This window comes from Hydractinia symbiolongicarpus, chromosome 12 (assembly GCF_029227915.1).
Source record: "Hydractinia symbiolongicarpus strain clone_291-10 chromosome 12, HSymV2.1, whole genome shotgun sequence".
Taxonomy (NCBI): domain Eukaryota; kingdom Metazoa; phylum Cnidaria; class Hydrozoa; order Anthoathecata; family Hydractiniidae; genus Hydractinia; species Hydractinia symbiolongicarpus.
In genome coordinates this window covers 16263431-16507387 of record NC_079886.1, presented here as the reverse complement: position 1 = coordinate 16507387, position 243957 = coordinate 16263431, and the positions used below count along the sequence as shown (strand labels likewise).

The 243957-nt window shown below is 34.3% G+C and overlaps 19 protein-coding genes and 1 long non-coding RNA gene across 28 annotated transcripts; 11 read left to right on the top strand and 9 right to left on the bottom strand.

Annotated features, from left to right (window-relative positions):
- Positions 1-12179: 12179 nt before the first annotated feature.
- LOC130621301 (adhesion G-protein coupled receptor G2-like) lies at positions 12180-16032 on the bottom strand. The gene is made up of 7 exons (XM_057436602.1): positions 16021-16032; positions 15287-15863; positions 14861-15095; positions 14250-14518; positions 13832-13898; positions 13342-13731; positions 12180-13040 (listed from the first exon to the last, which is right to left on the bottom strand). Exons 1-7 carry the CDS (start codon positions 16030-16032, stop codon positions 13001-13003), a joined length of 1590 nt encoding a protein of 529 aa, XP_057292585.1. The 3' UTR covers positions 12180-13000.
- Positions 16033-35455: 19423 nt separating this feature from the next.
- Positions 35456-42466, bottom strand: LOC130622648 (corticotropin-releasing factor receptor 2-like). The gene is made up of 13 exons (XM_057438135.1): positions 41514-42466; positions 41318-41435; positions 40909-41013; positions 40691-40830; positions 40351-40463; positions 40155-40257; positions 39547-39697; positions 39215-39290; positions 38675-38744; positions 38251-38336; positions 36740-36863; positions 36196-36288; positions 35456-36104 (listed from the first exon to the last, which is right to left on the bottom strand). The coding sequence occupies exons 1-13, from the start codon at positions 41544-41546 to the stop codon at positions 35619-35621; spliced, it is 1698 nt and encodes a 565-aa protein (XP_057294118.1). The 5' UTR covers positions 41547-42466; the 3' UTR covers positions 35456-35618.
- Positions 42467-46396: 3930 nt separating this feature from the next.
- On the top strand, positions 46397-49836 carry LOC130622647 (uncharacterized). Of its 2 annotated transcripts, XM_057438133.1 has the most exons (8): positions 46397-46534; positions 46625-46704; positions 46798-47007; positions 47630-47917; positions 48013-48363; positions 48467-48508; positions 48592-48642; positions 48797-49836. In XM_057438133.1, the coding sequence occupies exons 2-8, from the start codon at positions 46626-46628 to the stop codon at positions 49321-49323; spliced, it is 1548 nt and encodes a 515-aa protein (XP_057294116.1). In that variant the 5' UTR covers positions 46397-46534; position 46625; the 3' UTR covers positions 49324-49836. The 2 variants fall into 2 exon arrangements, with proteins under 2 accessions (XP_057294116.1, XP_057294117.1); XM_057438134.1 differs by having other exon boundaries at positions 46400-46704.
- Positions 49837-53865: 4029 nt separating this feature from the next.
- LOC130622646 (uncharacterized) lies at positions 53866-56999 on the top strand. The gene is made up of 7 exons (XM_057438132.1): positions 53866-53970; positions 54191-54266; positions 54470-54550; positions 54646-54738; positions 55772-55918; positions 56099-56260; positions 56336-56999. Exons 2-7 carry the CDS (start codon positions 54197-54199, stop codon positions 56926-56928), a joined length of 1146 nt encoding a protein of 381 aa, XP_057294115.1. The 5' UTR covers positions 53866-53970; positions 54191-54196; the 3' UTR covers positions 56929-56999.
- A 1228-nt stretch (positions 57000-58227) lies between these two features.
- On the bottom strand, positions 58228-66923 carry LOC130622644 (transmembrane prolyl 4-hydroxylase-like). Its single transcript, XM_057438131.1, has 3 exons — positions 66861-66923; positions 59243-60262; positions 58228-58927 (listed from the first exon to the last, which is right to left on the bottom strand). The coding sequence occupies exons 2-3, from the start codon at positions 59915-59917 to the stop codon at positions 58421-58423; spliced, it is 1182 nt and encodes a 393-aa protein (XP_057294114.1). The 5' UTR covers positions 59918-60262; positions 66861-66923; the 3' UTR covers positions 58228-58420.
- On the bottom strand, positions 65558-69624 carry LOC130622643 (RNA-binding protein 45-like). 2 transcript variants are annotated; one of them, XM_057438130.1, is made up of 3 exons: positions 69080-69624; positions 67595-68716; positions 65558-66924 (listed from the first exon to the last, which is right to left on the bottom strand). In XM_057438130.1, the coding sequence occupies exons 1-2, from the start codon at positions 69581-69583 to the stop codon at positions 67601-67603; spliced, it is 1620 nt and encodes a 539-aa protein (XP_057294113.1). In that variant the 5' UTR covers positions 69584-69624; the 3' UTR covers positions 65558-66924; positions 67595-67600. The 2 variants fall into 2 exon arrangements, with proteins under 2 accessions (XP_057294113.1, XP_057294112.1); XM_057438129.1 differs by having other exon boundaries at positions 65558-66803; positions 69080-69623.
- A 524-nt stretch (positions 69625-70148) lies between these two features.
- Positions 70149-77490, top strand: LOC130622642 (zinc finger protein zfp-1-like). The gene is made up of 10 exons (XM_057438128.1): positions 70149-70398; positions 72809-72888; positions 73471-73525; positions 73602-73711; positions 74364-74467; positions 74546-74636; positions 74719-75473; positions 75941-76032; positions 76159-76664; positions 77283-77490. The coding sequence occupies exons 1-10, from the start codon at positions 70287-70289 to the stop codon at positions 77292-77294; spliced, it is 1917 nt and encodes a 638-aa protein (XP_057294111.1). The 5' UTR covers positions 70149-70286; the 3' UTR covers positions 77295-77490.
- A 3191-nt stretch (positions 77491-80681) lies between these two features.
- Positions 80682-86864, top strand: LOC130622597 (lens fiber membrane intrinsic protein-like). Its single transcript, XM_057438071.1, has 3 exons — positions 80682-81149; positions 85656-85987; positions 86572-86864. The coding sequence occupies exons 2-3, from the start codon at positions 85663-85665 to the stop codon at positions 86721-86723; spliced, it is 477 nt and encodes a 158-aa protein (XP_057294054.1). The 5' UTR covers positions 80682-81149; positions 85656-85662; the 3' UTR covers positions 86724-86864.
- A 1710-nt stretch (positions 86865-88574) lies between these two features.
- Positions 88575-89632, bottom strand: LOC130621425 (late cornified envelope-like proline-rich protein 1). The gene is made up of 2 exons (XM_057436710.1): positions 89279-89632; positions 88575-89007 (listed from the first exon to the last, which is right to left on the bottom strand). Exons 1-2 carry the CDS (start codon positions 89340-89342, stop codon positions 88703-88705), a joined length of 369 nt encoding a protein of 122 aa, XP_057292693.1. The 5' UTR covers positions 89343-89632; the 3' UTR covers positions 88575-88702.
- Positions 89633-113588: 23956 nt separating this feature from the next.
- On the top strand, positions 113589-134794 carry LOC130622492 (syndetin-like). Its single transcript, XM_057437947.1, has 34 exons — positions 113589-113657; positions 114714-114779; positions 118159-118209; positions 118587-118655; positions 120529-120600; positions 121565-121618; positions 122471-122541; positions 122648-122801; positions 123102-123184; positions 123966-124008; positions 124099-124197; positions 124747-124875; positions 125113-125160; positions 125260-125421; positions 126022-126116; positions 126339-126437; positions 126912-127002; positions 127078-127153; positions 128136-128282; positions 128928-128979; positions 129053-129144; positions 129229-129320; positions 129584-129622; positions 129767-129841; positions 130173-130199; positions 130280-130371; positions 130464-130560; positions 131452-131526; positions 131776-131859; positions 132156-132196; positions 132279-132359; positions 133064-133162; positions 133242-133332; positions 133679-134794. The coding sequence occupies exons 1-34, from the start codon at positions 113625-113627 to the stop codon at positions 133805-133807; spliced, it is 2808 nt and encodes a 935-aa protein (XP_057293930.1). The 5' UTR covers positions 113589-113624; the 3' UTR covers positions 133808-134794.
- Positions 134795-134806: 12 nt separating this feature from the next.
- On the top strand, positions 134807-140982 carry LOC130622493 (protein adenylyltransferase SelO, mitochondrial-like). Its single transcript, XM_057437948.1, has 15 exons — positions 134807-135362; positions 135494-135632; positions 136076-136109; positions 136188-136299; positions 136714-136837; positions 136951-137066; positions 137142-137245; positions 137563-137686; positions 138280-138471; positions 138881-138961; positions 139186-139374; positions 139575-139626; positions 139912-139955; positions 140069-140135; positions 140699-140982. Exons 1-15 carry the CDS (start codon positions 134962-134964, stop codon positions 140849-140851), a joined length of 1932 nt encoding a protein of 643 aa, XP_057293931.1. The 5' UTR covers positions 134807-134961; the 3' UTR covers positions 140852-140982.
- A 4161-nt stretch (positions 140983-145143) lies between these two features.
- Positions 145144-152599, top strand: LOC130622494 (synaptotagmin-4-like). 4 transcript variants are annotated; one of them, XM_057437950.1, is made up of 7 exons: positions 145144-145236; positions 146895-146956; positions 148235-148479; positions 149118-149364; positions 150027-150679; positions 150846-150960; positions 152058-152599. In XM_057437950.1, the coding sequence occupies exons 2-7, from the start codon at positions 146941-146943 to the stop codon at positions 152381-152383; spliced, it is 1602 nt and encodes a 533-aa protein (XP_057293933.1). In that variant the 5' UTR covers positions 145144-145236; positions 146895-146940; the 3' UTR covers positions 152384-152599. The 4 variants fall into 4 exon arrangements, with proteins under 4 accessions (XP_057293933.1, XP_057293934.1, XP_057293932.1 ...); XM_057437951.1 differs by lacking the exon at positions 145144-145236 and adding an exon at positions 146706-146724; XM_057437949.1 differs by lacking the exon at positions 145144-145236 and adding an exon at positions 146728-146786.
- Positions 152600-156897: 4298 nt separating this feature from the next.
- On the top strand, positions 156898-165153 carry LOC130622447 (synaptotagmin-1-like). Its single transcript, XM_057437908.1, has 6 exons — positions 156898-157584; positions 158346-158596; positions 161150-161312; positions 161894-162486; positions 163248-163353; positions 164364-165153. The coding sequence occupies exons 1-6, from the start codon at positions 157560-157562 to the stop codon at positions 164687-164689; spliced, it is 1464 nt and encodes a 487-aa protein (XP_057293891.1). The 5' UTR covers positions 156898-157559; the 3' UTR covers positions 164690-165153.
- Positions 165154-166849: 1696 nt separating this feature from the next.
- LOC130622287 (synaptotagmin-4-like) lies at positions 166850-173852 on the top strand. Its single transcript, XM_057437730.1, has 6 exons — positions 166850-167002; positions 168577-168812; positions 169734-169959; positions 171116-171672; positions 172904-173015; positions 173305-173852. Exons 1-6 carry the CDS (start codon positions 166987-166989, stop codon positions 173628-173630), a joined length of 1473 nt encoding a protein of 490 aa, XP_057293713.1. The 5' UTR covers positions 166850-166986; the 3' UTR covers positions 173631-173852.
- A 5177-nt stretch (positions 173853-179029) lies between these two features.
- On the top strand, positions 179030-187081 carry LOC130621597 (synaptotagmin-7-like). Its single transcript, XM_057436907.1, has 6 exons — positions 179030-179253; positions 181218-181453; positions 181918-182200; positions 182871-183478; positions 186311-186419; positions 186512-187081. Exons 1-6 carry the CDS (start codon positions 179238-179240, stop codon positions 186835-186837), a joined length of 1578 nt encoding a protein of 525 aa, XP_057292890.1. The 5' UTR covers positions 179030-179237; the 3' UTR covers positions 186838-187081.
- Positions 186655-209730, bottom strand: LOC130621595 (protocadherin Fat 4-like). Of its 2 annotated transcripts, XM_057436905.1 has the most exons (33): positions 209624-209730; positions 208176-209038; positions 207729-207948; positions 207256-207539; positions 206929-207048; positions 206695-206845; positions 206319-206512; positions 205845-206038; positions 205638-205746; positions 205364-205516; positions 204816-205238; positions 202181-203509; positions 201884-202033; positions 201259-201681; positions 199999-200961; positions 199209-199371; positions 198766-198993; positions 197835-198445; positions 197370-197634; positions 196077-196344; positions 195394-195577; positions 194507-195065; positions 194013-194223; positions 193636-193855; positions 193435-193557; positions 193146-193223; positions 192849-193022; positions 191969-192160; positions 191552-191702; positions 190965-191086; positions 190288-190558; positions 189784-190022; positions 186655-189432 (listed from the first exon to the last, which is right to left on the bottom strand). In XM_057436905.1, the coding sequence occupies exons 3-33, from the start codon at positions 207946-207948 to the stop codon at positions 187390-187392; spliced, it is 10815 nt and encodes a 3604-aa protein (XP_057292888.1). In that variant the 5' UTR covers positions 208176-209038; positions 209624-209730; the 3' UTR covers positions 186655-187389. The 2 variants fall into 2 exon arrangements, with proteins under 2 accessions (XP_057292888.1, XP_057292889.1); XM_057436906.1 differs by lacking the exon at positions 209624-209730 and having other exon boundaries at positions 208176-209102.
- LOC130621300 (spondin-1-like) lies at positions 207965-210033 on the bottom strand. The gene is made up of 5 exons (XM_057436601.1): positions 209624-210033; positions 209433-209507; positions 208806-209038; positions 208176-208303; positions 207965-208060 (listed from the first exon to the last, which is right to left on the bottom strand). The coding sequence occupies exons 1-5, from the start codon at positions 210031-210033 to the stop codon at positions 207965-207967; spliced, it is 942 nt and encodes a 313-aa protein (XP_057292584.1).
- A 2438-nt stretch (positions 210034-212471) lies between these two features.
- Positions 212472-212979, bottom strand: LOC130621299 (spondin-1-like). The gene has a single exon (XM_057436599.1). It carries the CDS (start codon positions 212901-212903, stop codon positions 212472-212474), a length of 432 nt encoding a protein of 143 aa, XP_057292582.1. The 5' UTR covers positions 212904-212979.
- Positions 212980-213321: 342 nt separating this feature from the next.
- LOC130622438 (uncharacterized) lies at positions 213322-220484 on the top strand. 2 transcript variants are annotated; one of them, XR_008981075.1, is made up of 4 exons: positions 213324-213995; positions 214549-214713; positions 215245-218075; positions 218387-220484. It is a non-coding gene; the product is annotated as an uncharacterized LOC130622438 (long non-coding RNA). The 2 variants fall into 2 exon arrangements; XR_008981074.1 differs by having other exon boundaries at positions 213322-213995; positions 214549-218075.
- Positions 220485-229656: 9172 nt separating this feature from the next.
- On the bottom strand, positions 229657-239903 carry LOC130621606 (5'-AMP-activated protein kinase subunit gamma-1-like). 2 transcript variants are annotated; one of them, XM_057436920.1, is made up of 14 exons: positions 239885-239903; positions 236880-237209; positions 236203-236263; positions 235827-235930; positions 235715-235748; positions 234804-234851; positions 234072-234130; positions 233805-233850; positions 233437-233491; positions 232865-232991; positions 232298-232378; positions 231564-231686; positions 230950-231096; positions 229657-230149 (listed from the first exon to the last, which is right to left on the bottom strand). In XM_057436920.1, the coding sequence occupies exons 2-14, from the start codon at positions 237192-237194 to the stop codon at positions 230039-230041; spliced, it is 1311 nt and encodes a 436-aa protein (XP_057292903.1). In that variant the 5' UTR covers positions 237195-237209; positions 239885-239903; the 3' UTR covers positions 229657-230038. The 2 variants fall into 2 exon arrangements, with proteins under 2 accessions (XP_057292903.1, XP_057292902.1); XM_057436919.1 differs by lacking the exon at positions 239885-239903 and adding an exon at positions 237388-237883.
- Positions 239904-243957: the final 4054 nt, after the last annotated feature.

Sequence of the window (243957 nt, the reverse complement as noted above, 5' to 3'; positions counted from 1 at the left end):
CGCTTAGCAAAATTTCGCTAATACTTAAATTACGGAAGTATAGTATTTGAGTGGTGGAGACAAGATGCGAATATACCGAAATAACATATAACCCGAAAATATGAAATATTATAGCTGCAACGAAAAGAAGCAGTTGAAATATTATAAATACCATGGCGACTAATGTCTTTGTTGAGTAAAATTACATCAACTTTGATTTTCTCTTTCGACAACCACTTACTCCTTCGTCTTGCAGGATTTGATAAAAAGATGGTAAAAATGAAAATACTCAGGATTCATAAAAATGCACTTGATAGGAAAACATTGCTTAATGTATTCTTAACAAGGTTTTTTACTTGTGAAATAAACAACACTAGTAAAATTAAAATTTGTTTCACTGTGTTTATATACTCTTTCCTAGCGGATGTTACTTGGATTGCTAATACGTGCAAATAACGAAGGTTTAGTTTTCCCCGGTGTTGAAACACTCATGTAGAGTTCAACTTACTTCTCAACAAAAAAGTTTATATTTCCTAAGAAAGCGAAACTGAACTGTCATATGCCAAATTTAAAAATAACAGAAACTATAAGATAACAGGTTTTACGCAAAGAAAATCAAATAAGAAGGAACATTTTTACGCAGAATTAATATCAGACACTTAACATTGAAAACTCAAACTTTTTCCGAAAAGTGTGCATGTTTTCCTTTCTATAAACTTTTACTAACCTGAGAGTCAATGTCGTCTATCATTTTTGTGACTTAAAATTATGTGCGTCTTGCCATTTGCATACATAATATATCCATGTAAATACGCCTCTGAAGAACCTAGGCTTTGAGGTGCTTGAAAAATTATTATTTTAGAGTAATAAAGAGATCAAATAAAAACATGAATGAAAAAAAAGAAAACAACAACATTGATTGTACATGTTGCACAAAGATTTCCAAATCTGGAGTTAAGGGTGTTTAGAATTTCAAGGATTTAAGCTTCGTGTTTTTATGGAAGTGTTGCTTTATAAAATAACCTTTTTTTAAAACAATCTTATGAGAAGAATGTGTGAGATTTCGCTTTTAATTCCATTTGATTTTCAAATAATAAGTTTTCTACCCAGTTTTCCACTTTACTCATCAACAAGGAAGAATATGCCCCACAAGAAAGTGAAACTGAACAGTCATAGAGGTTTGTTCTTAACGTTAGAATAAATGGATTTATTTTGTTGTTTTCGCGCGCCTTTATCCCGTGTCCTAGTCTTTTTACGAGTGTATCGTTTTAAGACTCATGACAAGTCGATAGTATTGACCCTTCCACCCACCCTTGGATTAGAATGATATTTGTAGAAAATATATTGAGGAAAGAAATATATACTGTATGACACTGCTGTACTCTACTATAAGTGATAAAGAAGAAAATGATAATAATAAATAAAGTTATTTTTGTTTGAGGTACGAATTAAAAAAATAACAGAAAAATATATCTTTAAAAATTTGAAGGTGCTACTTTTTGAAGACAGAGCATTAAGCAACAAAACGTTCCAAAGATTTAAACAAGGAAAAGTGTCACTTTCTTTGGAAGTGACACTTTTCCTATAGATATACCTACATTTTTAATCATTTATACTGGATTCAGTCACATCATTTTACATCTCCTAGGGATTTTCCTTCTTATAAAAGAATTTTTTAATCCTTTAGTGATTAAGATAAATACTAAATGGGCCAGGCTAAAAAATGATTATTATTACATTTGAGCGACTTGAGCGTGATCATAGCCTGGGATGAACATATTTCAACTTTCCTGATCTAAAAAATATTATTCAAATATGGAAATTAAGTAACGTTTTAAACAATCAGATACTATCACAGAAAAGATGAGATGGTAGACTTTCTACACATCATTAAATGTTAAAAAATATTCTGAACCTTTGTTACAACTTTTTGTTTTGTGTTTGTACAAATTGTAATAAATTCAGTAGCTAAATGCATATAGCTTTATATACATTTTTCCTCGAAAGTTGGTACACTATGTGAAACAAAATAAAAGTCAAAAACAAAAGCATCTCATTTTTCTGTTTTAATATTGTTATCTCTAATGCTAAATTTACACTGAAAAAAAGATATGCGGTGCGCGCGTTTTTACTATACATAGTAGATGCTAAATGACGTATACTCCCTTTCGGTTTGCCGTATGACGCTGCGGTAATTTGGATCAATCCAACTTGCCGCAGCGTCTTGCGTTGCCGCATGCTGAATGAGCAGATTTCATTGTTATTCTAATCACCCGTTTCTTGCTATTGTATACAAAAATAAAACGAAGTATTTGAATATTTAAGGTGAACGAAAAAAAGCAAAAGTCATGCAGCGACGTGCTGCGCCGCAAGAAACTGCGTTTCCGGTGTGAATTTAGCTGAAAATTTCACCAAGGGCAAAATCTTAGCCCACATATACCGAGTTAAAATTTCAGCCGCGGCTGAAATTCTCCATTTATTAACTTTCTAAGGAGATCGATCGGTTTAATTGCAACAAGAATCACAAAACATGCAATGTCTATACTCGATGAAACAAATAGGGGCGTGCTCCTTTCTCCCAGTTTTGTTGTAGTACCTTTTAATTAAGTTACTTAACTTTCTTAATTTGTATTGATTTTTCAGAAATTTAGTTACACATTGTCAAAAGGAACAAATTTTTATTCAATATAGGAGCAATTTATGGTTCTGGGACTAAATACTTGATATCTGGTAATAGGACAAAATTGTGTTGTTTTTTTCGTCAGGAAATTTCTAAAAAAAATATAAGTATTTTTTATAATAACTGTTCCATAGAAGTAACAAGAATATTCTTTTATTTATTTCAGCTACTCACATTTTCCGTATTAACACTGGAAGCGCTATTTGATATTCAATTATGATACCCTTTTAAAGGGTTCACAAAGGATGTGAAATTTCTGGCGCTTAAGGGCTTTTATTTGAAGTTTATTTCTAATGGACATGGGATATTAAAAATGTACACCAGTCAGCACAATTTTTATCTTTTTCTGGTAATGGTATTTAAGTTAATAACAAGTTTGACGCTTCCTGTAATTAACGCAAATAGACCATTTTTCAAAAACTGGATTATATTACGAGTTTTACTTCAGGGAAATTTTTCTTTCGTCTAATTTAGCGTAACTAAGGTTGAAGTTCTGTCTAATCTTAGGGAGAACTAATTTAGGTGAGTGAAAATAAATACCATCTAACGTTGGAGTTAATTTTATTAACATTTCCTTTATTCTTTTACGCGATATCATCTTAAGAATGACGCTATCGCCTTTATTATTAGTGGAATCATCTAAAAATAACTACTTTTTAGGTCGCTTTAGGTCGCTATTAATAGTATATGTTAACGATCTTATGGTGTTCCATTTTACCTATGCGTAAATTTACCTCCTAAAAACTCATTATACTGTTGAAAGTCTTTGAATTTAAATTTGGATATGGAGTGCATGAGTCACTTAAAAAGAAATGTGCAACTGCGTCAAAATGGGCCAATCTATTCCCTTGGTCTAGTCAGACAAAAATCCTGGAAAACAACTATTTATTTTATTCTTTTAAACATATATTACATATAAAAAAATGCTAGTTAAAAAATTGTAGATATATTTTAAATAGTAGCATAGATGATTCAAAATATTCTCATACTTATATTTCGTCTGTTCATGCTTTGATTCCTAAAGAGAGAAATATTGAAACGTTTTATGGACACATGAATTTAAGCTTCCGTAAAAATGCTCCCCAAATATTTTCCCCAATTTTTATCACTAAATTTGGACTTGTACTGCAGAGCAGAAATTATTTTAAGGACAACCACTATAGCCAATGAACTCGTGCAAGAAAGACATTTGACTGTATATGGATAGCTGTATATGGTATTAACTTATTAAATAATTTCATATTTCTGACATTTTGGAAATCTTGACCGCACAAGTACATATTGTTTTTAAAAGCAGGTGGAAATTTGAAACTAGGTCGGGATATGGTTATAAGAAAAACACAATCAGTCTATTTGCAAAAGAAAATAGAAACTTTACCGTTGCCTAATGAGATAAGATAAAATGGTCCTTTTTTTACTTTTAAAATTGTAACGACAAAACTAATGGCGTAAATACACAAAGCTATTCTACACAATATAGTGGTGTTAATTAAGTCTTGAGTAAAAATACATAGTTAAAAGCCTTCAGAAGTGTTATTTCTTACCTTCGTTGCGATGGTGCCACGAATTGCCTTAACTCCGGAAGAAACAATTTTCTTATCTCGATGTTAACACTCCTGTTCAAAACAACGTATAATATAAAGATTGAAAATCCTTGCAGCGAATTAAATATGCAAAACAGCCACTGAAAAACATCACGAACGTGACCAATCGATAGTACTCCAAATAACCAAGTGATTCCAAGCAGCGTACTCATTAGTACGGATCTTAGTATTTTCCTTTTGAAGTCTGTCTTATAAGAAGCCCTGGAAAGGAGTTTTGGTGTTCGCATGCCAACAATGCATAGGACAAGGACCACCATGTTGCTGATCAATATAACACAGCATGGCAACAACAACCCAAAGTAAAATGGTTTTCCATGGACTACACATCTAAGATTCCAAAAGAAAACATGATTATGGTTGCTAACTGGAAATGGAAAGAAACGGACAAACCCGTCAACTTACAATTTCTCATCTCCAAATGATTTAGGTCTGATTAATGCTGATGTTACCACAATCGCCAAGGGCGTTCCTAAAATATTAGCAATTTAATGAAGATATAATCATTGTTGAGTTATTTGCATATTTCTTATAAAATACAATTTTGAAACATATACCAAACAGATTATAAGAAGTTATGAAATGTGTCCCCTTCTATTGTCCATTTTTACGCACATGCAGGCGAGAAAAATATATTTTTTACACCTTGGATGGCTTTCACTGGATTTTTCTCCACAGAGTTTGTACCTAAAATCTTGACAAAGATATTGTGACAAAGGCAGTTTTTTCGTAATTTTCAAATATGGACAAAAGCGTCACACGGTCAATAATTAGCAGCCGACTGGTTTGAAGTTCGCTAATTTTGTACACACGAAGACTAGACAGCGTTTAAAATTAGCTCGTATTCTCTAGCACGCCTTCACAACGAAATAACCCACCTCGTACCCAACGAAGGTCCCAAAGTTTGTGGAAAATGGCCATGCTGACGTCAACAACAATTAGCTTATTTTAAGAGTTTGGACTTAACTAAATAACCTAACATCCTAAGTCTACTCTAAACATTGACAAGTCCAAAATGCATAAAGCTGATATAGAAAGAGCCTACACAATTACTCAAGGTGGCCAACTTCTAAATTAGCTTGTCCCAACATATTTTGGCCAAGATTGTAACTTTAATTATCTGAACCTACCCCAAGAAAAAAAGCACGCTTTGATGTAGTCTTTAGTCGTCGATTTAACAATCTTCACATGAACAGCGAATCTTATATATAAATGGTAAGATTCAGCTGCCATCCAAAAGAATGCTGCCAACAGAAAGTATTCCATCAAGCCAGCAACAATTTGGCATGTCAGTCTATTTGAAGTTCTTTCAACACCAAGCAGGAATACCAAAAGGGTTGAAGTTAGAGAAATACATAAACTTATCAGCAGCTTTGTTGCAAACTTTTTTCTGATCGCTCTGGAAGAAACAAGAAATTAATTAGCCATGCCATGTCCAAATTTGTTCAACGTATAAATATGCACAAATAAAAGCTGTTTCCAATTAGATTAACCTGTTACAACTTTTTCTAACAAAAAATATATACGGCCAATAAGTCACAATGAAACGGTTGATGAATTTAAAACAAACAAAAATAAAGAAAAAGCTATGAGATATTTATTTCATGAAAATTTACTACAAAATCCTTTCGCGATTTCTTTGATCAAATGGGTAAGGCTCATTGGTAACCTCTTTCAAACCATCGGTAAGTACGGAAAGATCAGTCCACATTCTAATAAAAAGTCATAAAAGTACCTTAATGTAGCATAGACAGCCATTGTTAACACCAAACCAGCTATTGATATACTGCAACCAATCCAGGTTGTTAATGTAAGTGCAAATGGATTGACAAAATCTTGATTTACATTCATTATGAGAGCAAAGTTTGTTAAATGATTACATTTACACTTTACATAGCCTCTTTTGTTAGAAATTTCTTTCGTGCAGCCCTGTGTTGACCAACTACCAGTGATATTTTGTGTGGAAGACCCTGAAATAAGAGCAACAATTAATGAAACAATTCCCTGAATCGATATAACACACTATTTTAGATCGGAATATATTTAACCTGAAACATTCGAAATTTAGAAAAATATAACACAATGGATGAATTCCCGTATATCTTCCACGGGCTTACGACTAGATTTAAACTTTTCCTTTTCATATATGATTCGATTTCTTAAGGTTTATTGTCGAGCGATTTTCAAATAGGTAACAGAAATAGGAAATTAACCACCCGTAAAATTTTCGTAATATAATTAATGGTGTACCATGTAGCAAATAAGACATAACATTTGCTTGAGCCTTACAAACAGACAGGCTTACCGTATTACACGTTTTCTTATAAGCATGACATTTAAAGCATCCGTAGGCTTAAATTTGGTCATTTTTTAAGTATATGCTAAGAATTATGTGAAGCCTAAGAAAATGCTGTGCAGAGTTTTTATGTTTTTTGTTTCGTGAGCAGTTTTTCTTTTACGTCTCAATTAACTAGTATGTACTTAGATTTAACTTGTTGTCTAAAATTAAATGTAATATTTTTTTTCAAATAAGCATATCTTGAGCCTGATCATGTGTTTTTCATAAGCATATTCCAATAAATCTTTTTGCAATTAATCAACAACCTAAGCGTATATTGAGCCCGAAAAAAATATTTTGAGCTTATAAAAAAATATGAATTATAACATGCTTATACCGTAGTCCCAAAACTTGCACTTTGTTTCTTTCGTAGTCATTTTGTTCTTCTTAAAATATATAAGTACAGGTTGCTTTAAGTGACGAATGCTGACGTTTGGAATACTTGCAGAAAACACGGCACTTTTCCTCAATAACGTTTCCTTCGAAGTTTTTCCTTCCACTAAACGTTTTAATTGGACTCCAGTATAAAAAAATGAATTTTTATCATAAAAGAAAGACGTTATGTGAGATGCATTGTCTTTGTTCATTGCCTCAAAAGGTAATCTAATTGAAGCTAAGACTTGATTCGTTTTCATTTTTTGTCGTTGGATCACCACATTATCGCCAATTCTGGTGGCTGATACCAGAACATCTTTTTTCTCAATTGGCATTGTTAAAAACGCTACATTTTGCGACACGACGTCAAAGTTTTGATTAGAAGAGATATCCTTGGGAATCTTCTCGGGAAATGCTTCTATGTTTTTTAGTATTCGTGTTGATGATTGGGTTTTAATTTCAGACTTGGCAATAATGGTTGTATTGACGTCAAGAACTTTGCTAATCACCTTGACCATATTGAACATTGTCTAAAAATTACACGCAACAATTAAATATTTAAATACACGCAGTTTCCCAAACCGTAGGTACTCATTTGTAGTTTTCGTTGTCTTCTAGACTATGCACCATGCGGCAGAAACATTACAGAAAGTTAGTATTGTACAAATTCAATGAAAATACGGATGTTGGATAACACACCAAAATGCTGGCTTCATTAGAGAGACGAAAGTATCAGAGATGCGAAAATAAGAAAGCAAATACGTTAAGTGCATTTGTAGTATAAAGAGGTTCTCTCAACATAAGGGAACGTTTAATATTATGTGAACTTGACACGGTTTTTCACCCTCACAATATCTTCAAGTTGAAAGAAGGTTTTTCTTAGCTTTTTACAAACAAGCATGGAAGGGTTACCTTTTGCCACTTATCAAAGCTGTAACTGTCCTTCGTAATTTCTTCGATAATATTGCTAATAGCGTTGATACATTCTGGTGTTGAAATACTGTTGTTGCGTACTGTAGTGATATTGTACAAAAGAATAGATAGTTCGACTCCATCAGTGCAGTTAGTTAGTCTCTCTGCTGAACATATGCGGACCTTAAGTGAAGAACAATGTGTAACACTATCAAAAACTTCCCTAAAATGCAACAAAGGGTCTTGTAAAAATACATACCTTACTTAAACTTTCCAAATTTTTTGTCACCGAACCTGTTTTTTGACAGTCTAGAATGAAAAACTTGTATCTTGGATATCTGTAAATCCAACAGAGATTGGCCCGTTGCTGCTTGCAGCTACCAATTTAGGCTCACAGACAGACAGACACACGGCGGACAAAATAATACAAGTATCTTATGTTATTTTATTTAGTCGCTTGTGGAAACCCTATTCTATCCATTTACCTTTAAAATCGTTTCGACAGGGATGATTTTTAGAAGCGCTCCTATCGCTCTTCATAGTTAAAATGCTGGTCAATTTAGTTTGTGGAGTAGTATGCGTTCGGTTTTCAACCATTGCAAAAGTAATAGCTTTTGATGCAGAAGAAATAACATTTGAAGTGGAAGATTTCGATGTCATGGTTGTTCCCAGCATTGTTGGATTCGTTGGTTTAGTTAGAACTGGAAGGAAGGATAGTGAACTTGGGATGCTTTATACAGAATTTTTAAAAAACGCTTGCGCCATGTGACCTTTGATTCACACAATATACAACCTTCCTACCTGTATTTATATCACAGAGATCTCCTTCAAATCCAGCAAAACAAGAACAGTGCGTTTCGTTTCCGTTGTAGCTATAACATACTCCATTATGGCATGGGTTATTACTACAAACCTCACAATTAACGTCTTTTGCTTTGATGGAATTTATGGGACGACCATTTAAACTGATTGGTGTGGCACATGTTCCTTTTACTAATAGTCTTAACTCTGCTGGTATGACTGAAAAACAATCGCAATGGATTGGATTTTCATAAATTCTTATTTCTGTTCTCGATTTTAGCAAGAAAGCTAGAGGAAATGTGGTTATGTTATTGCGGTTCACTGAAACATACTCCATGCTGGATGGTACTGGAACAATCAGGTCACCAGGAACATCTTTTAAATGGTTATAAGAAAAATCCAGTTTTTTCAAAGAGTTTAATCCGTAAAAGGATTTTGAAGTTAGCTCTTTAATTTTATTATTTCCCAGTTCGACGAATTCGGCGTAGTTCAAGTTATTAAAGTCGTGCGAATCAATTCTTTGGATGTGGTTATCATCTAAGTCAATAATAGTGGTTTCATTAGGAAAGGTCTTAGGTATACTTGTCAGTCGTTTGTTTTGACAATTAAATTTAAAATTATTGTATGTGCACAGATTAGAACCATATAAGCCCTCTCCAAGGGCAAAAATAAATACCAAAACCAAAGCGGGTGTCTTCATTTTTGTTCCGTTAAAAACTCTGACACGTGTCTTTTCCCACTCTACGGTTGTACCGAACTTTTTTTTCCGGCCAAGAATTTGCCTTTCTTTTATAGTAATGTCAATAGCGTTGATTTCCAAATGTCTGAGGTTTATTTCAATTCGACTAGCTTATATAATAATGAAGAATAGTGAGTTATAATTAAAATTACGAAGCAATAAAAGTTAATGTGTATATTAACCTTTTTGACGTTGCAGGAAAAAGGTCAAAGCATAAAAAAACGAAAAGCAGTTGAGACTGTGTCTGCATAAAAAAACGCGTATGATAACGTAATTTCCCGCGTCGGTAAGCTCAACAAAGCGTAAAGAATATACTCAGAGTGTCAAATATCTTTAATTTAACAATAAAGGTAGGCCTACTCGCGCCTTATTGAAGGCAATAATGAAAATATTTTGTCAAACTTCTTTTTTAGAAGCTAAGCCTGCACACGATGGTTGTTGGATTTACGCGCTGAACACCTATTCGGGATCTCGGATGCTCTCAAAATTTTTATCCAATAATAGCAAGAACACGAAATTAACGTTTCGTCGTACTGGAAGACGACGCTAGCATGACGCACATTCAAGCTTTAGATGTATTTTTCCGATACTTCTTTCATTAGGAATATTTATATAAATCTTTAGATATTTTTGCAAACGTATAAGTCAGAAATAAATCTATTTTAAATATTCCACAGTCCCCCATCACGGGTTATCAGACAAGCTGGATACTCTTATGTTTATTAAAAAAAGTCTGAGCAACTGATTTAGCTACAAACGGGTAACAACCAGTTATAGCCTGTTTTTTCTGATTCAACCAAGGTTTCAGGAAAGTTAAAAAAGATATTACACCCAAAATTGTGCTCTGCTGTAACCATTTGACAGAACACGTGACACACGGTATATTTGTACTGACCGCTCTACTTAAACTACTCTACTTAAACGTCTTACCTGTGCAAAACGCTCAACTTGGCGTATTACACCGGATCTTTTAGCTGGTTTAGGTCTATTTTGTTTTGGACAAAAAGAATTATTTGCATTCGCATAAATATAATGGCACCAGTCGTTACTAAAGCGTTCCATGGCGTTATTCGTATTTAATGCGCCCTGAAATCTGTAAAATCGATTCTGACTCAGGGCGAAAACCAAGAAAATTATTAACAAAATATTAAACGAATACGCACGTAGAGTTCAACTATGTGCGGCAGCTAATAAAGCTATTTGCAAGCAATTAAAATTTATGATTTCCTCCTTTAATTCTTAGAGGAAAGCTATCTAATTAAATTAGTTTTTCAATTATTACTGCGGAAAATTTCAGTTGCGAAGTAATTGTATTTGCTATGCGGAAAAAAGGCGCAACAACAGAAAAATGATTAAAATAATTAAAATAATTAACAAATCTTAGTTAATTAGAGTTACGTGGGTTAGCTACCTTTCTATCAATTTTTTAACTAAATACGATATCATGATTAAGAACCTTTATTTAGGTTTTTTTAATATTGACAAGAATTTAGGGATGCAAGTAACCTAAAACAACAATTGACTGTGTTCCGAAAATCAGCATTGTGTAACGCTTTTAAGGCCGGCCTTCATGAGGAGCCCCCTATGTATCCTGTAAACGGAAACAGGTATACACATAGCCTTAAGGGAAATAAAATTTCTCTACATATTTTGATGACGTCATTGATTTTATGGTGACTTTATCATTCTTCAAAATTATTCATTCTTAACCGAATATTTTCCTCAACGCTTTGTAGGTCGTTTAAAACATGAGTAAAAACAATGAAAAGTAACATAAAAGTGATTTATATCATTCAATTTAGAATCAATAAAAAAGAGTTTTGTCAGTCAAATATGACCCTAACTTGCGTTGATGTGACATTTTAAATGGTGATCTTTTTGCATTTTTTCTTTTGCAAAATGTTTCCAATAGGCAAGTACGAAAACCTTTATTAGGTCGAAGGGTTTTTTAAAATAATCTGGAGGGGTTAACTGGTGGTATCTGACTTACTTTCTAATATGGATCAATGCGAATTCTAGTAAAGTTTGTTTTGTTTTTTCTACCTCTGATTTCTTAAGCTATTAGAATGTTTAAATGTAAACTGAATTTGTGTGTCATTAAGCAGACATTTCTAAAGCAAATCTTTCGCTGAACAATCTTAAATTGCGAAGGGCGCAAATCCTGTGACATTTAAATATTTTGAAACATGGGTTTTATGGAGAAAATATTTAGAACTGGTACATCGGGACGTCGGGAAAAGGTTTAGGTTGATTGGACAAGAATAAATAAAGTGAATTTGCTTTTCTTTCAAAAGTTTCGAAATTTGGTGTTACAGAAGCGTGCATGTTAGTACTTGTGATTTCGACAATACAAACATACCAAATTTTTTGATTTTGACGTTTAGAGCAGGGAATGGGGTTAGTAAATGTGAATCTTTGATCTAGCGTACGTTTTTCGATTTGCGAGTCATCCCTAACTTAACTACTAAATGTTTTTTATAATTTAATATTTTACAATTTTAAATGAATAGATTGCTTGCAAATTAAAAACAAATATTTTTAATATATAAAAATAGACGGTGGTAGACAAGCGAAAATAAATGGGAAAAATGCCAGAAGGAGGCATTGCTCAGGCTTTTTTCATGCCAATACGACGCAAAAAGACAACATTAAGATGTATTTACGATATGTGTATTTCTGGTTCCTTTTAAAATTCCTTTCAATGTCTAGACAGGACAAGTTAAATTTCTTTTAAAAAGGTATTTAAAAGACCAAAAGATATCTTCATTACCGTACTACAAGTTCACACTACTTTAACGCATTAACTAATAAGCAGATATTCCATGCCCATAACATATGTATACTTATCTAGTCAAAGTGTACCAATAAATCAGGAGGCTAGATAAACAGTACCGTGCATATTTACTTCATATAAACGTTAGTAAAAGAGATGATATCTATTGGTGAACGTGAAGATTTGGACCAAAGACCATTGGATTTGAGCCTCAATGCTTTGTCAACTGACCCACAGTGAAGATAAATTGCAGCAGCCTGTCCTCTCACTACAAAATCTAGTTCAATTCTGTTACCGGTTCGACCCCATCAAGGTAGGTTGTTCTATGCACAAATGTATTTTTGGAAGAAGGTTAAACCTCCTTGGTTTTATAAAACACTTTGTAGTAGCTATCACCAGGTTGAAGATGTCTAAATGTATTTAATCACTGTTTAAAGACTTTACTAAACTAAAGTTTAGAGAAAACTGAAGTTAACTAGCGAAAGTGCATATCTGACAAAAATGTTTCACTTGTGGTAAGTCCTAAATCCACTAATTCTGGTCTGTAACTCGAAAAAAATCAAGGTAGGTGAACAGTAGCCGGAATGGTGGAGGTAAAAATAAAAAGAAAATGTGGTAAATTAATTGTTCGTGTAAATATTTACAATTATTTATCTCAGAAAATTTGCAAAAAAAGTGATACTTATGTACAATAATTAATTTTATATATTAAGCGTTATCGCATCAATTGGTTCTCTAGAAAACATCTACTCTACAAACTTCTTCTAAAGTTTGACTGCAGACATTGCATTGACTATGTAACCTACTTCATTTGACACCTTTTTCTCATTTCCCATGTAGCTCTATAAAACGAAATGACAGGAAAGATAATAAACATCTAAATAAAAGCTCTCTACTGCTGTTTCAAAAGTGTTATAATGGTAAGCAAACATGAAACATGTGAATTGTTATAGCAAAAATAACAGGTAGTTTTGCGGTCTGTAAGTTCTAGTAGAGAGAAATCAAACGAACAAAGAACAATGTGTTGTGTCAGAAGAAGAATAGAAAAAGTAGTAGGTCAGGAGGCAACACAACGATGATTATATTCTTGTCTCCATAAAATTGCCTGCGTTAAAACAGCATTAAATAGAACAACCTACTTACTCTATTACACAAGCAGATGAACAACCCTCTTTCAAATTTGTTGCAAAACACCTTCTTATCTCTACTCTGACATGCTTGTTAAACACCACAAAACAAATAAAGATGGCAAATCCTTGCATGGAATTAAAGATACAAAACAACCAATGGAATACAACGCGAGCATAGCCAATAGCAAGAACGCCTGTGACCCACGTTAAACCAAGAATCGTACTGCATATGATAAATCGAGTAATAACAAGCTGGAATTCTTTTCTTTCTTTTACTTTTAAAATCATTTTAGGTGTTCTCATTCTTACAATAGAAAGTCGAAGTATGAACATATTACTAAGCAATATAATACACGAAGGTAATAAGATACCGAAATAGAATGGTTTGCCATTAACGACGCATCTAAAAAAGAAAAAAGAAATGGCTCGATATAGAACAAAATAATTTATGATGGATAAATGCAAGAGTTTATACTGAAGCAGTATTAGAAGAAATATCTTACATATTTTCATTTCCAAATGATTCTTTAGATAATGCTGCCGATATTGAGACAATGATTAATGGCAAGCCTAAAAGTAATGGTTGATGGGTTTTATTGAATTTGAATTTAATTTGTTTCTTTAAAGTCTAATTGCATTTTGAAATAAATCACCATCCAAATAAGCCAGTATTTGGATATCTAAATTCGTATAAAATCAGTATATAACACTCTAAAATCCTTTTTATTCTTTTCTGAAATTAATTTCGTCTGGTTTGCCAAAATTCTATGGTGTTGTGTAAAAGAAATTGTCTGCATAATATATGTGATTTTATTTAGTTTCTTTATTTTTTCCTTGCATTTTTTTGAATGGATTTACTTCTTGAAGATCTTCATTTTATAGACCATGAAAAGCAGAAATATGGAATAGAAAAACCCTTACCCCAAGCGAAAAATGACGCTTTGCAGAAGTCTTTAGTCGAAGATCTTGCTATCTTAAAAGAATTTGCAAATCGTATATATAAATTATATCCTTCGACAGCCATCCACATGAATGTAGCAAGTAAAAAATACTGAATGAGTCCTGCTATCAATTGGCATCTGAAACGGAGTGATGTTTTCTCAGCGCCAAGCAAAAAGCAGGAAATGGTGAATAATAACGACACGCACAAGCTTATCAAGACTTTACAAGCAAACATCCTTCTTATTCTCCTAAAGGAAAACAGTGTTTAGTTAATTTCCTCTCATTTTCAAATTTTTTCCCCTTTTTTTATACCCATTTGATATATGTAAGGAAAAAAAAAACTTCTAAAATAGTTTCCCTAAGCAAAGAGTTTGGTGTAACCGGGTTGAATTATTTTCTATTACTTTCTTTATTATACTTCTTTATTTAGCCCCCCGTCTAAAAACTCCAGAATTTAATACCCCCGGGGGCTAAATAGAAGAATTGCGGTACCCATGCTTGCTCAGGTTGTATAAATCTTTTAAGTATTATTAAAAATAAATAAATAGATGTCTTAATTAACAAAGTTAGAAAAGAACAGTTCGTGTTACCTTAGTGAGAGATAAGTTAAAATTGTCAACACCAAACCAGCTATTGATATACTGCAACCAATCCAGGTTGTTAATGTTAGTGCAAATGGATTGACAAAATCTTGATTTACATTCATTATGAGAGCAAAGTTTGTTAAATGATTACATCTGCAGTTTATGTAGCCTGTTTCATTTGAACTGTACCTTTCGCATCCTCTTTTCGACCAACCACCAGGTATACTCATGGTGGAAGATTCTAAAAACAATGGGAAAAAATGAATTATGTGTCTGATTCTTAAGGTGGAATATGTAGTATTTATATTAAATTTCATATTTATTATTTATAATAGTATTTTTTGTCCAAATCATTGAGTTGTTTTTTTCATGCAAGCTACATTACCCACATCGTGTTATAGACCTTTACAAGTTTCATATGCAGCTACTTACTTAAGTAAAAGTCCCAAAACATACAATCGGTCTTTTGATGTGTTTTCTGTCTTTCTTTGAACTGTATGAGAACATGATTTGCGAGATTTTCCACTGATGTGTTCAAAATACTTGCTGAAAATACAACATTGTTGTATACCATCTTTGATTGGTGGTCCTTTCCAGTCGCCAACTGCTTCAATTGAACATCATTTAAAAATAAGTTGTCTTTGGCGTAGTAAAATGATGTGACAAACGAATTTTCTTTTTGGACTGCTTCATGAGGTATTTTAATTGAAGCAAGCTCTTCATTACTCAGAATGCTCCTTGGTTCGATTCTAACTCCACTCGTTGTGTTAACGGCTGTCAGATATATATCTTCCTCTTGCACAGGAACAGCAATAAATGCAATGTTCTTGGTTGATATGTTAAAGTTTGATTCATTTCCAGACCATATTTTACTCAAATAGGTAGTGGATAAAATCTCTAAATTTTTGATAAGTTTTGTAGATGATTGAAAGTTTAATTGCGCTTGTGATATGGTGCTTGTATTGGTATCAAGAAGCTTGCTTGCTACGTGTATCAGTTTTGTAAAAATCTAAATTAAACGAAATAGGTGTTAAGGAAACGTTAATTTTTACCGAGGGAATGTCAATATTGTTGAGTAAAACATTAAAAATGAGTGATGCTGAGCCGCAGCAGTATGCAGTTTTTGAGGACAGGTGGATGTGTTAAGATTATGAATCCTAGATTGCGTAATGACACATCCTCTGCACAAGTCTTGCAGACTGCTACGGCCCTGTTTCCACGTTAAGGCAGCTATATCATAAAATACAATAGATTAACTAAGTTGGTCTAAATTGTTTTCACCTCTTGACCATCATCTATCGAATGATCTGAACTTTTTAGAATGGCATCCACCAAATTTGTGACAAGGTGTATGTCATTTGGTGAGGCGGGGCTAATTTCAAACTTTGATACAATATCGTATAACACAATTGACATATTTCTTGCACTCGTGCAATTGCTCATATAAACTTCAGAACATATATCCACCTAAAGTATAAAAAATAAACCATATAAAAATAGGCGAAATCGCATCTTTTAATACGTTGCATGAAAAATAGTTTTATCGTACCTGGGACAAATCTTTTAAAGTTACGTTTACACCTGTTGTTTTGAAGTTGTTGGACTGGTTTTGAGAAACAGTTACTGTACTGATGAATGAAGATTCTCTTGTTGCTCTAGGCGAGGTTTTTTCTTCCATTCTTTTTGTACTTCTAGAGATAGTGAAATCGTCAAAAGATGGTGTGGTCCACGAAAACGTTTTTTCGCTAATGCTTGCAGCAGTTGTTAGAGAAGTTGGAGCAGACGAAGAGAAAATATGGCTTCTGGTTGTTGTTGTCAATTGCAAAGAAGAAGTGGAGGATGTTACATCTCTAGAAAAGGTGGTGTACTCTATAGAATTAGCTGTTGTTAAATCGGTAGCTTCCAATGATGAAAATGAAATAGTTTGTTTATATCTTGTAGTTGCTTCTGTTGCTGGAGTCTCTGCATGAAAAAGAGAGGCAATGACAAACTTATAAAATCATAAATAAGCTGCAGTTGTGTTATTTCTTTAGTTGATAAAACAGCACGAAAGTGTTGCAAAGCAAACGAAATAACTCTGAATAGCGAAGAAAACACCCCACTCTAATCTTAAACACTTTCTTCACAGCATGGCCCCGTGTTCTATTAACTCAACCAGGGTACGGATATGTCAGATAATATCTTCACGATCTTTGTTAAAAGTTAGGCAAATCAGAATATTTCTTGAAATATTAGTCTCATGACAAAAGCTTAATTGTACAAATTTTCGCGGGTACGAAACCGCGGGATTAAAGTCACGGAATTTGGATATTGCTTGTGTTAATTTAATCATATAAAGGAATTCAAGGTTCTCCAGAGTATTTAAGACACACTTTTTTATATACAACAGCAGGGTTAAACCTTTCAACAAACAAAGCAATCGGTGAGGAACATGATTGAATTTTTTACACAAACAGAGAAGAAGGCAGATAGTAAAAACCGTAGTAAAAACAGGAATTATAAAAAAGGATTTTTAACTTTGCGACACTTTACTTGTTGTTTTCTTGTTGTTAAAAATAATTTAAATTTCATGACTACAAAATTAACTACAATGGAAAATTGATTTCGACTGGGCTAGTAAACACATGAATTTTGCTTTCACAGATAGGTAGGCAACAAATAACCTTGTAAAATACAGAAACATCGTGTTGCTAGTAAATAGAAATGCAATTCTCGCAAATTTCGCCTTGATAAAATCAGTGACCATATTTAGAATGGCACAAAATATGCATTTGGTCTTTCTCCCTAGAAATTTTGAAGGAAATGTTGTCAACATTTAGAACAATAGCATTTTTCTGATTAATACCAAAAGTTAACTTACGTATTTTATTACAAAATCGACCACCATACCCATCAAAACATGCGCAACGCCTTGTTACGCCATCTTCTGTATAGCAAATGCCACGCCCACACGGATTAAACCGACAAGTAACACAATTGACGTCTTCTATCGTGATTGATCGGATAGCTCTTCCTTTTAGTTTGCTGGGTGTTTGACATTTGCCAAACACTTTGTCTTTATGTTCCATTGGTATCAAAGAAAAACAGTCACAGTGTAGAGGGTTGTTATCCAGCCTAATAGTTTTCCTTGTGTGTAATAAGAATGCTAAAGGGAACCTTCTGATTTTGTTGTATTCCAGTCTAATTCCACCTTTTAAAGGAGCTGCACCTTCGATTAAAGTTTCAGGAACTTCTGTAATCTCATTACGCGACAGATACAATTCGTTTAAACCATACAAACCGTAAAATGCTTTCGATGCAAGGTGTTTAATTTTGTTGTTATCCAATCGTAAAGTTTTAAGATGCAATAATTCGCCAAAGGCATTTTCACTTATTCTCTCTATTTTGTTGACCTGCATGTTGATGATCGTGGATTTAGGTGGATATGTTTTGGGGACGCGATTTAAATTCTGTGCCGCACAATTTACCCCAGTGCCTTGGCATGAGCTGCATGGACATGTGCTTCCATCACTGTGTGCAAAGAATACAAACATTGACATGGCATGTAGCAATATTACGGTCATCCTGAATAAAAAAATTCAACACTGTTCTTCCTACTTTATATACATGTTGTGATGTTGTTTTTGCAATATGTTTTGTAAAAAGCTTTCCCATTGTTATACCTGGTTGCCACATGAGTTTTACATCAAGATATAAACAAAGCACAAAAAGGAAAAATCAAACCTACAGAAGGCACATATTTTTAAAAATTATGTTACAATTAAGAGTGTTTAGTTTAATGTGATGAAACTTTGTTTTTATTTTTGTTTGGAAACAAACAGAAAACATAAAATATTTGAACGTAATCATCTAACATATAGAAACCAGGTCCAAAAAGAAAACTCATTAGTCATTGTAGGACAAGAGCACGCTTGTTTTAATTAACATTCCAGTATACATCGCTTGTTCTTTGACATCTTGAGGTCAACATGTTTTACACATAATTAGGAAAGTCGATATTTTCTAGTTTAATGTATATGACAACTTTGCATCACTAAACTGGCTTATTTATCATTCATGTTTTTCCGAAACAACTCATGATGAATTATGATGCCCTTTGGCGCATAGCGGACCTGAAATAAACCCAATATTGTTTTTCCATGTTTTAACTATTTAGATTAGAAAATGTATCAAAGCAGTTCCTAAACAGTTCCTACGCCTTCATAGAAACAAGATTACAATGATATGACAAAATATTTGCTACTAAAAATACCAACAATCAACAGGACAGTTTTACAACCAATGCGATCGATTAGTAAACAGAAAAAAACACCCAAATCATAGACAAGAAGTCTGTCCAATGATGCTGTCGACTTTTAGTCCGGGATTTTCCTTTAGAAAGAAGGAACTTAATAGAAGAAAAATAATCAATAAGTATGGTAAGATGACGAGTTGGTCATCTTAAAGTACTGCTCACCATTGTGTCATTAAGTATTGTAATGAGAAGAAGAAAACGATCATACAGTCTTAAATACAAGTACATATCTTAAGTTAAACTTTTTTTCAACATGGTTATGTTACTGAGAGAACTCCACAAAAGTAACGACAAACGAAATATTATAGACTTTTTAAATGAATTTCTTAAAATAATTTGATTACCCTCACATTTGGCTGTTACAATAGGTGTAGCTGTAGTATTAGCCTTATTCATGTCGCGGGGGAATGGTGACGAGTAAGGCACTTGTCGGGAAAAAAATAAACATAATGGTAGTTGTCAAAAGTAAATAAGGCGTTATTCTAGGCAAAAAGGTTTTAATAAAGCAGAAAAAGTATTACACACAATGGTTAAATGGTTTTGTTCCTCAGCGTTGTACTTTAATAATTATAACTCGACAGATTCAAATAACGAGCCTATGAAATACTATCGTTTACCTCGTGATCCAGAAATACAATCAAAGTACAAACAAATTTTTAAAACATGTGGTATAAATTTTACAAAGGGACATATTTGTGCTGTTCATTGGAGTTCTGGAAAACGAATGACATCCCCTGATTTACCAGACGTAGCAGTTCCAGAAGAACAGTATGAGAAGTTACATCAAAAACTTATCACTGCAAAGGACTTGCTATCTTCTTATAAAAATCCGTCTCAACAAATTAAAAATCGATACAAAAATGCTAAACGAAAATATGAAATAGCAACTGCTTTGATCTCCACAACACCTAAATCAAGTAGAACACCACCAACAAAGAAAAATGAAGACAACACAAGAAGACCTAGAACACGAACACTATCTAAAAAACAGTATAATCGTAAATTGGAACTAGCTAACCTAAAAATTTCACAGCTATTAAAAGACCTCAAGGATGCTAATTCTAAAATTTCAAAACTTGAAGATGAAACTATTAAAGCTAAAAAAGAAATACGCAAACTAAAAAAAATGAACTCTATCATAAACAATAAACTAAACAATTCATATCAAGAAATATCTGATATGAAGAAAAGAGAATTTACTTACACCAATTTAATAAAACAGCCAACTACCTTTCAATACCTATGTGGTTTGACATTAGAACAGTTTGATATTATACTACAATGTTCTCTACCCTATATTCACTTAATTCCTTACCCCGACTGTGTTGGTAATAATTCAAGAAGAACAATAGATACTGCCACTGAACTTTTACTCATATTAACGATATGTCGTCATGGCATCCACCATGGAATAATGGGTTTTATGATTGGAAAATCTACAGCGACTGTCCAAAGAATTTTTATTGGATGGGTGATTTTCTTATCGACACTTTTTAGCCAAATTAATTTAAAACCACCCTCTGGATTCCTTCTGCAAAAGATGCCTGATATCTTTGTAAAAACAGGGCATGGTTTAACAGATTTAATTATAGATGCTACAGAATTTAAATTCCAAAGTGCATCAAACTTCGAACTCAATTCACTTATGTTTTCAAACTATAAAATATGAATATGATTTTGGTTTGGCTCGGTTTTTTTTTTTACTAGCAGACTTAGGTTTAATTTCAGCTAAGGGAACCATAGGTATTGACCCTTTTTGTGATCTCCTGTGCCACTTTTGAATTTGTTGAGTACATGTTAGCTCTAACAGTTTTTCTTTGGTATCGTAATAGTGTTTTAGGAACAGCAATAGGGCAAGTACATGGCAACATAGCCCACTTAAACCAACTGGGCAAGAACAATGTGCTTTCTGGGGAACTGAATTTTCAAATAAAATGACTGCTGGTCTTATTTGAGTAACATAGGATTTTTTAATCATTCCTTTAACATAAATTTTATCGTTATCTTTTATTGTTTTAACAGAAACGATTTTCCTGCTTTGCAACATCCCCACTGCTTTTTCTTGCTGGCCTTTACTTCCCTGAGATTTATTTAAACAGTACGTTTTGAACACTTCTTCATTTATCGTTGGATAATTATGCTCATCGCTGTTCCATTTGGCAGTGACAGGGGGTATATGTAGTGGGTCTAAGCTACAGTTAAATTTGTATTGTCTTTTGCACTTCGCTTTCAGCCTTTCATAAAGTTTTGGATATAGGCAGAATTTTCTTAGTTTTATTTTCATGTCATCTGTAGTACCAGAGCAATGTTGGCCTATTTCTTTTAATTTTTCCATGCATTCCTCACGAGTCAACGAAGAAACGGTTTCTTGGTTCATTTTTATAACAAAATTTCAAATTTTAAAGCATAAATAGTTGCATTTTAATTCACAAGTAAGTAAGGTAGTCAACTAGTTACAGTTGTTTACACTTAAAGCTACCATTTTGATTATTTTTTTCCCGACAACGCGGGAAATCACTGCCTGACCGCGTTACATGAATAAGGCTAATGTTTTAAAAAATGAGAACTTTACGGTTTAGAAATGATAATTAATGCTATAGGTGAGAATATACCAATTGGAAAACAGAAGATTGGGAGCAAGCTTATAAAAACTATATATGGAATGTAATAAGAAAGAAATAGAAAAATAAACTAAGGGTTCTCTAACCTTGTCCCCAGGGCTCTTTTTCTCTTTCTGACAATCGCGGACCACAACCATATCGACCTAGCTTGTATAACAAAAAATTTAGGCAGGACTCCGACACATTTCTTAAACTGGATAGTTCAAAATCACCTGATTATGCTATAATGTCTTTCAGGTGGCGACTGGGGCGAAAATGTTTTTTGACGATACTTAATCCTGTTCAAACCGATCAAAGCAAAAGAGTAGTGATGGCTGCCTTGAATAAAGTACGGCCGCTACTACCGGTAATCTTTTTCTTTTGTGGTAGATGAAATAATAAAAATACACTGGAAATAATAAATGAAGCGAAGATGACTCATGATAAAAATAAAACGTTTGTTTCTATCTGTTTGTAGCTGAAACTAATTCTCAGCAGTTGAAACTGGAAAAAAAATTACGTAAATACTTACAGAAAAAGAGCTGACATAAGCAGAAATTCATTGCAGCCATTTTGTTTCTTTTATAACGTGCTAATAAGTGTGCCAAGTTTGATTTCATTTATAAAACTTATCAAAAGTTAGGGAGGGTTTCATATTATGCTCGAAAAAGCCCGGACCAAATAGGGTTATTAATTTTATATGAAAGAGTTCGGAAAGTTATGTAGGAATTTTTATATTGCTTTCAACAATCTTGAATGACTCTTAAGATTTTGGACATCAAAATTCTACCAGCTATGGATACAATCATGAGCTAGCTCTGAAAGAGGTGTTGTATTTGACAATTTTAGCAAGGGGTAAATAATTTTTTACCATTCAATTGGGCGCTTTAAACATCGGTATACACGTTTGATTATACGTCGACTTAAAAGTCGGTATACACGTTTGTTTACATGTCAACTTAAACGTCGATATACACGTTTGATTATCCGTCGATTTAAACATCGGTATACACGTATGTTTACACATCGATTTAAACGTCGGTATACACGTTTGTTTAACGTCGATATGAACATCGGTATACACGTTTATTTACACGTCGACTTAAACGCCGGTATACACGTTTGTTTACACGACGGTTTGCTATGAAAATTGTGGGTTCACTTGTGCAGGACGTATGTGTGTACTTTTAAAATGTCATGACAAACCAACATGTAGGTCGAAATGAAAACGTCTTTATTATAAACACAAATTGAAAATGAAATTATTAAATTATTATAATAATATTATAAATAAATTATTAAAGTCTCATTCTTGTCATAAATGCAATCCAACATAATAGGGTTATATATTGTTCATACAAAGAAACAAGAGTATAGTGGAAAAATTATTAAATACAAAATAAGTTTATAAATATCACATTTCACTGCTCTCGTGGGTTACGTCTTAGGGGTCGGTTACATGCATTGGAAGTGAATTTCACGCCGAGTTTAGATTTTTAACCGAGTTGAAAAGTTTTTTGCGTTACAGATATCAAAGATATGCCAAGTAAATTATTAGCCGAAGTGAATTTTACTGAGTTTTTTTTTCGGGTAAATGTAACCGACCGCCTAGAGATATGAGCAATACTGAGTTTTTTATACAAAAAAAAGTCAAAAGACCAGTACCATATTCTTGAACCTCAGATTATTCTGAGAGGGTTTATAATATTTCCGTTTTAGAAATTGAGGTTAAATTCTACAAAAAATCTTCAAAAGGTAAATAATTCTGATGCTGCTGTCTTCACTCTAAATTTCTGTCGACTCTCATTATGAGTTTTCGTGAAAGGACCAGCTATGCTACAAATTTGAAATCTTTTTTCGGCTCACATTTTTCCTTTTCCTCTTGTACATTCTTCTTGTGTCCTTTCAACAAACCAAAGAAACCAAGGGTTGAAGTATTCGAATCCTTCTCACTTGCGTCGTATTTTTTAGGTGCAATGGAGAAATTTGCGCTCTGTACTTGTGTCATATTATTCATCTGAAACGTACAAAATTTTATGATTTATAGTGACAAAATTATTTCCTGGTTGCCCTAATAAAAACGTTTTGCTATTCATGCTTCATGTAAAACGTTTATATAAGAGAAATAATAGGAACATATAGGATATAGGAATATAGGAACATATAAAGAATTATTTTAGGCCAAGGGTATTTGTCCCCCTCCCCTCTCCCACCAAACAATTTTGATACTTCCCTTTGCTTTTAGGTGACCAAGAGTCCATTTTGTAAAACTTTTCTACAAACTACGGTCTGTTTTGCAATGATCAAAATTAATACATACTTGATTTATTGAATCAATTTTTTTCAGTTTCAACTTCAATGCGTTGGTGAGGTGGTGACTGTTGAACACTTGCGTGATACAAATTAGTATACCCTATAATAAATTGAGAGTTTTCTAAAATTATTTTCTAATCCAACTAAAATCGACATTTAAAAAAGTGACGGCATTAATTTTTTAAAGTGTTGACAAACAAAATTCCTAGATTATCTGTTACCTAATTGCCAAAATTCGAAAACATAGAATTTTCTTCAACAATGCCGCACTGCGGCATACGCCTCCAGCGCTTATATTTTGATAAAATTTTGCAGCTACGCGCAATAAAATCAATTTTTGATAACATTTTTAACCTGGAATGTTTAGTTTATTTACCGTGCAAATATCTGTCGAAAAGGGGATACTATTTATTGTAATTGTTAAATTTAAAATTTTGAGGTTAGCTATATAACTTGTTGTCGGGTGGTACGGCACTACCAGTTGTTAATACATGTTCAGTTTGAATGAAAAAGAAAACATGAGGGGAGAAGTCGATAGTAAGTCATGGCCAAAGACATACTTGAGTTGGTTGGATAATAGCTCTTGTTACTAGCCACCATCGTTGTTCATCAGGTCCAAAAATTGTTACTGCGTATCCAAAACCAAGAAGAATTAGCAACACTAACAAACTACGCGTTGTTTTCCTAAAGTAGTCAAAGCATAACAAATTTACTGAACATCTTAAGATAAGATGTTCTTCAGCAAACATAAGTGGGCAGTACTCTATCCAGTTTAATTGAATTTAAATTGCCAAATTCGAATGTTGAAAGAAATCTTATTTATATCTTATAGGAATAAATCAAGTTATTAGAAATTGTATTTTCCCTTGACCTTTTCGTTGCATCCCCAGCACACAAGAGATAACGAGAAGTTGTATAGTCTACAACAGAGTAATCACTCACTTAACTTTGATCAAATCTGATGATTTTTCCGTCTTTAATTTTGACACTATCAATACCATCAGATAAACTGTAATTGTCATATTTACCTAAAGATAATAAAAGGAAACTCAAAACAAGGAAACCATCTACGATAACGCAAAAATAACAATGAAGAGCATAAAAAAATTAATATTACCAGCAATAGAAACATCACTGGTACAACAATGATATAAATGTACGGATTTCCTTCACTCTGTGAGAAACAACTGGAACAGAAAGTATGATGTGATAAAAACATGCAGACTCAATATGCATCCATATAGACATTAATATAATACTAGTTATTTAAACCCGTGCAAAAATCTACTTACAAATTTTTTAAAGTTTATGTTGCTTCATATCACAAAAGGTTTGTTAATTTCATTTAACAGACTGCAAATAAAACATTTCAAGCAACGTCAACAACAACAACAATAACAATGTTTAATTTCCAGTGACTTTCCCGTGAGCTAATGAAATCACTTTATTTTATCGCGTGATTTGTTAAAGCCAGTTAAAAACGTAAACAAAACTTTTATGACATGCGGAACATTTTTTAAAATATAATCCACTTTGCCCGTCACAGACAGGCGGACACACTCTTCGTATTATTTTATAAACTAGTTGATAAAGCCCGGGAAAAGTCCACTGAGGCAGGTAAAAATGAAAAAGAAGCGTCATTTGAAAAAATAGAAAGTGTCATTTAAAAAATAAAAAATAGAACCTTGTTTTTACGTTGCCTCTATTGTATATAGCTTAAACTGCTGATCAAGAAAATGTATATGGTGATGTGCTTTTGATGAACCGTTAATGAAATATAAGTTTTTAAAAATTTTCCTGACGTCAGCAATGACCCGCCAAAACACAAATTTTTTTTGACTTGTCAGCAAAGTCCCTTATGAGAGTACCAAAAATTTTTCCTTCGAAATTTGTATACCCGTTGCCTTCATTTTGTAGATCTTGAAACGCTGATCAAGAAAATGTATATGATCAAGTGCTTTTGATGAGCGGTTAATGAGATATAAGGGTTTAAAAATTTTGCTGACGTCTTTTTAGCAATTTGTATACCTGTTGCCTTCATCGTATAGATCTTGAAACGTTGATCAAGAAAATGTATAGGACTGTTTACTTTTTACAAACGGTTGCGGAGATATTAAGGTTTGAATTTTTTTTGGTGACGTCGTCAATTCGTCCATTCCGAAACGAATTTGGTGACCCAGGTTTGGGAAACTTACCTAAATTGGTCCTAGGTGGTCCCTAGTTATCCACGCGGTGAAAAATCATTGACCTCGTTTCCAAGTTATTTAGCCTTACAATTTTAGGTGCACTGTAATGGCTTCATTAGTTTAATATAGAAGGATATTCACGTTAAAGTAGTGTTATTGACGTCGCGCCGTAACGTCAGGAAACTTAACATATTAGACATGCATTTTTTGGCAACATGAAAGGAAAATGAACACATCCACTTTGCCTGTCACGGACAAACACACTCTCCGTATTATTGTAAGAGATTAAACCTTGACATAATGAGCACTGGCACTAGATATGTTTAGAAGAATCAGTAATTTGTTCTTTTTTCGCATCCCAGATGTTTTTTATGAAAAAAACGTAGCTTGATAATATATTTTGTAAACATTTTGCCTCCTTCTTAAGTGCTTTTTGAAAAAAATTGACAGTTGACTTACATTTCTTGGATCTTCCCTCGTGGTGATTTATATATCATAACAGGTGTGTAGATACCCCAAGTAATTACAGCCGGAAATACTAAAACACGAAAGAAATATTTCTTCAAATCGAAATATTAAATACTAAATGCTACACTAACCATATTTCTAAACTTACTTAAAGTTAATGCAAAACATCTCTAATTCGCGCACTGTGTTAGGTAATAGTAAAGCTGCACTCGATTTTAAAAAGCAAAATAAATGGTTTTATCGACAACTAATATATACTGTTTCACAACATAGTCAAAGCTGGAAGAAAAAGAAGAATCAAGGGTTGGTCTAACGATTTCTTCTTAAAATAGCAATCTTCAAGTTTTGAGTAACTGAATTAAAACATTCTTAACCTGAGTACAATAAAAGGTTGCTTCAACACTTGGTTGATTGTGAACTGATTGCTTATATTTTTACGCTGTTGTCAGTTTTTTAAGTTGAACACACTTTTGCCCTTCTAATACATTGCAAAATGTAACACCAATATGTAAAGAAATTTTACGGAAACAGAAATCATACCGTAAGCAAATATGACATAGGTCCAGACTCTGTGATTTGTAACGAACACAAAGTAAAATTGGCGAAACTGGTAAAATCCTTCACAAAACATCATGAAAACGGTAACCAAGAAAAAATAATGCGCGAAAAGATCAAGCACTGAACAGGTCGCCTAAAAAACAACAACAATGAAACTGACAAATGTATTCGCGAATCTTTTGCAGAGTAATAAATGACTAGTCGTTAGCCCGCCGAAGAATCCACGGGTTTTCCGATACTTAGATTTTTGTCCGGCGTACGTATTTTCCGCATCGTTATATCGTACTTCTGTAGCGTTAACCCTATTCGGTCCAGGGGTGGAACTTTTTACAGAAAAAAAATCACATTAGTTTGTTTAGCTAAGATTTAGCTTGAGGTGATTGGAGGTTCCAACTTATAAGCCAAACTCTGGTTTGAACATTGTTTTATATTCATAGTTGTCAAAATTGTAATCTGAAGATATGTTAACAAAATCTAATATTTTTTTCTGCAGTATTAAAATTAAAATGATCGAATAAAGATGAAATCTAGTATGTATTATAATCGACACTGCTGTTAACAACTGCTGGTTGAACTTATCAGAGAATGCAATATTTATTACCTTATTAAGATGAGACTACTCGGCGTGGACTTAATTTTGGCGAATGAATGCCTAGAGTGAAGTTTGCCTAAGCTACTCCTAAAGAGTTCTTAAGAACTTAGTCAGCAATGTTCAACCTTTATCTTTTAACAACAGCAATCTGTCGTCTATTCCTACCTTTGTGTAATCCGTTGAATGTATCAGTGCTATGTGAACGGCATCGAGCAGAAAAAAACCCAATACCAGGAATCTATGCAGCAGGAACCTATTGTTATTCAGCGGTCTAAGGAGGATACAAAATTACCTTATCATAGAAATTAGTAATTGATAAATACTTGGTGCTTTCAGATTATAAATGTATAACATCATAAGTTTGGAGAATGTGTTTTGCGGGTGGGTTAGTTGAACCTTAATTTAGTAAAGTAAATTTGAATTTAATCGTAGCATAAAAAACAAATTGTACTGAATGCAGCGCAAATTTTTGTTGGAAGAAGTACTTACATCAGTGCAAATATGAACACTAAGCTTATAAAGCAGACTGATATATCGACATATCGAGCAGATAAAAGTGTCGTTCTAATCAACTTTCGAAATTTGGTGTCGTCTTCTTGTTCTTCAAGGTCCTACAACACCAAAAAATCATATAATTACATTTGTGCGTGAGAGATAAAACTATATTTCAATGTTATGTTAACATGATCTAAATAAGCATTGTTAGGGTCTGTTCGTATGGAAAGTATTTCCTGGGGAACCAGCATAATGTTTCAACATAATTAAAATTCGAGATCTTAGTTTGTTAACAAAAATTTAATAGCGTCCATATAAAAAAACATTTACCCGCCTACCGAATTCTTGAGAGGGCATGATCGAGACGTCGGTAAGCGGGTAAATGTTTTTTTCATATGATTAATTCCTAGGTATGTGACATAAATTTATGTCCACTTGTATGATTTCTAATTATTAAAAAACCGAACAATATACTTTATCGTCAAAAACAATAGACGCTTGTCACACAGTATTTCTCACGTGAGGAAAAGTTTCTCTCCCATGCCATGTGAACAAAATGTATGTATATTCATGCTGAAACATTTTTGCGCTAACCAAGGAAATATTTATGATATGAAAGTCCTTTAAGCCAGAAAGGTTTCTTGTTCCATCAACGAAAAACACTTACTTCACTTGTAATTGTAGTTTCGTTTAAAAGCAAAGCCGCTCTACGTTTTTTCGAATCTGCATAAGATAGGAAAACACAGTCTCTTTGGTTGACATCTTCCCAATGTCCAGTTTCATTACATTTTCTTGTGACGAATGCTGTAAATATATATAACATATATTTACAATGTAAACAGGAAAATGATTACCTTCTTAAATACGAATATTTTATAAAGATACCCAGTCTGTTACATAAATCTCTGTGTTTAAAAATTTGTTTGTACTAGTGGATGGCCCGTGCAAAAATCCAAAGGTACGTCTGTCCTTTTCATACCGCATTGCGTGCTTCCCGCTACTTGCAATACCATCTTGCATGACAGACGTATACGGTATTATAATATAGATTTATTTCACTTCTTACCGTCGGTATAGAAAAAATACGAGCTGCAACGCATCATAGCGGTGGTGTTGCGTGGGGTCGATCTCCAACATCCCCAAAACCGGTCAAAATCTCTTTTACAACTTCCTGAAGTAAAAGGGAATGTTCATTGGTCATTGGTAAGAAAAGAAAATTCTTTTATGTATGTTTATATTAAGAATGTATGAGGATACATTCTGTATTAGCTTGGTATTACCTTCGTCTAGCACATTGTACTGAGATAAACATCTTGCTTTAAATGTATTAATAAGTTTTGAAACTTCTTGAATAATGTTTTGTCTATCCAAACTATGCACAGGAACTGAGATCTAAAAGAAAAAAATATAGAGGGAATTTTCACGAAAGGAATTGTAAATGACGAATTCAGCGGCGAATTAGCTGCGAAATATGATTTTTGATTTCTACGAATTTAAAATACTGAATGTAAACACGCTTTTGGGTATCAATAACAAGGCAGTTATTTTGAATTCTTTCCAGTAACGAGTTGCTCTAAGAATAAACACTGAAGATTGCGTTCTGATTAGTAAAAAGTTTGCAGCGGAATAATTCGACACAAAAAAGTAGAAATTGTGTCTGTCTTCATCGAAGCGAACAAATATATCACATATATTCGCCGGTGAGTTCGCCGTCTAATTCACTTCGTGAAAATCTCCTTAACTGAAGCAAAAAAAGAAATTTGGCTAGTAGAAAAATTAACAAATTGAAGAAAATCCAACTATAACATATTGCCACATTAGAAGAAACCGCTACAACATTAACAGCAACATTGAGATCCTCCCTCAATTTTTGAAACAACTCAGCTCAAATGTGTACCCAGCCATACACAGGTCTGAGGATATTTTGAAGAACGTAATTTATTTTACCATTAAAAAGCTCTAAGCTAAACTTTTAAAAAACGGAGATAGAGGTAAAAAAAGACACATTCTTCATACTGAATGTAGTATCAATGTAGTATACCCAATCTTTTTTGGCGGCCTCTTTGTCATACACTAAATTCTTCGAAATGTATCGGAATGATATCAAATACGGGGGCAGTACTTACACCGTTTCGTCATTTAAGCAATTAGAAGGAAACAATATTTATGTGTAAAGATAACTAATCCCACTTTTTTTCAAAGTGATATAAATGTAATGGTTATGTTGATTTAACCTTTTGTTTGTTAAATCACTTTTGTTGTTTTATTTCAGGTTTTTTATAGATATCCTGAAGAAGTTAATTGTTGCGAATTAATTTAAAAAACAAAGAGGCTAAGCTGAAAAATAGGTTGAAGAATAAAATCACTGATCAGAATGAAATGTTCCCATTTTTTCTCTAACAAGGTTAAGAAAAATCGGTTAAATATACTTCAAGGCAACACAAATTGCATTCCTGGACTGTATACTAAGTTTTAATGGAGATGACTTTTTAAATTTGGTTTAACCTCTTTTGTCGTTCTTCCTAATTTATTTAATTGATCCAATTAATATATGCCATTTGTCCTGAATAAATAAAAAAATAAATAAAATTGCACTTGTTTCTCGGTAGAGTACGAAGGTTTATTACATAACAGGAATTTGAATCATCTGATATGCTAGTGTATAAATAGGCCTAATACCGATCTGTCTTTTTTATTTCTCTTCCCAATGAATTAGCACATTTCTCTTATGGAGCTGATTGCTACAAGAAAAACGTACCTTAAATCTTAAGTGTAGGACATTTATTTCAAAAAATTATAAAGTAATATGCCATTATCAACTGTTTATAATATTTGCCAAGACTTTCGAAAACATGGCAATACGTAAGAAAAGTACGCAATTTCCTGCGGGGAAAGATTAACTAAATCTTCTCTTCGTAATTGTGCCTGTTAACTGTCATTACAAAACAGCGTCAATTGGAAAGGATAAAGCTTTTATCAAGTAAAATAGCCTCATAAATTATCCAATTGGTAGTGCTCCTGACAACCCTGATGAAAATTGGCTACATACTCGTTTAAATTAACACAACTTTTAGACATGGAAGACTGTCTATTTCTCTTCCAGTCCCTGATAGGATAGTTATTAAAGTTGCTTGCACCCGCTGGCTGAGCGTTACTATGTATGTTTGTATCAAGTCGTGTTTTTTTTCATGTTAGCCACTTCGATTTCGAAGCATTGTTATCAATGCAGCTTCTGTGTTCTGAATGTATACTTTAGGTATAAGTTACCAGTACCTACTTAACGTCCTCGGTGTAACATAAATGAACCGTATCTGTGGTAAAGCCACTTGCTAAACATATCTACTTATTGGAATGAACCAACCTTATGATTTCAAAACGCACCCAACTAGCTATAAATTTTTTTTAAATAAATGCATTGTAAAATATGGATAGAATGTAAAGTTTTGAATTAAATTGATAATATCAACTCACAAGCAGGATGAAGCATCCAATGACAAACTTCACCTTTGACATCTTGTTACTTTTTAACAAGTCAATTCAACATGTCGCCTGTACAATGATTTTTTTATTTCATAATAGGATGTTAATTTAAAAAAAAAATAATGATTTCCGCTATGCCATTACTGGAAAATAACAGCATTCCTTTTATCATTGTTATTGTTGCATTTGTTGCAATTTATATTGTTACCATGTTCCTTTTCAATTCCTCACTACGAAATTCCTATTGTTTCTTTACCAACTACCAGCATTTTACTAAATAATTAAACAAAACCTAAAATTTAAATTGAAGATCCCTAATAAATCTGCTATACCATAAAAAGAAGAATAAATTTAAATTTTAAAGTAAAATAAAAACATTAAACATAATATGTTTATCACATCTTTCTAAATAACATGCTGTTATATCAGAGTTAATGACTTCCGGGATAATGTCCAATTAGAAAGAAGTATATTCTCTTGATTAGCATTGTTATTGTAAAATATATTCATCACATTTATCTTAACCTAATCCGATTTAACACAATGTTTACTGTAACCGATCATAAAACTTCAACGTTTGGAATAAACCTTGATAATTTAGAAGATATCTTGATTTTTTTGCTACAGGAACATTTCTGTTATTATTGAGTTTTTGTTAAACTATTATTATATACCCGTAGACAAAGTTACATATTGAATATGCTATGATATTCCACCCGCATTACGGAATGGAAGTAAACAATTTTATGTTTATTTCGATCGTTCAAATCGTCAAAGCGTTATTTCTTTTCTTTTAAACTTTGAGGCGAGAGTTTAGTAAGTCTAAAAACGCATTTTTTTTTTGAAAACAAAAGTTGAATTGCGTTAAAAAAGTTGTGAGAAAGTCCACATAAATTCCTGTTGTCTTCTTCTTTCTTAAGAACCAGTCGATGCACATAATAAAACAGATATAGATGCCCATTTCTGTTGAATATGTTTAAGAACTTCAGATAAAAAAATAGAAAGTTTATGCAATAACCTCGTCTAGTAAAACGCCTCGAAGACAAAGCAAATAAAATGACAGGTTTAATTGTAGCTTAGATCCTACAAGTAGGTGGTTTATAGAAAATGAAAATCGACCTACCACTTATCAATGAAGATATATTTAAGTACTACTGTAAAATGAAAACATATGATTGTTTAGGTCAGTAAGAAAAAGCTGTTACACAGTAGAAATACAGTAAAATCTAGTACACAATAAATGCACATATGCAAAAGCCATGGAATTGAAGTAAAGCCAGCAGAGTTTTTCTTTTCAAAAATATGTAGCTACCCACAATTACTCCAAAAAAGCTGTTTATTTGGTGCAAGTGGGTTGTGTTGTCATTCTAGTTTTGTAATTCTTAAATTGTTAAATTCGATTTTAAATAATGAAAATTTTCAAAAAGATTGTACGTTTAAGAGCCACAGAGCTTTAAAAGAAAATAGTTGTCATATACGTTGACTTCGAGAAACTAAAACCGCTGGCCAACCTGTATTCAAAAGCGACCAATCTCGAAAGCTGCTAATAAAACGTCATATATATTTTCATACATAAACCTTTCTCTAAGAACTGGTCACAATCTTTTTTGTTTTTCGGCCTGTTCAACGTGACGCCTAAGAGCAGAATATGCCTGTATTGAAAACCCACTATCAGTCATGATTTTGTTCTGTCGTGGATGTAAACACCAAATCACAGCGTTTTGGCCGATCTGTTTGCAGAGTAAACTTAAATGTTCAACGTGAACAACTTTCTCTTTTCAATCCTGCTTTTGTATCTTGCCTGCTTCTCAAGTCAGTTTGAAAATAATTCTGTTACTGTCTAGTGACATATGTTTGGTGATGGTGTGTTGCAACAATCAGAATAAGGAATCAAGTCAATGTAGGGCATGAGACAGTTCTACAGCTAAAAACTACTATAGTAAAGCCGTTTTAGTAGTGATCACCATGTTATTTATCCGTAACTAATCAATTTCAAATCTCAAACCGGTCTATTTCAAATTTCAATTAAACAATTAGAACCTTGTGAATGAAAGCAAGTGAAGGGAGATTTTAACTTTTTGATGATGTAACAGTTGCAAACCCAGGATGCTAATAACCGACATACAAGGTCGAGTACGAAAACATGGATTAACACGTATCAGAACTGAGCAAAGTTTAGAGAGATTTCTTATATATAAAAAAGGTTATTTGGGGTTAATAAGCTCTCGTATCATTTGTAATATTGACAAAATTACTCTCACTATGGAAGCATGTTACTCCTACACCACTCCACAAGAAACAAAACATATTTAACAGCGCATATCTTACAGATTCTCCCTGATTAAGATTTATGGATAAAAATCATAAAAAGTGTTCACTGTTACGTAATTAAAAAGTAATTTATTAAGCATTTATACTAAATGAATGTATATATATTGTGAGATAATTTTCTCCATTTAAATTTCATCGTTAGTTAAACACGCTGTCTCCATGCGCGGAATCAACCTCTCTTCGGTAGACAGATCGGCCCAAAAGTAGAGATTTATCATGTTGCGGTTGGTAATATCTGAAATACATAGAGACACAGAAACACTTAGTAGCCTGTTTGCTCAATATTGTGCGAGAAGGTGCTCTCAATGCAGTATACTTCCGAAACTCGAAACTCCAAGAGGCTAAAAAATAATTCGATTTATGGAGTGTTCAAGTTATAGTAACATTTGATTTTTGACAGATTTATGGACAAAATTACCAAATTTCAACTTACCCAAAGTTTTTTATTTAACTGAAACAAAAATATAACATCTTAAAAATCATGTCTTGCGCTTATAAAGAAAATTTGTTTGAAAGGTTTTTTTTTAATGGGAATTAATAGTATTTTCATAGACTTTGGACGTTCACGTTATTGAAGGTTTTTTGGCATGTCCACAGAACCAGAATCGCTGTTTGAATTAAAAATTAACATTGCATCTTATTCAGTTTAAATCAGTTCAGATCGATATACCATTGTTATTCAAAAAAAACACAATATCACATGATAATGACATTACAGTAGACGTTCATTAATTCGAATGCCACTTAATTCGGACTTTCTGTTATTTCGAACAAATTGCCAAGTCCCTTGTGTTTGGTTTAATAAAGTCTTATATTTTGAGCTCCTTAATTCGAACTCCACTAATTCGAACATATCGCTAATTCGAACAATTTTTTAGTCCCAAGGCTGCATTATGCTCGTTAATTCGAAATTTTGTGTCTGGATAAATAAAATCCTATGGGAAAATAAGAAAAAAGGTTTTAATTTTTTTCATTGCATCACTGGTGGCAAAATTTCTTTCAATTTATCAATTAAATTGGCATTTCCAATAAAATGAAGTTTACAAGGAATTTAGAGGTCTTGCCCATCACCAAGCAAACAACGGTAAAAGATTTTTATAAAAGTTGTAGTAAAGTCGTAATAAACTTATATTAGCATAAAACCTTTAAGCGTTTATTAAAATTCTTGTTTTTTCTGAACTTCCGATTATCCGAACATTCGTTAATTCGAACAAATAATTTAGTTCCTTGCGTGTTCGAATTAACGGACGTCTACTGTATAGTTTTTTGACAAAGAATAATACATTTATTCAAAGTTGCATTTCGCAACAAATGTTTTCAATTTGAGTATAAATATTCATTCTTCGCAATAATTTACAGATATATACCAGCTTTTAACGTTCAAATTGTACCATATTATTTTTCTTATGGACCAACTATGTCTGTTTTGTTTCGTATAGATCGTCATTCAAACTCCGTCGGGTGGTCCACCATTTTCACTTTTTGCAACATTTTCTTCATCCGACACTTTAGTGTTTTGATAATCGCCTTCATTGATGTTTTTTTCTTCCAACTCGAACCCTTCGTTAACATGACATTTTTCGGCTTGAACATCTGTATGTTTCCTGTCATCTTCATTTACGCCACTTTCTACCACATGCAAGTACACAGCTTGGTGGCTGCTGATGATTTGCGCCTCGACCTCCACAGCTGATGTTACATCAGCCATTATCTCACTCTTAGCAATGCTTGTAGAGGTCACTGGATTTGGGATGTAATTAAAATCCTCGCTTCTGCGCTTTTTTTCTTCTGTTTTCTTCTTCTTTCTCCAACCACCTTTGCAAAGACTGACCAATGTTAGTGTAGAGGCTGTGGATGTTCGTTTTGCATTGTCGTAGCCATTAAATGAACCGCTTTGTCCTCCTTTATGACAAGGAGCTTTGCTTTTGCAGATCTAAAAACGAGAAATTCAACGTTACTCAATGTAAAAACTACTTGAACGTTTTTATCAAACATAATTTATCAGGTTTATTTTTCCTTAATACCTTCCTATTCACCAGGAATCTATTCACTCTTCGCTTCAAGGCTTTTTGCACCTGTTTGCTGATAAACACCTGACTTCCACAAATCAGGAGACCCTATGAAAATAAAGAAATTCATTAGTTTACAAATATGTGCTCCTCGAATTTTTTTTTGCTTCAAGAAGCAAGTAGAGCTCCTTCTTCTTTTTCTTGTCACATGTTTTATGATAACTAGCATGCTTTGTTCTGAAACAGTTCTTTTCCTCCACAGCAGATTATTACAAGCTTTCAATCGAGGGTTCTTATCTGATTGTGTTATCGGCCCAAGCTTTGTTGACCTTAAGTGACGTAGTTTTGAGAAGGTGACAAAATAAATAAGTAGGGGTGAAAAAAATTGATCGTAAACTTTTGACTCAATAAGCTAGTTCTCCACTACTTGGAAACCTAATTAGCTATCAGAATCCGTGATAACAGCCAAAGGCAAACTATCCTTGGAACAAGGATTTAAATAATTATTAAATAAAGGTTCAGAGTACGCAAATAGCAAAAGAATATTCATATACTTTACCTGAGTAGTCACCAAAACTATGCGTGTCAAGTGCCACCAATCATATAAACCTGTGCCATAAATGCTCAGCCCATAAAATAATCCCAATAACATAAGTAATATGATGAGTCCTCGTGCTGCTTTTCTAAAGTAATTATAAAAATTGTACAAACCCTGGGGAAAGGCATGTTGGGGCAAAAAATTCTGGCAAGCAGACTTCCCTTAATAGCTTTTAAGTGGACAACCGTGGCCCTTAGTTTTTTTTATTTTTTTGAACAGAACTGTAAAAAAAAGATTTGGAAACTAAAAATTGACGTGGCATATTACGTTTTTATTTTTAGAACGTACTTTCCAGTGGAGGATTCAGGATATCATACGTAGAAGTGAGAAGTTGTGTAGGTAAAGGGATGGCGTAGAAACAAAGGGAAAATGCGTTTCTTTATTACTGAGGGAGGCGTAGTCACCTGACTGTATGGATTATTATAACTGGCAGGTTAATTGAACCTGTAATAGTAAAATATTTTTTCTAAAACTATAAATATAAATCTATTTATCTCAGTGTAGCTTGTATGTAGTTTTTGTGGTTATAGACGAAAAAGTGTTTGTTTATAATGCATTTTTTTATATCTTATATTTTTATATTTTTGGCGCCTCAATTGGTGGACTACGTGAAGTAAATAAATGTAGTTTAAAATATAAAAAATATATTGCTTTGAATTTCCTCAAGCACCAGTCACCAAAATCAACTGTCAAATGTTCGAGCACTTCAAAAAGTCAAAAATGCTAACGCCAGGAAAGATAGGAATGATTTTTGTTCGATTAGCGTCAGACATAACACAAGCTAAGTAAGTTATGCGGGTGAGGTACTTTCTTAAATGGTTACAAAATAATTAGTTAACCCTAATTTTCTTAGTTTCAAGTTAAAACAAACATCATTTATGTTTATTTCAACTTTTGTGTACCTTAAATGAAGAAATTTCGCAAAATTTAATTTTCGCGAGTATTAAATTTTGAGATTTCGCGAATCAAAATATTGAAATTTTTCAAAATTAGCAATAATTTATTTTCGCGAAAGACGAATTACTGTTACATATTTTCATGCTCAATGTTTTTATTCTGAGCGCAATTTAAAGACTGTTTATTAAATAGGTCGGGAGCATTTCGTCTTTCTTAATCAGATTCATCGGGAGAATCATCATCTCTGTCATTGACGCAAGGGCTTTCAGGATCTGCGTAGAAGTCACTGACTGATGACTGCACTCTACGCTTCTACAGCTGCACAACAAAAGAAAATTTTTTTTCTGCTAACAAGCAACGTGCAAGCGAGTAAAAGATTGGTAAAAAACCAAAAACAATAGTATCTCCAAATTTTATTAAAAGCCAAAGATTGAAAAAAAAAACGAATTTCGCGAGAATTTAATTTTGCGAATAATGAAATTATCAAAAAACATATTTCCGCAAATGTGGCAATTTAAGCATTTCGCGAAAAGGGTAAATATTCGCAAAAAGGTAGACTTCCGGAGTAAACATACTTCATTTTCAACAGCTCTGACGTTCTGTCTGTTTTAAGTTTTGAAATAATTAGCTTCATGAGAAATGCGAGAATACCAATATTAACCTAAAAATAACCGAAAGAAATGTAACATTATAAACTAAATCATTTTCTGTATTACAAAAGCTGATATGTCTGGCCATATTTTTTAGCTAGATGTTGCTCTATCTAAAATAGCGTACGCATTCAAATGACTCAGAAAGAACAAAATATGATTTAATTTTTATTGCCTTAGGACTTTATAAGCATCCAGCAACATTGCAAAGATGTTGCGATTTTAATGATTAGAATTCAATAATTCAAAAGCCATATCAAATCATAGCCAAGATTAGGCAAACACACACCAAGGGGAAATAAATTAAAGGAGTCATACCAAAAATAACAAAAATAAGACAAATATTTACGATAAGAAGGAATATGATTGGTCCATAAATAACCAAAAAAAACTTTCTGGGATCCATGAATTGATAGCATCTGAAATGGAACAAAAAAGATTCGTAGTATCATCTTGTTATAAACCTCAAATGAAGGTCTGTTATGCCTCTTCTGAACTCCTTAAAACTCCTACAAACTCCTTAAACCATCAAAACTAAACACCTTCTAATTTTCTGATTCTGCATTATTCCTAAAACATATTTAAAATACCATAAAGTTTAACGATTTTTCAGTCGGTTCGAATAATCGATACATGTTCATGGAAAATTGTATAAAATTTAACATGTGTTATTTATTTATTAGTTGTGTTTCTAACTTTTAAAATGAAGGTACTTTTCCTAGAGTTTACAAATCCCCTCATTTTTTACATTATTGACAAGAAAGTTTAAATACTCGTCACTCCTTCTCAGTTTTGTATCAACACCGCATTAAAAATCTCGTTAAAAGTCTTTACGTTTTGTACAAATTTGGAAACATGGAAACACTGTAATAAAGAAAAAATCACTTACATTATATAATCTTTGATTGGTGGATCGTTGAGTATCAATGGTACGTAAATACCAAAAACAATAATCAGTGGAGTTACTGAAAAAGAATAAGTTTATTTAAGAACATAAACACAAATCAACAACAACAACAATAACAACAACAACAACAACAACAACAACAACAACAACAACAACAGCAAGTCCCACTAAGTAAACGTGTACCACTAAGTATTCAAAAATATGCATGAATGTCTCGCTAAGTGCTTATGTGTGAGAACAACAACAACAATAAACATAACAACATGGAGGTAGAAACAACAATAACACCAACAACTGAAGTGTTAAATTCTTACTGTAAGCGAATGCTATATACGCCGGTAATCTTTTTTTTGTGATAAAAACAAAATAGAACTGCCGAAATTGATACAACCCTTGGCAAAACATCATAAACACAGTCACTTGAAGTGTGTAGTCCACGAAGAATCCTATAATCGTACATGCGAACTAAAAAAAAAAGTCAGAGAAAAGAAATTAAAAATCAAAATATACGACACTTTCATGATAACAAATATAGTATAGAACTGAAAACATATTTTATGATATAGTAAATCTATCAAGACAGGTGGTTAGTTTAAAACAAGCTCCTTAATCAATGATTGTTCAAAAGATGCAGAGGATTGATGTCATGATGGAACTGCAAATCTTTTAGATAATTATGTCCTATGGGTTGACTATATCACATAATTTCAGTTCTTTGTTGAAAAACTTTACTAAATCTACTGTGCAAGTACATTGGCTTACATCTTAAAAATGTTCACAAACAAATTCATGGACAAGTGTGGTCAATTCTTTTTATCCCGTTGCAGTAAGTCAAAACTGTCGAAAAAAAATTGGTAATTTAGCACGTGTGGGTTATTTTAAAGTTTTTCTGCTTCTGCTTGTATTGCGTTAAAATTCTTACCGGTGTTACCTCTGGAAACAATAGAACCAACTGGAGAATGTCATGTAACATGATGGCAATGATAAGGAAAAGATGAAGCAGAAACCGACTGTTTTTTAGCGGACTAAAGACGTAGAAAAAAGGTGAAATAGCATCCCATGAAATATTATTGAAACACGCTAATGGTTAAAAATACCAAACTGCAATGCTGACTTACATTAACCAGAGGATAAGTGCGACACTCACGATGCAGACGATGGCATCCAGAGATCGTATTGTCCATAATAACAGTCGGTGTACGTCATAAAATTTTTTGACTCTATCAATCTCCTAAAAAAACGTGTTTAAAAGGTTTAGGCACGCGATGGCTTCTGGTGTTCTGCATCAGTCTTAAAACAAATAAAATAGGAGGCTTCTAAAAAAAATGAAGGCAAATCTAAAAGATTTAGAGAATAGAAAAATTATAAGTAAACATGGAGAAATATATTTTTCCCGCGCAATTCATGTGTTTATCTGGCGCTAAAATTAACTTCTTGGTTAGAAAAAAGTGTGTTCACCTCTGCTGTTGAGACTTTATGTCCTATAAGAAATGCTTTTCTTCGTCTTTCGCTTTCCTCGCGCGATAACGGTTTGCATTTTAGAGCGTAATCTACTGTTTCCCATTTTCCATTAACATCACATTTTCTATCAACCATATCTTAAATATATGTGTTTAATTTTAAATGGTAGAACCATAAAAATAAAAATTATTAAAAATACTTAAATATTCGCCTACCACGTTCATCAAAAAGAAGGTTATTGCACGGTCCCTTCGCGGTGGAATTTTTTGGTGTTGGAGGCCAGCATCCAAAGAAACTATCAAAAGAGGTTGCGCAACCAACTAAACACAGGAAATAAAAAAGTTTTATTCGCATTAAAATAAGAACTTTAAATATCACATTTCCTAAATGATAGATTATACTCGTCACGTAGAATCTAAAGCTATATTTCTTTAATAAACAAAATGAAGAAAGGGGTATTCAAACCGTTAGAATATCTCTTATACATAAAACATGACCTTTTTTTACTATGAAATTCCATTTTTCCTGATTTTTATTTTGCTAACAACAACGACCAGATATGCTTCATTATTAAAATGACAATTCTTATGAAATTTAATAATTACTGATTCGTAACAAACGTACCATTATTCCTTTGTGCTTGTGCATGCTTCTTAAAACATTCTGCTTTCAACCTGTCGCTCAACCTCATCAGCTCTCCTAACGTGAGAGCTGCGTTCGCGTTTGCTATTAGGGTTAAGAACTAAAAATAAAGTGTCAACACTATTTATAGAGATAACACAATACCGTTGTTGTAAACAAGAAAAATGGTTCTACTTACAATCAAACCAATTAAAATTGATTCATTTGCCATATTTTTGTACTCTGAGAAATTATAACCAATTTTAATCCCACGTGATACGATTTTCACTAAACAGATAGCTTCGAAGTAAATTCACTTTCAATTCCTTTATAACCATTCCTTTGATTGCAACATTGAGAAATGGTAAAAGTAAAATCCATGCATCTAATTTCTATGCGTACAAACTTCTTACCAATCAGACGAATTTACTAATACTTCTGTCTTGTTTTTCACTTCTTACTTTATCTGGCAAATTGCAAAGAATACAAAGATAAGATTTTGTGGGAGAATATTAATAGCCAAAATATTTTGACAACGGTTCTTAGGCTTGATAATGATCTTTCATCGTTGAAAAGTGATATATATATATTTTTTTGGATACTTATCACTTTGGAATATATAAGGAATTGTTGTACTACAATGAGAAAAGTAAGAAATCACAGTATCTATTAATTATTTACCAAAAAAAATAAATTTTTATTTGTTTGCAAATTACATTATCAGTGATTTTCCTTGATAAAATGGAAGGACTTCCTGACTGTGAATTTTTTTCTACTTTTAAAACCAAATCTGTTGTTAACTATCTGAAATGGGGCAACACGTTAAAATTCCTAGTTTCCATAACTACGTGTACCACATACCGAAATTTATTCAAATGTGGACATTTTGTTACTGTATGTTTATAACTTAAATTCTGGAAGATATCCGCCATTTAGTAACCAAGGGTTTCCAACAACCTGAAAAGTCTTAAAACTTGAAGCTCAAAAACGAAGGAATACGGTAAAACTGAAATAATTAAATATCCTGATTTAACATTTGAATTCAATTCTTATATATTCTAAATAACCTGCAACAGCTAACTTTTATTTATTACATACAACTTTCAACACAACTGTACAAATAAAATACTTAAACCAGTTCAGTATAAAAAACTCTAAAAATTTTATGATGCTAATTCTATGTTGTAAAATTGGTGATTATATAATAACTTCCGAACAAGTTCAATGAACTCATGGTTCAATATAATGTTAGTTCAGGAATGAATATATTAGCATTTGACTGTTTTAGTATCCAGGCATTTAAAACTAAATCTGTGTCCAATATTTAATGAAAATGCGAATGGCGAATGTTTTGATAAAGGCTAATCCAAAAAAGGGAGAAGAATTAGTAAAAAAGGAGAAAGAATACTTTTCTTGGCACCAACTAAATTGACACTGGGTTGCTATTTAATCATTGTCTCTTTAAGGTAGCTGTTTAATTATTTAAAAAGGAGTTATTAAAAGTCACCATGTGACGCACAAAGGTATTTCTTATAAATTTTAAGGAAACAATTTTCTAATGGTGAAACAAAACAACAAGAAAATGTATAACCAAGAGCAGGTGTAACCCTTTTCGTACTGCGTTGTGGTTAAATGTGCTGGAATTTTGGAGAATTGCTATATATTCGCTTATCGTGGAATTGGCTTTTAAGCCAGCAGAACTAAATAGGAAACTGTTTTCTGTTCCCTGTTTTTACCAGTAAAACTAATAAATAACCGAACGGTAACAGTCTAGTGCATTAGTACGAGAATTTTTAGTTGTTGTTGTGTTGTGAACAAAACTACCTTACTACCTATTATTCTTGCAAATATTCTTTTATTTTTATTTTTTGGTCATTTTATTGCCAATACCAACTACAACAATTTTTTGTCAACTTTTAAGTGTTCTGAAGTATGTATTTATATTTGTTTTCAAGGAGTTTTAAATGGCTCTTATTCGCTTTAAAAAACAATCTAAATATGATACTGTTTTATCATCATAAAAGCAGTGTATACAAACACAGAATTATTTTTCAAAACTTTCATAATTTGTTTATGTTTTTGTCCCTTGGACCAACTCGACAATTCCCACCTAAAGGTTTTTCCCTAAATAATAGGCCCTTGATTAACCTGAATTTAGAATTTTGTCTGAATAATTACCCAAGACAATCCATGCATCCTGAATCTCTAATTCTTTGTGGACAATTTCTTCTCTTTAACCTACGACAGTTCCTTTATGACAAATACTTATCAGATAACATCTGGAAAACTTCGCACCTGGTCATTCGCTTATCTGCGAAATAAATCTCTTCCAAGTTTAATCTTTTTGCTAATAAAATAAATGAAAAAAATCACAAGCTTTTACACGATTAAAATTTTTATTGTTTTAACAATTCTTTTGTTTAATATTTTCGTAAGTATTAGTGAACCTTTGCTGCAAAGATGACGATTCGAATGGAACTTGATCACGCGACCTCTCCAGACTGATACATACCAACATAAAATCATAATGCTTAATGCTCAGCAGGCCAACTACGAACCGATCAATTATTTTTATAGGTCCACTGATGCTTACTTTCGCGCTAAAAAGTAGGCATTCAATGCTTACTTGTTATCAAGACGTACAAATGAATAGTTATCCAGGTCGATATTACCCAAGGGTCGTTTATTATTACGAGTAAAAGATGTTCTAGTTGGGGATTTTCCGAGACCAATTATCCAGGACAGATAAGCGTTGGGCAATTGTTCAGAGGAAGTTGTCCTAGAACCGTTCCGGAATGAATTCACCGCAGAACTGTTTTATGTAGAATTCAATTTGTCAAACTTCAATGTTGCATCACGGAGATATTGTTGCATTCAAAAGTTGTAGACAATACAAGATTCATTTTGTTAAATTTGATCGGACAGTTGTTTGTGTATAGGAAAACATCGGCTAATTATCTTAAGTAATGAATTTTCTAATGACAAAAGAAATGGAGTTAAATTTCATCGCTAGCTAGCCAGCATACATTTGTCAACTTTGTCAACTTTAGCTAATCAAAATTTAATACATATAATTGATTCTTGAAAGGTGCAGACATTAATTTAAATGTGTTTTATAAAGTTGTGTTGTTTATTTTTAATATAACATACAGTTATAATGAGAAAAAATGTTGTATTTATTATAGCGTATTAATAATTGTTTATCTTATGAACTCTATTTCATGTTCCTGTACAAGTTCTTTTTCTTGCATCGACAGATTTTCAAGACCATGTTTTGGTTGATTTATAAGATTGGATTGTGTGCTCAAACCGAGCGCCAAAAATAAGATCTATTTATGTGACGGCCCGTTAAACGCGAAAAAAAAAATTCAGAAATTTATATCTCTGTTACCTTCATCGTATAGACCTTGAAACGATGATCAAGAAAATGTATAGGATCATGTACTTTTGACAAACGGTTGCAGAGATACTGGGGTTTAGAGGTTTTTTTGATGACGTCATCAACCCGCCCATTCCGAAACGGATTAGGTAACCAGGTTTGGAAAATTACCCAAATTGGTCCCAGGTGGTCCCTAGTTACCCACGCGGTGAAAAAACATTGACTTCACCAACTCGTTTCCAAGTTATTTGGCCTCAAAATTTTAGGTGCACTGTAATGGCTTCATTAATTTAATATAGGATATTGACGTTAAAGTAGTGTTATTTTCGTCGCGCTCTAACGTCACAAAATTTAACAAATTAGACATAACTTTTTCGGCAACATCAAAGGAAAATGAAGACATCCACTCTGCCTGTTACAAACAGACAGAGTCTCTGTATTTTTATAAGAGATTAGTAACTTGGGATTTATGGCCTACGGAAACTTTGTCATTTTCTAAAATGTCGCAGAATTTACCTGCCTACAAAATCATTTTTTGAACCGTTAAGTTAAAAGTCCGAAAAATATTTCTACCCTTAAGGTAAGAATTGTTTCACAAAAACGAATCAAAAAAGCAATATCGACAAGGCCAGAGATATCATGGTAGATAATAGAGTGTAACGGCCCGTTTTTTCAATTCAATGGCCATTACTTGAAACTACCATAAAACCAAAAATATAATACACTAATAAATATATAAATATAACATTAATAAACTGGAAGGAAATTAGGAGTTTGTGGGCGCAAAGTTAGAGATCCTCCAAGATTAGACACGTGTAAATACATATTTATAACATACAGTATATGTTTTTGCCATGAAGAAAAAGATTTTATTGCTCGGCTTTGTTAAACTGCTTATATCAAGTTACAGGTTTTAAGCAATCTGATATCTCTTAAAAAATAAAATATAGTTTAATTCGGTAACGATGGCATAATTTTGACTTTCACTCAAGTTTGCAGGCAAAATGTTGGCTGTGTTTTCACCTTTTGCACCGTAAATGTTCTTTATCTAGTAAAGTTTTGAAAATTTTGACAATGTCTATGAAGTAGCTAACGCCTTTCCTCCAAGCTAACCCTTATCTACTTTTCTAAGAGCTTTCCAGTGATGCATTTGGTTTTCAATATTAACAAATATATATAAGCTATGTATTTAACTACGTCTCTCTCCTTACATTGAGAACACGGCCTAAAATAGCACATTTAAGCGTTTTCTTGATGGCAGACCAGTTGAAACTATTTACTTGTATTGTTAGAAAAACTTTCCATAAAAGAATTACTTATGCCCAACGCCAAGGTACTCAATTCTTCTCGGACTATATGTTTTACTTGCACACAATGTTTGCACAAATACATTGTTTTCACAAATGTAAAGAATATTGTTTCGCATTTCACAGTGTGTTTATTTCCTTCTTTCTTTACGTCAAGCAATAAACTTGACACTGCGACGCAAACGCTGATGGAAACATTTCGTAAACGAAGAAGATTGAACAAAATCGTTTATCTTGTACTAAAAAATCTCTTTTGTTCTCTAAAATTGTACGTAAAACAAGTTACAATGGATGCAGAAGAGATCAAAGCTAATTTATAATCATACCGAAAATGAGTAGTTTTCTGCATGAATGTTTAATCGCTTGATCAACTGTGTGCTTCCGTGTAGTTCCATTGTTTTTAATTGCTAACTGTAGCAAACAGTGAAGCGCTGACTCGCCTGCTGAATACTTTTACTACTCCAGAATTTATGAAAATATATTATTAGGACTTTAAATATCCAGCCGTAGAGAAAGTAAATTTTAGAGCGTCAGGTAGCACCGTATTCCCTTTTACTTCAAGACTTTGTAAAGAGACGTTGCATTGGTATATCTTACTTATTTTGGTTCATGGTTTTGTCTTAGAATGAAACTACTTCGTGCTAGTATTGTGATACTCGCGTTTATCGCTCTATTTGAATCATCAGATGGAAAATCTATAAAAGGTACGAATTAGTATTCAATAAAACTGTGTGATTTTCTTCCAAATTGTAGCTAAAATGCATAACTAAAAAAAACGCTTTCAAACGTTTTTTTAGGTAAACACAATCCAAAAAAACACTCCACGAGTAAGAAAACAGAAACGGTAAAAGGAAAAGAAAAGAAACCGAAAGAAGTTTCAAGTCCTTACTTAAACGATCCTGCCGCGGCTGCCCGTGCTTTATATGGACAGGCTGTTGAGGAAACGAAGAAAGATTTAGGCGAAGCCATTGATACTGCAGTCGAAGAAGTGAGTAAGCAAGCTATTGGTAAGTAACCAAAGTTACCATTTGTCAGAACCAAAAGAACTTTTTTAACCTTTTTATTAACTTAACGCTAAGGGGACAATGTTTTATTCAGTTATGATGCCATTCTTTAGTAAACAAGTTAATACTATACAAATTTGGCGCCTCCACTTTCGAAGTAATGATATTAGGAACGATTTAATTATTTACAAAATCTATAAATTGTCTTGGCTTACTTTGATCTTTCCTCCAAGCTTTGATTTTGAATACAGATAGTCCTGAATAGGTAGAGACAAAGGCGTGATTACGTACGTCTGTTCAAAATTGCAAATTTATTGACCCTTCTTTGTGAATAACAGATTTTAATCTCCTAAAAAAGCTAAAACGCACTCCATAAGTTTATAAATTTACAGTATACCATTGCTTTGAAAAAGATGAAGTAGCTGGCTATACCAATAAATAAAGTGGACGTTTTTGTGCTTGATATTGTTTGGGGGGAGGTTACGCCATCTTTCCCCCTTCACTGGAAATTAATACACCACTGATAGAATTACTTTAAATATGCCAGCCACGAATAGTTCATTCAAATTTATTTAAGAAAACACAGCTAGGATCATGCAAAAATAGAAAACATTTTTTTTTTCAGGTGACACTGGAAAGAAAACAAAATATATGAAAGAAGAAGAGGATTCCGAGGATGAAGATTTAAAAGATGACAAAAAATTTGAATTGGACGATGATGACAATGATGACGATGTTGTCGAACCTTCTACCAAAGCGAAAGAAAAGAAAGAGAAGGATATCTTGAAATTTAAACCGAAGAATGTAAAAGATTCCAAATCTAAAGGCAAAGATGATAAGAAAAAGAAATTGGCAGGGGAATCGGATGATTCTGAAGTTGATGCTTCAGAAACCAGCGACGTTGACGGAGAAGGTATTTGCGTTTAAACTCCAGTATAAACAATAAATCTCTTAAATTCATATAGATTCGCACACAAAGGTTACTAATATGTTTATATATGTAAATAGCTCCTGAACCAGAAGATCATGTTAACATGGCACCAACCGATGACAGTACAGCACAGCCTCAAGATAATGACGCTGGAGACAATGCACAGGGTGGTGATGACAATTCTGATTCTACTGATGATCAAGCCCAAGGTAACCAACCCGCCACACCTGCTGCAGGAGGTTCTACATCGCCAGCACCAACACCAAAACCTGGACAAACACCTCCAAAAAGCTCTGTTGCATCCACTGGTGCTTCACCAGCTCCTGGAAAAACACCTGCTACACCTGCTCAAACACCTGCAGTACCTGGCATGCTTCCTGCCCCTGCTGCTGGAGCTGCTCCTCCACCTACTGAAGCTAAAGATGATGGTAGGTGTTTTTATCAGGCAATTTCTTGGTTGCCATCAATTTTATGTGTTCAATGGGAATAATTTCTTGACAATTAACTTTATCTAATGATTTTAAAATTTAGGTGACCAACAAGATTTGAAAAAACTTTTAGACGAGAGTATAAGTGAGTAAAATTCCTTATCTTTTTTTATATATATAGTTATTTTTGTTTGCATACATGTTCATGTGTCTTCACTCTATCTTTAGACAATCTAGTAAAGGCAAATACAGCTGTGGAAACCTTACTTAAAGCGACAGGTATTTTTTCGTCCTTAATTTTCACTTTTTCTTACACACAAACACGCATGACTCTGTTTTTGTATTTTTTATGCCACACTGCATTCATTCCACGTCCATCATGCATGCTCACGCCAGTTACAATACTTAAAAATTACCAATTTTCAACTTTTAGGCGGACAAAAACCAAACCCACCACCTGTTGAAGCCAAAGAACCAGAGAACCAGCCACCGCCATGTGGTACAAATTGTAATGCTTTATGTGCACCCGCCTGCTCTGCAGATTGCTGCTCCGAGCCATTTGGCGCAACCACTACCTTAATTAATCCACAGCCACCATGTTGTCCTCCACCGTGCCCTCCACCATGTCCACCACCTCCACCTGCATGTGTTCCCTGTCCACCACCACCACCACCTCCTCCACCGCCGCCGCCGCCGCCGCCACCACCACCACCACCACCACCACCTCCTCCTCCTCCTCCTCCTCCACCACCACCACCTCCGCCTCCACCGCCTCCACCGCCTCCACCACCACCTCCACCCCCACCATGTCCAGTTCCATGCCCACCTCCTTGTCCACCAGTGTGTGCCCCACCACCACCACCTTGTCCACCAACATGCACTTCTTCAAGTTGTGGCTCTGGCTGTAGGAAAGATTGTTGTGAGTTTGACACTTTGATTCCAAACCCGAATGGAAGATAAGACCAAATTAACTAATATTCATACATATATCAACGTTTTAAAAATAATTTCATTAATGCATGCTAAATGGAGAGTGGATGCAGTGTTTTTACCAACACATTGCAAGGATTTACACTTTCTTTTTCATAGCATACAAAAACCAACAACTTCCTGTCCTACCATATCCATGTGAGACATGCACCATTATTTGTTTGCCTGGCTGTGACACTTCTTGCTGTACAAACCGGCATATACAAATGAACTTCCCACCTGGACCAACCATGCCCAATGTCCCACTACCTAACCCTAAAACATACACCGTGGCGCCACAACCACCAGTTGTTTGCTGTGATACTTCCTGCAGCGGCAAGGAATGTCCTAATCAGGATTGCGTACCGTGCTGAGTTTCAGCAGGAGTACTCTTAATCCCGTGTTAATTCAATTAAAATGTTAGTTTTTATTTGTGTTATTCAATTACACGTTACACACACACAGTGTGTCTTTTTTGACAAAGGAAGCCAAAAGTAAACTTTTCTTTTCCAAAAGTGCATTTCTGAAGAATTTTCTAGCAATTTTTTGCATTCGGTTTAACCTTTGTCATTTAATAAGTGCTTGTGTTTCGTTTAGACATTGTAAATTTTTATATATACATAAAGAAACATTATATTGTGCAATGTACTATTCTCCATGCTTCAATACCGAAACTTAACGACCCTTAAAATTGGCGTGAATCGATTCATTTTGTGTTGATTCTCTACCGTGTAAAATTTGCATCCGCATTAGTTAAGTGATCAACTAAGTTCCCGATCGCTTAAATTTGGAGTAAAACCGGAATTTGACTTGGCAATGATTAAAATGTTCCAACTTAATAGTAGGACATCTGGCTGGCTACTAGTCTGTTAGGGTGTTGTCAAATGATCTCGGTCGAAATCACCGATAGTCCTTCTGATATTTCAAAAGAAAAAAACGTGAAATGCCTAATATTCTGAGCCGATATGGATATGCTGACGTCAGCAACAAGTAATACTTATTGAGACTTTGCATCTATAAAGAAATATTAAACTCCGCCGCAAACACCAATCAATGAGGTATTTTTTCGCGACAAAATATAACAAAAATCTGCGTAGCGTGTTTACAATCGCGTAAATTAGCAACGAAATACCATTTCTATGCCACATTTATAGCGATGCCTAAAATATCGCATCAAAAATTGTAAAGTGAGATTTCTACTGCAAAATTCCCTCCCTACCCAAAGGTTTAGAGATAAGTCGTTAAGAAAAGAAATTAGATTCAAGGATGCTCATGACATACCTAAAATAAATCACATTTTTGAATCTCCGTAATTGTAATTTTATGTTATGTTTTCTCCGACTTAACTCTGATGTTTTATTTTCATAAAAAAATCAACCTGTAATTTAATTCTTTTTTTGATAAGAACAACTAAGTTTGAAATTGCTGAAAAATAAAAACAACATGAGCGATGACAAGGATGGAATTTCACTGACTTTTACAGAACACAACTTTACTTGCCCAAAATTATCATCAAAATAAGTACACTTAAAAGACTTTATCAAATTTTGTTGTACTTTTATTAAAGTGCAAATTATTATTGATTGATTGATTGATTTATTGTAGGCATCACATCTCGCAATGTCTTTTGAAATCATTTAAAACTTCAACAAACGAAACTTCAATGGAACTACCTGGATTTAAAACATCTGAAAAAACTAATAATCCAATACTCGGAAGAGTTCGAAAACCTGCATTTGTAAATATATTGATGAAAGTCAATGTACTTACAAATTAGGAGTCGAATTGTAAACCAGCTATACTGTATAGATGTATAAATACAAATTGTAGCATATTAAACAAGAACACACTATTTCGAGAAACAAACTTTCGCGGAAGGAAAGCTCCGAGAAATTTAGGGCGTCAACATTCGCGAGTAAACACAAAAAACTTTCGTCAGCCTTTTTTATAACATTTTCGGGTGAAAAAACTATAGATTATATGTAGCAAGTTCATTATATCTTAAATTTGTTTACAGTCGCCATGACGTTCGAGTCAAAGGTGTGTGACGTGTGCTTATTTGGCATAAGAAAATAAAATAGTAGAAAAACTTGAGCGACTTGAAAATTATCTGTATTTTTCCGAGAAAAAAATTGCAAAGTCAGAAAACATACACTTTCGCGGGTAGAGTCAAAAATCGCCAAAATACTTTCCGGCCGCGAAAGTTTTAGTGTCCTTAGAGTACTGCATTTCCTAAAATTCCTTTCCTAGAATTTTCTTGTTCTAAAGGTTTGCTAACAATGGTTGTAAAGGTAAAAAAAGTATTTTTAGTTAAGCACTTTTGCTCTCAAAGAAAGTTGTTTTACGCCGCAATCACAAAAATATGTTCAATACCTCTTATTGTAACAATGTAGGAAGAGAAAGGCCTTGTCATATGTTAAGTCATTCGTAGTGCAATTACTTCCTGTCATTATACCCTAATCTGTTGCAAGAACGCAGACAACGTGTTAATGAATAATTTTTTTATGGTCTTCTACTTTTTTAATGCTATTTTTGAAAAATAGAGACATTATCCTTTAGTATTCTTTTTTTGGGCTAAATAACTTTAGAAAGGTAATTGATACCTTTGAAAAGATTTTGAAGGTATTGTTATTGCTTTATATGCTATAATGTGATATGTCTCTGTGGAGAATTTAAAAAGGAATAGCTCTAGCTAGCTAGATCAAAAAGGTTTCGTTTTTTTTGCCAGAAAACTTTCCTTAAAAGCAACGGATATTGAGTATTTGTAAAGTACTTTTCTGTCGTGTTCAGTTTTATTCGGACGTCAATATGACATGTAAGATAATTTAAGATGTTGTTTTTGTTCATAAACGTTTTCTTCACCTTAATCTCGACTTTCATGTAAGTCATTAGAGTCCAACCTCTTTCCCAGCGCCTGTTGTCTCTTTTTTTATCTCGGGAGACGAACATGCTCGTATCACCGTCCGATGTTAGAAAATGTACAAGATGCCCTAAGGACGAGATTGATTAGAGTAAAAAATTTTAAACCGTTTATCAAAGGGAATATTAAGAACCACTTTCATACTAAAAATATCATACTAAGAGAAAAGGACTGAACGACTTATGAAGCAGAATTTTTACTTGAAACTAACAGAAGCAACAAGACAACACCCATGTCAACAACAATAATCAATTCATCATAGCGTAATTTAAAATTAATAATGAAAAATACCACACCTGCAAATAAAAAACTTTTATCAATAACAATTCATCAATTTACAACCCAAAAAACTATGTGACGGCAACGCCTACTTCAACAGCGAATACCAACCCATCAATCTGCAAATTAAAATTACTGAACAAAAACTACTCATCATAAAAAATCCGACAAGGCAACGCCTCTCCAAATGACTACTATGAATTCCACATTGAGCACCCAATAGAAAACAATAAATAACGTGTAGCTCCAAAAACTAAACCACATTTCTCCTCTGAAATTTGATGTAGTAACGTGTGTCTCAGAGAACTAGTAACGCCTAACAGAGAAGAAATATACAGAGAAAAGAACCTTAAACAGAAGTAAAAGGTAACGAAAAGAAAACTATTGTTAATGGTTGATGAATATTCAAGCACCAGGGAATTGTAAGAATTAATTTCCAGTATATTGTTGTTGCTCTGGTTTGATTTAGGTTTCGCTAATTATTATTGTTGCACAAATAATTCACTTGGAATGTTGTCTAGGAATCTCTCTATATTCTCAAAAATCTTGATCGATTCTCTTTAACTTAGTTAGAAGTAGGGGATTCATAACTAAAAATGCTTTACCCTATTACACTATGATTGTTAGACTAGCTACACAATTTTTTTGAGATACCAAACATATTAAGCTAATGAATGACTTAAGATGAAGAGCCTAACGGTTAACTATCCAAGCAAGAAAGTTTATGATAAAACTCAGAAGTCATTTAATAAAGGGTGGTAAAGGGACTTAACAAAGAGGGAGAGAGTTTTATATAATCTCTAGCTTATTGCTACTATCGGTGGAGCGAATTTAGGACAAAGTCTACTAAAGAACGCATTGCCTTTGCAAATTCACAAAGTAGACAGTAGTCAGGTTTAAAAAAACTTTCTTAATGCGCTACTTCTTAGAGAAATCTTATCACCATTACCTTCTCTCATCACCCCGGAAGAGACAACAGAGGCCCGGTAACGAATCAGTGGTTTTCAATGACAATTTTCTTTAAACTGATTTTCCAAATGTAGAAGCCTGGTTTGGCAATGTTTTGAATTTTCGGACGAATACGCTTTCAAGGTTTTTTAAATTTCAGAATTTCTGTGCATTTTTTGTTTGCAAACGCATTCCAAACGAAAAGCATATTGGTAGTTTAAAAAGCCATTCGGTAGTATTCCATTCTAGTATCTCATGACAATTTGAAAGGCTACAATTGTTCGTCGCATTGCAAGCATTTCATAGGGAGAACTTTAATAATATAAACATTTTTTTGATTGATCGAATGTGTCGTCTAACAGCACAAAACTTCATGCATCAGTAAACTAATTTGAAAGCAAGGCGAAATAACATGGTTGAATGAGTTAGGGCGAACTTCCTCAGGAAATACAAATTAAAAACAAGCTAGTGGTTGTGTATAGCAAAGAGAGGTAATTACAAAATTTGTGTTAATTCGCAAGTAAAATAATTATAAAATTATGCGTTTGAAGAAAATTCTTATGCAGATGATAAAATAACGTTTTTGTAACATTTAGAGGTATACAGAAGGGAGACAAAGATGCCGTTTATTTTGATTAATTGGCTTGACTATAAAGAATATGCGAGATATATAGTTAGGTTGTAATTTGTGTTGTTTTTTTGTCCATATAGTACAGAATGCGCTGGTATCTTCTCCTGAGCGTGGTTCTCATCATAGCTATCTATGCAGAATGTAAATCAATTGGAGGTAAATATAGAAATCGTGATTTATTTTGCTGCTATAGGAAAAATTAGACAAACAAAGATAAACAAATGATATATAAAATAGTGTATGCTCGCCAACTTTCGAAAGTAAATAATTATTTTCTGTTATTTTAACAGCGTTTTTCATTTTCTCTTTAGACATTTCAATGTTATAACTTTGTGTTTTTATACTGTTATATTATATAGGACGAAAAAAGAAAGCACATAAAGCACTCAGTCAAGTACAAAAAGAATTCCAATCACTTTCAGATTCAGTGAAAGAAGAAGGTATGGATCGATCTTTTTTTGGCTTATTATGAAGATAAAACTGGCAAACACAGATGTATACATGGTTCTAACTGACATTTATAAATTTATTTTAGCGCATCGTGTAGCTGTAGCTGATAGAAAACGAATTAAAACAGAAAAGGTTAAACCAGTAAGCTCAAAGCACTTCCAACAAGAGCAAGATGAAGGTAAAATTTCAATGGATTTTCTAAATAAATAATATGCATGTTATGGTATAATATAGGACGATATAAAGAGATAGCTAGGTGTATGCTAAATTTGCCCACACTCTACGCCTAGAAGTACAAACATCCCGTGACTTTCCTGATCAGTTTATAATATTTGTCTTCACAAAAACCAAAGTGATTTTAAAAAGTAAATTTGTAGCTTTTAATATTTCTTGAAATAAGAATCAACCAGAATTCTGAAAATTGAAACGACACTTCGCATTCGTTTATAGCTTTTACGCATAATCAATATCCGCCTGGTCTAAAAGAATATAAACACTTAATAAAACACAAAAATTAGTTTTATAGATTGAAAAAAATATGTTGTTAGGCAATATTATACATTACATAGCTACTAGCTACCTTGAATGTAAACATTGCGTGTCCACACGCGACGAACTGGTCAAGTTAGGACAGGGTGAAATAAGCTCGTGGCACATTAAATCCTTCATTTGGCCAGACCAAGCTGTAAGCTTATTTGCGTCAGATAAAGTGCTCTGCTTGAGCTTCATTCAAGTACGCTGTGAAAAACCTGCTCACCCAAGTTGGCCTATTTATGTGGAAAATTTCATCTCAGCTAACCGTTATGTCCAAAAAATCAGGCAAGTTTTCCAGCAACACAGACTGGTTCGCTTTTCATGTGTAGACATTAAAAGATCTCGGTTAAATAAACCTTGATTTTTAAAATGAGAGAGGGAGTTTAAAAATAAAAAATTTACTTGATACTATTACTGAATTAATAGAGCTTCTTTTTCAAATTGTTTGTTTATAGATAAGGCTGTCAGTTTTGAACTATGCAGTTCAGATCAATGTATGTGTCCAAATTTCATGATAGAGGATGACATGGGCTTTGATTTACATTCGCTGAATTGTTCCACAGTGCGGATATGTGTATGCGAACACAACAGAGAAGTCCCCCCAATCCCCCAAAACTAAAAATAATTTTTTAGACAATCGTTCATTTTTTATAAAAACGATGTTTTACATTACGTAGACGAGGAAGGAGATGGCGATGATGACGAAGAAAATCATGATGATGGACCACAGGAAAGTACAGAAGAAAGTCCAGCTGCAAGAAGTGATGATAGTTATGAAGACGGAAGCACTGACGAGCATGAGAACCCCGACTCACGATCAGAAGGTATACTTTCAACTATAAATTAATCATTATAAATGATTTTTAAACCTTAAGCTTTTTAACTGTTTGATGAAAATCAGTAAATGTTTCGAATATACGGACTATATTTTCATAAATTCTTTAACTACTTGAAATCGAAAAATGGACAGACGCTCACTAATATTGAATTGCTTTTTATTGCAGAGGGAAGTGGCGTAGAGCCACCACATCCTCCACCCAAACAACAGGAACCACAAGAGCCAGAGAAACAAGATCCATATGCACCAGTCGAGTTTAAGGATGATGGCGTCCATGGCTACCAACAAGTGATGCCAGACGGAACCGTACAAGGAAGCATGATTATAGGTAAGTACCATGAATATAATTTTTTTAACCTAATTATAACTTACATATTTATTATTTACTGCACTTTTATTACAGATCAAACTCCACCTCCAGATCCATATGCAGCATACGGTAGCATGTGTGCACCTTCCTGTCCAGCCTCATGTGCTCCAAGCTGTGCACAGCAATGTTGTACTCAACAACAAATGGCTCCTCCTCCTCCACCACCGCCACCACAAGAGCCTCCAAAGATTGAATTGTGGAAAGAGCGTGCTAAATACGAGCCTGGACCAAATTACCCACCGCCACCAGCACCTATGGCTAAACCAAGACCGTTAACATGCCCGCCACCATGTTCAGCTGCATGTGCTCCTTCTTGTGATGCTTCTTGTTGTAGTCCTCCACCTCCACCTCCACCATCTTGTCAACCTGTCTGCCCTCCTCCACCACCACCTCCACCACCTCCATGTCCACCGCCATGCCCACCACCAGCTCCTATTCAACCACCATGTATACCGTGCCCACCACCACCACCACCTCCACCGCCGCCACCACCAATTGGATGCACGCCCTCGTGCTCACCTGTTTCATGCTCTTTTGGATGTCCATCTCACTGCTGCGCACGATATGTAATTCCCGCTAAAAAATCAAAATTAGTGAAGCATAAAAAACACCACAAAAAGAATTAGACCTTAAATAATATTTATCCTGACTATATTTTGTACTAACAGAATTTTCTAAATAATAATCACTCTTTTTATGCGAGTAGTTATATTGAATCCATGGTGAAAAAAATTAACCTCATCCTCACGTTAATATCATTGAAGAAATGTTATATATTATAGTCGTTAATCCATCCTTTATATGTCGCATTTTGTGTTTCCGTAACACGACGTTTTTCTTGCGGACAAGCAGACAAAATACGGCTATTATTATAGAGACTAGTCGTTGCCTGTGGAAAAATCCATGGGTTCTCCCATCCATTATATTTACCCGTCGCAACAAAGTGGATAAAATTATATTGCATTTGATATTCGTGTTTCCGTAACATCATTTTCTAACTCAGCGGGGGGTCCGCGGGGTCGCCCGTCCTTTGTTTATCACATTCCGTGTTTCCGTAACACGACATTTTTCTCGTGCGCAAACATACAGACGGAATACGGCTACTATTAAAGAGATTCTTTGCATAAACGCGAGGTTGCATATTTATGCATGTTTAATTCCATGTTATAATTAAAAATACAATACCAAGTTGACCATGTGAATTTTATATTATACAACGCAACAAAATTTCCTTCCTATTACGGATATTTATTTTAGTTGTTTTCTTGTTAATATTTCCTTCATATCTTAAATCAATGTTATAAACATTGTAGATTTCAGGGCTGCCTATTAAAACGGTCCTTTTTAACCTCGTTACCAGGCACTTATGTTTAATTTTGATATCGCACAGCGAAACAACCATGTTCGTCTCGCCGTCAGTTATCGAAAAGAGACTTATTAGAATGGGCCCAGATAGTTGCATGTTGTAAAGCAATACGATACAAGTGTACTTGTACAGGGATGTATTACAAAAAAAATTAGTAAACTCTGTGGACGAGGTTGTCGAGAACTTCCAAAAACATTAACGTAAAGTGATTATGTTCCTTAAAATCTCGTCAATACACTCTCCTGATAGCTACCTCGTTCTCTAAGCATAGAAGTAATAAAATAATGTTACCTCAGATTTAAGAAATTGGGGAATTGCTTATACCAAAATATCAAGAACGGTTTAAAGGCTTGAAGAAAATAATTTGAAGTAATAAAGGTTCGAGTGTTGAAATCAGCGTACGTTGACGCTGTACGTAACAAAACGGGCTTTTTTACATACAAATACACTTTGCTGGTACAATAGCTGCTGGTTGTCTTGATTGAAGTTTCAGAAGAATAAATAGGAGCAAATTAAAATAGAATAATAATAAACAAACAATAAAAACAAAAAGCAGATATATCATATATAAAATATATATCATTATGCATTAATTACAGGTGTTAAAAGGACGACGTAGCTAAATTCGTTTGACTAGCAATTAAAATCAAAAGCCTTAAATGGACATTTTAATGCGTATACTTTTTTTCATTTTGTCAGACGTGTGGACAATAGTAAGTCATAAAAAATCCATAAATTTTTGTCCAAATATCTCAAAGATCTTCTTTCATGTCTACCATTCTCTTTCCTAGCCATCCATTATATGAATCACGTGTTCCTTTTCCTCCAATAATATTTATCCACACATTAGCAATCCATTTGTCGTGATCGGTGACGTCACAGCCTCCATGATACGTCATTGGGTTTAATTCGCCCAGCCATCCGCTTGCTTGATCAATTTCATGATTGTACCACATTATTGCGGTGCCTTTGACAGGTTTAATAACCAAATTGCTTTCTTCACAATTATCAACCAGATTACATTTACGTACTGCCTCGCTTTCCCAAGCTTCAGATGCAAAAGTCTCGTTATCAGCAAGTTGAAAAGCCGTTTCACCGCCGTAGGTTACATTGTTTAAGAAAAACATTACAGTCAAAAATCTACACAGTCGGCAAGCAGAACTGTTTTGATTTTCGTATGTGCAACAAGGAAGAGAGCTATCGACTTCGTTAGAATCATGGTGACAGTGATAGTGTCCTCCATCTCCATAATGTACTACCTGCAGAAAATATTTACATGTACGTGAAAAAATATAACACAGTATCTTCAGTGCTCCTAGGCGTGCATCATCACAATCGACAGAACTTTGACTTTAACCTTAAGTTCTTATTTTTTTCACTTGATAATTATTAAATTATTATTATTTTTATTACTTTATTATTATTTTGCAAATTAGAAATTTACAAACAAATTTTTCCAACTTAAAATTAAGTGTGTACACTTAATTTTTACGAATGCAAAGGATTCTGTGAAAAAAAATTTTTAACGATGTTTTTCCACGTTTCTGTGTGTTTTTAGGGAAAAAAGTTTTTACCTGCATTGGCTCGCTAACTTCTATCAAATCATGCGGAAGAAGAGTGAGAGCAGACAATCTTTCATGAAATCCCTCCAATAGGTCATCGTACACTCCATAATGCCAAAGCCAAGCTTGCTCACTGTATCTGCTTCTCAAATAAGGTCTTGTTTTATACAAATGAACAAAATACTCTTTTATTTTTTCTGCTGTCGTAACAAGAAATTCGGAAAAGTTGATTCTATTGTCGTGATCTTTGTCCATTTTTAAGTGATCCAACATTTTCATTATTTCCAACTCGGTGAGATACAAGTCCCCTTTTCCTTTGATGTAAGTGAATTCGATTGGTTCTATGTACGAGTCATTGTTAGTATCCCATTCCATGAACACTTCGAGAGTTGTGTAAAAATTCAACAATTCTGGATGCGTGGGGCTGTTTTGCAAGCCTTCGTTTTTCGCCAGGTAGATTAAGTACTCACATTCCTCGTAAGAGAGAAAGTTCTTTACTTCAAATATAGGTGGGTTTACACTTAATGTCTTTAATACGTGTGTTCTTCCTATTGCCAAATTAACTTCGCGTGTATATCCAACCTTTACGGGCTCTCTTTGTGGTAAGCGAAATGTTTTATCGTTGTACCAACGCACACCGCATGCGAATTTAGCACTAAGTGTCCATATAAGAATAAGCTGCAACATAGTTAATTTACAGAAGATTTTTTTATCTATACATTAATTTTGCTTCAGTAGCTATAAAAGATCAAACGATTAGATATTTTGTGCGCATGATTTCAAAGCAAACTATTTAACACATTTCCTGGATGGATGTTAAAAAAGATACGCTTTAGCATACTTTACGGGACTGTAGCTGACCAACCTCGTCCCCAGGACCTCCTTTTGCTTTTTTGATATCGGGGACGCGAAGAAGAAGGCCCTGGATCCAGCCGCTTTCAGAAATCTTGGGTGTAGACTGCAGCGTCAGCACTTTTGATAAATGTCGACAGTTCTTTATATCGATATGTGACATCCATATACGGAGTAAAACTAAGAAATTAAAATTAATTCAAAAAGCAAACGGTGAGTTAAACTGGGTTAAAAAGGGTTCCGTTTTTCAAAATGGACAAGACATTGCAATTATTTTGTAGATTGCAACAAACTTTTTTAATTAATAATATAAATAACATTATCTTAAAGCCACAGCAAGTTGAATGTTTCGAGCATCTTTTAAATGGATATGTTATTGACGTTTTACCTACTGGATTTGGGAAATCTCTGTTGTTTCTTTGTTGGCAAACTTTTTGCCCAGAAAAAGTGTTCAAAATATATTATTAGTGGTGTGCCCTCATAATTCTATCATAGAGGACCAGTTGAAAGTTTTACAAGTGAGAGGTGTGCTGGGGTGCTATATTTGGAGCACACAGTTGTGCCTAAAAAAATTATTTCCATGTGATGAGAATGGTGAGCCTGAAATACCAATTTATGGCGAATTAAAACAAGTATTTGCCCACCCAAAATTTCTGCTTAGTGTCAGAGGACAAGAATTGCTAAATAGTTCTGTTTACCAAAAAATGTGGTCAGTTATGTTATAGATGAAGCACAATGTGAAAGCATGTGGTAAGTAAAAACACTTAGTAAATCATTTTTTTTAAAAAAAAAAAAGACTGGCGAACACTTTTTTGCTGAAAACGAATTTTAAAATGTTTCTTATGCGACAATGTAAGACTTTATTGTGGATGTTGTCTCCACTTCACGAATCAATTCGCTGACCCTGACTTTATCTAATAGCCAAGTCAAGCTTCCAGTGTATTGTTTTTTTTCTAGCTAGCTATTATATATATATAAACAAAATATTTTTTCTCTCTCTACTTAAAACTACATATATCAGGGGCGGATTTTTGACTGGTGCAAAATGGTCTCGAAGAGGGGATTTAGAGGGGGTTTTGAGCCAACGAAACAACCGCCCTTTAACGTCTTCTGATGGTCAAAATAGCATAAAAATCAAAACCCCTGATCGAGTCGTTGATAAAACCGCTTAACTTCTCATTCTTTCTTCAAGTCACGTAAATTTTACTTTTTTTGTTTGAACAAGAACTACATACTGAAAGAGAACTACTTTGTTCATCACTAACACACTGCCTGGCAGTGAGCGGGATTCGGGACAAATATGTACCTAAATAGTTTAGTAAAAAACATAATATATATACCATGTTCTGACAAAGTTGGTGATAAATGCAATTTCATCCACAACAATAATTCAATTAGCCAAAATGCTAATTTTTGTCAGCTTGTGGTATATGTATATATTAAAAAAAGGAAATTAGTTGCTTGTGCTTTTCTACTTTTGCGGATTTTGGCTTTTTTCGCAAAATTTTATCTCGCAGAAAAAATGAAATCGTTCATTGGCGACAGTTTATTTCGCCAAATCTTGCTAATCTTTAAATTTGCGAATCCAATTCGCCTTTTTTCAGAAATTTGAGGGAGAAAATAGATGTAAGTTATATTCTGAAGGAAAAAAATTCTGCTTGGCTCTATTCTGTAAAAAAGAGAGGAATCAATAATTATAGTACCTGGTTTCTTCCCTTGTTTCTCTTTAAGAAAAGATAAATAACATATTGGTTACAAATGTATACCTGTATAAGCCGTTTTTATCAGTCATTAATTCGATACCGTCATTCTTCTAATTTAATCCGTCCTCTAATTAGTACGAATTAATTATTTTGGCAAAATGAAATAATTTATTTAACTCTAATTATTAGTACGAGTCCATAATTACTAATTTCAGATTTTCCTCTAATTTAGTACGATAAAGGTCAAATTTTCTTCTAATTATAGTACGAATAGTAAAAAACACGTAATTTTTTTTTTGTTTCAAACTTTCTTTTTTAAAAAAACATGAAAAATTTTAATCTCATTTACAAAGTAAATGAATCGTCTTCAGTTTTAGCTTTTTCCATGCATTTTGAATAAAATTCGCCACTTCGGAGATACCAGCTGATGTTGTCTTCAAAACAGTCGATGCAAAACTTCACAATCAAATGAGAGAGAAAGTTCTCAAGGAACTAAAAAAACTTTGAAGGGAGAAGAAAAGTTGGTATAAATAAGAGTTTAAAAAAAAAATAAAAAAAAAATAAAAAGTACCAAAAAGTGTGTTTTCAATTTTTCAACCCCTAATTTAATACGATTTGATTCCTATTTTACTCTAATTATTAGTACGACAATCAACTTCAATTTCCAAGGTATTTTATTTCCTCTTATTATTAGTACGACTCCTTTAAAATAATTATTTTTACCGGAGGATTAAATTAGAAGAATGACGGTACTGGAACCTTTAATGAAAGTGCGATACGTTTTCTTTCAAAAACATTTAATGACTGGTACTCGCAACAAATTTATGAGCAGTTAGTTCTGAAGTATAATCGAAAGACATGACATATCAAACTATGCCTTTCAACCCTAAAACCTTTCCATCACATCGGCGGAAGGAAAGTCGCTGGCATATACGATGCCCTGAGGCTTGGTAGCAATAAATCGCCAAACATAGATCCTTTCCATGATATCGACCCTTTGGTTATTGAGAGTTATGTTGGCACAAAACAAACTTAGCTGCAGTCTGTTAACTAGAACGGGAAGATTGAAGCACTTTGAATCGGAATGAGGTAATCGCCAAAGAAGACGAAAAAGATTTCGAGCCGGAAAGTGCTAAAAAGGTTTACTTTGACTTTGACGACGAATAATCTTTGTAAGTTTTATCTACTACAATAGTAAAATGGAGACGTTTGAACATGTTTGAAAACAAACTTTTTTTCATTTTTTTCATTAAATCCCTTGTTCCCTATCTAAAAGAATTTCTTTATTTGCAAAAAGTTATATCGCAAAATATTATCAATATCTTTATTCCCAAAAGTTTATCTCGCAAATTTTTTTTGCATTACTCAATTTGAGAATGTTTAACCAAAAAATTCGCGAGTTTTTTAACATAACGAACTTTTCTCCGATTGAGGTAGATCATTTCTTGCAGGTTTTGGCAAAATTTAATGTACTTTCCATTTTGCAATCATAAGCTTTCTTTCTGCTGACAGCTTTTTTTATTTTAAGTAATTTTTTGAAAAACCGCGTTATTTCATTTGTAAATGTATGCATTCATTTTTCACCACTTGGTGCAAAGCTTTTATTTTTCATTTAATTTCATAACTAAAGCCAATTTTTTGAACAATAATTATGTTATGACCCTGAAGCCTGGTGGATTAAGTACCGAGTACTGTTTTAAAATGATTTTGAACGTGGGTAAAAAAGTACTAGTTGAAATAAATGTTGAACCATCAAATTATATGTACAAACTCACTGGTGTTGCTATGGCAGAGAAGAATTTAAGCAGGGCGCTGTTAATAAAGGAAGGTTTTGCAAAAGAAACTTGTGCGATTTAGACTTAAACAGCGAAAGTTTGGCCCTGCAAAAATCTTTGAAAAAGCTTAATCGTAAAAGTTAATTCCCTCAAATTATATTGAAATAGGCTATTCGTGTTAAATAATTCTCGCGAATTTTTATTTGTTAGGGAATTTCAAAAATTATTTATAATATTTTATCCTGATTACAAGCTCGTGAGCTTGTATTAAAACGCAAATGTGTCCTACAAGAATGGAAATTTTTTGCCTCTCTGAGCACCGACACGGGAGTAGTCGTGTGTTCGAATCTCATCTTGGTAACTATTTTTACTTTTTTTTTCTTTTTACTATCTCGCCCGCGAGGACGTGTTTACAGGCTGACCTAATGAAAATTGAAATTTCGAGAAATTTTCTATCAATATTATTGCCTATCCGAATAGCAAAATATGTCGTGTCTAACTTCAGCTTTTTATACACTTTTTTGGCGAGGTTGTTTGCGTATATCATACGTCTTGTTATTGTTTACAAGGGCAACGAAACGGTTCTTGGTTTTGCCTATAGTGACTTACACGAAAGTCAAGCTAATGGTGGTGAAAAGGTTTTTGACCACTAAAGACAAAAACAAATCATCTTAAATATAATATTGGGCATCCAAATATAACTGAAATTGACAAAAAAAATTCCTACATATATTAGTTATCCATATTTTATTCGATAAAAGTACTTATCTTGCTTTTAACTCAAACTTTTTAATAAAATAAACTTCAAATCTTTTGAACTAGCTAGTAAGCTATATCCTTTCAAATTTGGCATAGAAATATACGTTTACTGTATATAAAGCCATTCTAAGTAACAAAAATGACTATAAAATCCTTTTAGAGGTATAATTACCTTTGTAAAGCTAGTAACATAGCATTTTTTTAACAAATACTGATCCTAATGTTGTCTCTGTTCCCTCGACAAAACAAACTTTAAATTTCCTGTATATGTTACAGACAGTAGCATATTTTAGCGCTAAAAAGAATATTGAAGGAAAATATAAAAGTAACAAAGCCATGAAAAAAATTTTTATTAAACAGATTGTCTAGACGTCTATGTGGTTCTAGTGTGTATCATTTTTGTACCTTGACCTTTTGAGTGGTCCGTTTATTACACGCCATTTTTCGGAAATCGAGCTTATTAAATCGTTTCGTAGCCCATGGTTTTTTTTTAATAATTGTTAGCTAACAACTCTTCAGATGAATTCAAAACCACGTGGTTTTTATCGTTGATGATCTCCATGAACATATAATAAGAAACACCTGTGCCTAATATCATTGAACTGATTTATTAGCGAAAGTTATGTCCCTCCATTTTTTACACGCGAAAGTTTCTTCCTGCAAAGTAACGTTCTTTTTTCGGCTAACAATTTCTTCCCTTACGGTAAACTCATCAATGTTTTAATTACGCGTAATTATCAGACACCCCTTCCAATTTTCAAGGTCGAAATGTCTGCATTTTCTCGAAATTTAATTTCCAAGCTCGGAATGCGATGGAAAGTGATAAAACATTGTATATTTTACCTTTTTAATTTCCAGGCAAGCAAGGCGTTACATTTTATAAAAAGTAAGCTAATTCCTAGGGCATTCTGATTCAGGAGAAAGTGTTAAGGAAAAGTAAGTACAATCAATTGCCAGGTTGGACATAGCGGACTTGATAATGATAAACAATAACAAAAAAATATATTTTTAATCACAAGCAAGTATTAACAGCTATTACGAAATCTCTGACAAATCTAAGCTAATTGAAGCGCATTAATTTTGCGATTCTTGGTCGACATTTCTTAACATAAGTGTTTTTGTAAAATGAATTTAGTTAACTTCATTCTTTTGTTTTTTTTCCATGACTTGTTACTCATAAGTGCACTGAAAGTGCAAAGTCAATATGGGGTACAATAAAACAAAAAAATACACACGCGTGTATAGATAAATTCTTTTCTCAACATAATACACTCTCTAATACGACTAAATCTTCTTAGTTTCAGGTTAAATGCGAATAACGCTATCGCATAAATATATTCTCACTCAAAAAATAACAAAGTAAAAACAGCAAGTGTTTACCTTTTGCCACACGAGACTGGACCGGGACACTTGAAGGCTTTAGTTGGTTATTTTTTGCATATAACATATAAACATCGACATGCTTCTGGCAATATGTACACAAAGATATAATTAACATAAGAACTATACATATAAGTGGAATAACGTTTTAGATTCTTTTAAAAATTCGTTTTAACGAACAATCAACCAACACGTTTCGATACAAAAACACAATAAATATATGGTTCAATGGAACGTTTTATAACAACAAAAAACAACCTTGCTTAGCTCTTCAACCAGAAGAGATTCTATTTCTTAGTCAGTTTGTTTATTAAGGTTAATCTGTACATCTTGTTCGTTTTCTAGTCAATTTGAAGACGGTTTCGCATTAATTGAGAATAATTCCCAGTCAGTGAGTTCTGTACATGCGTCATTTTTAGTTTGAAATTTGTTTCGAATTTTAATGGTTCGTAATTTGAGAAATGATGATGGATTTTAAACAGGATTAAATGAACTTAGGTTTGAATCACTAAATAATAGTATATAATTAATTACTTAGATCTTTTATTACCCTAAAATGCTTAATAATGGACTAGGTGTTTTTTATTAAAACGAAGCAAAGCTGAATTTCCCTTCATATTAACTGAAAGCGTTTAACAAAGCTTTTAAATAACCAATACATATCTTTTGAAAACAAATAATAAAACAAAAACAAAGAAACATTTTTTATCGATACTTTATATTAATTATTTATGTAAAAACCAGCTTTTATCGTTTTGCTAGCTACTAAATATCCAATGGAACAAAGTATCATGCGTCATAAGTATGAACAACTTGAAACTGTAGTCTCCCGATCTATCTACATATATATATACATTAGCTTCTCAGTTTTTTTATTTCTTTACTCAACTATATTTATATATATTATAGTTAATTTGTCTTTTAAAGTTAAAGGTAGGAAGTAAACTTGATTGAAAGCTTACGTTTAACTGCATTTGTAAGGGGCAGTGGTAATAGTTATCATCTGTGCGTGTATGAAGCGTCGGGTCAACATGAATAGTCATCTTCTTGTAATCATTAGTAATTTGTTTGTTAAACAATTCCGTGCGAGTTTTCGTCTTTAATCTAATGGGGAGTAAGAAAAAACAAAATAAGCAAAGTTAATTGTTAAAAATATCTTACCAGTGATTTCTTCGGCGTTAACTAGTACACAACAGCCAGTTGAATAAGACTCAACGCAATCCTACTGCAAAAGAAGTTTTTAATAACAGTACAATTCCGTTAATTCGAACAAGGAAGGGATCTGAAAATATGTTTGATGAAACGAATGATCGAGTTAGGCAGTTTTTTTAAAGAAAGGTACAACGAAATTTGTTTGAAATAGCAGGCTTCCAATTAACGACACTTGTATCGTATAGCGGATGTGTACTGCACTGCATAAAACTATTTGAGCAGAAATTCGAAAGCAGGTGTGTAATCACTCTAACATTACATGGAAATTAGAGTAAACTCTCGACGCTTGTGAGGCCGTAACACCTACCCTACACTTCTACTACCTTATAGGCAGCATACTAGCAAGATTTAAATCTTTCGATTTTTCAGTTGTTTGTTTCCTTAGGAATGTAAAATATCATACAGATGTGAAAAAACTACTCGGTGTTCTTATTCTACTTTTTCAATAGGTTTCAAATAAACCAACTATTTTAAAAGAAAACTTTTTAATTTTTTAAATTCCCCTATAAAAGGTACAAATTTTCCCTAATAACTGTGGGTGTTGCTTTTAGCATTTTATCGTAGATAAAATTATACAACAAATGATGTCAACATGCATAAAAGTATTTAAATTAATGCTAGGTTTACTAAAAATGCGACCGAAATTTTTCCCTGTTAAAGTATTTTGTTTACAAAATACTTACCATAATTTAAGTTCTTGGTCGTTTGCGTGCACTTTCAGATGAAGAAGACTTTGGTGGCTCAGCCTGCAAAACTTTTAATTTTTTCCCTAACACTTCTGCACCATGCAATATTCTAATTGCTCTTTCTGCTGATTCCACACTAGAATATTTTGCATAACCAAAATTTTTATTTCTTAACATAAAGACGTCAATTAGGTCCCCAAAACGACAAAAAACATCTTTTAACACATTATCTGGGGGAGGTGATGGGTGACATACAATGAAAAGTCTTTCTGCACATGTTTCTGAGTCAGAAAGTGGCTGAGCAGCAGGTAACTGAACAGTGCAATAGGTTATTCCAGCATTTAATTGCTGTGTAGGATGAGAAAGGTCTAATTGCGATGATCTTACAGCAGTAACATTGCCATCGACTTCATCAGGAGCATACCGTACAATTAATTTGTAGCCTGGTGGATATTCAAATCCATTTAATTTTTCTTTTGCATAAATTGCTGAACCAACAGAGTTATAAACAACAACGGCAACTCCCTTTGATTCTCCAGTAGAATAATTCTTTTTTAAATCGCACAGCTCTAAACCTGGTATCAAATCAAAAAGTCTTGCCAAATGTTCCTGCGTTACCGTTACTGCTACTTGAACTTGTAATCTGTTACCTATTACGGCAGATGTTCGGTTTTCTTGAAAATTAATACCAAATCCGGGAGGGATTGCACTTTGAATGTCGCTACGATTGGCACTAGTATTTAATCCCAGGGACACGTCCAATGAAGTACCCATGCTACCAAAATGACTAGATGATTGCATATCTGTATGTGCTAAGTCTCTTTTGATCTTAACTGACTTAGGTTCCGCCATAACTGCTCGATAAGATTTGTCACAGGTCTCCACTGCCACCGCTGCATTATAAGCACGCCTATACTTTACATAACCAAAACCCTTCTTTTCACCAGTTTTCCTATCTTTAACAACTTGAACATAATCAATCTCGCCATACTCTTCAAAAGCCTTTCTTAAATCCTTCTCATCCATCCCTTTTGGTATAACAACAAACAGACGTGTTAAGGCTGATTCATCATTGAAATCTTCTGTTGATTTTGATGATTTTGGCTGTGCAATAATAACCTATATATATATAAATATTTTCATAAATTTACAAATATTTAACTTGCATGAGTAAACAAAAACAATTCATTGGAAATACTGATGATTTAAACAATACGCAAATATTGAATAAATCCGCCTCAAATGTTTGGGGTACATCACCACAAAAACATTTCACGCTTTTTGTGCTCTGTTTTAAAAAAAATACTGACCAAGTGCAGAGCGCCCCTGTTGGACATGCTTCACATTTTGGGGATTTAGACCTTGTTTATATATTTTTTATCTGGCTAAGCAAAACAGAGGGCAGGTTTTTTTAAAATAACCTCCAAACAACGTTCAAACGTACAGTATTGTGGTTTGAACTAGTGGTTTAGCTAGCCCTACCTTCAAAGGTTTAGTGTCATCATCTTCAGTCAACTTTTTTCCATCCATGCTTTCAACCGCAAGGCAAGCTTCTGACATTTTGGAAAATTTCACATATGCTACACCTCTGTTTTCTTTTGTTTGTTTATCTTTTACAACCCAAACGTCTTCAACATTTCCATATTTTAAAAAAGCACTCTTTAGTGTGTCACTGGAATGATATTTACTACACACAACAAAAACCCTAGAAAATGGTGGCTTATCATGATCCACTTGACTTCCAAACATAGATTTATGATCTCTATCTCTTGAAGACTGAGAGTCCCTTCTTTCCCTACCCCTCTCTTTATCTCTGTTTTCTCGGACATCGTTATCATTTTTCATGGAAGAAGAAGAAGACAAACTAACTTGAGAACCATTAAATGCTTGCGACACTACAGTGGCAGCAACTGGCATCTGATAACCATAAGGATAGTAATCATACCCTGAAAATCCACCATTTGCAACCGGTGGAGCAGACATCATCGTTTTTGATTCTTCATTGAAATGCACCACGAAGAACTTTTTCCCCAACAAAGAAACTGGTGTCCAAATGGATATTTTGCAGACTGGTATTGTTGATAAAAAAAGAATATAATATGAACTAGATACATAAAATTTTTTTAAAGATAATCAAATCAAAAAAAAATTGCCACTTCTTACTTGTTCTTTTATATATTTTTTGTAAATGGGATTTCTTTCTTTCTATATGTTATATTATATTTGGTATGTGGTTTATCACGTTGGTGGCAGCTTGAAATGCTATAATCAATTTTGTTTAAGGGAGCGTCAGAGAAACATTAAAAGGCTCTAAAATATATTTATTTAATAACTACATTACATTAACCTCATAAAATTACGCGAATAAATTTAAAGCTAGAAATTAATGAGTTAATATGAAATATACATCAGAAGTGAAAAAAAATTATGAAAAACAGATTTATGAACATATCCCCCGTTTCATAATCTAGCATGGAAGCTTCAGGGCTGGCCATGTGTTCTAACAAAAAATTATGTTCATAAACGTATGAATGACAAACTTGGTAGATATTTCAAAAAGTTTACAAGCAATGCGCAAGCGGCAAGTAGAGAAATGAGGGGCAAACAAGATTATTATAGCACATGGAAGTGGGTTCTGTTATTAAATTAATATTGGAAATATAAGAAACTTGCCAAAGTAATGTAAGATATGGTGCGTGAAATGGTAGGGGGCTGCTGTGTATGCCTCGACGAAAGAGGTTGGAACGAAAATCCCTTGGTCTACTGTGATGGAAGTGGCTGCAATGTAGCAGTGCATCAAGGTCTAGCTGGCATTTGCATTTCTTTTTCTCTAATATGTATCTTTTATGTCACGTAGCATATAGTTGACATAAAATATTTAAAATAGTATGCATTGAGATTATCCAATGCAAAATAAAATCACCATGGTACAGCTCTGGGCAGTTTCTTTTACGAGGGTTCTGACTCTCGCCAGAAACGTGGCAAGATCCACGGGGCTGTCGGCGACTTTCAGCGACTTTCAGCGTTTTAAAAAAAAATCAACCCGAATCAACCTGAATCAACCCAAAACAACATTTTTTAAACATTTATTACCATGATGTATGATTTATTCTTTCAATGTCGAGCAGTGGTGTAGTGGATGCTAGACTTAAATCTCTGGTTATGACGGAGGGTTAGTAAATGAAATAAGAATGCATATATTTATATTAACAAAAATGTTTGTCTTCTGTGTATTAACGAAACCCGTAGATTCTTTACAGTACAGCTACGGTTAAGGTACCCAATACCAAACATAAACATAACGGTAGACTAATAGTCATATACTCAACAGTGGAGGTTCTGAAAAAACTTGTTTTTATATCATTTATTCAATAGATATAGCTGTAATAAAAATCAACAAATAATTAACGGAGAGTAAAACGACAAAATAGCACCTTCCTTCTTCACAACAAAATTTAAATGAGAACAATGATCTATGCGTACATAGCATTTCGGGCGCAATTCAGGCAGGCCCAGGCTTTTCCGGGTGGTTACAGACAAAAAACTCCGAAAAATGCCTGCGGCCGCCCTAACATATATGGCGTTTTCGGCAAGTCGACACTCTTGTTTTTAAGTGTGGAAAGACTCTGGAAAAATATCAGGCTTTAACTGTTCTCATCTGACAAAAATTTCAAATTAAAAAGACATCTTACCCAAGACATAGATTTTTTGAGGCGCTGTCTAGAATACTTATTGAAACACAAAATGTTTAAATGGTACTTGTTCTTAGATCAGAGTACGAGGGTGCCAATAAGTTTGATAAATATTACAAGGAATTGCATTTCAAGAATGTCATGGACAAGTTCGGGAAAGTGCAGGCGGTTTCGGAGGACAACCAACAATTTAATTTAAAAAGTCGTCTGAACTCACCCTTATATATGGAGGCATTTGCAGCTTATCGGAACCCTCCTATTCGGGTTAACAACATTAAATTTTAAAAGAGAAAAAAAAACTTGGGGAAAATGAATGGCATATTTGGATTTACCAGCAAAAATTATATAACATAGAAAGTGTTGAATATTTACCATGTGACTATCAGAACAAGATTTATAAAACAAAGTTTTTAAATTTTATAAGAATTTAACCATAATATTCAATTGCAGTAAAACATTTTCAGCCAAATAAACCCCAAAACAATGAATAAAACAGGGAGCATAGCATTAAAAGCTCCAGCCCTATAAATTCATGTTGGCATTTAGCATTGACATACTATGTTTGGTCGTAACACTAAAAGAGCAACTTAAGGGAATTTTGGTACTTTTTTATTATTTTTTAATTTTTAATTCGCTCATGCTTTTAAAAATATAAAAGCTCGGAGCGCACAATTTATTGCAAAGTTGCTTTTTTCTTGTTCAAAGACCTTGTGCGTTATGTTTTTATTGAAGTCTTGTTTTGTGCACTGTAAAAACAACTATAGAAAAATTTTATTGTCATCAGGGTCTGTCTCGATAGCCTCTGCGACAACCTGTACCTTACTTAATCTGCTAGAAAATATTCTACTAAATATTAAAATATGACTGGATTAAAAAAGACACTTGACAGATGTTTTATTGTGTTGTACTGGTGGACAATGTTGTTGGAAGGGCCAATGTAAGCTGATGTAGTGTATGGAAATTGATGGTTTGGCATGGATTGTAGCTTTTTTTGTAGATTAATGCGTTTTCATAGATTGAAATCCTTAAACAGGGTTCGAATTACTATGTTGCAATTTGCAAGTTGCCAATAGTGTCTTTGCGAATCATTTTACAATAAAAATGTTAAAATTGCATATCCCGTTTTTTATAAACTATAATGGTTGTTGCAACAAAATAACCATTAACAAATCAATGGCAAGTGGCTTACAGTGCTTCCAGTCCAAATGTAAAGAGGTTTTCTCTTCACAGACAGGAATTGTTTGCAAATTGACATTATATTTCTTTCTTGTTTTGTATATAGCTATATGTTGAGCTAAGTGTCACAGTTTGTGCAGATATTTTAACACCAAGGTGTTGTGATGATGCTGTATAGTTGTTTCCAGTGATTTTTAATGCCCTTTTCTATCCCATCATCTATTAAGTATATCACAAAAATTGATTATTGGTGTGCCATGTTTACTTTGCTTCCAGTTGACTACCCTTACATATAACAACCTTTAATTCTCTTTGGTGTTTAATTGTGTTTATTCTATTGTAGCTTGTTATGGCATTGTTAAAGTTCCAAGTGGTCCTTGGTTTTGTTGCAAATGTAGATCTCAAGAAAGAGTTGCCAGGGTGGTAAGTGATTTATTTTTCAGTGTAGTTCAGTTACATGGCTTACTCTATTTGGTTTGGTCTGTTGCAAACATATTATGGAGCGTTCACATATTACGTAATCAAATAGGGAGGGCAAACTACTTTACCCCTTGGTCAAGTAGTTTGATGACATAAGCAATCCAAAAAAAATTAACACCATATTTTATCATGAGTGTGAAAAATACTAAAATATAAAACTTTTAATAATTTTTTACGGATATTTTTGTTTTCTTAGGGGAGGGTAGTTAAGTTGATGATGACGTAATTCTGGGATGGGGTCAACCAAATGAGTGATTTCCATTAGAATTTGTTAAATACATTAGAGATTGAAGTCTCAAACGAAACCAGACTTCCATCACAGGTCACTTGGTCTGGAAGATTATTCCACACTTTTGCAGGTCTAAGAGGGAAGGCTTTTTTGCCAAATTCTGTGTTGACCAAGGGAAGTGTGAACCTGTTGTTTGAAGCTCCTCTTGTTAGATATTTGTTTAAACCCAGGATCATAGCCATGCAGCGTAGCAAAAAGGAGTTGTTAACCCGATCATTTCTTTTACTTGTTTTTAGAAATGTGAACTATGTCCTTCAAAAGAAGGTGCACTAAAAAGAACAGATAATGTTGGTATGTCCCCGAACCTACTGTTAGACTGCAATTTATTAATCAATATTTATTTCACAGCATGCGATTTTTGTTACAGGTTGGGCTCATGTTGTTTGTGCACTGTACATACCTGAAGTGCGTTTTGGTGATGTCAGCACAATGGAGCCCATTATATTTTCATCGGTGCCTCATGAAAGATTTCTGAAGGTAAACAAGCATACAAAGTGAAACTGAGATTTTGATTAAAAGTCATGCACTTAGCAAATCTGACTAGGCTAAAAATTCGGAAAGTAAAACAATAAATATGTACTTAATTTTGAATAATGTAACAAGGCTTAGGGAAGACTTTTAGATTGTGGTTTTTAACACTTCGAACATTTGTGCTTTACGGCAATTATAAAATATCTTAAAACATCAACAATTTTTTCTCTTATAGGCTCCAAAAATCCTGATTTTTTTTTGTTTAGCTTTCGTTACATTTTAACTAGAGAAAAAAAAGTCAAACTGTAAAAAATAATGATGTCGTTTTTACTGTTTTTGATTATTTGGAATTAATGCTGGCAGTGTGCGGTGGCGTTGTCATTGTTAAAATCAAAACAATGAAACTATCGCGAATTTTGTAACATAAGCAAGTGCAATTAAAGGCTACCTTATTTCAATAAATTGGCTTAAAAAGCATTAAAATTGTGAAAAAGTATTTCATTTATGAAAACAATTCTTCGCGGAAATTAATTAATCTAAGGTATTTCCTTAGTCTCCAAAAAATCATTTTTTCTTTCGTTTTTTTCTTTCCTAACTTTTAAAGATCTTTCGATAAACGTAATATAACTTTTGGTGTTAACATTCTTTTATATCATAGACTTGTTACATTTGTGAGGAAAATGGTCGAGAAAGTAAAACCTCCAATGGTGCTTGCATGAATTGCCATAAAGCAGGCTGCAAATTGTCATTTCATGTAACTTGGTGAGATGGTGTTTTTGTTGTTGTCATTTAAAAAAACAACGTAAATACATGTAGTAACAGAATTTCTGTTTATTTTAGTGCCCAGTCCAAACGGTTGCTATGTGAAGAGGCTAGTGTAAATGGGCATGTACAATATGTTGGCTATTGCTCTACTCATTGGTCACGCAGGGTACTTTACGTTAGCGTATTTATCTTATATTTCATTTGAAATAAACACCTTGTATGATTTACTACTTCTTTTTACCTTTTAGTTTAAGCAGCCGTCTGTAACACCTCACATTACTGAAGCTGAAGTTAAAACACACGCGAAAGAGCGCAAGGGGCGATCACGAACTGACAGCACGTCGAGCAACACTTCTGTTGAAATTGTGAAGCGCGGCCGGAAACCGAAACTCGTAGACGTCGTTTCGCTAGATGATAAATCGTCAGACAATAGACTTGAAGCAATTTCACCAGTAACGGCTGACGAAGCTGTATTTGAAAACCACCCAAGTAGCAAAGCTGCTGCCGTTCCCAACGGACAAGCGTCGTGTAAAGAGAGTGCTAGCTCGCATTCTTTCTCCGTAAATGGAATATTAAGTAATGACAAGTCGAAAATGAGCTCTCCTTTAAACACGCCTGTCACGAACCACCTAAAAGACAGTTCGAAGCCTTTTGACGTAAGCGGCCCGACCAACGTGCACGACAAAAAGGAATCACAAAGTAGACACAAGTCTGAACTAAAAATTAGAAAATCTAGCGAAAAAGAGAAGCTAAAAAAGTTGAAAAACAAAATAAATGGCTATAAGGAATTAAATAAAGAAAAGAAGAAGGACAAAGAGATTTTAAGTAAAGATGTAGAAAGAAAGAAAAAAGATAAACATATTGAAAAAAGCATTGAGAAAAAGGCAAAGGGTCACGCTAAAGAGAAGATCAATGAAAAGAAACGTAAATTCCCACAACCGTCACAGCTCGGTTTGTTAGAAAATGGAAAAGTCAGCTCTTGGGACAGCGTCACTCCAAAATAGTAGGTGATTTAATTATCTAGCCCTGCTAGAGCTTACTCCTTGATTTAATGTATAGTTAAATCGTTAAAGTATTTTCAGTGAAGTGCGTAATCTGTGCTCGTGTGGAAAAAAACATTCGTGCATCCAAAAAATAAGATTTGTTAAGAGTCCCCACATGCTAAAATTTTATCAAGTTAGTATCAAGTACTAAATACGGACGAGTTAAACTATTAATGCACATTTTTCTTCTTCACGTCTGTAGATCGTCTAAAAGGAATGAGGGTAGTAACGGGGCTTTAAAGGATACTAACCCTTATGTTTGCCATAAAACTGCCTGTTTTTTGTCTAGGCTTTAGTTCATGCTTAAAAGTACATGGCCACCAGGATTATGTGCAATAAGGATTTATATCAGTCAAAGCCGGGTTTTCCCTGCGAATGTGCAGTTAGTCCGTTTTTCACAACCTGTTTTCATCTCATTTTGCTTTAGTGATGAACCCCCAGATAATTTTCAACAATTTCTTGAACACCAATGGAACCAAAGTGCACAATTTCTTACTGCGAAAGCGGAACACTTCGATGGTATGTGTACATATTTTGTATTCATTTTCAGTTTGTGAACAAGTACCGACTGTCATCATCCCTCTTATTCTCTCAACTGTACATTTAATTTATGTGGTTCCACATATGTTTACTATAACTTTTCAGTTGCTTCTTTGTTGGGTTGTCTGCACCAGTTAAAAGCTGATAATACGAAACTAGAGAAAAAACTACTAAGCTTACAGTCCAGGCGTGATCGCCTACTCGGAGTAAATGCTCGTTTAGCTGCGTCCATAACAGAATCTAACTTGCTTGGAAATGGGAAGATTCAAAGTCCTTTGTCGTCAATGTTGTCTAAACTCAACGATTCACCAACGGCATCGAAGCCAAAGAAAAGTAAGAAGTCTCAAAAAAAATCGCCTGAGCTGGACCACCACAATGCAGCGTCTCCCGATCTCGCTCTGTTGGCGGCAACAAGTGCAAGGCTTGGAGGCTCTTCCAGGGACACTTTCGCAGATTTGTCTGTACCTTCTGACGAGAAGCCACCCACCTTGCAACATACTGAACATAATACGTTGATGCAACCCGATGCCACGTCGCATATACATGGCGAGCTCATACCGAACCGAAGTAATTTTCACGCTCAAATGGATTTCTTAGCAAACTCTTCAACGGTAAGTTAAATTTCAAATTGTTTTATGTAAATATAGCTGCTTTTTTTTAAAAATTAAAACGATCATATGCTTACCTTAATTCATGAAATTTTCGCGCATTTGACTGCGCGAAAATTTGATGTGGGCGGAATATTTTTTTTAAACAGGGCTGCTAAGCCTTCTAAATCTTCTCCATAAGTAGTTTTTTAACAAATTTCTCTTAAAATCTCCTCAATTTTCATTTTACAAAACTGTATGGTTAGTTACATTCTTCAAAACACGTATAAATGCTACAGGGGTACAAAAATAATTTGTTCGTCACTTTAGGCATTCATTACCTTTGAAATTTCTTAAATATTCTCAATTTCTCTGGAAAAGATTCTTCTGGAAAAAGCTTCAAAAGTCATCAAAACTCCTGAAATTTGACTCTATAAAAAGAGTGACCTGAGGAGAAAGTGCACAAAAGTTATATGGCGCAAAACTAAAAAAAAAAAATGAACAATGACATTTAACACAGAATTAATAATAAAATTGAAGATCATTAATAATCACAAGCGTCAAATTTAGCTGCACGAAATTTAAATGCACGAAAGATCTAACGTTTTAACGTAGTTTTAATTTCCCTGCTAATTTTTGTAGAAACAGCGTTGAACGTGGACTTCAACACAGTACCATACAGATAGACAGACGGTGATGCTAAAGTGATAAATACATGGATTCTGAAGGTACAATTGGAATTGCTAGAACCATTTTCAGGGTGGATATCAAAATTAAAATTAAAGTAAAATTTTTATGAAAATATGAAATGTCTGTAACTGGTGTTGTGAAATACTTATTTTATTCGCGACTTGTTTTTATTTTGAATTTTTTGTTGTATTCCTAAAGAGTTTGTTACGACTTACAATTTGTGAATGCTTTACGTTATCGGCTCCCCACATCAGACCTATACTGTTTTCGTTGTCAAATAAAAATCCTACCACTGACTTTCACTCCGTTGCTTTTTCCTAGGGACCATTGAGTTACTGTATTTGTTTATAATGAAGTGAAGGAAATAAGCTAGCGTTTTACGTTTTCTCGTATCGGTATATTGGATATTAAAAGATGCATATTTTATCACCCGGTTTTTTCTTATTTATGAATAGATCATTGTAAAATAAGAAGTTTTTTATTCTTCTATAGCGTACACTGTAAATAAAAAACGCGGATATATATATGTACAAAGATATAGCATTAAGGTGTTCAAAAAATGTTGTTGGTATTTTGTTTTTATTCATCTAGCCCTTTAATGTTTCTTCAAAAAACCAGTCTTGTTTTTATAGTACTATTCGCTTTCCTTATCTTAAATCTGATGTATTAATGAAGTTATCAGTAATTGCATATCAATTAGGAGCCGCAACAAAATAACTGAACAAGGCAATGGCATGATACATTGATTATGTGCAATTCCAAGAAAATTCATGTTTTTCTTTCTTTAAACATGCAGAAAATGTTAGGAATTTGCAAAATATTGCCGGAAATATCGGCAATTTCTTTATTTTGTCAGGGAGATGTCAGGAATTTTAAATTTAAATGGTCAATGGAAAGATTTTCGTATTTCAAAATATCGGTAAGGATTTAATTTCACCCGTTCTTGAAGACATTTGTTTTTTACAGAATGCTAGTGAGGTTACATTTTTAGGGTAATTCAAATTTCGGCCGAAAATACCGCAACAATAAGGGAAATGTCAGCAAAATAGATGCTAACTTTGAGTGGACACCCAGACTTGCCATCTGCGTGCTGTTTTCTATGTGATTAGCAAGTTTTTCTGATTATGCCGTTGTGTTTATTGCAGGGCGGCAAAATTTAAAACACGTAAGTTCGTAAAAAAATGAACGCAAATTTGCCCGTCTGAATAAAGTCAATAAAAATATGGCATTTTATACTTCGTGTATCTGTACCACGTCTATAAAATCGTGCAGAAAAAGTTCATATATGAGAACGTCGATTAAAAAACGTCTCGAAAAATCACTAGAAAAACATTTTTTGAATTTCCGCGCCCGAAGGCATAGGAAATTCTTTAAAACCGTCGTTTTTTTCTTTCGGAGCATTTTTTGAGAAAAAATCGACCCTGGGATTTCACGTTGCTCCGTCACAGATGTAAACTTCGTACCCAAGCTCCTTAACGACGACTGGGAAGTCTCGTATTGACGTTTCAGGCTAAAATTGGTATTTGTTTTCGACAAAATTTGGCACAGTTAACAAAAAAAGTATGCTGAACATAATGGTGACATGATAATTTTGATTTTTGTCACCTAAATGTCATTTTAGGCCAAAATTGGTCCAAAAATTAGAACTACTTTATTTTCAACAAAATTTGGCACAGTTAACAAATAAAGTATGCTGAACTTGATGGTGACATCAAAATTTTGGTTTTTTTCCACCTTAAATGACATTTTAGGCCAAAATTGGTCCAAAAATTAAAACTACTTCATTTTCAACAAAATTGGCAAAGTTAACAAAAAAAGTATGCTGAAAATGATTATGGTACAAAAGTTTGATTTTTTGTTACCTAAATGTCATTTTAGGCCAAAATTGGTTCAAATGGCCACCTTAAATGTCATTTTAGGCCAAAATTGGTCCAAAAATTAAAACTACTTTATTTTCCACAATATTTGGCACAGTTAACAAAAAAAGTATGCTGAACATGATGGTGACATCAAAATTTTGATTTTTTGCCACCTGAAATGTCATTTTAGGCCAAAATTGGTCCAAAAATTTAAACTACTTTATTTTCGACAAAATTTGGCACAGTTAATAAAAAAGTATGCTGAACATGATGGTGGCATCAAAATTTTGATTTTTTGCCACCTGAAATGTCATTTTAGGCCAAAATTGGTCCAAAAATTTAAACTACTTTATTTTCGACAAAATTTGGCACAGTTAATAAAAAAGTATGCTGAACATGATGGTGGCATCAAAATTTTGATTTTTTGCCACCTGAAATGTCATTTTAGGCCAAAATTTATCCAAAAATTAAAACTGCTTTATTTTCGACAACAATTGACACAGTTAATAAAAAAAGTATGCTGAAAATGTTGGTCACATCAAAATTTTGATTTTTGTCCACTAATGCCGTTTAAGACCATAAACGTTTCAATCGCAAGACTTTCAACCATGAATGATGGGCTGTATTTTTTGTTAGCAATTTCTTTTAAAATGTGAGTTTAATGACACGTTTCGTTTTGTTTGCGTTTGTTGTAAGATATGTTACTGGTGTGCTTTATCTTCAGAGGTTCATGCACCAAACCCCTTCGAATGTTTGGCACAACAACACAACGAATTAGCAGGTTTTCATTAAATATTTTGGTAGCGCGCGGAAATTCTTAGAGCCCCCAGGGCTTCTTGTTTTACTTGATTTGTATTATGGACAGGATAATCTGCAACCTCGACCCCAAGGACTCTCTTTCTCCTTTTGACATCGGGACTCGTTGTCCCGGTACTGAAAAGAGACAAGAAGTACTGGGATCGATATTGCTTACAATTTGCTATGTTTTCGTCAAGAGCTGTATAAAGCGCATATTTAAACAATTAAACGATCCCGGAGAAACTTTTTTGGAAACATTTCATTTTCACTTTTATCTTTTTTAATGCTGAATCCGTCTAATTTTGCAAAATCTAGTCTTTACCCAATCCATGTTTATTTGACTCATAAATCCAGATAAATTTACTTAAGGTGTAAAGGCAGTTTAAGTTTGTAAAATTTAGTCAATAAAAATTGCAGGTGACTATAATAATTTTACAATAAAATTTCTTTTGTCGCCATTATTTAACGATATGGTACCATTATCTTTTTAAGAGCACAAAACAAACAAGTCCAGAGAGTAAGTAGAATAAACCTCTTTGTCTCCAAATAATATTTTTAAGCCAACCTCGCACCAAGAGCTTTTTTCTCTCTGTGACAATCCCATCAGGCCAGAAAATATATATTTCTTCTCACCGATAGTATAAGAGGAAAAGAGCCCCGGGGACGAGTTTGCTTTTTTAGAAGTGTGGAGAACCTTCTTTTTTTCTTCCCGACGTGTCGATATCAAAGAAGAAGAAAAAGGCCTGTAGTCGAGGTTAGGAAAACTAATACATTGGGATCAATGTTTTAAGATTAAACCGAGAATGCTGCATTTTTTGCAAATATTACACTTCGACCAAAATATGTCCAAAATGTTCAACTGCATGGGAGTGTTAACCCGGCTTGAAAGTTTTATTTGAGCCTACAAAGACTTCTTGAAATCCGCATCAATTCAACATATGGACACGTATCAGACTTTATAAATCTAATTTTTCTTGAAATGAGGATCAGCCCTGTATTTTGACAAAAAATAAAAGAAATGATGAAGAGAAAAGAAATGGAACGATGTATATTTACACACCCAGTATATACAGCACTCCTCCACACAGTCTTATTTTAAGTTAATAAATAATTGATTTCAAATGAGATATAGTGTTGGGCGAAGAAGGAAGTAAATTTAAGGGTATGAAAAAATACTTTGTTTTTATACAAAACTACTGAGACCTGCTGAAAATGATATGTTAAAAATTGAAATTTAGCAAACCTTTTTAACCTAATATTTAAAAATATTGGAAATAATATTATTTCCATTATATCAGGAATTCCAATTTATCGCGGAGGCTCGTATGAAGTAATTTCAGCGAAGACCCTATGCTCCTTTGTTAAAGTGCTGAGCTTTTCGTTTTCATAGCCATGTTTACTTTTAAAAATAGGGAAATATTAAGATCTCTTCTTTTTAAACGTTATTTCATAAGCTGACATTTGGACGGTATATAACATTGTTTTTCCCATTAAACACGAGACGTCTTAAACATGTCTTTAAAACGTCTTTTAAAGACTAGATGAGACGCCTCTAAGACGTCTCTGACCCGTCTAAAAGCGTAACTACTAAAGGCGTCTTTGAGAAACGTAAAAAGACGTCTTTTTGCGACGTGTTAAAGACGTTTTAAAGACGTTTAAGAGACGTTTCCGTACGTACCAAAACGACTTGAAGACGTCTTTATTTAGTCTCTTTTAAACTTTATACTGCCGAGGCAGGCCTGCTTCAAATTATTTTCGCCTATGCGTATTAGGATTTTAGTAATTTTAATTCTGATGGAGATGTGACAAACCAAAACAAAAAAAGGGTTAAGAAAACGATGATGAAGAATTTAATAGAAAATTTATATTTATATCATTTATATAAATAACCAGTTTAATAACAATAAAATAATATCACATACAAGCTTTTTTATAAGCAACGACAACGAAAACAAAATCATTACTTTCGGAAACTTTTCTTGTTCTAAAAAATGAATGTTCAATGAGCAACAGATAAGCAAAAATCAAGCATTTGAAGCTGTTTTGCTTATAAAAAGCGTGGATGTATAACACAAAATATACAGTGTAATAATGCTACAAAATTAAAATTGTTGACCATGAACAATAACAGTTAGTATCTTTAAAGGTTGTGTTGAACAACAGCGTCATTTTATTTTCGCCAATCAGTAAAACTTCGGTCTGAGCCCTGCTTGGGAAATGTGTCTGTCATATTGTGCACGTTGGATGATGTTTTTATTCTTTGAAGTTATATCCAAACAACCCTTTAATAAAATGCATTTCAGACATTACACCAATATATAAAGTAGCTACAAACTTTAAAACTTTAGAACATGTGTAACGTGCACTTGAAGGAGAAGGGATAGTGAAGGTAAAGCTAAGCATTTAAAGTATTATTTTCCCAAGTATTGATGAACCCTTATTCTAGTAAACAAAATTTATTTTCGTTTTTTTTTTTCACTGTCCTTCTTATTATTCTTTGAAAAAATAACCCAGGAGTTTATTAAAAAAATGTGTATTTTATTTCTAATGCTCCAGTTAAATCTATGTTACAATACCTAATTTTCCGTCTATTAGACAAAGATAGTCTGCGAGGTAACACCCTTGTAACAAGGGTGAGCAATGCCTAATTATTTTTAATATTTCGAGAGAACATTAGAAAAACTATAGATTAGAAAACTAGATTCAATGTTCCAGATTGGTACCTGGAACAGTATGAAGAGGAAATTTAAATGACTGAATAAAGCAATCAAAAATCGCCCTGTAGCCTGACACGCAGAAAAAATTAAGAGTTTGTAAAACACTCCCATAAATCTGCTGATCTTCCATATATCAGCCCATAACCGCACTTTGTTGACAATCTTGATAGGAAACTCTCAATGGTTATGTACTTTATAAATAAAGGCGAACTTATAACTATGTTGCAACAGCGAGTTTCGTTGTTTAGAAAGCTTGCAAAGAAATTTTGATAAAAAACAGAAGCAGCTAACAAAATATTTATTTTTTTATTACTATTTTTGAAAATTCATGTTAACATTTAAGAGTAGTCACGTCATGACAACGGAACACCCAGGGCTATTCTTGCCTCTTTTTCCATGGTGGCAAAAATGGAGCAGTTAAACAAGTGAAGGTCCCTTAGTTCATTTAGGATCACTTTTTTTTCAAGCTTGTGACAATTTTAAATTATAGAAGCATTTGGATTTGTTGGCAACTTAACTGTGAAACATTTTGGACATTATAAATAGTTAGCGTGTTTATGGTCGCAGCGCTGATTGACAGGTTTGAGGTCTCGCTGTCAGATATACAATAAGAGAAAACTGGTCCTGGGTTCGAGGTTGAAGAATAGATTACTTGAGGTAAATGTTCATAACCTATGACCTCAAATATAAATACGGGACTAAAAATGTCCTAGCTTTAAAATAAACATTAGAAGCCTTCATTTAAAAATGACTGTTTTTCCAACCTCGTCCCCAGCACTTGTTTATTTTTCATATTGGGACAGAATCCATCCCAGTGCAAGAAACTTAACATGTTCTGGGGACAAGGTTGTCGCTTTTTTTTATTCAACTAGTCAAATAATTTTGATGTTTTTGATGAAAATTAAACTGACGATTATTAAATTGTGCCACCTGCCAAGAACATTCTTTTTTGTATTTGTAGTGGGCACTTTGCGTTTAAGAAGTGTGGTATATTACCTACCAAAGTGCTGTTGTTCCCACTTCGTCCCCAGGACTTGTTAGTAGTTGGTACATAGGAACAACACGTACCACGTATTTCAGTAGATTTGTGGTCACGTGGTTACGTGACTTTTTGTTGTTCTAAGTTCATTTATGTTTTGTTTGTTGATACAGATTTATCACTTCATAGTATCACATCCGTCCTCAAAGAAAACTCTAAAGGCGGTGATCATGTAAAAATCGTATGCTTGCGGCATGCTCAGACTTGTAGAATTCGATTTTTAAAAACACGGACTGGTTCAACTTTTTCGATTAATCGAAACGTTTTTAGCCAATCAAAATGCTTAAAATTTGTACATCAAATGTTCATTCAGAAAAATGTGAGTTTCTATGTCAAGAATAAACGTTACTAGAAGATGTTTAAAAACAAAAACAAAAAATAAAAAAGAATTTAACGATATTTTTATCAAAAAAGAAAACTAAAATAATCTTCTCGCTCTGACCGAAACTTGTTTCGTAACATATAACACACTCCGTTTCTAATGTTTTCTTAATTTTTTAGTTGTTGTAATAATAGCTGTAACAGCAGCGAGTTCAACTCTGTCGAAAGGAAATTATCAAAAATCTGTTCAATTTATATTAATGCTCAACATAATGTCGATAAATCGAATTCGATTAATTGGATCGTGTATCATCACCTTGTTACCTGTTAAGTTTCGATTTTCATTTTAATGCTCAATATAATTTCGACAAATCGAATTCGATTAACAACTAAAATCTTAAGAAAGCATTAGAAACGAGCGTGTTATTTGTTACTTTTCTGTTAATAAGCTTCATTCACTGATAAAAATCTTGTTAATTTCTGTTTTATCCTTTTTTGACGACATGATGTTTTTAAAGTTCCTCTACTAATGTATAGAATAGAAATCCTCTCCTAGCTTCATTTAATCCGTTAAATTTCCGCTGAAAATCAATAAATCCAGCCCCAAAAGGAGAGTGTTTCATTAAAACTGACTCTTTCACTATCAAGTATAATGGCCTCTTTTGTACGGAACGCTGTCTTTTTGAGCAAATACTATAGCTGCCTTCCGGGATCTGTAACAATGATCTGAATTGCCGACTAGGGCTCGTTTCGGTTTTTGATGAAATTTAGCCTAGTAAACAAAAAAAAGGCATGATAAAAATTTACTGTTTTAGGCCAAATTTGGTCAAAAAATTAAAGAAGAAAGACACCCTGCAGAAAATCAAAAAGAGGGCAATCCGAGATTTTTCTATTTCTAAAACTTAGGTAAGTCCCCCAAAAAGTTAAAAGTTTAAAAAACCTATAAAAGCCTTAAGAAAGTATAAAACTTAAAATAAAAGTATGACCCATCATTGTGATATACGACAACGTGACTAAAACTTAAATTTGATTTTCAATTGACGCGCCAGCTTAAATGACAAACATTTGAATTTGGTCTTTCCAAAAGTAGATAATCAACAAACAAAAACAACATTGAAGCGTAGCTTAAATTTAGCGTCACTTATAAAAAAAGCGTGTATCCGAGTGGCACATAATAAAACAATAACCACGCAGAAAGTGAGTAAAGTGAGTATAAAATTTCACGTAATTGAGAACTCTACCCTGTAAGGCTTAATACATAATCACAGTCCCGATATTTACTTGCGCACGCATCTAAGTGGTTGCGTAATGTCCGATGCGCGTGCAGAAATGGAGGTAAAAATGTAAACAAACTAAGCCAAAAATTTATCTCCATTTTTGCGCACACAGGAAAAACACGGCACTATGATTGAGTGTATCCAATTTTTGCATATCGTTTAATAAAACAAGGCCTTGTCACGCCCACGTTGGTCTCTTACCCTTGTCCCTTAGGAGCTTTAAGCTTTTTGTATTTTGGCGGAACCAGAAAAAAAGCCAACATGCCGTAGGGACGAGTTTGTTCTGTATTTTTCAATTGTGTTTTGTTTACTAGTGTCGTGATGGTGAAAGTTGGGCAAGTTGCACTAATAGCCATAGCTGGATTGTCCCTTGTTTTTATCGCTGCATGTGTTGGAGGAAATGTGTGGACAAAAGTGGAGATAAGTATCAGAGGTTTTACATTCAAAGCTAATGCTGGTTTGTGGAAGACATGCCGAAATGATGAATGTGAAAATCGAAAAATCATACCAAGTTGGTTCAAGTCTGTCAGAGCCTTTGCAGTTTTAAGTTGTATGGCTAGTATTGGTGCAATCGTGATGTCTTTGTTGGGATTATTTACTGAGAAAGTGAAAAGTATTTTCGCTTCCGTATTTTTCGCGGCTGCAGGTAATGCCTTGATTAATTTATTTTAGTTAGTTAAAAATGGATCCTCTTTCTGATAGTAGAGCATTCATTTTCAGTACGGAAGGTCGTGGGTACTAAAGAATATAAAAGTGTGAAACGTTTTTTTCTGCTAAGCGTTTGACTTGATTTAGTTTGATATGTAAGGCGGCTGTCTGGTCAAGAGGTTGTACCCGCACAAAAGCCTATGGGCTTAATTTTTGTCGGAATTAAGACTTTTAATTTGAAAAACCCTCCCGTATAAAGGCCCATGGGCCTATAAATATGTTACTTAAACTTCAGAAAATGCGCCTATTTTTCAACATGTTTCGAGGGAAATTGAGCGTTATTACTTTTGTGTTTTAAATTTAGGGGAAGGGGAGGGGGAGGGGTGGTAAATATGTTAAACCTCCAGAATAAAGGCTCAGTTGGCCTAAACCCATGTATAAGGCATGTGCTTTTTAACAGTGTAGTTGTATATACGGGATAATAGAGTGATAAATAACAATAATAAAAAAAACACTGTAGTTGACCTAAAAGAACTAGCTAGGCCAAGTATTAAAAGTATTTAACTTCTTTTTAACTTCAAGCTGGTTGCATGGTCATAGCTTTGGTGGTGTTTGTCTCGAAAGTGGAGTCCACACAGGGTGGCTCTATCGGTTGGTCGTACATTATCGGTTGGATTGGCGTAGTGACTTCCATATTTGGAGTTATCCTTGGATTTATTGCTGCCAGTTTTTGAAATCATAGGATAGTAGTTTTTTACGAAGAATAATTGTGTAAACGTTTTTATTGTTTTATTCTTCATTAAATTTTTCAACTTGATTTTAGAGACAAAACTATAAAGCTGTAATACTTTTTAAAAACATTTTTTATACACATGCTTTATGATGTATTGTCATCGCGGATTTTGTTCGTAGATAGTGACTCTACACACCGCCAGCCGCTCCACGTCTTAACGTGTGTTCCACATTTAAGCAATTGCTCCATACCTTGCTCCCACTTCATTTTTATATAAGTCAAACAGTCCAAACACTTTACTTAAACTGTTGCTATAACTATGTTGTTTTTATTACAAATAAATAAGCAAAAAAAAATTCTTTATTTCATGCATTCTTGCATTGGACAATGGTTCCAGAATTGCTGACGTTAGAAATGACTATTTTTTTAAACTTTCTTACAAAATCCTAGATGTGACAATTTTAGAAATGCGATGTAAAAATCAAACTTTATCATAGTAAACGCCATGTCATTTCGTCATCACTGTATAAGAAATACCTAAGCAGGAGTATTTTTAAAATTAATCTTTGAATGAATTTTGTAATAAATATTAAGTACCTTGCATACAAGGAAAAAATTAAGCAATATAGATCACCGTAAATGAAGATATCCAAGTAGGAGAAAATACTAATTTGGTGAAGCTTGCTTTCGATCCTATTAGTCAATAATCAAACAATATAAGAGTGGAAAAAAGTGTATAAAAATAAAGTTCAGAACATGCATATTTGATATAGGTGAATATTTATCATGGCACATCCGTATTCAACTACTTTGTTCATCACCAAGCGGCTCCCAGTTCTGGGGACTACGGATCGAATCCCGCTTACTGCTTGACAGTATGTTAGTGATGAACAAAGTTGTTCTTCTTCAATATGACTTACACGCATTATACTCGCCCGTCATGATCAGAGATCTGATCGGGGTGAAGCATTCTCTGTTGAGAATGAAATACAGGTGTGCTATGATAAATATTCACCTATATGTATACACACCATCCGGATAAACTATCTGAGTTCATCGCTAACATATTGCCGCACGTAGTGTAGTGGGTTCGTCTGCGGTTCCCAGTTCTGGGGACCGCGGAGCGAATCCCGCTTACTGCTTGGCAGTATGTTAGTGATGAACAAAGTAGTTCTTCTTCAATATGCATATTTGAGCAAAAAAGTATTTATGCACACCGATAATAACCTAACCCTTGCAAAAATATAAGTCAGCAGCATTCTATGGTGAATGTTACATTACTTAGAATGCCTGGTGACGAGATTGCTAGCAGATAACGGTTTAAATATTTACACTAATGCCATCCGCAAGCAATTTTCAGGGCCGTTTTTTCAAACACCGTTTTTTCAGGCGGTAAGAAAACAATTGAGCACTATCTAAGCACCACCATTTTAGGATTTTGCTACCTAAATTAAGTAAAAGCGCATTTCCTGCACAATTCTCTCTCATATTTACTATGATTGACAAAATATTTACCCCATAATCTACGAAGCTACGACTCTGTTATTGTATTCACACTTTTCTCTTTCAAACGCAAGAGAAAAATGCACGGCTATCGGCTGGTTTATCATAAAAATTTGGTCGTGTAAATTTAGGGGATAATTATATAGAAGCGGAGTAGAAGGAAAATTATAACGAAATTAAAAAGAGTATCTTATATTCCTGTGACGGAAAACTGTTGCATTTGTTTTGAACAGGGAAGCCGCTATTACACGGGTCAATGAATATGCGCGTAGAGAGAGAAACATTACAATATTTTAAATACATCCGTTTCCGGTTAATTTAATTCAGCAATCACACTCTGGATGATTTTGTTAACAAAAATGCAGCAAATTGTACATTCTATTTAATCTACGTTTTAAAGGAGAATATTACAAAATATTCCCACAAGAAGCAAAATATCTTTAACCGCGTAGTACATTTCCCTACTTTCACCAGTATTTACTTCTTTTTGCCATTAAAGGGACCAGTACAACATGTTGTGGGACAAGTTGGGCCACATGTAGTTGCACATTGAGGTGGGCAAGGACATTGTGGGCATGGTGGAAGAGGACATGGACAAGGTGGTGGAGTTATTGGTGGACATGGACAAGGAGGTAGAGGGCATGGTGGACATGGGCGTGGTGGACAGGTTGGGGGACAAATTGGTGGGGAGACACTCTGGGTAGTTTGTGTGCCAGCTTGGATGCAGCAGTTCGGTGGACATCCAGTGGGTGGACAAGGCTGTGGACAAATAGGTGGACAATCTAAATAAATATACAAAATAGATATTAAAAATTCAAATGATAAACAATAAATACATCCTTATAATTCGTATGATGTCACTCAAAGAGACAAGTCACAAAATATCGAAACATAGGAATATTGAAATATTGAAGCATCTTAAAGCCGGGTGCTAACCTCCATACAGGATCAAAAAATTTGCTTTCAAGAATCATCAAGGCTTAGACATAAAAAGTAATTTCGCAAACGTAAGCAGTGATGCAATGAAACTAATCATTGAAAAAAAAAACTTACTTTGCATATACGCCGATGCAATTAAACAGCTAAAAAAGAAAAGTGTTGCGTGCAATTTGGCCATGTTAGCTCTCTTCTTTGCTGAACCTTCGACGTGTTAACTTCGCTTTGATCTAACGTTACTGTTTGGAAAAAGTTTAATTCTTTTTAACAGTGATTTCAAAGTGTGATGTGATTGGTTAGAATTGAAATCTTTCGCTTGCTTCACTAACTACACGTTTCACTTTGAGCATAAAAGGGAAGTTTCATTGCATCATTGCCCTAAAGAGCATGATGTTCTAATGCACCATTTGTCAAATAATTATAGCAGGTGTAAAATCATTGAAGTGGAAAGAACAATTCTCTTGCATATACAAAAAAGAATGTACAAAGGTTACAAAACCTAGTTCAGTTCACCTTGAAACGATCAAATCAAAGTTAATTACATTTACATATTTACGCAAGATTTGATGAGAGTTTAACACACATAACAAACTTTTTACGAATTCTCTCGACGACGTCTTTCGGAAAGTTCGTCAAAATCTTGCCTATAGTGCATCACTTTGATCAAGAAATATTAAACAAAAATGTTCTTGCGGTTTTTGCATACTGTTTTAGAATTTAAAGGCAAATTGCAGTCCGATATTCTATACACGTGCAGCAATAGGTACCAACCCAAATGTTTTGATTAAAAGTCATAGCAAAGCGCACGCGTGTGCCTTCTAACAATTAGAAAATCTAAAACCCTCTGCTTCGATGTTTTTAGGATCTTATGTTCTTGAAAATTCCAAAAGCCAGTGATAGTAAACAGGTGATTTTTTTGTGAGGCGTGTTTAGAGGACTTTGTAAATAATTGCAAATGGTGTATTGCAGCAACCTTTCTTTCAATATAAAGAATGAACGCTTTTTGTTTGGCTTATAAACTGATTTTTCTCGACAAATTTCGATAAGCACTTGTCAATATACTTTACAATTCACTGGTGTGCAATAAAGACATATTCGTTCTGGTATATAATTTATTTAATTGCAGAAAATACAATCATCTCACAACAGTAACAAGATAATAAAGTCTACGAATCGCTTTCCGCGTGTATCCTCCTTGCGTTTCTGCTCATTAGGCTTTCGTGTAAGTCATTAATGTCGAAAAAGGCGACCCATTTCGCAGCCTCTTCATAAATGCTATTCTCGATTTCATTTCTTTCCATTCATACCACAGCATTGTGTTGGACAAAGGGGTCCGCACTGGTTGGCGCAAGAAGGTGGACATTGAGGAATGCAATTTATATTCTGACAAGGTGGAGTGGTACATACTGGACAGGGTGGTAAAATAGGGCATTGGGTTGGACATGGAGGTGGTGTTGGTTGAGATATTTCCATTACGCCACCCATAGTGCAGCAGTCGGTGGGACACCCAGTAGGGGGACAAGGTTGTGGGCATGGTGGTGGGCATTCGTCTAAAAAAAGAAAAATATTTGATAAGTAATCAATCCATGAGAAGTTTAAAATGCAAGAAAAAACAAAACAAATAACCTAACATGATCTTACCATGTTTTATCAATGTTATCGTTGGTCCTTTCACCACATCGCCCTCGGGGTTCTTCATTTCGTTGTCGTCAATGGTGTTCAGTTCGCGAGTTACATAGTCACCATTTTTGACTTGAAAATCACCCGAGTTTGAACAGTGGCCAACATTCAACACCATATCAATACTAACACCTCGTGGAATATCCTTATTTGGAAATGGGATTGAATATTTCAAATTAGCTTTTGAAGGATTGCGATATATCTCGTGCGCCAAACATTTAGCAGCGACATCTTGCTTTGAAGTGTCAGCTATACAGGCAATCAGGCAACTACCTGCAGGTAAGTCGTCTGATAAGTCGGCAGGGTACTTGATGCTACCTTCGACATTTTTGCCATCTAAATTGATTGAGAATACAGACCCAATTAGGCATACTAGCACGATAAGGTGTGTCTTCATCTTGCTTTTTCTTTTCACCAGATTACAATTTCCTCTTCAGGTCACAATAAGAAAAAAAATTACGATGATGGCAGAATGCTGATATTTGTTTGAATATTTTACCTGCGTGCTAAATCACCGTTAAAATCATACGCTCTAATGAACTATAATTTTGCAATAAATTATTCGGCAAATGATCTTGTCATTTGAAGTGATGGAGTCATGATAAACCAGGCCACAACACTTTCGCCCGCCAGGGTTGAATAAGCAAGAAACATTTGAATTTAATGACCACCTTAGCTATTATTTACATAGTCTTGCAACAAATACATGCATAATATTATATGCATAATTTTTTTCGCTGAATATGAACATTATTGCACTGGCTAATAATCAAACAAAATAAGCTATTTAAAATCATTCCGTATAAATAAAAATAATACTCTGTTTTTTTACATAGTTTTTACTAGTACAATATAAAAATACAAATAAATTATAAAGATTCTTAAGCAAAGCAAAACAACAAATCGTCTACAAAATGGTAAACGTTTTCACCCAAATTCTTTAACTGCAAATATTTTTGCTAGCTATAATTCCATAAAATATTATGAAGATTGGCGCACCACGCGGTCCACATCTCCTTGTTACCATATCAACCGGCCATAGGAGTCTGGCAGCATTGCGTCGGGCAGTTTGGTGTGCATTGCACTGAACAGGAGCCGGGGCAAGCAGGTGGTGTAGGACAAGCCGGACAAGGAGGTGTGGTACATACAGGACAAGGAGGTAGCGTTGTGCAAGGTGGGCATGGTGGATTAGTACATACTGGACAAGGTGTTGGTTGCAATGTTGGTGCTACTGTAGGGCATGTGACTGGACATACTTGTTGTGAAGAAAGTTGATAATTCGGTTGATCTATCGGGACGCAACAGTTTTCTGGACATCCAGTATCCGGACAAGGTAGCGGACATTGCGGTGGACAGGTCGTTTCATTTGTTTTAACGATGTCTACGAACATACAAAAAAATAAAAAGAAGGTTTGAACAAAATAGGGAAAAAAACTATTAGCTTTTAAACTTAGTTCGCAGGTACGATATATTAAAACAGTGAGCAGTAGCAACCCATGAAGTTATGGACACGGTGTAAGATAAACGAAGCCTTGCAAAGAAACCTTTACCTTACGTGCAGTTCTTGTTATCGTTTAGAGAGAAAGATTGGTCTTGTCATCACTCAAAATATTTTTAAGGGCAAAAGGCTAAGGTTTCCTTAGAAGGAAAATTTATACTGCGTTTTCTATTCCTCAAAAACACTTTTTTAATGATATAAAAAATATCGCTTAGCTTCATTTAACTTCATTCTTATATTCAGTTTAAAGCGATGGTAAAAGATAAAAGTGTTCACAGTTATAACAAAATTCTGTTGTTAAACGATTTTTCCTTATCTGTAGGTGTGTGAACGAAGCTTAAGTTTTTGTTCACCAATTGCATGTAGATAAAAACGCAGTCACTTACCAACATTTGTGAGGTAAACCTCAGGTCCTTCAATTTTGTTTCCAGTACTTTCGTCAATACTTTCTCGGGAAATAGTATTCTGCGTATCTGATATGTAATCATGTTTGCCTACGGTAGGACCTGACGATGATGAGCAATGACCAATATTCAATACCGCACCAACACTGAATACTGTGGAGTCAGGAAAATCATTTCTGGGGAAATGCAAGGTGTATTTTTTCGTCGAGTGTTTTGTTACTGTGTAATACACTCTGTGTGCAATGGCTGGAGCTGCCACGTCTTGTACTGAGACATCTAATAAGGAAACATGCAAACAGGAGCCACTTGGAACATATTCAGGAAAAGTCTTTGGATATAATATTCTTCCTTCCACTTTTTTTCCATGAAGATTAATCGAAGCATGGATGCCAACAAACAAAGGCAACAAAAAGATAAGCGGATTCATTTTCTTTTTCTTTGTATTTAGGAAAAAAAAAAATTTTTTTTTGCTGGCAATTTTTACACCTTTGAAGTTCTTACACCATTGTTTCTTTTCATGCTTCATTGAGCTAAAGACGTGTAGCTACAAAAGTCTCTTTCTGTATGAAAAGGAAATTCCACAATTGAAAGCTACAGCACCTGCATTTAACATTTCTTCACAAACTTTTTAATTGTATTTTAACCAGGCATAACGTTTCATAGAAGCACACTAAGTTAAAGAATTATGACAAACTTGTAGAATTTCCACCACATATTTATTGAAAATCCTCTCTACAGGAATCACTTGCGCCCAAAAATCAAATTAGTTTTTTAAAATATGTTCTTGGATTACTGTAATAGTCTTGCTAAACCTGTGAGATCTATTAAGATTTCATTACAGTTGGTGCAAAGAAAGATACACTATTCATGGAGCTACCTGCAACAGGGCGTAAAAACTTTTAGGTGAGTTTGCATGAAATACACCGGAAGCAATTTAACAGAGCTAACCATAACAATCGCGGGGCAAATCGACGTCCGCACAATTTTTCCCGCAGGAAATTTTCTTTAAATGATGTCCGCTTGCAGCTAAATACCCTCTCCCACTTTGTCTCCATTTTAGCTAACCACCCTGCCGCCTTCCCCATGGTGTAGACGTCCTTCATGGACCACCCCTAATGCGCAAAAATTGAAAAAAGCGTGTTGTAGGGAATAAAGTTTAGCACGGTCCTGAGGCTCTTTGGTTTGGAACAACGATGGAACAACCTTTACCGTCCAAATATAAAAAAATAACAAGCCTGAGGGACTAGGTCGATCAAACATATTACATGGAACTGAAACTGAATAATTGAGGTGATTGAATTCATTTTCATGCACTGTTTTTTTCTTATCAGATATTTATGTTTTATCAATTCTGATAAACAAGCCACGATAGAGCGCGTTTTATTGGTTGAGAAAAGCGACGGTGTAAAATTTACTTTTGTATTATCTTTCTTGGGGAAGCTAGTGAGCTGGAAGATACAATTAAAATGGCGACGAGATATTAGAACACTGGACAAAACAACAAAAAATATGTGTTGTGCTAAGGATTAGCCGACTATATTGGTGTCGACAGAACATGGGACAAACAATTTACAGAGGTGTATGATGCGCCAACATTAAAAATATAGCTACCCCAAAGTTATATTTACAATATTGGCGCATGTTACACGCATGCGCACATTTGATTGCGCGTTATGACTTTTTTAATTTAAAAAATTCTTTATTCTAACTGTGTGTGAGTGATTATGCGCATGCGTGCATTGAGGTGTATTATAAATTATAAGAAAAGCAGCTGCTGCTTCCAAGATTCCTTACAAAAGATTAATTTATAATTTTCCTTTTGTCAGGATGAGAAGATGATGTTAATAGGAATAACTCCAGATGCCTTTACAACTTTCTTAAAAACACATTTTATTGATTTCTTATCAACATAAACTCATTATAAACCTTAAATGTTCTTAACTCGTTTTGCATTTTTAACTGACTATATTCCTACATTTGGCCTCGGATATAAAAAACACATGCATGAGGAAACTCACGCAACAGAAATCAAACGAATTGTATAATGCAACGAACAAATTTGTATTTATACTAGTGAATGTTGAAATTATTTATGGTGTGGCGTAAACTTTTAAAAAACTCCCCAGTAGATTTAGTAAGGACCATAAAAATCCCTACAAAAAGGTGGGTTACCGAGACTATTAGTTTTCTTAAAAAAGCTTAAAAATATCGTTATTGTATCAAGATTATATTTTCAGAAGTATACCATTTACCATAGAAATACTAAAAGGAGAAAGATAAACAACGTCAACAGATCTATTGTATTATGCGCGTTTACTCTATTCAATTCAATTTCAAAGGAATTCAATAAATTAACTTAGAATTGTTTTTATAACAATAAACCCGATTGTTCATAAATGTGAACATTCTATAAATGCGTTATCCATGCATTTACAGAATGTTCACATTAATGGTCTATTTCTCTATCATTGTTAATATTTTTAAAGTTAGGTATTAAATTTCGTCATTTTTGAATCAACAAGGTTCGAAACTGCGTGAAGCCAACAAAAAGAGATTATGGAGTTTATAAAACATCAAAAACATTTTTAAAGAATTTGCATTCGGAAAATTAGATATTCTGTGACAAAATTCGGCGGACGTTTTACATGCCGAGAAGAAATCGTCCAAGGGACTAAGTAATTTGCTAGGGGTATCTAGTCTTCGAATTAAGTGCACTGTTAACATAATTAGTTTATGGAACATCTGTTTTTAAAATTCCGTGAACTGATGTCGGGTTGATATTTAATCTGGATAGAAAACGTGCAGGAAAAGTTGCAGAAATGCCAGATATCTCTGATTGTATTGATGGTGAAGGAAGCACTTCCAACGGCGGAGTTGGCGGCACACACTCACTTGATAAGCAGTTCTGTGGCGCACATGCTGGGGAAGCACATCCCACCGTTGGAACACTACCATAGTTAGCGTCACAATCTGTTATGAATCCATCGGAATTGCAATTAGATTGAACTGGATCTGGTGCAGGTAAAGACGTTCCTAGAGTGCAAATTTATATAAAAAATTTGATGAAGACTCACTGGTTACAAATTTTTTTTAACATATTTAAGAAAAAGAAACCAGGGTTTAGGCTAGCGTGTAGTCGAGAAAAATTTCAGTAATCCCTTTCTCCCGACTAATGTGTTGGGTATCAGGTAAAAAAAGATAATATGTCTGGTTATTTCGAAAGAAATCATGGCTTTGTATCTTCTACCTTCTCACCTTTCCCTCTCCTTTTATCACTAAATTCATAAGTTATTATGAAACTAGTTAATTTGACTTCAGTGGGAACAAAATTTAAACATTCAAATGAAAAATAAAATGGTAAAAAAGCTTGCGTTAGATTTGTAGTTGGGTTAAGGTTAGTAGGATAAAAATGTTAGTCACAGAATAAGTCAGTAGGAGGAAGACTTTTAGCTGGGAGAAGCGTTAGTCAGCGATCCTTAAAATTAGCCACTTTCCCACAATAAGGTAGATTCCTCTTACCCTCTGCTCTTTGCAAAGTTAGCGATGGTCCTCTAATGACACCATGTACAGCATTCTGCACCATTTCTGTTGTGAGAATTTTTCCTTCCGATTTATAGTCGTCTTGTTTTATAACAACTGCAGATGATTGTGAGCAGCAACCAAGATTAACGACTGCGTCAACTGCATATTGCTTTGAAGAAGACAACAATTGGTCCGATATCTGAATAGAATATTTTTTGGTAGTATGTTTGGATGGTTGACGGTACACTTTAGACGCAATGACAACAGCAGGTACGTCTTTCAAAGATATGTCCAAAAGCCGTACAATTAAACAAGAACTTTCTGGAATGATTTCGATAAACGTGGGTGGATAAAGTATTTCACCGTCAATACTTTCCGGAGTTGGTTTGGGAAATGATTGAGTCGTAATAAATAACATTAAAATTGCAGTAACTTTCATGGTAACTGTTAATTCTGCAGCCATGTCTAAAATAATATTTGCATCAGCATAATAAAAAAATGAGACAAAAACTTAGGGTTAACTTAATTTAAATGTTGAGAACCGACTCTTTAGTCTACTATTGCGTTTAGCACGCATCGAAATCAGCCAAGTTGACGGTGACAATCGAAAAAGCGGCATATAAATGTGACCAACTTCGTTTGACCAACATTGCATATAAAGTTGACATTCTCTAAACTCAATATTATTGGCGTATTTGAGATTCTACTATAAATAACGTCAATTTATAGTGCAAAAAATCAACCACGCAGTACCATATGAATTAACTTCTTTTCTATAACTCGTGATATTAAATTACAGTCAACTGGTACTATAGTTTGAAGAACAAACACAACATGATTTATTGAAATCAGAGTGTTGATAATGAAGAGCACAAAAATAAAAAAAATTGAATTTTTTTCTATTTTTTTATTTCCATTTTCATACATGCTTTATCTAGGGTAATAGTTTACTTACCATTTTACGATGATAACATAACGAACCAAAAAATCTATTATAAAATGTTTTTTAAAAAAACTTCGGCACGAGAAAAGTGTTTGTTAGAAAAAAATTTAAAATTTAAAAACTTTGGAAATAATTGTGATTGTGTCCATCCACCATGCGACAGAATTTTGCTGTAAATGAGTTACGAGCTAATAGTTAGCGCCATATTTCATACCATGCCAGCAGAGGACAATGCACATTTTTGCTAGCACATAGATGGGTTACAATGATGAAATTGAATTAAAGTAACGAACGGTTTACAATTACGAATAAAGAAAATAGCGGCTAAATGATTTCCCTAAAATAATATCTCTAGGTATAATTTAGGCATATTGTGAGAAGAGGGGTTTCTTACTTCACTCTTTTTTCATGTAAGCAACAACTTATAAGCAACGCGAAGCATAAATGCTTTATAAAACAAAGCAATTTGAAAGCAGCAATCAGTCTGGGATGTGTAAATGAAAAAAACAAAGGAAAAGGACATATCATAGGGACAAAAAGCAGCAATAGTTCCTGAGATTTTTCTTCGTTCTAAAAGTCAAATAACGTACTTGATTTACAAGCAAGAGAAGCCGATGCTATAGGTCCTACTGGCAGATATGTAACATAGTTAGTTACAGTTGGCTGGACGAGTTTTAAATTCACTTGGGGTTAAGAAAACAAAAATAAGTGGTGGGAGTCAAATGTAGCGAGCACTTGGGCGAACTTTACCTCTTAAATACTTTCCTTAATAACATTACTAGGGTGTTGAATAAAATCTTTAAAAACACTTTGTTATACACGTGATTGGTAAATAATCAAGTTGATATAAAAAAGTTATATAAAATTTAAATCACATGTTTGTCATTTTCTGCACTTTCGCTGTGTTTCAACGCTGACGATTGAACCAATATTTTCTCCGTATGTAACTTTTCTTCTTTTTCTTATTTGCTGATCTTCTGACGGCCCTGATGCATCCTGTGGAACATCTATCTATTAGATGGCGTCTGTCTAAATCGCTTTTTGATAGTGATACTTTCATTTTCACTCTGCTCGCATCAGCACAGCATTCAATAGGACAAGCGCTTGGACATTCCAGCTCAATGTTAAAAATGAGAGAGGTTTTGGAAGGTGTAGTTCGCCTACTGTGTTGCATGTAATTTGGTGGTTTATTGGTGGGTACAATCACTTTGGAAGTAGTGGGCTTCACTTCCTTAAAATCTGTACCATACGACGGCTCGCTTGTCATTGTTAAGGACCCTCGGTGAGTACTAGACACTTTTCTTACTTTGGACGTTGTTGTGGAAACTTTTTTTTCCAGCATTATCGACTTTGTCGGCGAAATGTTCTTAGTTGGTGCAGATTCCGCTGTTAAAACATCACCAGTGAATGTCGATTCTGTTGTTGAAATATCATCATTGTATGTCGATTTTGTTGTGGAAATGTCGTCATTGCAAGTCGATTCCGTTGTCGAAACGTCGACATTAAGTGTCGATTCTGTTGTGGAAACTTCGTCATTGTATGTCGATTCCGTTGTCGAAACGTCGTTATTGTATGTCGATTCTGTTGTGGAAACGTCGACACTGAATGTCGATTCTGTTGTGAAAACGTCGTCATTAAATGTCGATTTCGTTGTCGAAACGTCGTCATAAAATGTCAATTCTGTTGTAGAAACGTCGTCACTGAATGTTGATTCTGTTGTGGAAACGTCGTCACTGAATGTTGATTCTGTTGTGGAAACGTCGTCACTGAATGTTGATTCTGTTGTGGAAACAACGTCATTGAATGTCGAATCTGTTGTCGAAACGTCGTCACTGAATGTTGATTCTGTTGTGGAAACGTCGTCATTGAATGTCGATTCCGTTGTCGAAACATCGTCATTGAATGTCGACTCTGTTGTGGAAACAACGTCGTTGAATGTCGAATCTGTTGTCGAAACATCGTTATTGTATGTCGATTCTGTTGTGAAAACGTCATCATTAAATGTCGATTTCGTTGTCGAACCGTTGTCATTGAATGTTGATTTTGTTGTGGAAACGTCGTCATTGAATGTCGAATCCGTTGTCGAAACGTCGTCATAGTTTGTCGATTCTGTTGTGGAAACGTCGTCACTGAATGTTGATTCTGTTGTGGAAACGTCGTCATTGAATGTTGATTCTGTTGTGGAAACGTCGTCATTGAATGTCGATTCCGTTGTCGAAACGTCGTCAAAGTATGTCGATTCTGTTGTGGAAACGTCGTCATTATATGTCGATTCTGTTGTGGAAACGTCGTCATTGAATGTCGATTCAGTTGTTGGAACGTTATCATTAAATGTCGATTTTGTTGTGGAAACTTCGTCAAGTGGTATTGATTCTGTTGTCAAAACGTCGTTATTGAATGTCGATTCGGTTGTTGAAGCGTCGTTATTATATGTCGACTCAGTTGTAGAATCTTTCTCCGTAGTTGTCGATCTTGTTGTGAAGAAGTTGTCAGTTAGGTCTTCGCTAGTTGGTATTGAGTCCGTCGTGGAAACTTCAAAACCCATTGTAGAATCCGTCGTGGAAACCTCATCCGTGTATTTTGACTCGTCGACGGTTGTTGTCGACTCCGTAGTAGAAGGTTCGCCTGAGGATGTCGATTCTGTTGAAGGTCTTTTACGGGTCACTGCAATAAAAGAAAAATCATCTTCTTTAAGTAAATTAAGCGCATGCGCATGACAATACTAGTGCCTTGTACATCAATGATAGATACAGAATATGCAATTTAAACAGTTGACCACAATTACCAACGGTGCCTATATATTCTATAAAAGCCGCCCATGCTTAAGCCCTGAGGACGAGGCTAACCGGGTAAATCCTTGTATGCATAGACATTTCAGATTTATTCATCTTAATTTTGTGCAACGGAAAAGTTTGTCCATTGAATTCAAAATCGCTTTATTGTTTTAATTTTGCACTTTTAGTATTAAGTCCACTCTGAGACGAAAAAGAAAGAAATGCTGGTAAGCACTCCTGCTTTTGGAAAAAACTTTAAACACGATAACTTTATCATTCACAGAAAAAATGCAACAATCAAAAAGCAAAATATACATACCTGGAGCTATGTTCACGGTCGGGCCAAATCTTCGTAAATTTTTTGTTGGTTCCATTTTATTTCTGTAAAATGAACCAGATGTGAAGTCGCCTTTGTGAGTAGAACCATCCTTAGAACACCAACCGATATTCAAGTTAATTCTGATCGCCTCATACTCTGCTTCCATATTCGGAACGGTGAAAAAATACTTCCCATCATGTTCTTTTGAAGGATTGTGAATTATCTGCGCTAAAGTGGTGTTTCTTCCGGTGTGTTTTGCAAAGTATTCCAAAAACAAACACGAGTCAGGTGGAATATATTTAGGCACGCTGTCGTCGTATACGATACGCCCTCCGATTCGTTTGTCTTTTGGTTTTTCTTTTCTTTCTTCATCAATAGAATCTTGCACTAAAAATATACATCTTACTCTTAAAGTTATATATTCTGCCTAAAACTTTATATTACAGCGCTACGTCCGAAACATGCGCAGCCAAATTTTTACAAAACATGTTATACTGACATTTAACGCTGCAAAACTAACGCATTAAGAACCAAGGCAAAAATGGTCGATCAAATATTTGCTGATTTAATAAATTGATTTGAAACTCTTTCCCCTTTTCGGTTGATCGATTTGGAACACAGATACATACCACACATACACATCACACAAAACTCTATAAAAGCGAAAACAATATTTTTTCCTTTGGCTAATGGCAAAACGTTAAATATTTTCGACTAATACTTCTTGTTATTGGTTACTAAAGTTTTCTTATGAAGCTTTTCTTGTCAAGAAAACGTTCCAAGCACACATGTTTGAAACTGACAGCAAGTCTTGTTAAAGGATTTTTGCCTTAGTAAGCCTTAAGTCCTCGTAATTTTCAGAATAAGTGCTGCTATGTTGTTACATACGTCCTGTTGTACATGATGTTGCTTATATTCTTAACCAAATCCATTCACACAGACATTTTTAGTCACGTGTCTAGTACGTTGTGACAAATATTTTCTGCTCAAAGTAAAAAAATTTGTTGCTAAGGGCGTTATTATGGACAGGTTATGCCAGGTAAGAATAAAAATTGTAAAATATGTAACCTGGGTGTAGAAGAATAGCTGGTCCATATACATCAGAAGAACCACTTGTTCGGGATGGCGTAAAACTGCCTTTTTCAAGAGGTCCTGAAGTAAAATCAAGAAATCTGGTTCCTCCGTCATCAGAGCACCAACCAACGTTAAGATTTATCTGTATGGCTTGATAATCAACCGGCTCATCACGAAGATTAAACAAGTAACTAGTATGCTTCTCTCTTATAGGATTTGTAATAATTTGTTTTAATGTTATGTTGGATCCATCGTGTTCACTAAAGTAGAGCATATACAAGCACGATTCGGCTGGTAGTCTGGCTGGCACGCTGCGATGGTACAAAATAAGTCCAGTTAGAGCTTTACTGCAATCAATGGATATCGCACGTAGGAGTAAAAAAGTTACAAAAAGCAACATTGTTTTTGAAACAAGAAATGCGCCAATGCAAAACTCTAGTTTTTGAGAAAACTCTAGTTTTTGCGAATATGACTTAGTGACGCCGCACGTTGGGTTGTGAATTTAAAATATTTATTTGACGAAGTCATTGAGCAGCGAATATTTTAACTTCAAAAAACTAAATTCTGAAGTATGGTTTTATTTATAGATCTTACACATTTTTGTTAAACTACTCAATCATGCCGAAAACTGAGAAATTTAAACACAGATAAAGATAACACTTGTGAAAACAGCTATTTATTTTCAACATCGACGGCAATGCTTTATAAATCCTAAGAAGGTCATATCTTTTCAGACGCTTGCAGACAGTCATGAACTGGTCATTTGTATTTAGCCTCATCCGCAAACAGTGTGCTGGGATTGTGTAATACCAACCAAAATTGAAAAAGAGTTCTGAGGACGGGGTTGGAACAATACAGAAGGAACACAATACAACTTCCGTTTTGGACACTTCCCTTTTTGTGTGTGTGTGTGTGCCTCAACTGTTTTTTTTTGTGTATGAGTCTCAGTAAAGATAAATATTAAGAGATTGTACACTACCGTAATGCTTCAAATGAAAGTCCCCCCTCTATTAAACGCCCCCTCAAATATACGCCCCCCTTATCAGTCATTTTAAAAATAAAGCCCCTCTCTAACAACCTCGTTTCCAGGAAAGGCTTAGGGGCCACAAGACCCTGGAGACAAGGTTGTCCTTCTAATAGACGCTCCCCACGAACAGACGCCCCTCCCTCGGGGGCGTTTATTCAAGGCGATAGTAAAAGTATATGAAAAAATCAATAACTGTTACTGTTTTGCTCTTTTTATTAAAGGGTAATTTTAATAAGGCTATTATAATATAGAAATTTTATAAATACAACTAAACACAATCTCCCATATTTGATACATCGGTAAAATAAATGAAAAATCAAATGTTAAATCTCCCTGATAAGATATCTTATCAGAGAAATTCATCTTATCAGGGCAATTCAACATTCGATTTTTCATTTATTTTACCGATGTATCAAATTAGGAGATTGTGGTTAGTTGTATCAGCCACATCTTCTTCTGTTATCGCGAATTCGAGATAACAGAAGAAGATGTGGCTGATGCTTCGTCTGACTTCAATATTATTGACGAAGATGACGACGAACTAGATATATTTAAAGTTTATATTATAGGTATCCTTAAAAACTCCAAAAGAGACGAAGTGGAAAAAATTTAATAAACGCCCCCGTTTATTCGAAGCATTGCGATATTTCATTTTTTTAAGCGCCCCTAAAAGCGAAATTTAGGGTTGATAGGGGCGTTGGTAGGTTGATTGGCGTTGCTCGTGTAAGAAAAGCAACGTATATGCATAGAGGTATAAGTTCTTTTATACCTCCATGGAATATGGATGGGAAAGCATGTTATAAACCAGGATCAGCGATTTAATTCTGGGGGGCGGGGAAGTCAAACAAACAAGTTGGCTGAAGATGGCGGAATGAAGTTGGCTGATGGTGTTGTCGTATAAGTCTTAGCAAATCGTTGTTCTTATAAACAAAATTCTTATAAAAATCTAGTTTTTATATTGACCGGCGGGACGACCCCCCCTTACCCATCCCCAACCGATATCAGAAATAGAAAAAGAAGCCGTGTAAATAAGGTTGCAATGGAACTACGTGAAAACAAGTTCAGGATGATCACATTACCAAAAGCTTTTCAATAAAGCAGATGCAGATACGCACCATTTATGTTGCCTAAAATACACCAATATTTTAAACTGAAGAAGGTATTTTTAAACTGATGCGTTCTTACCTCTCAGTTTTGACCTATCAGCCATTTTAAAAAATGTACGTGTTCATCTTTTTAGTTTAAACGGGTGATATTTTCTATCAAAATTTATATCTATAACTGTTCTAAACTTTTCAAGAGAAACGAGCAGCATTTTAAAACCAAGAAAATAAATAAAACAAAAATGAAATAAAAACAAAACAAAATAAGTAAAAGATCAAATAAAAATTGTTTTTAGCTTTACATCCCGAGCCGCAAAATTTGCAACAAATTTTAACGCATCAATATACAAGGCCCGATAGTCCATAGCTCAAAATGTCGGTCTTATTCGTTAAAGCTTTTGTCATACTATGATTAGTATAAACCCACTAAAAAAGAATCAAATAAATAAATGAAGATTTTGCTTCGTTTTATTCAAACATTTGCCTTTGCTCTATGTTATTTAACTTTACCATGATAAACTTTTTTTCTCCAAGGATAATCACACATCCAGCAATAGTTCTTTTCTTGTTCGGAAACATTAAAATGTGACACGTGTATACTTTTAATCAATCGAGTTTTCCCCACTGGTAACCCTTTAAGTTTAGGCCTTCCGTTTGCCTAACATTTTTTGTTGTTGTTGATATTTTACTTATGAAACGTACATACAACAGTGTTAAGTATGTAAGAACAAATTGTTAAATCACTTGAAACCCGTTTATAGCCATTTAAAGCTTGGGTTCGCACAACCCGAGCTTTAATGACCAAACGATATAAAGTACACAACTATGAAACTATGATCTCCATCATTGGGGATTTTTTCGTGAGTATTGTTACATGGAATTTGTAGTATAGGCCTTAAAATAAATGGCGGACTGACGTCCCGTCTCCCTGTTCATTTTAACATAAAGGGATTAGTCTACAGAAGAAAATGACTTTAAAGTCATTTGCCTCGCCTAAGATAAATAAAACACTGTTTTTACAACTCGAAAGGGCATAGAAGAAGAGGAAGAAGTCTTGGTTTCTGTTGATTTGATTTGTTTTTGGCTTGTCTTGTTTTGCTCAACACTTGTTTTTCTTTCCCTTTTTGTTTTGGATATAATTATCCTTACCCTATGCTAAGAGTATAAAACCTTCCAATCTTCCCTTAAAAATTTTCTTAGACATTTTTCTTGCACGTGTTATATCACAGTTTCTTGTCCTTTTTCAGTACAGTATAGATAGGAGTTTCTTTAGATAGGAGTTTCTTTTCTATCTCTTCACTTGATGCCTGCAATAGAGTTTCTGAAAGCCAGCTCACTCTCCAATTAAAATTAATGGCTTTATCAAAACTTAAGCCAAGCAGGCACAAGTATTTCTATTTTTTAATCCTCTTGTCAGGGGACATCTGCCTCAACCCAGGTCCTGTTAAGTATCCCTGTTCTTCATGCTTAAAACCTGTGGCAAAAACACACAAAGCACTTTCTTGTGACAAGTGTGGATTATGGGCTCATAAAAAATGTGAGCGTATTTCTGATAAAAAATATCAACAATTTATGAAGACTCCTGAAGATAAACTGTTTTTCGTTTGCAGTCCCTGTCTTTCTCGTAATTTGCCCTTTGCTAATGAGGAGTCATTTGGTGACGAAATTCCGGACAACATCAATATTACTATTGATGAAAACTTTGATTTTGAGGCAATCAGAAATGGGAAGGGCTTAAAAATGGCCCCTCTCAACATTAATGGTCTGTCATCCAAACTAGACTATGTTAAACTTCTGCTACATCAAACAAAACTTGATGTATTCTCCATCTGTGAAACCAAAATTGATGACACCATCACTGACAATGATGTTAAAATTGATGGCTATGTTTGTTATAGGAATGATCGGAATAGACGAGGTGGGGGTGTTCTAATTTTTGTTAATGAAAACTTGGATAGCCACCTTTTGAAACACCTTTACTTCGAAAATGTTGAATCACTATGGGTGAAAGTGTGCCTGAAAAAAACTAAACCTATTTATCTGTGTGGGGTTTACAGGCCACCTGGAGGTAGTGATTTGCAGAGTACCGAAAACCTGTGTACTCATTTTAAACAGTGTTTTAACAAGCTCCCAAAAGAAAAAGAAGTTTTTATCTTGGGAGATTTTAACTGTAACATGCTTTCAAAATATGCTCTTTCCTCCAAAATAAAGGAATTATGCTCCACTCTTTTCCTAAAACAACATATTACGGAGCCAACTCGTGTTACTGAAAATAGTAGCACTCTTATAGACTTGATACTTTCTAACAGTTCTTGTATTTCTAAAACTGGTGTCATGGATTTAGGCATCAGTGATCACAATTTAGTTTATGTGATTAGAAAATTCAAAAGGCCAAAATTTGAACCTAAAACATGCAAGGTTCGTAGCTACAAGAACTTCAGTGAAGAGGCTTTTCTGAAGGACCTCAGGAATTTAGACTGGTCATATTTTAATAATTATGATGACCTTGATAAAGCATGTGAGAAACTGAATAAAAATGTTAAAACAGTGGCTGACAAACATGCCCCTTTCAAAACACATAGATTTTCTGGCCGTGTTGAGGCATGGGTCACTGATGAATTAATAATAGCCATCAAAGAAAGAGACTTCTTGAAACGGAAAGCATCAAAAACAAAATCCATCATAGACTGGGAAGCTTTCAAACAAAAAAGGAACCAGGTTATAGGTCTCAAAAATCGACTCAAAAACGAGTACTATAATGACGTTTTGCAGGACTTTCAAAAACGGCCAAAACAACTTTGGAAAACCCTAAAAAAACTGGTTCCTGATAAGTCAGGCAATACTACCTCGATAAAACGAGTAGTCCAAAACGATGGTACAGAAACTTCTCACCCAAAAGAAATTTCCAACACATTCAATTCATTTTTTGTCAGTGTTGGTGCCAAACTAGCCTCTAAATTTTCTTCTGACACTACTAATGTTAATCCACCTGTTAGCGGACACGATTTTCGGTGGGCTCGTATTGAGACCAAAAGTGTCGAAAAAATAATTAGATCACTAAAACTTAATAAAGCTACAGGCTTGGACGGAATTGGTTCACGACTGCTAAAAGCAGGTTCGTCAGTTTTAAGTATTTATTTATCAAGTCTTTTCAACAAATCTTTATTTACTGGTTATGTACCTAAATGTTGGAAGACTAAAAGGGTCTCGCCTATTTTTAAAAGTGGCAATAAAACAGATCCTACTAATTATCGGCCTATCTCCATTTTGCCAATTCCTATGAAAATTTTTGAAAAGTTAGTGCATGAGCAAATGTCTCATTTTATTTCTGAGCACAACTTCCTGAATGACAGACAGTCCGGATTTCGAAAAACTCTTTTCCACAGAAACTGCAGTAGTCGATGTCTCTGATTTTATTCTTACTGAGCTCGACCAACATAAGTTTGTTTGTGCTGTGCTCATTGACCTTAAAAAAGCTTTTGACACTGTTGATCATAAAATTTTGTTAAAAAAACTATGGTGTTTTGGCATCAGAGATGCTGCCTTTGACTGGTTCGAGTCCTACTTAACGGACCGAATGCAGCTGACTCTTGTAAACGACACAGGATCAGATCTGCTTCATGAAGACGCTTTTGGGGTGCCACAGGGATCTGTGTTGGGGCCCCTGCTCTTTCTTTTGTATATTGATGACTTAAAATCTGTCATCAATTCAAACTACCATCATCTATATGCGGATGATACAATAATTATTTCGTCTCATAAAAACTTGGATACCCTTGTCTCCCAGGTCGAGTTAGAACTTTCACAAGTCGACCTCTGGCTGAATAATAACAAAATGACTATTAATACGGACAAAACTGAAACAATCTTTTTCGGCAACCACAGCCAGTTAAAAAAAGTTGAGAACAAAACTATCAACTATATGGGTATTCCTTTGAAGAGGAGCGAAAAAGTTAAATATCTTGGGGTAACATTTGATCAAAAAATGCAATGGGAAAAGCACATTAATGACATAAATAGAAAAATACTAATTAAATATTCTAAAATTAGAACCATTGCATCCTGTTTAACACCTCACACAAAAAACCTTTTAATTAATGCACTTGTCATGCCATATTTCAACTACTGCTCCTCGGCATGGGCTTGTGCCACCCAAGGTAGATTGGGAAAACTAGAAAAACGATTAAAATGTGTCCGTACCTTTCTTGGGAAAGAGAGGGAATATTCAATGAATAATTTACTCATCAAAAACGATGCCATATTAGTTTTCAAAGCCATGAATCACATTGCTCCTGATTACATGCGCTCAAAATTCCTTTTGACAAAAAACTGTCATAATCATCAAACAAGAGGAGCTTCAAAAAACAGGTTCACACTTCCCTTGGTCAACACGGAATTTGGCAAAAAAGCCTTCCCATTTAGAGCTGCAAAAGTGTGGAATAATCTTCCTGACCAAGTGACCTGTGATGGAAGTCTGCTTTCGTTTAAGACTTCCATCTCTAATGTACTTGGCAAATTCTAATGGAGATCACTTTTTAATTTTTTAATTTTTGTTTTTTATTCTTTTTCTTTTCAATTTTCACAGATTATAAATGTTACTATGTTTGATTGAGCTGAGGCAGTCTAAGGTTTATCATTTTTTGTTTCTTTTTTGTTCTAGTGGCCCCCAGTGGAAACAATTCACTAACTATAGGTTTTTGTGATTTTCTGGGCTAGCCACTTTAAATATTTATTATTATTATTATTATTATTATTATTATTAGTATAGTTAGCTAGCTAGCTAGGCTATAGCTAGCTAAGTGTTTTAGTTAGTTTTATCTACGTTTTTTATTTTAACAATCAGCAAGCTAGTTTACGAACAAATGAACAATTTGCCATAATAGAGGACAAAACCTAATGTCCCCTGGAGCTAGCTAGTGCATTTCTACTACAAAGTCAGACAGGCCAGCAGCGGAGAGCTGGTATTAGGGACAAACTCATGGGATTGCTCCCATTAAAGTGAAAATAATATGGAACTGTATATTTGTATGCACTTTAATATGACGTAAAGTGCGTATTAATAGTGTGTAGCGCTATTCATACGTAATATATGACATATTTACGCCGGAAAAAAGAATCCTAACCCCAACCCATAAAGCACTTTACGTAGGAATAGTGGATGAACATATACATACGCAAAAGTGGGCAAAAGTGCGTACAAATATACACTACAAAATACTACCTGTATATAGTACCATCCAAAGAAGAGCTCTAAAATACGACTTTTTATACAGTAAGTTTAAATAAACTAATCATTTTATTAACCATATTTGGTTAGTTTATTTATAACTTGCTGTATATTGTATAAACTTGTGTTTTAATATATGCTGTATTTACTGATGGTGGCTGCAGAAACTTTAATAAAAAATGATTGAAAACAACTTTGTCTCTTTTTATAATAAATAGCTATAGCTATATATATAAATAAGTTAAAAAAGTGTCTTGTTGCCATAAAAACTTCACAAAGGATTTGAGGCAGGAGCGTACAAAAGCTTAGCACTCTAGCCCCTTCAGCAGGCTAGAGTGCAGAGGATGCATCTTATTATATATGCATAATCTCTCCTCCTCCCCCAAAAAAGAAGAAAAGAAGAAGAGGTGACCATGTCTGGGAAAGTGGGAACTATTTCACAATGAACGATTCTTTGGAACTATAATTACCCACAAAGTTATTTACATATAGTCTTATACAATTCACAAGCAAGAGTCTGGAAGTACTTGCCCATGCAAGGTTACCTTATCATCAATAATACAGCTTTTTTTCTTATTACACTATATCACTAGTCTTTGCAGGAAGATTTTGGCTTATGTTTAGCAAAAGCATGTGTCAAGTGTTTTGGTGTACTACATGTAGTATATACATTAGTGGACTTCCCATAACATTTAGCATTTTGCATGTGCTATCAATAATCCTTTAAAACTTGATGCCTGTTTAATGTTTTTTGAACCACAGCAGCTGTATATATATTTTGTTTTTTTAGAAATTTGTTAAAATGAACAAATTAAAAAATTTTCTGGGAAGAGAGGTTGGTATTTACAAAATTTACCTTGCCTAATTTTTAGTGACCAAGAGAGATAGATAGATGAGTGTTAAAATGAAACGTGTCTCACTTTTATATTCTCTGTTTTTTATTAAAAATAATATATGTACTTCAGAAACTATTGTGGGTTATATTGTTTTTGATTTTCTTTCAAGTTGACAAGAAAGTTTTGTAAAATATATTTATGTGATTCTTGTTTGTGAAATACCTCTTTAGGGTTTGTGAAACTATTTAAATAGGTTAGATAGATGTGCATATTTTACATGGCTAGCCTCACAAATATCGAGGGATATACCCTGTCTATTATTTCCAGGAGGGGCCATGGTGTAGATGGAGAGTCCTAGAGTATTTAATGCTCATTTGAGCTACGCAGACCCAATTAGAGCCCGCGCTCTACTAGACAACTCCCGGCAACATCCAACGGCCCACACAGTGTGCCATCTTCCCAATTTCCCTCACATGGCTTGGGTTAACCCGGGGCTATGGTAACATTCACTCGCCCATGCTGAATCGCCGTCAAGAGGAATCGAACCCCGGTCTCCCGCACAGAGTACGAGAGCTATAACCACTAATCTAACCCCTTTCAAAACACATAGATTTTCTGGCCGTGTTGAGGCATGGGTCACTGATGAATTAATAATAGCCATCAAAGAAAGAGACTTCTTGAAACGGAAAGCATCAAAAACAAAATCCATCATAGACTGGGAAGCTTTCAAACAAAAAAGGAACCAGGTTATAGGTCTCAAAAATCGACTCAAAAATGAGTACTATAATGACGTTTTGCAGGACTTTCAAAAACGGCCAAAACAACTTTGGAAAACCCTAAAAAAACTGGTTCCTGATAAGTCAGGCAATACTACCTCGATAAAACGAGTAGTCCAAAACGATGGTACAGAAACTTCTCATCCAAAAGAAATTTCCAACACATTCAATTCATTTTTTGTCAGTGTTGGTGCCAAACTAGCCTCTAAATTTTCTTCTGACACTACTAATGTTAATCCACCTGTTAGCGGACACGATTTTCGGTGGGCTCGTATTGAGACCAAAAGTGTCGAAAAAATAATTAGATCACTAAAACTTAATAAAGCTACAGGCTTGGACGGAATTGGTTCACGACTGCTAAAAGCAGGTTCGTCAGTTTTAAGTATTTATTTATCAAGTCTTTTCAACAAATCTTTATTTACTGGTTATGTACCTAAATGTTGGAAGACTAAAAGGGTCTCGCCTATTTTTAAAAGTGGCAATAAAACAGATCCTACTAATTATCGGCCTATCTCCATTTTGCCAATTCCTATGAAAATTTTTGAAAAGTTAGTGCATGAGCAAATGTCTCATTTTATTTCTGAGCACAACTTCCTGAATGACAGACAGTCCGGATTTCGAAAACTCTTTTCCACAGAAACTGCAGTAGTCGATGTCTCTGATTTTATTCTTACTGAGCTCGACCAACATAAGTTTGTTTGTGCTGTGCTCATTGACCTTAAAAAAGCTTTTGACACTGTTGATCATAAAATTTTGTTAAAAAAACTATGGTGTTTTGGCATCAGAGATGCTGCCTTTGACTGGTTCGAGTCCTACTTAACGGACCGAATGCAGCTGACTCTTGTAAACGACACAGGATCAGATCTGCTTCATGAAGACGCTTTTGGGGTGCCACAGGGATCTGTGTTGGGGCCCCTGCTCTTTCTTTTGTATATTGATGACTTAAAATCTGTCATCAATTCAAACTACCATCATCTATATGCGGATGATACAATAATTATTTCGTCTCATAAAAACTTGGATACCCTTGTCTCCCAGGTCGAGTTAGAACTTTCACAAGTCGACCTCTGGCTGAATAATAACAAAATGACTATTAATACGGACAAAACTGAAACAATCTTTTTCGGCAACCACAGCCAGTTAAAAAAAGTTGAGAACAAAACTATCAACTATATGGGTATTCCTTTGAAGAGGAGCGAAAAAGTTAAATATCTTGGGGTAACATTTGATCAAAAAATGCAATGGGAAAAGCACATTAATGACATAAATAGAAAAATACTAATTAAATATTCTAAAATTAGAACCATTGCATCCTGTTTAACACCTCACACAAAAAACCTTTTAATTAATGCACTTGTCATGCCATATTTCAACTACTGCTCCTCGGCATGGGCTTGTGCCACCCAAGGTAGATTGGGAAAACTAGAAAAACGATTAAAATGTGTCCGTACCTTTCTTGGGAAAGAGAGGGAATATTCAATGAATAATTTACTCATCAAAAACGATGCCATATTAGTTTTCAAAGCCATGAATCACATTGCTCCTGATTACATGCGCTCAAAATTCCTTTTGACAAAAAACTGTCATAATCATCAAACAAGAGGAGCTTCAAAAAACAGGTTCACACTTCCCTTGGTCAACACGGAATTTGGCAAAAAAGCCTTCCCATTTAGAGCTGCAAAAGTGTGGAATAATCTTCCTGACCAAGTGACCTGTGATGGAAGTCTGCTTTCGTTTAAGACTTCCATCTCTAATGTACTTGGCAAATTCTAATGGAGATCACTTTTTAATTTTTTAATTTTTGTTTTTTATTCTTTTTCTTTTCAATTTTCACAGATTATAAATGTTACTATGTTTGATTGAGCTGAGGCAGTCTAAGGTTTATCATTTTTTGTTTCTTTTTTGTTCTAGTGGCCCCCAGTGGAAACAATTCACTAACTATAGGTTTTTGTGATTTTCTGGGCTAGCCACTTTAAATATTTATTATTATTATTATTATTATTATTATTATTAGTATAGTTAGCTAGCTAGCTAGGCTATAGCTAGCTAAGTGTTTTAGTTAGTTTTATCTACGTTTTTTATTTTAACAATCAGCAAGCTAGTTTACGAACAAATGAACAATTTGCCATAATAGAGGACAAAACCTAATGTCCCCTGGAGCTAGCTAGTGCATTTCTACTACAAAGTCAGACAGGCCAGCAGCGGAGAGCTGGTATTAGGGACAAACTCATGGGATTGCTCCCATTAAAGTGAAAATAATATGGAACTGTATATTTGTATGCACTTTAATATGACGTAAAGTGCGTATTAATAGTGTGTAGCGCTATTCATACGTAATATATGACATATTTACGCCGGAAAAAAGAATCCTAACCCCAACCCATAAAGCACTTTACGTAGGAATAGTGGATGAACATATACATACGCAAAAGTGGGCAAAAGTGCGTACAAATATACACTACAAAATACTACCTGTATATAGTACCATCCAAAGAAGAGCTCTAAAATACGACTTTTTATACAGTAAGTTTAAATAAACTAATCATTTTATTAACCATATTTGGTTAGTTTATTTATAACTTGCTGTATATTGTATAAACTTGTGTTTTAATATATGCTGTATTTACTGATGGTGGCTGCAGAAACTTTAATAAAAAATGATTGAAAACAACTTTGTCTCTTTTTATAATAAATAGCTATAGCTATATATATAAATAAGTTAAAAAAGTGTCTTGTTGCCATAAAAACTTCACAAAGGATTTGAGGCAGGAGCGTACAAAAGCTTAGCACTCTAGCCCCTTCAGCAGGCTAGAGTGCAGAGGATGCATCTTATTATATATGCATAATCTCTCCTCCTCCCCCAAAAAAGAAGAAAAGAAGAAGAGGTGACCATGTCTGGGAAAGTGGGAACTATTTCACAATGAACGATTCTTTGGAACTATAATTACCCACAAAGTTATTTACATATAGTCTTATACAATTCACAAGCAAGAGTCTGGAAGTACTTGCCCATGCAAGGTTACCTTATCATCAATAATACAGCTTTTTTTCTTATTACACTATATCACTAGTCTTTGCAGGAAGATTTTGGCTTATGTTTAGCAAAAGCATGTGTCAAGTGTTTTGGTGTACTACATGTAGTATATACATTAGTGGACTTCCCATAACATTTAGCATTTTGCATGTGCTATCAATAATCCTTTAAAACTTGATGCCTGTTTAATGTTTTTTGAACCACAGCAGCTGTATATATATTTTGTTTTTTTAGAAATTTGTTAAAATGAACAAATTAAAAAATTTTCTGGGAAGAGAGGTTGGTATTTACAAAATTTACCTTGCCTAATTTTTAGTGACCAAGAGAGATAGATAGATGAGTGTTAAAATGAAACGTGTCTCACTTTTATATTCTCTGTTTTTTATTAAAAATAATATATGTACTTCAGAAACTATTGTGGGTTATATTGTTTTTGATTTTCTTTCAAGTTGACAAGAAAGTTTTGTAAAATATATTTATGTGATTCTTGTTTGTGAAATACCTCTTTAGGGTTTGTGAAACTATTTAAATAGGTTAGATAGATGTGCATATTTTACATGGCTAGCCTCACAAATATCGAGGGATATACCCTGTCTATTATTTCCAGGAGGGGCCATGGTGTAGATGGAGAGTCCTAGAGTATTTAATGCTCATTTGAGCTACGCAGACCCAATTAGAGCCCGCGCTCTACTAGACAACTCCCGGCAACATCCAACGGCCCACACAGTGTGCCATCTTCCCAATTTCCCTCACATGGCTTGGGTTAACCCGGGGCTATGGTAACATTCACTCGCCCATGCTGAATCGCCGTCAAGAGGAATCGAACCCCGGTCTCCCGCACAGAGTACGAGAGCTATAACCACTAATCTACGGCGCCACAAATGTGTTATGAAGAACCTTTTTTATAACTAGTACAGCCCAAATTTTATACATCATTGGCAACCTTGAGCAGTGTGTTTCTATTCCACTACATCAAATACATCAGTTCCTAGCAAGTAGATTAAGTGATTTCCATATGATGTTTATCAACATTGAAAATCCATCTGTAGTATAGCACAAGAGTGAGAAAAAGCCTATTGTTTTAATGCATTTACTCATTTTTTTGTGTGCTTCAAAAAGTAGCCAGCATTTGTAGTAAAAATGCTTCAGGGAATCAATAGTGGCTATTGGTAGAGAGGTGGCTGCTGCCTTATTGAGATAACCAGGGAAGGCTGATTTTACTGCACACACAATAAAATCCAGTTAAAATATTTATTTCTGAAAAAAATATTTTACTGTTATTTTACTGTCATTTTAATCATACTTTAAGATAAAATGTAAACTTTTATTATTTAGACTGATCCAATTCAAGCTGAACATGTTGATATCAGTGAAGCAACCACTGCTACACCTGGATTTCAAGTAGGTTTGGTACTTTGGGGGCATTTTTGCCTTAGTATAGCTAAACAAAGTTTGGGGTGAGGTGTAAAAAATTATTTTGTAATAACAAAATTAATTTTTTTAGATAAAAAAATATATTTTTATAAAAAGTATGATTTGCAAAAGGGGTATATGTAGTTAAAAGAAGTTTGTCCCAGTCCCAGTCAATAACATGATCATTTTTTCAGCTATGGTCCACAATCTCATTTTTGTCTGTATCTGCGTTGCGTATATACCGCACTTTTGTGCTCTTGCACACATTGTTTAAACATTTGTTTTGTTTCACCAACATAAACAGCATCACAATCCTTACACAGGATTTCGTAGACAATATTACTCTCTAGACTCTCTAGACATATTTTTTCTTTTGGATGCGACAGTATACTACGTAGCATGTTTTTAGATTGAAACACTGGCTTTATTTTATGATCTTTCAATACCTGACGAAGTATGTTACTTGTCACTGGTATATATATGGCATACACACTGTAGCTACTGGTTCATTGGTTTTCCTCTCAACCTTTTTAATGGTCTGTCTCGATTACCCGTTTGCAAGTAAGGTGTTGTTTATATGAAATAACTCTTTCTTTCGGTCATTCTCTCCACTGACTACTGCTCTGTCCAGTAATGAGGACACTACACTTTCTTTGCGGGACATTTGGTGATCAGATGTGTAGTTGAGATATTGATTAGTATATGTTGGCTTGGGCTATACTGATACCGATAAGTTACCACTGTTGCGAGACACTAGGGTGTCTAAGAAAGGAAGTGTACCATTTTTCTTGTGTTTAATTTTAAATTGAATCTTTGGGTGGAAATTATTGATGTGTTCATGAAATGCGTCTAGATGATTAATTGACTAAGACGATAAAAAGATCGTAGACCTAGAGTCTGATTGGACAGGCAGAAAAGTACAAGAAACCATAAATAGTATAGACAGAAATACTCATATCAATAGTATTTCCTATCAATTTGAACAAATATGGTTATCCGCACTTCGGAAAGCAAATATTTAGGAAAAAGTGCAAAAAATGGTTCGTAAAAAAAAGCAAACTTTTAGAAAAAGAAACATAACATAAAGCGAACTTTTAGAAAAAGGAAAGATCCTAATCAATCTATTGCTTCCATCTGCGTCTGTGAAAAAGTTAATAACTTTAATTAGATGTGATCTGATTGGTTAATTTCGATCCTCTTATTATCTCTTCAAATAATAATTAGCCAAAAATGATTACAATCATTGCCTGTCGATAACAGTTGTAGCTGTTGAAACGTAGCCCATAATGAACTCGCTTGTTCATGACATGATAATATTTATGTTATTCAATGATAATGACTAAACAGATAAGTGGTAATATTTTTAAAAGAATATATTGTAGCTTGTTTTTATTTTCCTAAATGGTATAGACTATTTTAGCGAAAGTCTTGCAGTATTACATTTTAGCTGCCTTATTTTTAAACATACATAATAATTATGAAAAAGGTTTTTATGACAACAATAATCTGTCTTGTTTATATAATAATAATTTTATAATCTATATTATAATGCCCATATACGTCTGTCCGTCCGTCCGTCTGTCTGTCACGCAAAATGGTAGCTTAGCTGCGACGGGCGATCCTGTGGATTTTTCCACGGAGTAACGACTAGTATAAATAATAACTATTTTAGCAAAAGTAGCTAATTTTTATTATAATTATTATTTTAGCAAATGTAGCTATAATTTTTATTATTCACATAAAAAATTAAACTTGTGTTTTGTTTAACCACGTAACTATGTTACTACAAAAACGTAATTGTTTCAATTTTTAAAAATCCTATATAATAATACGAAGTGTATGTGTTGGTCATAGTGGATATGTTCATTTTCCTTTAATGTAGCCGAAAAAGGTATGTCTGAAATGTTAAATTTTGTGACGTTACAGCACGATGTCAATATTACTACTTTAATGTCAATATCTTATGTTAAATTAATGAAACCATTACAGTGCACTGAACACCTTGAGGCCAAATAACTTGGAACAAGGTGATGATGTAAGTCATTTTTCGCCGTGTGGGTAACTAGGGACCACCTGGGACTAATTTGGATAACTTTCTTAAACCCAGGTCCCAGAATCCGTTTCGGAATGGGTTGATGACATCATAAAAAATCTTTAAACCTCAATATCTCTGCAACCGTTTGTCAAACGTGTAGGATCATGTATCCTATACATTTTCTTGATCAGTGTTCCAAGATCAATACGATAAAGGCTACGAGGACGAGACTTTAAAGACGTCAGCAAAATTTTTAAACCCTTATATCTTCTTAAGCATTTGCCAAAAGCACATGATTCTTATTACAGGCAACAAATAAACTAATTTTTAAAAAAATTTTTAAACCCTTATATCTCCTTATGTGTTCTTTAAAAACACATGATCCTATACATTATTTTGATCAGCGTTTTAACCTATACACATTACAGGCAACAAATAAACTAAATTTCGCTAATTTTTCTCTGTATATCCGCTGCTGACGGCAGCAAGAAATCTAAAAGAACCTATTTTTCCTTTGTCCTTCTGCCTAAGTGGATTTCTCCACAGGCTTTATTGGCTAGTAATAAACAATGAGCACATGGTACATTTTAGTTTCACCACAACAAATTACCATGAACGAAGAATCAACTGCAATTGATCTAACTGCTCGAAATGCTATTATTTTTTATATAAAGGTGTTTCATGTTGAAAATAATAAATTATATAAACTTTTTATTAGCCTGAATTACCACTGGTGGGTAGTTTATTCCATATTAGAAAAAAATTATTCCCCCAGAAATTTATTTTTTATACAAATTTTTGTAACAGCTATTTAATATTTGTGTCCAAAAAGTTCATTAAGTAAAAATAATCCAAGTTATTAAAATAGGCTTTTAATTCAAGGTCAATAGTTGCAAATTTTTAATACTGAACAAGTTCATGCAGCTTGTGAATCTTGTTCACTATTACTGTTTCAATGTTACAATTTCAGGTAAAGTTATGATGTTTTTTAACTATTTGTCACAGCATTTATGAATAAGGATAATTTTTGAAATGAATTTCAAACTCAATTTTCAGAAACACAGGCATTAAATGAATCAGCAGAAACAAAGCAATCTTAAAAGTGACCTTTTTTAATTAGTAAATTAAAAAATTCTAAATCTAACATTTTCCTATTGATTGGTGGTCTGTTTCAGAGTCTCTGAGCTAAATGTTCCAGTAAAAATGAGCTAGGAATCCTGGACTAGTTTCTGTTGTAAAGGGTACCTTTCTTAGAAAAGCTGTTCAGAATTTCTAAACTAAGCATCCCAGCACACATTTAAGTCTATTATAATACCTAAATTTTTTTTTTAGCAAGAGGAAATGGTGAGGGAATTTGCAGATGATCCAACTCCTGACTCTGAGGTATCGCCTCATGTTATGCATATAAATAGTAAAAGCACTTATAAGCCTGAGCCTCAATTTTTCTTAAATCATCAATGTTTACCACTAGCACTAAAATTGGAATAGATCAGAGAAAGAGAAACCTGATGTTAAAAAGAATAAACTTTTAACTCTTGAGCCATGTGATTTTCTTACCATTTTCTTAACATTTTGACAATTGGAGGCTCATTTTTACATAAAAATGTTCTTTCGCAGATGGGCATCTTATAAAAAAAACTTTTATATTATTGTCACAAGCTATTTCTTATTATAAGTGTAATAGTAGCACAGAATAGGTAATGGAAATAATTACTAAACAACGAAATTGGTCAATATATTAAAACCATAAAATATTTCAGGTTATCGAAAGCATACAGGATGTGTATTTCAGCGATATGAATTTTGATGCTAGTCTTCATGAACTGGAGGTAAAAAACATTTTTTTAAATTGTTTTTTTGTAATTATATGCTACAAACTGTGTGTTTTTGCAATGGCCAATGTCAAAATGCACGTTTTTCCCCATAGAATAAAAAATTGTCTCTATTGTTATTTTTTGGATCAGTGAAGTACATAAGTTTGAGGCCTAATAATTGAAAACGAATAAAAATCCTTTCACAAGAGTAACTAGGGAGCACCTGGGACTATAATTGGGCCACATCTGTATACAGTAAAGGCAACAAGCTAAATTTTGAATTTTTTTCCACATGATTTACATGGAGTCTCTCATATTAATACATTACTTTATGTCAGTTCATGACAGGCAAAGTGATTGACTTGAATTGTGCTAAGTTTAATAAAGTCATTGCATTGTCCTTATATTTGGGACCATCCAATTTAGAAACAGATCTGGTCTGTGTGTGACAGGCAAAGTGATTGTGCCAGCTTAATGAAGCCATTGCATTGTCCTCATTTTTTATAGCCATCTGATTAGAAAGCAGATGTAAGTAACCATATGTCAGTAACGTGGCTAACCAGGTCGCTATCGTGGATAATGATTGTAGAATTTCACACTGCTGTCCACGTGAAATGGAATTATAGTAGTTTGATGATATCATTAAGAAATATGTGACCCTGAATATAATTCAAACTATTCTAATCCTAATTTATTTATTTTGACCCATGCAAAATTAAGCATTATACCACCAAGTTGTCAACATATTGTCTATGTCATCATAAATTTTGATCAGCATTTTTAGCTTTACATCATGGATGTAAGGGTAAATACATTTACTATGAATGGATCAGTTGTTTTTTATGTTATTGAAAATGCTTTTCTGCCTAATGCAATAAATTTTTTCATAGGCTGTAATTTAATGTATAATCAAGTAGGTTTAAATATATCTAAGCGATGTCCATTTGAATTCTATTCAAATTTTTATTGTTTACTTTTTGTTTATTTTCTAAGAAAATAAATTTTATCTTAATTTCACCATAATTTCCCAAAAATACCCATCATATTCGGCTGATTTTAATTATTTTTTCCATATATCACCAGAAATGTGGAATTTCTAAACAATCAAATCACAAAACAAACAAGCTGCTAGAAAAATCTTTATTGATGCAAAAATATAAAAGAGCAACGATTACTTTTATAATTTATGCGTTAGATTTCAACATGTTTGTTTACAAAATTGAATTTGATAATAATATAGCAACCTGGTAGTCAGCAACAGATGGTTTTAATGGAAACTGCGGAGATGTACCTCCTTCTGTTTTTAATAATTTAATTTTCTTATTTGTATTACCTACAACGTAGCAGGTCTTCAGAAATTGGGTACAAACTTGTAAGTCTGAGCCTAAATGTTGTGTTTAGGCTATGCCCTGTTTCTTAAGCAATCAAGTCTACTAAATGATAAAAGTTGCATATAAATAACACTAGAAATATGCAAACTTCATAAGAAAATATTGCATTGCGCTTTTAAGTTTAATGCCAAATAACTTGGAAATAGGTGGAAATAACTGACACCATCTACTGCGTGGGACCACTTGGAATCAAAATTAGGCTAATCCCTAAAAGCTGGGTCGACCCGCTCTCTTTGGAAACAAACGAGATGATGAAATTGTCAAGAAACCCTATCTCTTCAACTGTTTGTTGAAAGCATGTGATGAGCTTTTTAGGCTTAACACAATAGAAGAAACATGGAAAAACTTTCTAAAAAATAATTATATCAACAAGTCATTCCAAATGACATTCAAATGATAGATCCATCGTTCTTCTAGGTGGATTTTTCCACATGCTTTTTACCTAGTATCATGTTATTATTATATTATACTTTTGTTTTCTGTATTTTAAATTTTAGAAATTACCAGAAGTCTTAACTGAGGAATCTTTGGACAAATACAGAAACAATTTAAGAAGGCAACTTCAAGCGGTATGTGTTTATGAGCATTCAGTAGGGTTAAAAGCAAAATTAATTTATGCCTTGATGGATTCTTGCATTTTTTTTCAAGTCATTCTTTTAAAAAATAGCTAATTCAAAACATTCAATTTGTGTGTTCAACTTGGATTGAAACTTGAAATTTTGGAAATGGAAACATCGGATCAGAAATTTAAAATTACGATTCCAGGCACAATAAACATGTGGTCCTTATATATACCCTACATGCTGAAACAATGTCATTCAGGAGTGAAGTTTTCATAAAAATGAAATTTAAGCATCTCTCTAATTTAGGAGGACACTAAAATATCTTCAAATCACAATATATATATATTTTTTAAGATATATGTTCAAAAGTGAACAATTTTTAATTGCTGTGGGAAATTTCTAAAAATATTTGTGTCACAGTCCAAATCTAACTTCATTGGGTGTATTTGAAAGTGTATTTCCACATTACATTATACATTGAAATAATTTACTGAAAGCTGTTGGAAAGTAGATTGTCATATGACAGGTACACATCAACATTAGAAATCTTAAGTGAGATGAATAAATGCAAAAAACAATTGAGAAGAATGAAACATGTTGCTCTATTTTTATGTACTTCAAAATTTCCCTAACCTATTTACGTCACGCTTGTCATTTGTTTCATTTTTCCCTTTACCGTTGAGACAAAACTAGAGAATATGACAAGTGTGAACATAAATTTGACATGTATAAGCACGTTTTAGTAAAAGCTATTTAATGATGACAAATTTTAATATGTTTTCTTCATATCTGATATCCTGTTTTACTAATGAATATTTACTCCAAATATTTAAAAAAAAAAATAAACACACGTGTTATAAAATGTATGTCATAAGATTTTTCAAAAAAAAGTGAACAGATTGAAAGGGTCACTATGGCCTTAATATAGTTTGTCATAACTTGCCATGAGTGTAACTTTGCTTTATTGCAGGTATCACGACAGTTGTCGCAGAAGATTCTAGAAAATCAAAGAGCATATGTCCGGGTAAGCGTATATATTATATTGTTTTTAACAAAGTAGATATACTTTTTGTACGCAAATTGTTTGTACAGGTTTTGTGTTCACAGTTTAGTACAGAGTGATACTTTGTTCTTATCTGTTTAAGTTGCTTTTAAATAGGCATGTGCTGATATAAAGCATCATGATAATTTTTATACAAAGCATTTCCCACGTAATCAGGGTTCCTGTGCTTGCTCAAAACTTCTATAATCTCCCCAAAGTATCAATCTTCCTCAATTTCCCTCATTTCACCAAAAAAATATATATGATAACATTAAATTATATATATGATATGATAACATTAAAAATTCCACAAATTATTGTGTACAAACTTGATTTGCCCCCATGGTTGTCTTTTTTTGTAACAATGTTACTTTTATTGTTTAAAACTCTCTGCCTTTTTAATCTCCTACAAAGCTGTGAAAAACCTCAAATCTTCCACAATTTTAAACCTTCTTGTGATTTTTACGTGTGCAATCATACCTGAAACATATTTATGCGTATTGCCTTCCGATCTAAATTGCGTGTGTAATGTGCAAAAGTTCATTTTCTGTAGTCAAGCTGATTGGGAAATTGAAAATCACACTTCTGGACGATTTTGAGCATGTGATTTCTCAAAGCCTAGCCTTTTCTTTATTGATAAGACTGCTTAATGTGAAAAAGGAATGGGAACCCTAATAACCTTAATACTATTAAATAAATTTAAATAAGGTAGATTATTATAAACGTGATGGTAGATCAGGATGATAAAAAATAACATTGTTACTGTAATAAATAACCACCAATTTACAAATCCTGCGAATGTGTTTTGAAATATTTCAAAACTGTTATTTCTAGGAACTGGATAGAGTGATGGATTTAGAGGCAAATCTGCAAAAAGCTACTAGCGTTTGCACACATGGTCGAATGTACGTGCCCTAATTAAATTTCAACCTGTATTAAAAATGGTTGATTGTGTAATGTTACAGTGCAGCCAAAAAAATTGTGTTTCAACTTTCAATATGTTCTATTTAGACGTCTCACCCATGCTAAAACAGAAATAGCCATTAATGGTTTGGAAGTACTGAGTAAGAATCGCCGAAAAGTGCTTTTGCAGAAGTTATTAAAGTCGCTTCGGTTTATCAAAACATTACAAGAGACAGATGTTAGACTGAAAGAACTGTTACAGGTTAGTCAAAAACAAGAAGTATATGATTCTAAAACTATGCTTGATTTTTGTGGCAGTGGCCATATGGTAACCACAGGGGTTGTAAGGGGTGGAGCCACATGGGAAGACAGTGACATTGTGCTTCTATAATGAAACAGTGTAGGGAAGTGGCTTTAAAAGATTGGTTGCCTGCAAATGAGATTAAAGGTTGAGATATGCAAAAGTATTTTTAATCACTGCCAATGACGATTTAATAGCACTGTTTTAGTTTTTTTTGGTTTTTAATTTTAATTTTTGTTATTTTTTTGATGTTCTATTTAGGAAAGTAATTATGCCAGTGCAATCCAACTTTGTCTGGAATGTCAACAAGCTGCAGTGACTTTTCATCAATACAACTGTATCAGGTTACAGTTGTTACTCTTTCAAAATCTTTTCTTTTCAAAATAAAATAATGTACAATACCAACCATTTGAGTGTGAAATTTTCACCTAATATTGTAAACAGCGCATCTTTTCGTGTATTTATCCATATAAAACATAATAAGCATAATAAAAAGTCTTAACGTTTAGTGTTCTCCATCATTTCTGTACTGATGGAAAGAAAATCAGGAGAGAAATAGGGCACATTTATAAAAAAATCACCCATTTTACCATGCTAAAATGCCTGAAGAATTTTCTTCTGAAGAAGGGTCAATTGTTTGTTTTTACAAAACATTAAACTCAAAGAAAAATTTATGAAAAAACAGAGCATATGAGCTTACTCTTCCTGGGATCTTTGCATGGGTGTGCATTTTACTCAAACTAACTATAATGATAAATGCTTGTGAACTTGTGGAATGGTTCAACTTGTTGTTTTGTTTAAATGAGCTAAGTGTTAACATGAAGTGAAGAAACTGACTGTAATCTTTCTTAATTAAATTCTAAAGTACACACTGTATATGCGATTGATTTTATGTTACTTTAACCCTGTTTTGCAACGAATAGGAGCCATCATCTTTAATACTTGTAAAAAAAAGTTACCAATAGTTTTTATTGACCAGCTAAACACAATTACTTTGGATTAAAGTTAAAAAATGTTTATGAACGAATTGTCTATACAGGTTTTTAACGTAAGGGCTACCTCTTATTATACATGTACTACACCTGTATTCGATTATTCAACCTTGTGATTTTTTTTTTATTTTAGTGAACTGAGTTCAAATTTACAAGAAATCCTAGACCAAATTGAGGTATACTTTTTAAGGAAATAACATTCTGATGTAGATTTTCGCTTCTTATCTTTGCTTCCTGGTATTATTAAATATATTATTGTTTTACAGGAACAGTTAGATGTTGCCCTTTCTAATGTTTGTATCATGTTCAGTGAGAAGGAATATAGTAAAATACATCGAGCTTATAAGCTTCTTGGAAAAACACAGGTAACCCTTTTAAACTTATTATTAATTGTAAAAGATTACCAATAGGCTACTGTTGATTTTTCACAGAACTTGTGGTATTAAGTCATCATGAAAAATGACAATTATCACCATTTGTATAACAAACCCCAATGAAAATTTTGTGAAAGTAATGTATTTTTTTGGATTTATTCAGGATAGAGTTTGAAGTGCTGTTATGTGGATCCTGCGTTCTGAATGTATACATTAGGTATACATCGGCAATGCTAAATTTCCCTAACATGGTATGAGTTCATGACCCATAGCTGTAGTAAAGGCACTTGCTAAACATGTCTGCTCTGTTGACTAAACCATGGACCTTACAAGCCAAGTTTTATAACCACTCACGCATGATTTAATATTGTTTCTTTCTGTAATTCTATTAATATTATTTTTAAATTGCTCATACATCTTATATATGATTCATAAGAAAACAAATTGAATCTTGCAAAAATTTATTTTTGTTAATGACGTTATTCAAGTAATTTTAAAAACTTAAATATTTTGGCTTACCTTATCACTAAACTTTTTTAGATTGCAATGGATCAACTTCAAATGCATTTTGTCAACACAATAAACAAAGTAGCAGTAAAGACACTTTCCCAAATTCTCCAAAAAGATAACAGGTTGCCAGAAGATCTATCTTTTGCATCTCTTTGCAAGGTGTGTACTTATTGATAATTCTATTTTTAGTCTTCAATTGTGCTTAACCAAAATAAATTTGTGTTTTATTGTTATAAAAAAGAATGCCTTAGTGTCTTGGTAAAACTTTGTTTGAGTTCATCCGATGCAGATGTCATTTTTACTGCAGCAAATTGTAGCACCAGTTTCATGTTTGGGATACATCATTCAACTTCTGGGTCGCCGCCCTCTTAATGTTTAATTATCTTCATCGTTTAGAGTATCACCTTAGAAGAATTTACTCCATGTCTTATTTTATTATGCCAGGTGAGCTTGGGTACTGCTTTACACATTTTTTGTTTGTTTTGAATTTTACATAGAAATGATGATTTCATTCTGATCACTTAGAGTTTAATTTGTATTTAGAACTTTTGGAATATTATGTATAGTTATCACCTCACAATGAAATGGCATGAAGCAAAGGCGAGTTTACCAGACGAGAATAAGGAACTAGATGAAATGAGTGCAGTTTTCGATACAAATTACATAAAAAGCAAATTGGATCAGGGCCAAGCAAGGATATGGCAGGTAAGGATGGGTTTTATCGAAAAATTGAAAGAACACTATGCTCACGTTAAGTGGCCTCTCAAGGGGCAAGAGCTGGTGAAATTGGCCTACTTTAGTTAACCATTTAACTGAATTTTCTTGTGTGGTCATAAAAGTGACAGTGTACAAACCCATTGAGAGATAAATTAGGACACAACACTTAGGAAGATTAGTAATGAGCTTCAATGATATTTTAAATGAAAGTAAATAACAAGTAAAATCGGAAAATTCAATTTTTTTCGTCTCCTTTTTCAGAAGTCCTTGCATTAAAGTCCGATCAAATTTTTTGGTTAATTAGACTAAAATAAATAGGTCTCGCCAAACAAATGCCACCCTAATTAGGCAAAGTTTTTTGTTTTAATTTCATACGGAAGTTCGAGGCATATAGAAATGTGGTCCCAGTTTGCAAATTCTCACTATATAGGGCGTTACTTAATGCCAGTATACTGAACTCCAGTACATACGAAAGTTGATGTCGGTTACATTAGTTAACATTAATTAGTAATATTAAAGGGATTATTGTATCATTTTAGTTCTGTGATGATGATCTGTAATAACGCATGCATAAACCTCTCTATTTAGGACATACAACAGAAAATCAAAATTTTCGTATTATCAACAAATTTTGCATATTTTAAATATGATGACTTCATAAAAGTACTGGATATTATCAATAGGTGGGTTTTTTAGCTGTACTATTGAAGGCGCCATATAAGACAAATTCTTCCACGCAGTATTTTGACTTTAAAGAGCTAGAACTTTTCATAAAAAAGGAAGTTATTTAGAAAAGCAGCATTATAATTTTTTTATTGGGAAAAAATATATGTCATTGTTAAAAGTAATTCTATCCCATAAATTTAAAAACTGATCGGATATATTGTCTACTAAATGTTTTTCAGATTGATTACCATTGGTGAAGAATTTAGCCACAGCAAATCGCACGCATTGCAAGAACCCATTCGTGCGCAGACAGTTAATTACTTTAAAGCATACCACAAGTAAGTACAACCTAGTATTCAGAAATAATATCTGATTTGTACTTCTTTCTTATACTTTAAAAGACACGAGTTTATCCGCCCTGCCACTTTAAGTGTAAGTGTTTATTGCTAATTCATTCTGTGAAAGTCTTTTTTTCCTCTTCTTTTTCTTGTGAAATAACGTTAAAGTCATCTTTGATTTTGCTCAGAGATTGGTTGATGTATCGACCATAAATCTTTTGTGATGGATGGTTTTGTTCTTTCTTTTGTTGTCAGCTGCGCAAAGTGCCATTGTGCTTATTTGACCATGTGAGGTTACATGATTTGTCATTTATTTTGGTGTTAAATACAGCTTCAATGGAATCGAATTTTTTTTTATTAATTTCGATATTTTTTTCTGATTTTCATAATAATTGCAATGAAGTAATGAATGTTTGAGAAAAACGTTGATTGTATTGCGATTATTTTTATTTGTTTTTATATTCTGTTTCTTAGATCAACTTTAGACGAACTACAAATGTTTTTGGAAAATGAAGCATGGGAACTGTGCCCAGTAAAGAAAAACTTTACTCTTCCAGATTTACAAGTAATTTTCTTTATTCTATTTTTTACATGGCTGGTAAACATGTTGCATATTTTAAATTTTTTTTTCATCATGTAGGAGTTTTATTTCATGAAGTCCCATCTACTACCAAGAACAGCGAGTAATCCTGATGTTTCAAGTGATACCAAAAAAGGTAATAATGTAATTTTGTGTTTTGTTCTTTTACCATCTCTATCAATGTTACATTACAACATCTTTTATTGGTAAAATTATTAGCTGCGTGCAATTTTATTAAATGTAAAAGTTCCTAGTCATTATCCTTTTTAATAAATGGTCTTAAAGAAGCTCTATCATTACTACATGGATATTGCAGTTAAACCAGGTGGTACATTTTCTCAATCTTGTGTATTTACTTCTCAACTGAAGTATTAAATTTGAAACATTTGTGTTCGATGTGGTAAATTTTCAACACTCTTAATAACCACAACATGATATGGGGAAAAGTCCCTTTACTGCTGCACCCGATATATTATTATTATTTTTAACAATAGACATGCTACTTACAATCAGTTTAATTATGGCGTACGTAATTGTTTACCGTCCTTTGTCGTACCAAGTTTTTTATCCGTTAAATTTTAACTGCGTCACACAGCAAATATTTCTACTGTGCATAAAATGGTAATTACCATTCTATGGCTTGTAGAGTGTAGATAGGATTGGCTAGCTGCTGCAATGTTCTTGACCAATGCTAAATTTCTCCTGCTGCAATTTTCCGGATCAATAATTATAAGCTGCATTGTCAGCTAACGTCTTCCCACTGGAGTAACAGTCGATTAAAGCTCAAACATGAACAATGTTATATCACCTTTTATTTAGTTGTTATTGGAACTTCAAAAAAGGATATTCAATCCCATTTTTATTGTGTGATAGTAAACTCTATAAGAAATGTTTGGAATTGCGAAATAAACAAACCCAATTGATGAGACCAAACCAAACCTAAAATGAGATTTTCAGTTAAGGTCAATTCAGCCAATCTAAATCAAAATTTTTTTAGTCTCTTGCCAGCAGGCATGTCTTGAACATAAGTCGTAAAGATTGAACTCCTGTTTTAAAAAAATTTTTTTGTCTGTTTTTTTGGTTTTTGGTTTGTGTGTGTTTTTGATGTGTTTTTTTAGGTTATTTTGAAAATGGTGACTTTAACCACGCAAAAAGCCCATTTGATGCAACAGACGAAGAAGAAGAGACATTGAATGTCTCCAAAAGAGATAGTGTTTACGATTATGAGGATGAGGATGATGAAGATGACGATGACGACATACCAGGTATGTTTTTGTTTCATGTTTTAATGGCTGCGTTGCAGTTTATTAAAAGTTTATGAAGAATAATTTGAAAAACTAGTCTGTCGCCCGTGCAAAATACACGGTCCTTTTTTATACCGCATTGCGTGCGTCTCGCTACTTGCGGTACCGTTTTGCGTGAAGACATACGTTTTGTAATAAACACGTATAGACTAGTCGTTAACCCGTGGAAAAATCCACGGTCGCCCGTCCTTTATATACTGCATTTTGTGTTTCTGTGACAGGATTTTTTTTCGCGCACAAACAGACAGACGGAATACGGCTATTATTAAGGGTTTGGTTTGTTACTGTGAGTTTTTTAAAACATGAGTTAAACATTCCTTAGTGTTAGTGTTATTTTTATTATGATATTTGTGGCCGCCGTGTAAAAATTCCTGGTGCTTCTTATGCTGCATCCAAAAAATCAACTGCTGCTATTAAATTATAAGAATGTGCTTTCTAAGGCGCACTTATGGTTAGTAAGCTCACGTTAAGATCAAGAGAGGCATATTTCAGGAGTTCAGGATCAATTGTACCCATCAATTGAACAATATAAAACTGATGCTTTTTCAAGTAATAGAATAACCTGTGTAACTCAGATTGGAAACTTTAATAAACCTCTAAATTTAGATGAGCTGAAACAAGATTTTGTTGATGAAAACACTGGTGAGGAGTTACCACGGTACGCCATTGTTTTTTTGACTTGATTATTCAAGAAAAAGACTAAGGAATAAAACATCCATATTTTATTTCAGTATGAATGCAAGAAAACGAAGAAAAAGTGAAAATATTTCTGAAAACACTCCAATTGTGACCAACACGACTTTAAATGTTTTGCGATCTTTTGGTAAGAGATGCAAAGAATGCAATTTACTTTAGCAACCAACGTATGATTATCATTAACTTTCCAACGAAACTATATTTCCTTCAGGTAAATACATGCAAATGATGACCGTGCTTAAGCCAATTGCTTTCGATGTTGTAATTTGCATGTCACAACTATTTGATTACTACTTGTATTCGGTAAGTCCTTCTGTACTGTCCTGTAATTTTTTATAACAATAAATTTTGATCTTGATGATCCCTCCTCTCTTAAAAATGTATGACCCCTTTACTAAATTTGAAACCTACCCTTTCTAAGACAGGATAAAGAATTACAATAACTATAATTAGTGAGCTCCTATTTTACTTGCATCAACCATGCGCTGTATCAAGTACCTGCTAATTATTCCAACACCTTAATATAACACAGTATTGATTGATGTACATGAGTTATTCTCGTTTAGGTGTTTATATTTTTTACTGGGAAATCAGACGGTGTTTTAGTGAGTACTCGAGTTAATTATTTCTTTCTCCCATATTTATTTGTGTGTTATTTCCCTACGTTGCATGATTATTTCAACATCTCGTTGTTAATTTTTTACGGTAAAATCTTTAAGGTATTTTATGCTCTTTTCATTTCTTCATAGGACTTAAATTCTGTATCTGATGAAAAGTTGAAAATATGTCTCGCAAGAATTAACAATAATATTATTCTTAAATCGGTAAATAGTTTTTTAAACTATTGTTGTTCTGTTATTGTTGCCACCGTCGTTTGTGTTAAAATCTCTATCTTTATTATCATTATACTTGCTGTTATGTACAGTTGACATTTTTTTTAGTGTCTTTTGTCAGTTTCGTTGTCATCCCCCCTCGTCACTGTGTTGCAGTTGTTTTAACTTTTTTTTATTGTCCTTATCGTAGCGTTGTTATAGGTATCGAGTTTTTGATGTCGCGAATCATTATAAATACTTTAAAAACCTGCCCAAAAATAGTGGAAAATGTTTTTTTAAGTCTCCTGAATTCAAAGTTAAAACGGCATTGTTATTTTTATAGGACTCTGACGCTGAAGATAGTCTAAAGGTTTGCAACGCAATTGTTTTAAATACACCAGTTGAAATTACTTTAACAAATGTGTCGCACATATTCGTTTTATTATGTAGGTTCCTGCTCCTAGCTTGTCTCCCATGGTGAATTTGACCGATCCTTCTTGCTTGTATGGTTTCACCCACAAACTTATTGGAGTTGAGTCTCTGTAAGTCAAAATATTTTATCAGTAATGAGTAGATAATTATTGTGTAATATATATACCGTGAAGCTTTTGTGATTATTAAACATTTTCTCTAGCATATTTTTAGCAAAACAGTTAAGAGCAGTGTATAAGAATTTGGATGCATTGATACCTGCTAACAAAAGAGCTTTTCTTGGACAATTTTATAGCCAGGTTAGACTTTTTACTTCACTTTAATGTTGACTTACTTATGGTGCGAAATGTTGAAAGTGTTGTTAAGGGATTTAGGGTTTGTCATTGGTTATGGAAATCGCTAATTCCACGATTAATATTTCGATTAAAACATCTCTACTAGAAAACTTTTTGCTAGAAAATAATTCAAAAGGTAAATTCCACAAAAAACGCGCTCTTTTTCATTTACAAGCAAAACAAAAAAAAAGATGAATTTCAGTACACGACAACCTGTGCTCCTTTTTCTAATCTATCATCATCATAAAGAAATCCCACAAAGAGATCTAAAGGACTATAAATGCACGTGTGCAGTTGTCTGTTTTCTTCCCAACAAAATTAACAAATTGTATTATCTATTCACGCCTGAAGTAAACAACACGTTTTTTGATAAAAGCGTCTATAAATTATTCGGTTTAAATATATATTAGAAATTATTAAGGCGCATGCTCAGAACATTTTTCTCATTAAATTTTACGAGAAGAATGTGGCGTAATTTTTTTGCACTTTAAACCTTCTTTGAAAAAGAGTTAAAAAGTACTTTAAAGAACTTCTTCAGTTTTAGTATTTTTTTTTAATTCAAACTTTAGATATGTAACTAACTAGTTAAGCCTCTCTCAGTAGAGTACTTACGATCCTTAAATTAAACGAAATCCTCTCTGTTACGCTCTCAAAAAGTTGTTAGATTATTGTCTTGTATTTCATGCATTTTAACTTTGTTTTAATATTGGTTTTATATTTTTTATCATCTCCATTCTTTTCGATTTCTTTTCCTTCTATCATCTCCATTCTGTTCATCTATAGTCTATTGAGTTCACCTCCATTCTTTCGGCTTTAAACTTGCGCCATGTTTTTACGTTTATGTTATCGTATTAGACTGTTGACATTGCTGTTGATCTGCGAAAGCCTGTATTTAGAACAATTGCAGAGAAAACTATACATTATGATCAAGTGAGCATTGATTTATTTACTATATTACGTGGTTGGATTCTTTAATTTACTCTTTAGATTTTGTTTTTTGTAACACCTTACCATATATCTTAAATTATCTCCGTATTATTTAGTCACCCTGCACTGCACAGAAAGATGTTTACCCGTTTGTGTCTTTTAGTTAAATGTTAAATTTTTTAATCATGCACTGGATTTTCTTTCTCGCAAAGGGTGCAATATAGATGATATCATGTTGTAAACCTTGTTTAGATTCTGCACATGATGTCATCAGTAAAATGGGATTTAAAAGAAATCATGTCACAACATAGTCCGTATGTTGATTCGTTAGTGCAGGTAACTTATTGTTTCTGCAATATGTTTGTGGCCAAACCAGTAAAAGCAAATTTAATAAACCCAATGGGTAGTATATAAATTTTTATCTACATGTCTTCACAACTTAAACAAGGAAGGTAAAAGCACACTATATGTGCATCACTTTGCTGGAAACTTGAGAATTTCCCCGTTTTCATGCCATTTTGTATGTTTAGTTTGTGTATTTTACGAAACAAAATTATCGAATAAAGTTGATTTTTACACCGTTTTTGAACAGAAAAAAAACACAAAAAAATAACAAAAATATTTTTTTTTAGGAATACCAAATATTACAAAGAAAACTGCAGACGATTAGTTCGTGCGTATTATTGTTGATAAATTTTTTTACCCCAACATTATAATGTGAAGAATCTAAAAAACTATTTTTGTGTTCTGTTCAGAAGTGTACCTGTTCCAAATGATTCAATGTTAGCATTATGGGGAAATGTGATCATACTATCCAATCGTTTGTTTGTTGATGGGTATGCGTGCCTGTTTTTTTTGTTACTTATGATTATGGTTCTTATCTATGTCTTTTTATATATATTTGCATATTGTCTTCACAAAATCGTACATAATTGAGTTCTATATCACTCGGAGCAGCAGGTATTTAACATAGCTGCGAAAAAAACTTTTTTGCGGTGAAATCTGTGAGAAATTGATTTTCGTGTTTATGTACCAATAACAATGTATGATCTCATTCAAAATTCGCGAAGTGAGATTTTATGGCTAAGAGGCTGCTCAGGATTTGGAGGGAACACACTCTCCCCCTGAAGGTTATATTAATTAATATTTAACTAGTGAGTTTTGCTTTCAATGCTGGAGTTTGTTGGATCAAGTTCTATTGAAAACTTTCTGCTTTATACTGAGAATAGGGCTGATGTCGCAACCAGTTGGTTGAGCATTTATGAGCGTTGATATGAAAGTATAAATGCAATATTCCTTGACACCACTCTCATGGCTCTTATTAAGTGCAGTATTTATAGAAATTAAAGAGGCTATACGCAGATGATCATAAGTTGTACACCATGATTTGGTTAAATTCGTAGACCGAAAAGCAAATTGGTTAAACTATTTGAATCATGTCTTGCTTGTTCAATGTAGTTTTTTACTCGTAGAAGTAAAACTTAGAGCAATTGTCGTGTCTGTTACAAAATAATCTTCTTTTGGTTGATCTACGTTTCAGATATTCGAATGTGAAAAAATGTAGTAATGAAGGCCGAGCGCTGATGCTGTTAGACTTTCAACAATTTCTGATGAAGATTGATAAAATAACAAAAGTAAAGTAAGTCACATGTTCATCTTGTTGCAATTGTCATCTGAATTCTATAATTGCGTGTAAATTCTTTTTGTGCGTTTTTTAGACCAATACCAGAACGAGAATATGTAGAGAATTACATCAAAGCTTTTTACTTGAGTGAAGCTCATCTTGAGGAATGGTTGAAAGATCACGAGGTAACCGATCTCCTAAATTATTTTTTTCCAAAGAACTAAATTTATCTAAACAGAACTGCCCACAACGACGGTAGGTAGTTTGTTTTTAATAAGTTAAAATTGCTAAAATCAAAAAAAATCGAATGTTGTCTACAAATTTACATATCGTGGATGTATATAATGCGTGTTATATTCGCGAAATCACCAATATGCACCAGTTGACAAACTTCTGGAAAAGAAAAAAATCCTTTGTAAATTCAACGTTTGTTTATTGTGTCCTTGAACTTATATATACCACAAGATAACCTTAAAATATGTCCAAACATGCATGAATTTAAATATATTTAAATAATTGTTCTATTTTCAGGAATACACGTCGAAACAACTAAAGAACTTAGTCACCTGCGGTACGGGTTCACACATCGGTAAAAAAATGAGACAAAAACTAACTGGTTTCCTGGAAGAACTGGAATCCAAATCCAAATCTTCTTCGTAGTTATTTACAAATCAGGCTGATTAATACTTTCACAAAGTGTTCAATATATGTATATAATACTGCTAGTGAAATAAGAAATTTTAAATTAGTTTATTTTTTGCCGATAAATTTTTTTCTATTTGTGAATTAGCGTAGAATGTTTTTTTATATATAAAACTTTCCTTCTTATTCTTATTCTTGTATCGATCATTGAAAGTTGAGAGAATGTACCGCTACACCAACTGTTAAACACTTGAATTTCTTACAAGTATTCTTCTACGGTGTAGGTGTTAATAAATTTGAATCAGGAAATTAAGTACAAGATCTAAAAAACTTAGGAAAATTTTAGTTTTATAAATTCGTTTTAAATTTTGTTCTGTGGCATCCAGCAGAGTTGTCATTTGTGCTTGAATCAATTGTCAGTATGATTTTTCCCGTGTTATCAGTTCTCTTACAGTTTGCATTTCGGTGTGGATCTCGTTTGCACGATTATATCAGCACATATTTTTAGACCAAGGCTTAGAAAAACTGGAGAATTTTTTATTTCAAGATGCTGTCTGAAGCCGAGGAATACGCCTTTTTGACTTACTTTTAAACTAAGCTGACTTGATCCCAGGAACTTCGCCACGTATTCTTATTTAAAAAAAAAAAAATAAAACGTTAGCCCTACATCACACATATTTTCAAACCTGGAAATAATATCATGATGTAATTCTGTCTCCATCATTGATAACAAAATATCTTGTATCGTTGAGTTAGTTTGTTTTTATATTTCTTCGTATCTTTCTTCAATGTCGATAAAACCTTTAACACTTTATTAGACGCATCCAATAAATGCAATTATTTCTGTTCAAAAACATGCAATTTTTAGAATTTCTGAATCATAATTTCGAGTGTACAACTTTGTCAATACGATATTATTTATTTTTAATGGTAGATAGAAATGTAGAAAATTTAAGTTTCACGGGTGCAGATTTTGCCAAGCTGAAATATTTTTGTTACGTATCACATTTTATATCTTTTTCAAGTATTATCCATTATGTGAAATCACACAGTGTCAACAAATTAGTCCTAGTGGAAATATCTTTACTTCCGGCCTACATTCTGTTCTATTATTTTAACGCTTTTTTTTCAGAACATACTAGTTAATTTGAAGGCATAAAACAAACCGCTCCATGACAAGCCTGATATGTGGTATTAGAAAAAGAAGGAGGCTCATCCCATTATTATTTAGTTTACAAAGCTCAAAAATGAGCAGTTTAGAAAACATCAAGTTCGACAACTTAGTACTAAGGACGCTTCCGCTTGATAGGGAGATGGGGAAAGGGACACGAGCAGTGCCAGGAGCTTGCTTCTCATTGGTCGAACCCACTCCAGTGGAAAATCCTGAGGTGGTGGCGCATTCAAAAGGTGCGTTAGCGTTACTAGGTGTAAAAAAGGAAGATATAGAAGAAACAACGTTTGCGGAGTATTTCTCTGGTAACAAATTGTTTCCTGGTTCACAACCGGCCGCTCATTGCTATTGTGGCCATCAGTTTGGATATTTTTCCGGTCAGCTTGGAGATGGGGCCGCCATGTAAGTAGCTTATTCGGTACTGATGTGCGTTCTCTTTTCTTTACCGCCCAAAGAGTTTAACAGTATGAAAAGTAGGTGTTAGGTGTAAATTACAACGGTTAATGGTTCTCCTTTTTGTTCTGGATCTTTAGGTATTTAGGAGAAATTATAAACGACCGCAATGAACGATGGGAGCTGCAACTTAAAGGTGCGGGAATGACGCCGTACTCACGTCATGCCGATGGGCGGAAAGTGTTGCGGTCGAGCATACGGGAATTTCTATGCAGTGAGGTATAATTCTAAACTTGCTTGACAAACTATGTATCAAAGATGGCGCTTTTTCCACGTGGTATATACAACGGTGTGCAACAACCTTAAAAACTTTTAATTCCTTTAGTCTTTTGCGTCAGAGAAAACCCCTTTGAAGATGAGGAGCTTGAGGAGTAAAATGAGGAGTAAAAAATATCGATTTAGAGGTGTTGTAACAACTACCTCTATGTACGAACAACTGAACAACTAACAATTTTTTTTTTACTTAAATAAGATAATAAATTTAATATACCCCTCTTCAACCATTGAGTTATAGCACTTAATAAGTGTCAAAATCTTGTTATGCATGTTTTAACACCGTGATTTATCTAGCCACTGCCTGGTGCGTCCCATCATTACATCATCCTCACATTGTTTTGTAGATCTTTAGAAAACAGTTAACAGTTTTCTCACGTCTATTTCAGGCAATGCATTATCTTGGTGTTCCCACCACACGAGGTAAATATGTCTGGTAGTAAATGTTCGTACACTTTTCAGTTCTAGCTATATTGGTTTCATCTTTTCTGTTTTTTTTAGCTGGTACATGTGTATCATCAGATAGTCGAGTTGTCCGCGACATGTTTTATGATGGCCATCCACAAATGGAGAGGTGCACCATAGTATCTCGTATAGCTCCTACATTTATAAGGTTTGGACAAATTCGATTATTTGGTTTTGGTTTAGATTCAAGCTTTAAAAGACGTGCTTGTTGTTGCTGGCGCGACCCTTTTACAGTATTTTAGGCATTTACAGCCGCTGGCCTGGTATTTTCTGTAATTTCGGCGTGGTAGAACATCTGATTAGCATAAATGTTGCTGAGCTATGCTACGCTTTGCTTCAGCAAAGTTCTCCCGCGACTCATCGGCTTTGGACTGTTTACGGTAAATGCTTGTACTTTTGAGGCCCGTCGAAAATTCACATAATTTTTTCTTCTGAGAATGTACCACACAATCGTTCGTTCTTAAAGTTACCGTCTACTTTAAACAAATTGCGCATTATAGAAACCCACTGTATCCTATTTAATGTTTTTTTTAATAGGCAGTACTATTTTCTGTTCATTTAGATTTGGTTCGTTTGAAATATTCAAAGATACAGACCCAGAAACAGGTCGAAAGGGACCAAGTACTGGTCGAGTTGATATTTTGGAAAAGATGCTTGAATACGTAATTACTATGTTTTTCCCCGAGGTAAGTCAACGAAGTTTGGTGTACCACCGTAAAAAATTTTGACGGCTTTTGATAACAGATACATAAAGACTTCTACGGTTTTTCTCCATAGCGAGTTATTTCTTAAAATTTAGATAGCGTCCAGGTTGGCCGACGATAAAAGATCCTGCTATCTCGACTTTTATAAGGAAGTAGTCAGGAGAACTGCGCGATTGGTTGCGTTGTGGCAGTGTGTTGGTTTCTGTCATGGGTAAGTGTGTTGGCAAATAATTTTCGAATTTTGTTATTTGGTGGTTGTGTTTTACTGACACAAGTTTTATTTTAGTGTGTTGAACACTGACAACATGAGTATCCTTGGCCTAACGATAGATTATGGGCCGTATGGTTTTATGGATTACTTTGACCCTCATTTCATCTGCAACTCTTCTGGTATATTTCTATTCTTGTGTGTTTAGAATTTTATTTTAGGTTAGCCTTAAAAATATAAAACTGATAAAAACTTGTCATTTTTCTTTCTAATACTTCTTTACTTCGATTCATTATTCTGTATTAAACAATGATTAGGGTAGTATTTTTTTTAGTACATTACGACGTAACTACCCTTGGTTGAGTAAATATACACTGCTACATTGCACTATGAATTGCAGGGTGGGGAGGGGCAGTCAGAAGAGACTTTCCAGTTTCCACTGTTAACTCTCACTTTTTTGGCGAAAGTGTTTTAATGTTTTATATCTCTTTTATGATAGACAACCAAGGGCGCTACACATACGTGAAACAACCTGAAATTTGTAAGTGGAATCTCATGAAGTTTGCTGAGGCTTTACAAGACGTGTTACCCATCGATGAATCGAAAACTGCTTTGAATGAAATGTAACGCCCATTATTGTGTGATGTTAAAGCGAAAGTCCACTTCGATCGAAAAACACGACATACTTAGCGCCACGTGGTCGTGTGTCCGACCGGCACAATGTCCAATGGAAACAGCAATGCTCGCACAAACTCAAAATGGCGGTGATTCCCGCAAACTCATTGATCGCAATCATGAAATTTCGTTATCATACACTGCAGCGCTTTCAGCAGTCATAAAAGTTTCAAAATGATTTTGAATTTTTTAAAACGAACAACGCGGGCAAAAGCGCTCTTAAATATTACGCAGTATTAAGCACTTTGACGCGTGCGCCTTAAACCGACGTGCTAAAAGATTAAAGTGAGCTTTCGCCTACATTGTGATTAGAAGTTTGTTCTTTTGGAACTGGTGATTATCTAGAATCCATGCATAACAAAACACGCAAATAAAATATTGTTGGTAGGCCTTCATAGGAGACAATTAAGCTATAGTTACGTTAGGGGATGTATATCCCGTATTTTACATGTGCCATTTACTTGTCGTTTTTTAGTACTTTACCTTGGGTGTGTTCTTTTTGCTGTTTTTTGTTTATTTTTAAAACATTTTTCTATTCCAGTTACGACACTGAATTTTCTTCTCACTACTACGGGAGGATGATAAAGAAGTTGGGAATTTCAAAACACGAAAACAATGAAACAGACGAGCAGCTGGTCCAAAAATTGTTGTGGACCATGCAGCGAACGTCAGCAGATTTTACGAACACATTCCGTTTGTTATCATCCGTCAGTGTTTGTAGAAATAATATCAGGTCAGATATCCGTTAATGTTTTGTTACATTCTCCGAGAACTTCCATTCTCCGAAAACCATTTTGTGAGAACATCTATTCTGTGAAAATAACATTATGTGAGAACTTCCATTCTGCTACAACTTCCATTCTGTTGGAGCTCTATCATTAGATCTCTTTCAATTCTCGATCCATTTTCATGATACTTTATTATCCTGGGACCGTTTTGTGTGTGTGTACCTTTTTCACAGGTAGTTATTTAGCGTTGATTTTACATTATTCAAATAAATACGAGCGCTGGTCAATGGTTCGTAGAGGGGACTTAAAAATAAGTAGTCATTTAAGGTCTATGTTCAGTGGAAGTCTAACAGGTTTGGTAGGAGACAATGTTTTATTTTTTTGTGTGTTAATTTTTTTAATTTTAATATTTAGCGACGCGGTCCAAACCATAGTTGCGCAGTGTCAAAGTGTTGAAGAAATTAAAAAAAAGTTTCGCAGCAACGTAAATATGGAGTTAGTAGTGTTTTTTGTTGTTGTTGTTGTTGTTGTTGTTGCTGCTGCCTGTTTCTTTGTTTATTTGTTTGCTTGTTTGTTTGCTTGTTTGTTTGCTTGTAGTTTTTGTTTGTTTGTGTTTGTTTTTATTTGTATAAGCATTTTCATTCTGTTGTGGGCCCAAAATTATGTTTACACTCTGTCTTTACGGTTCTTTGCTTTTTAAAATACTGAAAAATATTTAGACAAATCAAGACTCTCCTACGTATTGCTGATGATCAACCCAACCTCATTGCCCAACTTGGAATGACTAGGGAACAGATTGAAGGTTTGCTTGAAAAAGCAGAAAAAGAAAAGGAAATATGTCGCATGACACCGGAAGAGAAGACGGAACAGGATAGAAAACTTTGGACGAAATGGCTAACTGCGTACAGGTTCGAACAGATTTAGATAAAATGCTTATGATAAAAAAGTAAAGAAAAGACCACAGAAATTAAAATAAATATGTTCCCATGTCCCAACAAACTAACTTCTAAAAAACAACACACAGTTATATATAGTGTGACTTTGCCTGTTAACGTCCCACCCCCTAAAAGTGCTAAATCTCTTGGCCACATCAATTCCTTGATTTTAGAGAGCGACTGCAAGCAGAAGTTTCTGGTTTGCTGGAGGATGAAATAAACAAGGTAAACCTACTAAAGCCTTGGACACATGAGCAATATTTGTTATCGCGTTAAACGCAATTTGTTACATTGCTGGTGTTAGTCTCTAGTGTAACCACCACATACAAAGTTTGTTGCAACAAATTTTGGATTTGTTTGGCTAACTGTATTTTAATTGATAGTCTTTAGACTTTTGTGCTATGGGATTAAAAAATGTAACAGATAAAAAAATGCTCGTACCCCCAAAAGGTTTAAAATTTGTTTTTTTGTAGTGACCAAAAAAATTATTAATTTTTTTGGTTCTTTTAGTTTGAAGAAAACCGAAAAAAAATAATGAACTCTGTTAACCCAAGGTTCGTATATGTATTTTATATTCTTTGAAGATATCTGCAACTCTCTTTTTTTCCCCGAAAGTTGATGGTTGATATTGCTGGGTTTTTTTACGGTGTTTTTTATTTATTTACAGAGTAATATTGAGAAATTACCTTGCTCAAGAAGCAATAGCCTCTGCGGAGGAAGGAGACTATACTAAGGTAATGCATCCAAAGGACATTTTTAATTCCGCTTTCATTGTTTAGAAAACTTTTTTGTTGTTCCTGTAACCCTAGACTATGCACCATTTTTTCGAAAAACCAAAAATTTCCATTATTTTTTGCCGACAATATTTCGATATTGAACCTTTATTCTGACCACCTCCTACATCAAGGTTGGTGAGCCTGAGCACTGCCGGATAGAAAATTTAATCCTCTTTCGTATGTGTGCATCTTAATATCTCAAAGTTAGTGATCACGAGTTATGGCTAATAGACGGCTAGTCGGTATTTCGGCCTTGCTGAGACGTCAATTGGCTTGCTTTGGAGTGATAGCAACAGTGTTAAAAAACTTGAGACCTTAGGAACACACTGGATGCTCTCCAGATAAGTTGCCCACTGACGGTACATTGGAATCAGGCTTGAGAATGCTTCTGATTTCTTGTCTAACTTTAAAATTTTGTGGGAGATGAATGAGGCATGTTATCCACTGGAATAAACAAGATCAGCTGAGTCTACGCTTTGCCTTCACTTTGAATGCTTTATACTGTGTACCCGTTTATTTAGGTGCGAGAACTACTAAAAACCTTGGAATCTCCATACGATGGATTACAGGATTATACAGAAGGAGAAGAAGAGAAACTTTCTGAGACAACGATGTCTTGTAAAAAGTACTCATGTGCTGCCCCATCTTGGGCTGCCGACCTGCGCGTTTCTTGATCGTCGTAAAAACCTCAGTGTGCAGGCTAGCTTGTTGTTATAGCCCATAAAGAGAGTGCTGTTTTAGCCTGATTCAAAAAGAAAAATACCTTAAGGGAAGAAATTTTCGCGGGAAGAAAATTTCGCGGTTTTCGCGGTTTTTGGAAAAAACCGCGAAATTTTCTTCCCGCGAAAATTTTAAAAATTCACCGACCGCGAAATTAAATTCCCGCGAAATTTTTCGAAATTTGTTGACCGCGAAATTAAATTCTCGCGAAAATTTTTGATTTTATTTGCATTGGAATTATAAATTCAGTGAAAACTGAGAATGGAGAAATGGCATATACATAAAAGTATCTTTTCTAACATAAGAGATGCTCTAAGAATTACAATAATCAATAAAACTTTCATTAATCAATCAGAGTCAATCGTGATAATCTTTTCCGTTTTCTTCTTGCCATCTCGCCTTTTAGTAGTTGTTTTAATGCTAATGGTCTTGCTAAAAAAACTTCGGATATCTTTCTGATTGCTCGCTTCATCTTTGGACTTGCTCTTCTTCGATTGGGATGAAGTGGAAGGTAAATTGATGCTTTCCTCGGTCACATTATTAGGTTGTAAAAAGGATCCCAGATTTTCCTCATTCTTGGGTTCAATGTACAATTCCTCTATAAGTTGTTTATATTTTTCCATCAACAGAAGGTTAATACAAATACCAGCAATTTTCACTGTGATTTTACATGGAATCTCCATACCGCCTTGAACGATGGGAGAGCGTCTATAATGTTCACTTGTAAGCTTGGCATTAACGATTGCTCCTCTATCCATGAAAAATTTTGTAACACGCGAGATCTCTCGTGGAAGATGACCAACTGCATTTGTATCTCCTATTTCGCAAACCTTGATCGCGAAACGATCAAAGGGATTTCCAAACTCGTGATGACATTCTAGAAATTGTTCTCTCTGAGGATTCCAAAAGCTTTTATAATAATGGTATCCTCTTACTGCTGCTGAAAATTCGAAAACTTTACTGTACGCCATCTTACAGTGACAGTAACTTTCTTCTGTACTTTCTTGTTTCCTTCTTGTCTCAATAAGTTTGTCCTCATTGTTTGACTCTCTTTTACTTCAGTCTCCTTTACTTCAGCGAGTAAGGGGTTTCCCCCTCAAACAATAGGATAAACACGCGAGAAAATTGTTGTCTGGAAAATTTTTCTTTTCGAATGTTCATTTATTTGCTCTCATCGAAGGGTTTCCCCCTCAAACAATAGGATAAACACGCGGGAAAATTGTTGTCTGGAAAATTTTTCTTTTCGAATGTTCATTTATTTGCTCTCCCGAAACAAAAAAAAACCATTGAAAGTTTTTAATAGAAATTCGTCTCGTTTTGGATATATAGAAATGGTCTATTAAACCACAAATTTTGTATATTTGTATTGTTCATCGATCAAAATATCTTTCACTCGTGTTCTTGAGTTTGGGTGATAAACTGACACATGTAAACAAACGCGTTCATGTGAAAAAGACAAAACAAGACGAAAGAAAAATGTCAAGTTCAGGTAACACTACTTTTTATTATTAACTTTCATATTGTAATACTTACTTTTTAAGCAAAAATCTTCCGAGTTTAAAGCCTTGTTAGAATTATTAAAATTCTAAAGCAGTTGATATTTATTTGATACAAATGTAATACCCAGATATCCCTTTAATTTTTCAGAATCGTCGCGTAACTTGCAGAGAGAATCAGGTTTAGGACCGTTAGATTTCCAAGCTGCTGCCCAAGCCGCATCTACTCCTCGAAAGACCAACAGAAAGTCCTACCAAAAATGGTCAAACGAAGACAGATTTAATATCGGCAAATATGCTGCAATCCACGGCCCCGCTGCTGCTACGAGGAAATTTTCATCAAGAAGCCAACCATTGAACGAAAGTACTGTTAGAGGGTGGTGTAAACTGTATCAAGACGAGGTAAAAAAGGCGAGTAAGGAGAAGCGTTCTGTCGGACGTGAGTTGGCAGTTCTCAGAAGAGGTCGACCACTTTTACTAGGAACTTTGGACCAAATGGTCCAAAAATTTCTACTGGCGGTGCGAAACAGAGGGGGGATAATTACGTCTGCCATTGCGGTATCAGTTGCCAAAGCTCTAATTGCACGAAACCCACAGTTAAATTTAGCACACATCGATCTCGATTCGTCATCTTGGGCTAAGAGCTTATTTCAAAGAATGGGGTTTGTAAAACGCATGAAAACAACAGGAAAGGTCGAAATACCCGAAGGAGCGAAAAAAGAAGCACAACTACTCTATTTGCATGATATCGTATCCCTTGTCGAAGAACATAACATTCCAGACAGTCTCGTAATGAATTTGGACCAAACTCCACTCAAGTACGTACCAAGCGGCAACCATACATTGGCCAAAAAAGGCACAAAGTCTATCGGAATCGCAGGCTCATCTGATAAACGTTGCATAACAGCTACCTTTGTGGTCACATTGGATGGAAGCTTCCTACCAATCCAACTTATTTACGGCGGAAAGACTACCCAAAGTCTCCCAAGATTCAAATTCCCTGATTCATTTAGCTTGAGTGTTAACCCAAAACACTTCAGTAATACAGCAGAATCAATAAAAGTTATCGATGAGGTTATTCTACCATATGTCAAGGCTCAGCGAGAAGCACTGGGAAAGCCAGACCAAGCAGCTCTCTTGGTATTCGATGTGTTTCGTGGCCAAATCACCGACGAAGTCACGTCTCACTTAACACGAAATAACATATTTTTCATCATGGTACCCAACAATATGACCCATCTATTCCAGCCGCTGGATTTAACAGTAAACGGCCATTGCAAGAAATTCATGAAAAGCAAGTTTTCTGATTGGTACACACAACAGGTTCAGAACGCCCTTGATGCTGGAGTAAAAGTGGAAAACATCAACATTGAGTTCAAACTAACGACTATGAAACCATTACATGCAAGTTGGATTGTGGACTACTACAATCACATCGCCTCAGTAGCTGGTGTTGATGTTATTGTTAAAGGTTGGAAAATTGCTGGAATTTATGATGCGATAAAGAAAGGAAAGTTGAATCTACCAAGCGTCGACCCGTTTAATGAGATAGCGCCGTTGGCTATGTCACCGGATGAGATTGCTAACCAGCCCAGCTTCATCGAAGTATCGGACGAGATACGGGAAGGATACGTAAACGAAATCGTAGAAAATGATGAAGATGACGACGACAATGATGATGATGCAGAATGGGGGTTCGAAGAAGACTTTGATAGAAACGCATTTGACTTCATTATCGATGATGAATGTAACGAGTAATTAACAATTTAGAAAGACTATTTTTTCTCGACCGCGAAAATTATATTTTTTTCTCGACCGCGAAATTAAATTCCGCGAAAAAAATCGTTTTGATCAACCGCGAAATTAAATTCCCGCGAAAATTTCTTCCCTTAAGGTACCAAATGCCAAAGTCGTTTGCCCGTGGAATGTTTTTGTATCCTTGTTTGCCTGTTATAAGAATTACTTTAAAACACTTTAACAGTTGTGTGAATACAAAACTGGATTCAAACCTTCTTTGAAAGCCGTATTTCAAGTAACAAGCCTGTAGCCTGCTGTACTGAGGTTTCTTACATACAATGCTCCCGTGAACGTGATCATGTTATACAAATTCCAATATGGTGAATTTTTTTTTGGTGATCACATATGAAGGTCAATGTTTAACTTATCAAAGTATAAAAATATTGACTTGATGTATCGCGTAAGCGTGTATTTTATCATGTGAATATCATGTAAATTTGATGAAGTAACATAACAATGTTTTTCTATTTTTCTTTTACCTGTACACTTGTACCTGCCTAAATAAGTTGAAGATTTTTGCTTACTTACATTGCTTTCTTAACTTTTCTTTGGTTGGAGAGTGAAAACTAAACTTTGACAAATAGTAAAAAACAAGACAAAAAAAACAAAAAATTAAATGTTGTATGCCAGTTTTGCGGTCTGTGGTTTGCACTAATTGAGATTTGACATTCATCTAAATTTCGAACTCGCTCATTCATGAACATTTTTTTTTGTTTATTCAAGAAAAGACGGCAACATCTACGATCTAACTTCACAGAAGGAGTACCAGAGACGCTCCTTGCCGGTGCTTCAGAACTTTGTGTAACAGTACGGATGATCTAAATTCTCATCAATTCAGTTTAGCAATAAATAAGAAGAGTAATTAGAAGAAATAAAAAGTATAAACTGTTTGTATTATTTTCTGATAAGTTATACAACTCAAGTAATTATTTATATTCGTGCTGATAACTGTTTGTGCACATAAAAAACATTTTGGAGCTTAGATAATCGGAAATCATCCAACAAACAAAATTTGATTTGTATATGCGCGCAGAAAAAATATAACTGTAAGTTTTTTTAAAGTTGTAAAATGTGAGGCTGGCTGTCCTTTTTTTTTAAATTCTTTTTCAACCTGGTTTGTTTTATTTTATTTTCAAAAATAAGAACACGACTTTAGAATTCAGCCGCGTTTGTTTTATTGCATTTTTGTTCTCAAGTTACTCCCAAATTTATATTTATATATTAAAAACGGTAGAACTGTGTTCAATACGCATGTTGTTTTCAGACGATCACAAGTGAAAACAGTAAGCGGGAGGATTGCAAGAAAATTGACATTCTTGTTTGTTTTTGCAGCAAAATTCCGATTTGGGTTGTTCTTAGTTTTGAAAAAAAAAATTTTTAGCCTGAAGGCCGTCTTTTTATAAAACTTCCTATAACAAACAAGCGTGTATAATATAAATTTTATATTAATTAAATTGTCAGATTAAATCCTAAAGTTTAGTTATTAAATGGAGCTCGAAAGTAGAAAGCAAGAGACGTAAAAGGCTTTCAGACGCGGACAGGGTTATTACGAAATTATTTTTTTTGTCCGTTATCATTTAAAAAATCTTTTTTAACCATTGCGTCCGTGAAGTCTTCCTAGAACATTATTAATTAATTTTTTCAGAGCAAGCGGTTTATAATGATGACCTAAAGTTGATGAAAAAGACGTTATCTAATTCAGGGGCTTACGCGTTAAGGACAAGGCGTTAAACGTTAAGCCCTTGTAAGGGTTCGTATATAAGAGACGTGCAGAGTTAGTAAAGAGGGAAGGTCAACTACGTATTTATGGATGAGGGGAGATGAGCATCTGGAATACCTCCCTTGGTTATACACAGTCTCGCAAAATACCAGCTTCACCAACAAATGTTTCTTTTCTTGTGTCATTTTGTTGCGAAAAATGTGAAATGAAATATCTTCGCTTGTATATAAACGTGTACTTAATAATGAAAGAAGATCATTCACAGGTGTGATGAAAATAATTTTATATCCACCAGCTTGCCGACAAGCTAAAATAAGGAAGGAGGGTCAAATCTAAACTTGGGGGGGGGGGGCGAATTTTATGTATGACACCTTCAACGTCAGAAATCCCTGTTTCAAAAACAAGGAGGTTTTGAAAAACACAAGTGCTAAAAGAAATATATTTATATTTAAACCGACACCTTTAACTCTGTGGAATTGTTTAACCCTATTAATACGAACAACTCTTCAGAAATTTCCATGGTTTCTTTAGAATGAACTGATGTGTCGGAAATAAAACGAAAAATCCACGAATATTTTTTGCTAAAAGTAATGTATCAAAACCACTTCCTCGTGAAAGTAGTGTCAGGAGATTAATTCCATAATGATCTTAATTCAAGATTTACTAACGACCCTAATATGAAATTGCAACCGCTCTCCGACGTCTTGTTAATTGTAATGTACCATGTTTAAAGTAGAAAGTGAAAGTTCAGCTGGAGTACATGCGATGGAGCGCTGTAAATTGCCAGCGGTAAAAAAAATTGTTAGCTAACAATGTAGGTGAATATTTTTAATTTTTGAAAGATACGAAACCCAACAATTATGTAATTAGACAATGGTATGTTTTTGAAACGAATGTTTATTAAGTGAGCTGCTATATACACTTGACATAGAAGAAAATATTTATACGTATATATATGAACGATATTTTCTTTTTCTTTTCAAGTCATGGTCGAACTCACTAAAAATGCTAGTAACAAATTTATGCTGTCATGAATACTTTATCTGGTAAGTTTGACCGTATTGTATTATGGTTATTTCAAGATTTTACTGACCCGTGGTGTTGTCTTTGAGTTGAGGCTCTATTCTTAAAACGTTCTCATTGTTTCGGGGCTTAGACGTTTTCTATAAGAAACAAAATGTTAAGAAACATAAAGCTGATATTAGGTAGCTACTTTCGACAGCTAACTCGTGACATATCATAAAGTAAAGAAGTAAATGTATAAATTATCACGACTCTTGCTGGAAAACATGTATAAGTCTGGGTTAGACTCAAAACTAAACATCCAGTGTAAACTAAAAAAGAAACTGTTTGATAAATAAATTGTTGTACAGACTTTTAAATAAAAGCACCAAACTTCAGGTCATTCAAACTTTCATTTTAATACATATTTTAATGACTTTTAGATTTTGATTCAATTTTAGCATGACTTTTTTTTATAGGAATACGAATTGTTACCATAACAAAAGGCTTGAATTAAAGTTCAAAAAAAACAACTCTGTCCCTCAGTATTGTTCTTAGCCAGAAAATGTTTAGCCTTGATGCTTTCTTGAAATTAATACTAAGTGTAGCTCGTTGATTGGAAATAACGCTCAGTCACCCAATTCATAAAAAACTCCCGATCGTAATTATAATCTTCCTTTAAAATTTTATTAAAAAGAGTTATTGCCACATAAAATGTTTGATATGGTTGCTTAGACGCAAGAAAACCTGGCGCCATTAGTCATTGTAGCACGAAATAATTTTAACTAAATGGTAGCAATAACGATTTGCAGATGTCAGCACATTTATGTCATCATTCAGAAATAAAAAATTTGCCTAAAACACACATGTCATGATTTTATGACGACGTTTGATGTAAATAACACCGGCCACCTATTGAAGCATTTCAACTCAATATCTTCTAGTACTATTTTAAATTTCCTGATTGAAAATAAATGACACGATTAGTGAAACGGAACCTATTTAGCGAAAACTGGCACTAAATTGATTTTCAAATTCTTACCGAGTAAATTACAACAAGGCCGTCGTTGCAAAAACCCTCTATTCAACAGACAACTTTACATACCCTATTCTCCTGATTCTCTTCTTCCCACTATCAGGCATCCCTGTCGAATTTTCTTATTGTTTTTTGTGCGGGGAAAAATATATATAGTTTAAAAAACTTTTACCCAGTACCCCTTTTCGTTTTTATATATATTGGGGATGTCCCTAATATGAAAAAAGCGAAAATTGATCCTAGAGACAAAGTTGATTTTTTTAATTTTATCAAAAAATAATTTTAGTTGTTTTGATCGTGGTTGGATTGATTCTCGCACTTCTGCTAACGGGCGTGGTATACACATTGTGGAAATATATAAAAGCAAGACAGGAAAAAGGAGCTTTTCCAGATGACAAGAAAGTTACTAAAAGAAGGCGAAAGCAAGCATTGTTTGATGATGTGGATACGTTTCAAGTACCTGTATCATATCGTACCGTAAAGGCGCAAATACCGTTTATGTATGAGCCGGACGGCTGCTCAGGAGGAGGGGTAGGGAGTTGGAAACTAACTTTTTATAACTTAGAGATTGTGCACTTTTGGTTCACATGATCTATAGTGCATGCGCAACAGTTGTTAGAACTAGTATGAAGATTATACAAAAAGCACGATTCTCGAGCCTACCTCGTCCTTCGGTACTGCTAAATATTTCAGCAAGTGTTAGTGTGTGGTTATAGCGAGTTAAAAATTTAAACTCGGCGACGCTATTTTGTACTCGCCTTGATCTACCATTATCAACCATTCTCCGAATTTTACTTTTACCATTAATGTGCATTATCAATTTGCGTTTGGTGCTCCTTAGTTCAATTGTTGTTACATTTAAGTCTACATTTACATTTAACCTTTGGTGAAATCACTTTGTGTCCGCTCTAATTAGAGGTTTGTGAAGAATCTCATTTGCCAGCTTATATTCTACAGGCAATGGGTTTGCAAAAGCATTAGCCCATCAACTAGATAACCCATGGTCGATTTAGTTTAGTTGCTCAATTCAAAAAACATTTTTATTTTAAACTGTAAGATTTTCGAACGTTTTAAATGTCGCAAAGTTCGTTATTTAGAGAATCTTTTAGAAGGATTTGACAGTGTCACTTCTAGTCCGTTAAAGACAGAGATGATTGTATGTTATTTAGAGTATGGGTGTTTACGCCAGACGAAGCTCAGATCAAGACAAGAAAAGATTAAGCGTAGATGACGTATACGAAAAAAGACCGAAAGCATATTCACTTCCCATAGGAGGGGATTCGGAATCGGACAGATTACTTGCCAGTCTACCGGAACACATTTACCATGAAGCGGGTCATGTGACAGCCTTTGATGAAAGCCAAAGGAAGATAAGCATGGGAATGATGGCACACCTTGCTAATCAAGGTCGAAAAGGTACGCATATTACTATTGTTTGTATGCAAATAAAATTAGATATGCTTAATAAACTTTTGACCATCATGGCTTTTGCAGGAGCTTCTATTTTCCTAGTTTACATGATAAAAAAGTTTCCATGTTTAAGAAACAGGAATAATTAGGCTACTCAACGGTACTGAATATGAACCGTCTTCGTCTTGTCCTCGGCCACCAATCGCGGCTCAAGTTTCCAAGACTAGTTAATTATTGATTAAAAAAAGAAGGATCATTTTAAAAATGGTTCGTCCTTAATGGGCTAAAACATGTCAGTAAATTTTGGAGAAAACCTTACGTTCTTAAAATAATACTTTTTAGTGTTTAAATTAGTCTTGTTTACAACTAACGTCCAGGCTTGGGTCATGGGAACACGGGTCATGGGGACATACTTGGGGACGGAAAAATGAATATTGCTGGAACCTTCGTAGTAATGTGATTATAGTTCAGCTGCGTTCAAGATTTTAGTCGACAGACAAAGCATGGTTATTATTACAGACTTGTCGTTATCACGTGGAAGAATCCACGGGTTAGCTGGTTCTTAAGTTTCTGGCCGTCATACTTATTCCCCGCATCGCTATTTCGCTACCATTTTAACTAACAAGTTTTAAACGGAAAGTTTTCAATGCGTATCTCGATATCTTTAGTGTCAACAGTCGATATGAGAGGACTCTCCATCACAGAAGAAATGTTTCTGAAGTCAGTGGAAGGCGCTCCTTCGTTCCAAGGATCATCGCACTCCCTCAATGACGACGCGTTAAGTGATTCCAGCCATCTGAGTGCAAAAGACGAGATATTCGACTCAACTATAATTGGCATGGAAAGAAGAAGGATTGGTGAACGAAGAGGACGTCAAAAGATTTTAGGATCAGGTTCGGCATCTGGCCCCGGAACGTTGAAAAGGACATACAAAAAAGCGGGGAAAATAACCTTTACCACAGAATATAACGAAAGCACAAGGGAATTTGAAGTTTTAGTTTTACGAGCTTTTGATCTGGCACCTAGAAGAGATAAATCCGAAATTAATCCGTTTGTTCGCTTGTACCTTCTTCCAGGGAAAAAGCAGAAACAAAACACAAAATACCAGACCCATACAAAAGAACCATTCATAAATGAAAAAATAGTATTCACAGATTTGGAAAAAACAGATTTAAGTAAATATAGACTGAAAATAAAAGTTTATAACCACGGAAAGCTGAAAAAGAATGAAATGCTGGGCGAGGTGGACATACCAATGGGTTCCATCGATATATCTTCGAAACAAACTTTCAATACTGACTTGTTTTTGCAACGCTCCGAAGTAAGCTATTTATTTTACCTCGATTAATAATTGAAATAATGGCAGAACTTGTGAATAAAATAGAGCTGCCGGTTCACTCGATACAGCTCGTTGGAAGCTTATGTGGAGGTTTATTCATCCTGAAAAGTCCTTTATATGCACTGCTATAATATTCTACATTTTTTAGAGTTCATTGGCATCCCTAAATATATCATTGTGTCACAAAGCAACGAGTTCTGAACTAGAAGTCATTATTCAAGAAGCACGTAATTTACCCAAAGTCAGCATTGCAGGCCTTCCAAGTAAGTTGTTGAAATTAGTTATAAAAAAGTCATTTAATAGTGGAATCCACACGTTAAATATTATCAGGCCTATAGAAGTTCTTATAAATTTTTTGGTTATTTAAAATTTCCGTTGCTTAATATCTGTAATTGAAGTCTCCTTTAAGTTTAATTCATTGTTTTTCCCGCCCTAAACGCCTTAGCCCAACCTCGTCCGCAGGACTTTCCTGTTTTTATATTTGGACGGAACAACTGCAACCGCAGCAATGTGGTGATCAAGCGCGCAGTGACATTAAATGTCTGCAGATTTTAAACAGATTAACAGATGTGTTATGATAGGACTGTCAGTATTATTATTACAAGGCGGTGCACATAACCATATATTCTAAAATAATGCCAAATTGTCTCTTGGCTATTTTTCAATGGCGGCGGTGTAAAAGACCGTACTATTTGTTAAAATTAAAAGTCCGATAATTTGAAACTGTCTTGAAACTTTCTTTGATAGGTTTTTATACTGTTGTGATGAAATGAAGCCAAAAAACTTCTCGCTTCAAACATAATTTCTTAGTCCGTGATTTGAGCCATTGCTGAGACGTCGAGAAATTGTTTTGTCAGCACAATAATTTTGACAAGGTACCTGTGCAGAAAACACTAAAAGCAATGATTGGTGAAAATGATTAAGATATGTCAGATAAGGTCTAAATAAGGCTTGGAATAAAATACTTTATTAGATCAGAGAAATTATAAGTGCGCTTAAGCGCGTTTCTATAAATATTCAACCTAAATTTACGTAGATGAAAATATAGTTAAGCCCAGTGATGGTTAATACAAAAGAGGGGGTCAGCAAACATTGATATTTAGGATAGAGCATAGTTGTTTGAAACATAGGTATTAATAGGAGCTAATTTAAGTTGAGTTAAGTTATCGATTATCATTTTATGCGATTGTGTAGCTGTGTACTTGCACGACCTGCAAATTCATATAGGATCTTACGTGCACCAGAACCCCTCTCATTTATAACAGTATCAACAGGAACTTAGGAGGCTGAGTAAAAAAAACTGTAGCGATAGAAGTAAAAGTACTTTTTATTTAACATCACGTTGATATAATTTATTTAGGTCCATACACGACTGTTACGTTATACAAAGAACAAAACTTTGTTAAAAAAGAAACTGGCACTAAGAGGAGCACCAGAGATCCTGTCTTCAAAGAATCCTTAGTTTTTGAAGTATTCACAGACATTGCAACTCCACTTAGTACGTTTTCTCTTGTTGCAACTTTAAATCACCATAGCATGATTGGAAGAGACGAGGTGCTTGGTCATGTGATATTTTGTTTAACTTCACCACAAAAGAGTGCAGCTGAACACTGGAAGAGGGTTGAAGAAACTCCACACAAACATCACAGCTCGTGGCATGCGTTGATAGATCCAGATGAATTATAGGACTATGTGCCATTGACATGTGGAAAGTTTATAGGACTATGTGCCATTGACATGTGGAACGTCACGCAAGTTTTACTGTTATTCTAACAGAAGAAATTAGAACTATTGAAGCCCATTTTTTGTCACCAATTATTGTCTCCGGGCTGTGTTTAAAATAGATCAGTTTCATTTTTATTTTATGAGGTTCATACTGGCAAGAAATGTACCATATTATACTATCTGCATTTTTCTCTGTCTTCCTGTGACTCAAGATGGCAGCCACAATTTCAGTTGTGCAAAACAACAATGCACGGAATGTAGTTTAGCAGAAAAACCTTAAGTGGAATTTATACTTTTTTACTTAAGTAATAATTTTTTCTCACACTTTCCTTGGAAATTATCTTTATAATTACACATTTGTTTCTTTTGTTTTTAAGCGATACTTCTTAGTAAAGGAGATGGAAATGAAATACTTTTGCGAATGTGATATAACGGATTCTTCCAGCCTCTAATTCTGATGATAACTTCAAACAGCGTGGCATGACGGCGCCTTAGAGGCTTAGCAACAAAAAATACGGACACGTCGTCTATTAGCCATAATTTGTGACCACTCAACTTTGAGGTATTATTGCAGGTCCATACGAAAGGAAATAATGTTTCAAGCATCAGTGCCCAATTTTGTCATCGGCACGACAGCAGGTGCTCATCAATCGTGCTCAGTGACAAAAAGTTGTTGTCAAAAAATTATGGATATATTCATATTTTTAAAAAAGTACTTGTGTCTGAGAGTTAATAGCCAGACAATTCCTTATTTTTCGAAAGAACATAAAATATGAACATCCCAGGCTGAAAAACTGTTAACAAATAAGTACATCCAGCCTGAACCAAAATTTAACGTTTCTGTATAAAAAAAAAATATTATTAAAAAAAAACAAATTTTCGAAACATTAAAGTTTAAATGGAAATAATGAGGACCCATGCTCCTGTTTTCACATCAAGTAATGAGGTGAATGCGTTGGTTTTAACAATATATAAAGGTTTGGAGACAAGGAATGAATTAAAAAAACCTTTAAAGAAGGAAAACGAGAACTTAATTTGGTGAGCAAAAACAGTCAGTCGTTAAATACCGAAATAACAAGCGAGTACTGAGATAAAATAGCGAGTGCTGAGATAAAATAGCGAGTACTGAGATAAAATAGCGAGTACTGAGATGAAATAGAAAGTACTGAGACAAAATAGCGAGTACTGAGATAAAATAGCGAGTACTGAGATAAAATAGCGAGTGCTGAGACAAAATAGCGAGTACTGAGATAAAATAGCGAGTACTGAGATGAAATAGAAAGTACTGAGACAAAATAGCGAGTACTGAGATAAAATAGCGAGTACTGAGATAAAATAGCGAGTACTGAAATAAAATAGCGAGTACTGAAATAAAATAGCGAGTACTGAGACGAAATAGCGAGTACTGAGATGAAATAGCGAGTACTGAGATGAAATAGCGAGTACTGAGATAAAATAGCGAGTACTGAGATAAAATAGCGAGTACTGAGATAAAATAACGAATCAGACCAGTTGATATTTGGTGGTGATATTTTGGACAAATGTTAAGCTTTTCATGACGTTACAGAAAATGTGCTGACGCAAGCAAATATTTATTGTTTCTATTTTGTTCCTTTAATGACGTACTATAAGTGTGCCCAGTTTGATTTAACTGAAAGCTATTTTGTCTTTTATTTTGTGTATAAAACACACTACCACATGTTTGTTTGATAACAACTAAACTTCCGTGTGGGCTGTTCATATTATTTATTTAAAATGCGAGGGACACACTTACTAAACCAAATATTTCGTTACTTAGGGAGCAAGTCTATACTCGTTCTATAGGCACACGAAATAAGAAATGTATTTTTGTCGACTTTGTTGTGACGAATTACAAGAAGTTGATTTATCGAGCAAGAACAGTCAGTCACTGAGTACCGACATAAGTTCGCAAATCTGCCATTTTGACTGTTAAACTACAGCTACCATGTTTTTTCATTGATATTTTTTTATTTTTTTTATTTGTGCTCTCTGTAATATCGATGATGAAGTACACTATCAACCTACACGCTTTTGGATAAACAAATTGAGATACTTTAAAACTTAGCCACTGATAACAACAACCTGCCTGAAGTTAGTAGATAAGAAAAAGGACAAGCAGGAATTATAAGAAGAGACACACCAGCCTAACTAACTAAGCAAGCAAACACGTAAATTTGTTACCCTGAAGTAGATAGCCAACAAATAACAAGTAAGCAACATTTGAACCTGCAAAAATATAAAGCAACATTGAGCCTTAGCTAGTTAAAATTTGCGTCTTGGATTTTACGTTTCATATTTTTTACGTCTTGTTTGTCTTGTTTATCCTGTTGTGTTGAGATTAGTGAAAATACTTTTTGTCTGGCTATGTATATACGAAGACAAATAATGTTGTGAAAAATATCAAAAGATTTTACTTTTTTTGTTCACTGGTTTATTGACACAGGGATCGTAATAGAGATAAGGGGGCCATGGAAGCAAGATTTTTATTAAACGAAAATTTCTGCATGTAAAAGCGCGCATTGAAAGAAGCAAATTTTTAACTAATCGCAACCAAAAATTATTTAAATGGTGTCAATAAAATCGCAAAGTATAAGGAAAAGAGTTTTTCGGAGCAATATTACAAAAGTCATCAATTCGAATTGCTTTGAGACGAGGAAGTCGCAAGCGATAAACACTTCACATGACAACGGCCAATACAGAAAACTTCAATGGAAATATAATTAACGTATAGATAAAAAGTACAATAAAGAAAAAAGAAGTACGAAAAACTATTTTGCACATTTTGATTTTTGTTGTCACTACCAGTGTTTCGTGGTGACGAAGTTGGGTTTTAATTACTGCAAAAGTCTCAATTTACAAAATTATTCTTCTGGTTCTCGTCATGAGATCGAGTTTGATTTATTGCGATTATTGTTAACGTGAAGAGTTAAGGTATGGAGATTTTTCTCAACCTCGTTCCCAGGTTCTTTGGATTTTTTAATGTGTTATTTAATGAGAAGTAAACTTTTGGAAGTCTTTGGAAAGAGCAGAATATTCTTCTAGGTTATTGGTTTACAAAAGCTTTGTTTTTAGCTGAAGAGTTAGGCAACGTGTAATTAATCGAGTTAAATTTTTGCCTTGTTTATTTAAACAGACCAAGATAGCGTTGATTTAACTGAAAGAGAACTGATAAGATCTTTGTTTCAGCTTTTTGAAAAAGTTTTTGTTTTCGTTCATGTAAGGTATTAATTAATACCCATTTATAGTTCTGTTCTTACATTTCCTAGTTGCTGTATGATGTGATGAGGCTAGGAATAGCTGAAAAATAAAAACAGTAGGCTGTAATTTTACTGATATTCTATTTTTTTTAAATAGAATCAATTGTTGCGATTTTCGTTTCAAGTCGTAAATACTTGCAATGAAGTGTCAAATAATACCAACAGAATAGAAGAATAAAATAAGAACTATTTTAAGCTGAACATGTGAAAAAAAGTAAGACCTTCTCAGATAAGTTTCCTGGTCCTTGTTAAAAAAATGTATTTTTCAGCTCTTCGTTGTGACATCCAAAACTAAGTGTAAAAAACTAACCTCGCCCCCAGGGCTCTTCTACGCCTATGATATTCTGACGGGGCGGCTTCTTTATTACTATTATGGAGTTGTCCCGTCAGAATATCATAGGTGTAGAAAAGCCCTGGGAAAGGAGTTGTGTAACAAACGTAAGAAATCCTGGGAATGTGGTTAATAGTTCCTTTTGAAGGAATGTTTTTTCTGAGATCACCTCCACAACAACCTGGGTCCCCAGGGTCTTTTTCACTTTGTGATATGTTGACCCGCCATGCAATAAATATAATTCTTTTCACTGAACCTAAAGCGTAGAATGCCAACCTTGTTTTAAACTAATCTCTTTACATCTTTGACAGTTTGGTAAAAATTTAAAAAAAGCGAGAATACACACTTTTTATAAGTACCGTCCCTATTTGTTTGTGCCTCATCATTCTTGGAAATCTACACTTTCAACCTTAAATAACAATATCTGATATCCCCGTTTAAATTAATTCTCTACCTTTATCACGTGAGAAGAATTTATATCCTTTTAAAAGGTTAAGTAGGTCATAATTCAACTGAGCGTTGAAAATGTCTTCAAATAAAGTTCTGGATCATTACAGAAAGCAACTTGTTGCGTATATGTTACTTTCGCAACAATTTACACGAACTGTTAGCTCCTGTGGTATAGACCTTACTCCTACTGTGAAAGGCCTGGCAGTGACTCTTCTTTACGACTTGTTTCTTAAATCTGAAAGTACTTGAAATTTCATTAAAAAAAGGAACAACCCAAAAACGAGTACTGTATTCTCATATCTAAATGTAAAAAGTTTTCACCTGTTTCTGAAAAGAACCTTCTTTCTGGTCGAAAGAAAATTGACTTTGCGAAACTTTAGCCGATTTTAGGAGTTAGGGAAGAGACCTACGTAGCCCAACTCATCTTTCTTCTAGATCACGAAAAACACTTTTTATGACAGGCTAAGTTCTCTGGAGTTATTGTGCCTTAATTGTGAGGCGGTTTGTGGCCGATTTTCGCCCTCCGTGACCCGTCGTAACAGCGTCAAATACTTCCATTTATATAAGATAAGACATCAATAATAGGAAAATTACGAAGCGCCCTCAGGAACGCTCATTAATTTATCTGGAGAAATGAAGTAGTAACGACAAGCCGCATATACTTGAGTAATAAAATATAGTGTTGAAATGCGTTCTTTCTGTTTAAATAAATTTCTCATCAGACGTGAAAGAACGCTTAATTAGCGAGGGCGCATATTAATACTGTTATTTTTAACGGGGCGGTTATTTAGCCAAGGCGCTTCCACAGAGGGCGCTTGTTAACTCGTTTACGATAATTCAAAATGATTTAGTTTATTTTTATTCACAAGTTTTTCAAGTACCTTCGTATGACGGAAAAAAACAAACAGTTCGTTGAAGTGCGTATCAGATTGGATTTATGTAATGTGATCAACATCGAACTCAGTGTGAGAATATGCGAAAGACGAGTATCACACGAACTTGAAAGACTAATTCGGAGACTAAAACACGCAAATAGCTTCATGAACATATAAATACGGTTGCAGGAAGCTTTTAAAAGATGGATGGAAGTCATACAGCTTTGGGTGAGCTCATTTTAAAACGTTTTATAAACTATCATGTTCCACGGAAGAGTATGCAATATGTACGTATATTAATGAGTTTGATGCCCTGCAAGCGTAAAAGACCATTTAGAGAGTCAATATTGTACTGCAGGCTTTTTATGAAATTGGACTTTTTTTAGTTAGTTGCAATATTTTTAATAACCTATTAAAATACGGTGGTGGACATTTTAAACTTTTTAATTCGGTTGACATCTCTCCCTTCCTTTTTTCTCTATTAGTGTTGGATACGCATACTTTTTCGTAAACAGTCAACAGCTTCTTGGATATGTGAAAGCAGTTTCATTAAGTGATACTAGTCGGTAGAAATCACTATTTTAATGGTGTTTCTGGCAAACTGGTTGATTTTTAGACCTAGATAAATGTATTTATCAGTCTCTAACGAGTCGCAAAGAATTAATTCCTCTAATGGTCCATATTATTGCGCAAATTAGCTAACTTCCCGTTCTTGGTAAGCATAATCTAATGAAATTTGCATGAATCACATTGAGCGCAGATATACAACCACTTCAATGAAACAACCATCTTCTTAAACTACCGCATACTTCATATAGTAACAAGCGCATAGGTGCCATGTTTTACAGGAATTCCATGTGAGGCTATTTTTGCCTATCTACCCAGGATTGCTCGGGCGAGTTACAGCTCTAATAAAGTTCTAACAGTTTATCACGGTAAAAAAACGTGAATTTCCTGATGGGACTTGCATCTACTTTTATTTGATTTAGTCATACTTATTGTGGTTGGAATTTTAATATGGTTGTTTCTTCTCGCGACGGTTTTTGCACTGTGGAAAGTTAGACGCTTGAAAATGTTGAATGGCGACACACGCTACTCTATGCTGAACGTTAAACATAAGGGAAGTAATGCGTTTCTTTCCCGTGATTACGATGAAACAATCGACGAATTTGGTGGTTTTCCAGCCTCTTATTGCACGGTCCCAGTACAGACATCGCATTATGATGTAAAGCAAGAAAAGGTATTTGTTTTGCACATAAAGGTTTATCATGGCGCAACTATGCTCCACTTAGACGTAGTTAGTGGGGTTTTGTGCATTCTGTGTACTGTGGATCGAAGTCCACTAATTTTCAGGCGGTATTTTGGCGCAGCTTAAAGTAGCTCTACTTAAATTATGTTTTCTTTTTAATATCTCATTTTGTAAGTTGTAATAATAAGTCTTTACTAAGCCTAACGCAGCTAGTTAAGCGACAGAAGAACAAACGAAAAAAAGTGTTTTTGTAATAAAAACACTTCTACGTACAGGGCCGTAGCGGTCAGGGAGGGCGGGTGGTCAGGGAGGGCGGGTGGTCAGGGAGGGCGGGTGGGGGGCACCCACTTACATTGTTGCGATCATAGTTGATATAGAAGGAACTGGTACAATGAATACGAATTTATCCGCTCAAAGAAGTAAGATTTTCAAAATTCCCGCTGACTTTCTTCTCCTAAGAAAATTCGTACCTGCCATGGCCCTAAACATATCAGAAACTACATTTTAAGAACCCAAGTTGCCTGAAATCTGCAAAAAACGGGAGGCTGAAGTCCACCTAGTAACCCCATCCTCTTGCTAATAATGTCTGTCTACACAACCAAAAGGAAAAACTCTGCTGCAATATGATACACAATTTGGTAGTTATTTATTAATTGTAATCAAGATTGTGGTTATAAAAACCTACATAGGAAGGACACAAGGGGGCGTAAATGTCTCAAATGTCATCTAAAATGTCAGTAAAATTATTTTATTTTTCTCATTGTGCTTAAGATAAAGATCCTTTTTATATTGCAAAGAATTTTCACTTAAAATAACATGTTATCGCAACTTCAATTGCTTTGAAAGAATTATTTTTTCCTCTCCTGTAAAACTGCAAGGACTGACGAAATACATGCGTAAAACCAAAAACAACATTAAAAACAAAAACATTCCATTGACATTTAAGATACTTATGCTTCCTATCGTCCTTCCTATTAAATTTTTTTGTGACCGCATTATATTCATTACCCGCCTAAATACTCGTGGTATCATGCACGCGTGGTATCATGCACGCGTGGTATCATGCACGCGTGGTATCATGCACGCGTGGTATCATGTACGCAAGGTATCATGTACGCAAGGTATCATGTACGCGTAGTATCATAAAAGATGAAAGTCTTTAAATACTTAGAAACTCTTAAAATGTTTTTTGATAGTGTGAGATTTTTCTCAAAGCGCTTATTTTGTTAGCTGAGGATCTGTATTACGTTTCAACACTTCTGTTTAAAGGAAATTTCACTCTAAAAAGTCGGATCACGTAAAACTTTCAACAGTAATTTGCTAGCCTGAAGCAGTACCGTAATTACTTGAGCGCCCTGTTGATCAATGACTAAAAAAAATTATAAACGCAGGCAGCTCTTTTTGAGGAGGGCGCTTCATTATTTCTACACGTACTTATATTTCAGAGAGAAGGATTTAGAGAGAAAAATTTCCCATGGCCATTATCTATGAAAAAACTTTTTTCTATTGTTTACGTATTTTAAAATAACAAGATGTGTCAGCTAGCACAACATAAATTATCCAAAATATTTTGCTTGTTTGAGGGCGGAACTAACCTTAAATTCTAATCCACAAACTCGTATAGACCTTTGAGAGTGACAGTTATTTGAATGCTTTTTTATCTACGGAACTCCTTACGGCACATGGTAATTTTAGTGGAGAAATTCGTTGTATTAAATTCTCCCAAACGACTTTGTTCACCTTCTTTGAGGTAGCAGGTGGCTTAAAGCATAGTCACAGTTAAAAGATTTTTGGCAAAAGACAATGGAAATTTTAGATTTTTCTAAAAGTGTCCGCAGAACGAGTAAAGTAATTAAAAAATTACAGGGGCGTAGTTAAAACATGCAAATTATAGATTAACCGCTCGACAAGTTGTACCCTAATAAGTGGAACTTTTTTGGCCCCTTGAACTTCAGCCAAGCTGTTTAAAGGGGCTACAAAACAGCTGTTGATTTTCGACTTAATTGAGTTACACGAAAGTCGAGCTAATGGTGATGGAAAAGTTTATGATCACTAAAGACAAAAACAACAACTTACCTAGCTTCAAAATTTTGCATAGAAGCATACAAGTTTATTGCACATAAAGCCAGTCAAGCAACAACAATGATTTTAAGATCTTTATAGAGGGAATAATTACCTTCTTAAAAGTAGCCAATATGTTTTAATAAATACAGCTTCTTGTGTTGTCTCTGTTCCTTCGTCAAAACAAACTTTCAATTTACTGATATTTAATACATTAACAAATCGAAGTTTACTTTACCGGCAAAAAGAATACTAAAGGATTTTTTTTTGAAATTAAAAAGTGGTAAATTCATGAAAAAAAATTAATTATTTTGTCTAGACGTCTATTTGGTTCTAAAGTGTGTGTAATTTCTTGCACATTGGCCTTTTGAGTGGTCCGTTTAATACACGTTCCTATAATTTTATTCTTTTAGTTTTTTATTAACCCATCTATGCATAAATCTTTGATAAAACCCTAAAAGTCTTTTTTCTTTCCATTTTTAGAATTGTCTCGGCAGAGACCGATCTTTTAGCGCCAATTCACTTCACTGTTACGACCTGAAATTGAATGACAATTATTGGGCAAGTCCATTATCACCTGTGGAGGAGAAGCAAAATAAAGCCTGCGAAGGAGTTATAACTCATCTCGTACGTCAAGGAAGAAAGGGTAAGCAGTAACTGGCGAAACGATGCCGTTTTGAAATTTCGTGAAAGATCCAATAACGGCCATTTCCACAAACACCAGTGTTGTGAGTCCTGATAAAACTTTGTGACCTAAAATGATAATGCCTAAATCGATTTTAGGCAAAACACCCTTGCTACGCTTTTTAAAAGTGTTCCTACAGTAAATAATCCCAATTGGCTAACTCATCTGAAACAATAAGGAGAATTGGGCAGTACTTTTTCGCCCAGAAACATGGGCAGTAAAACCATATATAGTCTGTATAGTATAGTCTGCCCACTTACGCAAAAGATGCATAATGGCTGCATTATCTTTGAAATTGTAAATGAAATTAGCAAGGGGGAAATTCGGGTTAAGAGAAAGACTATATCAAAATGTAAAGGTTAGCAAATGTGTAATCGATATTTTATATAAACTTAGCCGTGGTATTTTCTGTACAAAAAACCACGACGAGAAAATACAAAAGATTTATCTTCTGAGTTTTTAACTCAAATTTGAGGAGGCTTTTTTAAACACCAAGACGAAAAATACTAATGTTTTGTGTACCATATGTTCTTTTTCTCTAGTTTCTGAAGTTGACTTGCGATACGGTTCACCTTCTAAAGACACTCCACGTGCGAGTATCACCAGTGAAAATTCAGGAACGACAAGCATGACTGAAGAAGAATTGTGTACATCAAATACCATTGGCGTTAAAAAAAGACTCGCCGGGCGTAGGTTGCAAAGACAAAACGAAGTCGCCGGTTGCGATATTCAACCGAAAAAGTTTAAAAAAGCCGGTCGTATTTCTCTGACAACACAGTATATTGAAAGAGAAGAGAAACTGGTTGTAAACCTATTGAACGCTTCAGAACTCACTCCAAAGCGACATGAATGCGAAATAAACCCGTTCGTTGTTGCTTCTCTTAGACCAGGTAAAAAACAAAAACAACAAACGCAAATTTGCCAAGAAACAAAAGAGCCAGTATTTAATAAGAAAATGATCTTTACCAAAGTAAAGAAGGACGAACTGTTGAAACATATGTTGAAAATTGTCATGAAGAATCAGGTTTCCCCGAAGAAATCGGAATATCTTGGAGAGGTGTCAATCGCATTGCATTCGATAGATCACTTTTCTGAACAAACGTTTGATGCCACGTTGTGTATAGAAAGAGCAGAGGTGAGTTGCTATTGGTAACTGTTATTTTTAGCGGGAAAATGCATATTGGTTTTATAAATTGAATATAGATTCAAAGTGGTCCTGTAGTGAAGAATGATGTACAGATCAAAAATAGTTTGTTCTTTTTACATTTTCTCAAAGATCCTTGTTTCATTTTGCTGAGGGCTGCAACCGTTAAGCAACCGGTTAAACTAAATATCTGAGGCGTAAATCTGTAATAGTCTATAAGCTTGTGTTTGGCATAAGGTCTTAGATGAAAAAACGGGTTTCTTTTGCCCTATTTCCTTAGGTAACATCTATTTTTTCACTGGCACAAGGCTAGCTCTTTGAATCCTAATTTGTCCCTTTCAAACGTGTAAACTCAACTAGCAAAGTAAATTTTCTATGAAGTACACCAGCGTGCTGTTGAAACACAGGGACATTAAATAGGGACATTGCCCAAGCGTGGGAAAATGTTTGGGGAAGGAATATATCGGAATATAGCAGAAAAAAAAGGTGCAGCAACTTTGAGGTTGATTTCAAAAGTTACCTTTTCTCCTGATGATATAATGACAAACAAAGTTATGACGAATAAACTACAAGAGAAATGTGATATTTTCTGTCATCAATAATTTTAGACCTGTTTCACAACTTATGAGATCTCTTTACCAAATGGAGTCTCCATTTAACGTAAACACCTTAAATATGATGTATAAAACTATCAGGCAATATAGAGATAATAAAAAGACACGATAGTACGATATAAATTGTTTTTATTTTAGACTGCGATGACGTCAATTCAACTTTCACTATGTCACAAGCCTACTAACTCTAAACTGCAAGTACTCATCAAGTCTGTAAAAAATTTGCCCAAGAGAGGAACATCAGGTGGGTACTATGCTAACATATTAATTTTCGCAGTTTAAAGAAGCAGTACATAAAACAGAATTCAGGTTAACAGAGACGTAGTTGGAGGGGCAGTGTTGCAAATTTCTGGACCCTTCGTAGTAAGTGCCTAAACAAAAATTTGGCGAAATTTTTATCCTTTAAATTGACCAAGATGCCCTCCATATTTTAGTTGTATCCCCCCCCCCCCCCCCTGCCTCTTTTATTGACTGCGCCCCTGGTTAAATGGACAAAGAACAGGAAAAAATAAAGATAAATACGTTAACTAAAAGCCGTTTTTTGGGCGTAATTTTAAGGCAGGCGTAATATTTACGGCAGAAAATTTTCGCACATTTATTCCGCTTGGTCATTCCTATCAGCTAGCACAAGAAAACCCAAATCGAAAGCAAAACAACATAGTGGGTATCACAAGTTGTTTTTATTCAAAAATGAAATACTTTTGTTCGAGATTCCTTATAAAAAGTCTGTATACAGACTAAATAAGTGTTTACGTCATGAATCATATCATCATCACAAGTGACTTTCTGATGCAAAATAAATTTGTTTACATGTTAGATTTGTTGTTAGATTTGTTGTTAAAACTTCTTGAATCCTTTTTACTCTCACTCCCACCTTGGTTTGAGCTGTTGCTGCTAAAGATTAAAAAAAAATGCTGTAGCAAATTTTGCTGTATTACAATTTATGTTCCAGTTCACCTTTATCCGCCATCATGTTTTCTTATCAAATATTTTTTCGCGAAATGCCTTCCAAGGTGAGAAAAAAATAGTTTCAAGTAACGAAAATGTCAATTATTTGAGATATAACCTAAACAAGTATGAAATCCAATTTGATTCTAAAACCAGTCACGGTAAAGACACACTACAATCGCTCAATGTCCCCCAAAAACGAAATAATGCAATAGATATTTAGTTTCGTTGTTTCTTCGTTGTTTTTATTTTTAGTCTGAGTGTAAGACTTTAAAATCTCATCTCTTATATAGTTATCTTATTTAGGGACCTATGCCACGTTAATGTTGTTTAAAGAAAACGAAATTTTAAGATGCGAAACGTCAACGAAAAGAAACACACGAGATCCAGTCTACAACGAATCTTTTGAATTTGACGTGTACACTGACAGTATAACTCCACTTTGCACTTACTCACTAGTGGTCAGTTTGAACAATCATAACATGGTGGGGAAGGACGAGGTCTTCGGACATATTATTTTTAACAAATTGTCTCCACATAGATCAACAATTGATCAGTGGAGACTAACAGAAGATGTACCATATCAAGAACATGTAGCTTGGCATTCCATTGTTGATCCAGCCGAACTGTAATATTTGGACTTAGAAAGGCGAAACAAAACTGCTTTAGGATAAGCCCTTCTATATATTGAAGCTAAAATAAGCCCTGTTATCATTTTCGAAATCATTTTTCATGGCTACAAGTAGGGGGCAAATGCAAGAATTAAACCCAAACCAAAATGATCTTTTTTAAACGTGTAAAATCCACATTTATTTGTGTTGCTTCGAATAAGGCAATTATTCACGTGCAAAACTTATAATAAAAAGGAAGCTGACAGCACACGCTTGCATAGCTGAGATACCATAAATAGGTTATACCACAAAAGGCAAATTTGACAGAGACCTCGGTTTGGCGATAAGGCATTTTGTTCCACATACTAAGATCTCACGGCTTATCCAATCACTAGAATAGTGCTTACCCAATGCGCACGCTCAGGGCGCAAACAACGCAGGTCATGTGATGTAAACAAACAACCCACATGTTCAATGAGTTCGGATATTGCACAAAAAAATGAGCCTAAATTCCATTCGACCTACTTAAACAAACAGTGCGAACTAGGCGAACTCGCCTCGTATTAGACGTTGTTTATATTCTGTTTATATTCTTAGTACAGGTCATTGCACATGACTATAGGCGTAGCAGCCTTTTTTTAAAAAAAACAGTCCGTTGTTAAGACTGGGGTAAGCGCTTAGATTGATTTTAAAAATGGTCGTGTATGGTCATACACGACCATTTTTGAAATCAAAAATGGCCATCGTTCATTCAGCCGCAAAAATCTTGGATTGTTTTTTAAATAATCACGCGTTGTGATTAGTATACTACGCGCGAGCGGTTAAAATAAAGTCGGCAAAAATTTATCGCATATGGTATTGGTGCGCATTTTAAAAATTTCGTGTTTCCGCCACGTGACGCAGCTTTCGCGGACAGATAGACAGACAGACAACAGCTATTATTAAAGAGACTAGTCGTTAGCCCGTGGAAGAATCCACGGGTTCGTCCGTCCTTTTTATACCGCATTGCGCGCGTCTCACTACCTGCGTAGCTAAGCTACCATTTTGCGTGACAGACAGACGGACGGACAGACGTATACGGGTATTATAATATAGAAGTCGTTGCCTGTGGAAAAATCCACGGGTTCGCCCGTCCTTTACATTTACCCGTCGCAACAAAGTGGATAAAAATATATCGCATTTGATATACGTGTTTCTGCAACATTATTTTCTAACTCAGCGGGGGGTCCGCGCAGAAACAAACAGGCGACGGCTATTATTATAGAGACTAGTCGTTGCCCGTGGAAAAATCCACGGGTTCGCCCGTCCTTTATATTTACCCGTCGCAACAAAGTGGATAAAAATATATCGCATTTGATACTCGTGCGCATTTTAAAAATTTCGTGTTTCCGTTACTGGACGCTGCTTTCGCGGACACACAGACAGACGACGGCTATTATTAAAGAGACATATCAGCGGTAAGTGCTGCCAAAATCCCAACAATTTAGATATGTTTTATATATCGGATTAGAATGATAAAATCTGGAAAAAAACGGATTAAAGAAGTGACAAAACTTAACCAAATATTTTATTTAAAACATTTTGTGGAGGCTGAATTTCTCCCGGTTACCTGTTAAGCGCAACAACAGACAGGATGTCATACTAAAAACATTGACAGTCCTGACTCTAATAAAAAAATGATACAAGTCACGAAATTTCAACTCCTATAACGGCATGCTTCAGAATTTATAACAACAAAGCGGGTTGCTCCATCCCGCTTCTCCGCGGCTCAAATTGGGTTAAGTAATATCAAGCATCAAACTATCTAGCTATTACTTATAATTGAAGAAAGCTAACCATGAAGTTGTGTTTTCAAAAAAATTGTTGACAAACACTTCTTTTATACTTAACTCGAATACATACATTGCAATTTTTTTTCAAGTCTGTCTGCGAACAAGATTGAGTAAGTTCAAATATACTTCAAATTTTATTTCATGTTTATCTCAACCACGTGCGTTTTATTGATAACTCTTCTGCGTTGCTTTTTATAATTGGTTATATAAATATTTTTTTTCATTGTTTTGTAAATACTACATTAAACAATTGAATCAAGTCAATAATAGAACATAATTTTAGTAATTGCATTCACTAAAGAGCGGAAGATTCTCACTCCGGACGCGTTTTAGGTCACGCTTGCTATTTAACGTGATTGCTTTCCATCATTAGTGTTATTGTAATATCAACTAAAGCATATTTTAAAAAAATGTTCCTGTGTAGTAAGTTATCAAGCAGAAGCCTGCAACGCAAATTTGTTGTTGAAGTTTAAATAAAAGAATGGTATGACATCTGTGCTAGGTAAAATATTTTTAGTTGTTGTGAGTTTTGTTTTCGTGGCTATTGTTATTGTTGTTGTTGTTGTTGTTATTGTTATTAAATTGCTGCTATTAATATATGTTATAGTTTTATTCGCTCTGATATCCATTTAAAATTAAAGTTCTTTAATGTTTTTGGTGTATATTTTTTTTTCTTTGGACTAGGGAAGGTAGTGTAAATGCTTTTAATCCAGTTGGAAAATAAGTTAAGAGAGAAGAAACCTTGTTCTCCAGACATCTTGTGTAATCTCTGACATCAGGACGGCGATACAAACATGACCCTGGTACAGGCCTATTTACGTGCCCGATGTGCAACCTCGGTTTTATTAATAAGATTTCTCCAGATGAGTCAGGTTTTTCTTGAAGGTAGACCGTGGTAAATATAAGTCGCTTGACGTAAAGACTGAACTAGCATTTCTGGCAAGTGCAAACAAGGAAAGGAAACAGTAGGTGACCAGGATCGTAATCCTTTCTGTTGCATGTTATGGCAATAAAAAAAATATTTCGGGGAATATTATAGTAAAAATTTTTTTGGTTATCTAGCTGATACCGTAATCAAATGACTATCGATGTCAGAGTTGCAATAGACTGGGGACGAGGTGGAGACAGAAGAAAAGAGTACCACGTATAAAGGATTTTAAATAGCAAAATCTTCTGCCTATCAATCCGACTATCGTCGGTATCAGTGACACTTGGAAAACAATCTTCTCCTTTTTGGTTTTAAACTGCGCGCTTAATTAAGGGTGGGCGCTTAATTAAAGGTGGGCGCCTAATTAAGGCTGGGCGCTTAACCATGTTACTGTACCAGTTTTGCAACTTTATCTCCACGTTTAAGGTGTAAAGTATCGGGTAATAACTTTTTCTCAAGAAATTTACTCTTCGTCCAAAGCCATGTAAATGCAGTTCTCCATTTTTAATAAAAATGAATAAGTAGACAAATATTTTTCCATATTTGTTGGAAATTGGTATATTTTCACAGATCAGATGGCGTACTTCTTTTGTGCGTAAAAAAGCGGCAGCGAAACCTCAATAAAGCAAACACCTTTACCAGATGAAAATGATTTTTTGCATGAACAACTACATTTTGCAATTTCCACGGCGCAACCATTCCAATGCACACACATTATAAAGCGGACACGTTTTCCAGTCCTATGGTTAGAATAATTTTTCTTTTTTACTTAAGCCAAGTACCTTTTCTCGATCCTTCAAGACAGAGAGGGAACTTCCAACTCTTATCTTCTCTTCGGTTAACTTTTTTAACATTTATAATACAAAAAGTTAGATCATAGCAAACACCCCTCTAAAACGAAAAAAGTCCCGAAAGTATCCGCTTTAGAAAGATTTTGTTTGATTAATTTTCGCACATTTTTGAAGATTTTTGCGCAATTCGCGAGATAATTTTGTGCCGTCCCTGATTTTTCTCACTTAAGTCCACGAATGTTTTGGAACCTCTATTTTGTGCATTTTTAACAAAGAAAAAAGAAAAAAGATTTTGAACAAAATACGGGTCTTATGATACAGATCATTAATCGTCACGTACTTAATACTTTTTTAAAGTTTTAGGCGTTTGCGCTGCTGGATTAGTTTTCGCAATATGTTTGGTTATCCTGGCCTGTGTGCTTTGGAAATACATCACGCTCAAAAAAGCCGAAAAGCAAGATGCGGAGTCAAACGATGGAAAAGAAAGACTTCCAAGTGAATCAATTAAAACTCCTGATTTTACAATCCCTGTGTATTACTACAGAGTACAACCAAAATTAAAAGGTAGAACAAGATCTGCTGGATTTGATACGGTAAGGCGGGTACTTTTTTAGCTTTATACTTCTCAATGTTACTACAATGCTGTTGAATTAATAAAAATTTCTTTAGTCTCACTTTTACGTTATTGACAATTTCTCCAGATTTACTATGATTGTTTCCTTCCCATTGTTAATTTTTGGATCCTTTACCCTTCCTGCGTTTATTCTCTCATTGTAATTTACTGAAACGAGAAAAGTATTTGACGCATTTGTCCTCATTTTCTATTGTGACAAGTCATTCAACTGAATAAAAGAATAATGTACTTTGTAAAAGCATGTATAAAAGTATTCATGTTTCCTACCTTCCAACCCCCTTTTTGTTTTAACATCGCTAGTTGTTACTTTCCAATTCATTTCCCAATCTTTCCCCCGTTTTATTCCTACCTCCTTGCTTACTCGTTTCTTCAGAGTAAATAAATTGATCAAATCTTTTTCGGGAGATGAACCATCTGTTTTTGTGGTGTTTTTTTAATTCAAAATGGAATATGTTACTATCTCTTGTATATGTTTGACAACTCATTGTTGTTAAGACATATTGTACTAACATCGCCATCACTAACAAAACAATTATTGAACTCATATGTAGTAGGTCATAATAAGGAGCAAAAGGCGAACTCCCCTAAAAAATAATAAACACAAAAAGAGTGCTAAAAATATGGTAGGTTAAATTTTCTAATTTTTTCTAGTCAACATACCTTTTTCATGATGGGCCTCCATGGTCACTTTATACAACAAAAAGGTTCATAAATTTACAATCTAGCTCCGCCAACTAAAACCTTTGGCTGAAAAAGCCTTTAAACCTTTTTACACCACAAGCATTAAATTATTTGCAACTGAACTTATAAGTTTTTTTCTTACAACTAAACGGTCCGTTAAACTTCCGTGTATTTTAGCCATTATTCTGCATTTTTACAGACCGATGGAGAAAGGAAAGTAATTCCGCAAAGGACAAGTGCACCACATATTGCCTTCACGGAGCACGACATCCGTCAATTAAAGAAAGAAAAATCATTGTTAAATGTGGACCCATCACCAAGAAAGAGAAAAGTTTCGGCATCAAGATTAGAAACGAAGGCAGAAGAGGTGCGAAGTAAAATCGAACGTCAAATGATGTCCCATCTACGTAAACAACGCAAAAAGGGTATCAACTTTTTTCGCTTGGTATTTCTAGGTGTCTCAATAACGTCCGCAGTCCGGGTTATTACGTTCATTTAAAATAATTGTTAGTTTTTCTGATAACTACTACATTAGACAAAGTATGTCAAACAAAATAAAATTTAATTACTAAGAGAAAGTTCCTCACTTTTCTATTATTCCGCACTTAAGACTTCCAGCTTGTAAATGATTATTCTAATACATAAAGTGTCGGATGATATTATGTATCAGAACAAAATTCGTCTTGCCACTTTTTTCAGACATTTTTTGTCTGATAAGATATTGTAGAAAGATAAAAGCTAAGTGAAAATGATGCAGAGGTTTGTACTAAAAAAATTGCATGTTCGAGTCTCTCGGCCTATTCTAAGTGTAGTGTTGTTGTCAGTTCCATTGAAGCCATCTCCTGAGCTCCCAATTGGTCCGAGAATTGTGTTTGAGTATGTGTAGTTCAGTATTTTCCCAACCACAGAAGAAATATCTAACTTTTTTTGCACGATTCCCATGTACGATAAACTCAGCATACAAAATGCCAATCCGGAGTCAAAAATTCAAGTATTTAGGGTTCAAGATTTTTCAACATTAGATAAGTTTGCAGGTGTGTCCCTACTAGAAACAATATTCATGCAGCTATTATGTTATTTGCGATGGTTTTATCATTATTACAACATACGAAATAGATTTACAGCTCTGCCCATGAAACGTTTTTTATTTGAAATTCCTATTGTGTCGTATAAACTTGGACGAAGAAAGCAGTCTTTCTTCTTCCAAGGTATATAAACAACCTACCTTTGGTCTAGCTCGTTGTCAATCAACGCTTTCTAATTTACACTCCTTTCTGCACATTGCAATCAACAAAAATATAATGCAAATCAGATCTAGTAAATGTTAATTTATAATATGTAATTGCACAACGAAAACAATTATGTTCGCATTTTAAACAACATTTGAAGAAAGACCATTGCATGAATGCTATTTTTCACCATTTTTGCCTTAGTTTAGAAGATGGGAAGGGCAACAGAATCACTTGTAATCGCCACCATAAATCCTTATACAATTAAATCTAACATTTGTTTTGGAACCAAATATTATTTAATTTTTTTCTTGTGTCAGAATTTTAATTAACTATCATAATCGTAATTTAGAATCTCGCCTGTCAGAAGAGGGTCATTTGAGCGTGTCTTCGTGTGACATTAGTTCGGAAGAGAGTGAAAAAAGTGAAGAAGTGTTCGATTCTGCTTCAATTGGATCTGGTAAAAGAAAAGTAGGCAGACGCAGGAAGCTGAAGTCAACAGATTTTGCAGTGAAATATAAAAAAGAAGGAAAAATAACACTCGCATGCGAGTATTGTGAAGAAGAAAAAGTTTTAAAAATTCACGTTAAAAAAGTGTCTGGTATAGCTGCTAGAAGAGAAATAACAGAAACAAATCCATACGTGCAGCTTTTTCTCGAACCTGGCAGAAAACAAAAACAAAAATCTAAATATCACAAAGAAACGAAAGACCCTAACATTGACGAATGTTTTCAGTTCGTTAATATAAGCAAAGAAGATTTAAATAAATATAAATTGAAAATAAAGGTTTTAAACCATGGAAGGTTTCGAAAAAGTGAGACTCTAGGTGAAGTGAATATTGAAATTAGCGCGTTTGAATTGAAAGCAAAAGCAACATATGATGTTGATCTATTTATAAAGAAACCAGAGGTAAATTACTATTTAGATTCACTCCAATTGAAATTATGTCCAAAGCATACACAACTTTGCTTGTTCTCACAACTACGAAGATTTTACCTGTTTTTAAGAAGCTTTAATTTTTTTCTTACTCAGACATCTCTATAATAATAACCGTCGTCTGTCTGTCTCTGCGCGGACCCCCGCTGAGTTAGAAAATGATGTTACGGAAACACGAATATCAAATGCGATATATTTTTATCCACTTTGTTGCGACGGGCGGCTCCGTTGATTTTTCCACGGGCAACAACTAGTCTATATTATAATACCCGTATACATCTGTCTGTCTGTCTGTCACGCAAAATGGTAGCTTAGCTGCGCAATAGCGAGAAGCACCCAACGCGGTATAAAAAGGACAGGCGAACCCGTGGATTTTCCACGGGCTAACGACTAGTTCTTAGAAATTGTAGACTAGATAGATTGTTTAGAATAGATTGTTTTATATTGATTGAAATAGAAACAACCTCAGGCTAAATTATTGACAGAAAATCGCGTCAATGTGAAACCTGTTTGGAACTACAGAAAGAAATTCCATTAATAAACTGTGGTAAAAACATCGAAAGCCAAATCTTCTTTTTCACTTTTAACGGATTGCGTTTTAAATTTAAAAGTAAATTTTGAATTTAATTTTTATAATACAACTTTTTTTAATACAACTTGTTACATAAGGTTAGAGGTGAATGATGATCACAAGTCTTCCATTCTTAAACAATAGTGGAATCTCGAGTAATGATCTCCACTGTTTAACAGCCACCTCCTAATATGGCCCCATTGGATAAAGTCCATGCCAAAATTAGGTCAAATGTTAATAGAAAGATCTCCGCATGTCGTTCTACTGAATAGCCAAATATCTACTTTGCAGTCGTCCCATTATATAACTTTACATCTGTTAATGGTCAAGCCAAGATCTTTTTGCAAACAAGTAAAAATAATAATTTTTTCTGCTTATATAATTTTTTTTTTTTAAATATCATTACCTTTAAATTTAAAGTATGTTGTCAAAATCTCTTTCCAACTACTTTAAAGACTTTTTTAAGAAATAAAAAAATAAAAATTTAGCTGACCTCTAAAAATAACAAAAATGGAAAGGGAATCCTACTAGAGGATCCGCTGTATATTCTTCCAAAAACACCATTCAGTGTGACACTTCGACATATGAAAATCATTCCTTCTAATATTTTTGGACTTTTTATTTTTCTCATAGAGCTTCTACTCGTCTATCAATGTTACCCTATCGCATCAAGCCACTTTCTCCAAGCTAGAAGTCACCATAAACGAAGCCAAACACTTGCCTAAGAAGGGACAGTTTAACCCAGGTAAGTAACTACTAACTGCAAACTACAGAGTGAAGAAAGATGGGAACAAATATTCGTCAATGCTAAGCGTAATGTTCAATAATGGATGAACGCTATTCCGAATCACTCGAATAACACCCTATGATAAAACCTCAGTAAACGCTTTCTATCATTGATATGCAAGGGTCTTTCTCCTTAACCAACTCGAGGACTTTTGTTACTAGTATAGAAAGGAAGTGCTTATCTTCTGAAAGTAGTTTGTAGTTTTCATTTATTAGTGTTAGTATGCAGTACTGAATGTTGCATCTAGATTCGTTCGTGGTTGTAACACTGTACAAGGAAGACGAAGTTGAAAAGAAGAACACTATAGTTCAACGCAACACCAGAGATCCTGTTTTTAACAAAACGTTCGACTTTTTTGTTATCACAGACAATCAGACTCCACTAAACACATTCTCATTGGTTGTGACAGTAATTAATCATTCTCTGATTGGTCACAACTCAATCATAGGTCACGTGGTGTTTAGTTTGTCTTCATCGCAAGATTCAGCAGCAGAACATTGGAGAGATGCTCAGAATGAGCCATATCAACGAATTAGCAGGTGGCACTCCTTGCTAGCTCCTGATGAAGTATAAATACAGCGTTTGTACTTTTAAAAAATTAGAAATTCCATCAGGAACTAGCGTATTTTTTGATGCCAAACACGATGAGAATACAAGACAAGTCTTCAAATTTATCCAACAGCTTTTGACGGGCCATAACATACTTAATTATGGTTATAAACCATGCATATTATATATAGAAAAATACTTTGTTATTTAGGTTTTTAACATTTAAAGAAGAACATATTAAAAGGATGACTTGTCTTTTTCACTTTCTGTTTGGTTATAGGTCATAATGATTTCCTTCTTCTGTTTAAGCCAAGTCATACAACACTTCTTTAGAAAGAATATTAAAATTCGCAAACTTTCGCGAGGTGATACTTCTGGTTTAAAAGGTTAAAAAATGGCTTTCGACTTAAGGTTAAAGATTTTCCGTTTGCTGTACTTCTAAATTTTTGTATGGCCAACGAGAATGTCGCATTATGATGACCTATCAATTTATCGTGACCATCTAATGACCAATCCTAATTGACGTCCTTGAAATAAAATTGCCTTCACCATTTCTTTCTTTTGGTGGCATGGATTTTCAAGCCCACAATGATCTACTGGACCTTTAAGTTCGTTTCAACTCCACAACATCTACATAAATCTTGTCATCTAAATAATGTAAGCTGAAAGACCTTTAAATGCATTTTAAATAAATAACTGAAATATCTAAACGTCACAGGCGTTTTGCTGTCTATTGAAGTTCTGTTTAAGTTGGGTTTTTTGCTTACAAATATCAAATTATTGAAAGCGATGAGCCAAACAAATCCAAACAAATAAACATCACTTCCATTTAAGGAGTCACCCTGCTCATAAAATTTGGCAATTCGGTTATAAATAAAACTAGCCATCTATAACATTATCAGCACATTATACTAGTTGGACGTATGCCAATGATCAATCAGAAATAATAAGGAATGCACTAACAAAAAACAGCTGAAAATCAGCTGTTTCTTAAAATCAAATTTCAATACTTTTTAAGAATGAACAAAAATTGTCAGAAAAAAAAAATCATTGAAAAAAGTATAATTATATATATACCTAATTTTCCATGCAGAGAAGGGACGCTGGATCGGTAAAGGGAAGGCCGGAGAAGCAAGGGCTTAATCAGACGCATCATGTTTTCTATAATGTATCCTGCTCGGGTAGTGCCACAACATCATATTTACACCATACGCTTTTCAGACATAGGGGAAGCAATAGAAAAACTACAAGACTAAATTACGTTACTGCAGCGTATATTATAATTTGCAGATGAATTGCAACTCTAAAGGTGAGATATTACGCCTCAATGTTGTGTGTGAACAACTATCTTTGTGCGAAATAAATGGATCGTGCTGCAATCTAACACCAAAACACTGATACAACAGCACATTTTCGGTCAAAGTTGCAAAAAGCACCAACTCGCAACTCGAAAAACATTAAATCTATGCAACCAATAGGCTTGAAAAGTTCTGCTTTCAGATGCTTACATTAGGTAAGCAACGTTTAAATTGTGGTGGATACACTTTCTAACAGGTCTACCTTACCGAGCAGTCCTAGTTGAGGACAATAAAAGCCCTAAACTTTGAAAAATGACTATGCTGACGTCAGCAAAAATTAGTACATTTTAAGGGTTCGGATCTAAACAAATAAGCTAAGATCCTATCCAAAGTTTGCTGTAAACATTCACCGATGAACTTTGACAAGTTCAAATTGCGAGAACCTGGAACCTATACAAGTGCTTGTGGAGACGAAATTTACCACATATTCTTAACATATTTTTATGGGGATTGTAGAAATGCCAAACATGCACCTAGGTGGTATGTTTTGATAGCCTTCTGACAATAAAGCGTTACAGAAGTAGCCAGCCCAAAGAATGCGCATATAGGGCACAAAGGTTAAAGGAAACTCTCTTTTCTCTCCTGCACAGACTGCGTTATAAACTGACAAAAAAGACCACGCGGAAGCTACAAAAAATCAAAGTATGTTCGCAAGCTAAAACACTTACTTGTTAATGTTGTAATGTGGACCTTGAATGTGAACCTTGGTTTGAACCGTAAAAGCAACGCAAAAGAATAGCAGGCGACTATACCATAATTTGCAAAGGGACTGCTGCTCAAACGCAAGAAACATAATTCCCAGAAGATAAAAACACATCCTACAGACTGTCGGTCCGTACTCAATTATAGCTAAAAGAATCACTTGACATTTATTCTTTAGTGGGATAGCTCTCTGTAAAGTTTCCACAACTAATGGTAAAAAAAATTGCTACGTATCACGTTGTAACAATCAAACCTTTGAACACAACTTTGTAAATATTTTGCAAATTGAATTAATGCAACCTTCGACACAAGGTGACAAATTCGTCCCCATTATTAATTATATAGACTGTTTACTACGTCATTTAATTTCAAGTACCAGATAGATTAATCCGTTAAGCGGACGTGTTAGAGAGTGCAGCTGATCCATTTTCAAAGGCTGGTTATTTAACCTATGCATCTGCAAAAGTAGCACTCTCACAGCCTACCGGATTCAAAGAATTTACAGGTTGATTCCCTTTGTGAACTTCGTAAAATGGCCGATAACTTTCCGTTGTCATTCTTGAAGGACATTGTAGCGCTCCGAAGAAGTTTAATGTTTTGCTTTCAAACAAATCGATCATCCACCCCCATTGAAAAGCAGATTCCTAATTCAGAACGTTGTATCATGTTGGTGACAATTAGCAACGATGCAGTAAGTATAGGGTACACATTACAGGTGACAAAATATTAAGCCATTATTGAAAATAACGGGGGACAAGCCTTGTCTTTCTTGCGCGTGTGAACTATTTTTACTTTTCACTATAGTAATAATACTAGTCCTCTTTCTATTGCCGCAACTTTATTTGCACTTAATAATGTAATCCAATTACTTTATGCCAAAATGCGAACAAGCACGCACGGAAGTTACATGCAGGAAGTATGTACGTTAGACGAATTTCTGTAAACTTTTCCACGGGCTAATAACTAGCCTCTATATTGAACCAGTCTGTGTGCGGGAAAAATGTTGTGCTAAGGACACACGAAATTCGATATATAAAGGACGGCTAGTTCTATAAGAAACTTAGTATGCTTTGGCTCACAGGCAGACATATATATTAATGTCAACTTTGCTTTGGTTTGTTCCAGCGCAATATACTGCTGTCTAGTTAACCAATTATGGTTAAATTAAAGATTTTTGTTAATGTTATGCTTGAGCACCACACCGTCAAAAATGTCATCACGCATAGTTTTCTGATCAGAAGGATACTGTCAGTGCGTTCAATTTGCTTGTTGTTTTATTATACTTTGCTTTACTTTAGGCATAAAGTTAACGAAAATTTCAAAAATTTCGCGAAAATTAAATGCCTCTTAATAAAGTATAACGTAAAATATAAAGGACATTGAAAAAATTACTAGTCGATATAAAACCCTTAAATAAAGTTTCAAAACATGTGATTCTCCTGATGCGATTAACCTAATATGTTTAAAGATGGGAGAAGCTGATATTGAAGGCGTTTTAAGGAAAACACCCAAAACAAGACATGCACATCGAAATTTGTTTAGTAATCTCCTGATTCGCGTTATTTTCAGTTGAGCAAAATCGCATTAATTAAATTATAAATTGTATGTTATCCGAAGAACCAATGGGGCAAAGAATTTTAAAAAAGTCTGTTTTGACAGTCGACTTCCTATGAAGATAGTTCTCGTATGTTTTCGTGTAAAGAGTGTTCCAAGGTATGCAAGTCACAATCCGGTCTCACACAAGACTTGTCAACACAAAGCAGGCAAATTTGCTTCAACAAAACTAAATATTAGCTGTGTCTTCTGAAGACGAAGCAATGTTAAAGAAGACTACGTCCACTTCAGCTAAAAGTAATTGTTGAAAATTGTGCAGAAAAGGGTTATTTAGATTCAGAAAAGGGTTATTTAGATTCAGAAAAGGGTTATTTAGATTCAGAAAAGGGTTATTTAGATTCAGAAAAGGGTTATTTAGATTCAGAAAAGGGTTATTTAGATATAAGTTTAATGCATTGTTGATTGAAAATGTTATGCCGGATAAAGTAAAGTGAGAAATGATGTATTTGGATATATTGCTGGGACAAGGTTATTGAAATGTTGCTGTGAATCGAGTTATCTCCATTTCTGAGATGGAAACGAAAATTTTTAAATTCCTTTCTGGCTTGTCGATTTACAAGCTGTACTCAAAATTTTATTTCTCCAAGCAAATAGAGTTGAGATGGATGAAAGACAAACTCTTGTGAATATTCGCGATAGAGGTGGTTTGTGGAGAACCTGTGAAGGAAAAATTTAGCATGTATTTTTGGAATGTGAACTTATTTTTTGAAATAAAATCTTTCAAACAAAGAATTTATTGAAATTCAAGAAAAATGTTTTAAACGATAGTGATACCAAAAGAAGTTCAGCTAAATCTCCTAGATACATGCTAACACTTTTTGCTTTAAAATTCATGGATTTTTATTTGCAAAAGATATATGTGAGAAGCATAATGCTAAGAAAAAAAGTAGAAAAGCAATTTCCAGAAATAAGGTTATAAGCAATCCTATTTCTAGGATAAAAAAGGGTCTGGAAACGAATTAACTAGCACGCTTCCTACTTTAATTGGGATTAATCGTGACAGCGCAATTTTTTTGTATTTACTTACTCTGATAGTAAGCAATTTTTGTGTAATAATGCGGAGTACAAATTGTTGAATGCGAAGGAGTACAAATTGTTGAATGCGAAGGAGTGCAAACAGTTATATTTTCTGTTGGCGTTATAATAATAAAAAATTATGGAAAGCAAAACATTAATAGTAAGGTGTATTTACTATTTAAAAGATTTTGTACACATAATTTCACATATTTAACTCTAAACCTACGTATTTTGTCGTAAGAAATTTGAAAATTCTTCGTTTAAAACAAAATAATCAAAATGGTTTCTGCTTTATGTGATTCTCACTATTGGATTTTCTGATGATGGGCAAACAACAAACAACGCGATTTTTTATCTCGCGCTTTTAAAAATCCCGTTAGTGGCTGCGTATATTGAAACATCTCAACATACAATATGAAGTTAGATATTTCTTTATTCGCATCTTTTGGGTTCCAATGGTGTAAAACCAGCAGACCGAAAGATCTGAAAGATCTGAAGCTGTACTATGTTTCTACTTTCACATGCTGAAAGCTTGAAAGCATATTAATCTTAAGCATCGCTGAAGTCTTTCCCAGTGGAATATCATAATTAACCGGACAAAGCTCATCTGAGAATAAACTCTCAAAGCACGGGGGAGACATCTATATTATCTTTTATATCCCATAGACAAAGCACAAATAAATATTTTTATATAAATTTGTTGCTTAGCTCTCCATTCCTCCAACAGAAAGAAACCAATTTAACAATCAATTACATCTAATTACAAAATCATCAAATATCTCAACTACAATCAGAGGAAGTTTTTTTTAACAACTTTTCACAAACGCGCGAGTGTTGTATTTAGCGAGGTAGAATCGAAAGTATGGAGTTCAAATTGGCTATAAAAGTTTGGTAATGGCGTTAATTGAATGTTTATGCGAAGAGAAAAGAACAATTTGACATGAATGCTATCAGTGGTAAGACAATTTCTTTTTACGATGATGTTGAATATTTATCTATTTTATTTTTATTTTTTAGGCATATATCTGTAGTCGTCAAATTTTTCTTTGCTTTGTGAAAAAAAATCTACCTGTTCTCGCCTGGCTGTGTAGTAAAATATACTTCGCCCTTGGGAATTTTCTCTCATGGAAACAATAAGGATAATTGTATTTAAACCAAGGTATCTCTTTTTCCCCCCAAAAAATGTTTTCCCGCACAATATTATTTTATGAACACTTTGTAGGGTTTTTCAAGTTCAAATTTGGTCAAAACTACACATCATTTTTTATAAGAAACCACTTTTAAAGAAACTGACTAGTCGCCTCCAAAATAAATTTAAAAACTTTCACTAGCTGTAAAAATGTAAAAAATTTCAAGTAAGAAACTTAACCAAACAAGGAATTTGACGAACATCGAGTAGGTTATCTTGACAAACCGGAATGCTGCTCAAAAATTCACTTCAACGGAACAGACATCATTTTAGATGATAAAATTGGAAAAAGGCTTTCTGTTGTGTAAAATTATGTTTTTGATCAAATATCCCTCTTATAAACACTGTCAAAATTGTTAAAAAGTTTTGTCTGGTAAAATGGCTTAAAATTTAAGAAACTTTAACTGGTTGGCCGTTTACGCGGCTTCTTAGAGAATGAAAACCTGTGACGAACATAACATGATCAACATTAGTGGTAGCGAAAGGGTAAAACACGGCAACATATGTGTCAAAACAAGTCAGGGAAATGGAAAGCACGAAATAGTAATCACCTATGCAAAAGGGATTAGCTATGCTTCCTTGTTGTTTCTCCATTCTTGTGTGATGCATTATTTACGTATCTCATACAACTTTCTATATTTAATTTGCTGGTTTGAGTATCACTTCCGCGGGATGATGACGTGGTTTTTGCAAGCCAAACTCGTTCCTAGTCCCCTTTTCATTTTTATCTGCCTCCTTGTCCCACAAAAGAAAGAAATAGATAAAACAGTGTTGATTTTAGGATTGTTTACAGAATCAGAAAAATCCAACATGAAACTGGCTGTTCTTATTTTCTGAGCCTCTTAAGGCTGATTTGTTCTTAATTATTTCTTATTAGTAAGAACAGAACTCCGGAATTGTCTCAAGTAAAAAACAATTATTTAGTGGGAGAGAGACTACACTACACTACACTCTGGATTGCTTTTATTTTATGACAAAATACAGATCCTTGTTTTTTTAGTTTTAGATGTTCCTATTTATTAGCAAAATTTAAAGCTTCGGAGACAGAGAAACAAATTTTCATGCGTTTGAAACAAAATACGATTTTTTGCAAACACATGAAAATGTTTCCGTGTGTCGTTTAACTACTAGAATCTGGAAAAAACATTTCCTAAAAGTTTTTGATTCAGCAACAAAATTTTTATGTTTCGAAATTGAAAGCATTTTTCGAAAGTAAAAACCTCTAGTGTCCTCCACACCTTACTAAACGTTGTGCAGCATTTTTGTTTTTAAAACAATCAATTTAGTTCATACAAACTGAAACAAACCAAAAGATTATATACCATACAAAGTTTGAGCGTACAACCAAAGCAAAATTATGGTAACTTCTATCAATTTGTCGGCGAAGCAACCAAGGTCTTGTCCAAATATAGCGTCTTGTTTGTCTTTTTCTTCTGTTTCTTCTTCTTCTTCTTCTTCTTCTTCTTCTTCTTCTTCTTTATAATGCTACCACTATCAATGTCTTTCTTCGTAGCTACATGCAAATTTCTTTCATAAACTAGCACCCACGCGATACGGGGAAAAAAACATGTGCTTGAAACAAATATTTTTAATTGCATGAAAATTGTTTCTGTGTCCCGAAGTTTAAGGCTCTTTTTCTTATAAAATTGTTATTTTTAACAACGAAAAAAGGGTGTATGATATGAACAAACCGGATGTTAAAGTGACAAAATCCGTTTCATTTTTTTGCAGTTGTAATATGCGTGGCTGTCGTGATACTTGCTGTGTTAATTACTCTCTTCGCATACATACTATGGAAGTATGTCAAGCTAGAGAATAAGAACAATTTGGCTGAGAAAGAAGAAGACGTTAGTTTTTTAGAAGATTACTATAAATTTCAGATTCCGGTCTCCTTACGAACTGTCCAGGCGCAAGCACCTTTCTTGAAGCAAGAACTAGGTGTGACCGGCGTGACCGTAACAGCACCGGTAAGTTTGATTGACCGGTGATTCTCTAAAACGGTCGCCTCATAGACTCTTTGTTTTATAGTGTTCTGTTTTTAGCAATAGTACTTAGCAGTTTATTGCAATAAGTTTTAATATTATCGGAATTTCTACGTAAGATAGCCTTTTCGTTTCCTATTGGTACTGTTAGCAGGGCATTGCAAACACAGCAGAAGCTAAACAGAAATGATAGATTTACACTTTTGCATAACACGACCGGAGCTTAGATCCAAGATCTTCCGCACTAAAAGAGTATGCTCTATCACAAGGCTACCAGTCAACGCGATTTACTTTATATTGAATATTTATAAGCCTGAAACTTTTTTTCAGATCAAAAACGGCACTTTCAAAAAAATTATGTCTTTACAAACATATGAATAAATAAATAGGGGTTTCGATTTTAGTGTAACAGTTTACAAAAAATTAAGTAACAAAAAAATTATTTTCAGTCAGATGAAGATGAGGTTGAAAACTTAAAGTTACCCGAGAAAAGACAAAGAAAGCCTCGTTCTCGTACACTGGATGAAGGCATGCTGAATCTTGTTCCTAATGGAAAACCAGTTGTGAGGAAAAGGGCGGAGTCTTTGAAAGGTGTCCTGTTCACGAAGCCTTCTGAAAATGTGCCTGGAAAACGACCACTGCAGCCTTTACCAAATAGTTCACTTACCGAGAACGAGTTGCGTCAAAAGAAAATCAATGCCACCATGATGGCAACCCTCGCTTCGCAACATGGTAACAATTTTTATGATTTATGGTGATTTATGCTGAGCCTAAGCGACTTCTCAATCTTTGAAGATTTTCTTAAGATAACAAAATTAGCGTTACACAGTTTTCTTGTGAATTATATTTCACGTTTCTGGATTTTGTCAATTTGGGCGCCAAAATTAAAAAACTGTGAATAGCTTTTAAAAACGTTTTAACTTAAAAGTCGCTTTTCGCGTATTTAGCTTGTTTAAAAAATGTCATCCGCAATTTTTTTAAAAAAAATTTAGAGCCAAACAAACTCCGTCGTTTTTAAAAAAAACACGCACAAAAAACAAGCAAAAACGCATCATCTTGAAATGTGCTTCCCCGTTCCAACGTTTCATGCAACGTATAACTTACAAGAGGGCCTACTTTGTTTCACACCCTATTTAAAATTACATTATCAGCAATCAAAATTTACTCACTTCAAAGTTGCACTGATCAAGATTTCGGTAAAGTTCTTGTTTTTCAGCAGTTTTGAGCGTCAATATTTTCTTAAGTTTCTATTGTTTGTTTAAGATGTTTGCTACTACACCGACTATGCTAAGATTGCACGAAATAATATGTTCCAGAGGCTAGAAAGTAGTATTCTTTCTTAAAAGTGTACGATTATTTCCAAATAATTTGAAATTTAAGCAGTTGATTTTCTTTATTTTAGGGCCAACATTGACGTCACGAAGAGAGAGTTACCTAGGATTAGAAGATTCACAATCAAGTCTTTACAATTTATCAGATGATGGCTCCGACTTTAGTTTTTCTGGTAGCCTTATGTCATTAGACGATGTTTATGACTCGACATCCGTTGGTGGACCTCGCACACGCCTGTCACGAACACGAGGTGCAAGCAACAAGTCTGAACAGAAAAAAATTTCATACCGAAAAGCTGGAATTATATCTTTTACTACATTGTATAATGAGGATGAGCATATTTTAGAAGTCCATATCATTCGTCTAACTGATCTCTCAGCGAAACGGCAACTCAGCGAAGTAAACCCTTTTGTCAGAGTTTACCTCGAACCTGGAAAAAAACAAAAACAAAACACGAAATACCAAAAAGAAACTAGGAATCCTTATATCAATGAAACATTAACCTTTTCTGACTTGAGCGTTGACGATTTGGCAAAGCATAAAATAAAGATGAAAGTGTACCATCACGGAATATTAAGAAGGAGTGAGATAATGGGCGAGGTGGATGTAGCTTTGAGTTCGATAAATATTCAACTAAAGGAACAGTTTGATGTTGACCTATTCATAAAAAGATCTGAGGTAATGGTTTTAGTATCAATGAGAGAATTGTAGAGTAAAGTTCTCAATTAATTTACGAAAACCTAGCAGATATAAAAAAGCTTTCAATAAGTTTGCTTCAGTAAGCAAGCTTCAGTAAGTAGGCTTCAATAAGTTGACTTCGGTAAGTAGGCTTCAATAAGTTGGCTTCAGTAAGTAGGATTCAGTAAGTAGGCTTCAATAAGTTGGCTTCGGTAAGTAGGCTTCAATAGGTAGGCTTCAGTAAGCAGGCTTTAGTAAGTAGCATTCAGTAAGTAGGATTCAGTAAGTAGGCTTCAATAAGTTGGCTTCGGTAAGTAGGCTTCAATAAGTTGGCTTCAATAAGTAGGATTCAGTAAGTAGGCTTCAATAAGTTGGCTTCGGTAAGTAGGCTTCAATAGGTAGGCTTCAGTAAGCAGGCTTCAGTAAGTAGGCTTCAACAAGTTGGCTTCGGTAAGTAGACTTCAATAGGTAGGCTTCAGTAAGCAGGCTTCAATAAGTTGGCTTCAGTATGTAGGCTTCAGTAAGTAGGCTTCAATAAGTTGGCTTCGGTAAGTAGGCTTCAATAGGTAGGCTTCAGTAAGTAGGCTTCAGTAAGCAGGCTTCAATAAGTTGGCTTCAGTAAGTAGGCTTCACTAAGTAGGCTTCAATAAGTTGGATTCCGTAAGCAGGCTTCAGTAAGTAGGCTTCAATAAGTTGGCTTCGGTAAGTAGGCTTCAATAGGTAGGCTTCAGTAAGCAGGCTTCAATAAGTTGGCTTCAGTAAGTAGGCTTCAATAAGTTGGCTTCAGTAAGTAGGCTTCAATAGGTAGGCTTCAGTAAGCAGACTTCAGTAAGTAGACTTTAGGAGGAAAAGGTCTTAGACCGACTTATACTCTGTTTTAAGCAGAAATTGTCGAATTACATAACTGCTATGTTTGTAGGCCAAGATTTAAACTTACAACATCCCACAGGTAAAGCCACCTAATCCTAGAAAATCTGTAATTCTACTTTTTGCTAGGGTATACTAATCATTTACCTGAGTACTTTTTTCATTGTGGTAAGAGGGTATTATCTTAAAAGTTCAAAAGAGGTGTCAAACTAGTGATATTTGTCAATTTATTGAGGACTGGTGATATTTGTCAATTTATTGAGGACTGGTGATATTTGTCAATTTATTGAGGACTGGTGATATTTGTCAATTTATTGAGGACTGGTGATATTTATCAATTTATTGAGGACTGGTGATATTTATCAATTTATTGAGGACTGGTGATATTTGACAATTTATTGAGGACTGATGATATTTGTCAATTTATTGAGGACTGATGATATTTGTCAATTTATTGAGAACTGGTGATATTTGTCAATTTATTGAGAACTGATTACCCACATTTTTTAACCATAAGAATTTTCTCATCGTTTTTTGCAATATCCTTTTTATGTCGGCTTTAGACTCTAGCTGAACGCCTGACCATGGTCTTGCCAAACCCTGAATATTTTTCATTTTTTCTCATTTTCTTCTTAAAAAAATTGTTTACTAATTATCTCATTGCCATCCTACTGAACCTTTATTCTCTCTATTCCGTTTTCTGTTATTCATATTTTCCTTCTCCAATTTCTTTTCATGTGAAATGTTCAAAATCAAATTGTTCTTTTTTAATCACCTAAACTTTTTATTACGAAAGTTCTGAGACCTTGAATTACATGTTTTGATAAAAAAAACGCCTAAAATACGGGGCACACTAGAACAAATAAGTACAGTTAACTCCAAGTAACTCGAACCTGCAAGGGACCAGAGAAAACAGTTCAACTTAACGAATGTTCGACGTAAGCGAAACTCCCGTTAATTCGAACTTAGACAAAAATGAGATATTAGTTCGAGTTAAGGCAATTTTTTCTCCTGACAATCTAGCTAGTAAGTTTTCACTGAATTTCGTATGCCGGTTTGACGTAACCTTGTTGACAGTTCTTGTTCAACACTTGATTGGCCATTTGCCATTTTTTATTTTCAACGTGCCGATCCGTATGGAAAATGCGTTATCACTATCACTGCAAAAGCAGTAAATCTTGGGGATGGCTATAACATGCAAGTGCCTTGCATTATCCAACTGTCAGGACAAAAGTGTATGGTCAGCATTTAAAAAAAAACAAAAACAGAACTTATAATTTAAAGGAAGACTGTAACTTGTAAGGAAGTAACTTTTGTTACGTGCAACAGTGTATTTATTTTCTAACCTTTTTTTCCACTTCTCCAGACATCATCTGACGCTTTAAAATATGTAAGATCAAAATTTTTAGCAAATTGAAGGGCCTTCTCTTTTGTCATATTGCCATCAAAAGGTACATTTTGGTTCCTTTGTAAAGAGAATCATTTAAGAACAGCTTTTTCGAAATTTCTGGCTACATTACATACCAGTATTCATTTTTCGAATTTTTTTTCTACTTGCCACAAAGTTAGTTATCCGAAGTTATCCGAGTTATCCGAAGAAAGTACCTTAAGGGCGACTAAAAAATGGTTCGAGAAAGCGAATGTTCGAGTTATCCAGGGTTCGAGTTAACGAGTAGTTTTTATAAGGAAGTATCAAGAAATGTCTAAGGGACCGTAAGAGACAGTTCCAGCTAATAAAAATTTAAGTTAACCGCTGTTCGAGTTACCGGGAGTCTACTGTATTACAAAAGTAACGCTGTTTCTCGTAAAAAGTTAAAAAATTTCGACTTTTTGCGCCTGTCCGTTATTAACAAAGTTATCGCCGTTAACCACTAGAACATATATCTAAGCTACAAGCTACATGGACATGATATATTTTGTAATATATACGTAAAATGTTTACTTTTTATTTTTCATGGTATTTAGAGCACATCAGCATCACTGAACATCACCTTGTGTCACCAAGCAACATATTCCAAGCTGGAAGTTATCATGCACGAAGCGAAGAATTTAGCAAAGAAGAGTTCCTCCCTGAGTATGTGTTATTATAAATAAATTCTTAAATCATTCCAAATTGGGCTGACTCATTATTAAAATTGACTTAAAAATTTAATTTCTCCTTCATAGATCCATACGCTAGCATTTCTCTATTTAAAGAGAATTCTACCGAAAAAAAAGACACGACCACAAAACGTAAGACGAGAAATCCAACGTTCAACGAATGTTTAGACTTTGACATAACAACAAATCCTAGCACACCTCTTGAAGTGTTTTCGCTGGCTGTCACGTTGTTCAATCATAATTTGGTTGGTAAGGATGACGTGTTGGGATATGTCATTTTTAGTTCATCATCCCCACAAGAGTCAGCTGCTGATCACTGGAGAGAAGTGCAAAACGAGCCTCACAAACGTATAACGAAATGGCACCATTTGATAGATGCAAAAGATATTTGAAAATTGTTCAGTTTTGAATAGTAAAACAAAGTTATTATCACTTATTTAAAGCGCTTAGGTAACCTCACCCTCGCTTAATTGAAAGTTTTTCTCAATTTTGTGTTAAAATTGTCAAGACCACATGTTTATTTCTCTACTGATAGATTAATGTATTAATTAATCGTTATAAATTGATATTATACAAAGTATCCAAATTAATGTAAAAAAAAACAATTTACAATATATATTATGTTGCTTATCGATACGTGATTAGATGATCCTATTTGTTGAAAAATACAGCATATATACTTTATATATATACAGCATATATACTTTAGTCATAAACAAGGTCTTAGCTAATATTTCGTTTGCAAGAGGGTTTTCCACACTGTACGAATAAGGTTGGTTAAGTGCAAAAGCTGTACCTAGAAAAGTTCATTATCAGTTTTGTTCTTCTGTTCAAAAAGTATAAAGCAAGCTTTACAAAATATGTGTAATTTGTGTAAAAATGTGAAAAAGACACTGCCTGTCAAACCTAAATATTTACAAACATGTAACCTTTTTTCTATAATGTTACAAGATTTCAATATTCTGATTTTCGAAGAAAGGATTTATAATTCCCTCAGATGAAGCATTTACATCGTCCATTGCAGTCTCCAAATAGTTTCCCTCGATTCCAGTCACACCATACAGCGGATTTTCAAACATATTGGCACCATTGGTACGTATTTCTGTTGTGCTAGAAAACAAGTCTTCTGGTCGCGAGTTATCATAAAGTGGGTTGGCCGTCGTTGCTTCATTATCAACTTCGTCCTCGTCAACGCCGTATATCGGATTAAAATGCCCATCGAAATTATCCATGTCGTATTCATTGTAAAGACTTGATCTTTTTTCCAAAGTTTCCAAATGTTTTCCTCTCTTTGCGGTTTTACCAGACATTGTAATGTCTAATTTTCTTTTGCGATTATTTCGTCTGCTCCGGAATATAAACACGACAACAATAAAGATGACCAAAACACACAGAACAATGCCGGCGATGGGTAGTGCCGTCATATACAGCGGATCTCTATCAAAAGTGTATTGAGAAATGACCGGTTTTTTAATGTTTTTGCTGTTATTTAAATACAATGCGACGACGGAACAAACATGGCATCCAAATTGGTTATTCTGAAGTGTACAATCAACAAACAGTTCTTCGCAAGTCTCGTTAATCGAATACAATAGTACGTTCGGGGATAAAACTTTGTCTTTATAAACACCATAAAATTTAACATCTGTTTTCGCATCGTCAGCATAATTTACCGCTTCCTTAACACCGGGGCCATACGATAAAATTGTGGAATCAGATAATTTCACGTCCTTATATTTACTCTTGGGTTGAATCCAGGGCAGCGGAATAGTTAACGTGTTCCTTAAAAAATCCTCAAAGTGAAGTTTCCATAATATCATGGCGTTCCCGGAAAGTGGCGCAAACCAAGTGGGAAAGGATAGTGTGACAGTTTCATCGTTTGGTACGCACCTCCAGCTTGCTACACCTTTTGATTTACTAGACAAGTCAATCGAAGTACAAAGCTGTTGCTTACTGCAAGTATTTCCAGAACAACCCGTGGAGTTTCTTTCACACGAAGAACCGTGCAAGCCAGTGGGGCATGCGCACTTATACCCGTTTATCAAATCAGTACATGCTCCTTTAAAGCAAGGTTTTGATTCGCACTCATCGATTTCTACGGCGCAAGTTTGACCTCGGAATCCATGGGCACATTCACATGTAAAGTTGTTTATTCCATCATAACAAGTCGAATTTTGAAGACAGGGATTAGGCTTGCAGTCATCAATATTGACAGAGCAATCATGACCGCTATAACCTGGTTTGCACTGGCAAGTATAATTTAGATGCAGGTCAGTACACATACCGCCATTTTGACACGGTGAGCACGGTTTACTCTTAGAATCAGCGCACTCCTTTTGTTTTGTACCAATACAAAATCGACACTGCGGAAAGCAATCATCAATTGGCGCGCAAACGTTATCACGCAAAGCAAAACCTGGTGAACATATGCACTTACTTTCCAATTTGTTCACTCTCTTGCACACTGCATTTTTCAGGCAAGTAACATTGTTAATAACACAAGGATTTGATTTCAATATATTGAACGAAATAACACCCATGGTGGAGAGGGGTGGCTTGCCATTGTCAGTTGCTTGGATTGATAAAACGTAAGAAGATGTAATATCTGCTTCCAAATCGCTAATTAGATATAAATATGACGTAGAGGCAGGAGCATGCGTAGTAACTATTTTAAACACGTGCTGATAATTCAATAGTTTGAACGTGACCAGTTGCCTTATACCCTCAGGGTTGTGTGACCACAGCTCTCCTAGTTTCTTAACTTTTGTGTCTTCTTTAATATTTCGCGAACCATGAATTAATGTGATATTGGTTGGTGGTTCATTCACGTCTTTTGCTATGATGGTTATATTTGCTTTGTACGATAGCGGTGGTTGACCATTGTCTGTCACACGGAGGTCCACGACAATTTGATTCACACCAGGCGGCGCCTCGTAATTCAATTGCGGTAGATTTATGATTGACAATTCGTTGGACGATGGGGAAACCTAATAAAAAGAATCAATTAGGTTTTAAAAAACCTGTCTTTCCAATTAAAAGCGGCCAAATGCTAGCAAAAATTGTGCCTTTATGAAAACGTTCGTAAAACGATAGGATATTTAACAGGGTAAATCTTTTGCCATTTCAGTTCTGCCAAACTAGACAGTCTGAAAACGAGGTTTGACGTTATTTGTTGCTAAAACGTTCCAAATCCGTTAAAAGCTTTATATAAAAATGATAACATGAGTTCCACAAAGATTAAGAAAAAGTATCCCACGAAAATCAGGAAACATGCAAATCATGGCCCGAAGATGACTAGTTTTGTTCTGTAAAACTTGCACAACAAGAACTAAACATACCTTGAAATATTTCTTCGATTCACCAAGCACTTCATAAGAATACGCTTGACCAAGGTCAGGATCAAGACATTGCAGTATTCCAACATCTTCACCCGGTATAGGATTCTCATTTAAAAACACAAATGATGAATTATTTATTTTTATTCCATACGGCGCTTCATTAACATCAAGCACAGGTACTTCCAATGTGGTATCTATTGACAGTTTTGGCACGCCATCATCAAAACATCTGACCTCAACTATAACAAAAAAGCATAACAATGCGAAAGTACGATAATCCATAACTTGTTAATTAAATTCAATCAAATGACATCATGGCTACCCCCTCTGGAGGAGCTTATCTTTCCTGAAAGTACAAGGAAGTCATCTCAACCGCAGAGGCTTTTATACCATTGTTATAATTATACAATAAAATTAAAATATAAACACATAAAACCTGAGATACTACTTTATCGAAACTGGCTGAATAAAGTTTCAGCAAAAACGTTTTGGAAAGTGACTTACATTTTAATATTTGAAGGGCTTCAAAGTCAAGGTGGATACTGGTAGAGTTTATATAGACTGAAACATTTCCGCTTTCTTCAGTAAAGAGTAAAATCCAGTCTTTATTGCTGCTAATACAAATGCACGTATGTAATTGGAAATCATCTTCATCGTTTACGCGAAGGCTTGCTATTTTGAAATCTGAACGTGTATTCTCAGGAACAGGTATTATGGTTTTCGACACAAAATCCGGTTTGTCATTTGCGTCGGCAACGAGAAGTGTAAAACGTTTCTAAAATTAACAACAAGTATTAGTAGCCATCTTTTGTCATCAAAACTGTCAAAAACAATAACAAAACTGCTGGTGGTTCTAAATTTTAGGGAATAAAATAATTGGAGGAAGTAGCAAAATACTTCAAATTTTAACATTTTAATGTCCATTTTTCCGTTATGTAAAGGTTCGAACTAACAAATTTTGAAGTCGTTAGCCCGTGAGAAAAACATGTTTGCCCGTGGTAGCTTCTGATCCTCAGATTTTCGCCTTCGTACGGCATCGTTTTTTCGCGCATCTTTAGCACGAAAAAGTAATTTGAACAGAATACAGCTGTTAATATGGAAAACCTTAGAATGCTAAAATAAAGGTCCGAGAATTTACTCTAAAAAAGAATAGTGTTAGTTTGCATGGACACGTGACTAACCTGAAACGATAACGGGGGACTTCCATTGTCTGTAGTTTGCACTACAATATCCACTGATTTGAATGCTTCATAGTTTAGTTTTCCATTTAAAGTGATTTGGTGTCCGGATATTGAGAAAAGACCTAAAGGAAAATGTTCAATATTGTATTGTGATGCATCTGAAGCGAAGTGAAGCAATGGAAGGGCGAAATACAATCTAGTCTAAATATTCTTTAAGGTGCATAAAACAATCATAAACGGATAAACAAAAAACAGTTTCCAACTAAACTAGCTAAATGAGAATTTAATTGTATGGAAAATTATGAAGAGTGAAGATTATATATTATATGCATATTAGGTGGGCATCAAGATTGTCATATAAATTTAAAACTTAACAACACATAACAAAAAAGACAGGCAAATGAAATGCGAATAATATGCAAACAATCTTTTGCAAAAGACATGGAAAAACAAACAAACATTCAGCTTTGTAAATATTCCAATTTGTTTGATCATCCAATTAAACTTATTTCTGCCGTACTGGATCGCATAAAGCTAGTAACTTTCACAAAAAGCGTTCAAAAGACAAATTGTAGTTTGACACCAACCTGCGTCGTCTTGAAATTTATAAGTATGTTGTTGGTTCTGATCATGATCTAGTGTCGACAAATTGGCCACAATACTACCAGGCAGCATGTCTTCTTTCAGTGTCGTTGCTGACAGTATTATATCTGTGGGTGCATCATTCAAATCATTTACCTTTAAAATTGAATATAAGATAATACAGAAAAGTATAGCCAAACTAATTGAACTGGAACTAAAGTTTATTGATAAGAATTTGTCAGATTTCCATGTAAATGTGGTTTTCTGCAGTTGGTATGGATTGATGCGTTGTAAAAACCTATATGGCGTTTACTTAAGCATTCAGGGTTGATATTTTCTCATTTCAAAATAAACGCAAAAAAATAAACAGAAACAGAATAAGAAAACAGTAATACAAAACATAATAAAAATGTTTAAAATACCAATATTGTTATATTTTGTGTGTTTGATTTTGGAGGTTTCCCATCATCCTGTAACGTCACTTGAACTGTAAAGGAAGATTCCTTTTCATGATCTAGAACTTGAGTTGCCACCAGTAAAAATGGAGGGCGCAGTTGAAAAGGAGCACCAAATGATGTGAATTTGCTGATCGATACATTATCGTTCAAAACATTCTAAACGGTGGTACGAAATATTATATTTTTAGTTTTTGAGAGAAAGATCTGATGACGCAGCAATTTGACTCATGATTCCACATTCACAAAGGTTTTATCGAATACAATCCCATATTATCTCATATACTCTCATATTATCTCATATACTCTCATATAGTCTCATATACTCTCATATAGTCTCATATACTCTCATATAGTCTCATATAATCCATTTTTTATAAGTTTTTGATACGACAGGTGCAGGTTTGAAAAATCAGTATAACTTCTGAACTTCTGTTCAAAATTAATGCAGCTTGGTTTTAACATAGAGACTTTAGAGTATTGACGAAGCAGAGGGAAGAAGTTGGAAAAAACGTAGGGGTTGAAAAAATGTAATAAAAATTTGGGAGGAGAAGGGAATAGATAACATTAGCCTGTTACAAAATAGGTACACATTGTTTGCAAAATTATATAGTAAATAATGACAGTGAATTCATTTTGAGGCGTTGCTTAAAGAATTAGATGCTTGAGTAGCTGGTAGCTGTTAGCACTTTTTTCACAAGTTGTCAAAATACGAAATGTTTTTTCGACACTTTTCATTTCTTTTGTAACAGACCCAATTTATTACGTCCAAACGGAATTAAGCTAGATGTTTCATTTTTCTACAAAATATAATGGCTGTTCTCTAAATTGCAAACAAAACACTGACCAGATTATCAGGATCAGTAAACATGATCACACCAACGACTTCGTTAATCTTGTTGTGCTCATCGATTGAAGATGGAGTCAAAGATATATTTTGAGGAGGCTCGTTAACGTTCAAAATGTTTATCACAAACTTTTTTTGAATGGAAAATCCTCCATTCTCTTCTGTGCATTCAACCTAAAAGAAGCTTGTTTTGTTGAGAACATATCTTTTCACAACACAACACAAACTTCACAATAAAACTTCGTTAAGGATTATTAAACAAAATTAATAATTAAATATAATTAAACAAAAACTCACAAGCGTGTCAAAGAAAGTTTTTTTTTCGAAATCCAACAACTGTGGATGTTTCACTATCAGTTGATTTCGCGAGTTGATCTAAAACGTAAAACCGTCATTTATTGCCACAGCAACAACGACGACGACAACAGTAACGACAAAAGCAACACAAACAACCAAGCAAACAAACAAACTAATAAACAAACAAACAATATAAAAACAAAAAAACTAATGATGGCAACAGAAATAAAGACAACCGTCTACACTTTAAAAAAAATAAACTTCAAGGCCAGAATTAAATTTTTTTTACCTCAAATGGAGACGCTCTCTCCTTCACGACACAGGAATGATTTTGAACATGTTGATGACGATTGTCAGGATCTTTTACAAGCAAGGAACCGACGACGCTTCCTAAAGGTGCGTTTTCTGGAATCTAAATGTAAAAAATCAGATTTAACAAGTGTGTTTTTTTGAGAAAAAAAAATAATCTTTTGCAACGACAATGACCTACCTTGTTATTTCGCATAATTATATTTGTTGGGCGTTCATTCACATTTGTAACGTAGATAGAGACATTCTGTCTGAGCGTTAGCTGTGGTATCCCATCATCTGTTGCAGCAATTGTAATGGTAAATACACCAGGTTTGATTGTTGAAGAGCTCTGTAAAGTTATCGAACCAGTTTTGCGTTCAATGCGAAATGGAGATTGACGGCTTATTGGGTGTAACATGCTAAAACAAAACCCGACAACCATCATCAGTACAGTGAGATAAAATTATTAGTAGTGGAGAAGTATTAAAGAATTGCTTTCTTAGCAAAAGTGCAGTTTTTACGTTAGCAATCGTTTCAAATATTTCATTTTATCATCAGGGCTTGTCTCACACTCACCTGTAATACGCCTGTGCGTGCTGAAAGCTTACACCTGATATGTTATATGTGTGTGTCTGATACCTGTCCTCATCCACAGCTGTGCACCGTCCAATGTGAGCTCCGCGATTCGCTTTTTCAGAGATAGCAAAACTTCCGCTGCATTTTAAATCGTTTGGCGCGTCGTTTCGATCTTCTACTGTGATTTGAAAAGCTTCAGTGTATGAGGAGCCTAAGAAGAGCACGTTTTAATGTATGATAGGCCTAAATGGTTTGTGTGTATGAAAAAGAAAAAAATATGTAGGGTGTCAGATTAATAGAAATGAAGTAAAAAAGGACAACCCAGGGATAATAAATCAAGGTCAATGAATTACTTTTGACACTGGAGGGACCAATATGGCGACGAAGGAGGGCGTTGTCCCTTTATGTTGTTTTTTTTCACCTACTTCTTCCAGTAAATTACAATATACATTGTCCCGGCGAAAATGACAGCAGCAAGCTTCCAATACACTTACCTGGAACATCTTTAACATTCACATCGATTGAATACGAATTTCGTTTTTCGTAATTCAATTTTTGTGACGTTTTCAGCATGAGGCCATCAATAACAAAAGGTACAGTTGGATTAACCAAACTAAGCGTGTGATTGTTACCATTGAGGTCAGGATCATGGACAATAAAAGTCCCAATGATGTAATTATCCTTGTTCTCTGGCGCTGTCCCACTAGTCAGTGACAGCCCAGTGGGTGGTTCATTAACATCGTCAATATACATAATTACATCTTTTTCGAAAGACTTTCTTGGAAAACCAGAATCAATGCAAAGAATTGGAATCGCGACTTTGCTTCTACTTTCATGATCTAGAGCTCCATTCACAAACAGTTGGTTTTGAGACAACCGGAATAATTTTGAACCGACTTGGTTGATCTCACAACTATGACTTTGTATTAATGTATGTTTATTGTCAGGATCGGTTACCGTAATGTTGCAAACAAAAGTATTGTTCGGCGTGTTTTCTTTTGCGTGATTCAAAGATAACTTGATGTCCGTTGGAGCTTCATTGATATCAATCACCTAAAAAAAATTACGTTTATTAATTGGGGAGAAATATTTTATTTCAAATTAACCATTAGAAACCATATAGCGATTCAATTTTTTAAACATGAAAAAACATTAATTTTTCTCCTTTAGGAATAAAAAGGCTTTAAACATACGGATTAGAGAGGGGTTAGTATAGTAGTGAGGCTGGCTTCCTTTTTAATTTTAAAAAAATGGTAATCAGCAAGAGCTGTTCGTGCAGTTAGATATATATGTTAAGTTAAAGCCAAAATTTCGTTTAATATGATCGTGGACAAAACTTTATAGTAAATAAAAGACAAAAAAATTTTCTTCTTCAGCTTACCTGCACAATAATACTTCCTTGGTGACTCATAGCTGGTCTACCATTATCAGTAGTTTCCACGACAATAGTGTAGTTTGCCTGACTCTCATAATCCAAAATAGTATCCGTGGTAAAAAGTTCATACACACCAAACAGATCTTTTTGAATCGCAAATCGATTTCCTGCGCTGTCAATTATTTTATACCTAAAAATTACACATTCGATAACAGACTTAGGTTTTACAAGAATTTCTTTCATAAGAGTAGTTTTACCCAGACATTTTCATGGCATCACCTTAACTAAAGTTAAATTAAAATTACAGTGGCTACGTTGCCGAAGAGACAGTCTTTCTTTTGAACTCCTTTTTCTCATTATTGTGTTTGTTGCTTAAAAAAGGACTCTTGTCCTTTTCAATAAGAGAAATCTCTTATTAAACTTATCCTTATCATGTAAACCTCAATTAAGGGTACATTTCCATTAATTTAAATATTGTTGACCAAATCTTGCTCAACAGTCGCACAACAGTTTTGTAAAACAGTCACGGTTACGAGTTTATGGAAACACCAAAGCAACACAAGCGCCGTTGCACACCACTTGCAATGTAGAGATTTCTACCATTGCAATGGTGGCACAAAAACCGTTGCACAATAATTACGATCTTTAATGTAACCCCACCTTAACAAAAAGTACGTATTGCAACTTACGTAAAGTCTTGAAAAGGGTCCTGGTCGATTGTTTCCAGCACTCCAATACGTTTGTATTTCAAATTCTCCTGCACGAAACACAAGTGTTCACCTTGAATTGTTACATCTGTCGGTGCATCGTTGCCATCAAGGAGAGTTATATTAAAGCTAGCTGCGTGTGAAAGATCGGCAGGATCTGACACGCGAATTGATATTAGGATCACGGCTTCCTTCTCGAAATCGAGCGTTGAGTTGACTAACAGATTCGTTCTACATAATGTGTGCTGACCTAAAAGTAAAATTGTTGCGTAGTTGGTCTTGTTTTCCAACAGTTATGTTTAACGATTTCCTTGATCACTCATCACCGGCTAAAAAGCGGGCCGTCGCAAACGTAATCGTCTTCGGTAGTAGGTAAACAGACGGTCTTGGCTTTTATAAGCACTAAGGTAGAGTTTGATAAAATGCTTTTTTGGAAATCAATAAGCCAGAGCCAAAACAACATGAAAAAATTGTAGGTAAATCACCTTGCCTTGCAGTCACTAATTATAATAAATAATTTTTATCATACGCTTCTTCCACCTATTAAAATGTTTAGCAAGGGTTATTACATAATTTTTAAAGCGTAAAACTGCAAATTCCGAAACTTAAAATTCTAAAAATACAATACTCTCTCCAACAGAAAGCAAATAGCCGTTTAAAAAAAGGAACACCATCAAAAACAACAACGAGGCAAAGCTGTCTTCCAGGTCAACATCAAGAGGTAGCTGGGTGTTGCAAAGAAAACTGGTTTAGGTAAGTAAAAAGTTTAATTCATAGAACACAAAAACTTTGATCGATTTATCATATAGTCGCAACTTTTTAAAGATTTTATAAGAATAAAAGGCATTGCAATTGACACACGACTGCAGAGCATCTCCATTCACAACCGTATGGTCCATTTTGCAATACGTTTCAGTGAAACATTTGAATATGCTCTGATTTTCAGTTGTCAATAAAATTCTTAGGATAGTGTTTCTTCATGTATGCCTTTCAGTTTTAGGAATGAAATACGGAACTCAAAAAATTTGCTAGCAAGGTGATTTTGCGCCTTCAATGTTGCGCTACTTGAAGAAGGCCTAAAAACATTATTAGGCTTCTTCGGGGATGAACAAACGATTAAAGGTCTCCCAACTGTCCAATGTTCCCATAAAAAAAGCAGCAACAATGACAATGACAACTACGAAAAAAATAAAGAAAATAATGAAATAAAGGTGGTATCACTACTTAATTCATTGATTTTATAGATAGTTCAAGTTATTTAAAACGAGTACTAACCTATCCCAGTAGAAATATTTGTACAAACTACTTTATTATCCAATCGAAACTTTTCGTCAGGATTTTCAAGAAGCTGAAACGCCAAACGTTCAACCGCGTCTTGATCATCTGCTTCCACTGTGGCGACCACCGTACCATTCGACGTGTTTTCTTTTACTTTAGGTTGATTATCTGGAAAACTTTGTGAAGCTATTAGGCTTGTTAATCGTAGGTTAGTGGGAGATTCATTTATATTTTGTATAATGATGTGAATCTCCTTTTTAATCTAAAAATATTACAGCTGTTTAGTTTAGTTTACTTCTTTGTAAAAAAAAACAAAAAAAAAACAAACACCTTGCTTTGTGAAATGATCTAGAATTTTTTGAACGTATAATCAGGGCCATAGGTGATATAGGCATGGGGATTGGGAATTAGTCATTATTCAAAGCTATCCTTTATACACAGTCTGCGTTTGTTTCTGCTTACCGTGATTGATGGCATTCCATCATCTGTAGCAGCAACAACAATCTTATGACTCTGTTTACTTTCGTAATTCGTAGATTTAGCTTTTATTACAGAGTTGTTTTTGATTATAAATCTCCCTTTATCGTCATCAGCCAGTGAGAAGATATGTTTTTGGCCAACATCTTCATCTTCGACGCTCAGCTTACCAATTTCAAATCCTATACTGGCATTTTCAGCAACAACGTTCGATGACAACCTTAAATTTCGAGGTTTATCATTTGCATCGGTGACAATAATATCAATTTTTTTTTGGAAACTTTGCGCTGGAGTTCCATCGTCAGTGACGTCAATAGTAATTTTCAAGAATCTGTTCGATTCAAAGTTCAATTTACAATGTGCGCCACCAAGTTGCAGACAGAGAGTGTTGTCTTCAGCAACTTGCAGTATGTTTCCGGCAATACGGAACATGCCAAATGGATTCGCACTTAAACTGTAAGTATGTTGTTGCTTTTCTCCTAATTTTGATCGGTCTTCGTCTATCACGGAGAGCAATCCTATTATCGTCCCTTTCTTGCTGTTCTCCGCCACTGTGTTATTGGAAAGGATAATTTCGATAGGAGCTTCATTTACATCTAAAAAGTATTACACTATAAAATTAAAAAATAATTTTGCGAATTCTAAGATTTCGTTATATGGATTTGCATTTTAATCAACTTGGGTATAATTTAGGCTTTTGTGTTTTACTCCGTAAATAGACCAGTGAGTTACCATGACATTAACCGCGGTTAATTATATGTCGTGTAGCAAAAAAATTACGCTCTTTAGAGAAAGAGTGAGGTCCTTAAATATATTGAGTTTGGATTGAATTTTAGGCACTATTATTTTAACACCATTTTTTTAAAATACAACGAAGTTTTGAAATTCGTTTAAAAAACAAACATGAAGTACTTACCCACGACTAAGATTTGTATCATTTTTTGAAATGATAAACTTGGAGAGCCATTGTCTACAGATTTTATAAGAAGATCGTAAGAAGGTTTCATTTCGTAATCCAATGACACCGTCGTTGCCAGTTTGTCTCCATTGATTACAAAAGGAACGGTTTGATTAAGTAGAGTGTAGGTAAATGATTGGCGCGCAGCATGCCCAAAATTGTCAGGATCAACAGTACTTAAAGTACCTAAAAAGAAATACCGTTTTCACCAACAGTTGATAATTATTGGATATTCCGGGAAAAGAATGGAAAACATATTTATTTTTACAACACTATATTTTCTTGCTTTTAATCAAACGATGCAAATTTGTAAAATTCAATTAGGGTTGTAAAATAATTACTAGCACCGCAAGTTTGTGGAAAGACACAGAAATCCCATAAGAAGTAACATCGCGACTCACCGACAACCTGTGGCTGCACATTTTCATCGATATTGCCACTTGAAATTTTGATATTCATTGGCGACTCATTGACGTCTTCAACTCTGATTACGAGACTTCTTTTTGTACTAAGTTTAGGACTGCCAGAATCTTCACATTTTATTGTTATGTTGTACGAAGTTGCCTGAAATCAAAGATAAGCTACGTATGTCTTAAATGCATTGATGGTGTATATAAAATAATTGGCACGAAAAGATAAAGATTTTCCTGTACAAGTGTAAAAATTACTATATTAGGTAAACACTTCAATTATGAATTTATATCAGAATTTACAAATGACAAAAATGCCATTAAAAGCTTCTATTTGCAATTTCGATATTTCAATTTTGAAAAAAAAGTACTGGCGTAGACAATTTCAGAAAAATGAAGAAACACGAATATAACATTGCATTGAGATACTTTATTCTGCCGTATCAGGAGTTGGTTTCATATCACGTTGAGGATAAGGATCAGTTAGAGTCTCCAAAAACCTTTACCAGCATTTTTTAATAATAGAGGGAAAGAGAGAGAAAAGACAATGTTGAGAAAATTAAGTTAAAAATTAAGAAAACGTGTCAGGTGTTATAGTAAGAACACTTTATAAACATTTCTGACTAAAATTTCGTAAAAAAAAAATAAAAAGTTCAGCCTCACAAGGACTTTAGATAGTGTAACAATAACTGAGACAATTTGAAATCTTAAAAGCTTTGAAAAAGATATTAAATAAAGCCAACCGTCGAACCCAATAGACAAATAAGAAGAAAAAAAATACCTTTTCATAGTCCAATTTGTTATTAGATACACAGAGATAATGTGTTCTTCCAAGTCCTCCATGAGTTTTATGAGATGTGACGTTAAACATGTTATGCGTATGGTCTACATAACAGCTATGTACCTGTTTATAAGTATTCTGGCCTAAGTTATCAGGATCTCTAATATCAATGGTTCCAATAATCGTTCCTGCAGTTGCATTTTCTTTTACTTTTAGGTCTGGGAATGTCCCTATGATAGGTCTCTCGTTTACATCTTCAATAATGACCGGGAGCACAGCTAATACTGATTTTCTTGGTGATCCACTGTCAGTTGAATTTATCGATATGTTATATGAGGCAATTTGCTCAAAATCAAAAGCAACGGTTTCTTTCATATGCAACTTATTGGAATGTCGAATTTCAAAAAAAATACTTTCATGACCTTGTATCTGGTATGAGAAAGTCTGTCCTTGATCATCATCAACTGTTGAGATGTCCGCAATATAAGCTCCAGCAATGTTTTCTTGGATCGATGCTACACGCTTTCCACTTAAAAGAACATCAGAAGGAGCGTCGTTAACATCGATGATGGAGACTTTAAATTCTTGCACGTGACGCAACCCTCCTTGGTCGGTCGAACGAACTAATATGGTATATAAACTTTTTTCTTCGTAGTTCAATAACGTGTTGGTTAGTAACTTTCTTCTGCAAGTTGTTTTGATCTTGCCGGTGGAGTTCACGCATATTGTTTCAGCGTGCAGCGCGAATGTTTCATTGCAATCGTTATCTAGTTTAATATCCAATTTCGCTGAGAAATCTTCGTCAAATGAAAAAATTGTACCCACAACAGTACCAATTGGAGAGTTTTCTTCTACGTGTGGGTTGCTTTCATTGTATGTGTGCTGTGCGGCGTCATCTTTGATTAGCGTTGATATAGGAGCTTCGTTTACGTCGAGGACTTCAATTGTGAAATTTGCTGATGTCTGGAATATTCAATTTAAAATATTTGTCAGAAAGAAGAAATACGTAGGTGAAATTCTGCAGTGCACAATTAGTTTTATTCGACAGTTTTAATCGGCGCAAATAAAAATGATTATGTAAACTAGTTCAACTTTATTTAGCTGGTTCAAATATTTTTCACTGAAAACATGCCGCCAGACGCCCTTTTAAAATATATATATATATACTTTTTTTTAATGGAAATTAATTGCATACCAAGATTACGGTAAATCAATATGACATGAAAAGGAACAAAAGAAACACGTAGGAATGAAAAGTACCTTTTGTGGAGGCCATCCGTTATCTTTTGCTTCAATTGACAACCTATACAACGACTGTGTTTCAAAATCAGAGAAATTGGACTTCTTTCTTAAATTTGATTTATCGTCAATATAAAAATGATCTTTTGGTCCGCCAGTTATTTTGAAACTCAACAATTGTGACGAATCATCATCATTAGCAGTCAATTTTCCAATAATATAACCTACTGCAGCATCTTCTCGCAAAGTGTGGCCGGATAGTGATAAGTTATACGGCTTGTCATTTATATCCCTTAAGTATATTGTCAGGTTCTTTGTCAGCGATAATTCTGGAGAACCATTATCGGTTGCAATAACAGAGATACTAAGCTGTTGTGTCTTTTCAAAATTCAATCTGCAATAACCTCCTCCGTTTTCTAAACATTTTGTGTTATCTTCAGAAACCTAAAAAAGAAAACACTGCACACTAAGGGTTTTTTTTTTACTTTTAATTAATCTACAACAATTTCTTTTTTTACCAAGAACCGAAATGTTTGCAGTTTTAAACCTTGTAAGAATAATTTCCTCTTGCATTTTTAACTCCTGAGTGTGTTTTGATTGGCATTTAGAATGGTGCATTAAAATTCTGGTAAAATTTTCAACATACCATCAACGTATTGCCAATGATCTTGAATCGTGCATCACTGCTATCAATTAAACGATATTTGTGATTTTGATTGTTGTCTTCATCAGAAGTGTCCAGGACCCCAATTACTGTATCCACTGCACTGTTCTCATCAACAACATCGTTTAACATCTAAAAAATATAAACACAACATCTTAATGTGATGAATTTATGTCAGATTAGATTCTTTGGTGATCAAGACAGAACAATTTAATTGGATATACGAAAAAAAAAATTTAATACGCACTTAAAAGTGATGTATAAACCTATATAGCTTACAATAACATCCGTCGGTCTGTCATTGACATCTTCAATTGTTATAATTTTTAATTCAGTATATGACTTTGCTGGAACTCCAGAATCCGTAACCCTGATATCTACATCGATTGAAGTAAGAGTTTCAAAGTTAAATTTAGTAGTAGCAAACAATTTATCACCAACTGTTTTGAAGAAATCATTATTAGTGAGAATGGTGTAATTAAATGATTGTCTTGCAACAAATTCATTATCAGGATCAATTGTAGATAACACGCCTATTAATGTTGGAATGTTTGCATTCTCAGCGATTCTACTATTTGAAAGAATTATTCCATATGGTGCTTCATTAACATCTCTTACAAACACTTGTATTGTCCAATTACCAACCAGAGATCTGTCAACACATGCTACCACCACTGAGATGACACTAGCACTTTCATGATCCAATTGAGAGTTGACTTTGAGGATATTATTCTCAATCAGGAACAAGCTGCTGTTTGTTACATGGCAAGGGTGAGTAGTTGTGTTAGCGTTTCTCGTATCTTCGTCAATGATGTTTAAAACTCCAACAATGTGTCCAATGCTGGCGTTTTCGTATACTGCTGAATTTGAAAGCGAAACAGATGTAGGTAAATCATTCACGTCAGCAATATTAATAACAATTACATCTTCAGTTGATTTTGGAGGATTGCCATTATCAGTACTTTGGATTTTCACATAGTAAATGGACTTTTTCTCGTAATTCGCAAATGCCCCATCTTTAAACTTGAACATCGTACTTTTTATTTCAAACATGTCTATGTTATCAAGCAATTTATATGTGTACGACTGGCCCAAATCTTCATCAATTGTCGACATTGACCCAACATTTACACCCACTTGATTTTCATAAACAGTGACATAGTCGGCGTTGTCCAACAGGATCTCAGTTGGTTTGTCGTTACTATCGGAAACCTTCACTACAAACGTATACAAAGCAACATGTCCTCTGTCTGTTATTTTTAACACAAATTTGTACGAGTCTTTAACCTCAAAATTTAATTCTTTCTTCAAATATACAGCAGTCGTGCATTTAGATTTGGCGCCAAACTTCGAAGTATTTTGACATTGTACTTGATTAGTGCCAACATCAACAGTTTGGCCATGAGAGTTTTCCATTTTTACATTAAGACTGGTTACTAAATCCTCGTCGTATATCTCAATTTGTCCAACCATCATATTAGATGTTGTATTTTCAGGCACAATCAATGTATCATTGACTGCAATAGATGATGGCGAGGCTGAAAGAAGCTTTATTTTCACTGGTGGTTCATTTGCATCAATGACATCAATAATGAAGCCTTGTGTCGTCTAAAATAGATTTCATTTAAACAATTAAATATCTCACTCGAATTAGAAGTTGAGAAATATGAGAAACATGAAAAACTTTCTTAAACTTTTTTTCTGTTAACCCTACTTTAGAGGGAGTGTTTATCTCGTTCTGAGGTAAGAATACTGAGAAGAAAAAAATGCTATTAAAATGCAACTTAACATAGTAGCGTACCAAAAGTATTAGACAATAAAAACAATGGTGATGTATTTTTTTTTTTGCTGATGTAGTTTTAATTATTTCATTTTACATTTGACTTGCTTTACATTTACACTTGTCAAGGACAAGGGCAGTTTAATTAGAATAGATGCTTGTTAAGAAATTATTTTGTTAAGAAATTTTATGTTAGAAGTGTTATAATAGACAACTCCACGGACTTAATCGACTAGTTAATGATAACATCTTTACCAAATTTTCGTAGTTAAATTTTTTTACGTTTACTTTGACACTACGGGGGGTAAAGCTATACTTCCCTACTATCACTTCCCTTCTTTCAAAAAAATAAGGGTTACAGTTACATAAATGTTTTACTTTTATGCTTTAACCGTATTCTGTCCGGGGGGCAGATTCCGCCCCCCCCTGACGGTTTTTATTTAATAACTCCTTTTTGCTTTGTTATATGGCTATGATACTTACTGAGTTTCAATATTCATCTATTAGACACCTGGATGCCAAATAATTAGGTCCCATACCTTTCAGAGGCTTTGATATTACCCATTACTCGAAACTACCCTTAAAAATCTCTATGAAATCCTTTTAATGTGAAGAATATAATAACTCCTGTTAGGATTGTCCTTAGAACTTGAAACTTGCAACAAAACTTTCTTTCATCAAGAAGAATCAGTTATTTGGGCACGTGACTAATCCCATTCCCCGGTTTTGACGGGTTTTACCCAAAAATCGGAAAAACCGGATTTTTGGGCAATATTTGGTCATTTTTTATACGATCCATGCAAAAACCGGAAGATATGTTAAATAACATTTATTTAGCCTTCAGAACTTCAAACAGAATGTAAAAATTCGCTCTAGAACAAAAGTAATTAATTATTAAGCAAAAAGTGGCATTTTTAACAAATTTCAAGTTTCTGATGACATCACAGAAAATATGCTGACGCAAGCAAAAATTTATTGCCACCATTTTGTTCCTTTTATGACGTACTATAAGTGTGCCAAGTTTGATTCAATTTGAACAACCCTATGGAAACTTATTGAGGGGGAGGAATTCGCCCCCCTCACTCCCCCGGTCATAGTATGTTCGAAAAACTCCGGACTGAATAGCGTTAATACCTTTTGTTGAACTATTCCGTTATCCGAGACCTCCACTTCGATCGTATGATCTGAAGTAGTTTCATAATCAGACGGTTTTGCTTTGTATAATAAGCCAGTGTTCGTAACAAAAAAATTGCCTCCATCGTCATTGGTTAGTTTGTAAGTCAATCTTTGTAATTTGTCTTCATCCTGAGCCGAAAATTGTCCTATCAGTGTATTTTTCGGTGAACTTTCATTCACTGAAGTAGCTGATAGTGTGATGTTAAATGGTGGGTCATTCATATCTCTCAACGTGATGTCGAATGTCTTCATAACTGTTTTTGGTGGACTACCATTATCAGTAGACATAATTGCAACTTGATATTTCGGACTCTTTTCAAAGTTTAATGGACATTTCGTTGGGTTAGGCTTTGCAAGACAGTCCTTGTTTCCTTTAGAGGTCTAAGATACAAACAATGATGGAGTTAAATGTGGAAGAAGTCAGAATAAGAAAATCCAGGTCTGTTAATAAATAGCGACAAAAATGTAGAAAGAAGAAGGAATGAGTTGACTCCAACTTTACTCACCAACAATCTGTCATTGTGAGCCAATGTAAACAATCCATCGGCAGAATCCAATAAGGTGTAGACAAAGGTTTGATTTTGATCATCATCCATTGTTTGCAGGGAACCAACAAACGTGTAATTGTCTGTATTTTCATCAATAGCAGAATTTGATAACTAGAAGAGCAGTAAATAATTTATAAAATACAACATAAAGCAAAGAGGTAAAGTGCTTTAAAGAATCTAAATGAAATGTCAGATGCATTACTTAATCCTCAAAATATAAAACAAAACGTACTATAATATCTTTTGGCTTCTCATTGACATCCAGTACTTGTATCTGAAACGTTTTCTCAAAATTCAAGTTTGGAATACCATTGTCTGTAGTTCTTATAGTAATGTCAAATCTACAATAGAGGATGCAAAATAAATAAATACGCAAAAAATGAACAAAAAAGAAAGGGCATATATTGCTAAAGAAATAAAGATTTAAAAAGACACTTACTTGTTTGAAACACTTTCAAAGTCGAACGATTTCAACGTTTTCAGCTGGTTATTGATAATACTGAAACATTTGCACCTATCATGTGTTATTTGGTAGGTATGAGTGTCATTCTTGTTTGAATCTAGAGTTACCAAACTACCCACAATATACCCCACTCCTTCATTTTCTGGGACAGTGATTTGAGATAATGTAATCTAAAACAAAACAAAACAGACAACTTATATTCACTGTCAGTGGCAATTGGTTATTTTAAGAATGACTCACAAATCGAAAAGTACACACTAGACATCAATTCACGTTTAGATTCCATTTAGCTATCATTAATTCACGCTTAGATTCTATTTAGCTATCATTAGTTCTTGAAATCACAAGCATTTGCACATGTGCTCTAGTGAACCGTATAGGCGATACATCATTTCACATGCGGCCTATTGCGAGTCAATCCCCTGTAAAACTTTTAAGATAAATCCTTACATCACTTGGTGGGTTGTTATTTCTTTTACAGTAGCTTTGAACAGGAGACCAGCTGCCCGAAGTTTGACATGAGACGGTATTTTTCCCAATTAGTGTGTATCCACTGACACATTCAAGAGTGCATGTAACAGGAAACATAGAGCTTCCTCCAGGACAACGGACACTGGGATATTTACAAGCAGAACCAGTTATTCCTGGGTAAGAAAACAATTTCATAACGTATACATTTTAATTTGAAATCTTTCGCATTACTTTTCTTAATATACTTCTTTTCTATACATACTGCCATAAAACTATTCGAGTAAAAAGGTTAGGTTTGTTCATTGACAACTCACAGATAGTGAGAAAGCAGCAACGACCATAGATTGTTGCTTACCTGATGGGCAATAAGTCATTAATAGAAGTCCACAGTTTTTTCCAATGCAATGTGTTTTATTTCTTGCCACATATCCTGGACGACATATGCATGAACCTGCCGAACACACTTGCTCGCAGCCGCCATTTATTTTCCCACAAGATCTGACATCCTACAAGCATAATGAATTTTGACATTAACGTTTGCTGAATCCCAAACACGAATATTTCTCCAGTATATTTAAACTTTACTTACTTGCACAGCAGGACAAGCTCTCCCATTGCAAACAGGTTGTGTTGTGGTTTGCCTTACTCTTTTTTGACTACCAATAGCGCATTTTGTATCACAAGGGCCCCAAACACTCCATTGACCAACCTAAAGAAAAAGCAGAGATTTCTGATACTCTGATTATTATTCAGCGTTCATATTTGTTGCATTTTTTAAATCTTGTTGCAAAAGAAATGCAACAAGATTTAACAATAGATTTTAGTTAATTTTTTATACATAATTATCCAGTTAAGTGATGTAAAATATCCAAATAAAAAATAAGGATAAAAAATTTAAATAAATAGAATAAAAAACCTGGCAGTGTGTTCGCTCTCTGTAGCTACTACAAGACGTTGTCTCAATAAGTACTTCACATTTTTTCCCTCTGCATTTTGCCTGTTGTGTTATATTTCTCGACCTCTGTACTGTTCCATTACCGCAGCCTGAACTACAAAGTGACCAATTGGACCATGTTGTCAGTTTGCAATCCAAATCTATGTGTTTGGTGCAAGTTCTTGTTTCTTTTAATAGGTCTTGTCTACACGCAATACCTCCGCAAGAGCTGGAAACATTGACTTTTCGGAGTCGGAGTTGCATGCCTAAATTTTAATTGTGGGATAGTATAGGTCTTTTTTACAAAATGTTATTAGCCACTGCATTTGCCTGTACATGTCTGTACATTTGCTTTAAAAATCAGTTAGATGTTGAATATACGTTGTAGAAGAAAGCAACCGCACACCTCCACATTTGCAATTGCATTTATTTATAACTTATCACAAAGACTATACCTGTTCCACATTCATTCGAACATGACGACCAGTCACTCCAATTTGTATAAGAGCAGTTTACAGGACAGCAGCTATGCAAACAGAATTTCGTATCAGTTAGATCACCACATCTCTTACTGCAATAAGGTTGCTGTAGAATTCGTCGTTGACGATTTTTTGTTCCATTACCACAATTTCCTGACAAGGGTTGACAAGAAGACCATGATGTCCAAGTTGACATCTATGACGCAAAAAAATCACCATGCAAAAGAAGAAGGGAATGTAGAAGCCATTATGTAGTATGCATTATACGAAAAATATTTGATCGGGTAAGTTTGTGAAGGCTGGACCACCTTTCAGGTAAAATGCAATTTTATTAAAACAAAAGTAGAACTTATGAAGTAGAACTCAGTGTAAAATATCTACTGAATTTCCATAGACAGTTCGAACTGTATTATAATCACATACCTTACACGTTATAGGTACTGGTGTACATTTTTTAGAATCGAGAAGACTAACACAGGTGCCTCCACATGACTGTCGAGTTGTCACTTTTCTTGTCCGTATTTGAGTACCACTATTTGTACCACACACACCTATCAGAGTTAAATAGGAAGAAATATGTCTTACTAACCCAATGATATAAAATAAAAAACAAATAATCACAAAAAAATAATAGTAAAAGGCTTTTTATATATTAGCAAAATTTTATAAGTAACACGAGGTAAGAATCTTTCAAGAAACAAATCAACTTGTAGTAAGCAATAACCAGTGAGTATATAAGAATAAGAGAAAGAACTCTAAAACCATCACTTGTTTTTAGGGACTTCCTCTGTTCTCAAACTGATGCAAGCTTTACGCCACAACAAACATGATTAAAATGGAAAGTTTACTTCGATTTGCGCACCGATCTATCTGTTCACAAAAGCACTTAAACTTGTTCTCTTAAGCAGATAAGTAACGAACGACAAGTAAGCAACAGTTAAGCATGGAAAATACAGAAACTTAATGAAGATTGAGCCGCAATTAAAATTTGGGTTGATTATAGAAAAGAGTGTAATTTGAGCATGAACAAAAATAACATTTAACACAACACACCTGCAGCAGCATTACACTTTCCCCAAGAACTCCAAGTGGAAACTTTACAATTTCGACGGCAGCAAGGACCATTGCACGCTTTTGTATCAGATGTAGTCGGACAAGAAAGGCCATTACATGATGGTGATACTTTAATACTTCGATACCTTTTCTTTACACCAGTTCGTTCACAAGCCGCGCTACAACTACCCCAACTTCCCCAGTTGTTCATCTGGCAATTGACAGGACAACATCTAAAAAATAATACAGAATATGGATCTATCTTATCATCTTATTGTTTGAAAAGTTATGTTTAATAAAGCAATATAATAATTTATTGCCGGTCAACAACGAACAGACTAAAATCTTCAAATGAAGTAAAAAACATGTGCTTTTGTTTATTTATGCCTCGTTCATTATGCCTTGCTAACTCCATGCGAAAGGTATGTAGCTTTATTAAAATAATATGGATTAATAGTTTTGTGTCAGTCAGGTTTTATTTTATCATTTCTTTAATTGGTGCTGGGACATAAACTCAATAAGAAAGGCATAAAAGCAAAGGTATAAGGTCCAGTATCGTTTGAAGAAAATAATAGTGATTTGTGTTTTAGGATATATGTTACATCATGCGTTTTTAATACCATTCACTTGTGATGGTAAATACCTGATTGCGCATCCTTTCTTTTAGTCACAGATAATTCCATCGAAAAAAAATCGTTGTTGCTAGTGATCAACATTGGTACAGCACATAAAAAACATAACAGTCTAGTTCTCAGTTCTTTTGTCACAGTCTTTGGTCAAAAATATGAACAACACTGGTAACATGGTTGTCAACCTACCTTCCAGTGTCGCACTTTCGAGTTTCAACTTTCAGAACAGCGCAACTACCGCCACACGCTTCTGCTTTTACTAAGACTGGATTTCTGCGTTGCACCCCAGAAACTCCACATCCCTCGCATTTGCCCCAATCGGAGTATTTATAAACACATGGTTTGGGACAACATATGTGGTTGCATCCTATCTGTTCTTTTAAAGGGACGCAAGAGCCCCCGCATGATTCAGAAGCTGTTTTATAGCGACTCCTTTCCTTCACCCCGAAGATGCCACAACTTTGTGAGCAAGTCGTCCAAGCTCCCCAAGAAGACACTTTGCACCTCTTTGCAGAACATGAACGTCGACGTTTGAAAATAAGCCATCCAGATGAAAAAGTATCAAGCAGCAAGAGAAAAAAAACGATCTTTATATTCATCTTATTTTTATCTCTAAACTACGGACATCTCCTTTTTTTCAACTTTGCTTTTGTTACAACCACGAATCGTTTGCACAAAGGTGGGAAACTTATGTAAGATGAAATTGGACACTTTTCAACTCTCTATTCAAGGAGGTCTCGTAATGTATCAGGCCATTTTTTATCTTATCCGTTGGTAACGAAAAGTCTTGTTTAATCATTTATTGTTACCTTCACTGTGGGCTAGCGAAGTTTACATTGTATGATTCAGACACGTTTGCAAGGAGTAAACACGCAAATACTTTGGCCTATAGAAGAAGTAAATATGGAATTTATAAATGACAAATTCGACTTTTCAGCGAAAATGTTTTTCTAACTTTCCGTCGTTTATGCATTTTTTATTCTTTTAATATTATTTTAAAAAGAGAACAAAGACACATGTGTAGTAACTTCTTTTTAAGCCATATCTCTCTTGTGTTTGCGGTTGTGTTTTTTACCGCAAGAAAACAAGAAAGTCCGTCAACCACACTCTCCCTCGCTTATGTTTTATTATTTATTTCTACGTTAGTTTTTACACAAAACGAAAAATATATAAAACTCCCACTCATAGGGACAAGAGCTATGGCGAAACAGTTATAATTACGTAATTATAAGGTGATTAAATATAAAAAAGTATATTGGTATTCATTCCTTTTGCGCTCAATCTTTCAATTCTCGCTTTGTCACTCCGTAAAAGTAACCCAACTCAATGACTAGAAAGTTTTAGGGATTTTTTGTAACAGAAAAAGTTCCCTGAATCATAAGTCCTGAACCATGTGTTGAAACTTGTTCCAATGATAAAAAACTTAGTAAAAACACGTGTCATAAAATGTTTTGAATGACGTAATTAGTTCCAATATTGAGGTCATATAAATAACCAGCAATATAAAAGAAAATCTGGTCCTGACAATACAAAACTTATGGTCTGCATTATATGCACTGATTAGTAACATAAAAGTATTGAATCAAACAAAGTGACAACTCTGTTTTTGTGACTTTCGTTAGAAACATTTTTTAGAAAATACACCTATTGAGAAAAAAATAACGGGAATATAAGGGAAAAGAATAAATATAATAATAATATCCGAAATCTATAAAAAATATATATATAATAATATAATTATCAAGTACTAAGACAAGTCAAAAAATTTTAACATCAAATGTACTCCACAGGGAAAGCTATACCTTATTAGAAATGTCGACGACAATTTTATCGTGAACATTTTAAAGATTTAAAATAATGACACAAACTGAAGCAAGTGATAGGTGTCTTATTAAAGCAGTTTCAAGTAAGGCATGGTATTTTGTCTAGTTGCTGCTTACTTTGAGGACACGATTACCAATTTAATAGAAATGAAAATGCTATACCCCTCACAGTGTCATTAGTTAGTTTCAACAGTGAAACATAACATTAAGTTGGAAGTCAAATCTCTTATAATAATACAGAGACTGTGTCTGTTTGTAACAGGCAAAGTGGATATCGTCATTTTCCTTTGATGTCGCCGAAAAACTTATGTCTAATATGTTAAATTTTCTGACGTTACGGCGCGACGTCAATAACACTACTTTAACGTGAATATCCTATATTAAATTAATGAAGCCATTACAGTGCACCTTAAACTTAGAGGCCAAATAACTTGAAAACGAGGTGGTGACGTCAATTTTCTAAAACCTGGTTTCCCAATCCGTTTCGGAATGGACGGGTTGATGACGTCATCAAAAATCCTTTAAACCCCAATATCTCTGCAACCGTTTGTCAAAAGTACATGATCCTATACATTTACTTGATCATCGTTTCAAGGTTTATACGATGAAGGTAACAGGGATATAAATTTCTAAAAAAAATTTTTAGGTTTTGACGGGCCATTGCTGACATCAGCAAAATTTTTAAACCCTTATATCTCATTAACCGCTCATAAAAAGCACATGATCATATACAATTTCTTGATCATCGCTTTAATCTCTACACAATAGAGGCAACGTGAAAACAAGCTTCTGAATTATTTTTTTGTGGATGGGTTGCTGACGTCATCAAAATTCATATGACGCTTATTTTTCAATTTTATCCTGCTTCAGTGGATTTTTCCACGGCATTTATCGACTAGTATGTAATAAAACGCGTGATGTGTGAGGGGACAGTTTTTAATAGATTGAATTTCTTCCTCTTTCCCCACACAGAAAAGACGATGAACGATACGAGGTAAGTTGCCTAGGTGGCTCTTAAAAGTTGGACGTTTTTGAAGTCATAGAAAACACCATCCTAAATAATATTATGATGGCTAATTACGAACAGGAAAGGCCAGATACGGCATGCATATCATCTTGGGTAGAAAGGCTTCGCACCAACTCTCAGAAAGCCAGAAAGCCATAGGGAGTAAATCGGTATCCGTATTTGCATTAAATATTACCGACAGTAAAGTTTATTTACATTCATACCTGCCTGTGTTACAAGTTCTCCGTTGGTATCTAATACTGGGGCATGCAGTACCACCGCAATATGCGCTACTTCTTACAAGAAGTCTTCTATACTGAGTTCCTTTCGTTCCGCATCCAGTACAACTACTCCACGAAGTGTAGTAATACGAACATGATCTGGGACAGCATTTTCTATTGCAGTTTCTTGATTGTCGAAATGTATAATAGTAACATGTTCCTCCGCAACTAGCTGATTGTGTTTTATACCGTGATCTTGATTGTGTACCGTAATAGCCACAAGAGGCTGAGCACGAGCTCCAATAGCTCCAACTTGACACACGACAATCTCGTCTGTAACAACGCCTTCGGCGCCTCCACCAAGCATTCGTTTGCAGTAACCCAATAAATAAAATCGCGACAATTATTTTAGCGTGCATCCTTGCTTGAACACGTCCATTTAACTAAGTTAATTAAGGTTAAAGCAAGGAAAAAATATATTTGTCCGATGCTGCAACGACAAACTTAGTCTACATGTTCTTGTTACCATGTACTGATATATTAGAACAAAAAGGCTGGGAATGAGAGTGTTCATGAAAGGAATTAACCACAATTATCGACATGTTCTGCATACGCATGTTATAAAAACAGATTTGTTTTTATAGGTAGAAAGGTAATTCTATTTTTACCACCCTACAAAGGCCTGCTAAATAATTTGTATGTTATAACGGTTTAAAAAAAGTTCTAATAAAAGTAACCGTGGTTACATTATATGGCAACACTTCATGACAACCGTTGCGACATGTTCACCAGCACCAATTTTCATCACGCTTAAAATTATACCAAAATTGATTTTGAGATTTAAAATAGCAAATTTCTTGCTTTATGAGAAGAAAGTATTGTTTGTGGTAAAGGAAAACTGATCTTTGTACCAGTGATTCAAGCGAAGAGAAAAGGTAATTAGACTAAAAAATGTGTTTTTGTTAATTAAAAGAAATGGTAACCATTCTCTTTTAAGTGTATACTTTTTAAAGACCTGGGATCGAGAATGGTGCCGATTTCCATGTTTATGCTTTCCAAAGCATATCTTTTGTGATTATTTTGTATTATTACCTTGTTGTAAAATTAATTACATTGTACATTATCAACAATATTATTAAGAATTCGTACAGAAACGTTCGTTTTTTCAACGCCGCGAAATACATTATAGTGAAAAGTATTTTGCATATACCCTTTCCCATGTTTTTTTGACAATTCAAGGCTGTTTTATCAGGTAGCCTGATGTCATGTGATGACCACACGTATTTTTGACATCAGAATTTTGACTTCATGTAGATACTTGTCCAAACGTGAAAAAAATTTGCAGATTTGATTTGTTTGTTTTGATGTGTGTGAAAATCTTTTGATAGTACGATGTAATTTGAATATTTTTTATAAAAGAAAGTAAATGGATGAACGAATGAAGTACAAAAAATATGACAGAACTGTATACTTTATATATTGGGCTGTATTATAAGAACAGACTTCCAAATGTAAGTAATGTAACTTATTTTCGTAGTAATCGAGGCAAAATACGCATGCGTCTAGTAGCGCATGCTTGAATGGAACTCCCCCACCCATTTTTACACACAAGTCAATTCTATTCGTACAGGTTAGAAAATACCGAAGATAACTACACTCACTAAATTTTATTTCTCGAATAGCCCAGGGCACTTCAGATCCGGTCATACTCGCAATCCATAGTACGATACTTTTAAATGGGTGTTGTTGTCACATTTCATGTTTCAACAAAAAAAAAAACTTAAAAGAAACTAAGTAATAGACTATGAAAAATATAAATCAAGAATTTTCTTTATAAATAACTGGACTCGTATCACATTTCCACAAGAAGGCACAGTATCGTATGCTTAACAAGGCCTTTGTGTAAGCTTTAAAAAGCTAAAATCCCTTATATAATATTTTCTTACCCAGTTGATCAAAATATTTTTGAAGTAAAAACCAAAAGCAAAGTAAGTTTTTTCGAGAAAAAATGTTTTTTGATGCAAATGTACCACATGAAAGAATAAATAATGTTCTACATTTCAGTTAGGGGTTGTACAGTATGCCATGATGAAACATGACGCCGAAAATCATCCTGCAAAAGAACAGCTGGTAAATGACCTTCCACTTTCGACTAGCTCAAATGGGATTTACCTGATTTGGATATAACAAGAAAAAAACCCGCATTGTACCACTCTCATACTTTTTTGTGTAAGTAACCCAGCTACTGACGAAAAACATTTACAAGATATTCATGTACCATTGTCGAATCTAAAAATTCCTTACCTAAATTCCTATGTTTTTTTTACAAGCAAGTGAAAATTCATGATCGGGTTGGCATATGCTTATGGAAAATACAATCAGGCTTAAGTATTCTTGCGTTTTACTTATTAGAAAAATAAATTAAAAACTTGAACGTTGCAGTGAAATGGTCCTGTTTTACTTCAAGGAGTAGCCAGAAAATATATAATTACCTAAGGCCAAATTCAGACTTTAACAGACTCGTTAATTAAAATACCCACAACATAAGAGAAACTTCTTGTCAGAAAAAGGCTCAGCAATATGCTTAAAAGTACTTGCCGAATTTTATTTAATGCTTCTTGGTGGAAATGATACAGAATTGTTTTCCTTATCATGCTAAAAAGTTTTCGTATGCAGTTAATTGAAATGTTTTTTTTTCAAAATTTTAAAATTAGTTATATAATGTAAAAATATTTTTGAATTTTTCTTAATCTATTTTAGGCACCTACAAAAAGATTTTCCCCCATCCTGCTACAAACTTTTTTGTTAACTGCAACAGAACCTTATACCCGAAATCATAAACAACCCTGATGCACAAAACATTACCTATTTGGATCGCATGTTCTTTCTTGAAGTTTAGTGTTAGGACAGGATTTGCCACCACAGAAAGATGGTTTGTTTATTATCATTTGTCTGTGTTGAGAACCATTTTTTCCGCACCCTATACAATTGCTCCACTCAGTGTATGAGTACGAACAAGGTATAGGACAACAAGTTGTCTCGCACTCAGCGTATTCCTCAAACACATGCGGACATTTTGGCATACATTTTTTATCACTTTCGTCATCTATCAGATGCCTGTTTCTGCTTCTTTTACTATCATCTCCGCAACTTTTTGAACATTCGCTCCACAGAGACCAAGCAGACAACTTCTCTTCCGAACAGCTCTCACAAAATGCTTCTTCTTGGGAATATTTTATTAAAACCAAAATGAATATTAACAAGCCTTTCATTTTAAAAACATGAATGATTCGTATCCAAATAGCATAACTAGCTCGAGGTTTGACATTTTGTGATGCTATTCAAAACAAAACATAGTAAAGCAAATAAAAATGCAACCACGAACGACGTCACAAAAATAAGAAAAAAACTCCTTCCTTCTCCCTCCTCCTTTTATTCATATATCTTCTACTGGAGGGTAAAATTTTCCTCTCTCCTTTCCACCCACCCATCTCGATGTTTATTAAACTCAATTTTTTAAAAAAGATAAACCAGGTGCCTATAAATTTTTTTGGCAGATTAGCCCTACCCCGACGCCTGATTTAAACAACCTTTTTGATATTGTGTATAACCATAACACGTGATGATGACGCTTCATATTCATTGTAAGCAGCAGTCGTAAAATTTTTAGATTCCGTGCCTCGCAGAGACTTTGGTACTGAGAAACTGAAACATTTGAAACTAAAACCTAAAAAATTTTTACCGAGTACTTTCTTTCGCTTTTTGTGCTATTGGAGACGATCTTGAAATTGGCATCGTTGCTTTATTTCATGAAGTGGAATATTTTGACACGTGACTGATCGAATTTTTTGATTTTTTTGATTTTACTAAATAATCATGAGAAATTTCAAAAGATATTTTTCATTTTTTCCATTAGAGATATGTAAAACCTGTTACATTTCTTTTTTGTACGTTTCTGCACCTTCATTCTTTGTATTATTTTTTTCAACTGACAATGACTTAAAATTTTTCCTTTGCAATAGCTATTAATATTAATATATCGAAATGTCGTTATGTGATGTACATACAGCAGTGACTCTAATCTATCTACTCTGATACTTCGTATCATAAACACAAGATACAGAGCAAGATGTCCAGAAGCTCCACGTAGAGACCTGGCAACTAACCACCCAATACCAACAACCATTAACAAGCAAATAGAAAAAAAGAATCAGGAAGAAAACTATGTTGATTTTAGCCATCTTCTTATTCAGCAAGTATTTTGAAGAACATTTAGGGGTCCCTTTATATGTTTTTAGTTAGTGTCCATCCCCCCGCGCTTATCAAAATAGGTCTAAATTTAGACTATTTAGAGAAAAACTTCCATTTGTCGTTTGACCACTCAAAATGCATCTTAGTTTTATTTTTAGTCTTCTTGTGTTTACGATTAACGGAATGAAATGAAACAATGAAACGGAAGTGTAATTGGCAAGTTTCGGAAAAATCACAACATCCATTCAGCTCATGGTTGTAATAACAAGGAGAATAATTGAGGTTATATAGTCAATGAAATTGCTAACAGCACAAAATATTTAAAACCAAAAAAAACAACAAAGTAAACAAGTATTATTCTGCTTATATATCTATCTATCTATTTGTTTGTTTCTTTGTTTCTTTTTTAAATGGAGCCACCTAACAACTTGTCTATTCTAGCAGTGGTCACATAAGGCAAATAACATTTGTGCAGACCAAAAATTTGTTTTTAGCTAACCGTTGTTCTGGCTTAGTATTTTCAACAATGGACATGCGCAGTCATTCTAATAGGTTGAAAATGTAGATTTTAGTATACTCACCAACTAAAACCGGTAATTGACTTTTAGCAGAATTTGGTAACAGAAATGTATGCGTCGCTATTATTCTTTGCTTGTCCTCCGTTGATAATAAGGAAAAGATTTATATTTTTGTGTTCTTCATAAATGTCAATAAAGCACACTGCGGCTATGCGCCGTAAGTGACTAAAAATAATGGAAGTGATTTCACAGAAAATATCAATACTGTCGTCATTAATTTTCCAAAAAAATCTGTATTTTTTTAGCTAACTTTTTCTATGATTTTTTTAATTTTGCTTAATTTCGCATTCCATATGTCAGAGGTCTTAGCTGATGACTTTAAATTAACTCTTTTTAATGGGAATTATCTCTGTAAGAATAAACAGGGTTAAGCAACCCAAAAAATGAAGAAATATTTGAGGAGCTTACTTAGCTTAGAATCTTTGACATCCAATATTTTATAGAGTCAGTTGGAGAATGGCAATTCAGCACAAGATTCAAGCAAAATTACAATGTATTTCCAATTAATTAAAACCTGATAATTCCTTTTTAGATTGGATTTCTACTTAACCATATCAAAGGGCTCAAATCAAAAATCGTAATGCTTATAGAACTTGTATGAACTTGGCAGAAGTGCGGGAATTGAAAAAGTAAATTTTTTAATTTGTAACCTATTTTATAACAGAACAATTGCTACCTTTAATTATGAGGCCCGAATTGATATTACATTGTGTTCAATCATCGTGTTAATTCGTGTCATCGAACGAAGAGAAGGAATCAAAGGTACGTCTGTTTTCCCTGTCATTTTTTCTTTAATAACCTATTTTTGTTACCATACTTTCCGAGTTTTTATAATTATCTATTAGACCCCTTCGCAACCACATTTTGAGGTACCATACCTTGCAGAGCTTAAGATATTGGTGTTCGCTCGAAACTAGTTCTTTAATTTCTATGAAATTCTTGGCAATTCAATGTTATCGGAAAAATATCGAATAACGTCCATAAATATATTTTATTAATGGGAATCATCCTAGAAAGTTTTATTACCCCGATTTCCTTTTGTGGGTTTTACAAAAATTATTAGAAATTATTAGGTTATTAGAAGAAAAAAAACAATCCTGTGGTCGAGCTGGCAGGTGATTTTCCCTCCTTGGAATGAAATGAAATCAAATTTGGGACAGTTATATGTCATTAAAGAACAAAATGGAAGAAATACATCTTCTCCTGGTCTGCCAACACACAGTTTCCATTAAGATACAAATGAAGGAAGAGAATCGATATGAAATCTAAACATGTTTTTTTCTAATAATAATTTACAGTAACTAATATGGAGAAAATGTATATTTGGACCCGAAATAAGATTTTAAATCGCAATGAAATTCCGTTACATATTTTTATAAGTTTTTTTTATATCAGATTGATACAATCAGCATATGTACACATGCGCGTACATACAAGACCGAATGAGTTTCCTTCCGCGAAATATTCAACTGGAAAACCTATCTGTTGGGCGCTTTGTAAGTAGTTGGAGTTAGAGAAATCGTTTTGTAAATTATACCAGCAGTATATACACCAATGCTGAATCCTAACGTTAGAGGGCATCGAGGTTTTTGTTTGAGCCCACTTCATATTGTTACCGTGATGGAAAAAAGCCTTTTGGAATTTTGAGTTGGATGTCTGTGGAAAATTACATATGCTACAGAAGCCCCTTAAGACTATTCTTCCAACAAATTATATTTTCTGAAAAGAAAACAATTAGAATATAACGAGATAAATAAAATAAAACATCTTCTCAAGACAATATTATGACATTAAATCAGTTTACCACAAAATTACGGTGGTTTTTTGATGAAAACAACGATGAAGTTAAAATAAAAACAGGATTTACCCATGTATGTTGTATTGGAGTGCATTTTACGTTACGAAAAGCAACGTAGCTACGTAACGTCTCGAATAATTATCGCGCCCTTTTAGTTAAAAAAAATAGTAAATTCAGTCTGCTTCGATCTACACTACAGAAAGCATACCTTTAGATCTTTAGGATCAGAGCATTTGGAAGACACGAAACCTTCCAAACATTTTGCCTATTTTAACATAAAAATAGCTGTAGAAACCTGAATAGTACGCACAATATACATTATAAGATATTTTTTTTATTGAAGGGAACATCTAACACGTACTAGTAGGGTAGTTTTTGAGCCCGTCCTTATTAACCGCATTTCGTGTGTCTCGCTATTGCGGTTACAATTTTGCGTGACAGACAGACAGACCTATACGGATATTATTAAAAAGACTAGCCGGTAGCCCGTGGAAAAATTCACGAGGTCGCCCGTCCTTTATATATCGCATATTTTCCGTAGCACAATGTTTTTTTTGCGCAAAAACAGACAAACGGAATATGGCTATTATTAAAGAGACATAAATCTTTGTAAGCATATTTAAAGCCTAAATTAAATTATACCAAATTATGGCCCAATGAAATTTGTTTACAGTAACGCAAAAAGTAGAATCGCAAAATTATGTTACATGCAACCCTTTTACTAAACTTAACAACTTAAAGTTAAAGAAAGTATGGAGGTCCAATTCTGTTAAAACAAACCTATAGTCTTCAAGTAATTATTAACCTGTCCTGGTATATTAACAGTGGGAGACTGTGAATTAGAGTGTTTTTAAACGAAAGTAACCTAAATATTCAAGATGCACGACGCAAAAACTATTTTAGATTTACATTCACAAACAAGTTCTATATTTACCACTTCACTAAAAAATAATATATTTTTATGCTAAAACAGACTCCAAACAAATGTTGTAAAAAATAATACCATGTTACTGCTTTAGATATATTTCCAGATACCTTATTTTTCTTCTTTATAACCTCTTCAAACAACAAAAGAATAACTCTACAGGGGCTTTAAATTTCGAATTACAATTCCTGCGTGGTCTAACCCAAGCTTTATTTGCTTTTAAAAAATGTGATTATCCATCTAGATATTTTCAAATAAACAGTGGAATAAGCTAGGCGAAGGGAATAAAATAAAGTTAGTAATAATGCGTACATTTTTTTGTTATTTAGACGTGCTTCCCTTTCAACATTTCCAATAGCTAATATAAAAAGAAACCCTCGCGGTTTTTACACTCGTCCTGAGCAGAATCTTGGTATCTTTAGAATATACTTTCCAATTACTTTGATCTTGGAGATCTGTAGTAAATGCCTTAATTAATAAATCACAGTAGCCAGGATTTACGCATTTTTAAAAAATGCTGACGGGCACCAAACAATTTTATAATACGTTCTTTCCAAGAATTTAGGAACATTAAGAATTAAATCTATATATTTTTATTCTACATTCACCGTGGTTTATCATGAGAGAAGTGAAGCTCCTAAAGCAATTCATTTTTATTGTAATTCTTACTGCATGTTTTAGATTTCGCAAGGTTATCTAAATAGGTCCATTACTAAAATTATGATAAAAATTAGGACCTTAAAACAACGTCAACTATAGGGAGGTGTCTTCTTTTAAGTTTTCGCTACATAGAGGTTTTGGTATGTGAGATTAGCCGTAATTTTATCCGTCCCATAAACGAATAAAATTCTCCGTTATAAAGCATGTTCGCTATATAATGAGGTTTTAGTGTAATTATAATAATAATAATTACGATAAGAAGAAGAAACACCTAACAATAAAATTTATTTAATAACAAAGAAATGAATAGTTGTACCTTTTTGTGTCACATATTCGAGTTTTATATCTCAACTTTGGACAGGCCTTTCCTCCACAGGACGGATTACTTGATATGATGAGCTTACTGTACTGTTTACCGTTTTTGCCACACCCTGTGCATTTACTCCAGGAGCCGTAGTGATACGAACAAGCTCGGGGACAACATTTCTTCCAGCAGCTACTCGATTCTCGTAAGTTGTAATTACACGATCTGCATATAGCAGTGACTGTAATCCATCTACTCCGATACTTGGTACCATAACCACATGATGTTGAGCAAGATGTCCAGGAACTCCACGAAGAGACCTGACAATTCCTTTTAGTCGCAAGCCACCAACACCCATTAACATACGAATGGAGAGAGAGAATCAAGGAGGAAACGATGTAAAATACATGCATCTTTCTTTGCCAAAATATTTCAGCGAGTAGTTTGAAAAAAGTTAAGGCGCCCTTTTTATTTTTTTTTAGTTAGTGCCCATTTCACCTGTGCTTAAAATATCGAAACAGGTCTAAATATGGAAGATTTGAAACATAAGACTTCCTTTTGCCGTTAAGACCACAGGAAGTACATTTCCCCTTTTTTTTATTGGTCCCCACGGGCTATGAGTTTAAGATTAAAAACAATGAAACGGAAGTGTAATTGACATGTTTCTGAAAAATCAAAACATCCATTCAGCGCGCATGAAGCATAATTGTGAAATTGAGGTTCCTTAGTCAGTGAAATTGCTAACAGCACAGAACATTTAAAACCCAAAAAACCAAAATAAACAAGTATTATTATATTTATATATATATTGGTTCGTTTATTGTTTTCTTTTAAATGTTACGAAGTAACTTGTCAAATCTTGTAGTGATTTAGTGAGGAAAACAAAGTCAGCTCAGACTTCTTTTTGGTACCTAATCTGTAGACGAAAAGTTTTGTGCGAAGTAACGTTCTGACTTTGCATTTGGAGCAAAATGAACACGCGCACTAATTCTGATAGGTTAAAAATGTATATAACAGACCACAGTTATCGAAGTTGAAGAAATTAATTTTGCTTTCTTTAAAAAAAGGAAAAATGTATAGTTAAATATGCTAATTCCATTGCTTTTCGCATCTTATGTTTCTAAAAAATCTGCATATTTAATTATTAGCCTTTAGTCAATATGGCTAATACGGTTTTGGGGCAATAACATGTTTCTACCTGAGGGGTAGGTCCAAGGAAAAAAAATTTGCAAAGTTGACATTTCAAAACGATGTAACTTTTATATTTACTTTGGAATTTACAATTGTTTGCGGCAATTAGAGAAAATGAGTCAGTTTTATTTTTAATTTTATAACAAAATTTTACGTGAACTAACATTATCTTATTTACAATAGAAACCCGGCCGGGCCCCCTGGACGGAAAAGGGTTAACCAATAAAATACAGATATTAAAAATTTAGGGCCTAAGCACCGCACAAGAAGGTAGAGCCTTTACTTGATAGCCAGAAAGTTTCAATAGTTTGAATGCAGCGAATTTGTTAAATCAAAATCATATATTTGTCTCATAAATCAGACCTAGCCAGCTGTTTTTTTCATTTCATTCAATTTAGCTTACTACGTACAAAATTAACCACAACTTTTGTATCATGTTTATTAGACGTTAGACAATGAAGTGGATAAAAATATATGATTTTAATTTGGGTTGGGTTTACAATGTGCCTGACATTGTCTAGTTCTGAGCTATAATGGTAGAAAATGAACCAACCCAAAACAATTAATTGAATTTACAAAATATTTTTCTGGCTTTAATTGAACATAAAAAAATCCTGTACTTTTTATCATGGATGCAGCTTATCTTGCAGTTAACGAAAAATCGCCAGAAACTCCAGGATCCAGCAAAACAAGTTATTTTTTTTTATAATGGCGCCTCATCAGCGATACGCGATAGATGAACCCATCAAACTTGAAGTAAATGTTTTTGCGTTTTAGTTAAAAACTGTTTTTGAATAGAAAAGATTAACCTAAAACAATCCTTTGTTGCCTGTTGTCAACCTCTTCCCCAGGCCCCTGAGCTGTTATTACAGAGTGGCCAACTTATCAACAAGGTAAAATGCCTTGGGAACGAGGTTGGCCTTTTGTATCAAACTAACCAGGAAATAAGTTTCCTTGCCATTTTGTTTATTTATCTATTTGTATTTATGTATTTATAATTTACATACTTTAAGCGCTCGGCTTTTTGCTTTGTGTAACACTCAAGTTAGTTTGTATAGAACCAAAAGTAATGACTGTTATGTGTGTTTTATTTAAACCGAAGTTTCAAGTAATTAAGTTTCAAGTAATTATTAAAAGTTAGAGTTGTTTGGCTTAAGCCAATCAGGACGTTAAAAATTTAAAAATGTTGGTCATTATGTAAGACCCTTTACTTTGTAACAAATTTGAAATTTTTTCACGGGCTATTGACTAGTCTATATTGTAATGCTTGACTTACTTTTCGTAGGCCATAGATAGCAACTGCGAGTATCAGTGGGGAAATTGGTTTGACTAATGATTAGGAGATTTGTATTTTATTCTGTTATTTTTACCAGCCTTTGGTTAGCAATATAATTGCCTATATGCTTTAAATGCACAGTCATTCATAGTACTCCATTGTTTTCACAACACACCAACTGTCCGATTTTTTTAGTTTTACCTGGATTTTCATGTAATTTTTGGCGTTTTTCCATGCGAATTAAGTAAAAACCGGAAATGTGTTTAACCCTTATTTGGCTGTAAGAAACTTTAAACGATTGTTAAAATTCATTGCTGCCATTCATTGCTGCCATTTTCATACATCTTTTACATTTTCTTCTCATCCTTTTTAATGTAATTCCAAACATTGATGGGACCTTTATTAGTGACATTGGCTACATAAAAATCTCAACATTATTTATATTGAATCACGCATGAACCTGATATAATGAGTGATCATACATGTAGCTGAGAGCATCAAATTACTGGAAAACTTTGTAAACTTCTATTTAACTTGACGACCATGGACGGGTGATCTCGAAAAAATTTTTTTGTCAAATCGACACTTAGCAACCACATTTTATTGTTGCTTACCCTCTCACATGCACACTGAATAAATGTCCGTTGCAAATGTTAGCAGCGAACGTTCGGAGTCGATATCCGGAGCATATATTAGGAGCGAACGTTCGGAGCGAATATCCGGACCATATATTAGGAGCGATCGTTCGGAGAGAATGTTTGGAGCAAATATCCAGAACAAATGTTTCATGTTTCGAGCGAATGTTTGGAAGAAAATGTCCACACTAATTTTTACAGGATTGAGGCTTCTCCTGCGTAGAGTGAGTTTTTAAACCACATCGGTTACTATTTGTTTCGCAAACAACAAATATTCTTTAAACATTACCCTACATTTTTATCCTACATATACTATACATTTTTTTTAAAAGAGTTTTGCTGACCAAATTACATCCATTTTCGACCCCAGAGCTCTTTGAGATAAGGTTTATATCTCAAATAGGTCTGGGGACGAGAATAAGTAACATTAGCAATCCTGCTATGACGTCTTCATTTTTCTAAAAACACTTCTTTTTACCGCTGACCATTATAAGTGATGGGATTTGCTCTCAAGTGAATTTTCTCTCCTAAAAGGTTAATGCGCAATTAGCCTTAGTAATGTACTGTAATATTGTGTTCGTATGTGTGTTGATGTCTTTAATTTAATGAACAACTAGGCATTGTCCGGGAAAACAAAATATTTCCCCTTGTTTCAGCGTCACAACAAGATTTCTCATTTTGACGTCTTCTAGAAAACGTGAGTATCCTGCAGATACGATTATTTGTGAATTTAACTTAATTGAACTTAACTTTTTATACGGAATTAATTATGCCAATGCTCTCAAGATTTAGTTGTGGACTTGATGTTTTGCAAGAATTTGCTTTATTATTCTTTTTTTAGCTTTGTTGCTGTGGTCTCTGTTGTTATTTTTGCTCCGCTGTGCGTGTGTGTGTGCGTGTGTGTGTAGGCGTCGGTTACTGTGAGCATGGATAATTCGAATCAGTCACAGAAAGGAAGGTATGAATTGTTGTCTTTTTCACTAAGGGCTAAGGCATTTGTAAACACTTTAGCAAAGCTAACTAGATAGCAGCTAGCACTCACACCATAGGCAACATGTAAACAAATATTTTTTCCTTAGTAAGTAATTTTTTTAAGAAAAAGAGATTTTGTTAATAAATAACAAATTTGGCCATTTTAGGGCTATAATGGTGTAGAACGATATTAAAAATGTATGCCGAGAAATACTGTTAATGAGACGGTTTAAATTCAAAGCGCGTAGTAGAGAACGAGGAAACATCTGGAAAGAAATTGTAGAACATTAAACGCTATTTTTAACGAGACTTTATATGTCAAGGTAGATATGCGAGCGTATATGCACGTTCTAGCGTTAGTAAGCAAGGCACAGACATAGTACATTTTTCCGACTGCGTTAAGCTGTATTTTAGGATTATTTTTAAAATCTAAGAAGGCAAAGTATTGTAATTTTTCTACAAATAGCCATTTAATTGAATGGGTATTTGGATAAGTATTACATTTTTAAAATATACGATTTTAAAAAGATGTATTTAAGACATCTTTGAAGCATCTTCTACCAGAAGATGCAAAAAAAGACATCTAAGAATGTCTCAAAGACGTGTACCGGCTGGGTACAGATTTTCTCACTTTGCTCATGGCATTGTTATAATCTTTTTGCATTGTAGTCATGCGAACATTTGTTCAGAATGGATCTTGTAACTGAATTTGCAGTGGGTAGGCAGCATCCCCATACACACAAAATGGGTCTCCATTAGGACGAATACTGTGTTGCTGCAAGTTTGACACTTGAAACATTAAGTCATGCTTGCGTCCTTCTACAGGTCCATATGAATTAACAGTTAGCCCGTTTGGGGATACAATTGATTGAAACTTTATCCCATGTATCCGTTTGTGTCCGTTATACAAAAAAATCGCTGTTGGCGTCAGTACAGTAACTTGTAGAGCTACTGTAGTTTTGTTAAAGAGACTTGAAATGTAATAGATGGTATACCAAAAAACCAACACTACGAAAAAGTGATTTGAAATCACGACGGCCGTTCTACGACGACGACGTTCTTTCCGTCCCAAACTTCTCCCGTCAGTTATCGCTTACGGTTGCTGTTAACGCAATCAAAACACGTGGGGAAAATTGCAACGGAAAAAAAAGAAAACATTGCAGCTGCCCCACACTGGCATCTGCGGAAGAACTTCCTTTATCTTGAACACTGGATACAAGTTTTATTTTGTTTTGTTTTAGTTAGAAACAGCAAGAAGCACAATATTGGTTCAACGTCGTCGTTACAAAGAAAGGTGAATCGATCAAACTTAAACCACATTTCACTTGCGTGTTTGTTGTGCTATGCTTTTAAAAAAAATTCAAATAAGTTATGGAATATAACATTATGAAAAAAACTAGTAAACGACTATATGTTGTTGATGTTGTTATTGATATTTCAGTCTCCCACCCATCTGAGGTTATCTGTAAATGTAGCTATCCTGCATAATCCGAAACAAAATTTAGTTGCACCTCCCACTACAAGGAGCGCTACCAAGGTTAAAACCTTCGTCTCCAAAATCTGCGTTCTCGCGATAATACCAGCAAAACTTCAGAAACGAACCGTTGGTGTTTCGTGACCTTAAGGACATCCAAATATACGTCATTGCAAATGGTTAAATATTTACACAAAAGCAGCACTAAAAGATTAGACGCAGTTTGTAAACAAAACGTTTTGTTTTATCGGACTTTGCACCTCTAATCTTAGACCTCAGACAAATAGAATAAAACATTGCATTTGTAAAAGTTACGTCTCCCGGAGATACCGCTGTCAAATCGACTGACTTAACTATGTTTTTGTCTGTGCTTTAGATGCTGGGTACTGACTTGTTAGTATGGGAGAAGAAATTGAACACTCTTCTTGTAGTGGGTTGGGCACCGTGGTGTTTGTTCATAGTACAGTGCACAGGGTGTTTAGAAAGGCTGAATGAACTAAATGTTTAAAAAAATGATCGTCTTTTCTCTCAAACAGGACATGTCCGTTTTGTCGTCAAAAAGATCTATAAAACGGCACTCGAAAATAATGTCCTTGCGCAAGGACAAATATGAACCTGATTTTTCATGTAAATGCACACGAGATTTGGTAAAACTTTTAACTGCTAAATGATGTCCGCTCCCACGTGTCATTCGTGACGTTAAATCAATATGTATCTTTTCTTGGGTTGCTGTGTTTGGCAAAGGTATGAAAACTACACAATCACGGGACGCAATACTTAACATATATTTCCAATGGTTAATAAGGGCGCGATTTTTATCCTTTTACGCAAAATTCGAGGAAAATCTAGGAAGTCACTAAGTCAATTGATGTTACATGAGAATTCAATAAACACATGACTGACTTTAAAAGTAGTTTAGTGAACCCATACAAAGGAATTTACTAACCACGAACTGGCTTGTTGACATACTTTTGCATACCTTCAAATAACTGAACAAAAAGCAGTAATTGTTCACTTACGGTCTTTTTTCGGGAAAGTTAACCATGGCGTACACGAACATTAGGTAAGTTTCATGCGCATTACGCGCAATATTACGATAAAAATCTTACCTGTTTGCTTTGCAGTTTCTAATTTCCAGTCTTTTTCGCGGACAAGCAGTCCCACCACAATATGGTTTGCGTTTTATAACAACTTCTCTCCTTTGAGTTCCATTATTTCCGCAGCCTAAACATCTACCCCAAGGTGTCAGATAAAACCCACAAGGTCGTGGACAACATTTCTTGTTGCAGGCAGATTTTTGTTTCAATTTGCAACAGCCTCCACCATTATTCTGGACGATATTTCTACTTCGCGTTTTGGTGCCGGCGGAACCACACGATTGAGAACACTCGCTCCATGCACTCCACTTGGAGAGACGACAATTTTGAGAACATCTGCGACGCCGTCGAGATTTCTTGTTTTCAGTGGAAAGAATTACGATGAAAATAAGAAATAACGAGAGCTTCATGTTTCTGCGAAGACACAGTGAAAGATATATCCATTTGATATTTAACCCTGTCATTACAAATACATCAACATTTTTGTGCCAAATATAAGGAAGGAGAATGTTTGCATTAGGTCTAATTACATATGAGAATGTTATTACAAGCATTGGAGAAAGTAAAATGAAATAAATAAAAAAAAAAGAGAGAAAGAAAGAAGTAAAGACAGAAAATGTAACTGAAGACTTTCGGTACTAATACTAACAGCTAGTTGAGCTAGTTTACTTCAAATGACAGGTGTTTCATTTAACCGCGCGAGGAAATTTCATGTTGTCGAACTCGAAAATTAGATCGTGGAAAACCTGAAAAAATAAAAGAAAGTGATCCCTTTTGTCCACACGAAATTAATATGGAATTATCATGAACAATCACATTATTATTAGCGTTGGTTTTGAAAGGTTTGCGATACTTCGAGGTGTACATTAACATTCTTTTATATACCCGTTAGGAGTACGCGAGAATTAAATAGACAAGTTAGAAATTGTTTTACTATTCTGAGAAATAAAAACGACGTCATAGAAGTACACGCGAATGTGAAAACGAAAACTGTTCGTAACACTTGAAATAGCAACATATAGGCGAGGAAATTAATAATAACAAAGTTAACACAGGATAACGGGAAAAAAATTAAGATAGGGTCTAGAGTAAAAAGGGAATAAATTGAAATTATTTGTTAACTTTAGTAGGTTCAAAGGCCCCCTCTCGAATTAGTCATGGTAGTATTTTGGGAAGATTTTCCCGCAGACATATTTTCGGAAAATTGAATCAACCTTAGGTAGTATAAAACTCGCGAAAATTAAGTACGCCGAAAGTGTTCTTAGGTTGAAACAGCTTTCTGCAGGATCTTAGTTTTTATTGTTACTATGTTTTCATAACAGTCAATATATTTTCGTTTACACAACAATTTCACGGTCAATATATATTTCAAGTAATTTCATTAAGACGTGATATAAAGAGAACAAGTAAATACATAAAATTTCGGTTTTGGTAAAAAAAAATAATAAAAAAAATAGGTTTGGACACTCTCGATCCCAACCTTTTTAGCTAAAGCAGAGTTAAAAAGACCTGTGAACAAAGGTGTTATGCGAGATTAATTTTTACAGGCATTTTATATCGGAATTAGAGGGAGTCTGGTGTTGAGGGGTATTAAATTCGCCAATAGTAAATATTTTAACTTTAACATTTACTGATTTATTTGACAGCTGGGTTCCATTAAAGCGTTCATGGTCTCAGCACTACGCAAACTCAATATGGCCAATTTTTATTAAATAAAGATGGTAGACCATTCGGAATTTCTATTGGTTGCTTAAAAGGTCTGCCTGCAGACGCTTGAAAGTTAACTCGTTTTACAGCTTAAAAAACAACAACAAAAAACGTTTCCATTAGAAGAAAATTTCAGTACGCATGCCCAGATGTTGAAAGCTGGCACTAAGAACGCCTTAATGAAAACTGCCTTCACATGTCGTTAGAAATCATCACTGGGAGAAGTACTAGCATCTTATCACTAGGTTATTAAGCATGAAAATTTTTTAAGTGTGTTTGGGGTTTTACATAAACATTGGTTGCGTTGCGTTCACACTATTATATTTTCTTATTATTACAAAAGTTTTTAATACTTTAAAAAACAACTAGATAGGTCTGCTGGACAAGAACATGGAAAACTGCATCGCTTCATCTCCGCACGATGGTCCGGTGATTTGTCAGTAGTCCCAAAACGCACGAATTTACAGGAAGGAGTCATTTTTAAGCACAAGTTACCACAATTTGAAAGTAATTATACAAAACATTTAGTCAAGTTTATTTGAAGAAAGAAAACACGACTACATAAAGCAATCGCTATTTCAGCGCCATTCACAACGTACACACAAATTTCGATATATTACAGCTCCATCGAAGGGTGCAGTAAGTCCTGTTCACCAATAACCATGCTACCAGGCCGTGCGTCATGCTTAAGATGTTTCCATTTTTGGAGGCTGCAGAACCAGGAAACGTAGAATGTCGGACAACGAAACGATACCTAGCACACGATCCTCTTTGTTCACAACAACCAATCGGTGAACCTATGACGTAATGCAGAAGCGAAATGATAGCTTAACGCATGCGCAGAGAAAACCAAGCACACACACGCTATGCCATATGATACTTTGACAGACGTTATCATTGCGTTGATACGATATACGGTTCTCCTTTGATTATTGACTTCCGCTCAGCTAAAATACTCACACTTTATGCCAATGATTTTTCTGCACAGAGATGAAAGCAAGATTAAAAACAATGGACGCACGCAATATACTATCATAGAAGAAAATTCAAACTTTTCTTCCTGTCGTTCTCAAGATCACGCTCATTCATTTAGGCACATAAAAACTCGACAATTTCGAATTTATTTCCACCGCCCTGTCTTAAATTATTTCCTGTTGAAATTTTATAAATTAACTTTTTCTTTGAATGTAAATCACATGTTAGCTAAATCAGAAATTATTAAGCTGACGTCAGGATAAACAATTGGATAAAGTCCAGATTCGAAATTTTGTGTTTATAATGTAAACAACTCCACACTGAGTGTATTTTTTTTAACTACAAAAAAAATAGTTGATTACGCAATGTGATCTATCAAACTTGTGGCTAGCACATTTACTTGAATGTTTCTATTTGTGTCCTAGTGAATGTCAAGTTATAAACTAACGAAATTATCGCGTGCGCATTTTGAAAAAGTTAGAGATTTTAATGGAAACATATATTTTATGCTCAGTCGTGCAACTAGCCTAAAATGACTTATTCTTCAAAAAGTATGTCAAAAGATTGTTCTGCCTAAATTCAAAATATAAGTGTCCCAAAAGTTGTAGTACTCCTTTCTCACCTTTGCATTAGCTATCCTGTCGATGATAACATACAGCGATTCTGTCGGTTGGCATTTATGCACTCCTTCGAAACCTTCCTGACGGTGAGAAAGAGCATCTTGGACGGAACCGTCTAAATTATTATAGGTGCGTTCTGCTGCTAAATTCTGAAATAAAAGACGCTTTGGTTATTATTATATCTGGCTAAAACTGCTAAAAACACTAAGCTTTGGGGGAAAATTGGTACAGTGGAAAAAATACTTGTCAAACACGGTGACTGGAAATTTTTGATATTTTAACTTCTACTTCGCCCCTCGCCCTTACTTTACATTGGGGCGGGTATTAAAAATGTTTTTTTACTGCTACAAAAAACGACACCTATAGGACTGCAAGCGTTTTAAAATACTCAATAAAGATTTCCTAAACAAGCTAATTTAACTGTTGTTTCAGCTTTTTTGTTGAACATTTTAAAATACACACCACGAATCTGAGCACCCTGTTTTTAAAAAACGCACGCCTGGAAGTACGAAGGAGGAATTCATTTGTAATTCAGCAAAACGTTCTTTTAAGCTAAAGTAAATCGAGTAAGATCATGCAAAAAGAAAACAGTCGACAAGAAATTGGGAAAACTTACAATCACATCAAACTTCGAGTAAATATCCACACATTTATGATGATCGTCCACAATAGGGAGTGCAGACACACCTTTATCAGCAAAAATACGCAGAGCTTCGATTACAGTTGTCCATGGATGTATCTAAAAAAACAAACCGGGGCAATAGTTACGCTTCTTCTAAATAAATTAACTAAGTGTCTTATAGAAAAAAATATATACATGCCGCCCCATATCTTATACTTTAAAATTCTTTTAGCAAGATCGTACTTAAATGTTTTTTTCTATCAATGGCTGACTAGCTTTTTGCATGAAAACCGGTCACAAACACAGTCTGAATTTTCTACACTACTTCCAAAACTGATGTTCGCGATGAACTTATTAGTTTATGTACTATTATGTACTATAAAAGGTAACATCACACTTATAAACCAAACACGCTCATTTTCAGTCTACACACGATATCTTTTCGATTTTTTTCTATAAAACTGGCAATATATTTTTAAATTTCTTAAATACTTTGCGACTTAAAGTACATCGCAGTTAAAGCCATTTTCTCTATTTTTCTTTTTCTTCAAACATAATACCTCATTTATTCAAAAACAAGGCAAGGTATCCGCATGGTAAAGTATCCGATAATTCTCATTAATCAAGTCACACCATTCAACAGTTCTAATTAATACTCTTATTACCTATACATTCATATAAGACATCAGCAGCCCAGTGACAACTTCTGCGAAAAACAAAATCCTTACCGTAGCAATTTTTGAGTATGTACCTATTCTCAGTTCTTCCAACGAGGAACCCATAAAATCTGGCATAGCTAAATCGTCTATCTGTAAGAAAGAAGGGTAGATATAAGGTCAAGAACTCGCAAAAATACATTTCGAACTTGAAGACTTCAGAATAATCGCTTCTAAAATCAACAACATTTTGTTGTTTAATTTGGGACAAAAAAAAAGAGTTTGCAGGACATATTATAAATAACTAGGATAATATAAAACAAACCTTAAAAAATAAAAACATACAGCCCTAAACTAGTAGCAGTGACTCAGCAATTGTTCCCGAGTAAAAGGTTAGAAGATGAGCGTAAACAAATGACTGATTTACTCTCTTCAACGAATAGAAATCAATTAAGTTTACGTCAAATTTACTGCTGTATTTAAATGAAACTGGTTCTTGGCTGTAGAAAAATCCATAGGTATTTGCGCTTTGCTATCGCAAACAGACAAACAAACAGACGGAAATAGGAAATCTTTTAGCACAAATAAGTTTTTTAAATTTAAAACAGACAAATAAAAAACAAAATAACGAAATGTTACATGATTGAATATATATCTCAAAATTTTCTTATGCGTCAGGATGTATAACGAATTTCCAGTTTTTGGGTCAATCACTGGTAAACGATGAATTCTGTTCTTGACCAATGTCTGAACAGCAGTGAAAATGCTAAACATAAACAATAGGAAGATATAGCACCAGATTCATATCGCCTTCAGTAGAGAGAGCAATAGGTTGCAGGTTCAAGTCTCACTTAATACATCATATTTGCAAAACTTTTAGAGACCAATGTACCAGTGGCATAATTAATCCGTTTATGAAGAAAAGAAAGAAATTTAAAACGTTTTGTAACCCATCAAATCTACTTAAGAAATTACAAAATGAATTCCTATTTTAAAGTGCTAATGGATTCTGACAGTTTAGTCATAATCTTGTAAAATAACCTGCGAACTAAAGACATTGAGATTTAAAAAAAAATTATCTATTTTGCAAGTGTTTGTCTAATACATATCCACACCTTCCTTCTTTTCTAATTCTAATCGTTTCAATTTGAAATTATATATGCACAACAGTTTTATTAAGTTTTATGTTGTTGTGAATAAGAACACAATACCTCTCTTTCGGCGATATTCTGATCAGAATAGGCTGAAGGTCTTTTTTTGTAAGCTCTATAATATAATTTGTAAGCTGTATGTCACCAACTATTAAATAAAGTGTGGGAGATGTCATCAAATAAAGTGAAGACTCAAGTAGAAGTGTCCCTTCTATTTATTTCCCGACACATGCCTAAAATCCACCACTATTATTTAAAAAAAATTGGTTACGATTGACTAGCTAAACCCGATATTTAACTGCGGTATTTCTGAATTTTTTTTGACAATTCGACAATGATTTGAAAATTTCCCTATTACAGTGGTACTATGCGGAAAACAAATATTACACTGAAAAGGTGCCTCCATAGATGTATGTCATAAAACATACCTCTCCATGTTTCTATTTGATGTTCTTCCAGTTCCCACATTTTTTCCTGGAAAGATTTATCAAACCAACATTGTTATGTAAATTATATACAAGCTTTGTTGTGGCTAGATTTTTAGGCGAGAGTTTCAAGCAAATATGTAAAAAAGCAAACAGACGAACAAACAAACAAATAAACAAACAAACAACAAAAACAAAAATAACCGAATTACAAACAAACGAATGTTAAAACAAACAAATAGGTAAACAACAACAGAAAAGGTGACATACCAATGGCGATTTGTAATAGCGAATAAGAATCTTAATGAAATCAGTGATTGTCAGCATACCTATCACAGTGCAAAAAAAAATAAATAATGAAAAGAACTTTTTATATATTATAAACTAGTGGATAATGACAGTGAAAAATCCAGAGAAATACAATGGAAAAGAGAACCATAACCAGTCATTACTTTTTTTACAATAATTTTTTTTGAAAATTTGTTTACGCGTTGACTCTATTGTGAAGAGCTTAAAACGCTGATGAAGAAAATGTATTATTTTGACGAACGGTTACGAAGATACGAAGTTTTAAAAATTTTGCTGACGTCAGCAAAGTCCCTACTAAAGTACAAGAATTTTTTTTTATAAATTTGTATTCGTAAAGATTTTGAAACACTGATCAAGAAGATGTATAGGATCATACAATTTTGACAAACAGTTAAGGAGATATTGTGATTTAAAGGCTTTTTGATGATGTCATAAACCTGTCCATTCCAAAACGAATCCAGGGACCTAGTTTTGGGAAACTTACCACCTCCCAAATACTTAAGTTTTAAGTGCAATGTATTGACGTTAAATTAGTGTTATTATATTGTGCCGTAGCATTAGAAAATTTAACATTTGAGACAGTTTCGGCTACATCATAAAAAAATGAACACATATACACTTTTGCTGTTACAGACAAACACACAGATACAAACAAACACACACAGTCTTTATATTATTATAATAAAAACCTACCAACAAACTCTTGTCGTGGAGAACTCCACACAGGAGCAGAGCGCAGGTCTATAACCAAATAAAATGATATATGGAAACAGACAATCATAGTAGGACAGGCCAGAAATAAAACTAATATAAGTAGGACTTTAGTGAAAGTATTCAATAACAATTAATTAATAATCATAATAGTTATTTGTTGCAAAATTGTTTCAAATTATTATAAAAAAATACTATTGTTCTGTATAGGCAGCAAAGTGACTATAATAAATACCAAGAGTTATGCATGAGAAATCCTTTTTGAGGTCACAAAACACAGTACCTCTGTAACAACAGTAACATTTCCCTTTTACCAAAGACATCAATTATCCAAGGTATATCTACCACTCAGGTTTACAGTTAACATACATTTACCTATAGTTGTATTCATCCAGGTTTACATTTATTGTATGCTTTTACCTACAGTTCATTCAGCCTTGGTTACACTTTCTACAATTCTGGTAATGGCTTTTTTTAAATTTGTTCTTGACCGTTTTTCAATTATGCAACGGAACGACCGAGATATGCTTTGGTAGATGTATATATAGCCCTTGTAAACAATCTTAAAAATGGGCTAATCACATTTTTTGTAATGTTAATATTATAGAACGATATGGAAGGGCGTAAATGACTGTTTATAGGTACAAAGTTTTGAAATTTGATGCTTTATGCAGTTACCTAGGTTCTAATGTCACACTTAATAAACAAATTTATCCTGGGCAGATATTATCTTGTGTCCCACCTAAGGACGTTATACTGATATTTTTCAAATAGGTTGATTAAAGCTACATCTTGTGCATCAATTGAAAATATTAGTTAAGTGAACATGTATAATTTAAAACGACTAATTAAAATAAATATGAAGAAAATAAAGAAAAAGAAAAATATCTCACTGTTATGAACCAGAGCAAAGAATGCTTTTTTAACCTGAAATTAAATTTGGAAAGACATTGAAAAGCAAGTTCATCCAAATATGGTGCGCTCGCAAACAAAATTTTTGCTTACCTTAAGCTTTGAATCAAAAACAATTATTTTTGAGCTATTTGGTACAATGTCATAGCAACTGTGAGCTTTCAGAAAATTTGAATAACTGTACGTATTTTTCTCATCTATAAAAAGCAAAAACAGATAACTAGTAATCCCAAGAAAGTCACTCCCTGCAAAGGAATACTTGCAGTTTACATTGACCAACAATTTAAACCACACCACAAATAAAAAAAACAAATAGTCAGGAAGCAAACCAGCTGATGTTTATAATAGTGTCGCTGAGATTCGTTAGTTTTCCTTCTAAAAATCTACCTCTTGTCAACTTGCACCCCAAATCAGCTTGCCTTATCTCCCTTTTGGGCTAAAAACAATATCCCTCAAAATGCTGGATTACCTGCAATTCCTTCGATTTCATACTCATATATTTCATCATCTTCACTCGATATATCTAATACCTATTAAAAAATATTTTAAAAATCATCAAAGTTCAACAAATGATGTGTATTACTTTATCCTTAACCATTAGAAACTAAGGGCCCAATAAACTAGAACAATACCCAGCCAGTGGTTAGGCCATTTTCAGTGGAAAACTTTTTCTGTATTGTATTATAAATGTGTGGACACTTGAAAATAAACAAGCATGCCCTACTTTTGATAAAATTCAATTGCCAAATTTTGTTACCTTCAAATTTTCCGCTTAAATGTCACTGCTTGATTACTAGACCCTTAACCTGCCATTTTCACACTAGGTCTATAGCTAGTTTGAAATAATAGTACCCAGAAATAAAGAACTTCTGATTTAACATATCTATGCACACACTTCTTTAACCAATTAATTTTTATTTCATCAAAAACAGTTTAACAACAGAAATTATTGAATTGAATTATAATCACTACATAACATGAAAGTTTGAGGCTTCAAAAATAACAATGACTAAAGTTTCAACTAAAGGTAGACCAAGGAAAAAAGCACTAATCAATGCTTTTTGTCTCACGAAAGAGCACTAATGCTTATTGACTGCCTATTTTTAACAAAATATATTATGACATCACTTGCAATGTCAACATTACCTCATCTTCATTGCGTAAAAGGCCACCTGTTTGCTCATCGCTGGTAGATGAACCAACACTTCTTAACGAAGCGTATTTATTCATTGGTGAAGCTGCATAGGTTTGAATTTCCAATGGAGTCAGGTTCCGCTTTAAATTCTTGTTCTCAAATCTACCAGTTGGCATTTCCTCCACGGAGTTCATAAGAGAATCGTTTCCATCAAAAGCATATTGTTGTTCATGTTGTGGACTAGAATTGGTTTCCATATCCCTTTTATGTAGTGATGTTGACCTATTGTTTTCAGGTAATCCGTCTTCTAATAGAGGCATAGCCATTTCTCCAAGTCCTTTCTGAAAAAGAAACACCAACTTCACTGATTCAATAAATCTCTAATGATAAAAATATTGTTTTTGTTAAGACTGTCTGGACGTATAGGCCTTTTTAATATTAAAGTATAGTGTACAGAATATTGTATTCAGTATTAAGAAGAACCACAAGGATAAAGTCAATGCATAAAAACTGAAGTACCTTCATTCTTGTTTCATGTGACAGTATACATTGCAATCAATGTAATAATATAAGGACGTTTTTTCTTGAAATAAAAAAATGTACAAACACTTTACATCTTACAGTCTGCATATAATTACATGCTTTAGACAATTCTGTGGTTAGAGAAGCACAATATAAAAGTCTTCTTTTTAAAGTACCATAGAATGAGGCGACTTTGAGCACGTGGCTTACTTGAGACATGTGGATAACTTGGGAAAGGGATTATCATGTTGCTTTAAGGACTGATTACTTGCCACATAAAAAACATGAAACACTGGAAAACTTATGTATATCTTAAACATTTGGAAAAAGTCCATATGTCCGAAGTTAAATCAAGGAAGTTTACAATTCAGATGTTGTTTCCAAACTGAAAAAGTTTAGGAGTCTTGCAGTATAGCTATTGAATATATATATTCTGCATATATATTAATTCTAAAAAATAAGAACGACAAAATCTACGACATATCCCAATATATCTTTCAGCAAGCTTTCGCCAACACCCAGGTTGGCATGTTCACACTGCTTCTAAATTTTATTTTACAAGTTAGAGATAAAATTAATTCTGCATATTTTGTTAAATGTTCTTGTTTTTACTGTTTTTATTGCTTTTTTTAAGATTGGTTGTGAATTTATTGAATTTGTTCAAAAAGCCAATTTTTATTGGATTTAATTAATATTACGCACAAAGTAAAAAACTGTATTTATTATACTGTACTGTAATGAAGAGTTTTTATTGCATGGCAAAGATTATCTAAAGTGGCAACATGTGTTGTTGCATATGCATTCAAAATGGGGTTGACTTGAGACAAGCACATATATAATAATATTTTCTAAGTGTAACCCACTGGCTTCAAGGAAATGCTCGTGATATTTTCAATATTCACTGGGGAAATGACCGTAATGCAGAGGCATAAGCCAAAAAATGTTTTTGCCTAGAAATATATACGAGTGTTCTATAAACTGTCCCATGCCACCACATTCTAGAGTAATTCATATGAAGAATTTGCCTAAGTTCATTTCATATTGAAGTTACAAGGGCAGACTCTGAGGCCTAGTAAAATTGCTGCTGAAGTGCCAAACTTACAAATTTACAAAAATTTGCATATTGACAGAATCTCTATCTCTATAATAATAGCCATATTTTGTCTGTCTGCAAGAAAAGTGCCATGCTACAGGCACACAAAACAGCATTTAATTTAAAGATAAAAAACCCTGTAGATTTTCCACGGGTAACAACTAGTATAATATATTATATATATACATATATTAACATTTTTTGTGTCTTAAAAGTAATTGGTGCTAAGGATGCATGAAATAGTGATGCTGAAATATGTAGAGTGGGAAAAAATCATTACAGTGGATCTTTTCACAGATTTAACGGCTATAGTTTAATATTGTACTATGGCTATTTAACACACCCTAAAATAATATGTAACCCTAGAATAACTGTTAAGTGGGCGATACTGGAAAATATTAACCAACATTGACAAAAGGTCAATATTTCAATAGCAATTCAGCCACAGCTAAATCATCACAGCAGCAGCAACATAATTTCTGACTTTCTGGTTGGCTAGTAACTGCAATAAAAAACTTTCAAGATATCGTAATCAAGGTTGATATATGTTAGATAGCTAGCTAGCTATATAATACGGAAATAAAATAAACTGAAGTGAATAATATAATGTGTCTACACACAGGTTTAGAAATGAAGGTGCCGATAAAAAGCTGAATACGCCGTAAGAAATGCGGGCATTTTTAGGTGAGTGCAAATAAATTCATATGTGTCTACACACAAGTATATAGCTATTTGCCATAAAAAACATGCATAGACCCAAACCTTCTTTCAACTGTCGTCCGCAAATTTATGTTACAAGGAATTGCATTTCAAGAATGCTTCGGGCGATTAGGGAAATGCAAGCGGTTTCAGAGGACAATCACCAATTTAATTAAAAAAATCAACAGCACTCCTCGCCCTTATATATGCTGGCGTTTTTGCAGCTTATCGGCATCCTCTTGTTTGGAAATGCTTTAAGCAAGCCATGGTAAAATCCAAATTAAACTTAATTCCCAGAAAAAGCACTGGAATGCCCCAGCAGCAAACCCAGCCGGACACATGGATATTTTGTCTCTGGGGTCAGTCTGTGGTCCCACCAATGTATCCACCTAGCTAGGCTACATGCATTGGAGGTTTCTATCGGAGGCTGTCGCATAAAAATAGTTTTTGATAACAATTTTACCCAGTAAACCTAAGATGGCATAGCTATAGCTACTATATAGCTATATATATTGGGCTGCTGGGCACAAATACCAAGCTAGCTAAACTATAGCTAGCTGTTGTGATGTTGCCCGAGAGCTCTAGTTTTTATACCAATATGAAGTATAACAATACTATAACTAAATCAGAAGTTATAACTAAAGTTAGAAAACCTGGAGGCTGGACACAGAGACCATAAATGATATGCAAAATGCAGCTAACCTTGAAGACGCCTCCAGGTTACCATGTCCTTGAAAAATATTTTGCAATCGAACATCCAGTGAATTAGTAAACAGGGCGCATTACTACATTTTTACGGCAGTCTCATCACGACACGCATATATTGACGGGAAAAATTTATTTGTGTGTACATGCGCTGAATCACACTCTGGGAAAAATAACTCTTTAAAGATGGCAACCATAGTTACGCCGAACAAGGGAAACGCTTCATTGATTTTTAGTTTTTAAATAGTTTATAGAATGGGTGGTTGTCAACGTTGAACAATTTTCTGGATAGGAAGGATCCATTGGAGAAACAGTACTTGGGCGTCCTGGTTTCTGTGGAGATAATAAAGAAGTAATTTTCAAGATTTTTAATGTGAAAGGTTTTTATTTTATTATTGAACTTATTATTAAGTTTTCAGTTTTACTGTCATAACCAATACTCTGTATGTATTTCTTCAGATCATTTATGTGCTGTAAACACTGGAAATTTTAAAGCCATACACAATATGACAGGGATTCATTGGGATCTTAGTAATGCCTTTACTTATATTTAGTGAATGTATGAAAGGCTTGGCCTAGGTTGTCGTAAGCTTATAGCCTTTACCAGAGAATGTGGTGGTGTGAGCAATTCGCAAACAATATATCAAATTAGTAAAAACAGTTCATTGAGGTAAATCACATTGAGGTAAATCCCCACAAACAATCAACGCATGCGCTGCAACACAAAAAATCATGTGACTAACTGTGTTAATTTTGTGCATGCATGTAATTCACTGACATATTCGAAATTCATACAATAAAAGAATGAACACGCACACTGTTAAAGAATTACGTAATATCGCGAAAAACCGTGGGCTGACTGGTTACTAGAGGCTACGCAAGGCTAAATTGGTTTCTTTGATGAAGGATGTATCACAGAGGCCACCTAGAAAAGCCGGACATCAAAAACCAGTCAGGCCGTGAAAATATTACCAACACCGGAGGCCATGGATGTATTTAAAAAATAGGAGATCTCAAAAAATCGTTCGATCGTGAAAACCAAGATGCGAGGATGGTACAACTGGTTAGTGAACGCTGTTCCCAAGCTTGTAAAAGAGGGAGTCAAAAGAACCTATGTGTCCTTCAAACGTAAAGTTATGAATCTCTATGATAGGACAGCTAACATCATCGCGAGACCTACGCTCCATGATGAAGTGGAAAAAGAGGCTGAGGAAGACTACCTTGAAGATATGCAAAATCTATATGTTCAGCCAGGACAAGATTTTACACCTCAGGAACATAAGCACGCGCTGCACAAGACTTTTCGAAGTTTCCGAATTTCTGGTGTAGGAAAGGGCGACGTCGACAGGTATATAGAGATGATGAGACCTAACGTGAAAATTTTGGTTGAAGAGCAGGTAAGAGATATGGACTCTGCGAAGGTACAGCTGTCCCTGTGGATCATGTGGAAGCAACCTCGATCCCAGGGCCTGTAGCGTTTTTTGATATGATGATTAAAAGGCGTATCGGAGGACTCTGAGGAGGCTGAGTATATCAGGATAAAAAAACCATTAGATAGCAATATAACAGAAATTTTTCAGGGTAGCGACGTAGATGATGTACCGGATAAAATGTTTGCTGAAATCAAGACCGAAGTTACTATTGACAGAATTCTACACCTAGATGTAGATTTCCATAAACTGGGGCTAACAAGGAGTTCCTCGTACATAAAACTACCGAAATGGATAGACTCTAAAAAGGCTATCATCAACCCAAAAAATGAGGATAAGGAATATTTTAAGTGGGGCGTTATAGCCTGTTGAGAGCCTGCTAATCCCAGTAGAAGATGCAAGGGATATGAAGACAAAAAAGCTGAACAAACACATACCATTTGCATATGGAAATGTACCAGAGTCATTAACGGTTTATCGTGGCAAGGATTGTGTCACGCGGTTCGTGAACCACCTGGAAGATGAGGTGAAGCGGTTATATAAGACCTTCCCACAACAAGCAATACTAGAACTAACAGAGGTATTAAAAAGAGAACATAACGAGGCCACGGAATGTCACATTTGTGTGAAACCCTTCAACGACGTGAGTAACCGTCAGGTTCGAGACCATTGTCATTATACGGGGCTATATAGGGGCGCGGCGCATAACAACTGTAACATCAAATTCAAGATACCTAGTCATATACTTATCATCTTTCACAACCTAAGCGGCTACGATGCGCATCTCTTCATCCGGGAACTGGGAGAAAAGTATAACACGCAGGACATTGGTTGTATTGCTGAAAATACTGAAAAGTATATCAGTTTCAATGCTAAAATCAAGGTACCACCTGCAAGGTATGGAGATGGTGAGTTCTATAAGAGTTCATCGAAAGTTGTAGATTTATGGCTTGGATAAATTGGAAAGCAAACTCACTGACGAACAGTGTAAAAATCTCCGTTGGCATTTCAACAAGGATGATAAATTTCAACTCATGCGTATACCCATACGAGTATATGGATGGATGGCAACGATTTGAAGAGTTGGAGCTACCAACCAAGGATGAATTTTACAGCAAACTAAACATGAAGGGGATTAATGATGAGGATTATGAACATGCGAAAAAGGTAAGTACTTGTATGGATGTTACTAACATGAGTGACTACCACAATTTTTATCTCACACGGACGTCTTGTTATTGGCCGAAGTTTTTGAAACGTTTCGAGACGTATGCTTGACAAACTACAAGCTTGATCCTGCGCACTTTTACTCCGCACCCGGCCTGGTATGGGAAACAGCATTCAAGTATACCGGAATTAGGTTAAGCCCCTAACATGCTCCTGATGTTTTAAAGGGGGGTACGAGGAGGCATAATACAGGCGGTACACCGTTATGCCAAGGCGAACAACAAAGTATATGGAGGACCAGTATGATTCGGATGAGGAATCATCGTACCTGCATTATCTCGATGCCAACAATCTATACTGATGGACGATGTGTCAAGACCTGCCAACGGATAGTTTTACATGGGTGAAAAAAGTTGAGGAATTTACCGAAAAGCGAATTGCGGAACTTGTCAAACAGGGTGTTCCAGGGGCTGGTCTTTCGGAACAGAGGAAAGAAATACTAAAGTCAAAGGTCGATAGCCTTTACGAACGTCTTAGAAACTGTTTAATGCGAAACATTATGATACATTTAGGAAGAGAATCAACTGATTGTCAAAGAGATAATGAAGGGGAATAAACCCTTACAAGAAATAGTGATTACGAATCAGGATGGTACTTTAAAAACCGTTGCCCAGATACGAACGTTGTTAGGTAGATTAACAACCATTAAACACCGAAAAGAGGTAAAGCAGCGGCCCAGAACCTCTCACAAGAGATCAAGCCTGTCGAGAAGAAGTTCCAGAAAAATGAAAAAATTATTATGGATTTGATCCCCAGGGCCGAGAAGGTCGTGGATGATACTGAGAACTTTATACAAGAAGCTTCGTTTGGTGGCACTGATGAAGGTATCATCGAACGCGAGAGAAGAGGTCTTAACCTCAAAATTCAAACGCTAAGGGGTAACTTGAAGCAACTGAAAAGCAAGACGATTTCACACGATAGTGAGATAAACAAAGCAAAGGCCAAGGTAAAACAACGCGAGGAGCAGAAAGACGGGGCAACCGAGGGACACCAAGCTATCCTCGAGAGGGAAATAGCAAAGGTTGAGGAAAAAGATTGAAAACCTGGAGGATGAAAATAAGCCGCGTAAGAAGCACACGGCTTACTTTCCTCTTAAGTAGTTAGCCAGCTGACGGTCATCAAGGAAATGCTAATGAAAATTGCCGTAGATGACACGTCCCTGCTTCAAAAGCTCAAGATCTTGTTCAAAGAGCAGGGTCTGTTTATAGCGAGTATCGTCTTGGCTGTTGGTCTATTGATTTCCACCATCGTACTCGCCGCTACAGGGGGAAAGCGCTGGAGGTGCTGCAGGAGGAAGTGCCACAGCAGAGAAGCAGTTGGAACGATTGGGAAAATTATTAAAATACCTAACACCTAAGGCAGGTGCTGCATTACCTGGGATTATTGGTGCCGTAGTCTCGTTGCTTTCAAGTT

Excerpts from the sequence above, each read along its gene's own strand:
- LOC130621301 (XM_057436602.1), bottom strand. Across the intron at positions 13,899-14,249 it reads AGCGTCATTTTTCGCTTGGG|GCTTGCCATTAATCATTGTC; the intron begins GTAAGGGTTTTT and ends CATTACTTTTAG. Across the intron at positions 13,041-13,341 it reads TCATCTGCTTGTGTAATAGA|AGCTACATGGGAAATGAGAA; the intron begins GTAAGTAGGTTG and ends TTCGTTTTATAG.
- LOC130622648 (XM_057438135.1), bottom strand. The coding sequence starts at position 41,546 with ATGGCAAATGAATCAATTTTAATTGGTTTGATT. Across the intron at positions 39,291-39,546 it reads GTATATAGCATTCGCTTACA|TAACTCCACTGATTATTGTT; the intron begins GTAAGAATTTAA and ends ATTCTTTTTCAG. Across the intron at positions 38,745-39,214 it reads CCAATCAAAGATTATATAAT|ATGCTATCAATTCATGGATC; the intron begins GTAAGTGATTTT and ends GTTCCATTTCAG.
- LOC130622647 (XM_057438133.1), top strand. The coding sequence starts at position 46,626 with ATGAAACTACTTCGTGCTAGTATTGTGATACTCGCGTTTATCGCTCTA. Across the intron at positions 47,008-47,629 it reads AGTGAGTAAGCAAGCTATTG|GTGACACTGGAAAGAAAACA; the intron begins GTAAGTAACCAA and ends TTTTTTTTTCAG. Across the intron at positions 48,509-48,591 it reads ACTTTTAGACGAGAGTATAA|ACAATCTAGTAAAGGCAAAT; the intron begins GTGAGTAAAATT and ends CTCTATCTTTAG.
- LOC130622646 (XM_057438132.1), top strand. The coding sequence starts at position 54,197 with ATGCGCTGGTATCTTCTCCTGAGCGTGGTTCTCATCATAGCTATCTAT. Across the intron at positions 54,551-54,645 it reads AGATTCAGTGAAAGAAGAAG|CGCATCGTGTAGCTGTAGCT; the intron begins GTATGGATCGAT and ends AATTTATTTTAG. Across the intron at positions 54,739-55,771 it reads CCAACAAGAGCAAGATGAAG|ACGAGGAAGGAGATGGCGAT; the intron begins GTAAAATTTCAA and ends TACATTACGTAG.
- LOC130622644 (XM_057438131.1), bottom strand. The coding sequence starts at position 59,917 with ATGTTGCAGCTTATTCTTATATGGACACTTAGTGCTAAATTCGCATGC. Across the intron at positions 58,928-59,242 it reads AAGTTAGCGAGCCAATGCAG|GTAGTACATTATGGAGATGG; the intron begins GTAAAAACTTTT and ends TATTTTCTGCAG.
- LOC130622643 (XM_057438130.1), bottom strand. The coding sequence starts at position 69,583 with ATGATGTCTGCTCCACCGGTTGCAAATGGTGGATTTTCAGGGTATGAT. Across the intron at positions 68,717-69,079 it reads ATGACACTAAACCTTTGAAG|GTTATTATTGCACAGCCAAA; the intron begins GTAGGGCTAGCT and ends ATATATATATAG.
- LOC130622642 (XM_057438128.1), top strand. The coding sequence starts at position 70,287 with ATGGTGCGTGAAATGGTAGGGGGCTGCTGTGTATGCCTCGACGAAAGA. Across the intron at positions 75,474-75,940 it reads GACAGCGTCACTCCAAAATA|TGATGAACCCCCAGATAATT; the intron begins GTAGGTGATTTA and ends ATTTTGCTTTAG. Across the intron at positions 76,033-76,158 it reads GAAAGCGGAACACTTCGATG|TTGCTTCTTTGTTGGGTTGT; the intron begins GTATGTGTACAT and ends ATAACTTTTCAG.
- LOC130622597 (XM_057438071.1), top strand. The coding sequence starts at position 85,663 with ATGGTGAAAGTTGGGCAAGTTGCACTAATAGCCATAGCTGGATTGTCC. Across the intron at positions 85,988-86,571 it reads CGTATTTTTCGCGGCTGCAG|CTGGTTGCATGGTCATAGCT; the intron begins GTAATGCCTTGA and ends TTTAACTTCAAG.
- LOC130621425 (XM_057436710.1), bottom strand. The coding sequence starts at position 89,342 with ATGGCCAAATTGCACGCAACACTTTTCTTTTTTAGCTGTTTAATTGCA. Across the intron at positions 89,008-89,278 it reads TGCATCGGCGTATATGCAAA|ATTGTCCACCTATTTGTCCA; the intron begins GTAAGTTTTTTT and ends ATATTTATTTAG.
- LOC130622492 (XM_057437947.1), top strand. The coding sequence starts at position 113,625 with ATGAACAAATTAAAAAATTTTCTGGGAAGAGAG. Across the intron at positions 124,876-125,112 it reads CTTTTGCATCTCTTTGCAAG|AGTATCACCTTAGAAGAATT; the intron begins GTGTGTACTTAT and ends TTCATCGTTTAG. Across the intron at positions 128,283-128,927 it reads TGACGATGACGACATACCAG|ATGAGCTGAAACAAGATTTT; the intron begins GTATGTTTTTGT and ends CTCTAAATTTAG.
- LOC130622493 (XM_057437948.1), top strand. The coding sequence starts at position 134,962 with ATGACAAGCCTGATATGTGGTATTAGAAAAAGAAGGAGGCTCATCCCA. Across the intron at positions 136,838-136,950 it reads TTACTATGTTTTTCCCCGAG|ATAGCGTCCAGGTTGGCCGA; the intron begins GTAAGTCAACGA and ends CTTAAAATTTAG. Across the intron at positions 140,136-140,698 it reads AGGAAGGAGACTATACTAAG|GTGCGAGAACTACTAAAAAC; the intron begins GTAATGCATCCA and ends CCGTTTATTTAG.
- LOC130622494 (XM_057437950.1), top strand. Across the intron at positions 148,480-149,117 it reads ACGGCTGCTCAGGAGGAGGG|AGTATGGGTGTTTACGCCAG; the intron begins GTAGGGAGTTGG and ends TATGTTATTTAG. Across the intron at positions 150,961-152,057 it reads CAGCATTGCAGGCCTTCCAA|GTCCATACACGACTGTTACG; the intron begins GTAAGTTGTTGA and ends TAATTTATTTAG.
- LOC130622447 (XM_057437908.1), top strand. The coding sequence starts at position 157,560 with ATGGATGGAAGTCATACAGCTTTGG. Across the intron at positions 161,313-161,893 it reads CGTACGTCAAGGAAGAAAGG|TTTCTGAAGTTGACTTGCGA; the intron begins GTAAGCAGTAAC and ends CTTTTTCTCTAG. Across the intron at positions 163,354-164,363 it reads GCCCAAGAGAGGAACATCAG|GGACCTATGCCACGTTAATG; the intron begins GTGGGTACTATG and ends TATCTTATTTAG.
- LOC130622287 (XM_057437730.1), top strand. Across the intron at positions 168,813-169,733 it reads GATCTGCTGGATTTGATACG|ACCGATGGAGAAAGGAAAGT; the intron begins GTAAGGCGGGTA and ends GCATTTTTACAG. Across the intron at positions 169,960-171,115 it reads ACGTAAACAACGCAAAAAGG|AATCTCGCCTGTCAGAAGAG; the intron begins GTATCAACTTTT and ends ATCGTAATTTAG.
- LOC130621597 (XM_057436907.1), top strand. Across the intron at positions 182,201-182,870 it reads AACCCTCGCTTCGCAACATG|GGCCAACATTGACGTCACGA; the intron begins GTAACAATTTTT and ends TCTTTATTTTAG. Across the intron at positions 186,420-186,511 it reads AAAGAAGAGTTCCTCCCTGA|ATCCATACGCTAGCATTTCT; the intron begins GTATGTGTTATT and ends TCTCCTTCATAG.
- LOC130621595 (XM_057436905.1), bottom strand. The coding sequence starts at position 207,948 with ATGTCAACTTGGACATCATGGTCTTCTTGTCAACCCTTGTCAGGAAAT. Across the intron at positions 195,578-196,076 it reads GACCCTTTTCAAGACTTTAC|GTATAAAATAATTGACAGCG; the intron begins GTAAGTTGCAAT and ends TGTAATTTTTAG. Across the intron at positions 194,224-194,506 it reads GAATGTTAAAGATGTTCCAG|GCTCCTCATACACTGAAGCT; the intron begins GTAAGTGTATTG and ends TGCTCTTCTTAG.
- LOC130621300 (XM_057436601.1), bottom strand. The coding sequence starts at position 210,033 with ATGAATATAAAGATCGTTTTTTTTCTCTTGCTGCTTGATACTTTTTCA. Across the intron at positions 209,508-209,623 it reads CGAAAGTGCGACACTGGAAG|CAACAACGATTTTTTTTCGA; the intron begins GTAGGTTGACAA and ends GTTGATCACTAG. Across the intron at positions 209,039-209,432 it reads TCAGGTATTTACCATCACAA|ATGTTGTCCTGTCAATTGCC; the intron begins GTGAATGGTATT and ends ATTATTTTTTAG.
- LOC130621299 (XM_057436599.1), bottom strand. The coding sequence starts at position 212,903 with ATGCACGCTAAAATAATTGTCGCGATTTTATTTATTGGGTTACTGCAA.
- LOC130621606 (XM_057436919.1), bottom strand. Across the intron at positions 234,131-234,803 it reads TCCACGACAAGAGTTTGTTG|GTATGCTGACAATCACTGAT; the intron begins GTAGGTTTTTAT and ends GCACTGTGATAG. Across the intron at positions 230,150-230,949 it reads ACAGGATAGCTAATGCAAAG|GTTCACCGATTGGTTGTTGT; the intron begins GTGAGAAAGGAG and ends ATTACGTCATAG.